General features: G+C 49.8%; 7 protein-coding genes, 5 long non-coding RNA genes and 1 other non-coding gene across 23 annotated transcripts; 8 read left to right on the forward strand and 5 right to left on the reverse strand.

Annotated features, from left to right (window-relative positions):
* The first annotated feature begins 1888 nt into the window (after nucleotides 1-1888).
* LOC109281123 (uncharacterized) lies at nucleotides 1889-9117 on the forward strand. Its single transcript, XR_009456737.1, has 5 exons — nucleotides 1889-6005; nucleotides 6102-6186; nucleotides 7433-7583; nucleotides 7672-7753; nucleotides 8087-9117. It is a non-coding gene; the product is annotated as an uncharacterized LOC109281123 (long non-coding RNA).
* Nucleotides 9118-42964: 33847 nt separating this feature from the next.
* On the forward strand, nucleotides 42965-57672 carry LOC132244905 (11-beta-hydroxysteroid dehydrogenase 1-like). 3 transcript variants are annotated; one of them, XM_059717708.1, is made up of 7 exons: nucleotides 42965-43008; nucleotides 52333-52507; nucleotides 53478-53608; nucleotides 54457-54568; nucleotides 55023-55208; nucleotides 56266-56409; nucleotides 57366-57672. In XM_059717708.1, the coding sequence occupies exons 2-7, from the start codon at nucleotides 52420-52422 to the stop codon at nucleotides 57584-57586; spliced, it is 882 nt and encodes a 293-aa protein (XP_059573691.1). In that variant the 5' UTR covers nucleotides 42965-43008; nucleotides 52333-52419; the 3' UTR covers nucleotides 57587-57672. The 3 variants fall into 3 exon arrangements, with proteins under 3 accessions (XP_059573691.1, XP_059573693.1, XP_059573692.1); XM_059717710.1 differs by lacking the exon at nucleotides 53478-53608 and having other exon boundaries at nucleotides 52333-52503; XM_059717709.1 differs by lacking the exon at nucleotides 42965-43008 and having other exon boundaries at nucleotides 52413-52503.
* A 1448-nt stretch (nucleotides 57673-59120) lies between these two features.
* Nucleotides 59121-68651, reverse strand: LOC132244907 (uncharacterized). Its single transcript, XR_009456736.1, has 4 exons — nucleotides 68237-68651; nucleotides 67281-67384; nucleotides 61050-61105; nucleotides 59121-60637 (listed from the first exon to the last, which is right to left on the reverse strand). It is a non-coding gene; the product is annotated as an uncharacterized LOC132244907 (long non-coding RNA).
* A 10777-nt stretch (nucleotides 68652-79428) lies between these two features.
* Nucleotides 79429-109974, forward strand: LOC102559728 (complement receptor type 2). The gene is made up of 32 exons (XM_059717570.1): nucleotides 79429-79432; nucleotides 81760-81942; nucleotides 82967-83116; nucleotides 83530-83709; nucleotides 84854-85036; nucleotides 85556-85738; nucleotides 87046-87237; nucleotides 87474-87573; nucleotides 88187-88272; nucleotides 89217-89411; nucleotides 91172-91354; nucleotides 92166-92348; nucleotides 93064-93246; nucleotides 93871-93967; nucleotides 95197-95282; nucleotides 96215-96409; nucleotides 96611-96793; nucleotides 97814-97996; nucleotides 99166-99265; nucleotides 99873-99958; nucleotides 100670-100864; nucleotides 101553-101732; nucleotides 103029-103211; nucleotides 103813-103950; nucleotides 104620-104799; nucleotides 105311-105493; nucleotides 106085-106267; nucleotides 107386-107562; nucleotides 108214-108396; nucleotides 108598-108780; nucleotides 109152-109328; nucleotides 109748-109974. The coding sequence occupies exons 1-32, from the start codon at nucleotides 79429-79431 to the stop codon at nucleotides 109972-109974; spliced, it is 5124 nt and encodes a 1707-aa protein (XP_059573553.1).
* A 296-nt stretch (nucleotides 109975-110270) lies between these two features.
* Nucleotides 110271-146114, forward strand: LOC106740510 (complement receptor type 2). Its single transcript, XM_059717571.1, has 38 exons — nucleotides 110271-110349; nucleotides 110741-110917; nucleotides 111336-111518; nucleotides 111718-111900; nucleotides 112272-112448; nucleotides 112911-113006; nucleotides 113290-113472; nucleotides 113904-114080; nucleotides 114500-114682; nucleotides 114882-115064; nucleotides 115506-115682; nucleotides 116936-117094; nucleotides 117874-118053; nucleotides 118773-118955; nucleotides 119749-119925; nucleotides 120458-120640; nucleotides 122486-122582; nucleotides 122969-123054; nucleotides 123667-123861; nucleotides 125708-125893; nucleotides 126274-126456; nucleotides 127852-127948; nucleotides 128335-128420; nucleotides 129033-129227; nucleotides 131074-131259; nucleotides 131640-131822; nucleotides 133218-133314; nucleotides 134299-134384; nucleotides 135009-135191; nucleotides 136050-136235; nucleotides 136636-136818; nucleotides 138321-138545; nucleotides 139404-139580; nucleotides 140884-141063; nucleotides 141994-142038; nucleotides 142844-142919; nucleotides 143173-143257; nucleotides 144549-146114. Exons 1-37 carry the CDS (start codon nucleotides 110271-110273, stop codon nucleotides 143252-143254), a joined length of 5694 nt encoding a protein of 1897 aa, XP_059573554.1. The 3' UTR covers nucleotides 143255-143257; nucleotides 144549-146114.
* Nucleotides 146115-148051: 1937 nt separating this feature from the next.
* Nucleotides 148052-161589, forward strand: LOC109286237 (complement receptor type 2). Its single transcript, XM_059717700.1, has 13 exons — nucleotides 148052-148239; nucleotides 149645-149741; nucleotides 150935-151020; nucleotides 151283-151483; nucleotides 152173-152352; nucleotides 153179-153364; nucleotides 154015-154200; nucleotides 154851-155036; nucleotides 155687-155872; nucleotides 157958-157987; nucleotides 158817-158889; nucleotides 159938-160016; nucleotides 160867-161589. The coding sequence occupies exons 1-12, from the start codon at nucleotides 148164-148166 to the stop codon at nucleotides 160011-160013; spliced, it is 1563 nt and encodes a 520-aa protein (XP_059573683.1). The 5' UTR covers nucleotides 148052-148163; the 3' UTR covers nucleotides 160014-160016; nucleotides 160867-161589.
* Nucleotides 161590-161925: 336 nt separating this feature from the next.
* TRNAS-UGA (transfer RNA serine (anticodon UGA)) lies at nucleotides 161926-162007 on the reverse strand. The gene has a single exon. It is a non-coding gene; the product is annotated as a tRNA-Ser (tRNA).
* A 2073-nt stretch (nucleotides 162008-164080) lies between these two features.
* Nucleotides 164081-174667, forward strand: LOC102564779 (mucin-2). Its single transcript, XM_059717572.1, has 7 exons — nucleotides 164081-164297; nucleotides 164557-164724; nucleotides 166933-167319; nucleotides 167756-167782; nucleotides 168595-168661; nucleotides 171264-171389; nucleotides 173616-174667. The coding sequence occupies exons 1-6, from the start codon at nucleotides 164081-164083 to the stop codon at nucleotides 171346-171348; spliced, it is 951 nt and encodes a 316-aa protein (XP_059573555.1). The 3' UTR covers nucleotides 171349-171389; nucleotides 173616-174667.
* Nucleotides 174668-176512: 1845 nt separating this feature from the next.
* On the forward strand, nucleotides 176513-200356 carry LOC102574670 (complement component receptor 1-like protein). 2 transcript variants are annotated; one of them, XM_059717694.1, is made up of 14 exons: nucleotides 176513-176732; nucleotides 178400-178591; nucleotides 183475-183574; nucleotides 184744-184829; nucleotides 186092-186301; nucleotides 187707-187886; nucleotides 189276-189375; nucleotides 190486-190571; nucleotides 191859-192068; nucleotides 192664-192843; nucleotides 193539-193766; nucleotides 194091-194120; nucleotides 194772-194832; nucleotides 197353-200356. In XM_059717694.1, the coding sequence occupies exons 1-14, from the start codon at nucleotides 176645-176647 to the stop codon at nucleotides 197402-197404; spliced, it is 1803 nt and encodes a 600-aa protein (XP_059573677.1). In that variant the 5' UTR covers nucleotides 176513-176644; the 3' UTR covers nucleotides 197405-200356. The 2 variants fall into 2 exon arrangements, with proteins under 2 accessions (XP_059573677.1, XP_059573678.1); XM_059717695.1 differs by having other exon boundaries at nucleotides 176514-176732; nucleotides 198333-200356.
* A 1746-nt stretch (nucleotides 200357-202102) lies between these two features.
* LOC109286242 (membrane cofactor protein-like) lies at nucleotides 202103-264453 on the forward strand. Of its 2 annotated transcripts, none has more exons than XM_059717702.1 (10): nucleotides 202103-202244; nucleotides 206204-206395; nucleotides 208190-208289; nucleotides 209733-209818; nucleotides 214145-214354; nucleotides 216380-216559; nucleotides 217226-217453; nucleotides 217778-217807; nucleotides 218472-218532; nucleotides 263421-264453. In XM_059717702.1, the coding sequence occupies exons 1-10, from the start codon at nucleotides 202157-202159 to the stop codon at nucleotides 263443-263445; spliced, it is 1200 nt and encodes a 399-aa protein (XP_059573685.1). In that variant the 5' UTR covers nucleotides 202103-202156; the 3' UTR covers nucleotides 263446-264453. The 2 variants fall into 2 exon arrangements, with proteins under 2 accessions (XP_059573685.1, XP_059573684.1); XM_059717701.1 differs by lacking the exon at nucleotides 263421-264453 and adding an exon at nucleotides 220156-221958 and having other exon boundaries at nucleotides 202104-202244.
* On the reverse strand, nucleotides 224295-230036 carry LOC106737649 (uncharacterized). 2 transcript variants are annotated; one of them, XR_009456734.1, is made up of 4 exons: nucleotides 229903-230036; nucleotides 228711-228856; nucleotides 226738-226913; nucleotides 224295-224946 (listed from the first exon to the last, which is right to left on the reverse strand). It is a non-coding gene; the product is annotated as an uncharacterized LOC106737649 (long non-coding RNA). The 2 variants fall into 2 exon arrangements; XR_002094228.2 differs by having other exon boundaries at nucleotides 228711-229743.
* On the reverse strand, nucleotides 240237-260297 carry LOC106738004 (uncharacterized). Of its 6 annotated transcripts, none has more exons than XR_009456729.1 (9): nucleotides 259725-260297; nucleotides 259021-259208; nucleotides 258350-258615; nucleotides 252322-252481; nucleotides 248480-248676; nucleotides 247867-248020; nucleotides 247074-247114; nucleotides 246196-246413; nucleotides 240237-240850 (listed from the first exon to the last, which is right to left on the reverse strand). It is a non-coding gene; the product is annotated as an uncharacterized LOC106738004 (long non-coding RNA). The 6 variants fall into 6 exon arrangements; XR_009456731.1 differs by having other exon boundaries at nucleotides 240237-240662; nucleotides 240786-240850; nucleotides 258350-259208; XR_009456733.1 differs by having other exon boundaries at nucleotides 248480-248663; nucleotides 258350-259208.
* LOC109286243 (uncharacterized) lies at nucleotides 260482-274714 on the reverse strand. Its single transcript, XR_002094225.2, has 3 exons — nucleotides 274638-274714; nucleotides 272616-272707; nucleotides 260482-261607 (listed from the first exon to the last, which is right to left on the reverse strand). It is a non-coding gene; the product is annotated as an uncharacterized LOC109286243 (long non-coding RNA).
* Nucleotides 274715-279749: the final 5035 nt, after the last annotated feature.

A 279749-nucleotide genomic window follows, 5' to 3' on the forward strand; every position in this document is an offset into this window, starting at 1 on the left:
CTTGACCTCCTGTGCGAGGACCTGGCCACAGGCACCAGGGACTCACTGAGAACTGACAGGCCCGAGGGCTCCAGCCACAGTGAGGCTTGAACCCACCACCTTTGCCACCTAGGGTAGCACCCTTACCTCCAGACTACTGGGGAAGGCTGAAAAATGTTCCGGGCCTGGTCCCTTTGACACGCACCGCCCAGGCCCCTCCATTGAAAGAGGAAGGCACGTGCCCTCAAAAGGGGAGCAGGCTGGGACCTCAACCCAGGCCCTCAGCACCCACAGGAAGATGCCCTGCACTGTGCACCCCAGGACTTGACTGACAGACTCACTTCTGGGCCCCTTGACCCTTTCCCTGTGGACACACACTGGCCCCACTACAAGGAGAGCCCTGGGAAGGCTGCGGCCTCTGCCTGCCTCATGGCCAAGGCCCTGTGCTATCAGGCAGGGCCCATGGGTTTGGCTCTGTGCAGGGCCAGCGTCCTCTGGGCCTGGCTGCCACTCTTGCTTTCCCCAGCAGCGCTTGCCCAGACACTGCAGGCCAAGGGCCATCATATTTGCCATGCCAGAGAGGACTTCTTGCAGCCACCCGTGCTTGAGTTCAGAGATGCTGGGATGCAGGCCGGGAGGTCTGCCTTTGTTTTCGGGCGCAGGACCAGCCTGGAAAAAGCAGAGCTGCGCTGCACATCCACCTGGGCTGCAGGGAATGGTCTTCTCTGGCAGCTCAGCAGGAACCACTGGGGGGTCCCAGCTCCTGTGTGACCCCAGCTAAGGGGGTGCAGAGTAGGCGGGCTTGGAGGCCTCCAGCCACAAGGGAACCCAGACCCCCAGCCTGTGCTTCGCAGCACCATGCCCCGGCTCCCTGGCTCTCAGGGAGACCTGGGGCTGGGGGGCAGCAGCAGCCTCGGGCTGCCCTCGGGGAGCTGGACAGTCATGTCCTGCTGAGCATAGATACGTGGGGACCCCGGGAAGGCCGCCTGCCCAAATACTTTCCCCTGGGGCCTCATCTAAAACAAGGTCCAGCTGCAGTGCTGCCTCTGGGGCCCCAAAATACTAAGGGCCACAAGCCGGCAGACACTGGGCAATCCCCAGATCAGCATCCCAGGTCAGCATCCCCAGATCAGCGCCCCAGGGCTGCTGGCCTCAGAGAGGGTTCACAGCGCTGCGTCCAGGACACCGCTCACCGCCCCAACGAGCTTGTGCGTGCAAAGGTGCACAGGAGCGGCGCGAGGGGCAGGCCAGCGGCCCCCGCTGTGGGACGCCCTCCTCCGCCCTGCGCTGGGGCAGAGCCGTGCTCCGGCCGTGGGGGCCTCTGAGCCCGGGGACCGGTGCCCCCTGCCCCCAGGACCGCACACGAGCTCCTCTGCCCTCCTGGCAGGGCCCTGCCCGGTGCTGGATCACGACCCGCCTGCAGCCCCGTCCCAGGCAGCAGCCTGCTCTCCTGGGCATGGCCCCTCCGCCCCAAAGAGCCTTGCCCCCGCCCCGGGCCTGCCCCCGAGACCCGGGACTCGTGCCGGGAGCCGGGAGCTCCCTCTCGGGGCGGGGGAGCCCTGGGACCTGCTGCACTGCAGACCCGCCGGCTCCGGGGGTGCTTGCCCCGGGCACAGGCAGGGCTCGCTGGGCTCAGCGGGGGGAGCTCCCTGCCCTGCTCTGCCCCGAACGAGGGGCCCCTGCCTTGCCCTGCCCTGCCCTCCCGCCCAGGCACGGCCCGCACCTCGCTCCGGCCTGAGACGAGCTCCAGGCCCCGCGCGGCAGGCGGCTCCTCCCGGGCTCCCCCGCACGACCGTCGGCCCCGGGACACCCACCTGCGGTATGGAGGACACCCGGCTCAGTGCTGCCCTCCGGTGCTTCGCTCTTACCGCTGCGGAGGGGAGACGACCCCGCTGCTCAGAGCCGCCCTCGTGTGGCCGCGCCGGGCATTGCGGCGGGGAGACCCCGGCGGGCACACGAGCCGGCTCCGCGCTGCCCGCCTGGGGCTGGAGCGGGGCGTGGAGCCCGGAGGGAAGGGCCCGGAACGAAGCCGGCTCCGTGCCGCCCTCCCTGCGCGTCGCCCTGCGCGGAGCAGCCGGTTTGTAAACGCAGAGAAGAGAATCCGCTGCCCCGTGCTACTGCCCTGCGAGTCAAGCCAGGGTTTCCAGCCGAGAGATGAGGGCAGGGAGAGAGAACGCGGCTCCGCGCCCCGCGCCTGCAGCTCGGGCAGGCGGGAGATCGAGGCAGAGAGAGAAGGAGAAAAAGGCGTCGCTCGCTCGGGGTCCCTCGGGCGGTGCCCGCGGCCGGGGCAGGCGGGGTGGCGCTGCTCGGGCGGACACACGATGCGCGACATCGACTCCGGGCCGGGGAGAGCGCCAGCGCCGGGATCCAAGGCTCGTGTTCCCATTGGCCAACAGGAGCCGGGAGGCGATTGGGTGGAACGGCCCCTTGGCCGGGTGACGGCAGCTCCGCCCTCCTTCGCTCTGATTGGCCTGTGCCGAGGGAGGCGGGACCAGGAGCCGGGCCTCCCTGTCCGAGTCCGCAGCTCCGCGGGTGCGCGCACGGGGGGCGCGGAGCCACGTGGCGCTGCTGGGCCGGGCCGGCGGGCGGACCCGGGGCGCTGCGGCACGTGCTATGGCGACCACGGCGGGTCGTGCGGGAGCTTGGGCAGGTGCCGCCGTGCGCGGGGCCCGTGGGGCTCTCCTCTGCGGGGGTGCTGCAGCGCGAAGCTGCTTGTCTGTCCCGGGGCCCCTTTCCTCCCCGCCTGCCGCCTGCGCAGCCTCCCTGGCTCCTCGACGTGGTGGGCGGTGGTGCAGGGGGTGCACGACGGGCCTTTGCTTCTCGGCCGGCGCTGAAACCTCTCCAGCGAGCAGACATGCAGATAGTGTGTGTGTGTGTGTGTTACACACCCTCATTAACACAGTGATCCTGTTACTACGTGTGTCCCTCTGTCTCTGTCCATGGTGATAGTGATGTAGGTATTCAACTCTAACGCTTGCACAGCACCGCACACGAGTGTGTGTCGTTAGTGCGGGTATCACACATGTCATGAGGCATCCGCACCCAGCATGGAGGAAACCCGGCTCAGTGCTGCCCTACCGCTGAGCGCTCCCCTTGATTCGTATCAAGTCTCATTCCACTTGCTGAGGTTGGCCGGAGACGATGCCCACAGACTACAGGGAAGGCTGCAGGCTTCTGGAGGACACTGAGTGCGCTGGGACCCTGAGACTTAGTGACCTTCCTGTAACTCAGGTCCAGGTCTCTGCTCCTCTGTTCTGCTGGTCCTGGCACTATGAGATGCCCCTCCGCACCCTGTAAACAGGGCTGCACCCCCACCCCCTCTGATCTTGGGGGAGGAGGCCTCGTTTAGCCCTTTGGGCTCTGTGGCTCCCATGGCAGGAGGCTGAAGTCGTGCCCTGATGTCCCCAGACATGGGGCAGCTTTGACCCCTGATCAAGACCACTTGGTCCACTTGTCAGGTAGCACTGAGGGCTTTGCAGGTTGTCTCTGGGCTTTATGCCCCAGCAGCCAGCTGTGTGCAGGGAGCACTGTCCTGTAAGCAGGGTTTTCGGTGTTTGTGGTCACTGTTCATGGTGCCGCCCTAGCAGTTCTGTGCAGAGTCCTGGCCTGTCACACTCTTCTTCTGGCTGGCCCAGATGTCAGCAGCCGAGCCCACAGATATCTGCACTTCCCCATTTCCATTGATGGAGGACAGATCGGCAGCAGATTCAGGTAAGAAAGGGAGCCAAGTTGTGACCCCCAGACCCATCCTCCAAGGTGGTCAGCGTTTGTCTCTGTTTATTATAGGCCCTGGTAGGAGAAGCAGGAAAGATGACACACAAGCAGGCATCAGCTTCCAAGGAGGGAAGAAAACCATGCCGTCCCAGGAAACATAAGGGAATTTCAACGTGGTGACTCTTTTTTATTTTATTTTGTGTTTTTAATTTTATTCCATCACTGAGCGGTAGACCTTGGAATCGGTTTTTCCAGTGTAAGGTTTGAGGTCAAGCGGTTTGCAGCACATTGCTCCTTTCTGGCCTGGGAACACTTTTTCACTTGTCAGAGTGTGGCGAGCGAGAGAGAGGAGCGCCTAGGAACGAAAGCGTTTGTTATTTTCTTTTTGTTGTTAAAACCACTGCAGCGTACTTTATTTTCTTCTCAGTGCTGGGAAAGGGGCGCGATGCATCCTCGTAGCCTTCTCCTCCCACCTCCATACCTAGGGCGATAAACACCGGTATAGATTTTCAGGTCTTTTGGCCTTAGCGAGCCTTAGGGCCCCCCTCTAATACTTTTGGGCACACGACCTCCCTGTATCTCAGGGCATGGGTGTTTGCCCCCTTCTTTTAGGGTGGCTAGTATGTCCTCTTGGCCACTTGGTAGCTCACTTGAAGACTTACTGCCATCCTTCTTGGTGACAGGCACTGTATCCCCTACCCAAGTCCATGGAGGTGAGTGCCCTAGCACTTGGCCAGCCATTCTTCTGCACCCCCGCCCCCAGCCTGCAGCCTTTAAGCAGGGTCCAGGTCCCCTTATTCCACGTGCTGAGGTTGGCCATAGAGGATTCCTACAGACTACAGGGAAGGCTGCAGGCTTCTGGAGGACATTGAGTGCGTTGGGACCCTGAGGCTTAGTGACCTTCCTGTAACTCAGGTCCAGGTCTCTGCTCCTCTCTTCTGCTGCTCCTGGCACTATTGAGAAGGCTTCACACTGCACCCTTTCAGCAGGACTCCACCCCCAGCCCTTCTGACCCTGGGTGAGGAGGCTTCTCTCAACCACCACCCCCTGGGTCTGACCACGGAGCCAATTCCCCAGCCAGCGGATTGTGGTGGACCCAAGGCTATAATTGGCCATCTTTGCCAAGAGGTGGTCAGGGGATACCAGGTCAAAGGCTTTTTTGAAATCAAGATATATGACATCAATCTCTTCTCCCTTGTCCAGGTGGTAGGTCACCTGGTCGTAGGAGGAAATGAGATTGGTCAAGCAAGACCTACCCGCAACAAAACCGCGCTGGCCATCCCTCAGGATGTTGCCATCAGCCAGTCCATTAAGGATGGCCTCTTTAATAAACTTTTCTAAGACCTTCCCCAGGATAGAGGTCAGGCTGATGGGCCTGTAGTTTGCCGGATCCACTTTCCATCCTTTCTTGAAGATAGGCACCACATTGGCCTTCTTCCCGTCCTCAGGCACTACACCAGAGCACCAGGTGCTGCCAAGGATCCGTGCCACAGGCTGAGCTATGATGCTCGCCAGCTCCTTGAGTACCCTGGGGTGTAGACTGTCAGGCCCGGCTGACTTGAAGGTATCCAGCCTCTCAAGGTGTCCCTTCATGAGGTCAGCATTGATGGCGAGCAGGAAATATCCCTCACCTGGACCTCCCTGTCCTGTAGTGAGCATGGGTGTCCCATGGGACTGACGAAAGACCGACGCAAAGTACCCATTTCAAAGGTTGGCTTTTTCTTGGGCGTCAGTTGTCAGGTGTCCCATATGTTTCGACAGGGGTCCAATGTTGCCCTTCCTTTTCCTTCGGCTCCCCACATATCTGAAAAAGGACTTTTTATACTCCTTGATCCTTGAAGCTAGCTGGAGTTGAGTTGCAGCCTTGGCTTTCCTGGTTTGCCCACTGCAGGACTGGACCAGGGCAGAATATTCCCCCTTGGCTGGCCGGGATGTCAGTGTTGCCGCAAGGATTTCTTTTAACAGAGGCCCCAAGGATTGACACGGCCCCTCATCTGATTTGGTATCAAGTGAACTTTGAATAGGTACAGAAAACAGAATAGGTACTCCAAACCTATTCTGTTTTTTGATTTTCTTTCCTCTTAGGGAAACTGCTGTACCTGGTTAGCCCACCACACCAATCACAGCATTCATTTTTCCCAGGGCCTTATAAGGCGCTCTGTACAATTTAATTGCTTAGCTCTGGGAAGGCCTAAAGTTATGCTGAGAGCCTGAGCATGACTCGGTTTGCCTGCTACAGTTGGTAGCTGTGCCCGCAGATGTCTGCCCTCCCCACTTTCCGCAGACAGAGGACAGAGTGGCCGCGGGTCCAGGTAAGGGTAAAAGAGGGAGAGAAGTTGGGGCCTGCAGACACATTTTCCATCGCACTGACTCGCATCCCGTTTTTGTCTTTTTCTTTCTTCCCCCAGAAGAAGAAGCAGAGAAGACGACAGACAAATAGGAGTTAACTGATAACCAGGGCAGAAAACTATGCCAGGCAACCTGGAGGCAAAGGTAAGAGAGTTTGGGTAAAGGCTAGGCATCTGTGAGTCGTGGAAGGCTTGGAGTGCCAGGACCTCGTGGGCCCCCCAGCTTATGAGCAAGGCACATGTCTCCTGCCCTGCTTTCTCTAATTCTTAGGCTACTTGATGGGGTTTTGGCAGAGGTGTTATCTAGGGATTACAGGGAGGGCTACAATCTTCTAGAGGAGCCTGAACACATTGGTACCCCTTCACGTCAGGGCGGAAAAGGGAGAAGTTGCAGCCACTCGGCATGTGCTCAGGCTGCCTTAACTTGCAACCGGTCTCGGTCTTTGTTCTTACACTCCTCGGAAGCCCTGACGGTGAAGGGGCGAGGCAGGAGGAAAGCCAGCCATTGAAATGGGTAGTGAAGGAAAGGGACTCTGGACACAGTGACTGCCCTGTCCTTAAGTCTTGGTCGCGTAAGAGCCAAAATGTGGCTGAGGGACCCTTGGAGCACTGGGACCTCCCTTGTAAGCAGGAAGCAGGTCCCGGCTCTGGAGGCTGCAGCTCTTGCAGAGCTATCAGGTGAAAGGAGGACTGCCCTGTAAGCAGGAAGCTGCCCTCCCTGTCACCTCCCCTTTGATTCGATGTTTCTTCACTTGCTGGCCACGATTGCATAACAAGGGCCCATGCCTGCTGCTGCAGCTGACTGCTGATGGATCAGCCGTCTTGTTAAAAGCGTGCCTGCTGCTTCCTGCCCAGAGGTGAGACTGAGCTGTGCGGTACCTTGTACGATGTAGCTGCCCCATTGTAAGTGTGTGAGAGCGCTGCCATAGCTGGCTGGCGGGGTGAGGCACTCCTGTAAGCAGGGTGCGTGTCTGTCTTTCCCCGTGTCTGTGCTGCACAGGGGACGCTGGTTCCTTGAGGGTCGTGACCTTCCTGTAACTTGGGCTCAGGTGTCCAGACTCCTCTTTTCTGCTGCCCTTGCTGCTCTTCAGAAGCTTCTCTGGCCCCCGCCTTTCCCTGCTGTAAGCAGCGGTTGCTCACCCCCGACCTCGGCTTCGGGCAGGAGGCCTTGTTTAGTCCTTTGGGCACTGTGGCTCCCATGAGAGGCGGTTAAAGTCTTGGCCCTTTTGTGCTCCAGACATGGGGAAGCTTTGACCCCTAATAGAGAGACCGCCTGAGGCACTTGTCAGCTGGCATTCAGGGCTTTGCAGGTTTTCTCTGGGCTTCATGCCCCAGCAGCCAGCTGTGTGCAGAGAGCACAGTCCTGTAAGCAGGGTTTTCACTGTTTGTAGTCACTGCTCGTGGTGGCGCCTTAGCAGTTCTGTCCAGAGTCCTGGCCCGCCGCACTCTGCTTCTGGATGGCCCAGATGTCTGCCTCTGAGCCTACGGATGTTTGCCCTCCCCCATCTCCATGGACAGAGGAGAGATGGGCAGCAGATTCAGGTAAGAGTAAGAAGAGGAGAGACGCTGGGGCCTGTAGTCTGGTCCTCTGACGTGCTGATGTAAATCCAGTGTCTATCTGGTTTTTAAGCCCCCAGAAGGAGAAGCAGAGAAGACAGCAGACAACCAACTGAGAAAGGAAGAAATCCCCGCCCGCTCAGCGGGATGGAAAGGTAAGGGAGTTTGAACCCCGTGTCTGTCCTCTCTGCAAGTTGCATCCCCAAGTTGTCGACCTTGTGATTAGCGCCTTGTGGAAGGTGGGAGCCCTGGGGCAGCCGCGCACACAGGATTTGTGTGTTAGGTCCTGCTGTTTTCATACACGGGTAACTGCTAGGGCCGTAGTCGTCCTCTTTTATAAACCGGCAGTATGTCACATCCCCCTTGTTTTTAAAGGACACCAAGCTCAAGAGTACGGTGGGTACTAGGAGCTACATTCTACTCTATTTTTCCTGGGGTGTGGGATTCGTTGCCAGCCAACTCCAGTTCTGTTTTGTGTACTTGCACAGGTCCCTGAAGGGCAGGTGGAGAAGAAGGAATGGAAGCAAGAGAAGAAAGCTCGGGAACAGCAAGTGTGGGTTGGGGTGGGCAGGAGGAAGGGGAATATTTAATGTCTGCTTAGAGAAGTACAGATGGAGACTGCTGAGTGCCTCTCTACACTTCCAAACACCCATTAGGAGCAAGCAGCTGCACGCTTCAAGTTGCACCGTGCACTCGGTCTTGGGTTGGCCCCGATTGTGTGCAAGGAGGTTGAGGCTTTGTGCTAGTTGTGCATTTTGATATGCAGCAGTGAAGGGTTTGGTAGGTTGTTTGGCTTTGCTAGTTAAGCAGTGGATCAAAATAGATGCGATTGAAGGCAGCGTATAGGATGTTCTTGGTTGGGTTGTTGAGCGGTTCTCGGCGTTAGTGTAGAAATGCAGATTTGTTCTTGGTTCTGTTTTTGTTTTGGCTGTAGCTTTGCATAGGATGTAGCTTGCGGGGCCAATTCGAGGCTGTTTGTGGTGCAATATATTTGCATCTGTACGTTAAGGTTTCAGGGTGTTCGTGTTTAACCTCCAGCTCCACAAGGACAAAGATCTTGTCCTGTGTCTAAACAATCGTAAAGGTAGTTGGCGTGGTCAACATCAAACCAGCCGGAGCAAACGGGCCCTAGATGTGCACAGTCGAACAATAAACGGTCTAAGAAACTTCACCTCATGGCTGGTACTTTTCTGTGCTGAGATTTGGCTACGGGCCTTTCCTGTTGCGAGCTGGCTGAAGGATGAACTTTTTCGTTCAGTCTGCCGATCCGATCTGTGTTCTTACTTGTGCAATGCAAATATTTCCTCTTCTGATGGACCAGTGGGAAAAGAATGTGTAACACATGGTTCCTAGTCATTGGTTTACAATGGTTAATGCACTGTAGGAAATCAGTCCTGAGTTATTTGAGGTAAAGTATAGTGAAGTTGTGGTGTTGTGGTGTAATCTGTTGAAGTTCAGCTTCTTGCTCCTTGTCTCAAAAGGAATACATGGTCCGAATGAAAATAAAATTCTCAGGAGACTTGTGAGGTACTTGGTGTTTTTTTTCAGTCCAGGTGTTTCAGACCTTCTTCTCTGAATGCCTTTAGTACAAGTCTTGCTATTTCTAATGGCAGGGTGGGGGCTGGGTCCCAGCAGTGGGAAGCTGCATTGTCATAGTTGCAAGAAGGAGAACGACTGTGTGGATCCCCAACTGCCTTCAGGTTTTCGTGAGTCCCTTAAGCCCAGCTGTGGTCCTGCCCCCCTTGGCTGTTTTATGTAATGTCCGAGGCTTTCAGCCAGCTCTACCTATGTCATCCCTGAGGGGCTGCTCAGTTTGGGGGAGCCAAACCCATTTTCTCATTCATTTTTATTTTTAGAACTATATTGATTCTTCAATCGTATTACTTTAAATATTAGGGAAATGTTAAGTCCATAACAGCCAGCACATGTCTCAGGCAACTTGGCAGCTGGAAGGGCGTGAATATCTTGTAACCATTGAAAAAACAAGACACCTCACGACTAAGTAGGGGCTTCTGATTAACGTATTGTATAAGATACAAATCTAGTGTTCCTGTGGGCTGACTCACAGCCGCCTGGCTGCTGAGCATCTTAAGCCCAAGCCCAAATAGAAGATGCCTCTGGCCCTGCACTTGCAGGCACGAGGAGGAGTTGATGGGGAAGGGATCGGTGCTCTTGCTGTTTCAGCATTTATTCCAGCCCGGAGGAGCCGTGGTTATAATGCTGCTCTGCTCCCTATGCTACCCTGACTTTCACTTCTACTCTGATAGAGAAGTTTACGCCTTGATCTTCACTGTGTGGGGAGGGGCAGAGGTTTCAACACTGCCCTGTGGTTTTGTGTGCTCACCTTGAAGCCTCTGGCAAAGCTGTGATTTTCATACAGCTGCAGGGGTTTCCACAGCTGAAAACCTGGGCACTTCCAAAGCCTCTGGTTAGGCACCCTACATCTCTAGTCAGTTCTTAATATCCTGCCCAGTGTCCAGGGCAGGGTCACACCACAGTGTCACCCTGCTGAGCAAGGTGCTGAGAAAGGCCCTTGTCTGCCCAAAAGGGATTTCTGCTTTGCGTGGCAAGCCCACGGCAGGCTTCAGCGACTGCTCCAAGCAGACAAGACAATGACCTTGCCTTCAGATAAGCAACTTGTCTACCCAAAAGAGAGCTCCATTCTGTCCTGTTACACCAACATCACCCATATCTTCTTTCAAGTTGATGGAGTCAGGGGAGGATGAAGGGGGCAGAATCCCTGTAGCCTTTTCCTTTCAGACAGCGCACCAGGTGCAGTGTCTGCAGCTCTATTGAGGATGTGTGAAGGGGAGCGATCTGGCCGGCCGGGCAGGGAGGGATTTTGGCCCAGGGCCAGACCAGAGATGCTGCTACCACGGGCGGTAGCAGCGCGCCGAGAGGGTGGGGGAGCCGGGTCGGCGGTGTGAGCGCGCCGAGGGGAAACCCGCCTCCCGCCCGGGCAGTGCTGCGAAGCCGGGACCTCTCCGGTCAGAGCCCCTGTGCGCTGCGGGGCAGGACAAGGGCTCCGGTACGTCCCTGCGCTCCCACAACAAGCGGCGGCGGCGGCGCGGGGAGGCGGGCGAGGGCCGGACAGGAGGCGCGGCTGCGCGGGGCCCGCCCGGCTGCCAGGCCGCGTCTGTCCGCCGCACGCCCCGCGCTGCGGGCACGGCCTCCGGCGGCCCCGTCCAGCTGTGCGCAGAGGGGCGCTTTGTGCGGCGGCAGCGACCAGGTCGCAGCGGGGCTTGCGGGCGCGGGCGGGAGGCTGCGGAGGCGGCTGTATGCGGGGCGCGGCGCGGCGCGGCGGGGCTGGGGCGCGGGGCAGCGGCAGCGGCGGCCCCTCTGCGCTGCGGGCACGGGGCGGGTCGGAGGCAGCGGCCCGGCCGGGGCAGAGGGCACGGGCCCTGGCCCAGGCTCGGGCCGCCGCGCCCCGGAGCGCTCTGCCCGCGGGCCTGGGCTCCGCGCCGTGCGACAGGAAATGTCCGCGAGCGGGCGGGAGCGGCAGTGTCCTTCGTGGTGCGCCCGCCGCGCGGTGCGTGGAGACGGGTCTAGCGGCGCGGGGCGTGTGCTGGGTGCGGGGGTGCCGGCTGGAGCGCGGGGCGCCGGGACGGGGAGGGGGCGGCCGGGCCGGGCGGTGCCTCCGCCGGGGCTGACTCGCTCCACGTCTCTCCCCGCAGGAGCCCGGGCCGGGGCCGCTGCCGAGCCGCGACCCGCCGAAGCCGGAGCTGGGACCCGCTTCTGCCCGCCCCTTGCCCCAATAAAGCTCCCCCGTGTCCGTGTGGCTCGTTTCAATAAAGGTGTTTGACCCCGTGTCCGTGTCTCTCCCGCAACCCCGGGGTAGGGGTCGTTGGGGGCAGTGGTGACCTGCCAGCCCCGGCGATTCTCCCGCTTGTGCCCGGTGCTTCCCCTCCCTCTTCCCGCCTCGTCAGTCCGCTCTGCCCCGGGCTCCTTCTCCTCCCCGCTGCGGTCACGTCCCGCCTTTCTTCTCGGCCCTTTCCCCGCTTTTCTCCCTCCCTTCTCTGCTCTGCCCGTTTCTTCCCGGGAATCCCCCCTTCCCGGGCTCGTCCTCCGCTCCCGGCTCTTGCTCCCCGCTCCGGGTCTCTCCGCGGCTTCGCTCCAGGCTCTCGCCCGCTTTCTGCGCCCGCCCCGGGCCGGGTCCCCCTTCCTTCGCGCTCTTCCTCCTCGGGCTCTGCTCTCTGCCCGCTTTCCTCTCGGCCCCTTCCCTTCCCTTCCCTTCCCTTCCCTGCGGGCTGCCCCTCTTCTGGGCTCTTGTTCTCCCGCCTGGGCTCTTCCTCCCTTTCTCGGGTCTCCCCCTGCTTCCTTCTTGGACTCTTCCCTTTTCTTCCTTGCGCTTTTCCTCTCCAGTCAGTCTCTTCCCCCTTTTGGGGTCTTTCCTCCTCCTGCAGATCTTCCCCGCCCTTGATTCTTGGGTGTTTCCCTCCCTTCTCCTGGGCTCGTCTCCCCCGCTATTCCTGGAGTTTTCTCCCCTTATTCTTGGCTCTTTCTCGCTTGTCCCAACCGCCCCGTTCCCCTTGGGTCTCCCCCCCCCCCCCAATTCTTCAGTCTCCCCTTTTCCTGGGTTTCGTTTCTCTTTGTTCCTCGGTCTTTTCCTCCTTGTTCTTCAGTCTCTTCCCCCTCCCCCTCCCCTCCATCCTTCCCCTTTTTCTCCTTGGGGCCCTTCTTCCTCTGGCTCCAGGACTTGTTCCTCCTTCCTGGCTCTTTCCCCCCTTGGTGCTTGCGGCTCTTCTCCCCTGCCCCGCCATGCCTCAGTCCGCTCCCCGCTCCAGTGACTTCGTGGCTCTTCCCCCCGTCACAGTGCGCTCATCTCCCTCTCCTGGGGTCTTTCAGTCCCCCACCCCCTATCCCTGCTCTCCCCTTTTCTTCTCGGGTCTCTTCCCCACTTTCATTTTGGGGCTTTTTCCTCTTTCCTGGCTCCCCCCGTCCATTCTGGGCTCTTTCTCCCCATCTTCTCCTGAGCTCTCTCACCTCCGTCCTTCTTGGGTCTTTCCCCCTTCTTCCGGGCTCTTCCCCCACTTATCCTCGGGGCTTCCCCTTTTCATACCTCCGTGTTTCCCTCCCTCCTCGGCTCGTTTCCCCTCCAGTCTTGGGGCTGCCCCCACTTATTCTTGGGTCTTCTTCCTGCCCCCTTCTTGGTGGGTCTTTCCCACCCACTTTTCCTCTTGAGTCTTTTCTCCCCTTATTCTTCAGTCTTCTTTTCTTCGGGGTCTTTTCTCCTCATTCTTGGGTCTTTTGCTCCTCCTGGGCTCTCCCTTCATTCGTGGGTGTCTTCCACCCACCACCACTGTTCTGGGGAGACGTCTTTCCTCCTTACCCTTCAGTCTCTTCTCACCCCGTCATTCTTGGATCTTCCCCTCGGGTCCGCCTTCATTCCTGTCGTCTTCCGTCTTTCCCCTGGTGCCTCTCTTCTTCCCCCTTTCTCTCCTTCTTTGGGCTGCCTTCATGCTTGGGGCTTTTTTCATCCCCTTCGTGGCTCTTCCTTGCCCTTTTTTCTAGGGTCTTCTCCCTTTTTCTTCTTGGGTCTTTCCACCTTGGTCCCGTTCACACCCGGCCGCCTCCGCGAGAGAAGGACGCGCCCGTGTGCGGGTCCCCGCCGACTCGCGTGGGAACGAAGGGCCCCGGGCGCCGCCACGCCCCGCACGAAACCCGGCTCAGTGCTGCCCTCGTGTGGTGCGCTCCCAGCAGTGCAGCCACGAGGAGCGGCGCCGCGGAGGGGAGGCGAACTGTCCGCTCGGTACATTGCCCCAGCCCGTGACGGCGGGGAAAGAGCCCTGCTCAGAGCCGCCCTCCTGTGGCTGCGCCGGGGATTGCGGAGGGGAGACCCCCTCTTCTTTTTGGATGGCTGGAATGTTTTTTCTGGCACTTGATAGCTCGCACGCGGGGTTCCTGCCCTCCTTCTTGGGGGCAGGCACTGTATTCTCTGCCCGAGGCCCTGGAGACGAGTGCCCTGCCCTAGGCCAGCCGTTCTTCTGGGCCCCTGCCCCTGGCCTGCAGCCTGTAAGCAGGGTCCAGGGCCCCTTGATTAGGGTTGGGTTGGGTCTGGTTCCACTTGTTGAGGTTGGCCAGAGAGGATACCCACAGACTACATGGGAGGTTGCAGGCTTCTGGAGGATACTGAGTGCGTTGGGACCCCGAGGCTTAGTGACCTCCCTGTAACTCAGGTCCAGGTCTCTGCTCCTCTGTTTTGCTGCTCCTGGCACCATGAGATGCCCCCTTCACCCTGTAAACAGGGCTGCACCCCCACCCCCTCTGACCTTGGGGGAGGAGGCCTCCTTTAGCCCTTTGGGCTCTGTGGCTTCTGTGGCGGGAAACTGATGTCATGGCCCTTATGTCCCCAGACACGGGGCAGCTTTAAACCCTGATCGAGACTGCCAGGGGGACTTGTCAGCTGGCATTCAGGTCTGCAGGTTTTCTCCAGGGATTAGTGGTGGGAGGCTGAAGTCGTGGCCCTTCTGTCCTGTCTGGCCCTTCTGTCCACAGGGCAGCTTTGACCCCTGATCGAGACCGCCTGGGTCACCTGTCAGGTGGCATTCAGGACTTTGCAGGTTGTCTCTGGGCTTCATGCCCCACCAGCCAGCTGTGTGCAGGGAGCACTGCCGTGTCAACAGGGTTTCCGGTGTTTGTAGTCACTGTTCATGGTGCTGCCCTAGCAGTTCTGTCCAGAGTCCCGGCCCGTCACACTCTGCTTCTGGCTGGCCTGGATGTCAGCAGCCGAGCCCGCAGATGTCTGCCCTCCCCGCTTTCCATGGACAGAGGACAGAGTGGCTGCAGGTCCAGGTAAGGGTAAAAGGAGAAGTTGGGGCCTGCAGACCCATTTTCCATGGTGCTAACTTGCATCGCGTTTCTGTCTTATTTCTCTCCACAGAAGGAGAAGCAGAGAAGATGACAGACAAATAGGAGTTAACTGATATCAAGGGCAGAAAACCATGCCAGGCAACCCGGAGGCAAAGGTAAGAGAGTTTTGATAAAGACTAGGGGTATGTGAGTCGTGGAAGGCTTGGAGTGCCAGGATGCTCTGGGTCTCTCAGCGAGGCAGAGGTCTCCTGCTCTGCTTTCTCCAAATCCTAGGCTACTTGATGGGGTTTTGGCAGAAGTGTTACCTAGGGATTACAGGGAGGGCTGCAGGCGTCTGGAGGAGCCTGAGCGCATTGGAAACCCTTCACATCAGGGCTGAAAAGGGAGAAGTTGCAGCCACTCGGTGTGCGTTCAGGCTGCCTTGACTTGCAACCCGTCTCAGTCTTTGTTCTTGCAGTCCTCAGAAGCCCCGATGGTGAAGAGATGAGGCCGGAGGAAAGCCAGCCAGGGAAAAGGGTGCGAAGGAAAAGGACTCTGGACACACGGACTGCCCTGCCCTTAGGTCTCAGTCACGTAAGGGCCACAATGTGGCTGAGGGACCCTTGGAGCAGTGGGACCTCCCTGTAAGCAGGAAGCAGGTCCCAGCTCTGGAGGCTGTTGCTCTTGCAGAGCTGTCAGGTGAAAGGAGGACTGCCCTGTAAGCAGGAAGCTGCCCTCCCTGTCACCTCCCCTTTGATTGGATGTTTCTTCACTTGCTACCCATGATTGCACAACATGGCAGCCCTGTATTCAGGGCCCAGGTCTGCTGCTGCAGCTGGCTGCTGATGGAGGAGCCACCTTGTTAAAAGGGTGCCTGCTGCTTCCTGCCCAGAGGTGAGACTGAGCTGTGCGGTACCTTGTACATTGTAGCTGCCCCACAGTAAGTGTGTGAGAGCCCTGCCGTAGCTGGCTGGTGTGGGAGAGACCCTCCTGTAAGCAGGGTGCGTGTCTGTCTTTCCCCCTGTTTGTGCTGCATGGGGGACGCTGGTTCCTTGAGGGCCGTGACCTCCCTGTAACTTGGGCTCAGGTCTCTAGTCTCTTTTCTGCTGCCCTCGCTGCTTTTCAAAAGCTCTCCCTGCCCCCACCTTTCCCCCCTGTATGCAGGGGGTTGCTCACCCCCAACCTTGGCTTAGGGACTGAGGCCTCTTTTTACTCCTTTGGGCACTGTGCCTCCCGTGACAGGAGGATAGCGTTGCAGCCCCCTTGTCCTCCAGACACGGGGCAGCTTTGACCCCTAATCAGAAGACCGCCTGAGGCACTTGTCAGCTGGCATTCAGGACTTTGCAGGTTTTCTCCAGGCTTCATGCCCCACCAGCCAGCTGTGTGCAGGGAGCACCGTCCTGTCAGCAGGGTTTCCGGTGTTAGTGGTCACTGTTCATGGTGCCGCTGTAGCGGTTCTGTTCAGAGTCCTGGCCTTCACACTCTGCTCCTGGCTGGCCTGGATGTCGGTAGCCGAGCCCACAGATGTCTGCCCTCTGCCATCTCCACGGATAGAGGACAGATTGGCAGCAGATTGAGGTATGGGTTAAAGAGGGAGAGAAGTTGTGGCCCATAGGCTTGTCTTCCAACATGGTGAGTTAAATGCAGCGTCTGTCTCCGTTTCTTATAGACCCTGGGAGGAGAAGCAGGAAAGAAGACACACAAGCCGGAGTCAGCTGACCAGGAGGGAAGAAAACCGTGCCAACCCAGGAAAGGTAAGGGAGTTTTCTTGCGGTGCCTTATTTATTTAGTTTTGGTTCCATTGCCAAGCTGTAGACCTTGGGATCCGGGGGCCTTACAAGGCTGGATCGCTGGCACCTTCTTTTAAGCAGGATTTGTGTCTCAGCTTCTGATGGTGTCATATGCAGATGTGTTTTAGGTGGAGTAGCGAAGGTCCTGTAAACCAGAGGTTAATCATGTCCAGCTTCTTTTCAAAGGCAGCAAGCTGTTTAGGACAGTGGGCGTTGTGAGCTTGCTGTCACTTGGCTTCCAGTCTGTGGCTGCCGCAAGTGGGCACCTTGCTGGGGTTTTGTTACATCGCCCACTTGAGTGCAGGTGTTTTGAACCTTTTTTTGGTCCTTTGAGAGGTTTGACTTCTCTGTCAGGAAAGCTGTAGTTTCTGCCCATCCAGGTAGTTTCCGCATCCTCCAGGTGTGGGGCTGCTTTCTTGAACCGCAGCACCCGAGCAACCATTTTTTGCTTGGCCTTGCGTCACGGAAGCTGGTGGGTGGCAGGCGGCACCGTCCCGTGCGTGGGATTCTAGGTGCTGTCTGGTGGACTCCAAGATCCCTTTCCACTTCCGTGCCACCCAGCAGGTCATTCCCTAGGCAGTAGGCGTGCTGGACATTTTTCCTCCCTAGGTGCAGCACTTTGCATTTCTCCTTGTTGAACTGCATCCTGTTGTTTTCTGCCCACTTGTCCAACCTGTCTAGGTCTGCTTGTAGTTGTTCCCTGCCCTCCGGCGTGTCCACTTCTCCCCATAGCTTTGTGTCATCCGCAAACTTGGACAGAGTACACTTCACTCCCTGGTCTAAGTCGCTGATGAAAACATTGAAGAATATCGGTCCAAGGACTGAGCCCTGCGGGACCCCACTGCCCACACCCTTCCAGGTCGAGACCGACCCATCCACCACGACTCTCTGGGTGCGACCCTCCAGGAAATTCGCCACCCACCGGACTGTGTAGTCGTCCAAGTCACAGTCTCTTAACTTGTTCACCAGTATGGGGTGGGATACCGTATCGAAGGCCTTCCTGAAGTCTAAGTATATGACATCCACCCCTCCTCCTGTGTCCAGGCATTTCGTAATCTGGTCATAGAAAGAGACTAGATTGGTCAGGCATGATCTACCTGCTACGAACCCGTGCTGGTTTCCCCTCAGCATAATTTGTCCTGCCGGGCTCTCGCATATGTGAGCCTTGATAATTTTTTCAAAGACTTTGCCAAGGATGGAGGTGAGACTGACTGGCCTATATTTGCCCGGGTCCTCCTTCCTCCCCTTGAAAATAGGGACCACGCTGGCCCTTTTCCAGTCCTCCGGGACCTGGCCCGTACGCCACGAGTGTTCAAATATTCCCGCCAGTGGCTGTGCAATGATGTCAGTGAAGTCGTGACCCTTCAGTCCTGTCTGGCCCTTCTGTCCACGGGGCAGCTTTGACCCCTGTCGTGGAAACACACGCAGTATACTTTTGGGTCAGGTCAGCAGAAGCTTTTATTCAAAAGAAACTACAGCTGTAGGGGGGATTCCAAAGTGACATGGATTTTCTAAGTGCTTGGAAGGGGTTCCCCCCCAAGAGCAAAATCAGGAGGCTGATATACTTTTTAACAGTCGCTTACAACTCACGTGATCATATAGTGAAATGAGCATGAAAAGCAGCTATAAACATTACTTCCTTACTTCTTTGCTGTAATCAGGATGGGAACTTATGGGGGAGGCGAGGTTAGTTCACAAACCTCCTTTTTGCACCTGGAAATCAGAGTTGTACATACTTTCTGCTATCTTCAAAGCTGCGGTGAGCGAAGCAGTTGCAGAAGAGTTACAAAGAACAAACACTTTCCCCTATCTGTTCTACTGTACAGAGCCAGCAATTCTCCACAAAGCGGTTATGTCATCTTATAACTCAAATGATCAAAGTTTAAGGCATTTATTTTTTCTGATTCCACAGTCCCCCTTTTGAGACTATTTAGTCTCACTTTAGCCTTAAACTTCCATTCTCATGAGCCCCTCTATTTCATCATGCAGCTTTTCATGTTTTCTTTCAATCTGCTCACACTTTTGTAACACCATTATTCTAGACTCTGCTGTGGGTTTTCTTGCCTTGCTAAAGCTTCTCTTGCTTGCTTTCACGCAGCAGAGGATCAGTTGCACTAAGACATAAAACATTGTCAGAACTATGAAGACAAACAATATTCTATACAGGATTTTCTTGCCAAGGGTCTCGAAATCTGGGAGCCAGGAGGTTAGCTAAGACCACATTTTTTCTAGACCTTAGTATTTTTTTTTTGAGGCCACTTGATGTAGGACCCTTAACTGATTTCGAATTTTACGAATGTCGGTTTCTATTCGCATGTCCTGATTGACATAGACACAATAGGTGGAGTTTACTAAGGCACATACTCCTCCCTGGGATACCAATAGGTAACCTAGGGCTATGCGGTGTTGTATAGTTACTTGTGAGATGTGGGAGATCTCTTCTTGCAGAGCCTGCATTGCATCCGCAGTGGCATTTCCTATAGCTTCCATTGTGGCTGAAACGTTAATTATGGCTAGTTCCAATTCTCTTATTTCAAGCCACGGTATGAAGGTTCTCACAAATTGATGGAACCCTTTGTTTCTGGTAGTTAAGGGGTAAAGCGCCCTTTTCATGTGATGGTTGAAATTTTTTATTTGTTTTAGATATATTGCACTATGCATTTCGAAACCAGGGATAACACGTCCAAGAGTGCATGCCCCCACCCAATTCTAGGGCAAGACTTTATGAGTCCTGTTTCCACAGAGCAAGTAAAGGCCTGGGGCAGAAAGGGTACTCAAATCTGAACAGTTGTTCTGCCATATCCGGCACTTTCGATTGACATGCATCGTATAGGACGGACCGCGTTGGGCTGCTTTCTAGCCAAACCCAGGATGGCAGCTAAAGTCTTTCTTCATCTTCTGGGTTCAGGTTACTTAAAGGACTGCTAACGTCGGCTCTTGGTCTTGATCAAGGTGGTGATCTTTCGAGTGTGAGCATTTACTTTCTTTGAGGCCGGAGATGATATCTTCATTCTTCAACTGATGAATCTGGCTGGGCTGAGGTGTTGGGTTCAGGGGAGAGGTTACTAGCACTTGCACCCTGATGCTCTTCTCTTGCCTGAGCGAGGTCCTGAGGGTCTTTGTCCTTGTCCTCAGGGAAAGATCTCAACCTTGGTTGGAATTCAGCTGCTTTGGGGTCCAACGGAGGTGATACCTTCTTGCAGTGCGAGGCGTGAGTCCACGTTTGGTGACCTTGGCAATTAACAGCAGAATTAGTGGTCAGAAGTACCTGGAACGGTCTTTTCTATCTGGGTTGAAGTGCGTTTTTCCGTTGATAGATCTTTACGTAGACCCAATCTCCTGGTTCGAGGTTGTGACAGGGAACATCCAGTGGTTGAGGTAAGGTTTCTTGGACCTGTGAATGAACTGACCTGGCAGACTTCATTAATGCCTTGCAATAATTTAGTACAGTTTCATCAGTTAGTTGTAGGTCTGTTTGGTGTGAGGCAACAAGTGGTGTAGCTGGCATCTTTATGGGTCGTGCCATGACTATTTCATAACGGGTTAGGCCATGTTTTCTGTTAACAGTGTTCCTAATGTGCATAAGAGCAATGGGCAGCGCATCAGGCCATTTGAGGCCTGTTTCAGCGCAAATTTTCGAAATGCGTGTTTTCAAATTAGAGTTTTTATGTTTTCCAGCACTACTTGATTGTGGATGATAACTACAGTGTAGGCGTTGCGGTATGTTGAGTGCTTGACAGATGTTTTTTATTATCTGTCCTGTGAAATGGGTGCATCGGTCGCTATCTATTGTGAGGGGCAATCCAAATCTAGGGATGAATTTTTTGAGCAATTTCTTCGCTACAGTGATGGAATCAGCATGTACGCACGGATAGGCTTCCACCCATCCCGAGAACACATCAATAATAACAAGAATGTACTCATAAGAACAGCACTTAGGTAGCTGCACAAAATCAATTTGCAGATTCACAAACGGTCCCCGTGGAGGGGGATGGGCTGCGGGTGTCATTTTTACCCGTTGCCCAATGTTGTGAGCTAGACAGATGGGACAGGAGCTACAGTACTGTTGTGCCATGGAAGGAAAATTTGCGGCAAACCAATTTCTTTGTACTGTAGCAATCATCCCCCCTTTGCTCGTATGGGCCACAGAGTGGGTTAAACGAGCAAGATGTGGCAAAAGCTCTCTAGGTGCTACCAGGTGGCTGTCCAGGGAGCACGAGAGAGAGTCGGGGTGCAGTGAACATCCTGCATGCAGCCAGCCATCTTTTCCTTTTTTTTTAGGGCCTGATTTTGAAGAAGGGCCAGACTTGAAAGGCTAGCCAAAGGAGACTGGTCTGGTGAAAAACAAACAAGAACAGAGTTAGGAGCCCGTGGGCCAGAAAGGGCCGCGTTTCTGGCAGAACGGTCTGCCAGATCATTTCCTCGTGTGACATCATCAAAGGGTTTCTCATGAGCTTTACGTTTAACAATAGCAATAGCAGAAGGCAATTGAACAGCTTCTAAGAGCACTTTTACATAACAACCATGACTGATTTGGGTCCCTGATGAAGTGTGGAACCCTCTTTGTTTCCAGATTTGTCCAAAATCATGAACAACACTAAAAGCATACTTAGAGTCAGTATAAATGGTTGTGGTTTGATTTTTTGCAAGAATGCAAGCACGTGTTAAAGCAATGAGTTCAGCAACTTGAGCAGAACGAGCTTGGGGTAAAGAATAGGCTTCCAAAACAGCATACTGAGTGCATACTGCATAGCCCGCCACTAATTTGCCTGCATCGTTTCTAAGACAGGAACCTTCAACAAACAAAACAAGGTCAGAGTTCGGGATAGGAATGTCCTTGAGGTCAGTTCGAGGGGTTAACAATTGAGTTGTGACAGACAGGCAATCATGAGGCTCACCATCAGAGGCGATTGGCAGAAGTGACGCAGGATTCAGAATTGAACAGCGATTTAAGGTTACATTTGCAGCTGACAGTAAAAGAAGTTTCTCATATTTAGTAAGACGGGAATTGGAAATGTGCTGAGTTTTGCCCTTGAGGAGAAGGGCCATTACAGTATGTGGAACTGCAACGGTTAAAGCGTGTCCCAAAACTAGAGAACCTGCCTTTTCAACCAACAAGGCAGCAGCTGCAACTGAACGGAGGCAAGGAGGAAGTCCCGCAGCTACGGGATCAAGGGCAGAGCTGTAATACGCAATTGGGCGATGCTTTTCACCATGCAGCTGAGTGAGTACTCCTAAAGTGATTCCTTCCCGTTCATGACAAAACAAAGTAAAGGGTTTGTTCTAATTAGGGAGTCCAAGAGCGGGAGCAACAGTGAGGGCTTGCTTAAGGGCCACAAACGCTTGTTCGGCTTCAGGAGTCCAAGGGAGGGGTTCCGGGGTGGTATCATGAGTAAATGCTTGCAAGGGTTTTGCAAAAGCAGCATAACCCAGGATCCACTGTGTACAATAACTCGTTGCACCTAAGAATCCCCTCATCTGTTTTCTAGTCATAGGTTTGGGAATGTTGAAGATATATTAACTCAACTCTATTAGGGAAAAGGTGTCGTTCTCCTGCTGAGATATCATGACCTAAATAATGTACCTTAGACTTAGAGAGCTGAAATTTAGATTTTGAGGCCTTGTGGCCTTTTTGAGCTAAAGCTGTGAGGAGTGTCAAAGTATCTTGCTTACAGGCTTCTAAAATGGGTGAGGCTAACAACAGATCATCAATATACTGAACAAGGGTGGACCCCCCTTTGAACATGATAGGATCTAAATCTTTTTTCAGGATCTGGGAAAACAGGGTGGGGGACTGTATATCCCTGAGGGAGTCTTGTCCAGGTATATTGGAATTTTTGATAAGTAAATGCAAACAGATACTGGCTATCCTTATGAACGGGGATAGAGAAAAAAGCAGAACAAAGGTCTACTACTGTGAAATACGTAGCATCTGAAGGGATACAGGAAAGAATAGTGGCAGGGTTAGGGACCATGGGGACAGTGGGTAAAACAGCAGCATTTACAGCTCAAAGGTCTTGCACAAAGAGATAAGTATCTTTACCAGGTTTTTTTGCCAGTAGGATAGGTGTGTTACAAGGGGAGCATATTGGGACAATAATCCCTTGCTCAAGGAGTGAGGAAATGACAGGCTTGATCCCTTCTTCAGCTTCCTTTGAGATGGGGTATTGTGGGACACAAGGAAGTGGCTTGGCAGGGTTTAAGGTGATACGCACTGGTTCAGCACTCAGCATGTGCCCCACTTCATTCGCATGGGTGGACCACAGCTGTGGAGGTACTCGTGCCAACAGTTCCTCTTGCAAGTAGGAAGTGTCAGGATCAGAGTACTCCTGGCTTAGCAAAGCCACAAGCTCGGTTTCCCTATGTGCCGGTACCTCAAGGTAAACACCATCTGGGCTACAATAAATCAACCATCCCAGTTTACACAGCAAATCCTTTCCAAGAAGGTTGACAGGTGCACAGGGGCTAAGAAAAAAGGCATGATTTTCAGACAAAGGGCTAATAGAGATGGAGACAGGTTTATCAGAAATAAGGCATTTAACAAACGGACCAGATTGGTCAGTAGCAAGCAAAGGAGCGATGATGTCACTGTCCCTCAGGCTGTCCTATTCAATACTGGGAAAATTGACAGGAAGAGGAGGTGGGGGCTGGGGGCTGGGTCCTTGGCCGGGGCGGTTGGGGCATTCTGATTTCCAATGTCCTTCTTGCTTGCAAGAATGACATTGGTTCTCATAGCCTGGGTTTTGTGGGCCGGAGGATCTATCTTTTTCCCTGAATCTACCCGGGCCTCCTCTGCCTCGTCTTCGTCTCTTTCCTCTACCTGGACCTTGCAACTGAGAAATCTGTAATGCCGTTAACTTAAACTCGGCATTGTTTTTGGACTATTCCAATTCGTTATGAAAATGGTTCGCTGCAGCAAGGACTTCAGTCAAATCTTTAGTTTCTCAGCTAATAATTACTGTTTGAATTTTCTCAGCAATTTTAGGGTTAAGTCCCTGGACGAATGCTGCCACTATTGCTTGTTTAGCATTTCCGACCGGGTTATCCATTCCTGAATATCGTTCAAATGCCTGTCTGAGGCATTCCAAATAGTCAGTGGGGTGTTCATTTTTGTTTTGTTTACATGTATTTATTTTGGTCCAGTCTGCCTTTTTTGGGCAAATTGTGAAAACTGCCCGAACCAAAGCATTTCTCTTGTCAATAAAGTCTTGGCCAGTCCTTGGGTTTTGATCTGGCCAAGTACAGGCAGCGTACAGACGCAGCATAGTTTCCTTGGGCAAAATGGATCGCATGAGCTGATTAATGTCAGCCCATGTTGGATTATAACAATTTATAACAGTCTGCAATTCTTCCTGAAATTTTTCTGGGTCTTCCCTGATTTTTGGGAATTTTTGAGTTCAATTGTAGAGATCACCTGGAGTCCAGGGTGCATGCACAGTTACTATATTTTGTCCATTGGTGCCAATGCCTGGCATTTGCCTTAGCGGGTAAACTTGTGCAGCTTGGGATCTAAGATTGATGGGAGATCTTTCCGTGCTTATTCTCATTCTTCTAAATACACCTGTGGTGGGTTGTGACCCAGGAGTAAATTGCCACACTGGTGATGATTGAGTGGCAGATATGGTGGATGAGTCTGGACTATTAAGCTCCGTGGATGAATTTATCAAAGGAGCTTCAGCTAATGGGTTACTAGCCTGGGCTGCAGCTTGATGTTGAACTGGTTGTTGCTGATGTGGGAGTCCCAGGAGAGCAGGGTTTGAACAAAGGTCAAGGATATCCACTGCTGGCTCCGGCGGTGGGGTGCCCCGGGCAATGCTGGATACATCGAAGCGGTGGCCGGCATGTACTTTGGGGGAGCAGCCAATTTCTCCCGAACAGCTTTTAACTGCTGTTTTAATTTTTCTTGAGAGTTTTTTAGATTTTTAGTTTGAGATTCTGTCCGTCTTTTGGACATCTCATCATACTAATAAAAGAACGCGTCCCACTGGTTTTGTGGTGTTTTGGATCCACGGGACTCTAAAGCCCCTCTTAAGTGCACTATTTTATCCCGATCAGATGTTCCTTCCTGTGGAAATTGCTTCACGGGATCACCCTTAGTATACCAGTTCCACTTATCCAAGTACTTGCAAGCCTTGGGAGAATAGTGTGTGTACATAAAGTACACCGGAGTCCCTTTAGGGGGCACAGGAACTTGTTTAGACTGACTTGTTCTCATTTCAGTCACACAGGGAGACGTAGGAGAGGCTTATTTAGGATGTCCGGGCCGCTCAGTGCCTTGCCCGCAGTCTTTCACCGCCCAGACAAAAGGCTTCTGACCCGACACCGGCTCATACAATGGAAGCAGGGAGGGAAACACAAGAGGGATCCTATCACTCCTGCTCTAGGCAGAAGCTACTGGGACAAGGGGGTGGAAAAGACAAAATCACTCAGACGCCCTGTCTACTGGGTCACGAGGTTTCAGCTGGGCCCCTTGCTTTCGACACTACCTTTTTAGGCAGAATTGGGGCAGCTAGACCCAGCCTGTTTCAGACCTGGTCAGTGGCTCATTTTTCGAAATACACACACACATACATTCAGTCGGCCAGACCTCCTCCCCAACACTGCCTTGGTTAATTAACTACAAGCCCGATATGCTTTTGGATGAAGGTGCTTCAAACAGTTTCTCCTCTCCCTGAATAAAACGTACGTTACCAGATACAAAATATTAGCCGGCAGTAAGGTTCAGACCTGTTTTAACAAGGTTCAGATCCAGTTACAGCGGCTAAGTTGGAGGCCTACGGGCAGTCTTTCTCCAAAACCCCAATAGAGATTTTGAATTAGGTCTCTTACCTCTCAAGTTTGGCGCCTTGGGGTTCGGGGGGGGGGGGGGGGGGGCAGTCCGCGGTCCTCCTTCCTCAGCACGTGTTCTGGATCCAAGACACGGCACCAGGAATTGTCATGGAAACACACACAGCATCCTTTTGGGTCAGGTCAGCAGAAGCTTTTATTCAAAAGAAACTACAGCTGTAGGGGGGACCCCAAAGTGACATGGATTTTCTAAGCACTTGGAAGGGGTTCCCCCCCAAGAGCAAAATCAGGAGGCTTATATACTTTTTAACAGTCACTTACAACTCACGTGATCATATAGTGAAATGAGCATGAAAAGCAGCTATAAACATTACTTCATTACTTCTTTGCTGTAATCCGGATGGGAACCTATGGGGGAGGCGAGGTTAGTTCACAAACCTCCTTCTTGCACCTGGAAATCAGAGTTGTACGTACTTTTTGCTATCCTCAAGGCCGCGGTGAGCGAAGCAGTTGCAGAAGAGTTACAAAGAACAAACACTTTCCCTTATCTGTTCTACTGTACAGAGCCAGCAATTCTCCACAAAGCGGTTATGTCATCTTATAACTCAAATAATCAAAGTTTAAGGCATTTATTTTTTCTGATTCCACACACCTGATCAAGACCGCGTGCGGCACCTGTCAGCTGGCATTCAGGACTTTGCAGGTTGTCTCTGGGCTTCACGCCCCAGCCGCCAGCTGTGTGCAGGGAGCACCAACCTGTCAGCAGGGTTTTCGGTGTTTGTGGTCACCGTTCATGGTGCCGCCCTAGCAGTTCTGTCCAGAGTCCCAGCCCATCACACTCTGCTTCTGGCTTGCTCGGATGTCAACAGCTGAGCCCGCAGACTTCTGCCCTCACTGCTTTCCGCAGACCAAGTGACTGTGGTTTTGGGTAAGAATAAGACAGGGAGAGAAATTGTGGGCTGTAGTCTGGTCTGCTGATGTGCTGACTTAAATCCAGTGTCTGTCTGTTTCTACGCCCCCAGAAGAAGAAGCAGACAAGACGGCAGACAACCAACTGACGAAGAAAGAAACCCCTGCCCACCCAGCAGGAGGGAAAGGTAAGGGAGTTCGGACACGGTGTCTGTCCTCTCTGCAAGTTGCATCCCCAAGTTGTCGACCTTGTGATTAGCGCCTCGTGGAAGGTGGGAGCACTGGGGCAGCCGCGCACACAGGATTCGTGTGTTAGGTCCTGCTGTTGCCATACATGGGTAACTGCTAGGGCCGTACTTGTCCTATTTTAGTAAACCAGACGTATATCACATCCCCCTTGTTTTTAAAGGGCACCAAGCTCGAGAGTACGATGGGCACTGGGAGATACTTTTTACTCTATATTTCCTGGGATGTGGGATTCATTGCCAGTCAACTCCAGTTCTGTTGTGTGTACTCTTGCAGGTCCCTGAAGGGCAGCTGGAGAAGAAGGAACGGAAGCAGGAAAAGAAAGCTCGGGAACAAGAAGTGTGGCTTGCGGTGCTCAGGAGGGATGGAGCAAAATTTTTAATGTATGCTTAGGTAAATACAGATGGAGAGTGGTGTGCATGTCTACATTTTCAAACGCCCATTAGGAGCAAGCAGCCGCACGCTTCAAGCTGCACTGTGCACTCGGTCTTGGGTTGGCCCCGATTGTGTGCAGGGAGGTTGAGGCTTTGTGCTAGTTGTGCGTATTGATATGCAGCAGTGAAGGGTTTTGCAGGTTGTCTAGCTTGGCTAGTCAAGCAGTGGATCAGAACAGATGCAGTTGAAGGCAGTGTGTACGTTTTCCTTGGTTGGGTTGTTGAGCGGTTCTCGGTGTCAGCGTAGAAATGCAGGTTTGTGCTCGATTCTGTTTGTGGCCTGACTGTAGCTTGCTTAGGCTGTAGGTTGCAGGGCCAATTTCAGGCTGTTTGGGGTGCAGTTTGTTTGAGTCTGGTAGTTAAGGCTCCTTGGGTGTTTGAAAGCATTTAATCTCCAGCTCCATGACCCATGAGGATGAAGGACTCATCCTGTGTGCAAAGGATCCTAAAGGGAGTTGGCGTGGTCAGCGTGAAACCGGTAGGAGCAAGCAGGCCTAAGATGTGCACAGTCAAATAATAAACGGTCTAAGAAACTTCACCTCGTGGCTGGTGCTTTTCTACGCTGAGAAGATTTGGCCGCGGGCCTTTCCTGTTGCGAGCTGGCTGAAGGATGAACCTTTTCATTCAGTCTGCCGATCCAATCTGTGTTCTTACTTGTGCAATGCAAATATTTCCCCTTCTGATGGACCGGTGGTAAACGAGTGTGCAACACATGGTTCCTAGTCTTCAGTTTACAATGGTTAATGCACTGCAGGACATCAGTCCTGATTTATTTGAGGAACTGAAAAAAAAGACCCAGTGAAGTTGTGGTGCTTCGGTATAATCTGCTGAAATTCAGCTGTCCCTTGTCTCAAAAGAAAAAATGGTCCCAATAAAAATAAAATGCTCTGGAGATTTATGAGTTTCTTGGTGGGTTTTTTTTAGTTCAGGTGTTTCAGATCTTCTTCTCTGACTGCCTTTAGTACAAGTACAATGAGCTTGTGCCATGCGAAGGTGCACAGAAGCTGCCCATTGGGAGCAAGCAGCCGCACGCTTAAAGTTGCACTGTGCACTTGGTCTTGCGTTGGCCCCGATTGTGTGGAAGGAAGTTGAGGCTTTGTGCTAGTTGTGCAGTTTGATATGCAGCAGGCAAGGGTTTTGCAGGTTGCTTGGTTTACCTAGTTAAGCAATGGATCAGAATAGATGTGACTGAAGGCAGTGTGTTGGGTTGTTGAGCAGTTTTCAGTGTTAGTGTAGAAATGCAGGTTTGTGCTCCATTCTGTTTGTGGTTTGGCTGTAGCTTGCTTAGGCTGTAGCTCGTGGGGACAGTCCTTTGTCCAAACGATCATAAAGGTAGTTGGCGTGGCTAACATCAAATCAGTAGGAACAGGTAGGCCTAAGATGTGCACAGTCGCACAATGAATGGTCTACAAAACTTCACCTCGTGGCTGGGGCTTTTCTATGCTGAGATTTGGCCGTGGGCCTTTCCTGTTGAGAGCTGAACTTTTTCATTGTGGCTGCCAATCCGATCTGGGTTCTTACTTATGCAATGCAAATATTTCCCCTTCTGATGGACCAGTGGTGAAAGAATGTGGACACATGGTTTCTAGTCTTCAGTTGACAATGTTTAATGCACTGTAGGAAATCAGTCCTGATTTACTTGTGGCACTGAAAAATAAAGTATAGTGAAGTTTTGGTGCTTTGATATAATCTGTTGAAGTTCAGCTGTCCCTTGTCTAACAAGAAAAAATGGTCCCAATGAAAATGAAATGCTCAGGAGACTTATGAGCTACTTAGTGGTTTTTTTAGTTCAGGTATTTCAGACCTTCTTCTCCGACTGCCTTTAGTACAAGACTTGCTATTCCTAATGGCAGGGTGGGTGCTTTTTCTCTAAGGGCTGGGTCCTGGCGTTGGGAAGCTGCATTGTCACCGTTGCAAGAAGAACAACTGTGTGCATCCCCAGCTGCCTCCAGGGTTTCGTGAACCCGAGTCCAGCTGTGGTCCTTTCCCCCTTGCCTGTTTAATGTAATGTCCGCAGGCTTTAAGCCAGCTCTATCTATGTCATCCCTGAGGGGCCGCTCAGTTTGTGGGGAGCCAAACTCATATTCTCCGTGCCATTATATAATTAAAAAAAAAAAAAGTATTTCTTGTTCATTTTTCATGCCCAGGAGAGCAGGCTCCTGCCTGGGATGGGGCTGGAGGAGGGGGCTGCAGGCAGGTCTGCCTCCAGCCCACGTCCAGGGGGTCATGATCCAGCACCGGGCAGGGCCCTGCCAGGAGGGTAGAGGAGCTCGTGTGCAGTCCTGGGGCAGGGAGCACCCCTGTGCTCAGAGGCCCCCACAGCCAAAGTAAGGCTCTGACCCCAGCGCAGGGCGGAGGAGGGCGTCCCACAGCGGGGGCCGCTGGCCTTGTGCGGCTCCTGTGCGCCTTCGCACGGCACGAGCTCGTTGGGGTGGTGAGCAGCGTCCTGGGCGCTGCGCGGTGACCCCTCTACAAGGCCAGCAGCCCTGGAGTGCTGGTCCAGGTATTGTCCGGTGGCTGCCCGGCTCATGGCCCTTTGCCTTTTGGGGCCTGGAGGCAGCTCTGCAGCTGGACCTTGCTTTAGACCGGGTCCCGGGAGACGGTATGTGGGCAGGCAGCCTTCCCTGGGTCCCCATATATCCGCGCTCTGTAGATGTGGTTGTCCAGCTCCCCGAGGGCAGCCCGAGGTCGCTGCTGCCCCCCAGCCCCAGGTCTCCCCAAGAGCCGGTGGGCTAGGGCACAGTGCTGCGAAGCGTGGGCTGGGGTCCCGATTCCCTTGTGGCTCGAGGCCTCTGAGCCCCCTTCTCTGCACCCCCTTGGCTGGGCTCGCACAGGAGCTGGGACCCCACAGTGGTGCCTGCTGAGCAGCCGGAGAAGACCCTTCCCCACAGCCCAGGGGGACATGCAGTGCAGATCCGCTTTTTCCAGGCAGGTCCCATACCCAGAAACAAAGCCAGATCCCGGCCTCCAGCCCAACGTCTCTGGACTCAAGCACGGGCGGCTGGAAGAAGTCCTCTCCGACATGGTAAATATGAAGGCCCTGGGCCCGCAGCGTCTGGGCAAGCGCCGCTGGGGAAAGCAAGAGTGAAAGCCAGGTCCAGTTGACGCTGGTCCTGTGTGGAGTCAAAGCCACGGGCCCTGCTTGACAGCACGGGGCCTTGGCCACCAGGCCACGAGGCAGGCGGGGACTCCCTATGTAGTGTGGCCAGTGTGGGTCTGCAGGGAAAGAGTCAAGGGGCCCAGAAATGAGGGTCTGAGCCAGCTGGGTCCTGTGGTGCACAGTGCAGGGTTTCTCTCTGTGGGTGCTGAGGGCCTAGGTCCAGGTCTCCCCTCTTTTCCTGAGGAGTTGCCTTCCTCTTTCAATGGAGGGGCCTGGGCGTTGCATGTCAAAGGGACCAGGCCCGGAACATCTTTCAGCCTTCCCCAATAGTCTGGAGGTAAGGGTGCTACCCTAGGTGGCAAAGGTGGTGGGTTCAAGCCCCACTGTGGCTGGAGACCTTAGGACTCTCAGTTGTCAGTGAGTTCCTGGTGCCTGTGGCCAGGTGCCCACAAGAAGGTAGAGCAGGGTTGTGGTGTGGCAAGTGGGGGGGAGCTGGGGTGGGGGCTGAGGGGGAGAAGCAGGGAGGAGGAAGAAAAGAAAAGGCCCTAAAATCTGGAGAATGATTTTTCTGCCCCCCCAGACTCTGATTTTTTTCAAAGTGCAAAAACATTTCAAGGTCTTTTCCCCTCTCCTCCTTCTGACCCAACCCCCCTCAGTCCCCATCCCAGCTTACCACCCCCCACCTCCCTCAGCCCCCACACAGCTTACCAGCTCCACTTACCATCAGACAACCCTGCACAGCCTCCTCAGGTGGACCAGACTACAGGCACCAGGGACTCACTGTCCAAGCGGAGGGCACGACAGCTCCAGCTTAGATGGGGCTTGAACCCACCACCTTTGCTACCTAGGGTAGCACCCTTACCTCCAGACTACTGGGGAAGGCTGAAAGATGTTCCGGGCCTGGTCCCCTTGACACGCACCGCCCAGGCCCCTCCATTGAAAGAGGAAGGCACCTCTGCACAAAAGGGGGGGAGACCTGGAGCTGAACCCCAGCCCTCAGCACCCACAAGGAGAACCCCTGCACTGTGCATCACAGGACTTGGCTGACTGAGGCTCATGTCTGGGCCCCTTGACTCTTTTCCTGTGGACACGCACTGGCCCCACTACAAGGGGAGCCCCAGGAAGGGCGCAGCCTCTGCCTGCCACATGGCCAAGGCCCGGTGCTATCAGGCAGGGCCTGTGGGCTTGACTCTGTGCAGGGCCAGCGTCCTCTGGGCCCAGCTTTCACTCTTGCTTTCCCCAGCGGCGCTTGCCCAGACACTGCGGACCAAAGGCCATCATATTTGCCATGCCAGAGAGGACTTGTTCCAGCCGCCCGTGCTTGTGTCCAGAGACGTTGGGAAACAGGCCGGGAGGTCTGCCTTTGTTTTCGGGCACAGGACCAGCCTGGAAAAAGCAGAGCTGCGCTGCACGTCCCCCCGGGCTGCGGGGAAGGGTCTTCTCTGGCTGCTCAGCAGGGACCACTGTGGGGACCCAGCTCCTGTGTGACCCCAGCTAAGGGGGTGCAGAGTAGGCGGGCTTGGAGGCCTCCAGCCACAAGGGAATCCAGACCCCCAGCCTGCAGCACCATGCCCGCAGCACCATACCCTGGCCCCCTGGCTTTCAGGGAGACCTGGGGCTGGGGGGCAGCAGCGGCCTCGGGCTGCCCTGGGGGAGCTGGACAGTTGTGTCCTGCAGAGCACAGACACGTGGGGACCCAGGGAAGGCCGCCTGCCCAAATATTCTCCCCTGGGGCTTCATCTAAAGCGAGGTCCAGCTGCAGAGCTGCCTCTGGGGCCCCAAAATACAAAGGGCCACAAGCCAGGCGGCCAATGGGCAATCCCCAGATCAGCATCCGAGGGCTGCTGGCCTCAGAGAGGGTTCACCGCGCTGCGTCCAGGACACCGCTCACTGCCACAACGAGCTTGTGCGTGCGAAGGCGCACAGGAGCAGCGCGAGGGGCAGGCCAGCAGCCCCCGCTGTGGGACGTCCTCCTCCGCCCTGTGCTGGGGCAGAGCCTTGCTCCGGCTGGGGGGGCCTCTGAGCCCAGGGGACCGGTGCCCCCTGCCCCCAGGACTGCACACGAGCTCCTCTGCCCTCCTGGCAGGGCCCTGCCCCGTGCTGGATCAGGACCCCCAGGGGCGGGTTGGAGACAGACCCGCCTGCAGCCCCCTCCTCCAGCCCCGTCCGAGGCAGGAGCCTGCTGTCCTGGGCACGGCCCCTCCGTCCCTAGGGATCCTTGCCCCCGCCCTGGGCCTGCCGTCGGGAGCCCTGGACTCGTGCCGGGAGCCAGGATCTCCCTCTTGCAGAGGGGGACCCCCGGGACCTGCTGCACTGCAGACCCGCCGGCTCCGGGGGTGCTTGCCCCGGGCACAGGCAGGGCTCGCTGGGCTCAGCGGGGGGAGCTCATTGCCCTGCTCTGCCCCGCACGAGGGGCCCCTGCCCTGCCCTAACCTGCCCTCCCGCCCGGGCACTGCCTGCACCCCGGGGTGGCAGCACCTCGCTCCGGGCTGAGACGAGCTCCCGGTCCCGCCAGGCAGGCAGCTCCTCCAGGCCTCCCCCGCACGACCTTCGGCCCCGGGACACCCACCCGCGGTAGGAAGGACACCCGGCTCAGTGCTGCCCTCGGGTGCTTCGCTCGTACCGCTGCGGAGGGGAGCCGACCCCGCTGCTCGGTGCTGCCCTCCTGTGGCCGCGTCGGCGCATTGCTGCAGCCCGTGAAGTCGGAGCCCAAGCCCTGCTCAGAGCCGCCCTCCTGTGGCCGCGCCGGGCATTGCGGCGGGGAGACCCCGGCGGGCATCCGAGCCGGCTCCGCGCTGCCGCCTGGGGCTGGAGCGGGGCGTGGAGCCCGGAGGGAAGGGCCCGGAACGAAGCCGGCTCCGTGCCGCCCTCCCTGCGCGTCGCCCTGCGCGGAGCAGCCGGTTTGTAAACGCAGAGAAGAGAATCCGCTGCCCCGTGCTACTGCCCTGCGAGTCAAGCCAGGGTTTCCAGCCGAGAGCTGAGGGCAGGGAGAGAGAACGCGGCTCCGCGCCCCGCGCCTGCAGCTCGGGCAGGCGGGAGATCGAGGCAGAGAGAGAAGGAGAACAAAAGCTGTCTCGAGGGTCCCTCGGGCGGTGCCCGCGGCCGGGGCAGGCGGGGTGGCGCTGCTCGGGCGGACACACGATGCGCGACATCGACTCCGGGCCGGGGAGAGCGCCAGCGCCGGGATCCAAGGCTCGTGTTCCCATTGGCCAACAGGAGCCGGGAGGCGATTGGGTGGAACGGCCCCTTGGCCGGGTGACGGCCGCTCCGCCCTTCTTCGCTCTGATTGGCCTGTGCCGAGGGAGGCGGGACCAGGAGCCGGGTCTCACTGTCAGACTCCGGAGCTCCGCGGGTGCGCGCACGGGCGGCGCGGAGCCACGTGGTGCTGCTGGGCCGGGCCGGCGGGCGGACGCGGAGCGCTGCGGCACGTGCTGTGGCGACCACGGCGGGTCGTGCGCGACACTGGGTAGGTGCCGCCGTGCGCGGGGCCCGTGGCGTGTGCTCAGGCTGCCTTGACTTGCAGCCAGTCTCGGTCTTTGTTCTTACACTCCTCGGAAGCCCCGACGGTGAAGGGGCGAGGCAGGAGGAAAGCCAACCAGGGAAATGGGTAGTGAAGGAAAGGGACTCTGGACACAGTGACTGCCCTGCCCTTAAGTCTTGGTCGCGTAAGAGCCAAAGTGTGGCTGAGGGACCCTTGGAGCACTGAGACCTCCCTGCAAGCAGGAAGCAGGTCCCGGCTCTGGAGACCGTTGATCTTGCAGAGCTGTCAGGTGAAAGGAGGACTGCCCTGTAAGCAGGAAGCTGCCCTCCTTGTCGTCTCCCCTTTGATTCGATGTTTCTTCACTTGTGGCCACGATCGCATAACAAGGGCCCGGGCCTGCTGCAGCTGGCTGCTGATGGATCAGCCGTCTTGTTAAAAGGGTGCCTGCTGCTTCCTGCCCAGAGGTGAGACTGAGCTGTGCGGCACCTTGTACATTGTAGCTGCCCCACAGTAAGTGTGTGAGAGCGCTGCTGTAGCTGGCTGGTGTCTCTAGTGGGTTATGGTATAGAGAAACTCCCACACAACTTACTGATTCGTTTGATGCACTGGCTGGGGAAATTTTTAGCTGCTTGCACGATTTCACAATGATTACACACTTAATTCATACAACACAATTTTATTTTAAAATTCTTTGCTACACATATAACACTGCTTAGCTTTAAGAAATACCACAAACATTAAGAACCCAATAACTACATATATCGGAAACAATGCTCCAAATGCGCTTCCTTAAAACAATGCTATAAGAATTAGTATTACAAAAACAACTACAATTACAACTAAAAGTTAAATTTGAATCAATACTATTGTTTTCATAATATACTTACAATCCTAGAATTCCAAGAAGCCAAACATCTAGATACGCTGGTGCGGGAGAGACCCTCCTGTAAGCGGGGTAAGCGGGGTGTGTGTCTGTCTTTCCCCGTGTTTGTGCTGCACAGGGGACGCTGGTTCCTTGAGGGTCGTGACCTTCCTGTAACTTGGGCTCGGGTGTCCAGACTCCTTTTTTCTGCTGCCCTCGCTGCCCTTCAGAAGCTTCCCTGGCCCCTGCCTTTCCCCCTTGTAAGCAGGGGTTGCTTACCCCCGACCATGGCTTGGGGCAGGAGGCCTGGTTTAGTCCTTTGGGCGCTGTGGCTCTCTTGACAGGTGGCTAAAGTCTTGGCCCTTTTGTGCTCCAGACGTGGGGAAGCTTTGACCCCTAATCAAGAGGGTTTAGTAACTAAATCCTTGGATGATGGTGCCGCTGTGGACATAGTCTTTCTAGACTTTAAGAAGGCCTTTGACACCGTCTCTCACCCCATCCTCATCAATAGATTAAGAGACTGCGGCATTGATGCCCGCACAATTGGATGGGTAAAAAATTGGCTGATGGGGCACACCCAGAGAATAATGGTGGACGGGTTGTACTCAACCTGGCGAGATGTGACCAGTGGGGTACCCCAGGGCTCGGTCCTCGGGCCCACGCTGTTTAGCATCTTCATCAGCGACTTGGACGAGGGGGTGGAAAGCACTCTGTCCAAGTTTGCTGATGACGCTAAGATGTGGGGCGAGGTGGACACACTTGAAGGGAGAGAGAGGCTGCAAACAGATTTAGACAGACTACAAAAGTGGGCAGATGAGAATAGGATGGGGTTCAACGTAGACAAATGCAGGGTGCTGCACCTGGGGGGAAGGAATCCACAGCACACATACAGGCTGGGGAGTTCCGTTCTCGAAAGCACAGAGACGGAAAGGGATCTTGGAGTCATTATTGATTCCAAGATGAACATGACATGCCGGAGGGCAGGGAACAGCTGCAGGCAGACCTGGACAGGGTGGACAAGTGGGCAGAAACCAACAGAATGCAATTCAACAAGGAGAAATGCAAAGTGCTGCACCTAGGGAGGAAAAATATCCAGCACACCTACTGACTATGGAATGACCTGCTTGGTGGCACAGAAGTGGAAAGGGATGTTGGAGTCCTAGTGGACTCCAAGATGAACATGAGTCGGCAGTGTGACGAAGCCATCAAAAAAGCCAATGGCACTTTATCGTGCATCAGCAGATGCATGACAAATAGGTCCAAGGAGGTGATACTTGCCCTCTATCGGGCGCTGGTCAGACCGCAGTTGGAGTACTGCGTGCAATTCTGGGCGCCGTACTTCAAGAAGGATGCGGATAACCTAGAGTGGGTCCAGAGAAGGGCCACTCGTATGGTTAAGAGCCTGCAGACCAAGCCCTACAAGGAGAGGCTAGAGAAACTGGACCTTTTCAGCCTCCGCATGAGAAGGTTGAGAGGCGACCTTGTGGCTGCCTATAAGTTCATCACGGGGGCACAGAAGGGAATTGGTGAGGATTTATTCACCAAGGCGCCCCCGGGGGTTACAAGAAACAATGGCCACAAGCTAGCAGAGAGCAGATTTAGATTGGACATTAGGAAGAACTTCTTCACAGTTCGAGTGGCCAAGGTCTGGAACGGGCTCCCAGGGGAGGTGGTGCTCTCCCCTACCCTGGGGGTCTTCAAGAGGAGGTTAGATGAGCATCTAGCTGGGGTCATCTAGACCCAGCACTCTTTCCTGCTTATGCAGGGGGTCGGACTCGATGATCTATTGAGGTCCCTTCCAACCCTAACATCTATGAATCTATGAGCTGCCAATGCCAGACCGCAGCCAGCAAGGCCAGCCGTACCTTGTCATGCATCCAAAGGTGCATCTCAAGCCAGTCCAGAGAGGTGATCCTCCCCCTCTATGCGACTTTGGTCAGGCCGCAGGTGGAGTACTGCATCCAGTACTGGGCACCGCACTTCAAAAGGGATGTGGCCAGCCTGGAGAGGGTTCAGAGGAGGGCCACCCTCTTGGTGAGAGGGCAGCAGGACAGGCCCCACAAGGAGAGAGTGAAGGACCTGAACCTGTTCAGCCTCAGCAAGAGGAGGCTGAGGGGGGACCTGGTGGCTGCCTACAAGCTCATCAAGGGGGATCAACAGCAAATAGGCAGAGCTCTTTTCTCCCCAGCACCACCTGGGGTGACGAGGAACAATGGTCATAAGCTGATGGAGAATAGGTTTAGGTTGGAGATCAGAAGGCAATATTTTACAGTTAGGGTGGCGAAAATCTGGAACCCACTTCCCAGGGAAGTGGTCCTCGCCCCTACCTTGGGCATATTCAAGAGGAGGTTGGACGATCACCTGTCTGGGGTCTTGGGAACCCAGCATTCATTCCTGCCTGTGGCAGGGGGTCAGGCTGCATGGTCTGTTCAGGTCCCTCCTGACCCTCGCCCTAACTATGAAACTATGAGAAACCGCCTGAGGCACTTGTCAGCTGGCATTCAGGGCTTTGCAGGTTTTCTCTGGGCTCCATGCCCCAGCAGCCAGCTGTGTGCAGAGAGCACAGTCCTGTAAGCAGGGTTTTCGGTGTTTATGGTTACTGTTCATGGTGCTGCCCTAGCAGTTCTGTCCAGAGTCCTGGCCCATCGCACTCTGCTTCTGGATGGCCGGGGTGTCTGCCTCTGACCCCGTGGATGTCTGCCCTCCCCCATCTCCATGGACAGAGGAGAGGTTGGCAGCAGATTCAGGTAAGGGTAAGAAGAGGAGAGACGCTGGGACCTGTAGTCTGATTCTCTGACGTGCTGATGTAAATCCAGTGTCTATCTGGTTTTTAAGCCCCCAGAAGGAGAAGCAGAGAAGACTGCAGACAACCAACTGAGGAAGGAAGAAATCCCCGCCCGCCCAGCAGGAGGGAAAGGTAAGGGAGTTTGGACACGGTGTCTGTCCTCTCTGCAAGTTGCATTCTCAAGTTGTCGACCTTGTGATTAGCGCCTTGTGGAAGGTGGGAGCACTGGGGCAGCCGCGCACACAGGATTCGTGTGTTAGGTCCTGCTGTTTTCATACACGGGTAACTGCTAGGGCCGTAGTCATCCTCTTTTATAAACCGGCAGTATGTCACATCCCCCTTGTTTTTAAAGGACACCAAACTCAAGAGTACGGTGGGTACTAGGAGCTACATTCTAGTCTATTTTTCCTGGGTTGTGGGATTCATTGCCAGTCAACTCCAGTTCTGTTTTGTGTACTCGCACAGGTCCCTGAAGGGCAGCCGGAGAAGAAGGAACGGAAGCAGGAGAAGTAAGCTCGGGAACAAGTGTGGGTTGGGGTGGGCAGGAGGAAGGGGAATGTTTAACGTCTGCTTAGAGAATTACAGTTGGAGACTGTTGAGTGCCTCTCTACACTTCCAAACACCCATTAGGAGCAAGCAGCCGCACGCTTCAAGTTGCACCGTGCACTCGGTCTTGGGTTGGCCCCGATTGTGTGCAGGGAGGTTGAGGCTTTGTGCTAGTTGTGCATTTTGATATGCATCAGTGAAGCGTTTTGAATTGTAGGTTGTTTGGCTTTGCTAGTTAAGCAGCGGATCAAAATAGATGCGATTGAAGGCAGCGTATAGGATGTTCTTGGTTGGGTTGTTGAGCGGTTCTCGGCATTAGTGTAGAAATGCAGGTTTGTGCTCAGTTCTGTTTGTGGTTTGGCTGTAGCTTTGCATAGGATGTAGCTTGCGGGGCCAATTCGAGGCTGTTTGTGGTGTAATATATTTGCATCTGTACGTTAAGGCTTCAGGGTGTTTGTGTTTAACCTCCAGCTCCACAAGGACAAAGATCTTGTCGTGTGTCCAGATGATCATAAAGGTAGTTGGCGTGGTCAACATCAAACCCCCAGGAGCAAACGGGCCCTAGATGTGCACAGTCGAACAATAAACGGTCTAAGAAACTTCACCTCGTGGCTGGTGCTTTTCTGTGCTGTGATTTGTCCATGGGCCTTTCCTGTTGAAGATGAACTTTTTCATTCAGTCTGCCGATCTGATCTGTGTTCTTACTTGTGCAATGCAGATATTTCCTCTTGTGATGGACCAGTGGTAAAAGAATGTGTAACGCATGGTTCCTAGTCATTGGTTTACAATGTCTAATGCACTGTAGGAAATCAGTCCTGATTTATTTAAGGTAAAGTATAGTGAAGTTGTGATGCTTCGGTGTAATCTGTTGAAGTTCAGCTGCTCCTTGTCTCAAAAGGAATACGTGGTCCGAATAAAAATAAAATTCTCAGTACACTTGTGACCTAGTTGGTTTATTTTTTTAGTTCAGGTGTTACAGACCTTCTTCTCTTTAGTACAAGTCTTTAGTACAAGTCAAAGCCTTTAGTACAAGTCTTGCTATTTCTAATGGCAGGGTGGGGGCTTTTTTTTCTAAGGGCTGGGTCCCGGCGCTGGGAAGCTGCATCGTCATTGTTGCAAGGAGAACAACTGTGTGGATCCCGAGTTGCCTCCAGGTTTTCATGAGTCTGTTAAGTCCAGCTGTGGTTCTGCCCCCCTTGCCTGTTCAATGTAATGTCCGCAGCCTTTCAGCCAGCTCTACCCATGTCATCCCTGAGGAGCTACTCAGTTTGGGGGAGCCAAACCCATTTTCTCATTTTTATTTTTAGAACTATAATTGATTTTTCAAACGCATTCCTTTAAATATTAGGGAAATGTTAAGTCCATGACAGCCAGCACATTTCTCAGGCAACTTGGCAGCAGGAAGGGCATGAATATCTTGTAACCATTGAAAAAACAAGACACCTCACTTGACTAAGTAGGGACTTCTGATTAACGTAGTGTATAAGATACAAATCTAGTGTTCCTGTGGGCTGACTCCCAGCCGCATGGCTGCTGAGCATCTTAAGCCTAAGCCCAAATAGATGATGCCTCTCCTCCTCTTGCCCGCAAGTGCAGGGCCAGTCAATGGGGAAGGGATCGGTGCTCTTGCTGTTTCAGCATTTATTCCAGCACGGAGGAGCCGTGGTTATAATGCTGCTCTCCTCCCTATGCTACCCTGGCTCTCACTTTTGCTCTGATAGAGAAGTTCACGCCTTGATCTTCACTGTGTGGGGAGGGGCAGAGGTTTCAACATTGCCCTGTGGTTTTGAGTGCCCGCCATGAAGTCCCTGGCAAAGCTGTGATTTTCATACAGCTGCAGGGGTTTCCACACTTGCTGAAAACCTGGGCTCTTTCAAAGCCTCCAGTTAGGCACCCCAAATCACTAGTCAGTTCTTAATATCCTGCCCAGTGTCCAGAGCAGGGTCACACCACAGTGTCACCTTGCTGAGCAAGGCCCTTGTCTGCCCAAAAGGGATTTCTGTTTCGCACGATGAGCCCACAGCAGGCTTCAGCGACTTATACCAACATCACCAATAACTTCTTTCAAGCTGATCGAGTCAGGGGAGGATGAAGGGGGCAGAATCCCTGTAGCCTTTTCCTTTCACACAGCGCACCAGGTGCAGTGTCTGCAGCTCTATTGAGGATGTGTGAAGGGGAGCGATCTGGCCGGCCGGGCAGGGAGGGATTTTGGCCCAGGGCCAGACCAGAGATGCTGCTACCACGGCCGGTAGCAGCGCGCCGAGAGGGTGGGGGAGCCGGGTCGGCGGTGTGAGCGCGCCGAGGGGAAACCCGCCTCCCGCCCGGGCAGTGCTGCGAAGCCGCGACCTCTCCGGTCAGAGCCCCTGTGCGCTGCGGGGCAGGAGAAGGGCTCGGGTACGTCCTGCGCTCCCACAACAAGCGGCGGTGGCGGCGGCGCGGGGAGGCGGGCGAGGGCCGGACAGGAGGCGCGGCTGCGCGGGGCCCGCCCGGCTGCCAGGCCGCGTCTGTCCGCCGCACGCCCCGCGCTGCGGGCACGGCCTCCGGCGGCCCCGTCCAGCTGTGCGCAGAGGGGCGCTTTGTGCGGCGGCAGCGACCAGGTCGCAGCGGGGCTTGCGGGCGCGGGCGGGAGACTGCGGAGGCGGCTGTATGCGGGGCGCGGCGCGGCGCGGCGGGGCTGGGGCGCGGGGCAGCGGCAGCGGCGGCCCCTCTGCGCTGCGGGCACTGGGCGGGTCGGAGGCAGCGGCCCGGCCCGGCCCGGCCGGGGCAGAGGGCACGGGCCCTGGCCCAGGGACGCAGGCCCAGGGCGGCCGCAGCGGAGCGGAGCGGGGCTCGGCGGGCTGCGCCTGCAGCGGGACAGGCACGGCTCGCGTCGCCCTGTGCCGGGCTCGGGCCGCCGCGCCCCGGAGCGCTCTGCCCGCGGGCCTGGGCTCCGCGCCGTGCGACAGCAAACGTCCGCGAGCGGGCGGGAGCGGCAGTGTCCTTCGTGGTGCGCCCGCCGCGCGGTGCGTGGAGACGGGTCTAGCGGCGCGGGGCGTGTGCTGGGTGCGGGGGTGCCGGCTGGAGCGCGGGGCGCCGGGACGGGGAGGGGACGGGGATGGGGCGGCCGGGCCGGGCTGTGCCTCCGCCGGGGCTGACTCGCTCCACGTCTCTCCCCGCAGGAGCCCGGCCTTAGTGACCTTCCTGTAACTCGGGTCCAGGTCTCTGCTCCTCTGTTCTGCTGCTCCTGGCACTAGGAGATGCCCCCCGCACCCTGTAAACAGGGCTGCACCCCCACCCGCTCTGACCTCGGGGGAGGAGGCCTCCTTTAGCCCACGGGGCAGCTTTGACCCCTGATGGAGACCTCCTGGGGCACTTGTCAGCTGTCATTCAGGGCTTTGCAGGTTGTCCCCGGGCTTCAGGCCCCAGCTGCCAGCTGTGTGCGGGGAGCACTGCCCTGTAAGCAGGGTTTTCGGTGTTTGTGGTCACCGTTCATGGTGCCACCTGAGCAGTTCTGTGCAGAGTCCTTGCCCGTCGCAGTCTCCTTCTGGCTGGCCCGGATGTCAGCAGCCGAGCCCACAGATATCTGCACTTCCCCATTTCCATCGACGGAGGACAGATCGGCAGCAGATTCATGTAAGAAAGGGAGCCGAGTTGTGACCCCCAGACCCATCCTCCAAGGTGGTCAGCGTCTGTCTCTGTTTAGTATAAGCCCTGTTAGGAGAAGCAGGAAAGATGACACACAAGCAGGCATCAGCTGCCAAGGAGGGAAGAAAGCCATGCTAGCCCAGGAAAAGTAAGGGAGTTTCGATGTGGTGACTCTTTTTTATTTTATTTTGTGTTTTTAATTTTATTCCATCACTGAGCCCTAGACCTTGGAATCGGTGGGCCCCAGAAAGTTGTGTTCCTGACACTTTCTTCCAAGCAGGATTTGTCTTATCTTCTGATGGTGTCATACACGGATAGGTTTTAGGTGGAGTAGTCAGGATCCTGTAAACGAGTTATGTCATCTCCCACTTTCTTTTCCAAGGCAGGGAGCTCTTTAGTACAGTGAGCATTGTGAGCTTGCTGCCACTCAGGTCCAAGTGTGTTCCTTCTGCAAGTGGGCAGCTGTTCCTTCCCCTGCTCACTGCTGGTATCTGGGGTTTCATTACATCCCCCAATGCAGTGTGGGCACTTGGAACCTTTTTCGGGTCCTTTGAGAGCTCTGACTTCTCTGTCAGGAAAGCCTTAGTTTTTCCTGTTGTCCTCCAGGTGTGGGGCCGCTTGCTTCCTTGAAATGCGCCACCTGAACAACCACTGTTCAGTCAGCCTTCTGGCATGCTGCCTCCTACCACGTGACAAGGACAGTGGATTTGAACGTGTGTCGTACTGGATGTCCTGTAATTGGGAGCCAGAGTCCATTGCTATTCCCAGCCAGTCAGAGAGGAGCCCCTATAAGCAGTGTGGGTGTAGCCTCGTACCGCTGGCCTGAGAGAGACAGAGCAGTCTGCCGCGTTGTGCGCAGGACAGCCTTGGAGACAGGAGCCGAGTCTAATTGGTAACAGCCAACTCTTTACAACATGGAGCCTGATGACCTTCCCATGGCTGGGTTGAAGCATGTGGCTTCCTCTCCGAACCCTGTGTCCAGGCATCTGTCCTTTCTCCTGCACCTATGCCTGGTACTCCACGGCTGGACCCTTGCACCACCCTGTAACAAAGGTGTGAGTCCTGTGCATCTTGTTGGACAGTGAGGATGTGCACGGCAGTGGACCTCCCTGTAAGCAGGGTGCAGGTCTCAATGTGCCTCTAGGGACGGCTCTGACCTTTGGCTGTGATGAGGTGGGCTGTGACCTGTAAGGAGGGTGCCAGTCTCAGCCTTCTTGCCCCCTGGGAGGAGAGGAGGATTTTCCAGTGTAAGGTTTGAGGTCAAGCGGTTTGCAGCACATTGTTCCTTTCTGGTCTGGGAACACTTTTTCCCTTGTCAGAGTGTGGACAGCGAGAGAGAGGAGCGCCTAGAAACGAAACCGTTCATGGTGCCGCCTAGCAGTTCTGTCCAGAGTCCTGGTCTGCTGCACTCAGCTTCTGGCTGGCCAGGATGTCAGCAGCAGTTGAGCCCAGAGCTGTCTGCCCTTCCCGTTTTCCGAGGACAGAGTGACTGTGGGTCCAGGTGAGAGTAAAAGAGGGAGAGAAGTTGGGGCCTGTAGTCTCGTCCTCTGACGTGGTGACTTAAATTCAGTGTCTGTCTGTTTTTTAAACCCCCAGAAGCAGAAGCAGACAAGCCTGCAGATGGGCAGGCGTTAACCACTAAGGAGGGAAGAAACCCCCGCCCGCCCAGCAGGAGGGAAAGGTAAGGGAGTTTGGACACAGCGTCTGTCCTCTGCAAGTTGCATCCCCAAGTTGTCGACCTTGTGATTAGCGCCTTGTGGAAGGTGGGAGCCCTGGGGCAGGCGCACACACAGGATTTGTGTCTTAGGTCCTGCTGTTGTCATAAGTGGGTAAGTGCTAGGGTGGTACTCATCCTCTTTTAGTAAACCGGAGGTTTGTCACATCCCCCTTGTTTTTAAAGGACATGAAGCTCCAGAGTACGATGGGCACTGGGAGATACTTTTTACTCTATTTTTCCTGGGTTGTGGGATTCGTTGCCAGCCAGCTCCAGTTCTGTTTTGTGTACTCATGCAGGTCCCTGAAGGGCAGGTGGAGAAGAAGGAACAGAAGCAAGAGAAGTAAGCTCAGGAACAACAAGTGTGGGTTGGGGTGGGCAGGAGGAAGGGGAATGTTTAACGTCTGCTTAGAGAAGTACAGATGAGGACTGTTGAGTGCTTCATAGAATCATAGAAGTCGGGTCGGAAGGGACCTTGTAGATCTTCAAGTCCGACCCCCTGCCTCGGCAGGAGGGAAACTAGGCTCAAATGCCCCAGCCAGGTAGGCATCAAGGCGCTTCTGAAAGACCCCCAAGGTAGGAGCCAGCACCACTTCCCTTGGAAGTTGGTTCCAGATCCTAGCCGCCCTGACTGGGAAGTAGTTCTTACGGATGTCTAATCTAAACCTACCCTCCAACAACTTGTGGCCGTTATTCCTTGTTATCCCGGGGGGCGCTAGGGGAAACAAGGTCTCCCCAAACCCTTCTGGTCCCCCCTAATGAGTTTATAGATGGTCACCAGGTCCCCCCTCAGCCTTCTCTTGTGAAGACTGAACAGGTTCAGGTCCCATAGCCTCTCCTCGTAGGGTGTGCCCTGCTGTCCCCGATCATGCGGGTGGCCCTCCTCTGGACCCTCTCAATTTTGTCCACATCCCTCTTGAAGTGGGGTGCCCAGAACTGGACACAGTACTCCAGCTGCGGCCTGACCAGTGTCACGTAGAGGGGGAGGATCACCCCCTTGGCCCTACTTGAGATGCACCTGTGGATGCACAATAGCGTCCGGTTAGCCCTGCCAACCGTGACCTCGCATTGTCAGCCCATGTTCATCTTGGAGTCAATGCCTCACCAATTCCCTTCTGTGCCCCCGGGATGAACTTATAGGCAGCCACAAGGTCGCCTCTCAACCTCCTCTTGCAGAGGCTGAAGAGGTCTAGGTGCCCTAGTCTCTCCTCATAGGGCTTGGCCTGCAAGCCCTTAACCATATGAGCGGCCCTTCTCTGGACCCTCTCCAGGTTATCCACATCCCTCTTGAAGTGCAGCGCCCAAAATTGCATGCAGTACTCCAACTGCGGTCTGACCAGCGCCCTATAGAGGGGAAGTATCACTTCCTTGGTTCTGTTCGCCATGCATCTGCTGATGCACGATAAAGTGTCTCCATCTCCTCCGACCCCATTTTGCTGGCAGAAGATGTGTATTGCTCTCTGACATAGAGTGCAACACCCCCTCTCGTCCTTCCTTCTCTATCCCGCCTGTAGAGCCTATAGCCCCTAATGCTCACTGCCCAGTCGTGGGATGAATACCACCACACCACGCCACGCTTCTCTACACTTTGAAATGCCCATTGGGAGCAAGCAGCCGCACGCTTCAAGTTGCACCGTGCACTTGGTCTTGCATTGTCCCCGATTGTGTGGAAGGAGGTTGAGGCTTTGTGCTAGTTGTGCAGTTTGATATGCACCAGGCAAGGGTTTTGCAGGTTGTTTGGTTTGCCTAGTTAAGCAATGGATCAGAATAGATGTGACTGAAGGCAGTGTGTAGGGTTGTTGAGCAGTTTTCGGTGTTAGTGTAGAAATGCAGGTTTGTGCTCCATTCTGTTTGTGGTTTGGCTGTAGCTTGCTTAGGCTGTAGCTTGTGAGGACAGTCCTTTGTCCAAACGATCATAAAGGTAGTTGGCGTGGCTAACATCAAATCAGTAGGAACAGGTAGGCCTAAGATGTGCACAGTCGCACAATGAATGGTCTACAAAACTTCACCTCGTGGCTGGGGCTTTTCTATGCTGAGATTTGGCCATAGGCCTTTCCATGGGCCAGGCCCCAGGAAGGGTATGTGGGCAGGTGGCCTTCCCTGCGTCCCCACGTATCCGCGCTCTGCAGGACACAGCTGCCAGCTCCCCGAGGGCTGCTCCCCAGCCCCAGGTCTCCCTGAGAGCTGGGGGGCCGGGCACCATGCTGTGAAGCACAGGCTTGGGGTCCGGACTCCTTTGTGGCTGGAGGCCTCCGAGCCCCGCTTCTCTGCACCCCTTGGCTGGGGTCGCACAGGAGCTGGGACCCCACAGTGGTCCCTGCTGAGCAGCTGGAAAAGACCCTTCCCCGCAGCCCAGGGGGGACGTGCAGTGCAGCTCTGCTTTTTCCGGGCAGGTCCCATGCCCAGAAACAAAGCCAGATCCCGGCCTCCAGCCTGATGTCTCTGGACTCGAGTGCGGGCAGCTGGAAGAAGTCCTTTCCAACATGGCAAATATGAAGGCCCTTGGCCCGCAGTGTCTGGGCAAGCGCCGCTGGGGAAAGCAAGAGTGAAAGCCAGGCCCAGAGGACCCTGGCCCTGTGTGGAGTCAAAGCCACAGGGCCTGCCTGACAGCACGGGGCCTTGGCCACCAGGCCATGAGGCAGGCGGGGGCGATGGCCTTCCCAGGGCTCCCCTTGTAGTGGGGCCAGTGCGGGTCTGCAGGGAAAGAGTCAAGGGGCCCAGAAGTGAGGCCTGAAACCAGCCACGTCTTGTGGTGCACAGTGCAGGGTGTTTCCCTGGGGGTGCTGAGGATCAGCGTTCAGGTCCCATCTTTTTCCCTTTTGTGGGGAGTCGCCTTCCTCTTTCAATGGAGGGGCCTGGGCAGTGCGTGTCAAAGGGACCAGGCCCGGAACATCTTTCAGCCTTCCCCAGTAGTCTGGAGGTAAGGGTGTTACCCTAGGTGGCAAAGGTGGTGGGTTCAAGCCCCACTGTGGCTGGAGCCTTCGGGCCTGCCAGTGGTTGGTGAGTCCCTGGTGCCTGTGGCCAGGTGCAGGCACAAGAGGTCAAGCAGGGCTGTGGCCCAAGTGTGGGGAAGCTGGGGTGGGGGCTGAGGGAGAGAGGGGGGGTGGGAGCAGGAGGAAGAGAAGGGGGTGGGGAAGGAGAAGAGGAGGCCCCCCCCCCCCCAAAAAAGCAAGAAAATCTTCTTTTCAAAGTGTAAAAAAACTTAGTTGAGGTCTTTTTTCTCCTCTCTTATCCTTTCCTCCTTTTTCTCTCTGCCTCACATCTCCCCCCATCCTGGCTTCCCCCCCTTACCACCCCCAACCTCCCTCTGCCCCCATCCCAGCTTAGTTACCCCCACTTACCATCCAACAACCTTTCACAGCCTCCTTGTGTGCACCAGGCCACAGGCACCAGGGAACCAGGCACTCACTGTCCAACCAGGGGAACGACAGCTCCAACTTAGATGGGGCTTGAACCCACCACCTTTGCCACCTAGGGTAGCACCCTTACCTCCAGACTACTGGGGAAGGCTGAAAGATGTTCCGGGCCTGGTCCCCTTGACACGCACCGCCCAGGCCCTCCATTGAAGGAGGAAGGCAACTCCCCACAAAAGTGGGGGGAGACCTGGACATGCAACCCTGCACTGGCTGCTGTGGTGGGCTACATCGCACTCGTGGGCTGGCCTCTCCTCTCCTCCCTGCCTGGGCAGGGTCCCTCTTTTCTGCTGCTCCCTAAAACCTGCAGCAACAACCAGCGCAGCCCATGTGCATCCCGGGCCCTGAGCCCGGCTGGGGCTACAAGAGGGGCTCCCAGGGCAGGCGGCCGCCCCGCGCTCACCCGCTCCGCTGTGTGCTGGGGTAGACAGTGATGTACCGGGGCACGGCCACCCTCTGCACGTTCACCGCCCCCGAAACAGCTGCCGGGTGCAAGGGCCCCGCGCTGAAGTCCGGCCCAACCAAGGGTTTCCCTTCTCCGGACTCCGCACCCTCCTGCCTCGGGGCCTCCCCGGCCCCGGGCTCATCTCCCCCGGGGCAGTAACAGCTCATGCTCGGAGCCAGGCTTTTGGCGAACGAGCCTCTCGCCCCGGTGCTGCCCCGGCCTGGGCACGAGGCGATGGCCCGCCGGCCCGCCTCGCCCCGCACGAGCTGCCCCTGCCCTGCCCTGCCCGCCCGGCTCCCGCACCAAGCGCAGCCCCGGCGGCGGGCGGGCGGGACGAGCTGGCTCGTTGCAGCCGTGCAGGGCAGGACCCGGGACGGCAGCACCTCGCCCCGGCCGGGCTGGGCCGGGCTCCCCGCGCTCCCCCGCACCAAGCGCACCCCGGGGCACCTCGCGCCCGTCCAGCAAGGCAGCAGCCGGAACATGCGCAGTAGAGCCCCGCCCAGGGCTTGGACCCGGGGCTGCAATTGGTGCTGAGCCCTGCCCGAGCAGCCGCGATTGGAGCCTGGGGCGGCGGGGGGCGGGGCCTGGCTGAAGGGCCGGAGCAGCCTTCCCCGAAGGCGAGCGAGCTGCCCCGGGGCTGCGCTTGGTGCGGGGGAGCGCGGGGAGCCCGGCCCAGCCCGGCCGGGGCGAGGTGCTGCCGCCCCGGGTCCTGCCCTGCACGGCTGCAACGAGCCAGCTCGTCCCGCCCGCCCGCCGCCGGGGCTGTCCTTGGTGCGGGAGCCGGGCGGGCAGGGCAGGGCAGGGCAAGGGCAGCTCGTGCGGGGCGAGACGGGCCGGCGGGCCATCGCCTCGTGCCCAGGCCGGGGCAGCACCGCGGCGAGAGGCTCCCGGGGGAGGCGAGCTGGGGGCCGGGGAGGCCCCGAGGCAGGAGGGTGCAGAGTCCGAAAAAGGCAAACCCTGGGCTGGGCTGGGCTGTAGCGCGGGGCCCTTGCACCCGGCAGCTGTTTCGGGGGCGGTGAACGTGCAGAGGGTGGCCGTGCCCCGGTACATCACTGTCTACCCCGGGACACAGCGGAGCGGGTGAGCGCGGGGCGGCCGCCTGCCCTGGGAGCCCCTCTTGTAGCCCCAGCCGGGCTCAGGGCCCAGGGGGTGCGCTGGTTGTTGCTGCAGGGTTCAGCAGCAGGAGCCGCCTCGTTCCAGGGAGCGGCGGAAAAGAGGGGCCCTGCCCAGGCAGGGGGAGAGGAGAGGAGAGGGCAGCCCCCGGGTGCTATGTAGCCCACCGCAGCAACCAGTGCAGGGGTGCACAGTGCAGGTGACAGGTCAAGGGGCCAGGAGGAGAGGGTTTAGCAGAGCACAGTGGTGGAGCGCTACTGTGTGTTTGAGTGTAGGTGCTGGCTGTCTGACCCTTTTAAGCCTCGGGGCAGGTGCACAATGCCTATTTGCTTGTAGGGCAGGCGGCGAGGCAGGTCAAGAGACTTGCGGGAAGAGGTTGTGTCAGGCTGGCCCATTAGCAGGGTGGTTCGGGACACTGCTGCTGGTGGCAGGGGCTGTGGGTTCAAGTCCCTACAAGGCTTGAGTCCTCTAGCCTCAACTAGTACGCAACCGACTTCCCCTCCGGCGCTTGCCTAACAGCTGGTGCTCAGAGGTGATCATGGTTGAAAGCCGGAGGGGACTTGGAGCTGTAGCCCAATTGGATACGTCCCGAACCACCCGGTGTCTGCCGGGTTTTTTTTTTGGCCTGGTTTTGACGTGCAGGGGTAGAAAAAGCAAAAAAAAATTTCAGGGTGCAAAAACATCTTTCCCACTTCTTTTTCCCACCCCATCACAGCACAGCTTCCTACCACCCACACACCCTCCTTGTGTATTCAGCCACAGTAGGGCTTGAACCCACCACCTTTGCCACTTAGGGTAGCGCCTTTACCTCCAGACTACTGAGGAAGGCTGAAAGATGTTCTGGGCCTGGTCCCCTTGACACGCACCGCCCAGGCCCTCCATTGAAAGAGGAAGGCAACTCCCTACAAAAGGGGGAAAAGATGGGACCTGAACCCAGGACCTCAGTACACACTGGGAGAAGCCCAGCACTGTGCTCCACAGGACCTTGCTAAGTGATAGTCTCACTTCTGGGCCCCTTGACTCTTTCCCTGTGGACCCACACTGGCTCCGCTACAAGGGGAGCCCTGGGAAACCTGCTGCACCTGCCTGCCTCGTGGCCCAATGACCAAGGCCCTGTGTTTTTAGGCAGGGCCTGTGGGTTTGACACTACACAGGGCCAGCGTCCTCTGGGCCTGGCTTTCACTCTTGCTTTCCCCAGTGGCACTAACCCAGCCACTGCAGTTCAAGAGCCATCATATTTGCCATGCCAGAGAGGTGACACTTCCAGCCGCCCTTGCTCCAGTCCGGAGACGTCGGGAGGTCTGCCTTTGTTTCCGAGCACGGGAGCTGCCTGGAAAAAGCGGAGCCGTGCAGCACATCCCCCTGGGCTGCGGGGAAGGGTCTTCTCCGGCTGCTCAGCAGGGACGACTGTGGGGTCCCAGCTCCTGTGCGACCCCAGCCAAGGGGTGCAGAGAAGGGGGCTCGGAGGCCTTCAGCCACAAGGGAGTCTGGACCCCCAACCCGCGCTTCGCAGCACTGTGCCTCGGCCCCCTGGCTCTTGTGGAGACCTGCGGGGCAGCATCATCCTCGGGCTGTCCTCAGGGAGCTGGACAGCCATGTCCTGCTAAGCGCGGATACGTGGGGACCCAGGAAAGGCTGCCTGCCCACATACCCTCCCTGGGGCCTGGTTCAGACCAAGGTCCAGCTGCAGAGCTGTCTCTGCGGCCCCAAAAGGCAAAGGGCTACGAGCCGGGCGGCCACCAGACAAAAACCGGACCAGCGCCCCAGGGCGGCTGTCCTCGTACAGGGGTCACCGCGCTGCGTCCAGGACACCGCTCACCGTCACAACGAGCTTGTGCGTGCGAAGGCGCACAGGAGCGGCGCGAGGGGCAGGCCAGCGGCCCCCGCTGTGGGATGCCCTCCTCCGCCCTGCGCTGGGGCAGAGCCGTGCTCCGGCCGTGGGGGCCTCTGAGCCCGGGGACCGGTGCCCCCTGCCCCCAGGACTGCACACGAGCTCCTCTGCCCTCCTGGCAGGGCCCTGCCCCGTGCTGCATCACGGCCCGCCTGCAGCCCCCTCCTCCAGCCCCGTCCCAGGCAGGAGCCTGCTTTCCTGGGCATGGCCCCTCTGCCCCGCCCTGGGCCTGCCCCCGAGAGCCCGGGACTCGTGCCGGGAGCCGGGACCTCCCTCTCGGGGCGGGGGACCCCCGGGACCTGCTGCACTGCAGACCCGCCGGCTCCGGGGGTGCTTGCCCCGGGCACAAGCAGGGCTCGCCGGGCTCAGCGGGGGGAGCTCCCTGCCCTGCCCCGCACCAGGTGCCCCTGCCCTGCCCTGCCGTCCCGCCCGGCACTGCCCGCACCCCGGGGCGGCAGCACCTCGCTCGGGGCTGGGACGAGCTCCCGGCGCCGCGTGGGGGTCAGGCGGCTCCTCCCGGCCTCCCCCGCACGAGCCGCGGCCCCGGGGCAGCCACCGCGGCGTGCAGGAAACGCGGCTCAGTGCTGCCCTCCCGTGGTGCGCTCTCAGCACGGCAGCCACGAGGAGCGGCGCCGCGGAAGGGATACGACCACGCTGCTCGGTGCTGCCCTCCTGTGGTCGCGTCGGCGCATTGCCGCAGCCCGTGACGGCGGGGAAGGCGCTGTGCTCAGAGCCGCCCTCCTGTGGCCGCGCCGGGCATTGCGGACCCGGGGCCCCGCCAGGTGCCGCCGCCCCGGGGTGCGGGCAGTGCCGGGCGGCAGGGCAGGGCAGGGCAGGGGCATCTCGTGCGGGACAGGGCAGCGGGCTTGGCTGCATTGCGGGCGCAATGGAGCCAAGTGCCGGCGAGCCCTGCCTGTGCCCGGGGCAAGCACCCCCGGAGCCGGCGGGTCTGCAGCGCAGCAGGGTCCCAACTACCCAACTATCATCCATCCAACCGGGTGTCCACCCCGCTCTCGCCGCTTTTCCACACTTTTCCCACACAAAGTTGCTAAGTCGCTGCACGCAATCCCCGCCGGCCGGCTCTTCCACCCGCAGGTCCCAAGTCAGCACGCCGCTTCCCGCAGACAGCGCCGTGCCCCACACACGGTTCCACGCCGCGTCCCCACGGGAGCGCACAACACCGCCACTTTTCACACAAAAACCACCCTATCTCCACACGCCATGACTGAACCCCGCACACGTCCCCAGACTCCCACCCAGGACCACGAAAACGTTCCCGAATCACCACGGAGCCAGCACACAGTCTTGCACGTGAAAAGAAGTCACCCTCCCACCACACACTTGGCGTCTCACCACACCGTTTTCCACACAAGTATCACCATATTGCCACGACACTTGCACGAGAAGTTGGGCGACAAAAGCAACAATCAAGTTTCCCACAGAAATATCATTTCCCCCCAAAAGTGCCCAACTGACCTCAAATAATCACCACAGTTGTCCTCACCAAACACTCACCACAGTCCCACACAGCTACCAAAGCATCACACTGTTTTCCAGCTGAGAAGAGGTGGTTTCTGAGGATTACTTTCTGGTTAGAGATCGTGTTTAGTGAAGCGTTAGCGTTTGCATTCTTCAAGGTCTCTCCACGCCAGCACGGGAGTCTCCTCGCGCCCTCCCTGCTGCTCCCCCCGGTCCCCCGGCCTGCGATTCAGGTTGATTTCCTCTGCCCCTGTCCCTAATACAGTGCACCAGAACGCTCTCGTCTCCTTTCAGCCCTTCCGTAGAAAAGCCTTAGCAGAAAACCTACAGTACCATTTCCCAGGGAGGGGTCACTCTGTCTCACTCACACATGCCCGCTTTCTTAGTAATGACAAGGTGGGAAATATTAAAGGACTACAAGGTGCATCTCACTTATCTGCTTGCTCACTCTACCACTGTCTTCCTTCATGGCCTTTATGCCTAGGCAGTGGACTCGGCGAGTGCATCTACACAAGATGCTAAAAGCACAGTAGACTAATTCTACTGCACGTTAGCGCGTCACGGCAAAAGCTGTACTAATGCACAATAGAATTAGTTTATTGTGCATTAGCATCACGTAAAAGATGTATACTGGCACTACTGTGCAGTAGTGCTAATTATGGCTCATTAAGTTAGCACCTGTTATTACAGATATTAAACTTAGTGTGCTAATGAATGTACAGACCTGTCCGTTGCCCAGTATTACACAAATAACCAGCAATGCCAGGGACTGTGGTGCCTGTGTTGCAAACACCAACGTTCAATTGGAGTTGTATAGTATCCAAGCAGCTGAGATTTCTCAATGGATTTATCCCCCAGCTCCCCCAAGCACTAGGGAAGTATTACCTGCATTGTGCAGCTGAGAAAACAAAAGCATAGAAAGAGCAAATGCCCTCCCCAAATGCTTCCTCAGCCTGACAAAGGGTATTTATACCTGAAAGCTTGCTAAGAATTTTTCCCAGTATTTGAGTTGGTCTAATAAAAGATACCAGATTCACCCAAAAAACCTTGTCTGCCCTCCCCACAAAAGTTTGTAAGAAAACTGGGAACTGCACCCACATCTGCAGAGTCCAAGGACATGACTACCTCTCTTTCAACATGCTCAGAGGGCGCAGCTCCAACCACAGCATGAACAGTATGCAAAGGGTGGCATAAAGTCCAAATGGCACTCTTGCTTTGGTTAATGTGTGCTAAACTGGACAAATAGCTAAGCACGGATTTTAAAGGTGATTGTAATCAAGCCACTAAAGAAAAGGAAACCATTTTGAAATCTGCCCTTTCTTGCAGCCCGTGTTCAAGGACGTTTATACCTGCCCGGATTGCGTGGGTCACACGGGAAGCGTTTCTCTCTCTCACGTTCACGTCTGCAGTGGCATGGGTCTGCTACTGAAGAGTCTTTTTCCCCTGATGGGATTGGTGCTGGCCATCTACTTTTACTCAGCAAAGCAGGAGTTTAAAGTAGGTAAGTTATTCAAATAAGCATGTACTTTCAAACCAGGGCAAGGTGTTATGCATTATTATGAGTCTCTTCTAAAATACCACAGTTGCACGAGGATTTTGAATTCCTGCCCACAGCCCTTCAAAATAAAGTGACTCTAGGAATAGGACTGTTGAGAAGCTAATGTTTTCTCTAATTTAAAAAAAAATGGCATAGCATATTTGAGTGCAAGTATGGAGAGACATTGTTATCATCCAAGAAGGCATAAGAGGATGATATTTAGGACTGGCAAGGACTTTCAAAGCCACGAATTTGAAATAATGCTTTATATATATCTATATATCTATATCTATATATAGATATAGATATAGATATATATTAAAGTTTCCGTTAGTCCTTTAGTTAATGCTACAACTATTACAAAAAAACAGATAGAACTTGACAAAACACTCAGCAAAACCTAACTTAACCACAAAATATAAAACGTCTCGTCTGCATTTGAATCAAGATGGAGGTGAACTACACAGTTCAGCTCTGGATCTAAACATCTCCAAGCCCAAAGTTGCCCCAGCTACCTAGATTTTCCACTGCACTCATCATCATGATAGGCGCCAGCATAAATGAATACAACTCCTTTGGAAATCAACGGAGGGAAATCGTGATCGCACACAGTGACCTAAGGGTTGGCTGTCGAGTTTGAATCCAAACCCCCACAGTGTGGTGGGACGCTGCGATTTTGCCCTACTCAGAGCTCTTCAGAGGTAGTAGGCTCCATAGGGAGAAGTTGTGCATTGCAATACTGTGGTAGTTATATGTGTAGTGCCCACTGCTCCCTTGGTCACGTCTTCTCTTGGAAACAAAGCGGGCAGGATAGGTTGGCCAGTTTGGGCCAGGAAGAGTTAGTTTCAATGGTTCTTGGGCACAGGTGTTCCTGGATGGGGAAGGGGAGGGACATAATTGTGATACGCATCATTCTCTGTCCACGGCTCTTCAGAGATGCTAAAAGGAAAGCGAGTGATTGTCACTGGAGCAAGCAGTGGAATTGGAGAGCAAATGGCCTACCACCTGGCACGCATGGGATCTCATATTTTGATCACGGCACGGACAGAAGACAAGCTACAGAAAGTGAGTGGAAGCTGAGCGCTTGCAGCATGCTCAGACACCACTGGGATGGGCATATGACATTAAACATGGGCCACAGATAGGATTACACATTTGGGATAGCAGATCAAACATATACGGGTGCTCAGACCCATACATGCATGCACAATGTATGGAGACAGAATAATGGCCCTTAGTTGAGGCTACACCATATTTTCCAACATACACGTGTTTCTGTTTTGTTTTGATTTTGTTTTTTCCAGTGCCCACCCCACCAATCTTGTGACTGTCCTCGCAGATCCCTGCATCTTCCTTAGAGGTGTTTGGTGCTGTGCCACCACAACAAACCAAACACTGGACGAAATGGATGCCAGCCTGAGCCTGTCTGCCAACTTGTATTCCCACCACCCCTAATATTACACCCACACTGAGCCAGACCATTCTTTCCTAAATACAGTTTCTCATGCATTGCCTTTGCCCAAAGGAAATTATTCCTAGAAATTCTTGAGTTTATTCAGACACATTATTTTTCAGATAAGAGATTCTGACAAAAAAAAAAACCCTGTTTAATTCTTCTTGTTACCAGTCTTTACCGGGTAATCCAATTAATTGTGCTTCAACAAAGAAGCTCACGCTCACCTTCAGTTCTGATCTTTCAAATGATGCATTTGTCACGTTCCTTTTCCCATAGAGAGAAAAATTCATTTCTGTGCTTGCTGTACTTCCAGAAAGCAGAATCAAAGGCAGAACCATGGGATAAGCATTGTTGTGGTGCAGCCCCTTGCAGCCAGAGTACCTACACCAGCAACTTATTTCCCTATGAAGCCGCACATGGGAATCCCTCTCTAAAACGCTCCATTTGTTTGTGTTAGGTTTCCACGCAGTGTCGAGAGCTGGGTGCAGCGTCCATACACTATGTGAGTGGCAGCATGGAGAACATGGCATTTGCACAGGAGGTGGTGAAGGAGGCGGAGAAATTGTGGGGTATGTTAAGAATTGGCTGCCTGGAATATAGCAGCTCTGTAAGGCAGTGTCACGTGCTAGCAACGGATCTTCATCTCAGTTTTACTAACCAAAGACCAGGTCATGAGTTTCCCAGGTGAAGAACCACTGAACCTATATGCTGCAATGCTGTTACCTCCCACAGCCTCATTTAATTAATACTTTACTCATAAGAACATACTAAATAATGTCAAGGATATTATTTAGAAACAATGTAGACATATGATCTGTTGGTATGTTGACTAGATATGTTTTTCATTTATATTAAATAAGGAGGCTGTTTCATTTTGTGAGTGCTTTTTAAGATACATCTCATCAGTGGTTTGGATAGACAAGACTGAGTGGGGCCTGGACAAAAAAAATGCCATACAGTCAATCCAGAATGCCTTCACTCTATAACAGGTAGCACTACAGAGCCCCCAATCTTGTCTTTTAGGAGGCCTAGACATGCTGATCCTCAATCACATTGGCAGCTCATACTTTGGCTACTTCAAGGGAGACACTGAGCACCTGCGAAAGCTCCTGGAGATTAATGTTCTCAGCTATGTGACCATGACCGTCTCTGCCTTGCCGATGCTGAAGGAGAGCAGGGGCAGCATCGTTGCAGTTTCTTCCTTGGCAGGTAAGCAGGACCCAGGCTAGAGACCCTTAATGCTAGTCAGTGTCCAAATCTTTCCTTCGACTTAGACCCTGCCACTGTCTAAAGAAGCTTGGTTTGAAAACACTCTGCAAAAGGGAAGATAAAGGGTCTCCTGAGAAACTAGGTAATGTGACTGCAGCTCTGGATTCACTATGTTGCTTACTGAATGCCAAAAACAAGTCTTCCCGATTTATATACTGATTCCCCTTCTGCTGGCACCAGTACCCCACCATACACTTTCAGGGCAGCTTCCCAGTGGAGAAGCGATGTACTGTTGGGGCATCCATCATTCCCCCTCCCCAGCAAACCCTCACCCTGAAGTGACACGGTCAGGGACAGGCCGCATGCAAAGCCACCTCTTCTCCCCAGGATCTCAGTCAAACACAAATTACTGTTTTCCAGAAAACTTCTACCTCGATCATGGCCCAAGGCAGATGGTGAATTTCCCTGATGCTCCTACAAGTCCTGCTGACTTGAAGCTTCCCTGTCACAAAAGTCTGCCTAACTAAAACCAAACACCAATCATTTCCTTCCCACAGTGAAAACGCAAAGCAAAGCAAAAATAAAATGAAGTAAAATATGACTCCTCGCAAACTATCCACGTAGCAATGCCTGCCATAAGGAGACAGGATGTTACTTGTTCGCTGTACATGGTGCACAGGTGCACACTAGTGAGTTTGCATGTGGGACAGCTAGACAGATTTGATTCAAGGTTCACGCTAGCCCCAAGTGAGTTCTGGCAATCATACAGAATTTATGCGGAAAAAAACCTTTTGATCCCCACCTACTGTCCTGTGTTGTGTTTAGGCTACACGTTACAGGAAATTTTCATTGGGAATATTTTAGAGGAGTTTTTGAAATAAAAATGTTATAGTGATTTTAGTGTTATCCTTCAGCCTGCTGAGGTTCTAGGATTAGTTGGCGCAAGTCAACATTTTACATCTACTGAAAAGAAAGTCAAAGTGAAAATGGCATGACTCTGCGTCTGTGAACTGAAGGATTTCAGTCACATCAAGCTAACCATTGCGTGTCTCTCTAGGGAAAGTTGGGATCCCGTTTACCGTTCCCTACTCTACAACTAAGTTTGCCTTGGATGGGTTTTTCAGCTCCTTGAGGCAGATGCTGGTTGTTGAGAATGCCAATGTTTCCATCACGCTCTGTGTCCTGGGCTACATCAATACTGGTAAGGCAGGCACTATTATGTAGACCTTGCTGGGTAGCATCTCTGCATGCATGCACTCGCACACTCCCTCTCTACAGTTGGCCATAAAAAATCACTTCAATGCAAAAAGTGGAAAACAATTAGCGCTCAAATCTGTCAATATTTTCAATCAATGAATAGTTTTGCTTTTGTTTTGTTTGTAATGAAACACTGCTTTTCTCTTTCTTTTCTTGAACTAAAACAGCCTCCTTCCTTGAAAAATAGTCACTGCTCTCTGGACATTTTCACAAAGTTTAACCCCTCCTGAAGATTTGTAGCTTGAGCTTTGAGAGGAAAGAACTACTAGCATTTCACTCAATATACCTGCTGCATTCCTTGCAAATGTTCACTCTCTCTCAAAATTACATTGCTGATATAACAATCACAAGACAAAATTAGCTCGCTGTGGCCTCTTTCATGACTTCATGCTCAGTTACTGTGTTTTACAACAGCTGGTACAGATTGAACTTACATTAACAGACATTTTCTTAAAAGTCTCATTTTTTAAATGGACTTAAATTCTTAGGAAGACTGAAACTTGGGCTACTGCAGTGCTTTAAAACACTTTTGAAAATGGAAAAAGGGTGTCTAAATGCCTTTAAAATATGGCTCCTACTTCCAAAAAAGGGGAATCGGGTCCCTGAATACCTTTAAGAATTTACCTGTGGAGTTTTTGTTTGTTTAATTTACCCGATGCTTTGGCCCAAGTAACTAAATAATACAACTGCCTACTCAAAAAAGCATCCCTCCCTTTTTAATATAAACTTCAAGTTTCTTCCTCTTCTTCCTCCTTCTCCTCCTTCTTCAGCACCTCTAGTAAGGCATTATTTTCCACAATAAGATGCAATTTCAAACGCTTCTGAAATCATAGAGCATTAGATTCCACAGGCAATGCACATGCCTGATAACATTTTTCTTGCTTCTATCCCCCACTCCAGACACAGCTATGAAAACAGTGTCCCATGTGTTACGTAACAAACCTGCACCAAAAGAAGAGTGTGCTCTGGAGATTATCAAGAGTGGAGCGCTGCGTCAACGGGAACTCCATTATCCCTACATCTCTGTGACAATTCCCCTCTTATTAAGAGATTGGGCCCCGGACTTCCTGGATTCTCTCACAAGAAATAACATGGACATAGAAAAAGTCAAAAGAACATAGCTGGTAATATGTATCAGGGCCTAATTAGGAAGCGACTAATGGCATGAGCACAGAGGTAAATACAGTTATTTTCTGGTCAGTGAAAAGAGCATTTCTGGTGGGATTTTCCAACGTGCCTCAGTGACTTCAACAAAGCAAGTTCCTAGCGCAGCTCCTGCTCTAAGCATGCCAGCACGTGCCCTCGTAGACCCCAGCATCATCCCCATGCAACTGCACCCGCATACAGACATATTCACGTGGCTGGGCAGTCAGCCCCTGCATAGGCTTAACGCATGTGCCCGCAAGCTCACGGGCTGCTGCGTAGTCATGTCCTTAGAAGTTAGAAATGCCTCTGACTTTCCAAGTGACTTAGGCACCTACACCACTGAGACAATACTGACTACTCTCAACTCTTCCTCCCACCCGCCTTCATTTCCTCTCTGGAGATGAGGCTTCCTTAAAGCAGCAAAATCATTTCCCTGGCTGAGAGGGCACAACTAACAGTGGATGGGTTTGGATCTCCTCTTGGAAGGAGGAGGTGGCCATTGCCCGCTCCAAAGCATTGCAGCCCCCAACATGCCTCCTGCTCTTCCAACAGCCCTCATGATTTTTAGTACTAAATCTCTAGGCTCCTGATCACACAGAGTCCCAAGAAGAGCCGCTAAGTAAGACATCTATTTTCAACATGTTAGGAAAACCCAAGATGAACTCCCTTTAACATAGGGCCTGGTTCTCCTCTTCCTCTGTTCCAGCGAGAGCAGAACCAGGCCCCACAGCATCCTTTCCTACTGAACTGATACCATTATTACTACTTGCTTCCACCGAGGCAACGCATAGGTGCCCTCAACAGGGACTGGGCTGTATTTTGCTTAGCTTTATATACTTACCCAAAGTGACCTCTTGCAAGAGCTAATAGCATTGCTTAATGCAGATAATAGCATTTGGAGGGACTGGGATCAGTTCTGAGTTATACAACCACCCACAACTCTCTGCAAGCCAAACATTGAGTTCCCAGTGATTTCAATGGGAGCTGAGGACATTGAAAGTTTTAGGGGTCACATTATCCATCACTGAAGTTAAGAGGGAGTCCTAAAACTCAACAGCGCTAAGTATCTAAACAGCATCATTAACTATGGTATTGGATCACATGCCATGTGCATGTTCTTTTTGTCTCTGCTGTTTACATTTTATAACATCTCAGTTGGAGTTTAAAAAAAAAAATAAAAGAGGAGAAATTGAGACAAGGTGTAAATTAAAGCTAAGCTGGCATAATAAAGTATTTTCCAAGGACACATGAAGAACTGAAGGGGAGTCTACCTGAAATACAGAAATCTGAAAGAGACTTGTTTATTCTTTTCGGGCCCAATTCAGGTTAGTTAGGTTCTTTCCACTGAATTCAAGGAGCTTTGCATCAGGACCTTTTTGAAGGCATTCTTTCATTAACGGCCAAATGGTTAATCACACAAATGTACCCTACAAGTGCTGCATCTTTGCCATGTTCTAGCACAGCATACACATGCACCTGTACACTGGATTAGCGTACAAACATCTCCCTCTTCCCAAGGCAGCTGTTTCATCGGCAGATAAAATGGAAGCAATGTAACACAGAGCTGAGCCATGTCACCCGAGCTAAGCTTGTCCGAGGGATTTCTTCCAGGGCTGCTCCATTCACACCAACTGCTCTTATACCCTGGGTGGAATTACCTAACCCCAGGCCCCTTGGAATTGGCAGGAATCAGCAAGCATAATAAAAGACCTGCTGTGCTGTGGGCATAGCTTCCTGGATCCATGTACCGCTTCCATGTGCAGTGAGGGATAACGGTGGCTGGTGATAGCAAAAGTCCAGACTTCTTACATCTCAAGATACCCAAACCACCATACTGAACTGGGCTTCAAGTTGCCTGCTAGCTTTCTGTACCATGTCACAGACTAACGAGACAGGAACCGGGGATAAGCATTGTGGCTTAGCACATTTCCTGTTTTATTAAAAAAAAAATAAAAAATGGCAGCACAATGAAGTCGCTGGAATGAAGATGTCAGTTAATGCCCCATAACCCAATATCCAACCTTCTCTTTCTGCCTTGAAGCTTAACAGAGGTTGGGGAGAAGATCAGTGATTTGGTGCGTCTACCTCTGGGCTCCCATCGCAAACACAGGTAAGACCTTCACTTCTACGGCTCTTTGTGGATGAACAGCAATGAGCCCTGACACAGGAGAAACCGATAACGTATGTCTGTCTCAGCCCACATTATTGGCGCGGGAAGTTGTAACTTAACAGCAAGTTGGGGTTTCCTTTCATTCATTTCCCTTGGAGGGAGGAGTGCCACAGCATGCAAAGGGGAGATAAAGGGCATGCTAATTAACAGGGGATGGTTGACTTGGGGTGGTAGCGGAAGAAAACAAAACCGGTAGCTTGTCAGAGAGGCCTCAGCAGCTTGCTCGGTGAGTAACGGACCGCACCTTTCTTTCTGCTCCTTTCTTGCTCTAAAGGGGATCTGTGTTAAATCCAAGAGAATTAAAAAGAAAAGGCTCAGGATGCATAGTTGGGAGGTTCTGCAAGGAAGGCAGGAAGGCAACGGCGCTGTCTGTAATGGGCGGCTTCCCAGCACATAAGGCTCACACAGGATGTGCAGGGCTCAGCACCCTAATTCCGGCCTTGGGTGAGACACTTTTTAACCGTGGGAAGATACCGGCAGAGAAAGAGATTTCTGCCCTTGGCTGACGAACTAGGGAGCAGGGACATTTCTATATGTTTCGTCCCAAAGATGTGTTGTTCACAGCCACGTCCAGTTGTTGCTTTCAGGGTTTCAAGATGTTTAGGTCCAGGGTGTTAGCACAGGCCTCATCTGTCTGTCTACTTCAGAGCCTGTGCAGCTGTTCACCAGCCCCAGCACCAGCCTGCTGTGCTGTGAAAGTGTCTGTGCGTGTGTGTACACAAGTGAGCATGAGAGAGGAGGTCCAAAGTAGGATGACATTGAGGCAGGAGCAAGAAAGCTGTATCGAAATGATGGGTTTTTGCATTTGATAACTTCTCCAAGTGAAAGTTCACCCCAGTAATGTTTCAGAGAGGCCCTGGTGGAGCAGGATTGGAAAATGAGATTAGAATTAGGGATATTACAGGAACATCAAAAACTCTAAGGGTAAACCACATCTCTGAACAAATGTGAGCACGGAGGAAACATATAGTGCAACCTAATCATCCAGAAGATGATTTTTGTCTTTCAGTGTAATCATTTGAGTCTTTATTTTCTTGGTTGGATGGATGAGGTTGTGAAGCAACATATTGATTGTTTATAAGCATGTGTTTTGCCTACTTACAAACAAGAAAAGGATGTCATCTTACTGCACTGGAGTCCCTTTCAATTTAAAAGGAAATTAGTTAGTACAACATGGCAGCATAAGAAATGTGTGCTTCTATTTTGGTTCTGTTATAGTTAGGTAGCTTTTTGGAGGGCAAGTTTTATTATAAAAATCCTCAACCCACCTTACAAACATTAGTTGCCTTAAGTTTTTCCATCAGAGTCAGCAATTTCTCAACCCCTGAAGACAAAAAAATAAAGAATGAAATTGCTTCCTGTGTTCATTTTTCTTTGGGCTTCTAAAATCAATTTTTCTTTGTCTCACTTTAATTGAAGCCCCCACCTTTGCTCAACATGTAACTCTCAGGTACAATGCTGATAAGAGTTATATAAGTGGTGGTGGGGAAAGAGAAAGATAAAAACAGGAGCTTGAAAGGGCCAGTTCTCTGGCCCCAACTAGTACGCAACTGACTTCCCCTCCGGCGCTTGCCTAACAGCTGGTGCTCAGAGGTGATCATGGTTGAAAGCTGGAGGGGATTTGGAGCTGTAGCCCAACTGGATACGTCCCGAACCACCCAGTGTCTGCTGGGTTTTTTTGGCCTGGTTTTGGGGCGCAGGGGCAGAAAAAGCGATTTTCAAAGTGCAAAAAAATTTTTTTCTTCTCCCCTTCCATCCCACCACAGCCTCCTTGTGAGCAACTGCCCACAGACACCAGGGACTCACTGGCCTCAACCAGGGTGGGACTTGAACCCACCACTTTTGGTAGCACCCTTACCACCAGACTACTGGGGAAGGCTAAAAAGTATACCACCTGTGGGCCCCTTGAGGCGCAGTGCCCAGGCCCCTCCATTGAAAGAAGAAAACGCCACACCACAAAACATGGAGAGGACAGGACCTGAACCCAGGACCACAGCACCCACAGGGGGAAGCCCAGCACTGTACACCACAGGACCAACTGGCTGTCATCCTCACTTCTGGGCCCCTTGACTCTTTCCCTGTGGACACGCACTGGCCCCACTACAAAGGAGCCCCTGGAAAGCCATGGGCTCTGCCTGCCTCGTGGCCAAGGCCCGGTGCTATCAGGCAGGGCCCCTGGGTTTGACTCTGCTCAGGGCCAGTGTCCTCTGGGGCCGGCTTTCACTCTTGCTTTCCCCAGCGGTGCTTGCCCAGCCGCTGCGGGCCAAAGGCCATCATATTTGCCATGCCGGAGAAGACTTGTTCATCGCCTGTACTTGAGACCGGAGACAGGGTCCTGTGAGGTCCTGCCCTCACAAGGTCCGGGCAGTGCCTGGGCGGGCGGGAGGGCAGGGCAGGGCAGGGGCACCTCATGTGGGGCAGGGAGCTCTTCCAGCTGACCCCAGCAAGCCCTGCTTGTGCCCAGGGCAAGCACCCTCAGAGCTGGCGGGTCTGCAGTGCAGCAGGTCCCGGGGGTCTGTCCTCCCCCTGCCCCGTAAGAGGGAGGTCCCGGCTTACTGCACCGAGTCCCGGGCTCTTGGGGGCAGGCCCAGGGTGGGGGCAAGGCTCATTCGGGCAGAGGGGCCATGCCCAGGAGAGCAGGCTCCTGTCTGGGACGGGGCTGAAGGAGGGGGGCTGCAGGCGGGTCATGATCCAGCACCGGGCAGAGGGCAAAGGAGCTTGTGTGCAGTCCTGGAGGCAGGAGGAAAAAACCCAAGGTGGGGTGCAGAGACAGCAGGAAGGTGGGAGGAAGGTGGGAAAAGCCCCAAGGAGAACAGGGGGAATGAGCCAGGAATAAATGGGAAAGCACCTAAAAATGAACGGAGGAAGAGGTGGGAGAGGGGGAGAAGAGGCCCAAGACTGAGGCGGGGAGGTCAAGGGAGAGACCCAAGAAGGAAGGGGGGAAGAGACTGAAGAACAAGGAGGAAAGAAAGCCAGGAAAGGTGGAGACCCAAGGGGAACGGGGCGGTTGGGACAAGCGAGAAAGAGCCAAGAATAAAGGGAGAAAGCCCCAGGAATAGCGGGGGACACGAGCCCAGGAGAAGGGAGGAAAACACCCAGGAATCAAGGGGCGGGGGGAGATCTGCAGGAGGAGGAAAGACCCCAAAAAGGGGGAAGAGACTGACTGGAGAGGAAAAGCGCAAGGAGGAAAAGGGAAGAGTCCAAGAAGGAAGCAGGGGGAGACCCGAGAAGGGGAGGAAGAGCCCAGGCGGGAGAACAAGAGCCCAGAAGAGGGGCAGCCCGCAGGGCAGGGCAGGGCAGGGCAGGGAAGGGGCCGAGAGGAAAGCGTGCAGAGAGCAGAGCCCGAGGAGGAAGAGCGCGAAGGAAGGGGGACCCGCCCGGGGCGGGCGCAGAAACCGGGCAGGAGCCAGGAGCGAAGCCGGGGAGAGACGCGGAGCGGGGAGCAAGAGCCGGGAGCGGGGGACGAGCCGAGGAAGGGGGGATTGCCGGGAAGAAACGGGCAGAGCAGAGAAGGGAGGGAGAAAAGCGGGGAAAGGGCCGAGAAGAAAGGCGGGACGTGACCGCAGCGGGGAGGAGAAGGAGCCCGGAGCAGAGCGGACTGACGAGGCGGGAAGAGGGAGGGGAAGCACCGGGCACAAGCGGGGGAAGCGCCGGGGGCGAGAAAGCGGGGCCGCGGGGGAGGGGCCAGGGCTAGCGGGTCAACCCTGCCCCCACCGACCCCGACCCCGGGGCTGCGGGAGACACACGGACACGGGGGAGCATTATTAGGGCAAGGGGCGGGCAGCAGCGGGTCCCGGCCCGGGCTCCTAGGAGGAGAGACACGGAGCGAGTCAGCTCCGGCTGAGGCACCGCCCGGCCCGGCCGCTCCCATCCCCATCCGCATCCCCTATTCGACCCGGCGCCCCGCGCTCCAGCCGCCACCCCCGCACCCAAGACACGCCCCGCGCCGCTAGACCCGTCTCCACGCACCGCGCGGCGGGCGCACCACGAAGGACACTGCCGCTCCCGCCCGCTCGCGGACGTTTGCTGTCGCACGGCGCGGAGCCCAGGCCCGCGGGCAGAGCGCTCCGGGGCGCGGCGGCCCGAGCCCGGCACAGGGCGAGGCGAGCCGTGCCTGTCCCGCTGCAGCCGCAGCCCGCCGAGCTCCGCTCCGCTCCGCTGCGGCCGCCCTGGACCACGGTTGTGTCCAACCCCAGGCGGGCAGCGCGGAGCCGGCTTGGGTGCCCACCCGGGTCTCCCCGGCGCAATGCCCGGCGCGGCCACAGGAGGGCAGCACTGAGCCGGGTTTCAGCGATGCCGGGTGCGGATGCCCCATGACACGTGTGATACCCGCACTAAAGACACACACTCGTGTGCGGTGCTGTGCAAGGATGAGAGTTGAACACCTACATCACTATCGCCTTGGACAGAGACAGAGGGACAGACGTCGTAACAGGATCACTGGGTTAATGAGGGTGTGTAACACACACGCACACACACACTCTGCATGTCGGTATACACACACGGCCGTACTGGATACATCTGTGCACAGTGTAAGGTTCCCGGAGCACGCACGCACTAATAACACCGTCCCTTCAGCTCCCCGCTCTCAGCTTCACACTATTGACACCGAGGGTCCCAAACTCCCCTCGAACTGAAGCGATGTCCGGCGCTGCTCCCGGAACCGCAACACGTGTGCATTTCTTTCCCGGTCAAGCTGGTGCCTGGCGAGGCGCTCGCTGGAGAGGTTTCAGCGCCGGCCGAGAAGCAAAGGCCCGTCGTGCACCCCCTGCACCACCGCCCACCACGTCGAGGAGCCAGGGAGGCTGCGCAGGCGGCAGGCGGGGAGGAAAGGGGCCCCGGGACAGACAAGCAGCTTCGCGCTGCAGCACCCCCCGCAGAGGAGAGCCCCACGGGCCCCGCGCACGGCGGCACCTGCCCAGGCTCCCGCACGACCCGCCGTGGTCGCCACAGCACGTGCCGCAGCGCTCCGGGTCCGCCCGCCGGTCGGGCCCAGCAGCACCACGTGGCTCCACGCCCCCCGTGCGCGCACCCGCGGAGCTGGGCAGCTGAGGATCGGAGTCGAACCAATCGGCGCGCAGAAGCCCGCACACACCCGCCAGCCAATCAGAATTCGAACAAGGAGACGGGCTCGTGGTCGGCCTCCCCGGCACAGGCCAATCAGAGCGAAGAAGGGCGGAGCCGTGACTCCGCCCAAGAGGCCATTCCACCCAATCGCCTCACGCCTTATGTTGGCCAATGGGAACACGAGCCTTGGATCCCGGCGCTGGCGCTCTCCCCGGCCCGGAGTCGATGTCGCGCATCGTGTGTCCGCCCGAGCAGCGCCACCCCGCCTGCCCCGGCCGCGGGCACCGCCCGAGGGACCCTCGAGACAGCCTTTGTTCTCCTTCTCTCTCTGCCTCGATCTCCCGCCTGCCCGAGCTGCAGGCGCGGGGCCCGGAGCCGCTGTCCCTCTCTCTGCCCTCATCTCTCGGCTGCAAAGCCCGGCTTGAGCCCTAGGGCAGTAGCACAGGGCAGGGGTTTCGGTTGAAGCGTAGGGAGGGCGGCACGGAGCTGGCTTTGTTCCCAATTCCCTTGTGGCTGGAGGCCTCTGAAGTTGGTGGGGGGGAGCAATAATAAAGAGTGAAAAGACGAGGACTGGAGACTGGAGAAAATAAAAATGAATGAGAATGAAAAAGAAATAAAAATGATTTTTTTTTTAAATTATATAATGGCACTGATAAAATGGGTTTGGCTCCCCCGAACTCAGCAGCTCCTCAGGGATGACATAGGTAGAGCTGGCTGAAAGCCTGCAGACATTGCACTAAACAGGCAAGGGGGGCAGGACCACAGCTGGACTTAAGGGACTCACAAAACCTGGAGAGAACTGGGGAGCCACACAGTCGTTCTTCTTGCAACAATGACAATGCAGCTTCCCACTGCCGGGACCCAGCCCTTAGACAAGAAGCCCCCACCCTGCCATTAGAAGAAATAACAAGACTTGTACCAAAGGCAGTCAGAGAAGATCTGAAACACCTGAACTAAAAAAAAGTAGCTCATAAGTCTCCTGAGCATTTTTTTTTTATTGGGACCATCTTTTCTTGTGAGACAAGGGACAGCTGAACTTCTACAGATTATACTGAAGCACCACTACTTCACTGGGCCTTATTTTTTAGTTCCTCAAATAAATCAGGACTTATTTCCTACAGTGCATTAACCATTGTAAACTGAAGACTGGGAACCATGTGTTGCACACTCGTTTACCACTGGTCCATCAGAAGGGGAAATATTTGCATTGCACAAGTAAAAACACAGATCGGATTGGCAGACCGAATGAAAAACTTCATCCTTCAGCTAGCTCACAACAGGAAAGACCCACAGCCAAATCTTTTCAGCGTAAAAAAGCACCAGCCAGGAGGTGAAGTTTTTTAGACCATTCATTGTGCGACTGTGCACATCTTAGGCCCACTTGTTCCTATCTATTTTATGTCGGCCACGCCAACTATCTTTATGATCATGTGGACACAGGACAAGATCTTTGTCCCTGTGGAGCTGGAGGTTAAACACTTTCAAACACTCACAGAGCCTTAACTTACAGACACAAAGACATTACATCACAAACAGCCTCAAAGTGGCCCCACAAGCTACAGCCAAGCCAGAAACAGAACTGAGCACAAACCTGCATTTCTACACTAACACCGAGAACTGCCCGACAACCCTACACACTGCCTTCAATAACATCTATTCTGATCCATTGCTTAACTAGCCAAGCCAAAACCCTTCACTGCTGCATATCAAAATGCACAACTAGCACAAAGCCTCAACCTCCCTGCACGCAACTGGGGCCAACCCAAGACCGAGTGCACGGTGCAACTTGAAGCGTGCGGCTGCTTCCTCCTAATGGGTGTTTGAAAGTGTAGACATGCACACCAGTCTCCATCTCTATTTACCTAAGCATACATTAAACCTTTTGCTCCTTACCTCCTGCGCACCGCAACTCCTGCCATGCATTCATGCATTCAAAATGCTGCAGGCTGGCCTCGGTGGCCAGGCACCTGCTCTCTATGCACATGCCTCTCCCATCTGCTGGCAGATGGCCCCGCACCTCGGCTGGCATCACTGCCTCCCAGTCCTGCCTGCACTAACCCTTCGCCTCAGTGTCTGTGAGCGGGGATCCCTCGGTGGAGAAGCAGGCGTCATGGCGCTGCGATCGCATGGGCCACGGGGAGGAGGACGACTACTCAAAGTGCCTGCACACCAACGACACCACCCGTGTGCTCTACACCGCCCTACTGGTGAGTGGGCACTGCGCCTGGGAGGTCATACACTCTGCTTTTCCCCAGGGAAAGCAGAAGCCTGAACGCATGGTCCCTGGTTGACAGGTGGGACAGTCATTGGAGGGGGCATTGCAGCACCTGTCCTTGGAGCTGGGCCGTGTCTGCCACAATCCAACTGAGGATAGGCACACGCCATGGCTCTTGGGCTCATGCTGACTGCTCACATGTTACCATGCTACTCACCTCCCACTTCTGCTCTGCAGACGCCCATCAATGCTGACTCTGGCTCTCCGGCTTTGCGTGGACATGGCCGTAGCTGCCAACTTCTTTGACATGATGGATGTCATCTACATGGTCCAGACAATTGAGAAATTCATTGCCTAGGTTGACCACACAAAGCAGGTGATGCTCCCTCACCCGCTCCCCGCCATGGCGCAGTCCTGAGGGGTGAGCATGGAGGGGAAGGGGGCCCATCCCACACTACAGGCTCAGCAGCAATGCCCAACACATGGCTGTAGTAGGGCCCTGCCCTCCCATCACTCTTGTGGGGCTGGGAACTGGGCAGAGCAGGGGCTGCAGCAGGGATTGGGGAGGAGGAGAGCCCGGGACAGGAACAGTGCAGGGCTGTAGGTCAGGACTGAGGTCTCTGGAGAGGGGGGGAGGTGCGGAGTAGTCCAGGTCACGGGGCACAAGCAGTTAAGGGTTGGGACTGGGGGGCACTGATAGAAGTGGGGTGTTTGTACAAGAGGAGTGCAGGACTGGAATAGCATGAATCACTGCTGGGTACCTACTGGGGCTGAGAGTTGGGCATAAGGGGCACCAGTGAGAAATGGGGGGCTGTGGGTTGGGAGGGGCATTACTGGGTAGTGGGTTGGGAGTGAGGTGAACCACTGGGAACAGACAGGGCTGCAGGTCGGGAGTGAGGGGCACCAGTGAGAAATGGGGTGCTGGGGGTCAAGTGAGGGGCACCACTCGGTACAGGGGGCTTCTGGTCAGGAGTGAGGGGCACCACAAGAAAATATGGGGGCTGAGCACAGATGGGCAGCTTATCGGGGTTCATGCCTGGCCACTTCTCCGCCTTTATCTCCGGGTTGCTATGCCCAGCTTGAAGCCAGGAGAGCAACAGTGAGAAGTTTCCTTATGAGGAAGGGATTCAAAAACATACCTGAATACTCTATGTGGGTGCACAACAGACTTACCTCGTATGTAAAACCAAACACAGGAACCTGCATCGAGAGGCAAACATGATGACATGTAAATACCTATAGCTATGTCCCCTGTGATGGAGAGCAGCAGGATTACTGCGATGGTTGTGTGTTGCACACGCCTCGTTGTCTCTCTCTCAGGCTCAGTACAGTTTCAAGTTCTTGAAAGTCGGTACGCCCCCTCCACCCCCGGTCCTCAAAACGTGACTTATTTTGCACGGAGGGTCCCCAGCCGGCTGCCCGCTAGAACTGAAGTGGTGTGTCTCAGGTCTCACCGAACAACAGTGGGGGTTCATTTCATTTCGTTTTCTTTTTCTCTTTGAAGAAGAAACAATTATTTCCGTGCAAATCTCGCTGGCAACCACACACCCCGGCAGGAGCCCGGAGACAGCACGAGCACGCGGGCTTCGCCCCGTCCCTCCCGGGCCTCGCTGGCCCCGCCCACAGCCCCCCGCAGCCAATCGTCGCTCCCCGGACAGTGACTGACGGGAGCGCCAGGACCCTCGTGGGTGCAGTGCTGGGACGCAGCCGCAGGAGGGCAGCACCGAGCGGGTTCTCCTCCATGCTACAGCGCTGTTTCTGGCACGGCCTGGGGAGCCTCCCTGTGAGTATGTGGGGACTGGAAAAGCCCCCGCCCCAAGACCAGCTTTAAATGCTGAAGAAGGAAATATTGAGATGTGCCAGCCTGTGAAGTTTCCTCAACCCCTGTTCTCATCTTTGGCTTCTTGAGAGGTGAAAATTTCAGAAGAGCCCTGATGAATTGAGACCCAGCCCACCTTGTGCACGAGTTTAGTGTCACTCCCAGCCTGGGGCTCACCTGGGGAAACCCAAAGTACAGGAAGGCCTGACAAAGGCAGACTCTCTCTTGTGGGAATTGCCAGCTCTTTGTATCCGAGGTCCTTGGTTAGAGGCTGCTGGAGAACATGCCTCTTGCTAGTAAGGAAGATTGACTCAGGCTTTGCTCCCCATGGGTCCTTGGAGGGATGCGGGTTGGATTTAGTGGTAGGTAACTTGTCCTTCTGCATGATCCAATGAGCCTGCTGGCTCAGCACATGCAAGCTGGATAATTGCTCACTTGCAGAGTCATTTAAATGAGCAATTTTGGGACTTTTTCTCTGCCTGTAGCACTGGGGTGTCCCCTACCTCCAGATATTGCTAACGCAGTGTGCAGCAGCTGAGAGCTGGAGGTTTCCCCCCCGGGAGTGTCTGTAGAGTACACCTGTGATTCTGACTACTTGCTGGTAGGAGAGGGAACAATTTCCTGCACTGCCTCTGGAGCCTCCCTCTCCCTCACTGTAAAAGTATATTCATGTCGTGTTCCCAAGGGCAGTGGTTTTCAACCTGTGGTCCATGGACCCCTGGGGGTCTGCAGACTGTCTAAGGGGTCTGAAAAAGATGACTGTGATCAATCAAAAGTATGTGAACACCCGCACTTACAATTCAAAGGGATCTGCAACTCCATCCAAAATTTTTTAGGGGTCCACAAATAAAACAAGGTTGAAAACCACTGCCCTAGAGCCGAAGGTTCTGGGGACAGAAGTTGCTTCAAGATACAGGCTCAGCCTGGCACAAAGATTTGTAGCAGAGAATTGGAGCCAGTGAGGCTTTTGCTAGTGGACAGTTTTAAAAATACTGCCCTTGCTTGCAAGTGACTCTTGGCCAAGAAACCCCTGCCTCAGTGCACTGATCTCTGATAGGTGACCCCCTGTCCCCCTCCCTGAAATGCAGAGATCTGTGGGAATTGGGTTGGAGGTTTGACCCGAGCCCTGAGGTCTCTTGAGAGCTCTGTACCTATAATGTGGTCATCAAATGGGAGATGAACCCATGCACACTTTCCAGCACCCCATACTGAGCTCTGGAGAATACTTGGTCTACTCAGTGGATCCTTGGGTTCCCGTGGGTTTTACCCTGCTTGTTCTCTATCAGAGTTGTAAGCCTCTTGGGTTTCCTTTTTTCTTTGTTTTTTCTTTTCTTTTTTAAGGGGATGAAATGCCCTTGGAGCCTGAGCTCCCTTGGTTAAGTCTAGTTAGGGGCTGGCTACCCAGGCTGTGGTTGTTGTGCCTATACATGGTTGTTACTGAAATGATTCCCTTCTCCTCTCCCCTCTTTTTAGCAATGCAGTGTCCTCCACCTCCAGCCATTGCCAGTGGGAAATACAAAGCCAATCCCACAGGCACCTTCAACCCGGAAATATCTGTTCTGTACAACTGTAAACCTAGCTATGCCCTAGTTGGGGTGGCATCCATTTATTGTACCATGTCCAGAGCCTGGAGCTGCCCCAGCCCTTGATGTACAGCTGTATGTCCTCTCTTCACTAACTAATGCTCATGGAGCCAATGGGCGGGTGGGACACTCAACAGGGAAGAGACCCTGAGATGAGCCACCAGTTGCATCCCCACCAGCTACATCCAGTTACATCCCCACCAGCACCCAGGAGTCTCTGTGCCAATTTGGTGGCAGATGGGACCCTCCAGTCCCCAGCTGTGAAAGTGGTAGGTGTGCCTGCATCTCTTGACAGCCAAGTCCTGTTCTCGTCCCCTGCGAATGACACGGCAGGAGCACCTCGGTTGCTTACAAGAGCAGCTGTAACAGCATCCTAAGAGGTGGGGTTTCAGTGCTAAACTGCTTGGGCTTTTTTAGTGCCGTGCAATGCTACAGTCTCTGTCCAGATCCTACAGGCAGCCAGGGTGGGGCATTGGGACCAGCCTCTGATGCAGAAATGCTGCTTGTCAGGTAGAAAGCTGCTTCCACACCAGCTCACATTTCTCATGTTTCTTTTCCAGTGGTTGTCTGCCCAAACCCAGAAGTCCAGAACGGCAGAACACTAGATGGACCTGGGCCTGTGTATAGACAGGTTTGACTGTGATGCTGGCTACCGCCTGGATGGCAGCCGTGAGATCCAGTGCCAGGATGAGGGAACCTGGGATCCCCACATGGCAGCATGCAGTTTCAGAGGAAGCTTGAATCACAGGAAGGAGCTGTTCACAGTTGTGGGTAAGATCCAGCAGGGTCATTGCACAGAGGCAGAAAGATGCCCTTGCAGATTAGGGAAGTTTAAACACAAGCTTGTGCCTGGATGTCTTTCTCTCTCTACTATGCCTGTCACTGCGAGAGGTGAAAGCTTAGGTGCTCAGCTCCTCTGAAATACAGAGATTTGGTAATTGGTCTGTTCACTTAGTGCTCAATGGATAGGAACTCCTGATGATAATATAATTAATTATATTTGATATTTTTAAGGCAAGAAGGTTGCATGTCTGTTGATCATCCTAGCTGTGTGTGTAGTATTACAAGAAATGAGAAAACACACTTGTCGCTGTCTGTGGAGCCACCATTGATGAAATTTCCCCCTCAAAAGCCCAACTCTGAGCAAGGCATTGTAGTAGCTGTAACCACAACATTTCCTCTTTCCGCTAAAAGCGGACAACTTGCAAGTAACCAGCCTGATCTTTAAAATGTTTCAGGATCGGATGATGTAAGTGTCCAGATGACCTGGGGCCATGTTATCCCCATGAGAATACATTACATACCTGACCCCACAGCTGCTGTTAGCTATAAGCAGGTGGTTAAGAAGCGCCCTTGTTGGTATAATGGCCGGTTATATTAAACTGAGAAAGAGGAATGTTCTCCTCACCCTGAAGGGTAAATTAATGGTAGGGGAAATGGGTATATTGACCATGGAAATATTGTGGCAATGTCCTTTACCTTTTCTGGAAATAGAGAGTGATGGATAACTGACCAACACTCAATATTAAATTAAGCAATCAGCTCCTACTGGGAAGCCCTTGATCTAACTTGATCTAACTGGGGTAACTTTAGCTAACGCTGTCTCATAAGATCAGAAGCTGGAATTGCCTATTTGGGGGAAATTAAAGAATCCTTTTACTTCCTGATGAATTACTGATTAATATAGGTGCTGTGATTAGTATAACATCTATAAATCCACGGGTGGTGGGAAAGAAGGGAGAAGAAACTATACAGGGGGTCTATAAACAGCTTTTATTTGCAAATATGCACCGAAAGTTAAAGCAAAAGTTGTAATGCCTAGGTCAGCTGTATCTCTGTAGTGCAAGAGGCAGTGGAAAAGGCTCAGGGACTAGGATGAGATGGAAATAAACCTGGGGGGAAAGGAGAAGGAAAAGGTTGCAGTAGCCACTAACCAAAGCAGTAAACCCCTAAACAGTATTCTCAGCCTTCAAGGCCTAAAGGACCCAGTCATGACAAGAAGCTTGTAAAGTGACTCAGGGTATACAAAGAAGGTTGCAACAGCTGGCCTTACTTGAAATTATGTATTGTCTTGGGGAAATATGAGACTATTATCAATGGATGACCACAGGAAACACAGAACTACTTAAAGACCAGGTGGCAAGGGTAGCTTCAAACACCTCACAACAATGAAGGGGCCATCCTTCCAGCAAACCAGAGGCATGGACCCCTTAGGAGCCAGCACCAAGGGTTGTGGATGGTTCTTCCTTTTCTGAAAAGAAAAAAAAAATACAGGATTAGCTTTAGTTGGTTCCTTATATAAAAATGTTGTTCAGTAAATTTAGCACGGTCTGCAGAAATGGCTGGAGCTGTACATGCATGAAAAAATGACACCCCAAGGCAAACATTTGTATTTATTTTTCTGACCCCAAATAGGTAGTTCCTTCCTTAATTTACTGGATAGGAGAGCGAGCAAAGAGGAAGCTTCCCCATGCAGATGACAAGCTTATTAGTTACCGTGGATGATGTGCAGCTATTTAAAAACCTTTAAAATCCCAAACAGAAAAAAAAAACGTGTATAAAAATAGTAAATCATTTGAAAAGCCCAGAGTCAGCACACTGGAATAACAACACAGATTAAGAAACCACATCAGCGTCTTTGAAAGGGGGAGGATGGAAATTAAGTGTTGAAACAGTTGCATCTATTAGCCAGTGAGAGTAATCCAGCATTTAGCAGGAATAGCTAGATATGTAGTAATTGTAAATTTATCACAAGAAAGGTGTTATGTCTGAAGTCAAAGGTGGTGACAAGTAGAAAGCAAAATCTTGTAAAGAAGTGTATCCTTTTCTCAAACCTGAAAACCACTGGGTTTGGGTTGTCTCTCCTCAATGAAGAGAAGAAATTTGGGAATTAAGGTCGCCTATGACAGATGAATTCAAGCAGTTTAGGGGCCAGATTGAAATGGATTATCCAGGACTCTGCCCACTACCCCAAGCAGCTATAGGCATCTTTTGGTGAATAAATCCAGTATTACTAAATGGATAGAGACTTTCCCTACTAAAAATAAGCCTTATCAGGGAGTTCCACTGGAAGTGGAACCGATCAAGGACTTGATTTCACTGGATCTATAATGAAACTACCACATCAAGGGATCGGCATGAAACAAAGGTTTCACGTGCCATACTAGCCTCAGCTTCTGAATAGGATGAAAGAATTAATTGAGCCCTCAAAGGATCTTTAGCCAAGTGAACAGAAAAATCAGATAGTTGGGGGATGAAAAACTACCCCTAGTTCTCATAGGATTACCTGAAGAAGGCACTTTGTGTCTGAAACCTTGTCTAACATCTCTCACTTGGTCAAATAAAAGATACCGCTAAAAAAAATCCATCTACAAGAAATGACTAATTTCAGTCTCTTTTGAATTGATGACAGAAAGAGAAGTGAGACTTCCTGAAATGTGGCCCAAGGATGTGCCAGCAAAATGAGAAGCAATAATTGCCGCAGCAGATTTCTAAGGAACTTTATTAACCTGGAAGCAATGTATTTAGCAGCTGCAAATAAAACTGGCCAAGTGGACAGAAGCTGAAACCGGCATTTGGCACAGCTAACCTTAGATACCATCAACCTTGGAAGTCGAGCGATGACAGAAAGAATAGACAGTAAAAAGCATTCCTTTTCCCTTCAAATGGGAGAGCCCTGTTATGTGAAAATGCAAATTAACTTGAAGAAACTGGAGCATAGAGGGGTACGTCAAATAACTAACTAACCCCAACACACCCACAAAATGGAGCAAGAAGCTTGTTTTCAGGAAACTGTGGATGGCAGATCTTGAATATGTTTTGTGTTCATGACCTTGACCGGTTACATTTCGTGTTACCCATAACTGGATTTTTTTTTAGTGTGGGAAAGGGGAGAGTTTGTTTTCACCTTTTTTCAGATAACCAACCTTTCCTTTGTGATACACCAAGGTGGGAACCCACAGGATTATTCTTCATTCTGGGCACATGGTGATCAAGTTTAGACTGTAGCTTCGTGTTCATCACCATAAAAACCCAGGTCTTTATTAAACCAATATGATAATCTTGTGGTGGCCATTGACACGTGACAATAAGTACCAGGAGATGGATGGGTGTAAGGTCCTAATATGAGGCTTTGGCATGAGTGAATTTATCCAGCGTAAGCACGACTGTTTTAACTATCTCTTCATTTGCTAAGAGCTTTTCTGAAAGTTGTTTTAATCTGTTACAACTATAGTATAAGTGCTTCATTGCAGAAGTAACTAAGCTAACTAAACAGCAAAGTAATGAAAGTCAAATAACAAAAATAAGGCCATGAATGATTGCTGTTCTAAGAAGGGCTGCGGTAAAAACGTCTGATTTGATTGGGACAGCAGAAATAACACCATGAATCAGCTGTATTTCACAGGTACAAAAGTACACTATATGAATACATGTGTTGCATAGTCTCTTCTTTTTCAGTGGCTCAAGCCACAGCATAAGGTGGTTTGTGTTGGTCGAGACTGGTGGCCATGTCTGGAGAGAAGAGATTGAACCCCAGTCTCCATGGGGAGCTGCAGGCAGTTGCAATCCTATAAGTTTTAGTTTAAGGGAGCGGTTGGTAGACCAAATAGGTTTCCATTCTGTCATGCTCTTTCGAGTCTAGGACCAGGCACAGGGGCAGGATATGTTGTGGCCTGAGTCAAAGAGGACCAGCACCTCTGTTTTGTTTTACTCCCTTGTCTTTCTCCTGCTTCCCCGCTCTCTGTGCTCCACCTTCCGCAACCAGATTTGCCTGTACATGTGTGGAGAAGAGGCAAGTCAGTTGGGGCTAAAACCCTAAATACTTGTAAATTAGGTATGGATGGAAACTCAGTCTCTAAAGATGACAGATCCATTAGGGGGGTGCTTTTCTTAGAAACAGTGTTGCCTTGTGTTTTTGGTCTCATGTGTTCTAGGTTACTTGGCTCTTCAACACTTGGGTGATATTTTTATGTACATGAGCCTGCAGCTGCTTTCCCAACATGAGCAAATGCTGAGTTTTGACTGCAGATAACTCTCAAAGGAAGGCCTTGCTTTGTGTGAATATCCTACCCCTCCAGAACTGACAAGGCAGGGAGAGAGAGGGGGACTTCCTTCCCTTTCCCCCGCCTTGTTAGTGAAAGCAGGACAGCTCTGAAAGGGTGTATACGCAGAGCTCCCTGGTCGCAGTGAAGGGTTCTTCTCCCTTGGCCATAACAGTGTTCTGGAGGGACAGCTTCCTCAGAGGCAGGAACCAGCTTGGGTTTGGGACTAGACCCGGGTCTCTTGGAGCCCTTGACCATGTGCCTTCCAAAAAATTCCTCATTTGGCTTTGCCAGACAGTCGCAGTTTGGGTTGGTTCCAGCTGGGATGAGGAATGGCTTTCGCTGCAGCGGGGAATGGCTTTCGCAGCCAGCCTTGTCCCTTCTGCGTCTCCCCCTGCTATTTCTGGAGTCTCATATCTGCCCTTGGCAGCACTTCAGGCCGAACAGAGCCCTGAGCATCATGCCTGCAGGTCTTTCCCTGGCAGTGCTCCCTGGCAGTGCATCTACTGCACTCACCTGCTGAACAGGGCAACTTGCATCAATCCTCCAGGGCTCCTGGCAGCTGACCCATTACCCTGCAGGAAGGTGGCCCCTAGCCCCATCTATCCCCAGGGCACCTGGGCTCTCCCGTCCTTTAGCATAGTTGTACTTTACTGTAGTCAGAAATACAGCCCCAGATTTACAAACTTTTTTTTTTTTTTTAAAGGTCTTAAATGATTGTTAACGATTGCAGCTTAAACTACCTGATCCCAATGCATATTCATAAAAGCAAGAGGCATGCTGGGCTTTATTTAGGACTTTCTCAAAGAAAAGTACCTTGCTTTGACTCGGCTTTAGCCGTAGAACAGAACTTTTGCTTCCCTGATCATTTGACTGATGTTTTCCATTGAGCAAGTGGAGAAGAGTTTCGCTGACACGAAGCAGGGCAGCACCGAGGGGCAAGTAAAGCTATGTTGACACATTGCTTGGCTTTGTGCAATGCACAACTGATCCTTTGTTTAATCCAAAGTGGTTTTGGGGCCATTTTCTAAGGAAGCTGAAGTTGGTTCCTTATTCCTTATTCCAGGTTCCTTTTTCAAAGCTAATCTATCCCCAATAGAACCATACTTTGGACTCATCTTTACCATGTAAAACTGGGAATAAGGAACAAACTTCAACCTCATTGTTTTCTAGCTGCGGATATCTCCAGGGTGTAGATCGCTGGGTCACTCCATGGCATTTTCGTCTTTCCCGCAGGTGAAACAGGGACAGACAAAGGGAACTCCTGGGGTTTATGTCTTTCAGTGGGAGGCCTTTGAAAAAGAAAGCCAAATCTAGGGACTGAGGCCTCAGGGTGATGGAGAAAATGGAAACAAGCCTGGGGAATAGAAAGCAACCCAGGACCTGCAGCCCTGAGGAAGGCTGCAGCCACCATGGGGTTGGTTGCTTTGAGTGTGTGACCCTGGTCTGCTTGAAGCCTGCTGCTGTTCAGCTGTTGAGCATATGTGACCTGGACTTGGCCCCGCACGCCCCTTTTCTCCCAGTGCAGTTAATAAATGAAATCAAAACTCATGGTGGAGGTGATATCTTTTATTAGATTAACTATGTTTGCAAAAATCGAGTTGCTCTAATAGAAGATACCACCTCCACCACAAGTTTTGATTCCTTTTGCCTCTAGACCAGTAGGGCTACAGCGTGCCTACCTGACACAGAGTTAAGGAAGGGATGCATTTGGTAGCTCTGAGACTAAAATAAATGCAAAAGTTGGTCTCTGAACCAACGAAGAAATCACACAAAACAGGTGTCCTCTCTGAGCCTAGAGTTTTGCCTCATTCATGAGCGGAGGTGCCTGAATGCAGAAGGGAGCGCTGGGGCACGGGCATGGGCACCAGTGGCCGCAAGGGGCGCGGGGCCCGTCCTGCTCCGGCGGCAGCGCGTGGAGCACATCAGGCGGGGTGGGGGGGGGCTGCCCCGCTGCTCCCTCCCTCCCGGGGCGGGCTGAGGCGGGGCGGCGTGGACTGTATCCCGGGCGCGGTGCTCGGCGCTGCACTGCCCGGGGCTGCAGGATGCTGCCCGCCGCTGCGCTGCTCCTGGCCGCCGCCGCTGCCGCTACCGCGCAGACCCCAGGTGAGGATGGCTGTTCCCCTGCAAGGGAAGGGCCCCCTGGAGCTGCCCGCTGCTCCCCTGGGCAGGGCTGGCTTCATTTGGCCCCTCTGCGGAGAGCTGTGTCCTGCCAGGGGGGCTCGGGAAGCCTCATAGGAGAAGAGCGGGGACTTTATCCGCTCCAGGGAACCAGTTCTGAGCCCAGCTCCCCCTTTGTCGTTTAGTCTGCGTGGATGGGATGCCATGCTGGTGAGACTCAGTGCCTAGCACCCAAGTCAGGTTTTCAGTGGCTTTCTGATGCTGCGGGTCTTTTGTGTGGATTTCTGTACACACCTGTAAAGCACTGAATACATGACTGGGTCCGTAAGTAATAAATACTCCGTGTCAAACCAGTGGCAGAAGTGAAAGAGAAGTGAAAACTGAAACGTGTAGATTAAAATATCACCCGAATGTACCCCAGTCACCTCTAAGCTTCCTTTGCACTGTAGGCAGGAAGCTTTGGCTCGCATCACTGTTCACAGCAGCCATTGATAGGGTTCATTTGACTGCTTGAAGGCAGTTTCTGCTTTTGGAAAGTCCATCGTCACCAGAAGGATCTTTACTGAAGCAAGGAGACAAGTGGGAGATGGCTTCTTGTAACCGAATGATTCCAACAAGAATAAGGGAGAAGCGTAAAAGATTCCCGGCTGTCCACTCTGCTCCTCTTTCTGCTTAGGGAAGCGCCCATGTAGCTGGCGGGGGATGGACGACGGATGCTGAAATAAATCTGAAAGGAGACAAGTGCAGAATACTAGAGGGCTTGAAAGGAAGGAAGTCTCTCCTTCTCATGTCTCTGTGCCACATTTGACCATTTTGTTACACTTGCTTGTGTCCGTTTATTGTATTTTATGAACTCTTTCATTGTACATCCGGGCATTGCAGCAGGCGTTGCGTAGTCTGAGGCTCTGTCACAGTTGCAGATGGTCAAATCAATGGCATAGCCCCACTTCTTGCGTAGTTCCTTGGAGTGTCCAACTCCGGTACGTAGGCATTTGAGACGTGGCCACCTTTGCCGTGGTTCGTCAGTCCCTGGTGGCAAGGACTCGAGCCCTGGAATGTCCACTTTTTCGCTGTCAGGTATTTTCTTCAGCCTCTTGTTTCACAATGGTGTCATAGCAGAAGCATTTGTGTCGCAACCCCTGTCAGGTAATACCTGCGAATTCTGATAACCATAATTTTGAAGGAAGAAATCAACATGTAACAGGTTTTCTGAATAACGATTATATTCTCCTCTGGGTGTTTTCTTCTTGCTAGGTGGCTGTGACAGTCCACCAAGGTTGACCTTTGCTGAGCTGATACCTATGTCGAAAAATATGACTGATTTCCCCATCGGGACGGTTGTCATATATGCTTGCCGGCCTGGATACAAGAGGTTCCCAGGCAGACCACCTTTTATGAAATGTCTTGCACATGGACAGTGGCCAGAAGTACTTGAGTTCTGTGAACGTGAGTGCCTCCGTTTATTTGATTTCAGTTGTTATGGAAAAGACTTGCCGGCACTGTGTTTTTGTGCACCCTGCAAAAATATTAGGTTGATTGGGTAGGTGGATAATGTGTGAGTAGTGTGCTGGGTAAATTTATGCATTTATTGCCTTTCTGACTCTCTTCTTTTGTGGGTGTTTGAAATATGGACAGATCCTTGAGCTAACTGATGTCCTTAAACTATGGCATGGGAGAAGTCTCCAGACTTGCCTTGCTCTTTTTCAGGCAAAGCCTGTCGCAACCCAGGAGAGCTACACAATGGCAGAATTGCCATAACAGATGTGAAGTTGGGGGCAACAGTGAACTATACATGTGACCATGGGTGAGTTTCAGACTGACTGATTGAAATACGTACCTAGGGAGCCAAGCAGCCTGAAACAACCTCCCCATCTTTCCTTCTGCTCCTATGTGCAGTTTGCTTCTTCCACAGGAAGCGATGACTGATGCTTCTTGGCTCCAGGGATGTTGCTGCTACAGCAGGAGAAGGAGCTTTGGGATAGGTCTCACTTTTTTCCTCTCCTTTGTCATGTTGCTCGCTGTGTGTTGCTTGGCAAACACAAGTTTCCAGTTTCATCAGCTGAGTGTTCAGTCTGCTGGTGCCGAGATAACCGAGGAGGGGCTCCAAGTGTCTGGGGCCAACCTAGGCTTCCCTTGGGTTTGAAACCAGTTTTGGTGGGTGAAGTCTAGTTGTGGCCACAAAGCTGCCACTTGCCTGCACAAAAGTCCACAGGGAAAAGGTTTGGATCAGTTTGTTGGGGGCCTGTTGAAGTAGTGACCAGGTGATGTAGTAAGGAGGCACAGGGTGTGTCTTGCAAGTGGGAAGTACATCCCAAATATCTACAGTCTCTAAAGCCAGGTCTCACCAGATGAACTCATTGAACCCTTCTGTTTATCTTCAGGTACAGGTTGATTGGGAAGTCTCAAAGGCGCTGTGACATTTCAGGCAAAGGGGTTGCATGGAGCCATGAGCCTCCCATTTGTGAACGTAAGTACATTGCTGTCCACCTGGGTGTCTGTGCCAAGACCGATCCAGAATTAACTCTGTTTTGTGGCCACAAGCGTGGCACCCAAGTGTATATGAGGCTTCCATTTTTAACTGGAAGGCTTCCCTCGGTGCCTCGGAAGCAATCCAGTCTGAGTAGCTCGGCGCAGTCCAAAATAAGGAGCGGGGTGTCTGAACTCCACCAAAGTCCTTGGATGGGCCTGATGTGTCAGGCACCCCGAACAGCTATAGAGAGCAGTGAGCTTGCTGAAAGAAAAGTGATGGTGCCAGCACTGCCTACGTTTTGGGCAATATCCTAGTGGATGGCATGTATCGTCATGTGAAGGTCATTATTGACATGTCCCCTTGAAGTGTATGTTCCAGCTTATGGTACAACAGGGAAATTGTGCATGCATTCAGTGCATCAAGGGAAGGAACAGCCTGAGCTTAAAGGAATATGGAAAAGAGAGCTTGCAGTCTCATCCTTAGAAGGACCTGGCTTCAGTAAGCCAGTTTGGTGTCATGCTTTGGTGACCAAGAGCACTGAGGCCAGTTATCTAGGGGGAATCTCCTGGTGGGCAGCACCGTTCCCTCTTCTTCATAGCGATGGCAAACTTTGCAGGTTTTCAGACCATGCATCTGAAGCTGCTTCTCTGCAAGCGTTCACTTCAATGTACTCTTCCACGTCTCCCCAGGTATTCCATGTCCTCGACCTCCAGATGTAAAGCATGGCAGCCACAACGCCATGTACAGGGAAGACTTCTCTTATGGGTCAGCTGTGATTTATACATGTGATAGAGGATACCCGCTCACTGGAGAAAGCACAATTTACTGCACAACCAAGGATGGGAAAACTGGAGAGTGGAGTGGGCCTGGCCCTCAGTGTGGAGGTGGGGATCTGTGTGCGTCTGGGCCTGTGCCCATGCTCTCGTGTGCACAGCCTTCCTTGCTCTGCCGTTTCATGCACAGCAGCGCTGGTTTCAGAGCAACCCTCTGGGATGTGAATTCTCATCAAGTTTTGCCCTCGACGAGCTTGCCATTGGCAAGGTGCCCACAGTTAGGATCACTAAGGGTCTGACTGGTGCTGGAGCAGCGTATAAAAATTCTGTTTTGGGGACTGGTGCCATGTGAGCACCCAGCAAGGAACTCTGCCATCTGGGCAGGTTGGATTCCCTGCCTGTAATTAAAGACAACTGACCTAGTCTGGGATGGCTAGAGTATTTTGAGAGTGCTAAAATCTGCAGCAACATGGCTTGGATGAACTGAATCACTGAGGCAGCTTGGACCTGGTCTTGCAGGTTGCCTGGCTTCCTTGGTGAGTGTAGAGGGCAGTCAGATCTTGCAGTGTTGGTCTTCATATCCTTTACCTGGTGAAACATCCAGGACCTGGAGGCTAGTGTGGGGCTTCCCTGAAGAGAGCATCACTGCACCCTTACTGTTACGGGGACCCACTGTACTAGTGCTGCACCTTGTGCTCCTGTCATCTCCATCAGGGTGGTCACTCCCCAGGTCCTAGAATTAGCTGTATCTTGAAGGCATCCAACTAGAGACCAGTGCAGCAAGGAGCATGGGTTAGGGGTGAAGGGCTGAAGGACTGTGTTACCATTGATCTGCAAAGCTCTTTCCTCTCCCACTGTGCTCTGTCTAAGCCAGTCCTTTCTTTCCAGTGGGCAGGTGTCCCTTCCCCACAGTCCGGAATGGGAAAAGAATATCTGACTACAAGTCCTCCTACGCTTATGGCGATACCGTGCTCTTTGAGTGCAATCCCGGCTACATCATGCGTGGCCAGAGCTTGATTCATTGCAATGCTGGCAACTCGTGGGATCCACCTGTGCCGGTTTGTGAACAGGGCAAGTATCACAACTGACTTGGCGTTCTGCAAAGGAGCTGCTCCTTCCTGTCCTTTCCCATCCAAACCAAACCTGAATGGGGCTGTGTCCGTCCTGCTTCCTCCTCCCTTCCAATAGGAGTCTTAAGGGGAAGGCAACAACAGCTGCAAAGGGAATGAAAATATTTCTCGGTAAAATGGCCTCAGGTTGTGAAAACGTTGTTTCAGGCTCCGAAAGGAGTGGGGACCTGTGCTCTGCTTTGCTCCTGGTGCTTTCCTGCAGTGCAGTGTGAGATCCTCCTTTCCCACATGCACACAATTGCTGTGCCATCTGCAGAGAAGTGGCCTTGTCTGGCAGGAGTGGTGGGACTGCCCTGCTGGCTGTACAGCTGGGAGCTGGGGGCTTTCACCTTCTTCTGCTCAGACGCCCGTGGCACTGTATTCTGCAAAAGAACTTCCAGTTCCCATGTCGGAAATGGTCACGAACTTCTCTGTTCCTCCTCTGCTTCCGCTGGTGCTTCTGCCTCATCAGCTGCATTTCTTGCTAGTTTGGAAGGGCAGTCAGTTATGTGCAAGTCTTCCAGGAGCTAGACAAGTTTCCCTTTAGCTGTTGCATGTGAAGAACTAATTTATTTTTCTAGCAATACCTACTACTCCTGCAGTCTGCTCATGAGCATTAATGGGGATGGCAGTGAGCGTGGTAGAAAAAGGCAAATAATTCCGGCAGTGAATGCGGATACGTTGGACGATTGGCGCAATGCACCTAATGTGGCTTCCTCCCTTGTGCGGTGACTAGCTCGTTTTCTGGTTGCCTAGGCTAAAGAGCTGAGGACGGTGCTTGTAACTTCTGAAAAGCCAAAGCCTTGTTAGCTACCTGAGCCCAGGCTCCCAAATTCACTAGTCAGTCCAAAAACTCCAGACTACAGCTATAAACAGACATACTGGAATTTTCCGTCTCATCCTCTTGTAGCTATTATATATTTTTCCCCCTCAGTCAGGATTCATACCTCAATACTTCCCGCTTCTCTTCCCCTCCCCGTTTCCAGTGATCAAGTGTTCCCCACCTCCTGACATTGCCAACGGGAGGCACAATGCCCAGGCCTCAGGCAATTTTGCTATTGGAATAGCTGTTCTCTACAGCTGTAAACCTGGCTACTCCCTTATTGGAAATGCTTATGCTCAGTGCACAAAATTTGGTACCTGGAGTCGACCCCTGCCTCGATGCACAGGTGCGTTTGGGTTATCTTTGCTAGCTGTTTGAGTCCCTGGGTGCATGCCACAGTAGGAGAGGACAAAAAAAGAACCTGGAGATAGGCCGTAGAGTAAATACTTTTCCTAGCTGGAGTCATATCCTCCAGTGAGATGGGGACCCTGATGCGCCTGCCAGCTCTAGGAGCTCTGCTTGCTTTCATGAAATTGTGTCCCTTTCTCCTGGGAGTGAGTGGGTCCCTGAGTGCCAGTGCTGCAGGGATTTGTCTGAGGGCAATCCATGTAGAAATGCACGTGGGAACGCAAACAAAGGCTCTGCAAAGCTCTTGTGCACATCTCCCCAGCTCTGTCCTGCATGCGTTTTGGGAGACTGACAGCTTCTTTATGCTTGCACTTTTAGCCAATGGCTGCACAACCCCAGCAGTCCAGAACGGGCGGCTAACTGAAATAAAACCTGCCTACAGCCCCAGAGACTATGTGACAGTGGAATGTGATCCTGGCTATACCCTGAGTAGCCTGCGCAAAGCACAGTGCCAAGTTGGGGGCACGTGGGACCCTCCAGTGCCAGCCTGTGAAAGGGGTAAGTCTACCTGAAGTTTTGATGGCCACTGTGATAAGCAGCATCCTGCTGGGTGTGTGCCAAGGGGGGAAAACAGCTTTCTGGGCCCCGTTTCCAGTTGTGAGGAGGGAAATGCTCCTCTTCTTGTTGCTCAGCTGATTTCTCTCCTTCTCTTCTGTGCATCATTGGGGTTTTCACCTTTCAAAAAAGCCCCTGAGGCCATGAGGCCAGCCTTGCTTAACTTCACCCCTTAAGAGCAAGGACCTTGGGAGAGGCAAGGCATGAGATGGCTCCAATTTTATGAGATATTCTTGGTGTCTGAGACCAATGGAGAGGGTGATGGGTGACAGGAGTGTGTCTGAGGCTAGTGGGGAAGCTTATGCAAGGCAAGGTTCACTCAATTCACTGCACTCTACCGGACTGCGGCAACCACCTGGTTGCAGGTGGGCAAGCCCTTCTTCACTCCTTGCTCACTTCTCTGCCTTTAGTGCTACAGTGTCCAGCACCCCCCAGGATCGCCCATGCAGACCGCAGCCACCACAATCTGCAGGCGTTCACCACAGGAGTGTCTGTCACTTATGAATGTCATCCTGGCTACACCCTAATCGGATCAGCGTCGATTTATTGCATGGCATCTGGACAGTGGAGCATCTACCGTCCTCGTTGTGAAGGTGCGTTTGGTGCTCTTCCTTCGTGCCAATAGGAAGACTTGACCCATGCAGCCTTGACCCTGAGGGAAAAACTCCCTAATGGCATGTTTTTGACAGAGGGATCCATCTCTGTTTAATTAAAAGCCACGTGCAATCGTGAAGAGTCATGTAGAATAAAAAATGCGATGAAACTCTGTAAGCTTATGCAGTTTCAGACTAAGTGCATGGGGCGGGTTATGAAGCTGAGGCCCCCCCTTGCAGGGTGCTGCACTGCCAGTTGTGTTCTCTGGCGCTCTGAAAGGGATGAAGCTGGAGCACTAGCAGGGGTCCTAAGAGCAGCAGTGCAGCAGCAGAAAGGATGGTATCTTGGGTCGAATGAAAATTGTTGCCTGTAGGAGATAGGTTGAACTCCATACCACGTGCTCTACCTGGATGCTGGCAAGTAAGCAGGGCAGGTATCAGGATCTACGCTTTGCTGGAGAAACGCTCTTTGTCAACCACGATTTCATTTTTAGTGACCCGCTGCCCGAACCCAGAGATCCGGAATGGAAGGAAACTCGAGGAGCACGGCTCTGTGTATGACAGTGGCGATAAAGTGAGCTTTGAATGCAACGATGGCTATGTCCTGAAGGGCAGCTATGAGATCCAGTGCCGGGACGATGGCACCTGGGCTCCTCCTGCCCCAACCTGCAGTCTAGGTAAGCACGACTCACAGTTGCGGGCTGGTCACTGGGATGGGTGATACCTGGCAGGGCCGTGCATGGAGGGATAAGTGAACTTGCTGGGAATCCTGGCGTCGGCTTTCAGCGGCCAACATGGAAAATACAAACGTCTGCTTGGACTTCCCCCTGTCTCTCCTGCACCGGTTCCTGTGGTAGGTGACCCCTGACACGGAGCTCTGTGAGTGTCCCAATGATGGACAATTCCTGCTGTTAATGTAGACACGTACATTTTATACATATCAAAGACTCTGAAGGGCATATCGGGGGGTAGGAAAGTAGCCCAATGGGGTCATTTCATTTCTGGGCTGGAGCGATATTTAGGTAGGTGTGCCCACATCGTCCTAGCATGTCTTAAGTTGCTAGCTCAACAAAAAGTTTGATGTAACATCTGCCTGGAGGGAGATTTTCCTTCTCTTTGTGAATCCGGCTGCTCTTCCCTTTTAAGGTGATTTTTTGTTCGCTGACCCACTCTCCTTCCTCTCTCCCCTGGCTCAGTGGTGCCGTGTCCTCCACCTCCAGCCATAGACAATGGGGAGCACACCGCCCAGGGCCTAGAAGCCTTCCACACTGGGATGTCTGTCGTCTACAACTGTGATCGTGGCTACTCCCTGTTTGGAAGGGACACCATTCATTGCACAGAGTCAGGAACCTGGAGTCTACCTTATCCTCGGTGTACAAGTGCGTATATCTCCTGCTGGTGCAGTCTTTTTGCCTGTCAGTACGTCAGTCACAGAAACAATGGCAATCAAAGGAAAGAAGATGTCCAGACAACTGTGTTGATGCAGCAAAGCTCACAGTTGGGGACTGCATCTTTAGTGAGGCTCAGAGGGCTGTGCTTGGTGTGGACTCTAGAAACATTCTTTGCCTCAGTGGAAAAATGCCCTGAAAAAGTATGTTTTAGGTAAATCTGATATCTTTGATTAGACCAACTCAAATAGTTGGACATATTTTTTCTAACTATTTCAGTTGGTCCAATAAAAGATATCAGATTTACCTGAAGAACCTTGTCCTTAGACCGACACAGCTACAACCAACGCCCCTGAAAACGTGTGTGTTACTTCTATGCCAGAAAAGGACATGGCTCCCTGCATGCTGTTGGGTTGGGTAGTAAGGTGGAGACAATTATAGAAGTGTTTGGTAGATACGACAGTGTAGGAAGAGTTGGGGAAATTATTATCATGGCACTGGAACGGAACGTGCTCTGTGTTCAAATTTGCACGTTGGGTTGTAGGCCGTAGGGACATGTAGAACTTGGCCTGGTTTAAACCCAGGTGAGAACTGGAAATGTTGGTGTTCTTGCTGTATAATAGGGGTCAATAGGCACTAAAAAGATAAACCAGACAAGTGATACAAACTGTGGTATGGAGAACAGTTTGTAAGCACATAAGGTGAAGCTAGAGCCAGCTATGAACTACCAGATCCCTTTGGAAAGCAGCTATTTAGGTACAGAGATTGTGTCTGCTGGTTCCTTCTGTTCCCAGCCCTCTAGCTGAGAGGAGGAGCTGTCACTGAAAAATGAGAGGAAGAGGTAAGCCCACCCTGTGAATAGGCTGCATTTTAGCATATGTGAAGCCCTTGGACCCTTTGAGAGATGAAGCTTTACAGGTGATATGATAGATTTGTTTGGCCATAAACTGAGCATAGACTGATCTGACATAAGGCCAGAAGTGGTCAGAGTGATTGTCTAGCATTTCAGTGTCCATAGTACTGAACAGCGGCACCGTTTAGGAGCATGAATGTGCAATACTGAGTACAGCAAAGATTGGACATGGGGTAGGGATGTGAGTGTGCACGTGTGTAATTTAACACTAGTTGTGCATTTGGCGAGCGTGTGTTCATTTAGTTGGCTTGTTCATAAGGCAGTTAATCAGTCCCTCCATTGCAGGCCTGGCTAGTTCATCAGTCTGCACAGAGTCCCTTGCATTTCATATGTCAGCACAGAATTCATGGCTCTACCTAATCACGTGTCTCTTTTTTCTTGCCAGATGGCTGTGGTCCTCCACCAAGGTTAAGGTTTGCTGCGCCACTTGAAGAGTATGCCACCCAGAGCAGCTTTCCTATTGGGAAGATCGTGAAATACAGCTGCCAGCCTGGATACAATAAAAAACTATGGACCCCACCTTCTGTTAAATGCCTTAGCAGTGGTGAATGGACAGATGTCCTTGAATTCTGTAGAAGTGAGTAGCTTCACTGCTTTGGCCCCGCTGCAAAAATGTGGAAGTTGTCGTTTGTGGGGTTTGTGTTTTGTGGTTAAATGGTCAGTGTGTGACTAGCAAAGCCAGGCAACTCATCCTGCTCTCTAATCCTGAGGATACTGTCTCCGTGGGCAGTTTGAAACATGGCCAGATTGTTGTACTTATGACACAGTGACCCAGAAAGAGAGAAACCTCACCCTCACCTTTTTCTTTCCCAGGGAAATCGTGCGGTCACCCAGAAGAGCCGCAGAACGGCAGAGTCATCGTCCAATCAGATATCCTGTTTGGGGCCACCGTGAACTACACCTGCGAGGAAGGGTGAGTCTGGGCTGCCTGAGCGCACTGCTTACACTTAGCTTGAAGCTGTGCAGAGCACAGTGATTCCCTCTTCAGCCCCTCTGCTCCCGTGTGCAGCTTACTCTAGCACAGGAAGCCAAGACGGGTGTTTTGGTCTCAGTTGTAGCGCTGTTCCCTGCAGAGAAAGCTGCCTGGGCACATTCTCTGTCTTTTTCCTTGCAAGATGAGGGATGCTGTGTCCAGCTGAGCACCCTCCTGCAGGTGCTGAGGGAACAGGAACAAGGTCCTGGGTAGGGGTGTGGATACAAGTGATCAGGGGAAACTGCAGTATCACTTGTTTGAAACCTGCTTTGGCATTGCAGCCCTGAGTCCTTGTCTGTCCTCATGGGTGTGAGGCGAGGGGATCTACATCCTGAACATCCCAGCTCTCAAACTTCTGGGGTCTGATTCCAGAGTTTTATATTTGGGGCTTGCAGTTAGTTAGCACGTCTGAAATGTCAAGGATGCTTTTTCCTTGAGGCCCTGGATCGGAAGTCAGGAGGGTTGGTGACTACCTCTTGTGCCTGGGAGGAATTGGGGGCTCAAATCAAGTGACCCGTGGGGTCAAGCGATAACCCCTTCTTTCTCACTTCAGGCACAGGTTGGTTGGACAGCCTCAGAGGCACTGTCAGATTTCTGGGAAAACTGTTGCATGGAGTGGAGCTACTCCCATTTGTGAACGTAAGTAGGCCACAACTATAGCTGGTCAAGAATTGTTCAACAAAATGTTGTTTTGCCGGAAGATCCCGGTTAATTAGCAGAGAGAGGCTTTTCAGGCCTGGGATGGAATTCCCTTACCTCAGACAAGGTGGTGGGCAACCTCTTTGTATTGTCCCTACATAGAGGATGGGAAGTTTTAAAACCTCAAATTTCTGGTGAAACTGATTTTTCTCTCCAGCTCTTGTCCTTGGCTGCCTTTCTTAATTTCTGAGTGGCCATTTCTGATTGCTGTGTTTCTCAAAAGCTAATGGAAGGGGAAGGGAGTATCATTCTCCTGGATGTGAGGTGCAGGGGGATGGAGTCACTTACAGGAGGTCCCATGGATGTCAGAGATCAAAATTAAAACCAGAATCACAAAAACAGCTTGTAGGGGTGGTCCTCAGGAACAGGTAAGTGTTGATGAGGTCTTGGCAATGGGCATTTGTTCTTTCTTTGAAATCTGGGCCGTTTCAGATGGCACTGACCTTGGCATGGCAGACACAACCCATCAGGATGGTTCATGACCCCTCTGCATTGTTAACTTGCTGAATGTATTTGCCTTGCGTGTATTGATCTGAAAATAAACCTGATGCTTATTACCGGCATTGCCCTTGCAGAATGTATGCTGCTGCATGGTGCGTGGGGTAAACCACACTGTTTTCCATCCTTAATAGGGTTGTGCCGATCCTAAAACAGAGGAGAACAGCTCCTTCCTTATTAGGACCAAGCCTCATGGTGACTTACATGGCGTTCGTGCTCCAGAAAAAGGGGGTCCAGTTATCCAAGGAGCATCACCGGTGAACCTGGATCATTCTAGTGATTTCATAGTGAAGACAAATTCTGTGGGGTTTCTTCTCCTAGAGCACTTACCTGAAGCTGCTTTTCTGTGAGGGTTCACTTTAACACACTTCTTCGTGTCTCCCCAGGTATCCCATGTCATCCACCTCCAGATATAGAGCACGGCAGCCTCAAATACGTGTACGAGAATGACTTCTTTTATGGGTCATCTGTGACTTACAAATGTGACAGAGGATACCCGCTCATTGGAAAGGAGTCTATTTACTGCACAACCCATGATGGGCAAAGTGGAGAGTGGAGTGGGCCTGCCCCTCGTTGTGGAGGTGGGGTTTGTCTTTGCATGTCTGTGTCTTTGTGTGTAGGGTGCGTGTGTGTGTCTGTGCCTGCTCGCACATATGCGGCCTCTGCTGTGTCATGCTCAGAAATGCCAGGTTTGGAGAAACCCGCCACCGTGATAATTCTGTTAAGGTTTTGCTCTGGTGCTCCTGCTATTACCTAGGTCTCCACAGTTCGTGTCCTTAAAGGTCTGAATAATGCTGGAGCAGGTCAGGAGCATTTCTTTTGGGGGGTTGTTGCCATGTGATGCACTCATCAAGGAACTCTGCTGTCAGAGTAGGTTGTATTCTTGGCTATTTAGGACCTTTGACCCATCCTGGATGGAGTGAGACTGGGGAGGGTCCAGAGGGTGCTTGGTTCAGATAAGTTAGGTCCCTGAAGCAACCGGGGCCTAGTCTTGAGGCTGCCAGGCCCCTTCAATGGGGTGGAGGGCTGTCAGCACCTTGCACCATTGGGCTCAATGTCATTTACCCATGGAGCATCCATGAGCTGGAGGTCGGTGCACGGGCAACACTGTGAAGAAAGCACTGTTACTGTTAAAGGGTTCCTCTGCACTGTTTCTGCATCTCACTGCCCTCTCATTACCATCAGAATTTCCAGCACACAGCTGTCCCATCGCCAAGATCTCAAATGGGCGAATTGTACGTGGCTTCAAAAGTACCTACAACTCTGGTGATACTGTGACCATTGCGTGCAATAATGGATACATCATGCGTGGCCAGAGTGTGATTTCGTGCCAGCCTGACAACTCGTGGCGTCCACCTGTGCCAGTTTGTGAACAGGGCAAGTATCTGAGCTGTGATTTGTTGTTGTGCAACGGGGCTGCTCCTACCTGTCCTTTCCCATCCAAACCGAACCTGAACTGGGCTGTGCTGCTCCTCCCCTCAAATTAAGAGGTTTTATGAATTGGTTTGTGGGGCGGCAAGAACAGTCCCCAAAAAAGAGGCTTTTCTTACACCTGCTAACCTGTTTGGGAAGAATAGTGGGAGGCTGTGAACATGCACGTGATAGAAGAGTGAGAGGCTGTGACTTCTTAAGCATATAACTTATCAGTAGTCATAAAACTAATTTATTTGCTAACCCGGTGACAGCTCTGGTCCTGTACTCAGCCTTTGAGGTACAAAGCAGGTAGCAGAGCATGTGCTACAAATGAACAAATGGTTCAAGATGGCAGTGATAGGAAAGGGGCAAGTGTTTTATGAGGAGACCATGAGAGGCTCTCTAGGAAACGGGTTGTTCAGGCAGGCCACTGAATAACACATTTGTTATTCGGCTCAGCACTGAGAGTGACACTGGTGCTAACATGAATTACAGAAACCAGCAATCGCTGATGTAGTCACAGGACTAAACGTGGACTTTCATGGGTACAGACTCCTGGAGACACACTTTTTCCATTTTTTCCTCCCAGTCCTGAATTCAGAAACCCTGTGGGGTCCTGACAAGGCATAGGATGGTCTCTGGGGATGTCCAAAAGGGTGAAGATGTAGAGGAGGGGAATAACTGTGTGTGCTGAAACAAATGTATATCTCTGGGGTGGAGAGGAACCCAGGTGGATAACTTTCTCCTCTGGTCTCTGTCGAATCATTGCTGTAAGGCTGGGTATGATTTGATACGGATGGGCTGGGATTTCTCATTTCCACTGTTTCCGTCGTCTCCTCCTTTTTCCCGGAGATGGGACTATTTATGCTATTTTTCCCCAGTCTTTTACTTGAATGCCTTCCCACCTCTCTTCCTCTCTCCTTTTCAGTGGTGAAGTGTCTCTCACCTCCAAGCATCGCTAATGGGAAGCTTAAAGGCCAGGCCTCAGACACCTTTGTCAACGGGACGTCTGCTTTCTACTACTGCAATTCTGGCTACACCTTTGTTGGGAAGGCGTCCATTCAATGCCTGGCATCTGGATCTTGGAGCCGTCCCTACCCTCAATGTGAAAGTGAGGGTTTTGGTTTGGATTCTTGGAGTGCAAGGAAAGGAACTTGTAGCACATGACTGACCTTAAGAAATAGTCTTGCCAGTGATACAAAATTCATAGGGAGGATTAAATCCCAGTTGAATTACATGCAGGCTGTAACACATGCTTGGGAAAATGAAGGGTGTGTAGGCAGTGTCCCTGTGCCCTTCCCCATCCCTGGCTGTTTCTCACAGTGTACTGAAACACACACACACTGAAGTCAGATCCACCTGAGCACGGACAGAGCTTGTTTGAGTCAAAGAAAGGTTTTGTCACTGTGGCTCCCCTGGAAAAGGCACTGTTCTGCCATGACAGCCGAGGTCACATGCAGACTTTTATTAGTATAAAAATGCCCATGTCTGTACGTTGTGCCCCTCCTTGCCACGTGGTTGATGGGCTGGCTGAAACCACTTGTGTGGACATGACTCCAGGTTGCTGGACTGCCAGGCAGAAGTCTGTAAAGTGCCCACAGGCTCCAGCCATTTCAGACCAAGTGCAGGGAGCAGGCGCCAAGGCTGAGAACCCTTTGGGGGTCTTGCACTTACCCTGTAAGTGATCCAGCACCTCTGCTGGGTACAAGAGCGACTGAACAGCAGAATGGGAGAGGTGCTGCCTCAGTCAGGATGGCACTAAGCAGCTTGGATTTTATAGGTCAAACTCCGCACCAAGCCCTGTGCCCAGACAGCAGGCAGCCAAGGTGGGGCACTGGGACCAGGCTCTGAGGCAGAAAGGCTGCTTGCCAAGCAAGCTGTCCTTCTCCCTCAGCCCACACTTTGCATGGTTTCATTTCCAGTGGTCATCTGCCCAAATCCAGAGATCAAGAATGGAAGGAAATTGGATGGACGTGGCTCTGCATATACATTTGGGCACCGCGTGAGTTTTGAATGCAATGCTGGCTACGTCCTGAATGGCAGCCATGAGATCCAGTGCCAGCAGGATGGCAGCTGGGATCCCCGCATCCCATCCTGTATTCAAGGTCAGCACAAATTGTGGTCGGTGCCTGGTTCTGGGGATAGGAAATGTCCAGCAGGGTTGTGCACAGGACCAGAAATATTGTCTGGGGTCCGATTCAGATCTAAGGATGAAACAAATATCTTCATCTCTTCTTCATTCATCACTATGAAAGGTTAATCCCTGTCCTCCTGAAATAGAGTCCCTACAGAAAACAGAAATCTGAAGTGATCATCTGATGTTGAATATCACATTTGAGATCCATTTGGCTATAAAGGGACACCTTTGGAGATAGAAAAATATCATCAGAGGGCTTGGTGTGTGTTGATTCACTAAAACGATGATTGGTGTGAATTAGACGCATGTCTTTTGAGGCTTTGTGTCTGCTTTATATGAGTCTGCTGCAAGCTTTGGGGGTGGGTGGGTGGGTGGGTGTGTGTTTTAACTGATGGATGGTCAGTCCTGAAGTTGTAGCTGCAAGAACTCATTATAGCTACAGTAGCCTGGACCCATTTGCAGTGCAGCCGCGACATGGCGGGATTCAGCTTCTCTTCCAGGATGCTGGGTGTGCTGGCAGAGTTTGTGGAGAATGCCAGGCTGTCACAGCTTCATTTGTACCTCAGCTTTTCTAGGTGAAATCTAGGGCGGGTCTTGCTACACAGGCTGCAGCCTCTTCAATTGTAATATTGTCTGTGTAGGGATTTCACTGACTTTTCTGCTTCCCCTGTCCCCTTGGTTAGCGCTGCTGTGTCCTCCACCTCCACCCGTCACCAATGCAAGGCACAGCGCCCAGCTCCCAGAAGCCTTCCCCAGTGGGACATCTGTCAGATACAGCTGTGAGCCTGGCTACGCCCTGATTGGAAAGGCCTCCATCCATTGCACGGCCTCAGGAACCTGGAGTTTGCCTTATCCCGCATGCTCAAGTGCGTGTGTTACCTGCTTTTCCTTCTGCTGGGAGGTGTCAGTCAGAGAGCAGGATTTAAAGGAAATGTTCAGACAAACCTGCTGAACCGTCCTTTATATGTGGCAACTCTATCTTACTTACCTGCTCCTGATACCCTTGCATTTCAGATGCCACCATGTTAAAAATGGCTTTAATTTCTTGTGTATGTGTGTTTTCTTTCTGATTAGAGAGCTGTGGTGTCCCACCACAGTTAAGCTTTGCGGAGCTATGGAGTCCCTATAAAACTCAGAATGGCTTTCTGGTTGGAAAGACTGTGAACTACACTTGCCTGCCTGGATATTTTAAAGTCCCGGAAAACCCCCAAACCGTTACGTGCCTTGAGAATCAAACGTGGTCAGAAGCACTTGAGTTCTGTAAAAGTAGGTTTTTGTCAGCGCTGCAAAAAAAAAAGTTGTGTTGCTACACTGGTTCAATAGTTAGTGTGTGACAAGTAAAGCCATGTAACTTGGTGCGTTCTCTTCTTTCAATACTGCCCTTTTTGGGGGCAGTTTGAATCTTAGGCAGAGTTTTAGGATCTTTCGTATACATGTTGCATTATGACATGAAAGGAAAAAAGCCTCACGCTAGCCTTGTTTTTTCCGAGGGAAATCGTGCGCTCAGCCGGAAGACCCAGAGAACGGCAGAGTCAGCATAATAGATCTTCTCTTTGAGTCAAGAGTGAACTACACCTGTAATGAAGGGTAAATTGCAAGATGTCTGAAGTGACTTAGTTTTTGTGGGTGCGGACACAAGTGCAGCTCCCCACCATAACTCATGGCATTTCCTGCACTATAATTCATGGTGCTTTTTTCAGCCAGTGCTGGAGACTGGGGTGGGTCGATTGGAGCCCCCCTTCCCCCTCCCTCCCCCCCACCTCAGGTTCCGATTGTCATAGGATCAGGCCCTTTTAAAGTACTCTGCAGCCACCCCTTTCTGTAAGGGCATGGCTGTAGAGTGCTTTCAAGGAGCTGATTGCATGGCAAACATAACTTCTGTCTGCTCCCTATTTGAGGTTGTGCAGCTTTAAGCAGTTGTCCTGCTAGGAATATTGGTGGTGTTGGGCAAGGGAAAGCTTAGAGCTGCTTTGGTTTGAAACCTGCTTGGGAGTGGACTAGTTCTAGTCCTGAGCAGTGTGAGATGACTTTCTTTCCTCTCATGGGGATGTGAAGCCCCTTCTGCTCAACTTCCCACCTGCTATTAGGCTGGGATAGCTCTAGTAGTGAGGCTGAGCTTGGGGAAGCTCCAAAGTGACAGCTCTGGGGCTGTGGTGGCAGAAGGGAACGTTGCTTGCCTGCTCTCTGCTCTGATGGTGAAAAAAGCCGAGGTCATTGGAGTGGGACCGACTTTATTCTCGTACGTGATGTATGTAGTGGCAGGAAAGGGAAGAGTCGGCGTCTGCAGATAGACCAGTTTTATAGGTTGTGACAATAGCAGCTGCCACCTGCTTTCATCTCAGGACTGCACAAGTTCCCAGCAAGGTGTCTGCATAAGGATCTTGAGCAGGCCCGGCTGGTACCTCACATGTGGATTACAACAGACCCGATCAGTCATTAGCTGATCAATGACAAGGGGACCTCATTCAAAGATGCAGACCCCTTGCATTTAATTTGCTTTTGCTATGGAGTATCATAAAAGACTGCACAAAAATATATCACCTGGCAAATGGGACTAAGTGAGAACTTGATAGAGCTGGCATAAGAGACATGTACCTCTGAGCTGCTCAACAACCAGTCAGTGCACGTGGACTCGATAGGACTCTGTGCCAGGGACTGGTCATTAATTGGCTGAGCTTGTTCAAACGCAAAAAAAGAAGTTGTTTGCTTCGGGCCAAAAATCTGGCACGTGTGAGCTGGCGTGTCCTGTGGCTGGAAGGAAGGTGAGGATTTACATGTCTTGGTAGCTCCTGTTGACTCCTTCTGTCTGCCTGCAGGTACGTGCTGGTTGGACAGCTGCAGAGGCACTGCGAAGTGTCTGGCAAGCGCGTTGCATGGAGTGGCGATGCTCCCACCTGTCGGCGTAAGTGGGTTTCACACAACTGGAGGTGGCTGGAAATTGTTTAAGGATATGGCTTTTTGCTGGAAATAACCATTTCGTTAATGTGGTAGTCATTGTCATCCAGAAAAGCCGACCCATCTCCAGGGTGGAATTTCTTTTGTTTTTTTTATTGTTGTTGATGCAATGCCTTAGTTGGATTCTTGATGCAGGTTGGGAAATCTTTGACGTTCCCAACATGTTTGGGCAAAAAAACACATTTTCCCAGTCACGTCTCCCTGCCTGGGTGTGATGTGGCCCTGTGCCTTCCTGAACTGAAGGCCCTACGAATGATAGTAAATAGAATTGAATTGCCATCCTCATTCAAAAGCTGGACAGCGAGACCTAGATTGATGAAGTTCCATCTGGCAGGTCACCCAGTGCACCTGTGTCAGGGAAAGCCATTTTACCTCGGTCACCCAGGCCCTGGGACCTTATCTCAACACTAGAATTGTTCTGTGGACTTTATTGCAGGGAGTAATGAGAGGCACCAGGTTCTGATAACTAGAATTTGTCTTTTCTTTGAAGACTAAGTAACATAAACAGGTTAGTGGAGGGGAAAAAATTAATTGCCAGATTTGTCTAATATAATAAAACATCTGAAAAATGAACATAGAACTGATTGCCTGTATTTATCTGGGATGGGTGCACGTCAGCAAATGGTGCACAGAGGAAACTGGAATTTTCCAGAATGTATAGGGACCAGAGAAAAGAGGTCACAGCCCCTTTCTTGTTAGAACCGAGCATTAAGAAGTCAGTTTGGTGTATCTCGCCTTGGTGCCCAAGAAAATATGAGTCTGTTTGCCCTGCATTGATCTATGTGTTTCAGAGCTAGGATAACTATTGAACTAATAAAGTGACTGAAGATGCTTCTTGGCTCATACTGACTTGAGAATTCTCCTTCTTTGTCTCCCCAGATATTAAATGTCCTCAACCTCCAGATATTCAACATGGGAACCACGATGGCCACTCCAGGGATGGGTTCTACTATGCATCAGTTGTGACTTACACATGCAGTGAAGGTTACCCACTCACTGGAGAGTTCTCTATTCACTGCACCACAAAAGATGGGCAAACTGGAGTGTGGAGTGGACCGGCCCCACGGTGTGGAGGTGGGTTGTGTTTGTGTAGTTGGCGTGATGCATTGCAGTGAAGCTCTTGTGAGTCCTAGGACTTTGATGGGTATTGAAAAATGTCTTGTTTGGAGATGCCCTAAGTGTGAAAGGCTTTAGAGCTGTGCAGCTACGTGGGTTGGAGAGCCTCTTCCCCTTCCATTATGCTCTCTTATTACAAGAAGCCCTCTCCTTTCTCAGAGGTGAGATGTCCAGTCCCTCAAATCCAGAATGGAAGAAGTGTATCTGGCCTGCAGCAAGTCTACACGTATGGCGACACCGTGACCTTTGAGTGTGATCCCAGCTACACTATGCGGGGCCACAATCGGAGTCGGTGCCAGTCTGATGACACGTGGGACCCACCTGTGCCAGTTTGCGAACAGGGCAAGTGCTGTTTAATGTGGTCTCCATTCTTCTCCCTCCACCTCCATAAATGGTGGTCTCCATTCACCTCTCTCCACTACCTCCTCTCCACAGGATGGTAGGGCTGGCAGGGCCCTTAGGAATTGCATCTAGTCCAGCATCTTGTTTGAGGCAGGAACATTCCTGACTAAACCATCCCAGACCAGTATTTGTCTAACCTGCTCTCAAAAATACCCAGACCTGGAGATTCCACCTTTCTAAGTAGCCTAGTCCAATGCTTAGCCACCCCCAGAGTGAGACAGTTCTTCTTGATTGCCAACCTAAGCTTCCTCTGCTGCAGTTTGAGACTGTAATTCTTTGTCCTGTCCCCTGCAGCTGCAGGGAATTGCCCAAAACTAAACCCCTCAAGCATTTTCCTGCTTGTTCCTCTGCTCAGAGTGGCAGACATTACACACTTGTCTGGGGGCAGGCAAGAATGGTTCCAAAGGCAAGGGATGTACCTGACGGAAGTGAGATGCAGCTGTGTTGCGATGCGCTCTCACTTTTTTTTGCAGGGTTCCCTTTCCCTGCTGTTTGCTATGATCCTTGTCCTTTCCCACATTGTAGCCAGAGGCTACAGCCAGGAGAGCCCAAAGTATAGGGATTTCTGGTGAGAGGCAGGTTCTCTTGTGGGAATCACCTGCTCTGGAGAGCAGAGCAAAGATCTACTTATGAGATGCAGAATCCTACAACTTTTGCTAGTAGAAAATGGATGTCATAAACATATGGCACCTCCCCAGCCTCTGCCCACAACTGACATTGCTGTGCTGGAGAAAGCCCCTGGTGAACAGGAAACAGTGTGGACTTCCGTGCCTCCGTAGCACACTAATCCCTGTGGTAGGAGACCCCGTTCTTCCTGCTCACCTCCTGGACCCCAGAGGCTTGGTTAATGTGTCGCAGAGTGTCGCAGAGTTTAGGCTGCAATTGCTCTCCTTGTTGCATGTAAGCATGGACTATATGTGTATTTCACTGATCTGTTCTCCTTGACCTCTCCCTTCTTAGTGCTGCCGTGTCCTCCACCTCCGCCCATTGCCAATGCAAAGCACAGAGCCCAGGTCCTGGAAGTCTTCCCAAGTGGCACGTCTGTCAGCTACAGCTGTGATCATGGCTACTTCCTTGTTGGAGAGGCCTCCATCCATTGCACGGAGTCTGGGACCTGGAGCCTGCCTTATCCTGTTTGTTCAGGTGCATTTTGGACACACGTAGCCAAACATGCGGTTGGCATGGGAAGCTCTACTGCCGCAGTAGAACTGTGCCCGCTGCCAAGGGAAGGCATGTGTCCTTGCATCATCCTGGGCACTGCCTGTGGTAGTAAGGAGACTAGGTTACATGAACCAGAAGATGACTTCCAGCCCTGCATTATTCCATTCTGCACAATAGTCTGACAGCTCGCAAAGTGAGACTTGCTGTGTATGGCCTGTCCAATACTTTGGGGAGCAATAGTCCAGCTTCATGAGTCTGTCTCCTCGTTTGTTCTGCCTAGCGGTGTGTGAGACCATGGCCAAGTCACTCACATGCAGAAAACGAAGAGCAGAGAGAGATGGGTGCCTCCTTTGATGAGGTTTCCTGTCTGTCTCAGTGAAATACTTGGGCCCTGTGGGAGGGACTGCTCTGTGGTTATATCAGTGGTTCCTTTAGACCTTTGTAAATGATAAATTTGTGATTCTCAGGCTAGAATAGGACTATTGGAATCAACTCATCTTTAGCTAGTGGTAACATATGACTGAAGACACAAGGGGCATGGAGACCCAGCTGGATTATGTAAAGCAGACAGCAATGTTTTGGGTGCATGAGTGAGAGACGGGGAGCCAGTCGCTGTTTTAAGGACTGGCAGAATGTGTATAAGGCTTTTCATAGTGCCAAGCTGTTTTGTGTCCCTGTTCCTGACATGCTTGTATTTTATGAATTAGCAAGTGGAAGTGGGCCTGATTTCTTGTATGTGCTTTCTTGGCTAGATGGCTGTGGTGTCCCACCACGGTTAAGCTTTGCTGAACTAAAAAATAGTGATGAACCTCAGGATAACTTCCCCATTGGGACGACTGTCACCTACACTTGCCGGCCTGGATATGCAAAAATCCCAGGAATGTCCCTCAGTGTTACATGCCTTGACACTCAAATGTGGTCAGCAGCACCGGAGATCTGTAAAAGTAGGTTTTTGTCTATGCTGTGAGATGTGTGTTGTTCAGTTAGCAGCGTGTTGCCAGTAAAATCATGTCAATCAGCAGAGTCTCTGCCCTGCAAAATCCCCTCCTTGCAGGTGGCCTGAATGATGGGCAGTTCCTTATTCCAATTGTTGTACTTCTTGCATTGTGGCATTTCTGGAGAGAAGTCTCATACTAGCCTCCTTCTCTCAGGGAAATCGTGTGGGCACCCAGAAGAACCGAGGAATGGCAGAGTCATCATTGTAACGGATCTGCTGTTCGGTTCCACGGTGAACTACACTTGCGAGGAAGGGTGAGTTTCAAGCCTGAACTGATTGTTTCCATCTTGTTTGGGACAGTGCTGCACAATGCACTTTCCCCAGCTTGACCCCGACTTGCACCTACAGTTTATTCTTCCGCTGACCTCAGCAGTGGAGCTACATCCACTGACGTCCCTGCGACCTGCATGGAACCAGGCATTGGGATCATCCTCTTGGCTTTTTTTTTCCCTCCACGTTTCATGCTTGTCATTTATTTTGCAAAGGCCACTGGCCACTGGGGCAGCTGAGGACTGTGCCTGGCACAAGACTCCATGTGGAAAAATGGTTTTGCCTACGGCTGGTCACAGCATGTTGAGGAGCGATGCAGTTGCATAGTGAGAAGGAAAATGGGCAAAGAAACAGGGTGGAAACTTAGATCTCAGTCTGGAAGTATACTATGGGGCCTCTAGGATTTTGTCCCAAGCATTAGCTGTTAAAGAAGGGTGAGCTGGACTGAGCTGTCAAGAAACCCTCTCCCTTAGCATTATAGGTCAAAAGGAACGCGTATTGTTGGCCATCTCCTGAAGATGGTAAAGGATGTGAGGGCTCAAAGCCAAGAAACTGGTGTCAGCTGCTAATCCTGTCTTTCTAACTCTCCAGGTACAAGCTGACCGGGATGCCTCTCAGGCGCTGTGAAATTTCTGGCCAGAGAGTTGCATGGAGCGGAAGTCCTCCTGAGTGTCAGCGTGAGTCAGTGACAGCTAGAGATTATCACGATTATCACCACACCTAGAGATTATCAGAACCATTTGTCACGGAGAAAATATTGATTTATTAAAAACCAGAGGCTTCCACTGGGGAAAGCATTCTTCCCTTGGGGCTGGGATTTCTCTCTTTAATTTGGTTTGCAAAATGCTGCCAGAGGTCTTGATTGATCCCATGTGTGGAAAGGAAAATTATTGTGAGTTGAAAGCTCTGTGGGCTAAGAGCTGCATGGGTTTTTTTTATATCCAACTCCAGGAATCTCTCTGGCTAGGTGCTTGTGTAGCCTTACAATGGATGTATTTCCTGATTATACGTTCATAAAACTACATGCATGCAACTAATTGCTTGAAACGAATTATCTGTATTTCTCCTGGTAGTGTGCACGTCAGCTCATAGTGCTCAAAGGAGATCCTGGCTTTTTCCAGACTCTGTAGAGATTAACAAGTAGATATGAAAAGCACATCTGAGAGAAGCAGCAGCCCCTTTCATGTTAGGGCCCTGTTTTAAGTTGATTTGGTGGCATATGTGGCTTTGGTGTCCAAAAAGACATGAGTCAAATTAACAAGGCAGCATTCATTGTCAGCCCTGATCTTTTGAGTTGTTTCACCCAGGGCAAGTATCTTTATATCCCAGACCAAGGAGTTGCTTCTTTGCTCACACTAATTTTAGAGTTTCCTTCTCTGTCCCTCCAGGTATTGTGTGTCCATCACCTCCAGATATTCACAATGGGACACACAATGGCCACTTGTTGGAAGACTTCTCTTATGGGTCGTCTATAAGGTACACGTGTGACCCTGGCCACCCACTCAATGGAGAGAACTTTCTTTACTGCACAACCAAAGATGGACAAACTGGAGTGTGGAGCGGGCCAGCCCCTCGGTGTGGAGGTGGGTCTGTGTGTCTGCGTTGGTGCTCGTTTGCAGTCCAACTCTGCTGCTTGTTGTCCGGACAGGCCAGGTTCTGAAAAACCAGCCTGTAAAAGAGGCCCATGGTTTGCTCTTTGTCTTCTTGTCCTTAGCCAGATCCTCCGAAGAAATCCCCAAGGTTTGTGTTGGACAGACGAGTGGGCTGGGGAAGGGGACAAAGATTTGCGGTGAGGGGACCGTGCATTTGATGCACTCACAAGGGAACCTGAGCAAGGTCAGGAGAGAGGTGTGTAGTGCAGCCATTAAAGATTGTAGGCCAACCCACGAGGCTAAATCGTGCTCTACAGTAGAAGAACTCTGGGTTTTGCTCTTCCTGCATCCTACTGCATTTGCACAAGAAAAATCTGCTTGTAGGGCTGACACCTTTTCCCTGCAAGCCCTGCACATGCTGAAGTCTCCTGTCAACGAAAAACAGTTTCCTGAGTGTGGCGTACAGAGGCCGCTAGCTTGAGTACAGGACATCAAGCTAGTTGGGGTGATGCACTGCAGTACAGCACTGTCCATCCTAGGACCTGGATGGGTATTTAAAAATGTCCTCATGTGACAAATTGCTTGGACCATGCCATAAGTATGAAGGCTGCAGGGCTGTATAGCCTTATGGGTTGGAGAGCTGGTGCTCCCTTATTGAGAGAAACCCTCTCTTTCTCAGAGGTGAGGTGTCCAGTCCCCCAAATCCAGAATGGAAGTGTATTCAGCATACAACAAGTCTACACCTATGGTGACACCGTGACCTTTGAGTGTGATCCCAGCTTCACCATGCATGGCCAAAGTCTGAGCCGGTGCCAGCCTGATGACTCGTGGGACCCACCTGTGCCCATTTGTGAACCGGGCAAGTATCAAAACTGTAACTTCTTAATTCAGAAGCTGACAGCCTGGGGGACCAGAATGGTCCCAAAGGAAAAGAGGATGCCTCGTGGGTGTAAAATGAACCTGGTGGGGGAAGAGGGTCATTCATACAAGTGCAGACTGATCTTTGACTTCCTTTTTTTGGTGCAACCACTGTGCTTCCCATAGTGCGTTGAAAAGCCCTGGCTTCTGTCACTGCAGAGAAATGATCCGGTTGGCAAGGACACTGAGGCTTTTCTATGGGGTTTTCTTGCTTCTCTACTTAGAACTGAACTGGTCATTTTTTTTTCTTCTTCTGGCGATTTCTAGTGTCTGGGAATGGGAAGTGACTTTGAAAGAATTGGTCTGTCTGCAGCTTTTGCAGGTGTTTCTGCTTCCTCTGCTGAATCTTGCCATGAACTTGGAAGTTCTTTCAATACTGAGTGAACCGTCTAATAATTAGATAAGCTTTCCTCTAGCATTCAGAGGCAAATAATCAGGGAACTAATTAATTGTTTGCTGAGATAACTACCAGGCCTGCATAGAAAATGAGGGTTGGAAGGGACCTCAGGAGGTCACATCTAGTCCAACCCCCTGCTTCGGACCAGCCCCGGCTACATCATCCCAGACAAGGCTTTGTCTAGCCGGGTCTGGAAAACCTCCAAGGATGGAGACTCCACCACCTCTCTGGGTTACCTGTTCCAGTGCTTTGCTACCCTCCTAGTGAGAAATTCTTCCTAATATCCAACCTAAATTTTCCTTTCTGCAACTTAAGACGATTGCACCTTGTTCTGTCATTTCCCACCACTGAGAACAGTGACTTTTGAGCTATATTTATTTGAATAATTATTTGTTAGAAGCAAACAAATTTGAGCTATATTTATTACAAATTAGAAGCAATTTGAAAAAAAAAGACATGCTTGCAGTGCAGAATACTACATTATGGGCACCAAAATTGTCCGCTATGTATTGGATGGAAGTAGGAACATGACCAGTGAATAGCAGAGTACCACTGAGTTCATACTTGCCCTCACTAGGAAGTATTTTGGGCCTCCTGGCCTAAATCTAGGGGGACAGAGCTGCTTGTCAGCTGCAGGTAACTCTAAGCTCTGCCTTGATCATAGATCAGGAGCAGGAGAAAATGCCAAAAATATTCTCTTGGGAAGTGTACATCTGTTACAGGTGTTGAGTTTGATCTGTTTGCTGCATGGTTTGCTGGCAGATGTTCTGGGGGTGCTTTGATTTGAGGTTTGCTTTCTACTGAGGCTTCTGTCCATGTATTATTTTCCTTTCCCTGTAGAGGTGCAGTGCTTCCCTGCTCCAACCATCGCCAATGGGAAGCATGACAGCCAGGCTGTGGAAGCATTCACTAGTGGGATGTCTGTCAGCTACCAGTGTGACCCTGGCTACACTCTGATAGGGGAAGCACAGCTTCACTGTACAGCATCTGGAGCCTGGAGCCACCTTGCCCCTCAATGCGAAGGTGCGTTTGGGTGCTCTCAGCTTCTTCCTTCATGCTTGAGGTATGTCCATGATGTGGTATATTCTGCATAGACAGAAGGAGAACAAGAGGACTCGTTGATGCAGAAATATTGCACCCCTGAGAATGAGCCCTCCTGTGACTGCGAGAGGTAGCACCTTAGTAGGGCAGAGGCAGTGCCAGTTTCTACAGCGGAGCTGTGCACTAACATCCTTGGGGTTGCAGTCCCTGAGTGCAAGTGGATCAGAGTGATGGAAAGAGGAGTAGGGTGGGAAATCTTTATGGAGAGAGTGTGAAAGCCTCTGAAGGTAATGGGTGTCCAGGCAGGTCCCACGCAAGTCGCTTTGTCAGCTAATGCAGCTCCAGTGGCCTCAACCGGAAACACGAGCACTGACGCTTGTTAGTAAAACAAGCAAGCATTGGCTTTGGTGCAGATGTGAAACATGCCTCAGTTAGAGTGGGAAAATACTTATGTGGACCCTCTTCTTCCCAGACATACTGATGTGTTGTACACAGGACTGTGATTTGCCGTCTTTGTCCCCAGACAGGACCTTTCCTTTAATGTTTTTGCTCCTCTCTTTTCCCCGCCCCACTCCACTTCCAGAGCCAAGGTGTCCTCCACCTCCTTCCATTGCCAATGGGAATCCCAGTGACCAGGCCTTGGACACCTTCAACCCAGGATCGGTTTTTCTGTACAGCTGTAAACCTGGCTATGCCCTTGTTGGGGTGACGTCTATTCAATGTATGGCATCCGGAGCCTGGAGCCGTCCCCTCCCTCGATGTACAGGTGTGTTTGTGATCTCTTTGCTAATGCCCATTGAGCCTCTGGGTGGGTTGGACACACAACAGGGAAGAGAACCTGAGACGAGCCACCAGCTGCATGACTGTCATGATTCAACCCCCAGTGAGATGTGCACAGGCGGAGGTCCCTCCCAGGAAGGGGCGCTCCACCTGCCTCCAGGAAACCACCTCCCTTATCCCCCAGTGCAGGTGGACGATGCAGGTGCTGCAGCCATCTGTAAAGGTGGCAAGAAGGTGCAATAGTGTAGAAATGCACTTGAAGTATGAATGGGTATGAAGTGACAGCTCTAAAGAGAGCAGATGCCTGATCAAGCTCTAAAACAATGATACTCAAGCAGGGTGCCACGGCGTGTTATCACTGTTAGGTGTGCAAGCATGATTCACAAGAAAAACCCAGAGTTTTCACATTGCAGTCCCTAGTGCTAAAACATTCTGCCCTTTTGAGGTCTTTTTGAACAGCCAATTGCTCCATTATGTCTAGTCAAAAAAAAAGGAGAGAAAACTAAGAGCTAACATTATCTGAGGGGTGCTTCGAGTAGACTGAGAAATGCCTTGAGCCTGAAAAGATTAAGGACTGAGCCTCACAGCTCCCTTACACTTTCACTTTCAGTTGTTGGCTGCAAAAACTTACATGTGGATAATGGAAGAATAATAGGGTTCCAGGACATCTACAGACCTGGGGACATCATAGTAGTGGCCTGTGACCATGGTTACGTCTCAACCGGCGCCCAGGAGTCTCAGTGTCAATTTGGAGGCGAGTGGGACCCTCCAGTCGCCAACTGCGAAAGGGGTAGGTGTGCGTGAGTCTCTGATGGGCAGCCGAAGGGAGTCCTGTTGCGATGAGCTGTGTCTAGCAGGCTATCTATGGAAGGCAGATATACCCTAGCAGACCACATTCGTATTTCAGATCAGATTTGTAGAGACAAAAACACTTTCCACTCCCCACCCTCCTTCCCCCTGTTACGTGGGGCTTTCCCATCTCAAAGACCCCTGAAGGAGTAAGGCCCTGGCTGTTTTGCCCACTGGCCACCTTCATGCCCATGTGAGGGAACCTCTGGGCAGGCCATAGCAAGCTGTGGATGGCCTCAAAGTGTGCAGTTCCTATGGGGAAGGCAGACTGTCTTCTGCAAATTACCCCTTCTTCATATCTGAGGCCCATGAAGAGAGAGAGCAGGAGGTTGTCTGGTTAGGTTGCATGTCTCAGTCTTCAGATGCATGGTCTCCATGTGCGCGCTGGAGATTTGCTTCTTGCAGATTAGCCTTAACAGCCTCTCTCTTTGGACTTTCTTTTCTCCCTTCAGTGCTGGAGTGTCCCCCTCCTCCTAATATTGCTAATGCAGAGCGCAGACACCAGGCCATGGAGGTTTTCACCCCTGGGATGTCTGTAGAGTACTTCTGTGATGCTGAGTATTCCCTAGTCGCAGAGGGGTCCATTTTTTGCACGGCGGCTGGAACCTGGAGCCTCCCACTCCCTCTCTGCGAAGGTGCGCTTAGATGTTTTCCCTGGAGCCAAAGGAGGAGGCTCTTGGTGCTGAACTGACCTCAGGAACAGGCTCACCTGGGCAGCAAAATTCATATGGGGGAGATTAAACTTTCATTTAATTACAGCCAGCTTACATAGCCAAAAACCCAGCTCTTCCTGACATGGCTTCCCCAGTATAGATTATTTTCTTTGGAAGGGATGATGGAAGCCACTTTTTTGCCAGTGTAATTGAGTCATCACTAGGGCTTTTGCCAGTTCAGAAATGCCTGTAATGGTTTTGCCATCAGAACAGTGTCATAAATATATCTGAGGATTTTGGACCGAGTGCAACGGGCAGGTTCCAAAGCAGATGGTCCCTCACAGGGCACTGTACAGCCAGCCCTGTTCTCTAACCTTGAGAGAAGAGATTTCAGGTGGGAGGATATGAAATTCTTGGGTTTTTTAGGTAAAATTCAGCACCACCCCCTCTACCCAGAGACTAGCAGGCAGCCAGGGTGGAGCACTAGCACCAGGTTCTTGAAGCAGAAACACCCCTTGACAAGCAGGCTGGCCCTTGTGCTCCAGCTCATGTTTCCTGTGACATCGTTTTTAGTGATTCGGTGCACAAACCCCAAGATCCAGAATGGAAGGAAGCTGGATAGTCGTGGTCCCTTCTATAAGCCCTGGGACGTGGTGATGTTGGAATGCAATGCTGGGTACAGCCTGAGTGGCAGCTATGAGATCCAGTGCGGAGAGGATGGGGTCTGGGATCCCCCTGTCCCAACCTGCATTCTGGGTAAGCAGGAATGATGGCTGCTCTGAACAATGTTACTACCCATATGGTCATGTGTGGAGGCAGGAAAATGACCTAGCTTGGAGTCTGGGGTCAAGCTCAGATTAGAACAAGTTGAAATAGAAATATGTGTTTGGATGCCTTTAGCTTTCAACTCTACCTGTCACTGGGGGATGTGAAAACTTGTGTGCTCAGCCTCTTTGAAGTCCAGAGCTCGAGTGCCCCACTAGTGAGAGCTCGCCGTTTTAATATACCGGTAAAGTATCCTTTGAGATTCTCAAGACAACAAAGTTATGTGCAGTGTTGCATGTTTTCCCCTCTTTGGGCTGGAGGCAGGTTTAGGTGTGGGTGAAGTTTACCTTCTCCTTGCATACTTCTAGTCAACAGTATAAAGATTCCTGTAATTTTGGCTAGGGACAGAAGTTACGCATAAACTGGTTTAAGTGATCGGAAACTGGTTTAAACCTGTAACAAAACAGAAGTTCAGTGCACATAAACTGCTTTAAAATGGACAAAACTGGTTTAAGATAAACGTGGTTGGATGTAGTATCAGATTTAACTGATTTAGGTGAAACTAGTTTATGGAATTTCTGTCCCAGACCCCTTCCTCGTTCAAGTCAACTCACAGTCCCCCAGCATCCCAGGACGCTTTGCAGCCCTGGGCTATGCTGTCTGCTCCAGTGGAGCAGGGGCTGCCTCGTCCCTCCGCTCCCTAGCCTGCTTCCTGCCTGCATCCATCAGGCCGTAGGGACCAGGGCGTGGGGGGGGGGGTGGAGAACAGACCCCTGAGCCCCCCTAGCCAGGGTCTAGACAGCACATGGAGGAGGGAAAGTCCCTGTGGTGGGGCTTGTGATGGTAAACGTGGGTCAGCGTATATACTAACAAGACTCGATTACTGGAGGAGGTAAAAGCTGTCTGGTGGTAGTGCTTAGAAGCCCCTGGAATGGATCAGAGGCCCCCGGTGATAGAGACTGTACAAACAGGCAAGAAAAAGATAGTCCTAGCTCAACAAGCAGCTATTCTAAACACAGGGGAGAAAAGATACTTCGTAGATTAGACAGATAATTGGTGATGAGAACAAGATTACTGTGAAGCCTTAATTACGCTTTCATGGTCTGCAGCTGGCTGTGAAGTCCCAAAGCTTCATAATGGAAGAATCCTTGGATTAAAGCTCGTCTACAACCATGGAGACAGCGTGACAGTGGACTGTGATCCAGGTTACACTGTGAAGGGCACCCCTGTATCTCAGTGTCAGGTTGATGGGATGTGGGATCCTCCTGTTGCTGTCTGTGAAAAAGGTAAAGGAGCCTGAGTGTTTGATATGCAGTCAGCTGTGAGTGCCCATTTGATGAGCACTGTGTCACAACAGGCAACAATCCTGGGAATGTATCTCAGATCTGCAAGGGGACTAGACTTAATCTGTCACATGGCTGATCCTTCCTACCTTCATTTGTGTAGTAACTTGTGTCTGCCTTTTCTTCAAAAACAGCACAGAGGAAGCAAGGCCTGGACTGCTTGTCTTCCCATTACACTATTCCTAAATCAATGGTGACCGTTGGTTATCAGAGAAGCATAATAAGATGAAAAAAGTGCCCCTTTTATTTAAAGTTCTCTCAACAATGAAGTGCACATTAAGGACCAAATCCAGTCCTACCATAAACAGATGCAAAATGAATCTATTATTATTATCATTAACGCAGGGAATTATTAACACAGGGAAGTGTTGGAGGGGGGAGTAAAGAGGGTAGAACTGCATCTGATCATGATAGAGGATCAGAGGTAGGTGAATGGGATGGGGGGCAATAGGTGGGCAGTGTTCTTAGGGAACCGAGCTAAAGTCCCAGCCAGGAGCACTGGGTTGGCTTCTGTGCTTGCTGGGGGAATATTTCCTCATTTTTTAAATACCCGAAATGAGCCTTTTCAGGTCACACCGTCTTCCCTCCCTGCAGTGCGGCAGTGCCCCCTGCCACCAAATATCACTCACGCTGAGCACAGCAGCCGAGATGTGGAAACATTCACCCTGGGGATGTCTGTGAATTACAGCTGTGAGCCAGGCTACTCCCTGGTGGGAGAGGGATTAATTAACTGCACAACATCTGGAGTCTGGAGCCTCCCGCTCCCTCGCTGTGAAGGTGCATTTGGGCTCTGTTTCCCAAAGGCTCAAGGAGGGGAGATTCTTAGGACTTCATTGTAAGAATCAAAAGTCACAACTGTGCCCAGACACTAGGAGGCAGCCAGCGTGGGGCACAAGGACCAGACTCTGAGGCAGGAGACCCGCGGGCCAAGCGGGCTGCCCCTTCTGCCCCCGCACACATTTCACGTTTCATTTCCAGCTGTCACCTGCCCGAACCCAGAGATCCTGAATGGAAGAAACCTCGATGGCTGGACCGCCACCTACAGCCCTGGGGACAGCGCGAGGTTGGAATGTAGTGCTGGCTACAGCCTGAATGGCAGCCGTGAGATCGTGTGTGGGGAGGACGGGGCCTGGCATCCTCCCATCCCAGTCTGCAATCAGGGTAAGCTTGAATGCTGGAGCAGGGGTGGGGGCAGATCAGACTGAGGGGTAATATCTGATAATGGAGGATGTGGCTGCCCTCACCTTGTCAGTAATGCTCGGGTTGTTCCAAGGGGAAAGCGTCCGTAGGGAAATGTCTGAAGCACCTTTGGACACAACATAACCCTCCCTTCTCTGCTGCTTCAGTTTGCATTTGAAATTTGTTGTATGGTGGCATCAGCACCACTATGGCAGCTCCTCATGATCACGTGTTCTCAACTGGGATGAATTTCCATGCTAAATTATAGCAGGGGATCAAGATTGGGTGGATTTAACAGGACTAGTGATGAGAACAAGGTAACGTGAGACTAATGACACTTTCCTGCTCTGCAGTGACCTGTGGATCTCCAAAAGTCCAGAATGGAAAAGCAACTGGTGCCAAACCTGTCCACAACCCCAGAGACACCGTGACAGTGGAATGTGATGCAGGTTACGCCGTGAACGGCACTCTCGAGTCTCAGTGCCAGGACGACGGCACGTGGGACCCTCCAGTCCTAGTCTGTGAAAGGGGTAAGGACTAGGTTTATTCTGTGTCACCGAGCAGATTGTCACCCTCATTTTGGTAACAACTGGGGTCTACCTGTTTGAAAAAGAGTGCTGAGGCCAGCCCTGACATCTGATGGAGACAGGTTCCCAAATTAATGATGAGTATTGTTTATCAGAGGAATATGGCGAAGTTAATGTTGGGAAAAGTTGTAGGGTAGGATTTGGGGAGGGTAAGGTGGCATGGATGTGGTCTGTTATTGCTATACTGTCAGAGGTAAGTGGACGGGATGGGAGACTGTAGATGAATGGTGTTCCCAGAGAGCTGAGTTGAAGTCCCTGCGGGAGCATTGGGCTGGTGTCTGTGCTTACTGGGGGAATGTTTCCTGACTTTTGAAATACCTGAAATGAGCCTGTTCAGGTCACACCATCTTCCCTCCCTGCAGTGCCACAGTGCCCCCTGCCACCAAATATCACTCATGCCGAGCACAGCAGCCGAGACGTGGAAACATTCACCCCGGGGATGTCTGTGAATTACAGCTGTGAGCCAGGCTACTCCCTGGTGGGAGAGGGATCGATTTACTGCACAACATCTGGAGTCTGGAGCCTCCCGCTTCCTCTCTGTGAAGGTGCGTTTGGGCTCTACGTCCCAGAGCTGCAAGGAACAGATTGATTTGAACAATGATGTTCTAAGAGTCACAAGTGTGCACAGACACTATCAGGCAGCCAGGGTTGGGCACCAGGACCAAACTCTGAGGCAGAAGCCCTGCTGACCAAGCAGACTGCCCCTTCTGCCCCTGCCCACATTCCACATTTCATTTCCAGCTGTCACCTGCCCAAACCCAGAGATCCTAAATGGAAGAAACCTAGATGAGTGGACCCCCACGTACAGCCCTGGGGACAGGGTGAGGTTTGAATGTAGTGCTGGCTACAGCCTGAATAGCAGCCATGAGATCCAGTGCAGGAACGATGGCATCTGGGATCCCCCAGTGCCAGTGTGCAGTCAGGATAAGCATGAATGCTAGGGAGTGGCGGGTCTATGTAAGGGGTAATATCCAAAGTGGAAAACAGAGATGACTTCACTGTGTAGGTAGTGCTCAGGTTGACATGGCCAAGTGTGAAGTTGCAGGAACCTGATCAAAATACACAAATGAAGAGTGAAACTGAGGTTTCTGCAAGGGAAAAGCGTCTGTAGGGAAATGTCTGAAGCACCTTTGGGCACTGGCACGACCCTCCCTTCTCTGCTGGTTCAGTTTGCATTTGAAATTTGTTGTATGGTGGCATCAGCACCAGTACGGCAGCTCCGCCTGATCATGTGTTCTCAACTGGGGCGAATTTCCATGCTAAATTATAGCAGGGGATCAAGATTGGGTGGATTTAACAAGACTAGTGGTGAGAACAAGGTAACGTGAGACTAATGACACTTTCCTGCTCTGCAGTGACCTGTGGATCTCTGAAAGTCCAGAATGGAAAAGCAACTGGTACCAAACCTGTCCACAACCCCAGAGACACCGTGACAGTGGAATGTGATGCTGGTTACGCCGTGAACGGCACTCACGAGTCTCAGTGCCAGGACGACGGCACGTGGGTCCCTCCAGTCCTACTCTGTGAAAGGGGTAAGGACTAGGTTTATTCTGTGTCACTGAGCAGATTGTCACCCTCATTTTGGTAACAACAGGGGTCTACCTGTTTGAAAAAGAGTACTGAGGCCAGCCCTGACATCCAATGAAGACAGGTTCCTAAATTAATGATGAGTATTGTTTATCAGAGCAATATGGCGAAGTTAATGTTGGGAAAAGTTGTAGGAGGGATTTGGGGAGGGTAAGGTGGCATGGATGCAGTCTCTCAATTGCAATACACTCGGAGGTAAGTGGATGGGATGGGAGACTGTAGATGAATGGTGTTCCCAGAGAGCTGAGTTGAAGTCCCTGCAGGAGCATTGGGCTGGTGTCTGTGCTTACTGGGGGAATGTTTCTGACTTTTAAAATACCCGAAATGAAACTGTTCAGGTCACACCGTCTTCCCTCCCTGCAGTGCTGCAGTGCCCCCTGCCACCAAATATCACTCACGCCGAGCACAGCAGCCGAGACGTGGAAACATTCACCCCGGGGATGTCTGTGAATTACAGCTGTGAGCCAGGCTACTCCCTGGTGGGAGAGGGATTAATTAACTGCACAACATCTGGAGCCTGGAGCCTCCCACTCCCTCGCTGTGAAGGTGCGTTTGGGCTCTGTTTCCCAGATGCTCAAGGATGAGATTCTTAGGACTTCATTGTAAAAATAAAAAATCACAACTGTGCCCAGACACTAGGAGGCAGCCAGCGTGGGGCACAAGGACCAGACTCTGAAGCAGGAGACCCGCTGGCCAAGCGGGCTGCCCCTTCTGCCCCCGCCCACATTTCACATTTCATTTCCAGCTGTCACCTGCCTGAACCCAGAGATCCTGAATGGAAGAAACCTCGATGGCTGGACCACCACCTACAGCCCTGGGGACAGCGTGAGGCTTAAATGCAGTGCTGGCTACAGCCTGAATGGTAGCCGTGAGATTGTGTGTGGGGAGGATGGGGCCTGGCATCCCCCCGTCCCAGTCTGCAATCAGGGTAAGCTTGAATGCTGGAGCAGGGGTGGGGGCAGATCAGACTGAGGGGTAATATCTGATAATGGAGGATGTGGCTGCCCTCACCTTGTCAGTAATGTTCGGGTTGTTCCAAGGGGAAAGCGTCCGTAGGGAAATGTCTGAAGCACCTTTGGACACAACATAACCCTCCCTTCTCTGCTGCTTCAGTTTGCATTTGAAATTTGTTGTATGGTGGCATCAGCACCACTATGGCAGCTCCTCATGATCACGTGTTCTCAACTGGGATGAATTTCCATGCTAAATTATAGCAGGGGATCAAGATTGGGTGGATTTAACAGGACTAGTGATGAGAACAAGGTAACGTGAGACTAATGACACTTTCCTGCTCTGCAGTGACCTGTGGATCTCCAAAAGTCCAGAATGGAAAAGCAACCGGTACCAAACCTGTCCACAACCCCAGAGACACCGTGACAGTGGAATGTGATGCAGGTTACGCCGTGAACGGCACTCTCGAGTCGCGGTGCCAGGATGACGGCACGTGGGACCCTCCAGTCCTGGTCTGTGAAAGGGGTAAGGACTGGGCTTAATCTGTGTCACCGAGCAGATTGTCACCCTCATTTTAATAACAACTTATATCTGCCTGTTTCAAAAAGAGCGCAAAGGAAATGAAGCCCAGCCAGCCCTGGCCTCTGATTTAGACAGGCTCCTAAATTAACTGGGGTCTACCTATTTCAAAAAGAGCTCTGAGGCCAGCCCTGGTTATCAGAGTCATATGGGGACGTTAATGTTGGGAAAAGTTGTTGGGGGGTTTGGGGAAGTGAAGGTGGCATGGCTGTGATTTGTTCTTGCTGTATGCTCAGAGGTAAGTGGGTGGGATGGGGGGCAATAGGTGGGCAGTGTTCCTGGGAAACTGAGCTAAAGTTCTGGCCGAGACCATTGGGCTGGTGTCTGTGCTTGCTGGGGGACTGTTTTGTAACTTTTGAAATACCTGAAATGAGCCTGTTCAGGTCACACTATCTTCCCTCCCTGCAGTGCGGCAGTGCCCCCTGCCACCAAATATCACCCATGCCGAGCACAGCAGCCGAGACGTGGAAGCATTCACCCCGGGGATGTCTGTGAATTACAGCTGTGAGCCAGGCTACTCCCTGGTGGAAGAGGGATCGATTTACTGCACAACATCTGGAGCCTGGAGCCTCCCACTTCCTCTCTGTGAAGGTGTGTTTGGGCTCTACGTCCCAGAGCTGCAAGGAACAGATTCTTAGAACGTTATTGTTGAAATCAGTCACAAGTGTGCACAGACACTATCAGGCAGCCAGGGTTGGGCACCAGGACCAAACTCTGAGGCAGAAGCCCTGCTGACCAAGCAGACTGCCCCTTCTGCCCCTGCCCACATTCCACATTTCATTTCCAGCTGTCACCTGCCCAAACCCAGAGATCCTAAATGGAAGAAACCTAGATGAGTGGACCCCCACGTACAGCCCTGGGGACAGGGTGAGGTTTGAATGTAGTGCTGGCTACAGCCTGAATAGCAGCCATGAGATCCAGTGCAGGAATGATGGCATCTGGGATCCCCCAGTGCCAGTGTGCAGTCAGGGTAAGCATGAATGCTAGGGAGTGGCAGGTCTATGTAAGGGGTAATATCCAAAGTGGAAAACAGAGATGACTTCACTGTGTAGATAGTGCTCAGGTTGACATGGCCAAGTGTGAAGTTGCAGGAACCTGATCAAAATACACAAATGAAGAGTGAAACTGAGGTTTCTGCAAGGGAAAAGCGTCTGTAGGGAAATGTCTGAAGCACCTTTGGGCACTGGCACGACCCTCCCTTCTCTGCTGGTTCAGTTTGCATTTGAAATTTGTTGTATGGTGGCATCAGCACCAGTACGGCAGCTCCGCCTGATCATGTGTTCTCAACTGGGGCGAATTTCCATGCTAAATTATAGCAGGGGATCAAGATTGGGTGGATTTAACAAGACTAGTGGTGAGAACAAGGTAACGTGAGACTAATGACACTTTCCTGCTCTGCAGTGACCTGTGGATCTCCAAAAGTCCAGAATGGAAAAGCAACTGGTACCAAACCTGTCCACAACCCCAGAGACACCGTGACAGTGGAATGTGATGCTGGTTACGCCGTGAACGGCACTCACGAGTCTCAGTGCCAGGACAACGGCACGTGGGACCCTCCAGTCCTAGTCTGTGAAAGGGGTAAGGACTAGGTTTATTCTGTGTCACCGAGCAGATTGTCACCCTCATTTTGGTAACAACTGGGGTCTACCTGTTTGAAAAAGAGCACTGAGGCCAGCCCTGACATCCGATGGAGACAGGTTCCCAAATTAATGATGAGTATTGTTTATCAGAGGAATATGGTGAAGTTAATGTTGGGAAAAGTTGTAGGGTAGGATTTGGGGAGGGTAAGGTGGCATGGATGTGGTCTGTTATTGCTATACTGTCAGAGGTAAGTGGACGGGATGGGAGACTGTAGATGAATGGTGTTCCCAGAGAGCTGAGTTGAAGTCCCTGCGGGAGCATTGGGCTGGTGTCTGTGCTTACTGGGGGAACGTTTCCTGACTTTTGAAATACCTGAAATGAGCCTGTTCAGGTCATACTATCTTCCCTCCCTGCAGTGCGGCAGTGCCCCCTGCCACCAAATATCACTCACGCCGAGCACAGCAGCCGAGACGTGGAAACATTCACCCCGGGGATGTCTGTGAATTACAGCTGTGAGCCAGGCTACTCCCTGGTGGGAGAGGGATCGATTTACTGCACAACATCTGGAGCCTGGAGCCTCCCGCTTCCTCTCTGTGAAGGTGCGTTTGGGCTCTGTTTCCCAAAGGCTCAAGGAGGAGATTCTTAGGACTTCGTTGTAAGAATCAAAAGTCACAACTGTGCCCAGACACTAGGAGGCAGCCAGCGTGGGGCAAAAGGACCAGCCTCTGAGGCAGGAGACCCGCTGGCCAAGCGGGCTTCCCTTTCTGCCCCCGTCGACATTTCACGTTTCATTTCCAGCTGTCACCTGCCCGAACCCAGAGATCCTGAATGGAAGAAACCTCGATGGCTGGACCGCCACCTACAGCCCTGGGGACAGCGTGAGGCTTGAATGCAGTGCTGGCTACAGCCTGAATGGCAGCCGTGAGATCGTGTGTGGGGAGGACGGGGCCTGGCATCCCCCCGTCTCAGTCTGCAATCAGGGTAAGCTTGAATGCTGGAGCAGGGGTGGGGGCAGATCAGACTGAGGGGTAGTATCTGATAATGGAGGACCTGGCTGTCCTCAGTGAGTAATGCTCAGGTTGACATGGCTAGGTGTGGAGATGCAGGAACTTGCTAAAAATACACAAATGAAAAAAGTGAAACTGAGGTTGCTGCAAGGGAAAAGAGTCTGTAGGGAAATACTTGCAGCACCTTTTGGGCACTGGCACGACCCTCTCTTCTCCATTGCTTCAGTTTGCATTTAGAATTTGCCATATGGTGGCATCAGCACCATTATGGCAGCTGCTCCTCGTCATGCTGTTTGGCCTGGGGTAAATTTCCATGCCAAATATAGAGGAGGATCAGAACCAGGTAGATTCAACAGGGAACTGGTGATGAGGATGAGGTAACCGACAGCTCTAATGACACTTCCCTGGTCTGCAGTTACCTGTGGATCTCTGAAAGTCCAGAATGGAAAAGCAACTGGTGCCAAACCTGTCCACAACCCCAGAGACACCGTGACAGTGGAATGTGATGCAGGTTACGCCGTGAACGGCACTCTCGAGTCTCGGTGCCAGGATGACGGCACGTGGGACCCTCCAGTCCTGGTGTGTTTAAGGGGTAAGGACTGGCTGTACTCCACATCACTTGGCAGATTCCCGTCCTCATTTCAGTAACAATTTAAAAAAGAGCACTGCAGAAGCGAAGCCTGGCTAGCCTTGCTGCCTGGTTAGCCTCCCTCCTTAATTAGTGACTGTTAGTTATCAGTGGGACATGGAGAAGTTGATGGAAAATGGGTTGGAGGGGGAGAGTAAGGGGGAGCTATACCCTCAATCTCTTTATAGACATTCATGAATCAGTGAATGGGATGAGGGGACTGCCTCTTCTGCCCTAGCTTCTATTTCTCATGCTTCATTTTCAGTGGTCTTCTGCACAAACCCAGAAATCCTGAATGGAAGGAAACTAGCTGCTCATGGCCTTGTGTACAGACCTGGGGACCATGTGCAGTTTGAATGCAGTGCTGGCTACAGCCTGAATGGCAGCCATGAGATCTGGTGTGGGGAGGATGGTGCTTGGGATCCCCCCCTCCCAGCCTGCAATCAGGGTAAGCTTGAATACTGGTCAGTGTCTGGTCAGTATGGGAGGTAATATCCAGCAGGGCCGTGTCCTGGCTGGGGGAGAAATACACAGTCTCAAATCCTGTGCTCAACTTCATGTGGGAAGGTGGAGAAACATTTCTACCGATCCGTGCAGCTTCATTTCTCTCTGCTTCTTGCTGTGAAAAGTGAACCCCTACTCTGCCCTGCCCCTCTGGCATGCAGAGCTCTGCTCCCACCATCTGCAGAGTGTCCCTATGGCTGGATGTGCTTACAAAAATGTCAGGGAAACTTTATTTTGCTTTTAGGATAAGATATTTGATCTTTTTAAGGGAGTGTCAGAGCACTAACATCACAGGCCCAGCTCCTTTGTGTGCTGAGTGAAGGGCTGACACTGCCTGTTGTCTCTGTCTCTTGTATATTCAAAGCGTGGTTTTTAGCGGTGTAATGTTGTCTCTGCAGCTGCTGCCATGACAAATGCACCTGTAGCACTTGCACTTGTTTGACCATACTACACTGAGCAGGAGCAGCATTACCGTATCAGGCAGACACAGCTGCTGAGCTTGTCCGTGGTCTCCCAAGGGCTGGTGCAGATGGTGTGGAAGCCTGCATGACATGTTTGCATGAGCTCACTAGGTCTAGTTTCAGTTGGATCTTGCTACATCAGCTATAGTCACTCCTCCAGTTTTGTACCAGATGTAGCCAGTATATGAATTACACTGGAAATCCTCCTTCCCTTCTCCCCTCTGTTAGAGCTGCCATGCTCTCCACCTCCAGCCATCGCCAATGGGAAGCACAGCGCCCAGGCCCTGGAAGCCTTCCCCAGTGGGATGTCTGTCAACTACAGCTGTGATCCTGGCTACTCCCTTGTTGGAGAGGCCTCCATCCATTGCACGGAGTCTGGGAATTGGAGCCTGCCTTTTCCACTGTGTGCAGGTACATATATTTCCTGTTGACTTCTTCCTTTTGCCTATCACTGTATCGGTCACAGAGCAGGACGTAAATTGAGGGTAGGAAACTGTGGGGAGGCAACTGGTAACACAGCCAAATTCAGAGCTTGGGACTGAGCCATCCAGTGAGGTGCACAGAGCCCTGCTCTCTGGGGCCACAAAGAGCTCTGTCTGCCTTGCTGGACTTCCATGCTCTTGTGACAGCTGAGGACATGCCTCCCTGTCCCTTGCAGGCAGTGTTTGATTGGAGTTGTGATATATAAATACCAAGGCTTGTGTTCTTGAGTAGAAATACATGACTAAAACAATGAAGTCAAATTGAGTGCCTCGGTAGGTAGATGCGTGCCATCTGCAAGGGCTTTGTTATAAGCATTGCTCTTACGATGGTTTAGTTTGCACTGAGGGTTTCCCACATAGTAGCATTACTACTTCTACTATAGGAGTTACTGCTTCTTCTAAGACACAACTTTCCCATGTTTGGAAGGCCTGATTCACTGGTTTGACTGAAGTAATGTTTCTATACCAGTGTGGCTTTGTACACAGATAACACATTCACATGCAAAAGATTTGTAGGTGTATTATGTTAAAGCTCTAAAGACTGGGAATAGATCTGAGGCCCTCTGTGGTAGGTGCCATACAAACACTCAGCCAAAAGCCAGCCCAATGAGCAGCTATTCTAAATACTGAGAGGAAAATCCCCCCCAGGACGACTCAACAGGGAAACTGATAAATGTAAGATCCTAACAGCACTGTTGTTCCTTTTAGCCATTGTGTGCAGAAAACCTGAAGTGCAGAATGGACGAATCCTTGAATTAAAGCCCGTCTACAACCCCAGAGACACCGTGACAGTGGAATGTGATCCAGGTTACACTGTGAGCAGCACCCGTGGGTCTCGGTGCCAGGATGACGGCACGTGGGATCCTCAGGTTCTCACCTGTGAGAAGGGTAAGTGTGTCCGAGTGCTCAAGGCACGGTCAGCTGTGGACGCGCTGTGAGGATCAGTGTGTGTGAGCACAGTGGCTAAAATATTTTGGGACCGTTTCTAAGATCCGAAACAGAAATAGCTCGTCTCTGTCACGAAGCTGATTTTTCCCCTCTCGGCTTGGGGCTCTGGGGTTGTTTCCCACTTACAGATGCCTTATCCAAGCTCTTTCTTTAGACTGTGCCCTCTTCCCTCCCTGCAGTGCCACAGTGCCCCCTGCCACCAAAAATCACTCATGCCAAGCACAGCAGCCAAGACGTGGAAACATTCCCCCCAGGGATGTCTGTGAACTACAGCTGTGAGCCGGGCTACTCCCTGGTGGGAGAGGGATGGATTTCCTGCACGGCATCTGGAGCCTGGAGCCTCCCGCTCCCTCATTGCGAAGGTGCGTTTGGTTTGGACCCTAGAGCCATAAGGAGGAGGCTGTTAGGACAGAAGTGATCTTAGGGGGCTTAATCATCCCCCAGTTCATTTTGTCATTAGGAACTAAAGCCCTCTTGCATTGGCCCCAAAGTGCTTGAGGCAATGAGAGCATTGACACCATAAGAGGTGGCTTGGCGGGCAGCAGATGCTAGCAGCCAGCCAGGGTGGGACAGCAGGACCAGGCTTGGAGGCAGACGCACTGCTTGCCAAGAAGGCTGCCGTTCTCCCCCAGCCCACCCTTTACTTATTTCATTTCCAGCCATCACATGCACAAACCCAGAGATCCATGATGGAAGGAAACTGGATGAACGTGGCCCCATGTATAAACCCGGGGACCGGGTGCAGTTTGAATGCAGTGCTGGCTACAGCCTGAATGGCAGCCGTGAGATCCAGTGTGGGGAGGATGGTGCCTGGGACCCCGCCATCCCAGTCTGCAGTCGGGGTATGTATGAAGCACAGTTTGGCTGGTCAGGGCAATGGGAAATATTTAGCACTGAGAAAGTGGCTGCCTTCATCTTGCAGGTAGCACCCAGCTTGCAATGGTGATTTGGAAAGATTTTGTATGCAAGAATTGGGTACAATAACAAACAGAAATGAATGAAACCAAAGATGCTAAAAGGGAAATGGTTCCCTGGGCAAACACATGCACCACCTTTAAGGCATTGCTATAACCCTTACTCTTGCAGTAGTTCAGCAGTCACCCAGTATTTTCTGTCTGGTCACGCTGCTGCTGCTGCTACAAAAACTTCTAATGACGACCTTTGGATTGGAAGCCTCGCTGTCCTGATCTGATTGAAGTCATGAGTGACTGGTGCCTCCTGAATCTGGAGGGGCACCTGCAGAAGTCACCAACAGCAGCAGCCCTGTCAGAGAGGGCACCAGCCCTACCGACAGTATCAGTTTCAGCTGTCGGGGGGGGCACGTGCACCCCTGTGCACCCCCTACCGGTCACCTATGATTGAAGCTATAGTGCAAAGGCAGTGTCTTTTTTTTATCTGCTAACAAGATTTTCAGGTCCGGAGGAGGTATGGCCTTGTGGTGAGTGCCTGGGAGCCCCTACAATGGATTAGAGGCCTCCTGTGTGGGACATGATACAAACAGACAAGAAAAAGACAGTCCTCACAACATTGCCATTCTAAAGATAGGGGGAAAAAGACAGCAGGTGCATTTGTCAGATAACTAGTGATGAGAATAAGGTTCCTGTGAGACCCTAATTGCGTTTCCCTGGTCTGCAGTTGTCTGTGGAACCCCAAATGTTCCCAGTGGAAGAATCTCTGGATTAAAGCCTGTCTACAACCCCAGAGACACAGTGACAGTAGAGTGTGATCTGGGTTATGCTGTGAATGGCACCCGTGAGTCTCGGTGCCAGAACGATGGGACGTGGGACCCTCCAGTCCCCATCTGCAAAAGAGGTGAGTGCACCTGAGTGTTGGATGCGTGGTCAGGGCTATTTGCCATGGACTGAGCAGTGTGTGTCTGGACAATGGCCAACAGGATCCTCAGACCGTTCTTCAGATCGGAAACTTTAATAGCTCATCTCTGTGTTCCTTGGTGACTTTTCTGGTTCTCATCTCTGTGGCTCCTCGGGTCTTCAGCTCTCGGATAGACCCCCCCCTCCACCCCGCCCCCCGCCAGAGACGCAATGCTCTGCACAGGGGTTAACTTCACTCCTTAATTAAAGTAATGGCCCAGTACTGGCATTCTCAGCCCTTGAAGATGATGGTGGGGAGCATGTAGGAGGGTGGCAGAGCTGCAGCATTGCTCTCCATAGATGTTTAGGTCAGGTGAGTGGCATGGAGGGAATGTAGGCTGGGAGCTTTACCCTGGTGGGAAATGCACTTGTCATTGGAGGGGCAGTTGTCTCCGTTCTGTGCATGCCAGTGGGGAGTAAGAAAAGCCTGGTCCAAGATCCTTTTTGCTGACTGCACTCTCCCCTCTTACTAGTGCCTCAGTGCCACCTGCCACCAAATATCACTCACGCCAAGCACAGCAGCCAGGATGTGGAAATCTTCCCCCCAGGAGTGTCTGTGAATTACAGCTGTGAGCCGGGCTACTCCCTGGTGGGAGAGGGGTGGATTTCCTGCACGGCATCTGGAGCCTGGAGCCTCCCCCTCCCTCACTGCGAAGGTGCGTTTGGGCTCTGTTCCTAGAGCCACAAGGAAAAGGCTCTTAGCACTGCATTGTAAAAATCAAAGCCACTCCCTTGGCCCAGATGCTAGCAGGAATCAGTGGGGAGGACATAGCAAGGCATGACATGTTCCTGAAGGTCTGGACTTTGTGTGGTGAATGCAAACTCTGCAATGTGAATGGGACAGAGGGGAATATTGTCCATGAAATTTCGTGTGGCATGTGGCATTTCTCTTCACTTATGACCTTCTTTGCTCCCTTCAGTGCTGCGGTGTCCCCTGCCTCCAAGTATCAGTAATGGGAAGCTCAGCAGCCAGGCGTCAGCAGTCTTCACCCCTGGGATGTCTGCAAGTTACAGCTGTGACCCTGGCTATACCGTGACTGGAGAGGCATCTATTTCTTGTACAGAGTCTGGAACGTGGAGCCTGCCCATCCCGCAGTGCAAAGGTGTGTTCCTCATCAGTCGGTTTGCTCAGCTGAGACCGCGCAACTCGTTCTTGGAGAGCGTTCTGGCAAGTCCGCCAGCGCCACGTGTCCCAGCCGTGAATTCAATCTGTAAAGAATCGGACACTGCTGGTGGTACCCTGGAGTGGTGCAGTCTGTTTTTTAAAGTCTCCGTAAATGTTTAGGTCATACTGGCGCACAGTTCTTGCAGCAAATTAACTAAAAATGTTAATGTGGGAACTTGCTGTTATTAGAAATGCAACGTCGTCATGGGTAAAAATAGCTACTGAAGAGGTAAATAACAAAACAAAACAGGAAGTTGCACTAATGTGTGCTGTCGGCTGAAAAATCCCGGGGCGGGGCCCCTTGCTAGGGATGAACTAAAAGATGCACTGTTAAGCAACAGGTTTTCATCAGTAACTGCTTTCTGATCCCAGCTCTGCCATCAGCTAGGTGGCCCAGTCATGTCCTACCCCAACCCACAGGATCAGAGATAAGTATGTCCTGAGCGCAGGCCGCTTTGGTATTGTTGAATAAATGTTCCCTGTATACAGAAAGTATTATTACAATGAATCGGATCCTCATCCTCAAACCTCTTGAGTCGCTAACTCCTCTTGATGTCTGCGATGATCAAAGTAAATCACCCCACAGTTAGCTTGCAGTATTACTGAACAGTAGTTTGGTTTATCTTCCTGGAAGCCGACATATCCAAAGCCGGATGTTACGAGTAGAGGCAACGGTTGTAAGGGCTGGTGGGTGGTTTTTTGTCTGTGTGCATATTTGTGTGTTTGGTGTGTATGTGAGCTTTTGCTGCTAGAATATTTCTGAGGCAGACTGGTCCTGTCTTTGTGGCAGTCTATGGTACATACCTTGCTCCTGAGATGCTCTCAAGTCGCATGTCAGCACAGTAGAAATGGTTCTAATATCTTGTGTGTGTTTTCTTTCTGGCTAGGTGGCCGTGGTGCCCCTCCGAGGTTAAGCTTTGCTGAGCTAAGGAACAAGTCTAAAACTCAGAATGGCTTTCCCGTTGGGACGACTGTGATGTACACTTGCCACACACCTAGAAATACCCCTTCCCACCCCCTTACCTACTTTAAGAAAAATGGTTGTGGTCAGAAGTGCTAAAGGTCCAGTGGATAGCTGTCACCCCAGTGTCAGTTGTTAGGAAAAGGTCTTCAAGGCACCAGGTTTTGTCCATGCGGCAAAAGAGAGAGACGTTTTTCTCTCTGTAACTGTCAATACATGGCTTTACTTGTCACATACCTTGGCATTTTCTCTGCCTTTCAAAGTCTCCTCTTTGTGGGTGGTTTGAACTGTTGCAGATTTTGCAGTGAGATGTGTCACTTAGCGTGCTGTGGTGTACCACGGCAGAAACTTCATACTAGTCTTCTGCCCTCCCAGGGAAGTCATGCAGTTATCCAGAAGAACCAGAGAACGGCACTGCTGTCCTAACAGATCTCCTGATTGGGTCCACAGTGAACTACAGCTGCGAGGAAGGGTGAGTATGAGGGTGTGTGAGCTGACTGGTTCTCTTTGTTCAGAGCTGTGGGATTTTTAAAGCTGTTTCCTCACCTTTCTCGGCAATTGTGCAAAGTTCAGCATCATTTTGGCCGGCCGAGTGATCGGACGACCCTCGCCAGGCTCTGCGGCGAGGCTCCAAACGAGCGGGGGAAACCTTGGGTTCACAGGCTCAAAAAATACCAGTGCATTGGACATCTACGGGATGCCTGACCACAACCGGTTGGTTTGCGCTGGCAACAAACTTTGTCCCTTAGACTTATAGATCCAAAGTCAGGCATGCTGGTGGCCACCTCCCGTGCCTGAGAAGTTAGGAGTTAAACTGGATGAGCTGACTCCAACTCATAACCCTCCTTTTAACTGTAGGTACAGACTGATTGGGGAGGCTCAGAGGCGCTGCGAGATTTCCGACATGGATGTTGCATGGAGTGGCACAGCACCCATTTGCGAGCGTAAGTAGGTCACCACTAGTGAGGCTTTTTTTTGACAAACTGCTTTTCTCTGGTAATGCCAGAGACACTGCACCAGCACTGCAGCTTTGACAGAGTCAGGCTTCCAAGGCCAGGATGCAGTGTCCCTGGTTGTGCTCGTTCTGCTCCAGGAGCAGTTTGACGTGGTTGTGGAAAGCAAAACATTTTGAAATCTCAGTGTTTCATGGAGTTGGGAAAACTGTTCCCACCCAGTTCTGGTCACTCTTTGGGTGTGAGCCTGAGGCCTTGCCTTTGGCAGGGGGTTCCTACTCCAGCTGTGCCAGCAACTCCTGTTGGTGCGGATGCCGCTTGCAGAAACCTACATCTCTCTGCTGGTGTGGCTCATGCTGGGTCCCCTGGAAGTGATCCGGTCTCTGCTGCTCACAAGAGCAGTATCTTTTCAGCAAGGTGGGAGAGGTGGGCTTGCAGGAGGAACTGTACTCAGTTCCTTGGGCTCTGGAAGACAAACACAACACAACACAACCCACTGGACACAGCAGGCAGGCAGGGTGGGGCTGAGGGACCAGAGTGTGATTGGGAACCACCCTTTGCCAAGCAGGCTGCCCCTTGTACCTCCGCCCATGTTTCACGCAGTTTCATTTGCAGCGGTCATGTGCACAACCCCAGAGATCCCGAATGGAAGGGAAGTGGATGGATATGGTGCTAGGTATACAGCTGGGCACAGCGTGAGTTTTGAATGCAATGCTGACTATATCCTGAACGGCAGCCACGAGATCCAGTGCCAGCAGGATGGCAACTGGGATCCTCCTATCCCAGTCTGCATTCAGGGTAAGCTCGGATCACAGTCAGTGGCTGGCTGGGGTGATGGGTAAAGTGCGGCAGGCACGTGCGTGGTGGAGAAAATAGAAATTAGCCTGGCTGGAGTCCCAGAATGAGTGACTGATCTGGTATGAGGAAAATGAACAAACCTGTCAGGAGGTCCTTGTCTGTCATTATATGCACTGGTTGGAGGTGCGCCCCTCCCTATGTGCAGCCGCTCTGAAACACAAAGCAGTAGTAAGGGGTGTCTTTGTGCAGGGCCCCCAAGTGCTGGGAGCTTTCTGTTATAAATAAGGCAAAAGGAGAAAGGTATTCTGATCCAGAAAATATATTTGAAATTTTCATGGGAGTCGGGGACAGAAAAGCAGCATAATAGAGACATTCTCCCGGGCTGGAGGAGAAATTAAGTGACTGAGTATTACCTCTTCTTTCTCTGTGCTGAGTAGCTAGTATGATAATTGGTGTGACATACATTTGCAGACTCAGTGTTTTGCCATGGCTTTTTGGCCCTGTTTGATTACAGTTTTAGGTAAGTTTTTAAAGTTGTATTTTTTGTTCCAACTGATGGAAAGTCAGCACTGTAGTTGCATCCCTGACATCAATTTCTATAGCCAAGTGAGATCCTTTAACCAGGCTGCCTCGGGCACCAGGAGCAGCGTAGCCACAGCCTGGCCAGATTCAGCTGCTGAGCTCCTTATTAGGGTGTTTGAGAATGGGCTAGCAAAGGGCAAGCCAAAGCTGAGACTGTCAGGTAGGTTAAGCATAAGTCTTGCTTCACAGCCCACAGTTGCTCCTGTAAATGCAGCGCAGACATAGCCTGTGTATTTGTATGAATTTCACGGATCCATTCTCTTTCCCTGCTGTTAGTGCTGCTGTGTCCGCCACCTCCAGCCGTTGCCAATGGGATGCACAATGCCCAGGCCCAGGAAACCTTCCCCAGTGGGATGTCTGTAAACTACAGCTGTGATCCTGGCTATTCCCTTCATGGAGAGGCCTCCATCCATTGCACAGAGTCTGGAAATTGGAGCTTTCCGTATCCTCTGTGTGCAGAAGGTGCATGCATTTCCTGTTGGTCTTCTCCTTTTGCTTACAGGTGCATTGGCTACAGAGTTTGCATTCCTGTGATTTAAATCAACGGATTGCAAACATTCAGATACACCTGATAAAGATTTAAAGTTCTGGGCTGGGGAGGGAGCCTCCAGTGAGACATGCTGGGCCACACTTGCGGTTGGCACAGCTAACTCCATCGGCTGCAGTAAGCGTTGGTGCTGAAACAGCGATGGGTTATGTCTCAGGAGGCTGTAACAGAGTACAAAATCATTTTAAAAATGAGGTAAAAGGTCTTTGCAGGAAAATGGCTCCATAGACAGACAAACACATGGATGTCAGGCTTTGGTAAACCCCTGCTCTTGCTTTTGTTCAGTTTGTACCCATAATTTTTTATTAAAGCTCCTGGTACTATTGGCACTCTGGATGAGACCTTCTTGCATGAAGGCCTGTTGCAGTGGCAAACCAGTGATTCTTTGTCTAGCAACGAGACGCATATCTAAGGGAATTATATCTGTATATTGCCTGAAAGCCTTAGTAATGGGTTGGCCACCCCTTGATGTACAGAATAGATATCTAGAACAGAAGAACAGCCATGCCCCAAAGAGTAGCCAGCCCAATATGTAAAAAAAGGAACGAAAGGAGGAGCCAACAAATAAATACAGCAACGCACCCAGATTGCAATGGCACTTTCCCATTCAGCGGCTGTGTGCATGGGAATGAAGCTAAAGAGGGTCGGGCTCCAGGGGCAGCTCCCCGCTCTGTCCCACAGGCGTGTTGACATCCACGTGCTCACCCCTGCTTTCAGTTTCAGTGGCTGGCTGTGGAGCGCCGCGGGCTCAGAACGGAAAGCTAACTGGATTAAAACCTGTATATGATCCTGGAGACACTGTGACAGTGGAATGTGAACCTGACTACGCTGTGAACGGCACCCGGCAGTCTCGGTGCCGAGGTGATGGCACATGGGACCCTCCCGTCATTGTCTGTGAAAGGGGTAAGTCGGTAAGCTGGGACCCCATTGGGACGAGCCGTGTCTGTCAGCGGGGAGTGGAGGGGAAAAGCATCCTGGAACCAGTGTTCAGCTCTAAAAAGCAAAATACTCATCTCCTGCATCGTGACCTCTGGGGGTTTTGCCTCCCAGAAGGAACCGCAAGGGTGAGGTCTGGCCAGCCTTGCTCACAGATTAGCCTCATGCCCAAAAGGAGGAATCAGTGGGGAGGACATAGCAAGGTATGAGATGGTCCCGAAGGTCTGGACTTTGTGTGGTGAATGCAAACTCTGCAATGTGAATGGGACAGAGGGGAATATTGGCCATGAAATTTCGTGTGGCATGTGGCTTTTCTCTTCACTTATGACCTTCTTTGCTCCCTTCAGTGCTGCGGTGTCCCCTGCCTCCAAGTATCAGTAATGGGAAGCTCAGCAGCCAGGCGTCAGCAGTCTTCACCCCTGGGATGTCTGCAAGTTACAGCTGTGACCCTGGCTATACCGTGACTGGAGAGGCATCTATTTCTTGTACAGAGTCTGGAACGTGGAGCCTGCCCATCCCGCAGTGCAAAGGTGTGTTCCTCATCAGTCGGTTTGCTCAGCTGAGACCGCGCAACTCGTTCTTGGAGAGCGTTCTGGCAAGTCCGCCAGCGCCACGTGTCCCAGCCGTGAATTCAATCTGTAAAGAATCGGACACTGCTGGTGGTACCCTGGAGTGGTGCAGTCTGTTTTTTAAAGTCTCCGTAAATGTTTAGGTCATACTGGCGCACAGTTCTTGCAGCAAATTAACTAAAAATGTTAATGTGGGAACTTGCTGTTATTAGAAATGCAACGTCGTCATGGGTAAAAATAGCTACTGAAGAGGTAAATAACAAAACAAAACAGGAAGTTGCACTAATGTGTGCTGTCGGCTGAAAAATCCCGGGGCGGGGCCCCTTGCTAGGGATGAACTAAAAGATGCACTGTTAAGCAACAGGTTTTCATCAGTAACTGCTTTCTGATCCCAGCTCTGCCATCAGCTAGGTGGCCCAGTCATGTCCTACCCCAACCCACAGGATCAGAGATAAGTATGTCCTGAGCGCAGGCCGCTTTGGTATCGTTGAATAAATGTTCCCTGTATACAGAAAGTATTATTACAATGAATCGGATCCACATCCTCAAACCTCTTGAGTCGCTAACTCCTCTTGATGTCTGCGACGATCAAAGTAAATCACCCCACAGTTAGCTTGCAGTATTACTGAGCAGTAGCTTGGTTTATCTTCCTGGAGCAGGCAAATCCAAAGCCGGATGTTACAAGTAGAGGGAAAGGTTGTAAGGGCTGGTGGGTGGTTTTCTGTCTGTGTGCATATTTGGGTGTGAGGGTGTATGTGAGCTTCTGCTGCTAGAATATTTTTGAGGCAGACTGGTCCTGTCTTTGTAGCAGGCTATGTACATACCTCACTCCTGAGATGCTCTCAAGTCACATGTCAGCATGGTAGAAAAAGCTTTAATTTGTTGTGTGTGTTTTCTTTCTGGGTAGGTGGCCACGATATCCCTCCGAGGTTAAGCTTTGCTGAGCTAAGGAACAAGTCTAAAACTCAGAATGGCTTTCCCGTTGGGATGACTGTGAAGTACACTCACCACACACCTAGAAATTACCCCTTCCCACCCCCTTACCTACTTTAAGAAAAATGGTTGTGGTCAGAAGTGCTAAAGGTCCAGTGGATAGCTGTCACCCCAGTGTCAGTTGTTAGGAAAAGGTCTTCAAGGCACCAGGTGTTGTCCGTGCTGCAAAGAGAGAGATTTTTTTCTTTCTTTAACTGTCAATACATGGCTTTACTAGTCAAAAAACTTGGCATTTTCTCTGCCTTTCAAAGTCTCCTCTTTGTGGGTGGTTTGAACTGTTGCAGATTTTGCAGTGAGATGTGTCACTTAGCGTGCTGTGGTGTACCACGGCAGAAACTTCATACTAGTCTTCTGCCCTCCCAGGGAAGTCATGCAGTTATCCAGAAGAACCAGAGAACGGCACTGCTGTCCTAACAGATCTCCTGATTGGGTCCACAGTGAACTACAGCTGCGAGGAAGGGTGAGTATGAGGGTGTGTGAGCTGACTGGTTCTCTTTGTTCAGAGCTGTGGGATTTTTAAAGCTGTTTCCTCACCTTTCTCGGCAATTGTGCAAAGTTCAGCATCATTTTGGCCGGCCGAGTGATCGGACGACCCTCGCCAGGCTCTGCGGCGAGGCTCCAAACGAGCGGGGGAAACCTTGGGTTCACAGGCTCAAAAAATACCAGTGCATTGGACATCTACGGGATGCCTGACCACAACCGGTTGGTTTGCGCTGGCAACAAACTTTGTCCCTTAGACTTATAGATCCAAAGTCAGGCATGCTGGTGGCCACCTCCCGTGCCTGAGAAGTTAGGAGTTAAACTGGATGAGCTGACTCCAACTCATAACCCTCCTTTTAACTGTAGGTACAGACTGATTGGGGAGGCTCAGAGGCGCTGCGAGATTTCCGACATGGATGTTGCATGGAGTGGCACAGCACCCATTTGCGAGCGTAAGTAGGTCACCACTAGTGAGGCTTTTTTTTGACAAACTGCTTTTCTCTGGTAATGCCAGAGACACTGCACCAGCACTGCAGCTTTGACAGAGTCAGGCTTCCAAGGCCAGGATGCAGTGTCCCTGGTTGTGCTCGTTCTGCTCCAGGAGCAGTTTGACGTGGTTGTGGAAAGCAAAACATTTTGAAATCTCAGTGTTTCATGGAGTTGGGAAAACTGTTCCCACCCAGTTCTGGTCACTCTTTGGGTGTGAGCCTGAGGCCTTGCCTTTGGCAGGGGGTTCCTACTCCAGCTGTGCCAGCAACTCCTGTTGGTGCGGATGCCGCTTGCAGAAACCTACATCTCTCTGCTGGTGTGGCTCATGCTGGGTCCCCTGGAAGTGATCCGGTCTCTGCTGCTCACAAGAGCAGTATCTTTTCAGCAAGGTGGGAGAGGTGGGCTTGCAGGAGGAACTGTACTCAGTTCCTTGGGCTCTGGAAGACAAACACAACACAACACAACCCACTGGACACAGCAGGCAGGCAGGGTGGGGCTGAGGGACCAGAGTGTGATTGGGAACCACCCTTTGCCAAGCAGGCTGCCCCTTGTACCTCCGCCCATGTTTCACGCAGTTTCATTTGCAGCGGTCATGTGCACAACCCCAGAGATCCCGAATGGAAGGGAAGTGGATGGATATGGTGCTAGGTATACAGCTGGGCACAGCGTGAGTTTTGAATGCAATGCTGACTATATCCTGAACGGCAGCCACGAGATCCAGTGCCAGCAGGATGGCAACTGGGATCCTCCTATCCCAGTCTGCATTCAGGGTAAGCTCGGATCACAGTCAGTGGCTGGCTGGGGTGATGGGTAAAGTGCGGCAGGCACGTGCGTGGTGGAGAAAATAGAAATTAGCCTGGCTGGAGTCCCAGAATGAGTGACTGATCTGGTATGAGGAAAATGAACAAACCTGTCAGGAGGTCCTTGTCTGTCATTATATGCACTGGTTGGAGGTGCGCCCCTCCCTATGTGCAGCCGCTCTGAAACACAAAGCAGTAGTAAGGGGTGTCTTTGTGCAGGGCCCCCAAGTGCTGGGAGCTTTCTGTTATAAATAAGGCAAAAGGAGAAAGGTATTCTGATCCAGAAAATATATTTGAAATTTTCATGGGAGTCGGGGACAGAAAAGCAGCATAATAGAGACATTCTCCCGGGCTGGAGGAGAAATTAAGTGACTGAGTATTACCTCTTCTTTCTCTGTGCTGAGTAGCTAGTATGATAATTGGTGTGACATACATTTGCAGACTCAGTGTTTTGCCATGGCTTTTTGGCCCTGTTTGATTACAGTTTTAGGTAAGTTTTTAAAGTTGTATTTTTTGTTCCAACTGATGGAAAGTCAGCACTGTAGTTGCATCCCTGACATCAATTTCTATAGCCAAGTGAGATCCTTTAACCAGGCTGCCTCGGGCACCAGGAGCAGCGTAGCCACAGCCTGGCCAGATTCAGCTGCTGAGCTCCTTATTAGGGTGTTTGAGAATGGGCTAGCAAAGGGCAAGCCAAAGCTGAGACTGTCAGGTAGGTTAAGCATAAGTCTTGCTTCACAGCCCACAGTTGCTCCTGTAAATGCAGCGCAGACATAGCCTGTGTATTTGTATGAATTTCACGGATCCATTCTCTTTCCCTGCTGTTAGTGCTGCTGTGTCCGCCACCTCCAGCCGTTGCCAATGGGATGCACAATGCCCAGGCCCAGGAAACCTTCCCCAGTGGGATGTCTGTAAACTACAGCTGTGATCCTGGCTATTCCCTTCATGGAGAGGCCTCCATCCATTGCACAGAGTCTGGAAATTGGAGCTTTCCGTATCCTCTGTGTGCAGAAGGTGCATGCATTTCCTGTTGGTCTTCTCCTTTTGCTTACAGGTGCATTGGCTACAGAGTTTGCATTCCTGTGATTTAAATCAACGGATTGCAAACATTCAGATACACCTGATAAAGATTTAAAGTTCTGGGCTGGGGAGGGAGCCTCCAGTGAGACATGCTGGGCCACACTTGCGGTTGGCACAGCTAACTCCATCGGCTGCAGTAAGCGTTGGTGCTGAAACAGCGATGGGTTATGTCTCAGGAGGCTGTAACAGAGTACAAAATCATTTTAAAAATGAGGTAAAAGGTCTTTGCAGGAAAATGGCTCCATAGACAGACAAACACATGGATGTCAGGCTTTGGTAAACCCCTGCTCTTGCTTTTGTTCAGTTTGTACCCATAATTTTTTATTAAAGCTCCTGGTACTATTGGCACTCTGGATGAGACCTTCTTGCATGAAGGCCTGTTGCAGTGGCAAACCAGTGATTCTTTGTCTAGCAACGAGACGCATATCTAAGGGAATTATATCTGTATATTGCCTGAAAGCCTTAGTAATGGGTTGGCCACCCCTTGATGTACAGAATAGATATCTAGAACAGAAGAACAGCCATGCCCCAAAGAGTAGCCAGCCCAATATGTAAAAAAAGGAACGAAAGGAGGAGCCAACAAATAAATACAGCAACGCACCCAGATTGCAATGGCACTTTCCCATTCAGCGGCTGTGTGCATGGGAATGAAGCTAAAGAGGGTCGGGCTCCAGGGGCAGCTCCCCGCTCTGTCCCACAGGCGTGTTGACATCCACGTGCTCACCCCTGCTTTCAGTTTCAGTGGCTGGCTGTGGAGCGCCGCGGGCTCAGAACGGAAAGCTAACTGGATTAAAACCTGTATATGATCCTGGAGACACTGTGACAGTGGAATGTGAACCTGACTACGCTGTGAACGGCACCCGGCAGTCTCGGTGCCGAGGTGATGGCACATGGGACCCTCCCGTCATTGTCTGTGAAAGGGGTAAGTCGGTAAGCTGGGACCCCATTGGGACGAGCCGTGTCTGTCAGCGGGGAGTGGAGGGGAAAAGCATCCTGGAACCAGTGTTCAGCTCTAAAAAGCAAAATACTCATCTCCTGCATCGTGACCTCTGGGGGTTTTGCCTCCCAGAAGGAACCGCAAGGGTGAGGTCTGGCCAGCCTTGCTCACAGATTAGCCTCATGCCCAAAAGGAGGAATCAGTGGGGAGGACATAGCAAGGTATGAGATGGTCCCGAAGGTCTGGACTTTGTGTGGTGAATGCAAACTCTGCAATGTGAATGGGACAGAGGGGAATATTGGCCATGAAATTTCGTGTGGCATGTGGCTTTTCTCTTCACTTATGACCTTCTTTGCTCCCTTCAGTGCTGCGGTGTCCCCTGCCTCCAAGTATCAGTAATGGGAAGCTCAGCAGCCAGGCGTCAGCAGTCTTCACCCCTGGGATGTCTGCAAGTTACAGCTGTGACCCTGGCTATACCGTGACTGGAGAGGCATCTATTTCTTGTACAGAGTCTGGAACGTGGAGCCTGCCCATCCCGCAGTGCAAAGGTGTGTTCCTCATCAGTCGGTTTGCTCAGCTGAGACCGCGCAACTCGTTCTTGGAGAGCGTTCTGGCAAGTCCGCCAGCGCCACGTGTCCCAGCCGTGAATTCAATCTGTAAAGAATCGGACACTGCTGGTGGTACCCTGGAGTGGTGCAGTCTGTTTTTTAAAGTCTCCGTAAATGTTTAGGTCATACTGGCGCACAGTTCTTGCAGCAAATTAACTAAAAATGTTAATGTGGGAACTTGCTGTTATTAGAAATGCAACGTCGTCATGGGTAAAAATAGCTACTGAAGAGGTAAATAACAAAACAAAACAGGAAGTTGCACTAATGTGTGCTGTCGGCTGAAAAATCCCGGGGCGGGGCCCCTTGCTAGGGATGAACTAAAAGATGCACTGTTAAGCAACAGGTTTTCATCAGTAACTGCTTTCTGATCCCAGCTCTGCCATCAGCTAGGTGGCCCAGTCATGTCCTACCCCAACCCACAGGATCAGAGATAAGTATGTCCTGAGCGCAGGCCGCTTTGGTATCGTTGAATAAATGTTCCCTGTATACAGAAAGTATTATTACAATGAATCGGATCCACATCCTCAAACCTCTTGAGTCGCTAACTCCTCTTGATGTCTGCGACGATCAAAGTAAATCACCCCACAGTTAGCTTGCAGTATTACTGAGCAGTAGCTTGGTTTATCTTCCTGGAGCAGGCAAATCCAAAGCCGGATGTTACAAGTAGAGGGAAAGGTTGTAAGGGCTGGTGGGTGGTTTTCTGTCTGTGTGCATATTTGGGTGTGAGGGTGTATGTGAGCTTCTGCTGCTAGAATATTTTTGAGGCAGACTGGTCCTGTCTTTGTAGCAGGCTATGTACATACCTCACTCCTGAGATGCTCTCAAGTCACATGTCAGCATGGTAGAAAAAGCTTTAATTTGTTGTGTGTGTTTTCTTTCTGGGTAGGTGGCCACGATATCCCTCCGAGGTTAAGCTTTGCTGAGCTAAGGAACAAGTCTAAAACTCAGAATGGCTTTCCCGTTGGGATGACTGTGAAGTACACTCACCACACACCTAGAAATTACCCCTTCCCACCCCCTTACCTACTTTAAGAAAAATGGTTGTGGTCAGAAGTGCTAAAGGTCCAGTGGATAGCTGTCACCCCAGTGTCAGTTGTTAGGAAAAGGTCTTCAAGGCACCAGGTGTTGTCCGTGCTGCAAAGAGAGAGATTTTTTTCTTTCTTTAACTGTCAATACATGGCTTTACTAGTCAAAAAACTTGGCATTTTCTCTGCCTTTCAAAGTCTCCTCTTTGTGGGTGGTTTGAACTGTTGCAGATTTTGCAGTGAGATGTGTCACTTAGCGTGCTGTGGTGTACCACGGCAGAAACTTCATACTAGTCTTCTGCCCTTCCAGGGAAGTCATGCAGTTATCCAGAAGAACCAGAGAACGGCACTGCTGTCCTAACAGATCTCCTGATTGGGTCCACAGTGAACTACAGCTGCGAGGAAGGGTGAGTATGAGGGTGTGTGAGCTGACTGGTTCTCTTTGTTCAGAGCTGTGGGACTTTTAAAGCTGTCTCCTCACCTTTCTCGGCAATTGTGCAAAGTTCAGCATCATTTTGGCCCGCCGAGTGATCGTACGACCCTCACCAGGCTCTGCGGCGAGGCTCCAAATGAGCAGGGGAAACCTTGGGTTCACTTGGGTTTGAAACCTGCCTTATTGCTGCACCAGTCCTAAGCCATCTGTGGTCACTCTTTCCTTCAGAGGGTGGGGAAAATGCGCTCCCATTTGCCAGACATCAGCTCTAGCAATGACCTGCATGGATTACAGCATGCCCAATGAATGTAGGTGGTAAAGTGACAGTGTGAACACCTTGCACGGTGTTTAATGTCAGCCTTAAGTACTACAATACCGCTGCTGGAACTGTCCCCAAAGGACATGTCTGCTGACAAATGTAGGAACTGAGACATAATAAACTCCCATCTTCTTGCACTGGGGAAATGAGACTTTGATAAGTTTGCGTGGGATTTTGACCTCAAACAGCGAGCCTACTTTTAGTTTTGCAATTATCACACATTGATTTGACGTGTCCCACAGAAAAATTAAAACCACTAGAAACTGTGAACACAAAAATCCCCTTAGGGCAGGAATAGTACTAAACTGCCACCTGCATGCCCAGATGTCCACAAGACAAGTTATTTTTACTAAGTGGCCGGCCTGGGGTCTGTAGAGAAAAGATGCAGTGGATGTGGTGCAAAAGAGCAGGGAGCGCAGCAAAGGATGGAGACCTGGGTCCCAGTCTCAAAAAATACCGGTGCATTGGACATCTACAGGATGCCCGACCACGGCTGGTTGTTCTGGGCTGGCAAGAAACTCGGTCCTTAGACTTATAGATCCAAAGTCAGGCAAGCTGGTGGCCACCTCCCGTGCCTGAGAAGTTAAGAGTTAAACTGGATGAGCTGACTCCAACTCATAACCCTCCTTTTAACTGTAGGTACAGACTGATTGGGGAGGCTCAGAGGCGCTGCGAGATTTCCGACATGGATGTTGCATGGAGTGGCACAGCACCCATTTGCGAGCGTAAGTAGGTCACCACTAGTGAGGCTTTTTTTTGACAAACTGCTTTTCTCTGGTAATGCCAGAGACACTGCACCAGCACTGCAGCTTTGACAGAGTCAGGCTTCCAAGGCCAGGATGCAGTGTCCCTGGTTGTGCTCGTTCTGCTCCAGGAGCAGTTTGACGTGGTTGTGGAAAGCAAAACATTTTGAAATCTCAGTGTTTCATGGAGTTGGGAAAACTGTTCCCACCCAGTTCTGGTCACTCTTTGGGTGTGAGCCTGAGGCCTTGCCTTTGGCAGGGGGTTCCTACTCCAGCTGTGCCAGCAACTCCTGTTGGTGCGGATGCCGCTTGCAGAAACCTACATCTCTCTGCTGGTGTGGCTCATGCTGGGTCCCCTGGAAGTGATCCGGTCTCTGCTGCTCACAAGAGCAGTATCTTTTCAGCAAGGTGGGAGAGGTGGGCTTGCAGGAGGAACTGTACTCAGTTCCTTGGGCTCTGGAAGACAAACACAACACAACACAACCCACTGGACACAGCAGGCAGGCAGGGTGGGGCTGAGGGACCAGAGTGCGATTGGGAACCACCCTTTGCCAAGCAGGCTGCCCCTTGTACCTCCGCCCATGTTTCACGCAGTTTCATTTGCAGCGGTCATGTGCACAACCCCAGAGATCCCGAATGGAAGGGAAGTGGATGGATATGGTGCTAGGTATACAGCTGGGCACAGCGTGAGTTTTGAATGCAATGCTGACTATATCCTGAACGGCAGCCACGAGATCCAGTGCCAGCAGGATGGCAACTGGGATCCTCCTATCCCAGTCTGCATTCCGGGTAAGCTCGGATCACAGTCAGTGGCTGGCTGGGGTGATGGGTAAAGTGCGGCAGGCACGTGCGTGGTGGAGAAAATAGAAATTAGCCTGGCTGGAGTCCCAGAATGAGTGACTGATCTGGTATGAGGAAAATGAACAAACCTGTCAGGAGGTCCTTGTCTGTCATTATATGCACTGGTTGGAGGTGCGCCCCTCCCTATGTGCAGCCGCTCTGAAACACAAAGCAGTAGTAAGGGGTGTCTTTGTGCAGGGCCCCCAAGTGCTGGGAGCTTTCTGTTATAAATAAGGCAAAAGGAGAAAGGTATTCTGATCCAGAAAATATATTTGAAATTTTCATGGGAGTCGGGGACAGAAAAGCAGCATAATAGAGACATTCTCCCGGGCTGGAGGAGAAATTAAGTGACTGAGTATTACCTCTTCTTTCTCTGTGCTGAGTAGCTAGTATGATAATTGGTGTGACATACATTTGCAGACTCAGTGTTTTGCCATGGCTTTTTGGCCCTGTTTGATTACAGTTTTAGGTAAGTTTTTAAAGTTGTATTTTTTGTTCCAACTGATGGAAAGTCAGCACTGTAGTTGCATCCCTGACATCAATTTCTATAGCCAAGTGAGATCCTTTAACCAGGCTGCCTCGGGCACCAGGAGCAGCGTAGCCACAGCCTGGCCAGATTCAGCTGCTGAGCTCCTTATTAGGGTGTTTGAGAATGGGCTAGCAAAGGGCAAGCCAAAGCTGAGACTGTCAGGTAGGTTAAGCATAAGTCTTGCTTCACAGCCCACAGTTGCTCCTGTAAATGCAGCGCAGACATAGCCTGTGTATTTGTACGAGTTTCACGGATCCATTCTCTTTCCCTGCTGTTAGTGCTGCTGTGTCCGCCACCTCCAGCCGTTGCCAATGGGATGCACAATGCCCAGGCCCAGGAAACCTTCCCCAGTGGGATGTCTGTAAACTACAGCTGTGATCCTGGCTATTCCCTTCATGGAGAGGCCTCCATCCATTGCACAGAGTCTGGAAATTGGAGCTTTCCGTATCCTCTGTGTGCAGAAGGTGCATGCATTTCCTGTTGGTCTTCTCCTTTTGCTTACAGGTGCATTGGCTACAGAGTTTGCATTCCTGTGATTTAAATCAACGGATTGCAAACATTCAGATACACCTGATAAAGATTTAAAGTTCTGGGCTGGGGAGTGAGCCTCCAGTGAGACATGCTGGGCCACACTTGCGGTTGGCACAGCTAACTCCATCGGCTGCAGTAAGCATTGGTGCTGAAACAGCGATGGGTTATGTCTCAGGAGCCTCTTTAAGACAAACACAACACAACACACTCTACCTGTACACTAGCAGGCAGCCAGGGTGGGGCAGAGGCATCAGGGTTTGATTGGGAACCACCCTTTGCCAAGCAGGCTTCCCCTTGTGCCGCAGCCCATTTTTCACGCAGTTTCATTTGCAGCGGTCATCTGCACAACCCCAGAGATCCCAAATGGAAGGAACCTGGATGGACGTCGCCCTGTGTATAGACCCGGAGACAGAGTGAGGGTTGAATGTAATGACATGTTGGCGCTGAATGGCATTCAGGAGATCCGGTGCATGGAGAATGGCACCTGGGATCCTCCCATCCCTGACTGCAGTCTTGGTAAGCATGAATAGCGGTTGGGGGCTGGTCATGGCCATGGGGAGTATATGGCAGGGTCATTCACAGAGGGATAAGTGAACTTGCTGGGAACCCTGGATCAGCTTTCGGAAGCAAGCATGGAAAGTACAAACTTCTGCCTGGACTTCCCCCTCTCTTTGCTGCAGTAATCCTTATGGTAGGTGTCCCTCTTCATCCTGCCACCCCTTGTTGCACAGAGCTCTGATTAACAGTCTGTCCCGTGAGTGCCCCAACAATGGTGAATTCCTGTTGGAAGCAGCAAAATACAGATTGAGAATTCATCTTTCTCCTAGTAAAGCATTTCAGTTCCTTAAGACTGGATACCTGGGGACAGAAAAAAATCACAGCGTGGAGGCACCTTGCTTCTGGCAAGAGGGAAATCTTAGGAGGAGTGCTGTTATGTGTGTGTGGAGTCAGTGGTGCAAGCATGAGTGACTTGGCACAAACATCCTGAGCTTTTCTGACTCTCCCTGGTAGATCTGCATGTTGGAATCTTCTTGTTTTTAATTGGTTTACTGTTTTCACTGAAAATCCTTCTTCCCCTCTCACCCCCACCTCCAGCCATCGCCCTTGGAAAGCACCGTGCCCAGGCCCTGGAAGCCCTCCACTCTGGGGTGTCTGTCAGCTACTGCTGCGAGGCTGGCTACTCCCTTGTTGGAGAGGCCTCCATCCATTGCACAGGGTCTGGAAGTTCAGACAAAGGTGCTAGCACACACAATTCACAGCTAGGGACTGAACTTTCCAGTAAGAGGCTCACGGGGCCACGTGTGCTGCAGTCTGAGGATAGTGCACACACATGCCACTGGTGCATGTGTGGGGCCGGGTGACTTTCAGGCTGACTTGATGGTTTATAAAGTGCTGCCAACGTAAAGAAGTACTTAGGACTTCTAGTGCTAATAAAGTGTTTCCCATGTCTGTGTGTAGGACTGGTACCGATATTTAAGGAGAAGTTTAGTGGTGTGTTGGTGCATATTTGTGTGGGAAGGTTGCATCAGTACTCTGGCCTAACCCTGGCTTTTATTGGTTTTGTTTGCACTGAGGCATTACAATCTGTTGCTGCTGTTACTGCTTTGATATTTTCAAATAAGCGCCTCTGACACACAACGGTCTGGTTCTTCCCCTCATTTTTCTGGTGTTAGAACCATTTCCCATTCATTTTACCTCCCCCCAATACTTTACCCAAACAGACGAGTCTTGGACACAATCCTGCTGCTGAATTAAGGGACCTTTGAGCAGGCCGTGACCGCACAATTACATGGCTCCAAACTGGTGGAATTGCTGTTGGGAACACAGGGGAAGCATGTTCTTTTTCATAGCTGAGGCTTTTGAGTGGGTGTGGCGTTAAGGCAAAATGGGGAAGGTGGGAATGCCTCTGGATATCTGGGAGGACCTGAATTGGGTGCAAGGCAAGGTAGGTGAGTAACTTTATCCCTTGTGTGTGAGCATCTCTGCTATTGGGGTGGCAATGACATTTCCTCTTCTAGATCAGCCCAGAGACTCTTTTCCCCCAATGAAGTTCATATTGAAACATCAGTGTCCGTCTCCTCCAACAATCACCAACGGGAAGCACAGCGGCCAGGACCTCGAAGTGTTCACCCCCGGGGTATCTGTAAATTACAGCTGTGAGCCTGGCTTCTCTCTCGCTGGAGAGACCTCTATTCACTGCACAGCATCCGGAACCTGGAACCAACCTTTTCCTTCCTGCAAAGGTGCATTTCTATTCTTTTTTTGGATCTAGGTGTATCGGTTGCTAGACACCGTTTCACCCCAGGCCATTAGAAAAAGGTGACAAATCCCAGCAGGGGATTAGTTCTCTTGTTAACTGAACAGGTTGGGGCCGGATTCATGCTTGGTCTGTGCAGTGTCATTTCTTTTAGAGGAGTTCTGCCCTCTTAGACTGGTGGTGAATACAGCTCCTAAAACATTGGATTGCACCAGAGTGTAAGCCATGCTTGTGTAAACAGTTACAGGCTCTGTAGAAGAAAAAGCCCCAACGGGCCTGTTATTTCCCCCTCCATCCTCTCTGCATATCTGCCATGGAGGGCATGTAGGCATGGTATCCTTCTCTAAAGGTTTACTTCTGTGGAGGAGCCTTCACAGTGAAAACAGGTTCCCTGCAATTAGTGCTAAGCCACACTGGGGTAGTTGTGGGCACACGAGCAGTTACCCCTTGTCAGCAGTTCCACAGCCTGTCCTTCCCCGTCTTAGCTCACTTGATCTCGTACTTTGTACGCATTGTGTGCAGGACATGCAGGATAGCTTAGTTCCCTGCTGGCAGGCAATAAACTAGCTTGCACAAAGGCAACGGTGCACACAGTTCTACGTCAGGAGTTCATGTGGATTTGCGGATGTGCTGTAAATTCGTGCCCTCTTTTACTGTGTACCGGCCTCCCCAGACATACACACCCACAATGAGGTTTTCAGCTGGAAATATGTAGACCTAGATGGATGTGATGTTGCTGCCTTGTGTTTCGACAAGGCACGTTTCTATGGATTTGCTAACCAGATTCAGCTTTCCATTAGTGTTTAATGTCAACATTTATTGGGTCTGGGTTTTTTTTTTTCAGGTTGTGCTGCACCTCCAGCCATTGCCAATGGGAACCGCAGTATCCAGGACTCGAAAGAATTTGCTTACGGTTCCTCAGTGACTCATAGTTGTGACATGGGATTCTTGCTCATTGGAGAAGCAACATCTCAGTGCACATCTTCCGGGACTTGGGTCCCCCCTATCCCATACTGTAAAGGTGCCAAGTGTACTTATTTGCCCTTCTTGCTCCCTTTCCAGCACTCTAGCGGTAATGTAAGAATGACTTTAAAAACCGACACTTGATCTGCCTGCTAGACGTTGAAGCTTATGCAGCTACTTGTCTAAAAAAAATGCATCTTGCCTCAGGAAAGCATTAAATAGACATTAGATAAAATGGGTAGCAGCATCGGGGGGGAAAAAGACTTCTTCTAATTTAGGGGAGGGTTCTTCTCACTGGGCTAGAGTCAGGGTCCATTTTAGTTGCTTTCTTTGGGACCCCCTGGTTTTTGCATGCCTGTTTGTCCAGGACTCCCACCACCAAGTGACAATTGCCCCTTTCACTAAGCTATTGGGCAAGCGTGAGTGGGTCTTTTTAATCTTAAGGCTAAGGTGCATTGCAAAAGTAGGTGAAATAATGGTTTTCCGGGGACCTGAGAAGGCTGGAATAGGAATAGGATCATACTTAGAGACTTAGATGCCTAAAACCCAGGTAAGCATGACTTACATATCTTAAGATCTGGGTGTAAGTTGATTGTGTCGTCCAGCTAAGGCCTTTTTCTATAATACATCACATTACAAAACCTGACACATTCATCGTGGAAAGACTAAATGCATTTCTGACCCCTCCTCAAGCCCCAGTTTTTAGGGGAAAAACATTCTGGCATCACCATTTGATTCTAGACAGTTCTAGTAGTGAACGGGGCTTTGCAAACAACCGGTAGTGAAATGGCAGCTGCTTGCACCAAGGAGAGTGAATCTGCACAACACGGAGCTGGCAAGACTAGGGGTAAACCCTGGCCTTGTAGATGTTCATGGCTGTATTCCCACTGAACTAAGTGGGCCTTGCTCCTTCAGCCCTGGAACGGCTCGGCCTGGTTCAGATTCTTTTTTCAGGACTTCAGCTTTATTTTTTCCATTTATATTAATAGAGTGCAGCAAGCATCCCATCCCCTGGGCCCACAGTCTTCTGCAGGGGTCTCTCTGTTCCCTTAAGCTGCTTGTCTGAGAGTTGTGCTCTGCTACAGGGCTTTAGGGGACCCAGCTTGCTTCTTATGAATCTTCCCTGTTGAAGCAAGGGGCTCCTGGCAGCACTGTGATGCAACTCACCCACTTGCGGTGACTGGCAGGGGCCAGGCTTATGCCCTGAGTAGCTCTGCTTTTCCCACTGCCAGATAGTACATGACCCTGGGGATAGGGGAGAGAGAGCAATACTGTAAAATGAAATGGTTGTACATGCATCTTCTGCATCTTGGTTTTCCATCATTTGTGAGAGGTACTAACCTGATGAATTCCAATTTCAGAGATGAGATGTGTAGTCCCAGATGTCCCAGGTATTGGGAAGGCAATGATGGGAATGACATATCCTATAGGGACTAATCTTACTATACAATGTGATGATGATTACATGTTGGAGGGCAGCAGTTTAATTCAGTGCCAAGATGACTTGTCCTGGGATCCTCCTATGCCAGTCTGCAGCTCAGGTGAGTGGAGACAAAATGGAAAGATGAGTTCAGCCTCTGCTTTTCAGTGAAAGACTTGTATAGTATTTGGCCTTTAGTAACCAGAGCAAAAGAGAAAAATTGCATATCTGTTGCTTGGATTTAGTCTTCTACCTAATGTTGAAACTGAAGTGCAAGGAAGCTGAGATGAGATTTGCCCTAAAGATGATCTACAATTCACATCCTGTTTATTCTGGAGTCTTAGAGTCTTGGAACACAGGCTTATTTCCCTTAGTTATTCATTTATGTATTTATCAATATTATATATAATCATGAATATTCACTGTGGTTACTATGACTACTACTTGGGTTAAATTAGTGCATGCTTGTGTGTAGGTGTGGCACAGTTTCTTAAATTGCACAGACACAACCTTGTAGTCCCTCCTTACACTAGAGAAGATACTCTAGGGCTCAGTGGATTTAAGGTGGGGGCTAGAAAAGTATAGGATGGATTTAAGCACCCAACTCCCTTAGGCAGTCCTGAAGACCCTATGTGTAATCCCTGCCTACAACGTATCTCTCTGTGTCAGCATAAGGCAGTCTTCCAAGCAGTAGGGAAGTCCTTGTAGCTCAGCGCTGTGTGAATGAGACCCAGACCCAAGCCCTTGCCAGCCTCTGAGCAGCTGATATAGCAGGTGTGCAGATGCCAACGTCCTGGCCCAGCCACCTGGAACGGCGCCGAGCTTTCTCTTTTGGCTTGTCAATGCTTACTTTCCCTTTCAGAGCTGCAAGGGCTTTTCTACAGATTAGGAGAATGCAGGGAAGATTTCCTGCAAACCTCATGCTCTAGACCTCTCCAATTAAAGCTCCCACGTGATCAAGATAGAGAAAATATTTAAGTGTTGCTGAAGGGAATGGTGGGGCTGGTGTTTTTTATTTTGCAGCTTCTCAAGTCTGTTTTTTATTTTGCAGCTTTTCCTTCTCTTGGCTCCTATAGTGCAATCTCAGCGGTCACAGGTAAGCAGCGTATCAAAAGCATTTGAGGCTGTACCCACAGCCGGTGTGAACGGATGTAGCTCTATCACTGTGTTGGAGCTAATCCATGTTAGTGTAGCTGAGGGTCTGGCCTGCTTTTCCTGCACTTTCCTTGCAGAGCAGGATCTCTGCTGTCAAACCTTTGCTTGCCTCCAACAATGCATTTGCACCAAAGGAGTACTACTTCTGTAATCAGGCAGCCTTAGTTCAAAGCCTCCCTCCTCTCAGGTTGTCTAGGTCCCAACAACAGGTGCGTGGCCAAATGGGATGTGGGAAGGTCCCCGGGGCTCTGATGTTGTTCACCTCTGCGTTCTTCTGTTGTGCTTTGTGATTTCCTCTGAACTCACTGGCTCAGTTGTTCAAGTTTGTGGTTTTGATTAATCACAACAGTGTCACTTCTCTCAGTTTCTGTGGCTTGAAGTGCCCTGGGCTCTAAATGGTAGGCTGTGCTTCTTGATTTCTTTGTGCCACTATGAATGCAGGTGCTGTACTGAAGCAGCACCAGACAAATTGCTTTGTTGCGAATAAGGCCTTTTGAATTCAGTAACCAGGAATTAGGCCTTTGCATAAAAAAATCCAAGCCTAGTAGGGGAGCAACATAAAGTGCTAACAAGCTAAGCAATGACCCAGCACTCCACTTTACAAACGAAGGAATATATCCCCCAGTGCTCAGATTCATACTTTGCTTCATCAGGGATTTTTGAGGTTACTAACACTGTGCAGAAGCCAATTATTACATTTCTATGTGCCTTCAATCCATTTCACTGGGCCCTTCTTGTTTTTTCAGGAGTCTCAGTTACAATGCTGCTGGTTCTACTGGTTATGGGCATTGTTTGGAGAGTTGCTTCTAAGAAAAAAGAAGGGTGAGGCTCTCTACAGTTCCATTTTGTTTCCTTGCATGTGTGGGCATGAGTGAATTAATTCATGTTGTAGTCCTCTGATGCGATTACTGTGAGCATTGGAACAGCTTTCCAAACCATAAGCACAAATATCTGCAATCAGTTGCGACGGTACCTCATTTTGCTTGCCATCTCTCTTTTTAAAAGCAGTGGAATTGCCTGTCCTTGGAAAACTAGCTCAATTTCTTATGTGTATTCCTTTTTCCTGATTGTTCAGGTACTATCATACCTATGAAAACTATGACCACCCAATCCCCATGACTGTCATAACTGATCAGAAGTCTTCATTTGCACCATAGCAGGTATGGGTTTATTTCAGATCATTTACCTCAATGTAAGAATATTGGAATTGTGGTGAAAAGAGTTGAGGGACCCTTTGACCCTAGCTGACTTCTTCTTGTGAGGTCCCTTCCAGCCCTAATGCCTATGAAGTCTATGGAATCTATGACGTTTGATTTGCTGTAATGTAAGCTCAGTTAATTGGTGAGTAGGAAATGAGCAGGAACTGACTGCTTTCCTCCTAATCCCCTGGGGAGAAACATGCTTCTGTGTGTCTGAATGCAAATGGTACACAGGTTTTTATCAGGAACACCGTCAGCCAGATTCTGTTCTTCTTCTAAGTGCCTAAGTGGACTGAAGCACCTCACTTTTATCGTCTTTGATCTTGTTTGAGCCTGGGGACAGTGCGTGAGTCCTTGCTTTCTGGGCTCTAGCATCGGGGCTGAGATGATGGTGTGTTGTAAAAGTAGCTGGACAGAATCAAATCACACTTGAATGAGAGTGAGAAAAAGGCTGTGAAATAACAGCTTAGGTCTCTGCCTGCTTCATTGTGTGTGGCAGTGGATGCTTGCTTGCTCTGCTCAGGATGCTGATACAGATGGGGAATGGCATGGTCAGCTATCGGTCTTTATACTTCCTATACACAGCCTCTCTGTATTGTGTACCCCACTGCCAGCATATGAATGGATTTTGAATGTTTTTAAACACTGCCTTAAACAAGGAGGCTGGTTTGAGAGCATTTCTCTCTGTGAAATGCACAAAAGTTCTCCAATATTTACTGGAAACAGTCATTTTTATAATTTCAGCATCATGTTCGTGAACTTGGCCAGGAGACTCGAAACACTTACTTTGGCTTTGTTTGTAATGGTGGGTGATCTCTCTGCCTGGTAGCAATCTTGCCCAGGCATTTGCTTGTTCTCCACACCAGGCTCATTTGTGGGGAATTTAACTTTCTTTTTTTTTGCTCCAAATGGTTGGGAGTTGCATGGAAGTATTTTCTTCCCCTTCTTGGTCAGCAGTTCGTGCTCTTTTTCAGATGTTCCTCGTGGGAGAGCAGGGGGAGCTTTGCTATTTGTCATTCAATGCAAGTTGCTGCTGCTGCTGCTGCTTCCCTGAGTAAAACTATGGCAAGGATGCTATAAAATTCAGCCTTCTCACAGCGTTGATGTAGCTCCTGGACTGACCTTCCTTGTACACTTCTACTCGATGCCCATGAGCACTTCTTGCCTGCAGACTTTTGCCTAAGCAAGATGTGCTGGAGCATCCAGATGCTGGCTCCCCAGATGAATCTCTGGCTTTCTTTCCCTTTCACAGATCATCTTGCTTTTGCAGAACAGAAAGCAAATGCTCGTGATTTCTCTGCCTCGAATTGGAATCAAAAGAACAACTCCTGAGCTTCCTGCTGAAGCAGTTTCACAGCCAACCTGGCAAGACTTCCTGAGAGCCTGGGAGGTGAAAGGAGCCTTTTCTTTGGCAGTGACTTGTTGCTGCCTTACCCCTGGGCACACTAACCCCAGCGCCTCAGTCTCTTCAGCTTTACTCACTTTTCTGACACAGGGTGCTACAATATGGCCCTTCACTGAGCTACAACCATTTCTTTTACATCAATTTCAAGGGTTTTTAAGACCATTTAAAATTCTTTTACAATGCAAAATGAATGCCCACAGATGATGCCTCTCTCACTTGAGAGCTTGCTGCATTTCTGTGCACAGAGGTTTACAACCTGAACTCGAATATGAACTACAGTTAAAAGACCCTGCACATCGAGAACTAGGTGCTGCCACATAACTATAGCAAATGGTCTGATCTTGCAATACTGGATAACATCCCATATATTATATGCTTGTTGAAAGCATTTTTGAAGGCTGCATCTGCAAACCATTGCAGCTTGTTTTGCTCTTCCTTGAGAGATTATGATTGATCACATTTTCCTTTAGCTAATACTGTGGGCTCCCCTTGGAAAATGTTTTTGAGATCTACTGATGAAGGTGCTTCTCTGGAAGAAAACAGTCTTTACTTTAGATTATGACTTTCTAAATTGTGTAAATTAAGTGATGCCGTTCTGGAATAACTGACAACTCTGCTTCCAGAGTAACTGATCTGGGATAAAGACTTGTATCCTAGAAGGGCATCCACATAAGGGAATTGTACTGGTACATCGCTAGCAGGATTCTGATTCTGCTGAAGCTAGGCTTTCCCAGGGACATTATTTTTTTGAATCATAAAACAGAAACCCCAAACCAGGCAGACCATAACCAGAAAGTCTGTAGATTTAAATCTAAGAGTATGGACACCCAAAACACACTAGCTTGGTTTAAATGCAGTTTAAACCTGGAGCGGACTTATGTACAAACCTGTTAAACTGGTTTAAAACTGCCTGGAAAAGTTCAGAAATGCACCTGGAAAGTGAAATTCTCTTTGGAAATGATTCATTGCGAACCAAGTCAGTGTTGCCTACAGTCACAGAAAATGAGGGTTGGAAGGGTCCTCAGGAGGTCACATCTAGTCCAGCCCCCTGCTCAAAGCAGGACCAGCCCCAGCTACATCATCCCAGCAAGGCTTTGTCTAGCTGGCTCTTAAACACCTCCAAGGATGGAGAGTCCATCGCCTCTCTGGGTACCTTGTTCCAGTGCTTCATTATCCTGCCAGTGAGAAACTTTCCTAATATCTAATTTAAAAGTCCCTTGCAACTTGAGACCATTGCTCCTGTTCTGCCAAAAAAAGGAGTGGATATACAGGGTGTTTCGTGACACAGGTCAGCCAGGTTGGGTGTTAAGTGGCTAGAACTCTACAGCTCCCCCCTTCTTTTTTTCCCTTTTGGTTTGCACTTTATCCACGAGCTCCCTTGCACTGCTTGTTTAATAAAAATGATCTTTTTGACACCTGGCTATGTCCTCGTTCCCTGCTCGACTGCAGCTCCTTGTCATACCCCCTTAGTCCTGGGGAACCCAAAAAGTGTGGGTCCAAGCACCGCCCCCTTGTAAACACCCCAAGTCAGGCAAGCACACTGGAAACTTTTGGTCAGGTGTAGACTACTGAACTTGATCGAACTCATATTTAGGAGAGAAGGGAAAGCAGCAAAGTGAAAAGGCCTCAGCTACAGGACTCCTGGGACTCCTAAAATGTGGATGCAATCACCTCTCTACCCCACTCCCACTTGCCCACTGAGATACATGCAGGGCTGGATGCTCACTCGTACCCCGTGGTGTCAGAGCCACAGCACTTGCACACCTACAAGGTGCCCGTTCTACTTGGACCACCAGGGCACTGACCCATGACAGCTGTGAGCCAGTTCCCAAACAGGGACACTTGAATGGTTCAATTCTTACATCTGTCCACATCCTGGGCCTAATGCAGCTTGTACCTATTGCAAGGTCCCCAGGAGTATATATCACACCATCAAACAACAGTTAAGGAGTCTTGGTGGTCACTGCAGATTTCCTTGGCATCTAACTGTATTTCATACATTATTGTTCTGTTGCTGAGAACTCGCTATTCATTGTTTGTACAATCCTTTCGACATGAAAACTGAGCAGGCCCCCACCCTGCAGAGCTTGCAGGCCAGGCTAAACAAAACGCAGAGAAATATCTGGCAAATGCTGCAAGTTTTGTGCAAGGACGAGACGTGCACTTTGGAAGATTTAAGTTCCTTTTTTGCTTGAGGTTCACTCTGGTGGCTACAGGAGTTCCCTCCCTAGTATCTGTCAATCTATTAAGCTGGAAGACCGGCATGTCTTAATATTGTTGGGAGTAACAAAGCGGTTGGAAAAGAGATGGCACACGTATTGAGGTTACCTTGCAGGGAGAATGGCTAAAATGCCAAGCCTGTTTATTCAAGAAAAAAACAGTTTCTGATGAAGGACTCCTCCCACTTCCTGCTCTGTTTTCACAGCTGCATGCCTGTGGCTTCTGATGTCCCTTAACACAGAAATTTCAGTTTCACATGCATTCACCTGTAGTCTTGGGTGCATGCTCTAAAAGTGATGGTAGAGAATAGAAAAAAAAAAGTCTAACATGGGGGTTTGACTTGAAATCTCTCATCCAATTTCCAACAACTAGAATAGCAGCTGTAACACAATAGGTGTTCTGCAGCTGGACCTGACAGCCACTGAAAGTATCTGCAGCGGAAGAGTTATAGAGGCAGCAGGAAAGGAGAAAGAACCTGCAGCTCTGCCCAAAGCAGAGGGCTGTGAAAATGCTACTAGGAGTCTTTAATCCTGCATGGGAGCCAGATCCAGCCCTGAAGAATGGCAAAGGGAATCCTCAGAAATGTACCTCTACAGGAAAGGGGATTAAATGACTGCAACAAGCAATGGGGCGACCCTTTGATAGTTAGCTAGTCTATAAAAGGGTGCATCTGCCCTGCCTTCTAAGCATCTAAGCCCCCTGCTGATATTAGCAAAGTCTTCTGAGCCTGTTCGAGATGAGAGGAGACCAGTCCCTGCCCCAGTGAATGCACAAAACAGAAGGTTTGGAGCTGGACCAACAAGGCGTTGGTGCAGGAGGAGGCAGCGGAGGAAAAAGCCATGTCTGGGCCTAGGCGGAGCTGCGCCCAACTTCCTCTGGGACTACATCTGCTTCTATTCCTGGCCTCTTTAAAAAGAATTGATGCTCTGACTAAGAGCAAGTGAGACTCAGGAACCAGATGGGGACTGATATGCCCTGACCACAGTGCTGGTTGTGAAGGCAGAGACTTTCCAGAGAACCCTTGTGCCCTCGCAGTAGTGAACCTGAGTCAGAGCTCAGGGCTGGGTACGGGCTTTCCCTTCAGACTTTGGTGCCTGCTAGGCCCAGCCGCAGCAGACTCTGAGCGCAGTGGAAGGGAGGAGCTGCGGCTGCAAGTGAAGGGCCTCGGGGTCCACCCAGTCGCAGCCTTGTCACAGCCCATGCCCTGTGCAGTGAGAAGCATCCCCAGCTGGTGCTGCCGTGATGCTGCTGTGCTGTCTCTGGGTACCGAGGGTCCTGGTGCTGCTGGCTCTCATCGTCATATCCAGGAGCGCCAAGGGTAGGTGCGCCCCATGCTCTGCTCTAGCCATGCACCCCACTGGCCCTCTGGAGACTCCTCCGCTCTGACCTCTTGCAGGGAGCCTGCAGCTTGGGAGGAATAACCCAAAGTGGGTCCCAGGGCAGAGCTTGCCCTGCTGACCCCAAGGCTGTCCTTTGGTGCACACAGGCTTCTCTGCCCCTGGGGCACTGGTCTTCTGCCCCCGCTCCCGCTTCCGCTCCCACCCCAGTAGCAGGTGGATCCTAGTTGGTGAAGTGGAAGGAACAGGGTGTCCTTCAGGGCTTGTCTACCGGCACAGCTCCCTGGGTCCCGGGGTTCCCTGGAGCCTGCAACTTGCTGCTTTTTCTTGAGTTCAGAGGGTGCAGTAAGGAGACTCCTTCTCCACTAGGCTGTCAGTGGAGGTGTCCCATTCAGCGAAGGTGGGTGATTCTGCACTTGTTGGGGAAGGAGGCAGAGGGAAATTGCCTAACCAAAACGATGTCCACTGCCTCTCCCTCGCTCTTGGTCGTGCTGGTTTTCTGTCACTAGCCACGTCCCTTAGTGGTGTCTTCAGGAGTCGTATACCAGCTGTGCTCTAGGACCGCGCTTTGCAGTTTTCTCTGTTTAGATGCAGAGCCAGAGGAGTGGAAAAGGGCTACACATTAGTATTCAGTGTAACCGAGTACATTAAGTGCTAAAACATTGAGGTCACAGGATTGGCAGTGTTCTGGTATCATAGCCCTTAATCTGTCCAGCTCCTGTCATTTTCAAGGTAGTTATTAGTGATCTCCAGGGCTGCTATTAGAAGTTTTGAGAATAAGACTTGATAGCAGATCAAAAACTGACCAGTTTTTGTCAAGGTTTCTAAATCAGTCCTTTGGCAGATGTTTCCTCTTCACTATGTTGTAGCAGCGAGCATACAGCACAAGAGCATTCAGTTCAGTTACAAGTAGGCAGTGGGGTGGAGAGATGATATGCTCTTAACTAGTTTATGCCTTCCAGTCTGCCGGTAAGGGATGTTAGTTATTGTCAGTTAGGGTTTTCTTCCCACCCCTGAGTCTGACAGTGTCCCCCCTCAACAGGAATGGCCACTAGGAACAGCAGGGGCCGGTTTTCAGTGCTTTTCATCCCTGCAATGCCTGTACATCATGCCTGCTGCCATCCTAGCCAGTCATAGGATCACAGAAAACAAGGGTTGGAGGGGACCTCAGGAGGCCAAATAGTCCAACCCTCTGCTCGAAGCAGTCACGTGGCCTCACTTGTAAAATGAGTCAAAGATAACTAACTATCTGTTCAGAATAGGCTGTCAAATTCTGTGCTCTTCAAAATCACCATTGTGCAGGTGGCTTTAACTGTGAGCAAGCCTTTTGGGTAACTGCAGCACACTGAAAGGAAGAAGCCTAATTCTGTCCTTGTTCTGACCCAGAAAAATCATGTAGTATTCCAGAAGAACCATCAAATGGAAGAATTATTATGACAGATGCCTTCCTTGGATCAGCAGTGACCTACAGTTGTAACGAAGGGTGAGTGTCAGGCTCCCTGAGCATGTGGTTGGGAGTTATCCAGCCCAAGGTGTGCTGGGACGGGGCCTTTTCTTTCTTGTCTAGGCTCCATCATTTATTTTGAAATGTTTCTTTTCAGCCTGGCCAGCTGAGCACAAGGGCTATTTGCATGGAAGAGAGGCCCCGCGAAGATTTAGCATCACTGTGACAGGAAGGACTGTATGCCTCTAATTTCTTACTTCCCAAACTGATCATGGGGTGGCAAAAGGGAATCATGTCACAGCAGCAGACATGAAAAGCAAGGGGTCAGTGGAATAGTGCTGGCCTGATATCCAAGGATCCTGGTTTTCTCCGATAAAAAATAATCCCCAATTTTTGGATTAAAAAAGTAACCCCAAATCCACATTTTTCTGTGATTAAAATGAAACACCAGTGTGTGTGTGTGTGTGGTGTTTCGTTTTAATTGCAGAAAAATGTGATTTGAGGTTACTTTTTTAATCCAAAAATTGGGGATTATTTTTTATCAGAGAAAACCAGGATCCCTGCTGATCTCACACCAAGAAATGTCATGTATGACTGGAAAATGAATAAACTTGGAGTACAGAAAGACTCTTTTCACAGATACTGCCTAGGGCAGCAGCCATCTAATGAACTCTTGTGAGATCTGCAGTTTCACAGCATGATGTCTGTGTCTATGGATTTCTTTGGCCAGGAGCTCATGTGTGATTTACAGTAAAGATTATTGGGCAACTGATAAATCAGAAGTCTTCTGACTTGTGCCTGTTGAATATCACAGTATCCTACTGTAAAAGACTGCTGGGCCCTCTCCTGCAAGAAAAACATATCCATTGAAGTATGTCAGAAGATGAGATCCTACTACAGCAGGCAAAATAAAAAAAATCCCAAGGGAAATTGAATTGTCAGTTGTGCTTGAGTGTTGAGGGAAAATGCAGCTGATATTGGGAGGAGGACTGGAGTTGTGGGTGCAGCATGGAGACGTAAGTCCTTAGATCCAAGAATACCAGTGCATTGGGCCTTCAAAGGATTCTGTGCCAAGGACTGGCTGTTGGAGAAGTCTGAGCCGGTGAGAAATCTTGGCCTTTTGAATTGTAGCTTAAAAATAGGAGTATTGGTGGCCGCTTCCTGGGGCTGAAAAGTTAGGAGTTAAGCTGTATGAGCTGAAACCAGCTAATAACCCTCCTGTCAAACTCTAGGTACAGATTGATTGGAAAGGATCAAAGGCGATGTGAGATTTCTGACAAGACTGTTAGATGGAGTGGTGATGTACCCATTTGTCAAAGTAAGTAGGTCACCACTACAACTGATGGGGAATAGTTCAACAATAAAAATGTTCATCTGAAATACCAGCTCATTAAAATGAAAGCTTTTGTAAAGGCGTTTTTCCTGGGTCCAATTTCTGGGGTGTACATGTATGTGTGTGTGACGGGTGTACTTTTGGGAAGTGCCAGTTTTGTGGCTTGCAAAACATTGGTGCACAACAGGCAACTGAAGCAGCTGCTTTGCTAGTGTTGATTTTAAAACAATCCTCTCTGTCTCTCCAGATATTCCTTGTCTTCCACCTCCAGATATCCCTCGTGGGAGGCACAGCGGCACATTCACAAGTGACTTTGTTTATGGGTCAGTTGTGACTTACACGTGTGACAAGGGATACACACTCATTGGAGAGGACTTTATTTACTGCACCACGAAGGATGAGAAAAATGGGGAGTGGAGTGGGCCTGCCCCGGAGTGTCAAAAGACAGGTGATACGTCAGTTTGCAATCTTCCTCCTCTGCTCGTTTAAGCCAAGAAAGGTTAGGTTCAGGAAAAATGCACAAATTTGAGATTTCTGCCAAAGTTGAGCTCTCAGGGGCCTTCATATTAGCGAGAGCTTTGAAGAATTTTTCATGGTTCATGTGATGCAGGGACTGAGTCATGCTCGAGAAGGTTTGCTGGGGAAATGGTGCATTTGAGGCACTGACAGAGGAGCTGTAATTGCAGAGCAGGTGAAGTTAGAAATATTCCTTTCCCCATTAGAATGGGCATTTGCACTCTTTCCGTTTAAAAAAATATCAGACATGGTCACAAAAGACAAAAATGGTGTCTCAAAAGACAAAATATGTGAGTACCACAGAACTAGCTACAGCTTGCTAGCCGTGTCTAAATGTGACTGGTGCTTGAGATGGCATAATGCTGTGGTTTGCTTCTTGGTACCCAATGTAAGCTTATGTGGAAGAATTATTTGTTTTCAGGTGCAACTTCCTTCCTCTGAGCCGAACATAGGTAAGAGGAAAAGAAAACAGAGAACATGGGTAGGAAACCCTTTACTGGTTACAGACCTTTCAGTGTGGTTCTATGCCCACCTGGCTTTCACTGAGACGATGCGCTTTGATGTTTGCGCCCGCTCAATGCTGGTTGATGCTTGTCAACAAAGCTCTTCCTCTGTCCACAGGGAAGCAGTGCTTGTATCCTCCAGCCATCGCCAATGGGAAGCACAGCGGCCAGGGCCGCGTTTTCACCATTGGAACATCTGTCACTTACTCCTGCGACCCTGGCTACACTCTGATGGGAAGGGCACAGATTAATTGTACAGCATCCAAATTTTGGACCGACCCCATCCCCCACTGTAAAGGTATGTTAGCTCTATTCGTTATTGCTTTTTGACTCTTTCATTGTGGCAGACGCACAGTAGGATTTTCCCCAGAGAACTTTGGGACTAGCCACTGATTCAGCAGCTTTCCCAGCTGAAGACTAAACAGCCACGATACGTTGGCCAAATTCCTGGTGGCTAGAGGATCTCTACCACCTTCATTGGAATTACAGTTGTATCCCCCAATCTCAATGCTGAATGGCTTCCAGAATGTACCTGGATATTTCTAACCCTGTTGCATGATAATTAATCATAGCGCTAGTTTATATTAATAGTTGAATGGAATCAGTAAAATGAAGTACTTGATAAAGGAACAAATTCCTGAGACAGTGCCCCAGAACTTAACCTGCCCTGCTGTCCCATCTGCATGCCCCAATAAAAAGGTCTCGCAGCACTTTCAGCAGATATCCAGGCTCAGGCTCTGATGGACTGAGTACAACCTCAGCCTCTCATGTGTGTTTTTTACCACACAAAGTTGGTGCCCTGATGGCATTTGCAGGAGGCTGCTCTTGGCTGACCTGAGTGATAGCAATGGACCATGAAGGAGGCAGCATTCCCTTAGATGTGGCTATGCCCACCTGTGATGCATCTTTTGGCTAAAAGACTACATAAATTTAACTAAAAGGATCAGGTTAAATGGGTGCAGCTGTATATGTAAGAGGGGTCTGGAAGTGAAAATGGTTGTGCTTATCCTGTAGCAGCAGCTTGAAGTTCCAGTAGTTTGCCCTCTGACCTAGGTAGTACAGTCTCATGAGAAATAGGTGCAAGGGGAAGACAAGAGATAGAAAAATCTTAATTGTGCTTTCAGTTTCATCAGCTGGTTGTAGAGCCCCAGAAGTTTGGCATGGAAATATAAGTGACTTGAAACCTGCCTACAGCCCCGGAGAGACTCTTCTGGTTGAGTGTGATCCTGGATACACCCTGAAGAGCACGCAGGAGGCTCAGTGCCAAGATGATGGCACGTGGGCTCCTGCAGTCCCCGTCTGTGAACCAGGTAGGTGTGACTAAGGCTGTGTTGGCCAGCTGCCTTGGATCCAGCTCTGAACACAGAGTGGCAGGGCTGTGCTGGGAGGCAAAAATAAACCCCTGGCCTGGGAATCCAGTGTGTTGGGGCCCTCCCCCACTCAGAAACAGAACCAAAGGATTATTCATTAAGGAAGGAATCCTGACCAGCCTTGCCCACATAATTGCACCTGCTCCCAAGGTAGGAGAACTCAAGGAGACCACAGCTGAGACATTAAATCATCGAAGATGCTTGGAATTCCTTTTGACAGATATGGTAGAAATTGTTCACTCGGATTGGTGACAAAGTTGGTGCCCTGATGGCATTTGCAGGAGGCTGCTCTTTGCTGACCTGAGTGATAGCAATGGACCATGAAGGAGGCAGCATTCCCTTAGATGTGGCTATGCCCACCTGTGATGCATCTTTTGGCTAAAAGACTACATAAATTTAACTAAAAGGATCAGGTTAAATGGGTGCAGCTGTATATGTAAGAGGGGTCTGGAAGTGAAAATGGTTGTGCTTATCCTGTAGCAGCAGCCTGAAGTTCCAGTAGTTTGCCCTCTGACCTAGGTACTACAGTCTCATGAGAAATAGGTGCAAGGGGAAGACAAGAGATAGAAAAATCTTAATTGTGCTTTCAGTTTCATCAGCTGGTTGTAGAGCCCCAGAAGTTTGGCATGGAAATATAAGTGACTTGAAACCTGCCTACAGCCCCGGAGAGACTCTTCTGGTTGAGTGTGATCCTGGATACACCCTGAAGAGCACGCAGGAGGCTCAGTGCCAAGATGATGGCACGTGGGCTCCTGCAGTCCCCGTCTGTGAACCAGGTAGGTGTGACTAAGGCTGTGTTGGCCAGCTGCCTTGGATCCAGCTCTGAACACAGAGTGGCAGGGCTGTGCTGGGAGGCAAAAATAAACCCCTGGCCTGGGAATCCAGTGTGTTGGGGCCCTCCCCCACTCAGAAACAGAACCAAAGGATTATTCATTAAGGAAGGAATCCTGACCAGCCTTGCCCACATAATTGCACCTGCTCCCAAGGTAGGAGAACTCAAGGAGACCACAGCTGAGACATTAAATCATCCAAGATGCCTGGAATTCCTTTTGACAGATATGGTAGAAATTGTTCACTCGGATTGGTGACAAAGTTGGTGCCCTGATGGCATTTGCAGGAGGCTGCTCTTGGCTGACCTGAGTGATAGCAATGGACCATGAAGGAGGCAGCATTCCCTTAGATGTGGCTATGCCCACCTGTGATGCATCTTTTGGCTAAAAGACTACATAAATTTAACTAAAAGGATCAGGTTAAATGGGTGCAGCTGTATATGTAAGAGGGGTCTGGAAGTGAAAATGGTTGTGCTTATCCTGTAGCAGCAGCCTGAAGTTCCAGTAGTTTGCCCTCTGACCTAGGTAGTACAGTCTCATGAGAAATAGGTGCAAGGGGAAGACAAGAGATAGAAAAATCTTAATTGTGCTTTCAGTTTCATCAGCTGGTTGTAGAGCCCCAGAAGTTTGGCATGGAAATATAAGTGACTTGAAACCTGCCTACAGCCCCGGAGAGACTCTTCTGGTTGAGTGTGATCCTGGATACACCCTGAAGAGCACGCAGGAGGCTCAGTGCCAAGATGATGGCACGTGGGCTCCTGCAGTCCCCGTCTGTGAACCAGGTAGGTGTGACTAAGGCTGTGTTGGCCAGCTGCCTTGGATCCAGCTCTGAACACAGAGTGGCAGGGCTGTGCTGGGAGGCAAAAATAAACCCCTGGCCTGGGAATCCAGTGTGTTGGGGCCCTCCCCCACTCAGAAACAGAACCAAAGGATTATTCATTAAGGAAGGAATCCTGACCAGCCTTGCCCACATAATTGCACCTGCTCCCAAGGTAGGAGAACTCAAGGAGACCACAGCTGAGACATTAAATCATCCAAGATGCCTGGAATTCCTTTTGACAGATATGGTAGAAATTGTTCACTCGGATTGGTGACAAAGTTGGTGCCCTGATGGCATTTGCAGGAGGCTGCTCTTGGCTGACCTGAGTGATAGCAATGGACCATGAAGGAGGCAGCATTCCCTTAGATGTGGCTATGCCCACCTGTGATGCATCTTTTGGCTAAAAGACTACATAAATTTAACTAAAAGGATCAGGTTAAATGGGTGCAGCTGTATGTGTAAGAGGGGTCTGGAAGTGAAAATGGTTGTGCTTATCCTGTAGCAGCAGCCTGAAGTTCCAGTAGTTTGCCCTCTGACCTAGGTAGTACAGTCTCATGAGAAATAGGTGCAAGGGGAAGACAAGAGATAGAAAAATCTTAATTGTGCTTTCAGTTTCATCAGCTGGTTGTAGAGCCCCAGAAGTTTGGCATGGAAATATAAGTGACTTGAAACCTGCCTACAGCCCCGGAGAGACTCTTCTGGTTGAGTGTGATCCTGGATACACCCTGAAGAGCACGCAGGAGGCTCAGTGCCAAGATGATGGCACGTGGGCTCCTGCAGTCCCCGTCTGTGAACCAGGTAGGTGTGACTAAGGCTGTGTTGGCCAGCTGCCTTGGATCCAGCTCTGAACACAGAGTGGCAGGGCTGTGCTGGGAGGCAAAAATAAACCCCTGGCCTGGGAATCCAGTGTGTTGGGGCCCTCCCCCACTCAGAAACAGAACCAAAGGATTATTCATTAAGGAAGGAATCCTGACCAGCTTTGCCCACATAATTGCACCTGCTCCCAAGGTAGGAGAACTCAAGGAGACCACAGCTGAGACATTAAATCATCCAAGATGCCTGGAATTCCTTTTGACAGATATGGTAGAAATTGTTCACTCGGATTGGTGGCAGCAAGGGACGTGTCTACATGTGATGTAATCCTCACACAAGTAATATTTGGAGAAGGTGCGTGGGGCAGAAGATGGAATAGGTGAAAGGCAGGGCTGGTTGGCACCTTGTAGACCAACTGGTTCACAACTGTGTAAGCTTCCATAGGCAACCGCCTACTTTGCCACACTTCACAGTAGGTGGATGACTATATCCCTTGCGTGTGTGTGCACCTCTGCCTTTTTCTTGGCCATGACTTAATTATAATTATGCTAGCTCCTTTTCCTCTTGGAGGTCAGCCTGTAACAACATTTTTTTTTTCATTTGACATGCATTCTTCCTTCTCTCTAGCACTCCAGTGTCACCCTCCTTCACATATCACCAAGGGGAAACAGAGTGGCCAGTCCTTGAGAGTTTTCACCCCAGGAATGCCTGTAAATTATAGCTGTGAGCCTGGCTTTGACCATGTTGGAGTGGCAGCTATTAATTTTACAGCATCTGGAACTTGGAGTCGACCTCTCCCTCATTGTACAGACGCATTCATGTTCTACTTGCTTCTTTTTTCATTCCAAAGATATCAGTGATTGACACCACTTAGGTGTCTTAGGAGGCCTCCTGCATACAGCAACATGGTGCATGAGGGTAGTACTGCCAGGTGGGGCAACCCTCTCACCCAGACATGGCCAAAAAAACGGAAGAGCAGCAGGTTGGGATTTGCACCTCAGATGCTTGTGTTATTCTTCCACCTAATGGTAAAGCAGAAGTGCAGGGAGTTTGAAATGAATTTTGCCTCTTGAGAATATGCAACTGCATCCCTGTCTGTCTGGAGCCTGGTGAAAACAGAGCTCACAAAACAGGCTATTGAGTTTCCCTTATTGCAGCTGGTTGAGGACACTGGCACTGAGAAGGCTTATGTGTTGTTCACGTGCAAAGAGGCACTGGATTAATTAGAGGAGTGTTTTATAGGAGTTTAGTTACGTTGGTGCCCAGGGTGGGCCCGCCTTACCTGATGCTATTCTGACTCCCAGCCTCTCAGGTTGCACTTGTACTGCAAGAATCATTTCTGAACTTCACCAAGTTCTGCACCCAGGTGACTAGCTCTGTTTAAATTCTGATGCAAGATAAACCAGTGCAGTTTCCATGTGTTGACAAACCTCAGGTCTGGGAGCACAGGAAGTGAGCTACAGTGTAATCCGTTGTCTTCATGCAGCTTGCTTTGGACTGTGTGAATGGGGCCACCAACCACTGTCGTGTTGTAGCTTCAGGTTTCCTGTGTGGAGAGCTTCGTACCAGAAACTCTTCATGACACCCAAGTCACTTTGTGAGGCTCACTGCAGTTAGGGTGGACAGTTCAAAACTACCTGAGGAAGTTAGATGCCTGAATGTACCCCACCAGGCAGTCTCCCAAGCAATAGGATAGACTTGTACCTCAGTTGTGTGCATGAGACCTGCTCCCAAGCCCTTGCCACCGTCTGAGCAGCTGTTGCAGCAGGTGTGCGGCACAAGCTGCTTCCTGGCCCAGCCACGCAGAACAGCGCTGCGCTTTCTCCTTTGCATGTCAGTGGTTGTTTTCCCTTTCAAAGTTGCAAGGGCCTTTCTGCACATTGGGAGAATATGGGGTGAATTTCTGCAAAGCCCATGTTCTAGACCTCTCCAATTAAAGACCCCATGTGACCAGGATACAGACACTGTTTAAATGCTGTTGAGGGGAGTGGCAGGGCTGGAATTCCTGTTGTATGGCAAAGCAGCTCAGTTGTTCTCTTTCTATCTATGTGTTTGTTTTTTCCTCTCCAGGTTCCCATACCATTGTCCTACAAGTCTTTGGTGAGTAGCTTATCAAAAACATCTGAGGCTGTACCCATAGCTGGTGTGAAGTGATGTTGCTCTATCACTTTGGTGGAGCTAATCCATGTTAGTGTAGCTGAGGATCTGGTCCACTGTTCCTGCACATTCAGGGTCTCTGCTCTCAAACCCTTGCGTATCTGTACCAAGAGGATATTCCTTCTGTAATCAGCTGGCCTTAGTTCAAAGGTTCCCTCCCTCCCAGGTGGAGTCCAGTGGGACCACACTTCCATTGCCTAGTTCACAAAAACAGCCAAACACATGGCAAAGTCATTTTGGCCCTGATTTTGGTCACCGCTGCATTCTGCAGCTTTGCTGTGTGGTATTCTCTCAAGCAGCTGGCTTGTCAGTTCAGGTCTTCTAGTTTTGATATGTCAGAACACAGTTGCTCCCCTCAGTTTCTATGGCTTGAAATGCTCTGGTCTCTGAATGGTGGGTTGTGCTTGCTGATCCCTTTGGGAAGAATGGAAAACTCCAGTTCTTTGTGCCAGTATGAGCACATGTTCCATGAAGTATCATCAGAAAATTACTTCACTATTACGGAGCCTTTTGGATTCAGGACCCAGGAGGTTGGCTTTTGGCTAAAGATCCAAGCCTGGTAGGGGAACACCCTGGAACGTTAACAACACAACTGTATGCAACAGCCCAGCACGCTGTTCTGCCGGTGGAGGAAGGTTGTATCTCCTCTGTTCGCTTTCATACTTCGCTTAGGGATATCATGGCAATTCACACACTGCAGGGCCAATACCCACATTTCCATGCGTCTTCAACCCATTTGGCTGACTAATACTGTGTACTTCTGTTTGTTCAGGAACCTTAGGGGCAGCGTTGCTGTTTGTCCTTCTGGCCGTGATCGGGAGAATTATTTGCCGGAAGAAAGATGGGTGAGGCACTCTGTAAACGTCCATTTGTTTCCTTGTGTGCGTACACTATGGCCTAGCTGCATAGATGTAATTCTGGTAAATTGTTTCAATAAATCATAATCTAAAAATGCAAGAAGCCCTGGCAGAAAATAGAAGAGGTCATCAGTAGTGTAATCTGGTGACTCACTGGCTGCTGAGAGTTCACTGCCATACTCATTTCATGCTGTATTCAAAAGAAAAAGCCTCCCACCACTGGACTCCTTAAATTAAATTTAAGGGCCAGGTTTTGGTGGTGTTTCCCCTTGGTTTGAGAGAAGGCCTTTAGGGAAGGAGCCTGTTTATCTTTTCTGTCGTATGCTATTTAAAAACATTGGAGAAATGTGTGTTTCTGGGGTTTTTTTATTTTTATTTTTTCGTTTCAACTATCTGAAATATTAATGATATGGCCTCCCCAAGATTTGCTCTGTGGCATTTATGGGACTGTAAGAGAGGTCGTTTACATTACATGAATGCATGTTTTGTCTCCAAAATGAATAAATAAGTAAATAGGTAAATATGATCATTTTCTGGTTGCTTAACCCCCAAATAATCTGGTCTACCTGTGTGTGAGTGTTGTCACTTTTTATGAAGTCAAATATCACTATATTTTAAAACCAACTGATAGTAGAAGCTGAAAAGTCAAAATATTTAGACTTTGAAAAGTCTAAAAGTCAGAATTGAATTTCAGTTAAAACAATTGAATATGAATTCTTGAATAGTTTTTGTTAAGAGAAATATTCATGTTGGGTATATACTTTTTGCCTGGAAAGTTTTGCTTAGCTTTAAAAAGAGAGAAAATGGAATAATCAAGAACAGAAAGCTTTCTTCCTCCTTCCATGCAGTCCTGAAAAAATTAACTAACTCATCTCTATGTGTGCTGATGTTGTTCCTGAGACCACTGATGTCTTCATGTAGGCTTCCCAACTTGTAACAGGCACAAAAATTCTAGTTGTGAGGTGATATAATTTTATTTCCAGTCATTCTTTTAAATCTGTCATTTCTTTGAAAACTAAATTGATTTATGTTTCAGCAAATGCCATGCAAATGCAAATACACCACCCAATGCTGCTGACACAACCAAACAGGAATCTTCATTTGTTCTGTAGGAGGTATGGAGTTATTTCCAGATCACTTGCTGTAGCATCATTATATCAAAATTGTGGTGAAAGGTGCCAAGTTTGACTTGTTCTAATGTAAGCTCAGTTAGGTGAGGGGAATATGCCTGCTTTCCCTTGAATCCTCTGGGAGAAACTTTCTTTCCCCTCTGGGTGTTTAAACTGAAGTATCATATGTTTTTACTGTGAATACTATAAGGATTTTCATTTCTTGGCTGGCTGTGATCCTCTTCTACGCTGCCTGAGTCCTTGAAGAAGAGCTACTGTCAAGGGGCACGGGTCCCTGGCTCTCTGCTATCTGGGCTCTAGCATTAAGACCGAGATGACAGCATGTTGCGGAAGTAGCTGAGGGACTCGGGCAGGGCAGAATCAAATCTCTCTTGGGAATTTCATTGCACTTAGCCACTTAAGAGGTGGAGTTCTGCCCCTTTCTGTTGCTCTTGGCTTGGTTGGAGCTGCAAGCAGGGCACGCGTTGAGTTCCACAAGCTTCCTGTGAATGCTGGATGATGGAGCAGGCTCTGAAGGCTGACATGCCCATAAGCATCTTTCCAGAATGGTGATCATGGGTTGTATACTATCTTCCTTCAACTGCTGGCTTGTTTGTTTGCATGATGACTTTGGTTGTAAAGCTGTGGGAAAGCCTGTGGCTGTTGTGGTCCATAATGTAAACCAGCCTTCGCTGTCGCTTGTTCTGCTCAGGATACCGATACAGAAAAGAAATGGCATTGAACCCTATCGGCCTTTATACGCTGCCTTTTTTGTGTTGCGTCCCCCATTGAAAATGATCCCTGATCCACCGCAGACACATTCATTGAGAATTTTGCTTTCTTTTTTTGCCAATAGTTGCTGGGAATTGCATGGAAGCATTTCTGTCCTATTCTCAGAGGAATTTATGCACTTATCCGGACCTGCTACAAGAGAAGGTGGAAAGCTTTGCAGTTCTACTATGGAATGGGACTTCTGCCGTTTCCTTGGATAAACTGCTGCAGGAGTGTTGCCAAGTTCAGCCGTTGCACAGCACCAGTGTAGCTCTTCAACTGAACTCCCTTGTGCGTGCCTGCTGCTTGTCCACAAACACTTGTTGCCTGCAGATTTCTGAGACTGGTGAGGCACACTGGGGCATCAAGGAGTTACCAGATTTCTCCAAACTGTTGCTGATCTAAAATGCTTTGAAATCTGCTGATGATAGTGCTCTTCCAGACAAAAATGTATTCAGAATAATTATTCTCAAAGCAGTGTAATTTAAGGGACACTATTCTGGAATAATGACTATCTCTGTGTGTATAGTAATTAGTCAAAAGACTTCTGTTGTAAAATGGGGGGTGTCAACCGGGGATACACGTACCCCTGGGGGTACTTGGCAAGGCCCCAGAGCGTACATGGCAATGGCGTGGAGAAGTGGGGGTACTTGGGAAGCGCTGAGGCTTCCTCGCGCCCGAGTACACACCGCCAGGGGGGCCCCCTCACTGCCTGCTTGTTGACTGGCTGTGGAGGGACCCCCCTGCTCACTGCCTGACCCCCAGAAGGGGATACAGTCGGGGGTGGGGGGGAGGGGGGAACCAACCAATCCTTAAAAAAGGTTGAAAACCCCTGTTACAAGTTGTTGTTGTAAAATGTATGTGTGTGTGATATGTAGTTGTGTGTGTCCACTTCCGGGTCTGCTGCCGAGTGTGCTGGGGAGCCCCCAGTGCTTCTGTGGGACACTCCATCCACCCCAGCACTGCAGCAATCATGAGTCCCTGCTATCTCGAGGTATGTAGAGAAAACATTTAAAGCTGTGTCTATGTCCAGATCTTTCCAAGGGTTCTGATTTAATTTGGAGAGCCCTCTGATTTGAATCGAACCGGATCTCCGCCGAATCGAATCAAGAACTAAAGGTTCGCACAGCCCTACTGGCAGTCCTGTAGTTGACAGGATTTGAACCTGTGCAGGGAAACCCCAGTAGATTTCAAGTCTACCGCCTTTACCACTCAGCCACAATTACTTGTGTTTGCAGGGAATCTATCTGCACTCCATGTACTGCTGAATACAGAGCTAATAAAGCATGATTGATCATTTTGGTTGGGGGGAGTGAAGTTAAATGAGCCTTTCAGAGATGGAAAAAGGACTGCATTTGCTCTGAATTTGTCTGAGAATGGTTAGTCCCTGTTTTCACCAAAGAGAGATCAAGGCAGATTCTCTTTCCCTTTTATGACTGATCCTGTAGGGATTGATGAATTTTAAGGAAGGCAAAACCTGTCATCCCTTTCAGCTCCCTTCTGGTGTTTGTTTCTGTTAGTAATTTTGTCTGTGGCTTTCTCTGGTCAGCAAAGCAGTTTGCATTAGCATTAGACAGCTGCTGCCTTCTCTGTCGTGCAGTGTTGTTCTCCTCCTTACAGTAGAGACTGTCCAGTTAAAGGTTACTTGATAGGATCTTAACATGGCGCTTGAGCCATTTGAAAGATTTTGGCATCTTGATCTTGTTCTTTAAAGCACTTAGATTTGTATGAATTATTCATTTCTGAAGAAAGCAGCACCCAATCCTAGGTTGAGGCTATCTGAATATCCTTACACACTTTCTGTCTTAAGTTTGCCAAATGTGATCTATATTTATATGAATGCAAAATTATTTCTTTTGCTGCTTGTGCATCTGCATTGGGCCTTTTATCTGATTCCCATTGTTTCTCTACTGGGTAACCTGAGCATAATCTCAGGCTTCCCTGGAGACTGCAAAGAACCAGATAGGATTCCTTGCTTGAAATATCCTCTTTCAGATTTTAGTTTATGGTTTCCTGTTGAAAAACAATCAAGCAGTGTGTTCGCCAATGGATGCTGGTAACTGCAACACAAACTCAATAGTGAATAGCCCATCTCTGGACTACCAGCATTATCAGGGTAGTTGGAACATTGGATTATATTATAATACCTCTAATTTCTAGATTTCTACCACTTGCACCTGCTGTGTCTGAGTATGCAGACTGCCATGATGCTGGGAATAGATTTACAACCTACAATAGGTATGTAGGTGTGCTTATGTGGAAATGCTGAGGAGCTGGGCAGGGATATACTCATTTTGTGTTTAAAAAATGTAAAAGAAAGATCAATCACAGTTATTCTGCTGATATAGATCAAAGGATTATCGGATGTGGCTCTCTTAGATTAGAAGTTGGTCCTTGATGTATACAGGTGAGTCTGAGGTCTCCAAGACCACTGCCGGTGGTACCAGTGCTGCCGCAGCGCTGCCCATGCAGCAGGAGCCCATGCCCCGTGCAGCACGCACGCACGCAGGTGTGCATCCTGCATTGCAGCACAACACGGTCAATGCTAGGGAAGGAGCAACCGTGGGAGGGACTAGTGCCCCTTCCTTTCAAGGCTGCCCATAGCAGGGCAGGACCGCTGCTTTGTTTGCGCATTGTTTCTGGCACAGCTGCACAGGACAATTAGATGCTCACAAAAGCAGTTTGTAGGCCACTAGTGAGGTAGGGGTAAATGATCTAGGATGCATTGTTATGTCATTTGAAAGTAAACTTCACACGAGGGCAGACTGACTGTGCAGTGTGCCGTGCATGTGCGCGCGCACACACACACACACACACACACACAGAGCACTCTACACTTAGCAACAAGTGCAGTGCCCTAGATGAGCTGTGCTGTGCTGTTCCCACGTGCCGGGGAAAGAGATCGCCCTAGCACCCAGGACAGCGCCCAGTCCCCCATTGCCCTGTGCTTGCTTAGCGCAGTATAAACCAGGCACGTGCTGCACTGCATTGACAGAGGGGCTTAGGCTGCACCGCAGTGAGCACCAGCAGCCTTCTCCGCTGTGCCCTGCTCCTGGCACCAGTCCCTGGGCAACGCCAGCGCCGGCAGAGAGACAGAAGCGAGCTGCGGGCTGCGACCGGACACACGAGAACGCCCCCAGAGCGCTTCTACCTGCGGCCGGACGTTGCCCACGCGGCGTCGGCCAATGGGAGGGGACGCCGACCCCCTCCCCGCCGCGCGCTTCTCGGCCCGCTGGCGGCGCCGCCCAATGAGGAGCGGGTGGAGGGCGGGCCCCGCCCTCTTCGCTTCTCACCGCCCAATGAGGAGCGGGCCAGGCGCAAGCCCCACCCCCTGTCCGCTCGAGGCCGCGGCTCAGCCCGCGCCGCGCCTGGAGAGCGCGGGCCGCCGACATGTCGCGCGCCGGCCGTTGCAGCCCGTGGCCCGCCTGTGCGGGAACGCCGCCGCCATGCCCCGCGCCGCCCGTTGGGCTCCGCGGCTCGCCGCGCTGCTGCCCGCCCTGCTGCTGCCGCCGCTGGGTGAGTGCGGCGCCTCACGGGTCTCGGCCCTTCCGGCCCCGCCCCCGGGTTGATCTCCGCCGTAACGCGTTTCGTACAGACTCCTCGGCCGCGCCCGAGCAACGCTAATCGGAGCCCTTGCGAATACGTTGGAGGAGGAGCGCATTTTACATGCGTCTCGTTGAACACGGGGTGGGGGGAGAAAACCCCGTTCCCTGCGGCTCTAGGGGAGCTTTCCACATCCGTGTCAGAGCTTTGTCTTTGATCCCTTTTCTTTCAGTGTCCGCGTGTCCGCGCATCGTCATTAAAAACGGGAAAGCAACACGTGCCAGCGGTCACTACAGCAAGTACTACGCTACGTGCGACGAGGGGTACCGGCTGAACGGGCCTAATGTTCTGATCTGCGATCAATACGACAAGTGGTCGACAATACCCACCTGCGACTTGAGTAAGTTGGAGCCACTTCATTTCTTGTCTGATCTGTTTTTTTTTTTTTTAATTTTTAATGAGCTTACGTGGGTTTTTTTAAGCCGTGCGTGCGCTGAAGACGGGGACGTAGCGAAGGTACGTGGGTGCCTAGCAGGCGCGGCTGGTGAACCGTGAGACAGGCAGAGCCTCGCGCCGGGAGCAGCCCCGCGCGCTGGGGCGAGGAATCCCTGTGCTGTCCTCGGCTTGTGAGAGGGAAGCGGGATGGGAGCTCGAGCCTGCGCCTGCCCCGGGTACAGTCCCGGGGGGCACGGGTCTCTCTGTGCCCCCTGGGAGCGCGCATCGCAGCGAGGAACTCCCCCAGATGAGCTACCTGCAGCTCCAAGGCAGGGGAGCTCCAATTCGCCCACCCCACCCTTCAGCACCAGCTGGGGAGTCCCAAGAATGAGCTCCCTGTGCTGCCCTTCCCCCCTCCTATTCTGAAAACAGCCAGCGTGGCAGGGAGCCTGGCTCTTGCTATGGGAACCCGGCTGCAGACTCCCAGCCTAGCTGGATTCTCCTCTTCCCCTGGAGCCAACTTCTGTTTGGTCCGGAGTAACGCTGTACCCCAGAACGCTTTGCAGATATCCTTCTGAGGTGCGCTTCCGCCTGCACCCGGCGTGTCATTAGAACAGGGGCGGGCAAAATCCGGACCACGGGCACCCTCCAACTAATTGTACCCTGCCTAGCCCGCACGTCTCACTCCCACCTTTGTGGACGGAAGAGCCCGACCCGGGCAGAACACAGCTGCTGGGCTGGGCTGCTGCTGCTGCCATTGCTGCAGCAGTCGGGGTACCTCCTCAGTTTCCTGGGCATCCCACTCAGTTTGGGCAGCTGGCAGGGGAGTGGGGGGAGCGCAGGGCTGCAGCTGGCAGCAGCATGGAGCCTGCACCCAGGGGGTTAGTGGGAGCGCACACCTTGGGTAGATAGCGTGTGCGTGGAAGGGTGTGCGCCCTCCTGCAGACCCACGCCCACGGTGTACAGCCCCTGTGGATGGTGGCAGCAAGCGCTTGGGAGGTTCATGGCCTGAACGGGCGCTGCCACCTGGCAGTGCGCGGCTCCAGCCAGCAATGCGCATGGTGGCAAGGAGCTTCTTGGGTGCTGCTTTCTCTGCTGACTGATTAATGTGAAGCTGGAGATCAGGTTATTGTTGGAGGGGTCTCCCTGGTCAAGAGGTGGGTCTTAGAGAATTGGGTCCACATCTGTGTTTTTTCCAGTATCGATCAGTAGTATTAATTTTCCTTTTCTTCTGCAAGTCCTTGGCTGTTTCCATTAGTAGTGGGTATAATTCAGTGTCCTATCACCTCTCCAAAAACACTCCTGAGCAGCATGGATATGCTCTGCAGGTTACAGCTGTTTGAGCTTTGGCATGGGTGATGGGATGAAGCTCAGATACAGTGGGTGCTCCTGCCTCTGCAAAGTAGCTCGTAGCTGTGGTTTTGCTGCTTCTGGGTGTCCAGGAAAGAAGTGAGTTGTCTTTATTCTTTAAATTTCAGTCCCAGTCCATCTAAAAGGCTTAGAGCAGCTCCCCTGTAGGTGGCATGTATTTGTTCACCAGTAACGGGAATTCTTTCAACTCCATTTACCTTTATTCTCATTCCTAGGGTGGATGTGCCTTAGGCACTTGAGCCTGGAGGCTTCTTGCCATGTTATTACCCTACTGCATGAAGCGGGGTGGGAACAGCATACTGAGTAGTGTGTATAAGGACAAGACATCTGAAATGGTGGAAGTAACTTCTCAGTCTGTGTGTGTGTTTCAGCTGGGGGTAGCTGCAAAGTGATGCCTTGATCATCTGCCTGCCAAGCTCAGGGTCATAGGTGGACAGAGATTGTAGGAGCACTTGATCAAGTGCTGAGTCAGTCCTGGATACTTGTGTGATGCTGTAACACTTGGTGAAGGGGTGTGTGGACCTCCAGATATCTCCTTTGAAGATTTTGGCACGGAGACATGCCCATGGCATGCCAAGTTGTCATTTTCTGGGGTTCATAGATGGTTAGGGGCTGGAAGGGACCTTGGAGATCATTGGGCCCAGCCCCCCTGCTCCAGGCAGGAAGACAAATGGGGTCAAGTGAGGTGGGGTTGTTTCATACAAGCTTGTGAGACTATAAATTCATGTAAGATTGGCCAGTTTCATGTTACTCGTGTTTTAGACAAAAAAGTAATTTTTTGTTTGGCTTTTTCTTTTTTCAGTTACAACTCCGGCTCCGCCAACCACGACTCCGTTGACCACCACTCCGCTGACCACGACTCCGTTGACCACCACTCCGCTGACCACGACTCCCTTGACCACCACTCCGTTGACCACGACTCCCTTGACCACCACTCCGCTGACCACGACTCCCTTGACCACCACTCCGTTGACCACAACCTCAGTTACTGAACCTTTACCTACTCCAGATAATCAGACAGAACTGTACATTCCTAATGGAAGAATAATCGCTGGGCCAAAACCTCCTTACCTTATTGGAGATAACGTTACAATTCAGTGTTATCCGGGCTTCACGATGTATGGGGAACCTAGGATTCAGTATATCGGTGGAAATCAATGGGAGCCTGGAATTCCATCTTGTCGGTTAAGTAAGTAAAAACAAGCAATTGTCAACACACAGAAAATTGCAAGTGACTCCCTTTGTTTGGTATTGTAATACTATCTGCGGGTCAGATTTTCCCTTGGGTGAGGGCGGGAGGAAGACGTATTCCTGGTTTTGAGAAATCATCCGTGCAAGTTGCGCAAGGCATTTTGAGATCTGAAAGACAGCTTTTTCAATATTTGTAAAAAGAAAGAAGTAATTTAAGCTTACTGATTCCTTTGTTACCATAAAAGCCAGGTGGAAATGGGCTCGCTACGAGAGATGCGTATGTGAAGGCGTTTTATGTGTCTTAAAAGACATTTAACTTAAATCCATAAGAAGCATTTATAAGTTAATGAAGTCAAGGTAAATCGATATTCCCTGTAATTAATTGGTATGCCTGCAGTTTTTATGATAATTAACTCACTTCATTTTTTTTGTAGATGTATTTGCCATCATCATCATTAGTGGTGAGTATTTTTTTTAACTGTACAGGAGATGCAGTGAAACTTGTTTTATTTCATATCTGTTTATGCAGGATCATAGTTTGTTTTTTGCTTAATCTTGCATGCCTGTAAGAGTGACGTAGGAATTTTGCCTTTGAAATACCTGTGCGCTCTGCAAAGTGTGTGTATATTCCTGAAAAAGAAAAGAGAACTGGCTAGCTGTGCTTAGCAGTGTGTCAGTGTCAATATGGTGTCTGCGTTTTGCAGGGGAAAGAAGGGGAATAAAGAGGTGAAAGAAGCTTAAACTGTAAGGCAGTTTTTCACTTTTCCACGGTAAAAAGTGGAAAGTGCTGAGTTCTACAAAGAATGAGAATTATGCATTACTTTTTGTCAAGAGATGGAAGTTGTGTTCTTGTGGAATGAGAACTGTGCAACAACCGCGATACCTTGTCAGTGAAGATGCCTTTCCCATCTTCGAATATGGTTGATTCTTATATTTTTCCCTTTTTCCCACTGAGTTTCCACTTCTTCGTATTTTGGGGTTCTGAAATAAAAGATCACTCATGGACTTTCATTTCTTCCCACCTCAGTTTCTCTAACTTTCTCAGACCACAGGGTGGATGATTTGAGTATTGTGGAGCAAGAAAGAAAGTTTTGTTTAAAGCAGGTTTTAGAAATCATTCAGTTGTGAGTTAGAGCTGCACAAATCTGTGATTAAATGCCTACAGGCCTTTTCAGGAAAATCTCAAAGGTCCCTCCCAAACGATAGAGCCTGGGAATGGTCTGGCCTGTAAGTTAGACCCTTGACATCAGACTGTGTCTTGTTTTTCTTCAAGGAACTCTCATCGGTGCGGTGTCACTGGCATCCTTTAAGGCCTATAAGAAGTATTTTCCGCACGAAGTGTGAGTAAACCTTGATCATGTCCTTCTCGTGTCTCTGCTCTGGTGTGAACACGTGCTCCCAAGTTTTTCCAGCCTCTGGTTTTAAACAATTAGAGATTGATGAATTTTAACGAAGGCAAAAACCTGTCATCCCTTTCAGCTCCCTTCTGGTGTTTTTCTCTGTTAATAATTTTGTCTGTAGCTTTCTCTAGTCAGCAAGGCAGTTTGTGTTAAGGCTGGACAGCTGCTTTTTTTCTGTCTTGCAGTGTTGTTCTCCTCCTTGCAGAAGAGACTGTCCAGTTAAAGATTACTTGATAGGATCTTAACGTGGCTCTTGAGCTGTTCAAAAGATTTTGGCATGTTGTTCTTTATAGCACTTAGATTTGTATGAATTATTCTTTCTGAAGAAAGCAGCACCCAATCCTAGGTTGAATCTATTTGAATATCCTTGCACGCTTTCTGTCTTAAGTTTGTCAAAGGTAATATATATTTATATGAAAACAAAATTATTTCATTTGCTGCTAGTGCAGTTGAACCTTTTATTGCCATCCCCACATCTTCTCTGTTGGGGAACCTGGTAGTTAACTTAGACTTTCTTGGAGTTCCTTGGAGATTGCACTTACAGTGCATTAACGAATGTGTAGACGCACCCAGATTGTACTAATTATTATTTCTGAAAAAGGCAGCACCTGTTCTAAGGTCGTGTCTATTAGGATGTTCTTTCACACTTGCTGTCTTACGCTTGCCAAAGGTAGTATATGAAAGTTAAATTATTTCTTTTTCTTCTGGAGCATCTGCGTTGGACCTTTTGTACCATTCCCACTGTTTCTCTATTGGGGAACCTGAATGTAATCTCAGGCTTCCCTGGAGACTGCAAAGAACCAGATAAGATTCCTTGTTGGGAATATCCTCCTTCAGATTTTAGCTAATGGTTTCCTGATTAAAAAAAACAAAACAAAACCACTTAATCAAGCAGCATGTTTGCCAATAGATGCTGGTAACTGCAACAAAAACTTAATTGTGAATATTCCATCTATGGACTACCAGAATTATCAGGGTAGTTAGAACACAGGATTATTTTATAATCCCTCGAATTTCTAAATTTCTCCCACTTACACCTACTGTGTTTGTGTATGCAAACTGCCACGATGCTGGGGTTAGACTTAAAATTTACAATATGTATTTAGATATGTTTATGCAGAAGTGCTAACAAGCTGGGCAGGGACATACTCGTTGCATGTTTTCTTATATTAGAAGTTGGTCCTTGATGTACACAGGTCAGTCTGAGGTCTCAGAGCCTCTCAAGAGTTGCCTGTGGATTTGGGCTTGCATGGATGATGGTAGCTGTGATTAGAAATGTTTTAATCGCATGGCCACTGTTGTGTTTTTAAATTATGGCAGGCTAGGTAGACAGTTCAGCCAGGGACTGACTTTTTGGTATAGAAGGTGGTCATTTCAACTCAGATGGCTGAAGGTTGTTGTTTAATGTAAATGTTGATTGTCCTTTTGATATGGATGTGCGTAGTGTCTTAGCACTCATATTTTCTGGTTATGCAATATGATTTCATGTGATTTAAAATGTGCCGTGGGAAAAATTATCCAAGGCTTTGAGTTAGTCTCAAAGTGAATGTCTAAAGTCTAATTTGTCTTGTTTGTACTCTTCCCTGCTGAGGCCCTGACCCTGCAGAGACTTCCACAGTGAGGCTGTGCAGAGACTGTGCAGGGTTGAGGTCTTGTTGAAATGGTTTAATTTTGGGAATTGTAGCTTGATCGTGTCTCTAGATAATTTAGTGAGGAGTGCGTTGAAAATGCCTGTCATCACTGGATAGATCATCATTCTGCTTAGAGTGCCTTTTACCATATGATTGTTGAATGCATATGCAAAAGGTACAGACTTATTACAGTACATGTTTTTTGTCTGATGTAAAGTACAGTAATAAATTCTTGTTTATAATGAGACGTGCATTGTATTAGGCACAAGTGTTTTGCCTATTATTTGTCCCTTCATCAATAGATATTCTGTACTTTTTCAAAGAAGTAGGTTCTAAAATTGTGTGGTATTCTTGGCATAACTGACAGGTTCAAAATTTGGAAGCCTGAGTAGGCAGAAATAGGCCAATTGGTATTTGGGTGCTGCAGTGGAGTTAATCTGCCCTTAAAGGCACTGAGCAGTGTTGTATTGACTTCAGTGAGAGCTGAGTGTTTGGCTGTCCTTTTGAAAATTGCATCGCTTGTATTTAGGGCTTCGTCATTTTAATATTTGGCAAATGATTTTGAAAGAAGAAAGTGAACAAGAGAATAATGACATTGATATTGCATTAGTTGATCGTGGTTACTCTAACCAGCTAGTTAGGATGCCTGAACATTGGCCTGTTTGTAAGCTCCTGGGAACCCTCAAAGAGTCTTTTGTTAAACTTGTATGAGAAGTAACCCTGATGTTATTAGATCATAAGAAGGTTTTTTATTGTTATTGTCACTTTTTAATTACAAATTACATTTAGGTCAGCTCCCTTTTTGCTAAGAGCTGCGCCAGAAAGGATTGGTCTGTATATTGCAGCTTTCCATAAGAGAGCATTGAAGTGTAGTTTGGGTTTGATCATGGCACTGAAGTCTTTATTTCTAGGGTACCAGCCACAGATGACGGAGCAGAAGCCAGTAAAAATTGGCCGCTTAAAATGTTCTCTGGCCTAAGACGTTCTGTGCTGTGATGCTGCTACAGAAGACTACATGGAATCGCGTGTCAAAACATGTAAGTTGCAGGTTTCAATTTGATAAGAACTGGGCATTGTTGTAAGTATATAATGAAAGCCTGGGCTAATACTGCTCTGCTTCATTTTGCAGCCGAAAAAGTCTTCCACAGCTGCGTCCAAATGAGTGAGAGGCAGGGGAATTGGCCTTTTACGGGGATGGGGGGAGCGTGAGAGGAAAATCTCTCCTTCATGGAAGAAGTGAATCAGAGTAGCTGGTCAGTGAGAGGACGCACACCTTAGTGACATGCAAGTGCGTTGGGTAGGGTGGAATTCTGCAAGTTCTGGAGTATGGTTTGGCAGCTGTTCTGTGTTTTATATCATCTTAGTTTGGTTTGGTGATTCTTTTTCTGTGAGTTAATTTGTCTTTCATTTTAAGCCACCTTAAGCCCTTTTTCAGGGGTGGCACACATATCTCATCAATAAAATCTTGGCTGTAAACTTCAAGTTCTAAAGCAAGCTTGGTTAATGCTGTTAGTTATGACCTCTGGGGAAAATGTGGCAAGGTGGATGCATCTAGCATGTGCTAAAACAGCATGGACTGATACAGGAGGTTTATCGTTTGCTTGTTAATTTGCTTGAAGGATGAATCTATATTCAAATCACTTGATCTGCCCTGAAGTGCTAACATTGAAGTACTAAATCAAAATGGTGAAGATCACAATATTTTGGTTATCCCATTTCGGCCCTACAGGTACTGTTGGCCTATAGTTTCTGTAAACTTGAGCTGGGTTGAAAGTAGTATGTGTGAAGGGGGTGTAAGAGTAGGTTGAACTAAGTCCTGTGTTTTCAGAAAAATTTCCTCAGGGACTGCAAAAAAAACCCAAAACCAAGTAAGTTACCCTGGATGTTTTGGGACATTTTAGTGCAGGTAAGTGATGCTACAGATAAATGATTCCAGAGTTATAGCAGCAGAAGCACCCCCTTGCATACACCCATTTAGTCAGCGGTGGTTGTTTTATGTCAAACCTGCAGGTCACAGGACCACATCATTTGCCAAAGCATCACTAGCTGCTGCTATTCTACTGGTAGTTATGACACACAAAATGAAGCTTTATTTCTAGTTCTGGTGGAACATAATTGTCCTGGCTTTGCTCTTAAGATGGCCCATTTCAGTTGCCTGGCCTTTTGCTTTGGGGAGAAAATAATCACCCTGTTAACACAACAGAATGAACAAACCATACCCAGAACACTCCAATGTAGTTTCATTCCTGAAATTGCCATTCAGCTGGAAAATGTAATGAATGTACATCTACTTTCATTCTCTTCATATAGGCCTCAATTAAGACGGTAAAATAAATGACACTTGCCCAGCAGTAGGTTTTCAGTGTGTATATGCCGTGTTTGTTACAGCAGTTAAAACTACTAATCTATTTTTTTCTGATAGCACAACTGTATTCTAGTACAAACTTTCTACTACAATTCCCAAGGATTTTTATACCAAAAAAGGTGATGTAGAAATGTGCCATGAAAGAATTGCTTTATAGTTTGAAAGGGCATCTTCTGTTATGCTCAATGCAGTCTCTGCTCTTTCCCATCTTTTTTGCAGCATGTTGCTATGTGAGGATCTTATTGTGCTTCACCTGTAACCTGTTCAGGTATATACTACTTTAGTTCACAAAAGATGTGCAAAGTGGACTGACCTTTTAAAGGAGCATGATAGAGGTCTCCAACTCTCAAGAATCCAGTGTATTCTAGGAAACTTTTAGCATTTCACGGTGGTTTGGAAGTGGTAAAGAAATGTTACATTATTCACCATAGTCAATCTACTGTGAATAATGCATCATCTCCACCTAGTGGCAAGAGTTAGCAGGAAGTAATATTTGGTTTTGTAATGAATCTGGATCAGGGGTGTCACTATCTGCATCCATCGCAAGGGGCTTTTGGGCAGGGCCTGGTACTAAATTCTGGCACCGAGACCCCCATGGAGGACGCGTGTCTGTGGCAGAGGGGTGAACGACAGCTGCGTTGACCCTGCTGTTCCATAATGCTACTGGTCCAGCTGCCAGAAGTGAGTTTGGATCCAGGCTATGAAGAACCTTGTGGTCCTGATCTGGCTGGGGCAGGGGGAAGAAGAGGCAAGGGAGTTTGACACCCCTGATCTAAATGTTTTGGTGCAATTCTTCTGCATTGTATGTCTTGAGAGAACATGCTTGTCAAAGAAATTAAATGATATTCAGGAGTGTAAGTGTGAGATAACAAAGTAGGTGTTTGTGCTTGTCTTGCAGTGCTTTCAGAACAGGAAGAGGCAAACTGCACCTGGCGAGCGAGAGGAAGAAGCCTGTTTGCAGCAGTTAGATCATCAACAGAAAAGGACATGTCTTTGAGGCAGAGGCCAATACCACCTAGTACAATTTTTTTTAAAAATAATAGCTCAAAGCAGGTTACACTGTTTGCAAGCTTACAAGATTGAACAGCCACTTGTTTGCTTGCTAACAGTCAGGAAGGGAGGCACTTCTGCATATGTATGTGTTCTCTCTTTCTCTCTCTCAGGTCCCTGCACCTCCCTGAAATTCAAGAGTTTGAGCTACCCCTTTTAGATGATGCATTTTGAATACCTTAAGCATCTCTCCAAGGGGAATAGTACTACTGAATGTGCTTATTACACAGCATATTGAAAAGGTACTTACAACTAACTTAAGTTCAGAGAACACGTAGGTGCTCATTTGTAAACACCTGCATCTCTATGTGGCAAGGTGCCTGTAATACGTTTTCTGATACCATTCTGAAGCCACTGCGATGAACACACAGGAGTTGTTGGGGGTGGAAAAGTGAAGTTTCCAATTATTATTGCTTTTTCCCCCTACATCATAACCAGTTTCTAATGGTGCTAGAAAAACTCTGAGACTCTGAACACCAAGAGAAATCAGTCAGCCTTTGTACCCATCAGAGGTTCCTCCTGTAGCGAACAGCCATGTATTCGTGAGGAAGACCATGCTGTACCGGTAGATGCTGCTTCTGGACAATGCTTGTACGTGACAGAATTTGAAGAGGCATGGTGGGTTTGAAGGAACAAGCCTAATTTAAAATTCATTTTCAGTGATTTAGAAAGATTGGCCTTAATTTAATAGGGTCCGTTTGAAATGGGCAATATTTAAAATCCCATGATTAAATGTGATGTACATGAAGATATTTTTGAAAGAAGCAAGATAGCTTTTATATAAGAATACTGCTGACAAAAATAGTGTCATAATGTTCTACCCAAAAATGTATGTAGCTGTGGGTTGTGGAGGAGAAGTCGGCATAATACAAGTTAATTAAATATGTATGTTTTCAGGAATTTGTCAGACTGATCCATAAAAAACTTCAATGTGAATTAAATTCTATTGGGAGCAGCTGTGTGAGTGCATGGGCAAAGTAAAAACAAGCAGCTGATTCCTTCCTCTCCCTTCCACCTCCCCTTTTTATGGTAGATATGTAGCAGCTAAAGCAATCACCTTGTTTGTCAGACTTGAAAGGAGAAGAATGTTCCACTGCTGTATCACCCTCTTGCCCTACCTTGTCATTTACTGTTAATGATGCCTTAACTTAAGTTTGGCATCTTACTTACTAGCCAGTACCTACCTGAAAGAGGCTCTCCTGGAACAGGGTAGCCACGTTTCTTACTCCATGACATGATGCCAGAGCCACAAACTCTAGGGCACATGTTCTTAATAGCATGCTCCTTGGTTTCTTGGGTTATTTTTGTTCTTTTTTCATCTAGACCCGACAGCTGTAGTTAGCACAATGGCAATCTTTGTCTGCCCTGCTTCGGGTACATGCAGCAGCAGGAGCTGCCCTGGGGACAACCCCGCTCCCCCCATGAGTGACAGCTCCATCCCATGCCTCACTTCACCCCATCTGGGCAGCACCTGCCCCAGCTCCACTTCCTCCTTCTGTGGGGGCTGTGACCTGCACCCCCTAAGCCCCTTTCCTCCCCCCTCCCCTTCCACTGCAACAAACCTATCAGCTGCAAGCAGCTCTTCAAGCTGCTGGGCTGTGCTCCTTGCCACCTACGTGTTGCGCTGAGGCTGCACTTGCACATGGGCCATTTATCTGCCACATCAGGCCGATTTCCAATGCACTCTATTTTTTTTATATTGCTGCGGATCTGATATCGGACCGAAGTATCAGTGCACCTCTAGTTGTTTTCCCTTTCAAAGTTGCAAGGGCCTTTGTGCATTGGGAGCCCATGGGGATGGATTTCTGCAATGTCCATGTTGTAGACCACGGTTTCTCAACCCGTGGTACACATACCTCGGGGTACGTGCGACACAGGCAGGAGATACACGGGTGCTGTGTTTTGGTCTGCCTGCTCGGGCCAGAAGTTCCAGCTGACTGCCCTGCGGCGGTGGGCGGGGGCTGTCACTGTGCTGGGGGACAGGGAGGGAGTGGAAAAAGTGGGACTCGGCACATAGCCATGAAACTAGAAGTGCCATGGTAGGACTTCTGGGTTCACTTTTGCCACGTCGATTGGCAGGGTAAGGTAAGGTACTGAAAGTTGACAACCACGGTTGTAGACCTCTGTGATTAAAGCTCTCATGTGACCAAAAAACTGTTTAAATGCTGCTGAAGGTAGCAGGAAGGCTGGGATTTCTGTTGTACAGCAAACCAGTTCACTTCTCATCCAAAAGAGTGCAGCGGTGCAGTACATGGTGCCACACACTGCGCATTCAGGTGTTTCCGGTGCTGCTGCCTTGCAGTGTGGGAGGGGGATTTCTGAGCCTGGGAGATCAAACAAAGCAGGGAGGTGTCCAAAAGTGCAGCCTGGCCTCCTGCATCATAGGCTGGCTGCTGGCCAAGCTCCAAGCTGCAGGAGCCTGCCTCCAGCCTCTGCTACCCCGCCTGGGCGGTGCTCGGGGACAGGCATCAGTGGCACAAAGTGAATCACAGGGAACCGCTGTGGCCGCGCGGGAGCTAATCCGCGTTAGTTACGCTGACGGTCTGGCCCACCGCTGCCCTTTCAGCGTCTCGCCCATCCAGCGCCGCGTCTGCAGCAGCGCACGTGGCGCCGCTGGCCGACCCCGCCCCCTCCGCTGCGCCGGCCAATGGGAGCGCGCGGGCCCCGCCCACCAAGCGAAACGCAGGGAGGGAGCGAGGCTTTTTATCTCTTCCCGACTCCCGTCCTCGTAGTCTCGCGCCTGCGCCCTGCCTGGCACCCACCTACTTGTGACGGCTCGCGGCCCTTTCGGCCGCCGTACTCCTCGCCTCGTCTCCTGAGGCGGCCCCGCTCTGCGGCAGGAAGGGCGACGGCTAGCAGAGAAGGGAAGCCGCCGCCATGACATGTCGCAGACGCCTCGCCCCGCGGCTGGGCCTCGCGCTGCTGCCCGCCCTGCTGCTGCCGCTGCTGCCCGGGGCCGCGCGCGGTGAGTGCGGCACGGCGGGGGAGGCTCGCTCGAGTATCGGCGGCTCCCGGGAGCGTCGGGCCTTGCCCCGCGCCATGAACGTGACGGGCCGCGGCTGCCGCGTGCGCCCCTATTAGTGTCACGGCCTGGCTCCTGCCCGGCGGGCGGGCGTGCGGCCGAGACCCGTTTTGGTCGTGTGACACCGGCAGGGCCCCGTGGGTGTCCTGGGGCGGCTCGCTACTGAATCGCGCCATGAATGTAACGTGCGTCAGGGCTGTGAGGCGGCTCCTTGCCCGCTGGGCGTGTGTACACCCGCCGGGGGACCAGCGCTAGCATTGGTACACCTCTTCTAAGCACTTGTCTAGCAGGCTGGCTGGCTGTTTGAATCCCTGGAGAGTAGCTTTTTTTATCGTGTGATAGCATAGCCGGCTTAAATATGTCTCCTGACTCACCGGTGAAGTGCGTGGTGTCTGTAACGTGTAGCACATCGTGCCACAGCACCGACCAGCATCGATAACCTCGGAGGTGCTGACTGAAGGAAGGCTGTTTGTCTCCGAGCCCGTCCAGCTCTCTGCTTCCTTTCCTGGGCAGTGGGGAAACCACTCCCTTGCCGTCCTTTTAAGCCAGCGATGCTCCAGCTCCCTGGGGGGCCTTAAACGAGTTTGTGTCAGGGTGCCACGCAACGTTGGCACTGTTCGGTGCGTGAACATGGTTCACAAGGGAAACCTAGGGATTTCCCATAGGAATCTGGAGCGTCAAAAGCTTTCTGCCTGTCGTGGTCTTCCTGAGTTCTTTGCTGCACACAAACTGCTCTGTTGTTCTGTGGTCAAAAAACAAGGGAAAACTAAGAGCAGGCGTTTCCAGGGGGAGCCTCCAGGCTGCCCAGGGATGCCGCGAGTCTAAGGAGGGTACGTTGAGCCTAAAGACGGTTGAGATCCTCTGCTTTAAACTGTTGCTAAACCAGCTAATGTCGTCTACTCTGTTTCATCTTGATCCCCTTGTAAAGAACAGATGTTTATTGCTCGTGTATCAGATCAGCGCTGATAAAAGGAAAATTAACGTTATCAGCAATCAGCTTTTTTTGGCTAGCGTAGCTGATAATGTCACTGATAAATACAGCGTTCATGCATGCAGTCACCGTGCATGTGCCCGGACGCTCTGGAGAGAGGCATCCGGCTTGTAAGTCTGTGGGGGCAAGGGGCATGGGGGTGCAGAGCAAGTCCCCCTACAGGAAGGCAGGGAGTGGGGCAGGGGTTGCCCAGCCAAGGGGGTGAAGGTGGCCCCAAGGGCCGGAAGCAGGATTTGGGGGAGGGGGGCTGAATGCATATCCTCCTCCCCAGCAGGTAAGTCTGTGGGGGAAGGGATGGAGGGAGGGGGAAGAAACGTGGGGTTGGGGAGAGATCGTTAAGTTGCTAACGTTAAGTTTGCTTTTATCGGTGCCGACCTGATATACAATCAGTATTTCGATGCAACCCTATTGTCCATTGCTTCTTTAGTTATTGCTGATTCCCCCTTTGTGTGCTTTGCTTAAGATTTCAGGCCATGATTCTCCAAAGAACTGAAGGGCGTTAGATGGCCAGATCCCACTGAAGCTCTGAGGACCAGTTTACATTTCCAGCCTCCATACCAGTCAAGATGTCATTTGTTTCTTTGCTTCCTGCTAAAGTTACTGTTCTTTTCTTTGATAGGTGATTGCGGCCCCCCTGACAGGTTACCCTATGCAGAGCTAGCGGATGCGTTTAAAGATCAGACCACCTTCCCCGTTAACAGCTCTGTGCAATACGTTTGTCGCCCAGGATACAGAAGAGACCCTTCCCTGGAAGCCGCTCGAATTTGTCGTGCAGGTTCATTATGGTCACGACCTGAAAAATTTTGTATAGGTAAGTTCCTCTTCCCCTCGCTCTGTTGTATCGGAGAGAATGAGTCAAGTAGTTGCTTTTAGAGTGGATTGAGCATTTTGTAAGAGTTTAATTTGGGACTAAAAAGGGATGCTGATTTGTCCCTTTTCCACCAGAGTTGTGCACGTGTGAGCTGTTTCTGTTTTCTGTCTGTCTTTAACAATCATCCTAAAAACACTCTTGATGTTTTCCATCAAACATAAACTGGACACACATGTGAAATGTGGATCTCACTGAAGTCTTGAAGTCGGTGGTAAACTTATTGTCTTAAATAACACAAGTGTTATGTATAGTGACTGCCTTATGAGGTAGAGCAGGAAAATAAAACACAAAGCATTGAATTTGTGAAGCTGCTCAAGCACCCCAGTGTGGTAATGGACTTGGAAAAAGAAAATGAATGTCAGAATTCAGTGCTGGTCTTGCAGCATTGTGTCGACGTTGATCAGGACACAGGAGTGAAGCAGGGGGAGTGGATGTGGTCCTTAGTAAGTTCAGGTAGTTACGTAGTCGATGTGACTGGAGACCCTAAGCTTGAGAACCGTTTACTTTCTTATGCATGAGATTTTCTGAACACTAAACCTTGCACGTTTGCCCAGGTTGCTGTGTTTTATAAGGATAAGCTTAAGCTTAGTGATCCATTTTTGAGGTCTTTTACCAAGACAACTCCGTTCTCCCCTCTTCTCAAATGTAGAAATATTCTCCCAGTATCTGTTTTTCTGTGTGCATGGATATTGGGCTGTTCTGGGATTATGCCACATGGTCTTAGGTGCACAGTTACTGTACTAATACTTTTGGGTGACAAGCAGTCTAGACCACTACCATTTGATTCATAGATTCATAGATGTTAGGGTCGGAAGGGACCTCAATAGATCATCAAGTCCGACCCCCTGCATAAGCAGGAAAGAGTGCTGGGTCTAGATGACCCCAGCTAGATACTCGTCTAACCTCCTCTTGAAGACCCCCAGGGTAGGGGAGAGCACCACCTCCCTTGGGAGCCCGTTCCAGACCTTGGCCACTCGAACTGTGAAGAAGTTCTTCCTAATGTCCAGTCTGAATCTGCTCTCTGCTAGCTTGTGGCCATTGTTTCTTGTAACCGCCAGGGGCGCCTTGGTGAATAAATCCTCGCCTATTCCCTTCTGTGCCCCCATGATGAACTTATAGGCAGCCACAAGGTCGCCTCTCAACCTTCTCTTGCGTAGGCTGAAAAGGTCCAGTTTCTCTAGTCTTTCCTCATAGGGCTTGGTCTGCAGGCCCTTGACCATACGAGTTGCCCTTCTCTGTACCCTCTCCAGGTTATCCGCATCCTTCTTGAAGTGTGGCGCCCAGAATTGCACGCAGTACTCCAACTGCGGTCTGACCAATGCCCGATAGAGGGGAAGTATCTCCTCCCTGGACCTATTCGTCATGCATCTGCTGATGCACGATAAAGTGCCATTGGCTTTTCTGATGGCTTCGTCACACTGCCGGCTCATGTTCATCTTGGAGTCCACTAGGACTCCAAGATCCCTTTCCACCTCTGTGCCACCCAGCAGGTCATTCCCTAGGCTGTAGGTGTGCTGGACATTTTTCCTCCCTAGGTGCAGCACTTTGCATTTCTCCTTGTTGAACTGCATCCTGTTGTTTTCTGCCCACTTGTCCAACCTATCCAGGTCTGCTTGAAGCTGTTCCCTGCCCTCCGGCGTGTCCACTTCTCCCCATAGCTTTGTGTCATCTGCAAACCTGGACAGAGTACATTTCACTCCCTCGTCCAAGTCGCTGATGAAGACATTAAAGAGTATCGGTCCAAGGACCGAACCCTGCGGGACCCCACTGCCCACACCCTTCCAGGTCGAGACCGACCCATCCACCACGACTCTTTGGGTGCGACCTTCTAGCCAATTCGCCACCCACCGGACTGTGCAGTCATCCACATCACAGCCTCTTAACTTGTTCACCAGTATGGGGTGGGATACCGTATCGAAGGCCTTCCTGAAGTCTAAGTATACGACATCCACCCCTCCTCCTGTGTCCAGGCGTTTCGTAACCTGGTCATAGAAAGAGACTAGATTGGTCAGGCACGATCTGCCCGCCACAAACCCGTGCTGGTTTCCCCTCAGCATAATTTGCCCTGCCGGGCTCTCACAAATGTGAGCCTTGATGATTTTTTCAAAGACTTTACCAAGGATGGAGGTGAGACTGACCGGCCTATAGTTGCCCGGGTCCTCCTTCCTCCCCTTTTTGAAAATGGGGACCACGTTAGCCCTTTTCCAGTCCTCCGGGACTTGGCCCGTGCGCCACGAGCATTCGAATATTCCCGCCAGTGGCTCTGCAGTGATGTCGGCCAGTGCCTTCAGCACCCTCGGATGGAGCTCATCTGGGCCTGCCCACTTAAATGCATCCAGTTCCTCCAAGTGACTCTGCACCATCTCAGGGTCTACGCATGGAAGTCTGGCACCTTGCTGCTGTCTCTCTACAACCCCAGTGAAAGACTTGTCGTGCCCCTCGCTTAGGAACACTGAGGCAAAGAACTCGTTGAGGAGTTCAGCCTTGTCCCCCCTATCTGTCACCAATTGTTTCTGCCCATTTAGCAGCGGTCCTATTCCTCCCTGGGCCTTCCTTTTAGTCCCAATATATCTAAAAAACAATTTCTTGTTGTCCTTTACTTGGGTTGCCATCCTCAGCTCCATGGTAGCTTTGGCCCGCCTAACTGCCTCCCTACAAGCACGAGCAGAGGAGGTATATTCATCTTTAGTGATCTCACCCTGTTTCCACTTTTTATGTGCTCCCCTTTTGGCCCTTAGGCTGCCCTGAATTTCTCTGGTCAGCCATGGAAGCCTCCTGGCCCCTTTCCCTCTTTTGCCTCGCTCGGGGATCGTCTTGCTTTGTGCCCGAAGGATCGTTTCCTTTAGGCACAGCCACCCTTCTTGGTCTCCCATCCCTTCAAAACTCCTACTCTGCAGTGCTTCCTTGACTAATCGCCTGAGTGCATTGAGATCAGCTTTCCTGAAGTCTAGCACTTTAACCGTACTAGTTACCTTACCCACTCGCCATCTTACGTTGAATTCTATTATAAGGTGATCACTGTCTCCCAAATGGTTACCGATCTGGAGGTCCCCTATCATGTCATCCCCTGTTGCCAATACCAGATCCAGTATGGCATTCCCCCTAGTGGGACCATGCACCTCCTGTGTCAGGTGGAGGTCCTGTACACAGGTTAGAAACCTGCGTGAGCGATAGGACCTTGCTGTCTGCGTCTCCCAGCAGATGTCCGGGTAGTTTAGGTCCCCCATGACTACCGCCTCTTTAGCTTTTATGGTCTCCGAGAGTTGCCTCAGGAGCCCCGCATCTATTTCTTCCCCTTGGTGTGGGGGGTCTGTAGCAGACCCCTACCACCAAATCCCTTTCTCCTTGCCCCCCATGTAGCCTAACCCACAATCCTTCTACTTCCTCAACCTCGGATTCTGTCTTGATGAGGGTTGATGTATACTGCTCACTGACATAAAGTGCAACCCCCCCCCCCCCCCTTTCTTCCCCGACCTGTCCTTTCTATACAATCTATAGCCCTCAATATGTACCGCCCAGTCATGGGATGAATCCCACCAGGTCTCTGTTAGCCCCACTAAGTCATAGGTGTTTAGTGCAAGCAGGAGCGCTAGTTCATCCTGCTTGTTCCCCATGCTCCTAGCATTAGTATATAGGCACTTGAGCCCTGCGACTGGTGCCTTTGCTGCCCCCCCGCTCCGAGTCCCAAGGGGCCCATTGTTCCTTACCTTCTCGTTTCTTACCTGTTCTGTAGTGCTGGTCTCCCCATGGCTTTCAGGTTCCCAATGTTCTCCTTCTTCAGGCTGGGCTGTCCTTGTGGGTGCCACATGGTTTGGTGGTCCACAGCTTCCCCTGCCCTCGTACTCCCCTCCCCCCGACGAGCCTAGTTTAAAGCCCGCCAGAGGAGATCCGCCAATCTAGTAGAAAACACACGCTTACCTTTGGGGGACAGGTGAAGCCCATCCCAGCTGAGCATGTCCCTCGTCGTGATGTGCGGGTCATTTTGCACATTTTGGTGCAAAAATAACTTGGAGTATAACCAGTTTATACTGATATGACAGCAGGGTGCCCGGAACGTAGCTGAATTACGAGGTGGCATTCTTGTGACTCGAGTGGCTCAGTCTAGGGGACGTGCTGTGCTTGTTGAACCTGAGCAAGCAACTAGCATCTGTTTGAGAGAGATGCTGGGAAGAAGTGGGAGTGGGGGAGAGGAAAGTAGGCACTTGATTACAGTCTGTTTCAGTCCAAGGGGCTTATGGTTTAGAAACCTGAATCTGAACATCCATGAAGTATGAATGCTGCTTTTTGCAAAGAGCATAAATGACAAGTGTGAGTACTTCTGTCAAGGAATATTTGCAGGAGTAGAGGAAGGCCTGGAGTTCTGGAGAGTAGAAGGTGAAAGTATGGGGACAGGTAGTTGTGGGATTTCAGTTGGGGGGCATCAGGGTGCTAAGATTGGGTGTTAGGGAGGATGAGTAGGTGGGTTACTGTTGGGAGCTATTTGTCAGGCCAAGAAGTCCCTGACCATGTGTGCGGGGGGGGGGCGGGGGTGGCGGCGGGCTGAGCCTTACTTTCTTCTTCCTACCCCCGTGCATGCTGGAGCTCAGGGTCCCTTCTCTCCCTGCAAGATAGAGTGTAATGGGTTGTGCTCAATTGAGGAGGGGTCTGACCCTCTTCTCCCGTGCGCGCCACCGGCCCCCCCCCCCCCCCCCCCCCCCCCCCCCCCGGGGAGCTGCGATCTGGGGGTTCCTAAAAGCAACTGACTTTCAAGTCTTGGACAACTAGGAAGTATGAGGTTAAAGGTACTATAGGGATGTCTAATTCCCATTTGTGTTCCCTTTCAGCAAAGCTCTGTGGTCATCCAGGAGACTTGCCAGATGGTTCTGTTCATATAGAGACTGATCTTAGTTTTGGTTCAACAGTGACATTTTCTTGTAATGAGGGGTAAGGATTTCAATGAATGCTTTTCCTTCCTCCTTTCTTGTACTACTGTGTTTTTGACCCAGCATTAAATTAAGACTTAATCTTTTAGTAGAATATTGTAGACTTAGGAATTTCTGAAGGATGTTTGCTGACAAGGTTCTTTGGTTTAATCCAATACTTTTAGTCCAATCCTTGAAGGCTATTGTGTGTTCTTTAAGAAATTACACTTGTCTTGTATGTCCAGTTTGAAAAGATTGAGTCTGATGTTTCCATTATAAAAAGTCGGTGTCTTTTTGTGCTTTTTAAGATGTAATATTTAAATCTTACAGTTTTAGCAGCCCTTTTCAGTTTACCAAAAAAAGCCTTTGTTCAGGCATTAATTTTTTAATTCCATGAGCTACTTTTAAAAATCATTTTTGTTCCTACTAAATGAATTTAGTGTACTTTAAATGCATTGAATACAATCGTAGTAGCTTTATAGGTTTCTCTAGGTCAGTGGTTCTCAAAATTTTGACACTCCTCTTGGAACATGCTAGCTCTTAGTTCTCACTGGGTTGTTTTTTTTGCCTACAATAAAACAGATCAATTTTTCTCTGTTGCAAAGACCTCAGAAAAACCACAGTTAGTTATTTTTGTTTAATGTATCTGTGTTCCTCTTGTAAGTCACATTTATGCCCCTAACATGTTGTGTGGCACCCTGCGGGACCCTTGAAAGGATCTCGAGGCACCCAGAGTGCTGCACCACCCCGGCTGAGAATCGCCACGCTATATACCTGACAACATTATGGTCCTGCTTCAAATAAATGAAGACAAAAGCACAGAGATTTTAAATTGTTGGTAACTCCCCCCCCCTCCCCCCCCCCTTTTTTTTTAACGGTATATACATGCTGCTTTGCTAATTGCAAAATGTGAACCACGGTGAGGGTTACGTATCTTGAAAAACGGACCTTCATCGACTTATGAGTTGGAATCATAGTTTTTACGTGCTGTTCTTCTGGCTTTCGTGTTTGGAATACGTGGCCAAATAGACGGTTTTTCTTGGCAAAGAGAATTGCAGCTTAAAAACTTGGTGCTGCTTCTTCATCTGTTGGTAGGACAGAAGTATATCCATGTGTATGAACTACTGGTTGGGAGCTTCCAGTAACTTGTTTGAAAGGTTTTTTTTGGTTTTTTTTTCTTCTCCTACTTAGGTACAGATTAATTGGACCACAGTTTGCTAGGTGTGAGATTGCTGGCAAAGGCGTTCATTGGAATGAAGAAATTCCACACTGCCAGTGTAAGTGAACGGTATCTGTTTATATATTTTAAGAGCAAGTTCTCCTTGTGCTATTCTATGCATCAGGTAAATTGTACATGAAAGGAAACTGATGACTAAAGAAAATAAAGTAGCTTCTTAACTTTTTTTACAAGCTATTGGATGCATGTGTGAAAGGACTGGAGTAAGGCTGTCCAAGTTACAGTAGCTAGTGTTTATGGGCTAAATTCAAACTTTTATTGAAGGATTTACCTTTGTACAAGTTTACCGTTTGAATGATCCATCACAGTGATTAACTCCAGATTAATGGATTACTGGAAGTTGTGATTGGCTTGATCTAATTCAAAGTGTCAGATTGAATCGCAGAGCAAAGTCAGATTAATAGGGTAACTGTTTTGTATTTTCCATTGAGCACATGTTGCAGACTTTTAGTCCTGTGAACTGATAAGGTGCAAGTCTTGGCGTCACTGACTGAAGTTTTAATGCAGAAATCTTTTATCCCTTACAACTATGAGATTGTCTATAGAATTTGTTTTGTATCGCCACTAGATTTGTATTTCGTAATGGGCTTTATTTGCAAATAACGTTAACGTGAATCTGCAGCTTATTTTATTGTTTTTCATGTTCTGGCTGTTGATGCGTTAGAGACCTAAACTTAACTGTGCGAGAGAATATTACAGTGGGGTTTTAGGAAAACATTTAGCCAGTCCTTAAAGGGTCTAAGTACCTAACGTTCTCGGAGAGATTACTTCATCTATTTTGCTTTTTTTTGGAAACTGTCATTGCAGAAATGTTAATACAATACAGTTTGTTTTCAGTTCTGTAATGAACTAGCAGTGTGTGTGTTGGTGTTCTTCAACATGGATGGTTTTTACACTTCCTGTTGTTGACCATAACAACATTACAGTTATCGGTTAATTCTAATAGAAAAATCTGCGTTATGTTGTACATTTCCATTTCCTCTTTATTCTTTCTGATATTTTTGGTGATGCTCTAGTTTTTCCTTTGGCCTTTTTTGCTAAACTAAGACAATTTATCGGATGCATCAGTTAATTTAGGGGAATTGCTATGTAAACCAGTATTCTTAACATGATGTCAGATCATCTGTAGTTGATACCTTGACAGTTCAGTCTCTGTAAATATTGCAGGAAAAATAGTTAAACCTGTTGTAATTATTTTTACTTGCTTAAATGCTTGCGCTGTTGCTTATAGATGTTGTACCTTGTAAATTTTGCTGTGGCTTCTTACACAACAGTTTTCTTCTTTATTTTAATATCCTGCAGCAATTCCATGTTTACCACCTCCAGACATAGAAAACGGGAAGCACTCTGGTGAACAGGAAGATTATACCTACGGGGCATCGGTAACTTACAAGTGTAATAACGTGCCGAGAGGATCGGTCCCTTTCTCACTTATTGGGGAGGCAACTATTTATTGTCGTTCCAATGAAGATAATAATGGAGTTTGGAGTGCACCCGCCCCTCAGTGCAAAGGTGGTTATTTTTTATTTTTTTTGTGTTGTTTATTCTCTGTGTGCATCTTTCTATAGTGAGAAGCTTTTCCGTTTAGTGATAAACGGTTCCTGGTTATCCCTGATTTAAATAAATAAAAAAATACATCACAAATTCTCTGACTATAAAAATCCCCAAATCCGTGATTAAAATGAAAGGCCCCCAGGCTCTGCTAGTGGCCCTTGCCCGCCCCCCCCCCCCCCCCCCAGCTCCTGCTCCCCCAGCCCTGCCAGAGGGGGCCCCCACTGCTATGGCTATGGGGCCAGGGACCTGGGTTTGCTGTCCCCTGTCCTTGGCAGGAGGCGAGGGCTGCTATTGCAGCAGAGCAGATCCTGACGCCACCTCCCCACCCCCCTCCTTCGTCCCACAGCCGACTGCCTGCTACTGGCTCAGGCTTGCGTTCTGGCTCCTTGCCACTGTGCGTACTTGCAGGGGGGACCTGTGCCCACCAGATCAGTGCGTGAGGATGGGGCTGCGTGCTGCGGGCTCCTGCCCTGCTGCCCTTCCCTGGGGCTTCTGCAGCTTGGCATGTGCAACCCACTACTGCAAAGAATAGCGGGGCCATGTAGGAAAGCTGCCTGCCACTGCGAGCTCTTGCTGTTTTGGCAACGCATCCCCTGCAGACGTGCACCAAGCATGACCAGGGAGAAATATCAGAGTGTGGACATTGCCAATATAGGGAAATAAGTAATACATTTCTCTTCTGGAACAATATTACATAATGTTGGCTACTTGGAATGTTTTCCTGTCCTAATGGACCTATGGTAAGCCCAAGGAAGCTCCTACTTCAGTCACATAACCTAAATGCTGTATTTTTTCACATATACACCTTTTTCCAAATTTAGTTGCTGGAAATCGGGGTGCGTATTTTAAGCAAGTAATGATGGCAATAGCAGATGCTGTCTCTGAGGGGAAAGCAAAGACACCTCTGCAAGTATTAAATGGGGCTCCATAATTGCTGCCTGTGGACACCTGCTCTCCCACCCCCCTCCCCTTCCCAGCAGCTAAGGGGAAAGGGAAGGGCTCGTGCTGCAGAAGCTGCTACTCTGTTACAGCTACTTAGCAGTATTTTCCAGGAAAGATCCTTTTTACTTCGTTCTGCCTTTCAAAACTGAGGCATTTCGTGTTTGGGGGCACGTTTTATATGAGAGAACACAGCATCGTTTGCCTGTAGTGTTTTTATCTTGATCTTAATACACTTCATAAGGGCTCATTTAAAACACTTGACCTCTTTTTCTTTCCTTGTCCACATCCTAGGAAATGTGTTGGAGGAATACATTTAAAATTTGGTTCACTGGAAATAAAAAACCTGTTTGTGGTGTCTGTAAAATAAAAGTGCTGCCTACAAATGTTTCAGAGCTTTCTGTTCTTTTATACTTTCTTTCAGTGGTCAAGTGTCCAGAGCCAGCAGTTCCAAATGGGAGAAGAGAAACTGCATATTCACCTGACTATATTTATAGAAGCAGAGTTATTATGAAATGCCTTCCTGACTACGTCATGATTGGAAGTGATGTGATTGAATGCCAAGAGAATAATACCTGGCATCCTGAATTGCCAGTTTGTCTACGTAAGTGTGAATAGGAATTGAATTTCTCATTGGTGATGCAGTGAATCCTGCACAGGTTGTTTGAATCGCAAAATGAATCCGGTATGTTACCTGAAACCAGTAACTAGATGACCTGAGGAATGACTGGGTTGGCTAGCGAATCTGTATGACTTGTAAAGCTGAACTGTGATGCTGATGTGAACTGCATGTTGGTTTGGTTTTTTGGGGGTGGGGAGGTGGGAAAAGGGGATGGGATTGGCCAGTTAAAAAGTACCTTTTTGTGCCAACCCTTTTGGGGTTTGCAATGGACTTTTGCAGGTTGTGTACTATAAACTGGCATTGTGCATATTTAACATGCCAATGTCAACATAAATATAATTGCTCATCAAGCCTTAAAATAGGGTTAGCAGAGTACTGCTTGTTTCTTTGTGAACGTGTGCCTGTAAAGTACCTCAAAGTGTGAATCAAGGCCAGTGATCCTCTCAGTGGAGAAGACAACTCCCTTCTCCCTTCTTTTCCAAAACGTAGAAATATTCTCCCAGTACCTTTTTTGTGTGTGCCTGGATATCAGGCTGTTCTGCTAATATGCTACATGGTCTTAGCTGCCCAGTTACTACACTGACCCTTTTGGGGGGAAAAGCAGTCTAGACCACTACCACTTGGGTGAACAACAAACGCACAGTATAACCAGTTTGGATGACCACAGGAAACCTGGAACGTAGCTGAGCAGGTGGCGTTCTCGTGACCCAAGTGGCTCAGTCTAGGGGACATGCTGTACTTGTTGAACCTGAGCAACACCCAACCAGCAGTTGTTTGAATTGGGTGCTGGGAAGAAGCTTGGGGGGAAAGTAGGCTCTTGATTACAGTGTTTCAGTCCAAGCAGCTTACGGCTTAGAAATCTGAATCTGAACATCCATGAAGCGTGAATGCTGCTTTTTACGAAGAGAATAATTGATGCATGCGAGTGTTTGTGTCCTGGAATATTTGCCATAGTTAAGGAAGACTTGGGGTTCTGGAGAGTAGAAGAGGGAGTATGGAGACAGGTAGTTGTGGGGGTTCAATTCAGGGAGCATCAGGGTGCTGAGATGGGGTGTTTGGGAGAAAGAGTTAGGTGGGTTTGTGTTCGGAGCTATTTGTCAGCCCAAGAGGTCCCTTGCCACATGGCCTCACTTTGTCCTTGTCCCCACGCGAGCTGGAGGTCTGGGGTCCCTTCTCTCCCTGCGAGATGCAGTGTAATGAGTTGTGCTCAATTGGGGAGGGGCCTGACCCCCCCCCCGCCCCCCCCCGCCTCAGGGGGAGCTGCAGTCTGGGGGTTCCTAAAAGCAACTGAAGTTCAAGTTTTGGAAAACTAGGAAGTGTGAAGTTAATGTCTTTTAGGGACACCTAATTCCCATCTTTGTTCCCTTTCAGGTATGTCCTGTGATCATCCAGGAGACCTGCAACATGGTTCTGTTCATACAGAGACTGGTCTTGGTGTTAATTCAACAGTGACGTTTTCTTGTAATGACGGGTAAGTATTTCAGTGAATGCTTTTCCTTCTTTCTCTCTTGTACTACTGTTATTTAGCCAGCATCAAATTAAGACTTAGTCTTTTAGTAGAATATTGTAGACTTAGACATTTCTGAAGGCTTTTTGTGTGTTCCTGAAGAGTCTGAAATTACACTTGCCTTGTATGTCCACTCTGAAAAGGTTGAGTCTGGTATTTCCATTATAAAAGAAGTGGGTGTTTTTTCTGCTCTTCAGGGTCTAATATTTTAACTTTTCAGTTGCAGCAGCCCTTTTCAGTATACCAAAGCTAGTCTTTGTTCAAGCATTTTTTTTTTTTTTTAAATTTCAAGAGCTACTTTAAAAAATTATCTTGGTTCCTACCAAAGAAATGTTGTGTATTAAATGCATTGAATACCTGCTTTGTAGCTTTTCTGGTTTCTCTAAACGGGTGGTTCTCAAACTTTTTACACTTGAGAACCCTGTGTGTTGACTCAAGGCACCCCTTGGAACATGCTAGCTCTTAGTTTCCACTCTCTTTTTTTGCCTACAGTAGAACACATTAGTATTTCCATTGCAAAGAACTCAGAAACACCACAACTATAGATTTCCGTTTAAAGTCTCTGGGTTCCGCTTGTAAGTCACAGTTACAACCCTATAACATGTTGTGTGGCACCCTTGAAAGGATCTCGAGGCACCCAGGGTGCTATGACCCCCTGGTTGAGAGTCACTGTTCTAGAGACCTGACAACGTCAAGGTCCTGCTTCAAACAAATTAAGACAAAAACACCGAAATTTTTAATTGGTCAGTTTTTTCCCTTCTTTAACAGTATATTGATGCTGCTTTGGTTATTGCAAAATGTGAGCCATGGTGAGGGTTACACATCTTGAAAAACAGACCTTCATCGACTTATGGGTTGGAATCGCTGTTTTCACATGCTGTTCTTCTGGCTTCGGTGTTTGGAATACGTGGCCAAATAGACGGTTTTTCTTGGCAAAGAGAATTGCAGCTTAAAAACTTGGTGCTGCTGCTTCATCCGTCGGTAGGACAGAAGTCTATCCATGAGCATGAGCTGCTGGCCGGGAGCTTCCACTAACTTATTTGCAAGGATTTCCTTTTTTTTTCTCCTACTTAGGTACAGATTAATTGGACCACAGTCTATTCGATGTGTATTGTTTAGCAAACATCTTGATTGGGATAGACCAATTCCACACTGCCAGCGTGAGTTAAACAGATACTATTATATGTTCCAAGAGCAAGTTTTCATTATGCTGTTCTATGCAATAGGTTTATTAAAGGAAACTTCAAAGGAAACTTATGACTGTAGAAAATAAAGTAGCTTCTTAACTATTTTACAAGCTATTGGCTGCATGTGTGAAGGAAGGACTGGAGTAAGGCTGTCCAAGTTATGGTAGCTAGTGTATATGAGCCAAATTCCAACTTTAATTGAAGATTTTATCTTTGTACAAATTTACCTTTTGAATGATCCATCACAGTGATTAACTCCGGATTAATGGATCACTGGAAGTTGATTGGCCTCAATCTAATTCAAGTGTCAGATTGAATCAAAGGAAAGTTGCATTAATATAGGGTAACTGTTTTGTTTGGCAGTATTTTCCATTTAGCACACGTTACAGATTTTTAGTCCTGTGAACTGATAAGATGCAAGTCTTGGTGTCATTGACTGAAGTTTTCATACAGAAATCTTTTATCCCCTAAGACTATAAGATTGTCTATAGAATTTGTTTGTATCGCCAGTAGATTCTTATTCCATAACTAGTTTTATTTGCAAATTAACATTACCATGAATTTGTAGCTTTTTGTTTGTTTGCTTGTGTTTTTATGTTCTGGCTGTTGATGTATAAGCAGCTAAACTTAACTGTGTGAGGGAATATTACAGTGGGATTTTAGGAAAACATTTAGCCAGTCCTTAAAGGGTGTCAGTACATAACAGTCTCAGAGAGATTACTTAATCTATTTATTTATTTATTTTGGAAACTGTCATTGCAGAAAAGTTTTAATACAATACCGTTTGTTTTCAGTTCTGTAATGAAATAGCAGAATGTGTGTTGGTGTTCTTCAACAAGGTTTCCACGCTTCCTGTTGTTGACCGTAACAGCATTACAGTTATCACTTAATTCTAACAGAGAAATCTGCGTTATGTTTTACATTTCCATTTTCTCTTTATTCTTTCTGATATTTTTGGTGATGTCCTAGTTTTTTTTTCTTTGGCTTTTATTTGCTAAACTAAGATAACTTATTGGATGCGTCAGTCAATTTAGGGGAATTGCTATGTAAACCAGTATTCTTAACATGATGTCAGTTCATCTGTAGTTGATACCTTGGCAGTTCAGTCTCCTTAAGTATTGCAGGAAAAATAGTTGAACCTGTTGTAATTATTTTTACTTGCCTGAATGCTTGCACTGTTGCTTATAGATGTTGTACCTTGTAAATTTTGCTGTGGCTTCTTACGCAACAGTTTTTCTTCTTTGTTTTAATATCTTGCAGCAATTCCATGTTTGCCACCTCCAGACATAGAAAACGGGAAGCACTCTGGTGAACAGGAAAATTATACCTACGGGGCATCGGTAACTTACAAGTGTAATGATGTGCCGAGAGGTTCGGTCCCTTTCTCACTTATTGGGGAGGCAGCTATTCACTGTAGTTCTGATGCAGAAAAAAATGGAGTTTGGAGTGCACCCGCTCCTCGATGCAAAGGTGGTTCATATTATTTTTGTTGTTGTTTATTCTTTGTATTCATCTTTCTATGGTGAGAAGCTTTTGAGTTTAGTGATAAACTGGGGTCCTGGTTTTCCCTAATAAAAAAAATCACAAATTCTCTGATAACCCTCAAATCCACAATTAAAATCTAAGGCTGCCCTAACTACAGCTCCTGCTCCCCCAGGCTTTCTGGAGGGGAGCCCCTGCTGCCTGGGCTATGGGGTCAGAGGCTCTGGCTCCCTGCCACTACTTAATTATTCTTGCTTAACAATATTTTCAAGGAAAGATCCTTTTTCCTTCACTCTACCTTTCAAAAATGAGGCATTTCTTGATTGGGTGCATGTTTTATGTGGGAGAAAAGGGCATTTATTTGCCTGTACTGTTTTGATCTTGATGGCGATACACTTCATAAGGGCTTATTTAAAACACTTGACCTCCGTTTCTTTCCTTGTCCAAGTCCTAGGAAATGTGTTGGGGGAATACATTTTAAATTAGGTTCACTGAAAACAAAAACCTGTTCATGGTGTCTGTAAACTAAAGGTGCTGCCTACAAATGTTTCAGAGCTTTCTGTTCTTTTATACTTTCTTTCAGTGGTCAAGTGTCCAGAGCCAGCAGTTCCAAATGGGAGAAGAGAAACTGCATATTCACCTGACTATATTTATAGAAGCAGAGTTACTATGAAATGCCTTCCTGGCTATGTCATGATTGGAAGCGATGTGATTGAATGCCAAGAGGATAATACCTGGCATCCTGGATTGCCAGTTTGTCAAAGTAAGTATGAACAGGAATTGAATTTCTCATTGGTGATGCAGTGAATCCTGCACAGATTGTTTGAATCACAAAATGAATCCGGTATGTTACCTGAAACCAGCAACTAGATGACCTGAGGAATGACTGGGTTGGCTAGCGAATCCGTGTGACTGTTAAAGCTGAACTGTGATGCTGATGTGAAACTGTATGTTGGCTTGGTTTTCTGAGGGGGGGAGGTGGGAAAGGGGGATGGGATTGGCCAGTTGAAAAGTACCTTTTTGTGCCAACCCTTTTGGGGTTTGCAATGGAATTTTGCAGGTTGTGTACTATAAACTGGCATTGGTGCATATTTTACATGCTGATGTCAGTGTAAATATAACTGCTCATCAAGCCTTAACATAGTGTTAGCAGAGTACTGCTGGTGTATTTGTGAAAGTGTGCCTGTAATGTACCTCGGAGTGTGAATTAAAGGCTAGTGACCCTCTCTGGACAAATGCCATTGCAAATTCGCTAAGTAAATGGAGATGATCATAGTTTGGTATTTAGTGGCAATTGATGCCCTACCTGCTTTTGGGAGGTTGCCCATGGCATGCATAGTTGTCCGTTTCTGGGGTTGTTTTGTACAAGCTTGCAAGTATAGGTTCAGGGAAGATTCCTTGAATTTTCTTTCTGTGTTAGGCTGAAAAAGAAGCGTCTCTTTCTGTTTCCACTTCCAGCCACCGTCTCAGTTAGCTCAGCCTCAACTCCTACTGCAACTGTCCTGGTCATTGCTCATGGAAGAATAATTGATGGACCAAAGCCGCCATATGCTGTTGGAGATAACATTACAATTGAATGTGATGCAGGCTACACGCTACATGGGGAAGCTAAGATTCAGTATGTTGGTGGAAATCAGTGGAAGCCGGGAATTCCATCGTGTCACTTAAAGGAGGGGTTAAGTACAGGTAAGTAAAAACAAGCAACTGTCAACGCACACAAACACAAATGACTCCCTTTTGTGTGGTCCTGTAATACTGTCTGTGGGTCAGAGATTGGGTGGGGTGGGAGGATGCATTCCCAGTTCTGAAAAATCATTCATGCAAGTTTCCTAAGGCATTTTTTTAAAGGATTTTCACGTGTCTTAAATGATTTTCTCTTAAATCCACAAAAAGCATTTAGTTTGTAGGTTATAAAGTCAAAATAAATATATGTTTCCCCTAGCCTGTGTAATTAATTGGTATGCATGCCATTTTTATGATGATTAATTCACTTGCCTTTTTTTATTTTAGGTGTAATCGTCACCCTCTGTATTGTTTTTGGTAAGTAATTTTATTTAAACTGAATAGGAGATGCACCAAAGCCTGTTTTTCTTCTTACCTGTTTATGGAGAATAGCTACTTTTCACTTGATTGTGTGTGATTGTAAGGGTGAACTGGCAATTTTGCCTTTCAAATGCATGTGTATTGGGAAAGTGCGTGTGCATTCCTGAAAAAGAAAAGAAAACCGTTTGGTTTTTCTTAGCAACGTAGCAGTCTCGATATGGTGTCTGCTTTTTGCAGGGGAAGGAGGGGGAATCAATAGGTGAGAGAACTTAAATTCCAAGGCAGGTTTTCACTTTTCCACAGTGTGTTGCTGCATTCTACAAACAACTAGAATGATGTGGGTTCTGAAATAAAAGATGATCTCATGGACTGACATCTCTTCCTTGCTCAGTTTACCCAACATCCTCAGACCACAGGGTGCATGATTTTAGTATTGTGGAGACTCTTCTGAGCAAGGAAAAGTTTTGTTAAAGCAGGTTTTAGTAAACATTCAGCTGTGAGGAAGAGCTGCGTGAGTCTGTGATTAAACAGGTACAGGCCTTCTCAGGAAAGTCTCAAGGGTCCCTCCCAAAGCGCTACAGTCTGGAAATGGCCTGTTCTGTAAGTTAGTGGCGAGCCTGACCTCGGACTGTCTTGGTTTTCTTCCAGGTGCCCTTGTGGCGTCACTAGCAGGATATGGGGCCTATAAGAAACTGCATTCACGGAAAAGGTGAGTAAACCGTGATCATCTCTTAGTGTCCTTCCTCCGGTGTGAACGAGTGCTCCAGTATATTGAGCTTTACCAGCTTCTGTTTTTAAACACCCAAACACATCAGAAGAGTTCTAGTTTTGTACCTGCTGTCTATGTAAAGTTTCAGAACGTATTCAGTCCTTCGTTGCTGGCTTCTGATCGTTACCCCACCGTTAGCTAATTTATACGGGTTTACTGCAATGCAAAGTGTTAAGTGCATTTAAGCTGGATTTGTGTGAAGATCACTGCTATTCTTCCCAGGGGATGATTAAAGTTTTGCCTGTCTCTGCCTTGCAACGCACTAGTTTTTCCATAGTAAAATTGGTGATGGCCCTGATTTGTGCTGTGTTCCATCAGTTATGAAACTTTGGCAGCATGAGGGCAGCATCTGTGCCACTCCACAGTCACCCAGTTGGCTGAAAACTCCATTGTGTACTGCTCGAAAAGCAATGGATTGCTGATGAACTAGAGTTAGTCACAAAAGCATATGGTAAAAAGAGCACGCATACTTCAGTATACGAGTAGTTACAGTTGACTTCAGAATAAGTTGCATTTTTCAGTGTTTTTCTTAGTCCAAGGCTCTTTATGAAGGTCTGATGTTCATGCTTCTTTTACGTGAGGCCCCATGTAGCTTGGAAAATTGTAACAGAATTTAAACTCCATTTGTGTTTTTTGTGGTGGATTTGAGCAGTTGGTGTCCTGTGAACACTATATTTTGTGTGATGAGAGCATATGTGCATGTGTATTTTTGTTTTTCTGGCTGAAAAATTCTATTAAATGCATGCTTAGTCCTTTGCAACAGAAATATTGTCACTTGAAATTATAGTGGACATCTTGCCGTGGTTATGTACCAAAGGATAACATTGCAGATGTATTTTCATGTCAATATGCTAGTAGCTCAAGTTATCAGGAAAGTGGTTTTGATTTTTGTAAAATACCTTTTATAAGTCAGGGATATTACTGTGTTACATGGACCTGGTGGTTTTTGAGCTCTGAGTCGGGTGCCTTCTTATCGCTTGCTGCTGCTGCTGTTGGTCTTATATGCAAATAGTCAAATTGTACCAGAGAGTGAACTACCCTTTTGTCTCTGCATTGGCTTCGGCTCAGTCCTGAGGGGTTTAGTGTTAATATGCTGTACTGATTCTACTGTGAAAGGTGTTCAGTCCACAGTCGTATCAGTCTGGCCTCTTTCAAAACCACAACATTTGCACTTGAGTTTCCTAAAATAAATCCCCAGAACGATTTGCTTGCCAACACTGGATAGAAAGTGACCTCTTCCAGGATATCTGATTCTGTGTCCAAAGTTTAGACAGATAGACCGGGTCATTCATGATATCCTTCATTATTTTCCCTCCTGGCTTTTCCCAAAAGGTATATTAGAAAACATCTGATACTGCTTTTTTTCTGAGGGGCGGGCGGTGGTAAGATATACTTGGGTAAAGCTTAAGTCTTATGCAGGTGGTTTTCTGTCTTCTATGCATTTTGCAGTTTTGTTCAGCCTGGGGCTTAAAAACTTTCCCTTTCAAGTCAGTGTACCACTTGGAAAGGTTCACAGCTACTTAGTAGGATGTTTCTAATTGAGTCTAGAGATGAGTTTTGCTGCTGCCGAAGGGGTTACTGGCCCTTGTCACGTGTGTGCGAGTAAGAATCCATTTCTCCAGTCCACTGTCTTAGATGTGACAGCTACATTGCTAACTTCTTCTTAATTATAACTTGTAATTCTCAGCATGCAGCTCCAAGAATGCCTCCTAGTCAGTGGTTTAGAGCAGTAACACATACTTGACCGTTTCGGGGGGGAAAAAAAGAGACACTTTTTCTATCTTTCGGTTCTCACGGCTTTTTTCTGGCAACATAATTAAGAAGTGCAAGTCAAATGTTGTTTCTTGAACAACAGTCTGCTGTACTCTTTGGAACGCATGAAAACGATTGCTAGTCAGTTGGGGGAACCCCTAAAATGTCAATCCTCAGGTGCTAACCTGAACCACGCCTGACTACACAGCGAAAAAGGAGATTTTCTCAGTTCCGTTATCACAAATTGTGATTCTTCATCTGTGCGGCGTTCATGTGCCTGTAACAATCTTTCAAAGTGAGGAAGTGGCTCATTTAAGGTTTTTAGCTGATCAGAGTTGAGAGCAGAGTTTATTTTATGCCGTTTTGCAATCTCTAATACTATTATGACACAGTTTATTCAATAACTGAATGAATCCATGCTGCCTAATGTGCTTCTAGTATTCAAGTGCTTGCTAATTAATCAGTTACCAAACTATTAAACAGAATAGCATGAACCTATTTACTGCTGGTGCACTTCAGAAAGAGCTACGGTTTAAATGTTTATTATATCTGAAATAACAGGAACGTAACTCATTTTGCACTACTTCCTTTTTGTAATAGCAAAATTAGGGCACTTTTTTTCCAAGTCATTCATGTACATATTGAAACGGACAAGATTTTGTGAAAAATAGATTTTTGACTCTTAACTGTACTTATTTTTGTTCATAGGGAAACTGCCTGCCCCCCAGCCACCGCGGAATACACTGCTTGTAAAACATGATTGATCATTTTGGGGGGGGGTGAAGTTAAATGAGCCTTTCAGAGATGGAAAAAGGACTGCGCTTGCCCTGAATTTGTCTGACAATTGTTAGTCCCTGCTTTCACCAGAGTTGAAGATGTCATGGCAGAATCTTTACTCTTCATTATTGTTACCTGTTTTGGTTGATGAATTTTAAGGAAGGCAAAAACCTATGTCATCCCTTTCAGCTCCATCTGTTGTCTTTCTCTGGTAGTAATTTTGTCTGTAGCTTTCTCTAGTCAGCGAGGAAGTTTGTGTTAGTGCTAGACAGCTGCTGCCTTTTCTCTCTTGCAGTCTTGCTCTCCTTACAGAAGAGAGTGTTGAAGGAAAGATGACTTGGTAGGGCCTTAATATGACTCCTGTGTCACTACAAAGATTTTGACATTTAGATGTTGTTCTTTTAAAGCACTTGAATTCTGTTAATTATTCTTTCTGAAGAAAGCAGCACTTATTTGTCTAGATGAATGTTTTTGCACGCTTGCTTTCTTAAGTTTGCCAATGGTTATGTATATTTGCTTGAAAACTAAATTATTTATTTTCCTTTTGAATATATTGTTGATTGACTTTGGAGTTGTTTTACCATTCTCACTCCTCTATTGCGGGAGTTTTCTTGTAGGCTGCCAAGAACCAGATTGAATTCCCTGTCGGGAATATCCTTGTTCAGGTTTTAGTTTACCAAACTATTAAACAGAATAGCATGAACCTGTTTACTGCTGGTGCACTTCAGAGAGAGCTACGGTTTAAATACTTATTGTCTGTGAAATATCAGTAGCATAACTCTTTTTGCACTTCTTCCTCTTCGTAATAGTAAAACTAGGGCACTGTTCTGCAGATCACTTAGTCGCGTATTGAACAGGATTTTGTGAAAAATAGGTTTTTGACTCTTAACTGTACTTACTTTTGTTCATAGGGAATCTGCCCTCCAGACATCCACTGCTAAATACAGTAGCTATAAACCATGATTGATCATTTTTTGGGGAAGTTCAATGAGCCTTTGAGAGATGGAAAAAGGACTGTACTGCAACGAATCTCCCAGCAATGGAGTTGACACCACTGTGCTGAATGAAGGAGAGTGGACCACGTGTACCCGCAGGGGGAAGAATAAAGACTATGAAAGCAGCCTAAAGGTGCTGGGAGAGGCTGTCTGGAGCTTGGGGTGACAAAGGGCTAAGCAGCTGCCAGGAGGGGTAGAGAGCAGGGCTCCTTTTTGGTCCTTGGTTGGTTTGTTTGCACAAGCCTGCAGGCTCTGCAAAGCCTTTGGAAGATGAGGCTCAGAAGGAAAAGTGATAGCTTCTTTGTTTAATTTTCTTTGCTTGTGTTGCATTGCTGAGAAGCCTCAGGTGGCCCCTGGGCATACTCTATTAGCCTTGCTGCAGCAGAGGTGAGCCCCCTGGACAGCGAGTCCCTAAACCAATGCCAGCTGCAAAGGTGAAAATGGTTGGCCTCACTGGCATGGCCAAACATGGAGAGCTGTGATCTACCCAGAATCTGCCCATTGCAGCTTACAAGGTTTAGTTGCTGCTTTCACTAGAGCTGAAGATGTCATGGCAGAATCTTTCTTTTCATGATTGTTTCCTGTATGGGATGATGAATTTTAAGGAAGGCAAAAACCTGTCATCCCTTTCAGCTCCATCTGTTGTCTTTTTCTCCTAGTAATTTTGTCTGTAGCTACCTCTAGTCAGCAAGGCGTGGTTTGTATTGGTACTAAACAGCTTCCTCCTTCTCAGTGTTGCTGTCCTTATAGAAGAGACTTGAAGGAAAGATGACTTGGATAGGGCCTTAATATGACCCCTGCCTTGCTAAAAAGATGTTAATGTTTAGATGTCATTCTTTGAAAGCACTTGGATTATTTTAAGTATTCTTTCTGAAGAAAGCAGCACCTGTTTGTCTATATGAATATTTTTGCACACTTGCTGTCTTAAGTTTGCCAACAGTAATATATGTTTCAACACTAAATTATTTTATTTCCCTGCTTTTGAAAATATTGTAAAACGACTACAAAGTCGATCCACCGTTCTCACTCCTTCTCTATTGGGGAAGCTTTCTTGTAGGCTGCTAAGAACCCAATAGAAGTCTCTGTTGGGAATATCCTTGCTCAGGTTTTAAGTTTATGGTAAACCGATAAAAAACACTGAAGTGGTGTGCTGGTACATAGATGCTAGTAACTGCACTGTAAAGCAGGATTATTAGACAGGAGGGATTATGAAATAATCCAATGTTCTAATTAACTTCTAAAATTCTGTCATGTGCACCTGCTGCATCTCTGTGTGCAGATAAAAGATCAACCAAAGTTACTCCACTGACATAGGTCAGAGAATTATTGGATTGGGCTTTCTTGCATTGGAAGTCGGTCCCTGATGTATATAGTTCAATGTGAGGTCCCACAGCCTCACAGACAAGTTGTCTGTAGACGTCTGTTTGAAAAGAAGCTGATACCTGTGACTTAATAATTTCATTATCAATATTGTGTATATATTATGGCAGGCTAGGTAGACAGTTCAGCCAGGGAGTGACCTTTTTTTTGGTATAAAAGGTGGCCATTTCGACTCAGGTGGTTGAAGCCTTGTTTATCAATGTAAATGCTGGTTGTGCTTTTGATATGGATGTATATAGTTTCTTAGCACTCACTTTATGGTTGTGCAATATGATTTAATGTCATTTAACATGTGCTGTGTGCAAAAGGATGCAAGGCTTTGGGCAGGTCTCCAAGTGAATATCTAAAATCCTAATTGGTCTTGTTTCTGCTTCTCCATGCTGAGGCCCTGACCCTGCAGAGACTTCCTGTTGTCATCACTGGATAGCTAGATTCCACCTACAGTGCCTTTTACCATACTGTTTTTGATCTGTATATGCAAACGGTAAAGGCCTATTAAAAGTTCTGTCTCATCTAAAGTGCTGTAATAATGTCTTATTAATAAAGAGAAGTGCATCTTATTAGTGACAAGTGTTTTGTCTTTTATTTGTCCCTTAATCAATGGATATTCTGTACTTTTTCACAAAAGTAGGTTCTGAAATTGTGTGGTATTCTTGACAGAACTGACAAGTTCAAAAATTGACAGCCTGAGTGGACAGATACAGGCTCATTGATATTTGGGCACTGAAGTAGAGTTAATCTGCCCGTAAAGGCACTGAGCAGTGTCGTATTGACTTCAGTGAGGGTTGAGGGTTTGGCTGTCCATCTGAAAATGATATCGCTTGCATTTAGGGCCTCCTTATTTGAATGTTTGGCAAATGATTTTGCAAGAAGAAAGTGAACAAGAGAATAATGACATTGCTGTTGCATTTAATGGATCATGGTTACTCTAACCAGCTAGTTAGGATGCCTGTGTGTAAGCTCCTGTTAACCCTCAAAGGACCTTCTGTTAAACTAGTATAAGAGGAAACTGTGATCTTTTTGGATCATAATGTTATTGATGCTGTCACTTCTTAATTACAAATTGCATTTAGCTTTGCTTCCCCCCCCCAAAAAAAATAAAAAAGTGCAGGCATATAAATTTATAGGGATGGAATATAAATTTAATTAATAAAATCTTGTTGCAAACTCAAAGTTCAAAAGCAAACTGGGCTGATGTTACTAATTATGACCCCTGGGGGAAACGTGGCAAGGTGGATGCATCAAGCTGATGCTAATACAGCATGGATTGATGCGGGAGGTTTATTGTTTGCTTTCTAATCTGTTTGAAAGATGACTCTAAATTCAGATCAGCTAATCTACCCTGGAATGCTGACATGGAAGTATTAAATCGATAGGGTGAAGCTCACAGTATTTTGGTTATTTTAATTCGGCTCAAGCGGTACTATTAGCACATTGGCCTATAGTTTGTGTAAACTTGAGCTGGCTTGAAAGAAGTATGTGTGGAGAGGGTGTAAGAGTAGGTTGAACTAAGGGACTGAATGAAAAAAAAGTAATAGTTCCCCTCGATTAAATTTTGTAAGTTTTAGTGCAGGTAAAAGATGTTCCAGATAAATGAATCCACCGCTGTGGTAGCAGAAACAAGAGGAAGAAGCCCGCTTGCAGCGGTGGGACAAGTAACAGAAAATATCACGTCTTTGTTAGAGGCAGAGGCCGATACCACTTAGTACAATTTCTTTCTTGTTGAAAATAGTTGCTCAAAGTAGGTTACACTTCAGAGCTGCACGCTGTCAACAGCACACCTTGGTTTCCCGGGTTATTTTTGTTCCTTCCTCCTGCTCACCCCACAGTTGGCGTTGGCACAAGAGGCATCTTCTGTCAAAGGGAGAAAATCATCTCCGTTACTAAAGGAAGGGTTTCGGCCACAGGACGCACGCTTCCTGACCCCTCGGTGCCCTGCCCCGCAGCTTTGCTCACGAGGACTGTGTGACTCGCCTAATGCGGGAAGGGAACTGGTGCTAAAGTTAGCTGCAAACTAGTAAATGGGGAAAGGAAGTGCTGCCTGCCAGCCGCCTAAGTGAAGACAGACCTTCCCAGGGGAAAACATGAAGGGGGCAGAGTAGAAAGGTCGAAGCAGGGCCACAGGACCATCTTTCTCAACGCCAATGATGTTTGCAATAAAAAATCATGAAAGCACATGGGCTGCGTCCGGTGCAACAGCACTGCACGGGGCTCGCCTCCCCGCCCGCGAAGCGAGGGCCGGGAACGCGCCCTCCCGGCCGCCGTACTCCTCGCCCCGCCCCGCCCCCTGAGGCGGCCCCGCCCCTGCGCCAGGGAAGGTGACGGCCGGCGGCTGGGTGGAGAGGGAAGCCGCCGCCGCCATGACACGTCGCGGCCGCCTCGCCCCGCGGCTGGGCCTCGCGCTGCTGCCCGCCCTGCTGTTGCCGCTGCTGCCGGGCTCCGCGCGCGGTGAGTGCGGGACGGGGGAGACTCGCCCGGGTCACGGCGGCTCCCGGGAGCGTCGGGCCCTGCCCCGCGCCATGAACGTGACGGGCCGCGGCTGCCGCGTGCGCCCCTAGAAGTGTCACGGCCCGGCGGGCAGGCGTGCGGCCGAGACCCGTTTTGCTCGTGTGACACGGGCGGGGCGCGTGGGGCGGCTCGCTAGTGAATCGCGCCATGAATGTAACGTGCACCAGGGCGACGAGACGGCTCCTTGCCCGCTGGGCGTGCGTACACCACGCGCCGGGGGACCAGCGCTAGAGTTGGCACACCGCTTCCAAGCACTGTGTAGCAGCCTGGCTCTTTGAATCCCTGGATTTCATAGCTGGGCCCCTTCCCCTGTGCGGGTGAGACCTGCCTGGGAGCCGGCTCTGGAGCTTTGTCAAGCGCTGGACGTTTGGCACACCCCCCCGCCCCCAGCTACGCATTACGTGACGCCCAGGCCAGTTGCACAGTTGGCTCCGGCCACACGTGCCAAGAGACGATTGACTCACGAACATAACTGCAGCTTTGAAAAGAGCCACGCCTGTGTGAAGGTAGTCGTTGAAAACAGATAACGGATCCCAGGCGGGTTTCTGTCATTGATTTGAACGTGCAGCTGAGCCCAGTGACTCACTTGTGTCGCGTGGTAGTGACTTGGCCCATGCGGTCTGTCTAAACGCGTGGTGCGGCTCAGCAGGGACCTGTGTGGCGTTTATGAGGTGGAGCAAGAGTAAGAAATAGCCCTTTGCCCTGCGGGGTGCTCCACCGGCAGCTCTGACCCAGCCTGTTGCGTGGCCCTGCTGTGCCTTCGTATGAAAGCGGCACGGAAACCAGCTTTAGAGTTGGTACGCTGTTCTCGAGCACTATCTAGCAGGTTGGTTCTTTTAATAACATACCAAATGTCTTGATTTTCGACACGGTAGGGGTGGCAATACTCTCATGACACGATAATGAAAAGGCTTCCTAGGTATTTCATAATGTCTATGAAGTATCTGGAGCCTTTTTATTTTATTTTTTTAATCGTGCCATCCCTACCATGTCAAAAATCAAGACGTTTGGTGTGTTAATCATGAGATGCCCCTTTTTAACCCCCCGGCTTCTCGCACGTGTGCCCTGAGCAGCCCCGCTACCCGCTGCAGCCCCGGGCTCGGTGCCGACCTCTCCACGGCTGGGCCCCGCCCGGGCTTCCGGGGACTTTGTGGCTGGTTCTGGCCCAGTTGAGCGCGAGGCACGCCAAAAGAAAAAAATCCCAAGGTTTGAGTTATATCCTGAGATCAGGAGCCTGTGATTTGTAAGTAAAATTCACTTGGCATTACTGTGATAATTACTTTGCATGTGTGGCCAGTTTAAGTATGTTGCGTGACTCGCCAGTGAAGTGCGTGGTGTCTGTAACGTGTAGCACATCGTGCCACAGCACCGACCAGCATCGATAACCTCGGAGGTGCTGACTGAAGGAAGGCTGTTTGTCTCCGAGCCCGTCCAGCTCTCTGCTTCCTTTCCTGGGCAGTGGGGAAACCAGTCCCTTGCTGTCCTTTTAACCCAGCGATGCTCCAGCTCCCTGGGGGGCCTTAAACGAGTTTGTGTCAGGGTGCCACGCAACGTTGGCACTGTTCGGTGCGTGGGCACGGTTCACAAGGGAAACCTAGGGATTTCCCATAGGAATCTGGAGCATCAAAAGCTTTCTGCCTGTCGTCGTCTTCCTGAGTTCTTTGCTGCACACAAACTGCTCTGTTGTTCTGTGGTCAAAAAACAAGGGAAAACTAAGAGCAGGCGTTTCCAGGGGGAGCCTCCAGGCTGCCCAGGGATGCCGCGAGTCTAAGGAGGGTACGTTGAGCCTAAAGAAGGTTGAGAAGCTCTGCTTTAAACCATCGCTAAACCAGCTAACTGTCGTCTTAACGCACTGGTAATGAACAAGGAGAAATATCAAGGAACAAGTGTGCTGTTTGTTCGAAATTGCCTCATCTGAGTTGGTATCTTTTTAGATTCTTGTGGGCGGGGGGGAGTCTGTCTATTCCTGTTGCCCCATGAACCTCCTTGCTTCTCAAAAGCCAGCTCTTTTTCATTGTAAAGCTTTGTTCTATATTAATGGCAGCATTACTTAACTACAGATTCATTCATTGCAAATTTCTGCCTGTGTCCATTTCAGTGAGACTTGTTTGCTGGCCTCAGTCCTGCTCATACCACTCCTAACAAGAGGGCCCCTAAGCTGATTCAATCAGCTACTAGATAAAAACATCAAAAAGCCTCACTGAAGCAGGTGAGCTATGCAGACACTGGGCAAGCTGGGTCAAAGTGACACAATTGCTCTTCTGGTCGCACACTCCTCATTGCAAGAGTGTGCAAAGCTGGAAGTAAAGGGCTGTTTTTACATGTCTATGCTGCCCAAAACTATTTTTGTAGTAGTTTTAGGACACTAGCTTTCCATTTTTCTTAGGATCACATTATGCAAGTTAGGGGTACTTGAACCATGGCAAGAGGCAGGTCACCAGAGTTTGAATTGTCCATTGGGGGCCTGCCAGTCACTCAGTGATGGGCATTTTTGGTGCCTGGTCCGCCTTGGTGAAAGGGCACGTTCCAGATCATTGTGCCTGGTCTTGTTCCTTCTCTAAGTTTGTTCAGAGGGTGTGTGTAAGGGAGGTCGAATATTTTCCTTGGAAGATGTTATAAGTCTCAACCCCTTTGGTTTTTTGATCGTTCTGTCCAGAGAAAAGACCTAGTTACTGTGAATTAATCCGCTGTTCCTTTCCCTATAGAATAATTGCTGTAATACTCCATCTCCTGGCAAATTGCTTTCGGTTGTGGAACGCTGCTTTTATACAGTTGGGTTTGTATGAGTAGATGGGTCAGTGAATTTCATAAGGGAGCACTGTCAAAAGGGAAGACGTGGAACTGCTGGAACAGAAAGGAACAGCTCAAGGAAAAAGAAGGGGAGAGGAAAAAACAGAAGTCATGGGCTAACCTTTAAATAGATGGGTTTTCTTTATACCTTTTGTGTTGAGCAGAAGCTTCTTGTTTCTCATGGAAAAAAATAGCAACCAGCAGTTAGATGCATAATTGAATTATGGGGGCAGTTATTGCTAAAAATTGTGTGTCATAGGGTGTTGTTATTGCTAAAAATTGTTTTATTGCTAAAAATTGTTATTGCTAAAAATTGTGTGCCTCAGGGCTGGGGCTCCTCCAGCTTCTTCCCAGCAGCTCTTCTCAGGACAGACAGCAATGCCACTGGGACAGGAGCTATGGGGTGGGGCTACAGCCACTGCAAAATTCACCATAGCCCCTCCCTCCCTACACTGCTGGCGGCCCCGCCTGGTCTGAGCACGGTGGCCAGGAGGAGGCTGGAGTATCTCCGCCCCATGCGCTCAACAGCAGCCTGTCCTCGCCCCATGCACAGATCCAGGGGGCACATGCCCCCATGCCTTCTCCAGGGGTGCATGCAGCAGCAAGAGCTACCACCCCTGGATGAGCTGCAGCTCCGTTTCATGTCCCACCCCTGCCCCTTCTCTAGCCCCAGCCACACTCCCTCTATCACTGTCGGGGCCATGATCTGCTCCCACCCGTGCCCCTTTGCTGCTGCCCCAGCTCCCCCCCAACAAACTTACCATCTGGACACTGCTCTCCAAACTCCCGAGCTGCACCCCGGCCGTGTGCATGGCAGGTGCATGCAGCATTTATTGGTGACATTATTGGCTACGCCAGCCAAAAAATGCTGATTGCCGGTCTGATATGCAACCAAGATGTCCAACTTCTATTGTCCAGCATTCCTTTGGCTGTTTTCCCTAGTGCCCCTTTGTGTGCTTTGTTTAAGGCTTCGGGCCATGGTAAGCATGTTAGATGGCCAGATCCCACTGAAGCTCTGAGGACCTTTTAACAACTCCAGCCTCCATACCAGTCAAGATGTCATTTGTTTCCTTGCTTCCCGCTAAAGTTACTGTTCTTTTCTTTGATAGGTGATTGCGGCCCCCCTGACAGGTTACCCTATGCAGAGCTAGCGGATGCGTTTAAAGATCAGACCACCTTCCCTGTTAACAGCTCTGTGCAATACGTTTGTCGCCCAGGATACAGAAGAGACCCTTCCCTGGAAGCCGCTCGAATTTGTCGTGCAGGTTCATTATGGTCACGACCTGAAAAATTTTGTATAGGTAAGTTCCTCTTCCCCTCGCTCTGTTGTATCGGAGAGAATGAGTCAAGTAGTTGCTTTTAGAGTGGATTGAGCATTTTGTAAGAGTTTAACTTGGGAATAAAAAGGGATGCTGATTTGTCCCTTTTCCACCAGAGTTGTGCACATGTGAGCTGTTTCTGTTTTCTGTCTGTCTTTAACAATCATCCTAAAAACACACTTGATGTTTTCCATCAAGTATAAACTGGACACATGTGAAATGAGGATCTCGCTGAAGTCAGTGGTAAGCTTATTGTCTAAATAACGCAAGAGTATCACTTGGTAAATAGTGAGATTCCGGGAGTTAAATGAGAGATGCAAAGAGAGACAGTGCCTTGGTGATATATCTGTCTGCTATAATGGAAATGTTGGTTTGTTTCTCTTGCATTCCCTTGCTGTGCAGACTGAGGGGTACTACACTTTCTGGAGGGGGAATATTTTGACTGGAGTATAACTCAGTAGCTAACATATCCTTCCCGAAGGTAAAAATGCTCCATGTATAGTTACTGCATTATGGGGTAGAGCAGGATAATAAAACACAAAGCATTGAATTTGTGAAGCTGCTCAAGCACCCCAGTGTGGTGGTAATGGACTTGGAAAAAGAAAATGAACGTCAGAATTCAGTGCTGGTCTTGCAGCAGTGTGTCGACGTTGATCAGGATGCAGGAGTGAAGCAGGGAGTGGATGTGGTCCTAAGTAAGTTCAGGTAGTTACATAATTGATGAGACTGGAGACCCTAAGTTTGAGAACCGTTTACTTTCTTATGCCTGGGTTTTTCTGAACACTAAACCTTGCACGTTTGCCCAGGTTGCTGTGTTTTATAAGGGTCAGGATAAGCTTAGTGATCCATGTTTGAGATCCTCCCCTCCCCTTGCCTCTTTCCAAAATGTAGAAGTATTGTCCCAGTATCTTTTTGTGTGTGTGCCCGGATAGCAGGCTGTTCTGGTAATATGCCACATGATCTTAGCTGCCCAGGTACTGCACTAACCCTTTTGTGGGGAAAAGCAGTCTAGACCACTACCGCTTGGGTGAACAACAAACGCACAGTATAACCAGTTGGTATGACAGCAGGATACCTGGAATGTAGCTGAACAGGTGGTATCCTCATGGACCCGAGTGGCTCAGTCTAGGGGATTTGCTGTGCATTTAACCTGAGCAACACCCAACCAGCATCTGTTTTGCATTGGATGCTGGGAAGACACCTGGGGGGAAAGTAGGCACTTGGTCTGTTTCAGTCCACAGGGCTTACAGCTTAGAAATCTGAAATCCATGAAGTGTGAATGCTGCATTTTGCAAAAGAATACATGAGAAGTGTGAATGCTTGTGTCAAGGAATATTTGCAGGAGGAGAGGAAGACTTGGGGTGCTGGAGAGTAGAAGAGGGAGTGTGGGGACAAGTAGTTGTTGGGGTTCAATTTTGGGGCATCAGGGTGCCGAGATGGGGTGTTTGGGAGTCTGAGTAGGTGGGTTTGTGTTGGGAGCTATTTGTCAGCCCAAGAGGTCCGCCACCATGTGTGCCAGGTCTGTGGAGACCTGAGCCTCACTTCCTTTTTCTTTCCTCCACGCAAGCTGGAGATCAGGTCCTTTCTGTCCCTGCAAGATGCAGTTTAATGGAGTCTGCTCCACTGGGGAGGGGTCTGACCCCCCAACTCCTACCCCAGGGGGAGTTGGGATGTGGGGATTCCTACAAGAAACTGAGATTCAGATCTTGGAAAACTAGAAAGTATGAAGTGACAGTACCTTATGGACACTTAATTCCCATCTTTGTTCCCTTTCAGCGAAGCTCTGTGGTCATCCAGGAGACTTGCCAGATGGTTCTGTTCGTATAGAGACTGATCTTAGTTTTGGTTCAACAGTGACATTTTCTTGTAATGAAGGGTAAGGATTCCAATGAATGCTTTTCCTACTTTCTCTCTCATACTACTGTGTTTGTTTTAGCTAGCATTAAATTAATACTTAAGCTTTTATTAGAATGTTTTATACTTAGGAATTGCTGAAGGCTGTTTGTGTTTTGTTGAGAAGTCTGAAGTTATACTTGTTTTGTATGTCCGATTGGAAAAGGTTGAGTCTAGTGGCTTTGTTTTTTTGTGCTCTTTATGGCCTAATTCGTAGGTTCATAGACTATAGAGTCGGAAGGGACCCAGTGGATCATCGTGTCCAACCCCCCGCCCCAGGCAGGAAAGAGGACCGCGGTCAGATGACCCCAGCCAGGTGGTTGTCAAGCCTCCTCTTGAAGACCTCCAAGTTAGGTGACAGCACCACCTCTCTTGGAAGCCACCCTTATGGTAAAAAGTAAATTCCAGACTGGCCACCCTTATTGTAAAAAAATTCTTCCTAATGTCTAACCTAAATCTACTCTCCACTAGTTTGCGCCCGTTATTCCTAGTTACTCCCTGGGGCGCTCTGGAAAACAGCGCCTCTCCAATTTCCTGCTGTCCTCCCCTGATAAATTTATAGGCGGTCACAAGGTCACCCCTCAGCTGTCTTTTGTATAGGCTGAAGAGATCCAGATCTCTCAGCCTCTCTTCGTAGGGTCTTTCACAGAGACCACTAATCATGCAGGTGGCCCCCCTCTGAACCCTTTCCAGATCCTCTTTGTCCCTCTTGAAGTGTGGCACCCAAAACTGGACACAGTATTCCAGTTGCGACCTGACTAGTGCTGCATAGAGGGGGAGCATCACCTCCCTTGATCTGTTGGTTATGCATCTTATATTTACATTTTTCAGTTACAGCAGCCTTTTTCAATTTACCCAAAGTAGTCTTTGTTCAGGCATTATTTTTTTTTAATTTTAATTTATTTAGTTTTTTGGGTTTTTTTTAAATTCCAAGAGCTACTTTTAAAAATCATCTTTGTTCCTACCAAGCAACGTTTTGTGGAATGAAATGTATGGAATACAATCTTAATAGCTTTTTTGGTTTCTCTAGATGAGTGTTTCTCAGCCTTTTTACACTCAAGAACCCCCTGGACTGACTCAAGGCACCCCTTGGAAAATGCTAGCTCTTAGCTTTTGCTCTTTTTTTGCCTAAAATAAAATAGATCAGTTTTTCTTTTGCAAAGAACTCAGAAACACCACACCTATGGATTTTTGTTGGAAGTCTCTGGGTTTATCTTGTAAATCGTGTTTGCGTGCCTGACTATGCTAATGTTGTGTGGCGCCCTGTGGGTGGCACTCATAAAAAGGATCTCAAGAGAATTGCAGCTTAAAACTTGCTGCTGCTGCATTTTGTTGGTGGAACAGAAGTATATCTATGTGTATCAGATGCTGAGTGGGAGCTTCCAGTAACTTATTTGAAAGGGTTTCCTTTTTTTCTCCTACTTAGGTACAGATTAATTGGAAGATCATCAGTTCAGTGTGTGATTGATAGCACTGGTGTTCGCTGGAGTAACAGACTTCCAGAGTGTACACGTAAGTGAACTACATCATAGATTTCTAGGGTCGGAAGGGACCTATTGGATCATTGAGTCCAACCCTCTGCTCTGGGCAGGAACGAGCGCTGGGGTCAAGTAACCCCGGCCAGGTGCTTGTTTAGTCTCCTTTTGAATACCTCCAAGGTAGGCGAAAGCACCACCTCCCTTGGAAGCCCATTCCATATTTTGACAACCATCACCATAAAGAATTTTTTCCCGATGTCCAATCTAAATCTACTCTCCTTCAGTTTATGGCCATTGTTTCTAGTAACCCCAACAGGTGTCCTGGTAAACAGAGTATCCCCTATTCCCTGCTGACATCCCCTCTCCCCCCGATGAGTTTGTAGACAGTCACAAGATCACCTCTTAGCCTTCTGTCATGGAGGCTGAAGAGATTCAGGTCCCTCAAACTGTCTTCATAGGATTTTACCTGCAGGCCCTCAGCTGTACAAGTAGCCCTCCTCTGAACCCTTTTCAGGTTACCCACATCCTGCTTGAAGTGTGGCGCCCAAAACTGGATGCAGTACTCCAGCTGCAGCCTCACCAGTGTCGCATAGAGGGGACATATCACCTCCCTAGACCTGCTCGTGATGCACCTACTAAGGCAAGAAAGCGTGCAGTTGGCCTTACTTATTACCTCGTCATATTGGCGACTCGTGTTCATTTTTGCATCGACTGTGACTCCGAGATCCCTTTCTACTGATGTGCTACTTAGAATGGTTCTTCCTAGTCTGTAGGTGTGTTGGTGATTCTTTCTGCTCAGGTGCAGCACTTTTGTACTTATCTTTGTTAAATTGCATCCTATTCAGATCTGCCCACTTCCCCGGTCTGACTTAATCTGCCTGAATTCGCTCCCTACCCTCTAGTGTGTTTACTATACCCCATAGTTTGGTGTTGTCTGTGAATTTGGACAGAGTGCTTTCTAGACCCTCATCTAGAGGTGGTGGTTGACGGAAGTCAATTGTCATGGTGTCCTGTGACCAGTGGGGTCCCTCAAGGCTCTGTGCTAGGGCCTGTATTGTTCAACATCTTCATTAATGAGGTGGATATTGGAGTCAGAAACGGACTGGCCAAGTTCACCAATGATACCAAACTTTGGGGTAAAGCATCCACACCTGAGGACAGGAGGGCGATCCAGGCTGACCTTAACAGGCTCAGGAAATGGGCGGATGAGATCCTGATGGTGTTTAACACCAAAAAAGCAAGGTTCTCCACCTTGGGAAGAAAAACCTGCAGCATCCTCATAGGCTTGTCAGTGCTACACTGGCTAGGATGAACATGTGCCTTCAGTGTGATGCTGCAGCTAGTAAAGCAAGCAAAACGCTGGCTTGCACCCATAGACTCTACAATCTATGAATCTGTGCTTCTCAAACAAATCCCAGGGTGTCATTCTCCCCTTGTACTCGGCCTTGGTGAGGCCGCAGCTGGAGTACTGCATCCAGTTTTGAGCTCCACAATTCAAAAAGGATGTGGAGAAGCTTGAGAGAGTCCAGAGAAGAGCCACGCGCATGATCAGAGGTCAGGAAAACAGACCTTACGATGACAGGCTGAGAGCTATGGGGCTCTTCAGCCTGGAAAAGCGCAGGCTCAGGGGTGATCTGATGGCCACCTATAAGTTTATCGGGGTGTTTACCGGGATCTGGGGGAATGATTGTTCACCAGAGTCGTCGTCGTTGTCCCCCCCCCCCCCCCCAAAGGGATGACAAAGTCGAACAGTTATAAACTCCTGCAAAACCGTTTCAGGCTGGACATAAGGAAACATGTCTTTACTGTCCGAGTCCCCAAGGTTTGGAACAGCTTACCATCGGAGGTGGTTCAAGCACCTACTCTGAACGCCTTCAAGAAAAAATTGGATGTTTATCTTGCTGGGATCCTGTGACCCCAGCTGACATCCTGCCTCTGGGGCAGGAGGCTGGACTCGATCTTCTGAGGTCCCTTCCAGCCCTAATGTCTGTAAATCTGTAAAATCCAAGTCACTGACGAAGGTATTGAACAGTACTGGTCCAAGGACAGAGCCTTGGGGGCAGAGGTGACCTGAGCAGACTGCGGGGCCTGGGGCAGCTTGGCCCTTGCGGGGCCCCACCCCACTTCGATCCAACAGGCCCCAGACCCAAAGAAGCTGCCACCTCCAGCAGTGGGTGGAGGGGGAGGGGGCGGAGGTAGTGAGCAGCTGGACATGGAGCCGGTGCTCTGCCCAGCTTCACACCTCCGTTCCTCTGCTGGGCTCTTTTGGGCCCCCCAAAGGGCAGGGCCTGGGGCAGTTGCCCTGATTTGACCCCACCCGAGGGATGTCCTTGTTTGGGGGACACTACTGCCCACATCTCTCCAGGTAGAAACCATCCACTACCACTCTCTGGGTGCATCCCATAAGCCAATTTTCCATCCACCTGACTGAAAAAATCCAGGTCACAGCCATTTAGTTTGCTTGTAAGAATTGGGTGCGACACCGTCAAAAGCCTTTTTAAAATCCAAGTAAATAACATCTACGTCGACTCCTACATCTAAGCACTTTGTGACCTGATCATAAAAAGATACCAGGTTATTTGGGCAGGATCTGCCTGGTGTAAACCCATGCTGGTTGCCCCTTAATGTTGTATTACATGCTGCCCCCCCACAAATGTGATCCTTAATGATTTTTTCTAGGGTCTTGCCAAGAATAGAGGTGAGGCTAACCGGCCTGTAATTACCCAGGTCCTCCTTCCTCCCCTTGTTGAAAATAGGGACCACATTGGCCCTTTGCCAGTCTTGTGGGACCTATCCTGCGCGCCACGAGCATTCAAACAGTTACCCCAGTGGTTACGCTATGACACCGGCCAGTTCCTTTAGTACCCTTGAGTGGAGATCATCTGTTTATACATTTTAAGAGCAAGTTCTCATTATGCTCTTCTATGCCAGAGGTAAATTGTAAATTAAAGGAAACGGGTAACTATAGAAAGTAAAGTAGCTTCTTAACTATTTTTTACAAGCTTTTGGATGCATATGTGAAAGAAGGACTGGAGCAAGGCTGCCGAATTATGGTAGCTAATGTATATGGGCTAAATTGAAACTTTTATTGAAGGTTTTACCTTTGCAAAAATTTACCTTTTGAATGATCCATCACAGTGATTAACTCCTGATTTAATGGATCACTGGAAGTTGTGATTGGCCTCATCTAATTTAAAGTGTCAGATTTAATCAGAAAGCAAAGTCACATTAATACAGTAACTTTTGTTTGGCAGCATTTTCCATTGAGCATATGTTGCAGATTTTTAGTCCTATAAAGTGATAAGATACAACCTTGGCATCATTGCCTGAATTTTTCATACAGAAATCTTTTATCCCCTAAGACTGTGAGATTCTCTATAGAATTTGTTTGTATCGCCAGTAGATTCTCATTTCATAACTAGTTTCATTTGCAAATAATGTTAACATGACTCTGAAGCTTTTTTTGTTTTGTTTTTTATGTTTTGGCTGTTGATGTGTTAGGGAGCTAAAGTTAACCTTGTGAGGGAATATTACAGTGGTATTTTAGGAAAACATTTATTCCGTCCTTTAAGGGTATAAGTACTTCACATTCTCAGAGATTACTTTATCTATTTTGCTTTTTTATGGAAAATGTCATCACAGAAATGTTAATACAATACCGTTTGCTTTCAGTTCTGTAATGAAAAAGAAAGGGTGTGTTGGTGTTCACATTTCCTGTTCACATTTCCACATTTCCTGTTGTTGACCGTAACACCATTACGTTTATCATCTGATTATAGTAGAAAAATCTGCATTATGAAAAGCTGATGCCCTTTCAGGTTTTTCTATTAACAGCTCATGAATGGGTTACACATGTGTGCAGTGAAGTTAAATTTTTCTAAGCTAGTAACTGCTGATACAGATTCAGTGTTTTGAGTTTTCTTTAAGTTTTGTTGCCAGCGAGAGCTGCTCTTCAGCCACATTTTTTTACCTATCTGGCATCTCCTTTCTTTATCATGCCATTACTGTAAGAAGCATACATTTACATTTTTTCTCTATTCTTTTGGATATTTTTAGTGGTGTCCTAGCTTTTTCTTCCTTTTCTTTTTTTTCCCTAAACTAAGACAACGTATCAAAGGTGTCAGTTGATCTAGGGGAGTTGATATGTGTAACAGGTATTCTTAAAATGATATCATTTCATATATAGCTGATATCTTGGCAGTTCAGTCACCTTAAAAAATATTGCAGGAAAAATTGTTAAATCTGTTGTAATTGTTTGAACTTGCCTGAATGCCTGCACTGTTGCTTATAGATGTACCTTGTAAATTTTGCTGTGGCTTCTTACACAACAGTTTTTCTTCTTTATTTTAATATTTTGCAGGAATTCCATGTTTACCACCTCCAGACATAGAAAACGGGAAGCACTCTGGTGAACAGGAAGATTATACCTACGGGGCATCGGTAACTTACAAGTGCAATGATGTGCCGAGAGGTTCGGTCCCTTTCTCACTTATTGGGGAGGCAACTATTCACTGTAGTTCTGATGCAGAAGAAAATGGAGTTTGGAGTGCACCCGCTCCTCGATGCAAAGGTGGTTCATTTTATTTTTTATGTTGTTTATTCTTTGTATTAAACATCCTAGCATGAGAAGCTTTTGAGTATAGTGATAAAGAGGGATCCTGGTTTTCCCTGGTAAACACCCCCCCGCCCCACAAATTCTCTGATATAACCCCCCAAATGTGTTATTAAAATGAAAGCCCCCACAGCCTCCCTGGCCCTGCTGGTGCCCCTCGCCCCCTACCCACAGCACCTGCTCCCCCCGCCCTGCCGGAGGGGCCTCCCAGCTTCCAGGGCTATGGGGCCTGGGACCCGGGTCCGCAGCCTCCTGCCCCTGACAGGTGGCGGCAGCTGCCGCAGCAGAGAAGAATCCAGCTCCACCCTCCAGGGTAGCGTGGAGCTCGCAGCAGGAAGCAGCTTTCTTGTGCAGCACTGCTGTTCTTTGCAGTGTCGGGTCACACCTGCTGAGCTGTGGAAGCCCTGGGGGAGGGCAGCAGGGGGGCAGCCTGAGCCCTCAGTGGCCAGCCCGACGCACAGCTCTGGGAGGCACAGGTCCCCCCTCCCCTCCCCCTGGGGAGCACATGCAGCAGTGTGATGACATATGAAACATAACCAAACAATTATAAGTTGCTTAGGATTCCTTCTCTTTTCCTGCCATGTGGTTTTGCTGGACCAGCCAAAAAGAATCTGGTCCTCGGTCAGGGTGAATGGACACCTGTCCAATATACTGAAGAGCAGTTGCTCATCCCCACTGAAATGAGTTGAACTGCATGAGACAGACCTTCTGAAGGAGAAGGAATCAGTTTGTCTGCCTGACTTCATCCCGAGAGAGCAAACTAACTACCGCAGTGTGAAGTGCACGGAAATGGGCTAAAACAGGGCTGCATGCTGTTTACCCCCCTCCCCACTGGCATGCTACGGGTAATCCTATCCCCCCGCAAGCTGCACCCTGGCATACCTGAGCGTTGGTTCTCGTGGCCTGTACTTACCAGCCCTCTCCAGGGGCCTGAGGAGAAAGGAGGACCCTGGAGACCCTGACAGCTGCAGGCAGAGCAGTGTTTGGGGGAAGGGGGTTGCAAATGAACCCCTTGTTGGCTCAGGTCTCTGTGGGCTGGAAATTGAACAGCCCTGGGTTAAAAGAATGGTGGAGCAGGAGGACCAAAAGACTGGGATACAGCTGGATTTAAGAGAAAAAAAGCTGGAAACAAAAGAAGTGAGAATAGCCTAAGGTTTGGATCTTGCATAGTGTGATGGGAGGGAGGAAGGAAGGGATGAGTACAGGGCAACAAAGACAATAAATACAGGAATAAATAGGCTATAAAAAAGTGCACTAGGCATGAGCAGGGAGAACTGACAGAAGGTGGACATTGCCATTTGGATACAAGGAAGTAAGTATTACATTTCTCTTCTGGAACAAAATTACATGCTGTTGGCTATGTGGAATGTTTTCCTGTGCTGATGGGTACGCCCAAGGAAGCTCTTATTTCAGTCATATTTCCTAAGTACTGTATTTTCTCACATGGACATGTTTTTCCAAATTTGGCTGCGGGAAATGGGAATGGGTATTATAAGCAAGGAAATATGGCAATAGTAGGTGCTGTCTACTTGGGGAAAGCACAAGCAACTCTGCAAGCACTCAATGGGGCTCCCTACCTGCTGCCTGTGGACACTTGCTCTTTCCCCGTAGCCGGGGGGGCAGGAAGGAAGGGCTCGTGCTGCAGAAGCTGCTGCTCAGTTACAGCCACTTACCAGTATTTTCAAGGAAACATCCTTTTTCTTTCATTCTGCCTTTCAAAAATGAGGCATTTCTTATTTGGTGCCACTTTTTATGTGAGAGAATATGGTTGCCTGTAGTGTTTTGATCTTCATCAAAATACACTTTCTGAAGGCTCATTTAAAACCTCTGTTGCTTTCCTTGTCTAAGTCCTAGGAAATGTGTTGGAGGAGTAAATTTTAAATTAGGTTCACTGAAAACAAAAACCTGTTCATGGTGTCTGTAAAATAAAGGTGCTGTCTACAAATGTTTCAGAGCTTCCTGTTCTTTAATACTTTCTTTCAGTGGTCAAGTGTGCAGAGCCAGCAGTTCCAAATGGGAGAAGAGAAACTGCATATTCACCTAACTATATTTATAGAAGCAGAGTTATTATGAAATGCCTTCCTGGCTACGTCATGATTGGAAGCGATGCGATTGAATGCCAAGAGGATAATACCTGGCATCCTGAATTGCCAGTTTGTCAAAGTAAGTATGAACAGAAATTGAATTTCTCATCGGTGGTGCAGTGAATCCTGCACAGATTGTTTGAATCACAAAATCGATCCCTTGTGTCACTGAAACCAGCAACTAGATGACCTGAGGAATGAAATGGTTGACTGGCGAATCTATATGACTGTTAGAGCTGAACTGTGACACTGATGTGAACTGTACTTTTTTGGGGAGGATATATTTTTGGCCAGTTGAAAAGTGCCTTTCTGTGTCAACCCTTTTGGGTTTGGAGATGGAATTTTGCAGGTTGTGTACTGTAAGGCGACATAGGCATGTTAAACCTGCACAATGTCAATGAAAATATAACTGTTTATCAAATATCAAAATAGTGTTGAGAGAGTACTCCTGGTGTATTTATAAAAGTGCCTATAAAGTACCTTGAAGTATAAGTTAAAGGCCAGTGATCCTCTCAGTGGACAAATGCCATTGCAAAGTCACTAAGTAAATGGAGATGATAATAGTTTGGCATTTAGTGTCAGTTGATGCCCTACCTGTTTTGGGAGGTTGCCCATGGCATGCATAGTTGTCCGTTTCTGGGGTTGTTTTGTACAAGCTTGCAAGTGTAAGTTCAGGGAAGATTACTTGTGTTTTCTTTCTGTGTTAGGCTGAAAAAGAAGCGTCTCTTTCTGTTTCCACTTCCAGCCACTGTCTCAGTTAGCTCAGCCTCAACTCCTACTGCAACTGTCCTGGTCATTGCTCATGGAAGAATAATTGATGGACCAAAGCCGCCATATGCTGTTGGAGATAGCATTACAATTGAATGTGATGCAGGCTACACGCTACATGGGGAAGCTAAGATTCAGTATGTTGGTGGAAATCAGTGGAAGCCGGGAATTCCATCGTGTCACTTAAAGGAGGGGTTAAGTACAGGTAAGTAAAAACAAGCAACTGTCAACGCACACAAACACAAATGACTCCCTTTTGTGTGGTCCTGTAATACTGTCTGTGGGTCAGAGATTGGGTGGGGTGGGAGGATGCATTCCCAGTTCTGAAAAATCATTCATGCAAGTTTCCTAAGGCATTTTTTTAAAGGATTTTCACGTGTCTTAAATGATTTTCTCTTAAATCCACAAAAAGCATTTAGTTTGTAGGTTATAAAGTCAAAATAAATATATGTTTCCCCTAGCCTGTGTAATTAATTGGTATGCATGCCATTTTTATGATGATTAATTCACTTGCCTTTTTTTATTTTAGGTGTAATCGTCACCCTCTGTATTGTTTTTGGTAAGTAATTTTATTTAAACTGAATAGGAGATGCACCAAAGCCTGTTTTTCTTCTTACCTGTTTATGGAGAATAGCTACTTTTCACTTGATTGTGTGTGATTGTAAGGGTGAACTGGCAATTTTGCCAGTTGAAATGCCTTTCAAATGCATGTGTATCGGGAAAGTGCGCGTGCATTCCTGAAAAAGAAAAGAAAACCGCTTGGTTTTGCTTAGCAACGTAGCAGTCTCGATATGGTGTCTGCTTTTTGCAGGGGAAGGAGGGGGAATCAATAGGTGAGAGAACTTAAATTCCAAGGCAGGTTTTCACTTTTCCACAGTGTGTTGCTGCATTCTACAAACAACTAGAATGATGTGGGTTCTGAAATAAAAGATGATCTCATGGACTGACATCTCTTCCTTGCTCAGTTTACCCAACATCCTCAGACCACAGGGTGCATGATTTTAGTGTCATGGAGACACTTCTGAGCAAGGAAAAGATTTGTTAAAGCAGGTTTTAGTAGACATTCAGCTGTGAGGAAGAGCTGCGTGAGTCTGTGATTAAACAGGTACAGGCCTTCTCAGGAAAGTCTCAAGGGTCCCTCCCAAAGGGCTACAGTCTGGAAATGGTCTGTTCTGTAAGTTAGTGGCGAGCCTGACATCGGACTGTCTTGGTTTTTCTTCAAGGTGCCATCGCGGCGTCAGTAGCAGGATATTGCGTCTATAAGAAATTGCATTCACGGAAAAGGTGAGTAAACCGTGATCACCTCTTACTGTCTTTGCTTTGGTATGAACGAGTGCTCCAGTATATTGAGCTTTACCAGCTTCTGTTTTTAAACACCCAAACACATCAGAAGAGTTCTAGTTTTGTACCTGCTGTCTATGTAAAGTTTCAGAACGTATTCAGTCCTTCGTTGCTGGCTTCTGATCGTTACCCCACTGTTAGCTAATTTATACGGGTTTACTGCAATGCAAAGTGTTAAGTGCATTTAAGCTGGATTTGTGTGAAAATCACTGCTATTCTTGCATGCAAATAGTCAAATTATACTGGAGAGCGAGCTACCCTTTTGTCTCTGCATTGGCTTCGGCTCAGTCCTGAGGGGTATAGTGTTAATATGCTGTACTGATTCTGCTGTGAAAGGTGTTCAGTGCACAGTCCTATCAGTCTGGCTTCTTTCAAAACCACAACATTTGCGAGTCTTTTATGATTTGCTTCATTATTTTCCCTCCTGGCTTTTCCCAAAGGGTATATTGGAAAACATCTGATTCTGCTTTTTTCTGAGGGGCGGGCGGTGGTAATATATACTTGGGTAAAGCTTAAGTCTTACGCAGGTGGTTTTCTGTCTTTTATGCATTTTGCAGTTTTGTTCAGCCTGGGGCTTAAAAGCTTTCCCTTTCAAGTCAGTGTACCACTTGGAAAGGTTCACAGCTACTTAGTAGGATGTTTCTAATTGAGTCTAGAGATGAGTTTTGCTGCTGCCGAAGGGGTTACTGGCCCTTGTCACGTGTGTGAGTAAGAATCCATTTCTCCAGTCCACTGTCTTAGATGTGACAGCTACATTGCTAACTTCTTCTTAATTATAACTTGTAATTCTCAGCATGCAGCTCCAAGAATGCCTCCTAGTCAGTGGTTTAGAGCAGTAACACATACTTGACCGTTTCGGGGGGGAAAAAAAGAGACACTTTTTCTATCTTTCGGTTCTCACGGCTTTTTTCTGGCAACATAATTAAGAAGTGCAAGTCAAATGTTGTTTCTTGAACAACAGTCTGCTGTACTCTTTGGAACGCATGAAAACGATTGCTAGTCAGTTGGGGGAACCCCTAAAATGTCAGTCCTCAGGTGCTAACCTGAACCACGCCTGACTACACAGCGAAAAAGGAAATTTTCTCAGTTCCGTTATCACAAATTGTGATTCTTCATCTGTGCGGCGTTCATGTGCCTGTAACAATCTTTCAAAGTGAGGAAGTGGCTCATTTAAGGTTTTTAGCTGATCAGAGTTGAGAGCAGAGTTTATTTTATGCCGTTTTGCAATCTCTAATACTATTATGACACAGTTTATTCAATAACTGAATGAATCCACGCTGCCTAATGTGCTTCTAGTATTCAAGTGCTTGCTAATTAATCAGTTACCAAACTATTAAACAGAATAGCATGAACCTATTTACTGCTGGTGCACTTCAGAAAGAGCTACGGTTTAAATGTTTATTATATCTGAAATAACAGGAACGTAACTCATTTTGCACTACTTCCTTTTTGTAATAGCAAAATTAGGGCACTTTTTTTCCAAGTCATTCATGTACATATTGAAACGGACAAGATTTTGTGAAAAATAGATTTTTGACTCTTAACTGTACTTATTTTTGTTCATAGGGAAACTGCCTGCCCCCCAGCCACCGCGGAATACACTGCTTGTAAAGCATGATTGATCATTTTGGGGGGGGGTGAAGTTAAATGAGCCTTTCAGAGATGGAAAAAGGACTGCGCTTGCCCTGAATTTGTCTGACAATTGTTAGTCCCTGCTTTCACCAGAGTTGAAGATGTCATGGCAGAATCTTTACTCTTCATTATTGTTACCTGTTTTGGTTGATGAATTTTAAGGAAGGCAAAAACCTATGTCATCCCTTTCAGCTCCATCTGTTGTCTTTCTCTGGTAGTAATTTTGTCTGTAGCTTTCTCTAGTCAGCGAGGAAGTTTGTGTTAGTGCTAGACAGCTGCTGCCTTTTCTCTCTTGCAGTCTTGCTCTCCTTACAGAAGAGAGTGTTGAAGGAAAGATGACTTGGTAGGGCCTTAATATGGCTCCTGTGTCACTACAAAGATTTTGACATTTAGATGTTGCTCTTTTAAAGCACTTGAATTCTGTTAATTATTCTTTCTGAAGAAAGCAGCACTTATTTGTCTAGATGAATGTTTTTGCACGCTTGCTTTCTTAAGTTTGCCAATGGTTATGTATATTTGCTTGAAAACTAAATTATTTATTTTCCTTTTGAATATATTGTTGATTGACTTTGGAGTTGTTTTACCATTCTCACTCCTCTATTGCGGGAGTTTTCTTGTAGGCTGCCAAGAACCAGATTGAATTCCCTGTCGGGAATATCCTTGTTCAGGTTTTAGTTTATGGTAAACCGATAAAAAGCACTAAAGTGGTATGCTGGTACACAGATGCTAGTAACTGTACCATAAACCAGGATTATTAGACTGGAGGGACTATGAAATAATCCGATGTTCTAACTAACTTCCAAAATTCTGTCGCGTGCACCTACTGCGTTTTTGTACGCAGACTGCCGTGCCTCCGGGGTAGACTTACAGTGTTGTTAATCGGTATGTATCTTAATGGGGAAATGCTGAACAGCTGTGCAGAGAAACACTCATTTCATGTTTAAAAAAAAATTAAATAAAAGATCAGCCAAAGTTACTCAGCTGACAGAGGTCAAACAATTATTGGATTGGGCTTTCTTGCATTGGAAATTGGTCCTTGATGTATAGTTCAATGTGAGGTCCCACAGCCTCACAGACAAGTTGTGGGTAGACATGGGCTTGAAAGTATCTGGCTAGTATCTGTGACGTGAAATGTTTAATTTGCATTACCAATGTTGTATATAAATTATGGCAGTCTACGTAGACAGTTCAGCCAGGTACTGACCTTTTTTTGGTATAGAAGGTGGTCATTTCGACTCAGGTGGTCGAAGCCTTGTTTATCAATGTAAATGCTGGTTGTGCTTTTGATACGGATGTATGTAGTGTCTTAGCACTCACTTCATGATTGTGCAGTATGATTTAATGCTATTTAAAATATGCTGTGTGCAAAATTGTGCGTGGCTTTGGGCTATTCTTAAAGTGAATTTCCAAAGACCTAATTTGTCTTATTTTTGCTTCTCCATACTGAGGCCCTGGCCCTGCAGAGACGTCCACAGGGAGTCTGTCCAGATTCTTTGCAGGGTCGAGGCCTTGTCAAAATAGTTTAATTTCCAGGAGTTTTGCTTTGATTGCGTCTCTGGATACCTTAGTGAGAAGTATATTGTAAATGCCTGTATCATCACTGGATAGCTTGATTCTCCCTTCAGTGCCTTTTACCGTATTGTTTTTGAAACGCATATGCAAAAGGTACAGGCTTATTAAATGTTCTGTCTGATGTAAAGTCCAGTAATGACTTCCAATAAAGAGAAGTGCATTTTATTAGTGACAAGTGTTTTGCCTTTTATTTGTCCCCTGACCGACAGATGTTCTGTTCTTTTTCAAAAAAGTAGGTTCTGAAATTGTGTGGTATTCTTGATATAACTGATAGGTTCAAAATTTGAAAGCCCAACTGGGCACATATGGTCCCATTGATATTTGGGCGCTGAAGCAGAGTTATGGTGTCTTTAAAGGTGCTGAGCAGTGCCATTGACTTCAGTGAGAGTTGAGGGTTTGGCAGTCCTTCTGAAAATTGCATCACTTGCATTTAGGGCCTCCTCACTCGAATATTTGGCAAATGATTTTGAAAGCAGAAAGTGAACAAGAGAATAATGACATGGACATTGCATTAGTCGATCATGCTTACTCTAACCAGCTAGTTAGGATGCCTGCACGTTGGCCTGTTCGTAAGCTCCTGGGAACCCTCAAAGGGCCTTTTTGAAACTTGTATAAGAAGAAATCCTGATCTCATTAGATCATAAGGTTATTATTGTCTTCGTTACTTTTTAATTGCAAATTACAGTTAGCTCAGCTTCCCCCCCCCACTTTTTGTGAAAAAAAAAAAAAAAAAAGAGCTGTTTGGTTTGGTTATACTGTCTTTCATTGTAAGCCACCCTAAGCCCTTTTTTTGGGTGGGTGGCAGATAAATTTAATATATAAAATATTGGCTGCAAACTCAAAAAGTTCAAAAGTGAGCTGGGCTGGTGCTATTAATCATGATCTCTTGAGAAAAATGGCAAGGTAGATGCATCTAGCGCGTGCTAACACAGCATGGACTGATGGAGGAGGTTTATCGTTTGCTTTCTAATCTGCTTGAAGGATAATTTGTAAATTCAAATCAGTTGATCTACCCTGAAGTGATAACATTGAACTACTAAACTACTATACTGAAGCTCAGACTGTTTGGTAATCCTAATTCGGCCTAACCGGTACTGTTAGGACATTGGCCTATAGTTTGTGTAAATTTGAGCTGGGTTGAAAGGAGTATGTGTGGAGAGGGTGTAAGAGTAGGTTGAAGTAAGAGTCTGCAAGAAAAAAGTTCCTCTGCATAAATTTTGAAAAGCTTTTAGTGAAGGTAAGCGATGCTACAGATAAATGACTCTAGAGTTGTAGCAGCAGAAACACCCCCTTGCATACACCCATTTATTCAGTGGAGCTTGTTTTGTGTCAAACTTCCAGGTCACAAGACCTAATCCTGCCATATTAACAATATTTGCCAAAGCACCATGGATGGTGGGCAGGAGCAGTGGCTGCTGCTATTCTAGTGGTAGCTATGACTCACAAAATTATTGTTAAAACTTTCTTTCTAATTCTAGTGGAACATAATTGTCCTGGCTTTGCTCTTCAGATGGCCCCATTTAGGTTGCCTGGCCTTTTGCTTTGGGGCGTATATAGAGTATATAATCACCCTGTTAACACAACAAAATGAACCCTGTTAAAATCACCCTGTGAACACGACAAACCATACACAGAAGACTCCAATGTCGTTTCATTCCTGAATTTGCCGTTCAGCTGGAAAGTGTAATGAATGTTCATCTACTTTCTTTCTCGTTATACAGGCTTGGATTAATTAGACAGTGAAATAAATGAGTTGCCCAGCAGTAGCATTTATGAGTATGTATACGCTCTGTTTAAGAGGAGAGTCATAGAGGTCTCCTCCAACTCTTGAGAATCCCGTGTAATCTAGAAAACTTTAGCATTTCATGATGGTTTAAAAGTGGTAAAGAAATGTTAAATTACTCGCCACAGTCAGTCTACTGTGAATAATACATCATCTCCACCTAGTGGCAAGATTTAGCAGGAAGTAATATTTAGTTTTGTAACTAACCTGGATCAGGGGTGTCAAGAATCCAGTCTGCATCTGGCTCAGAGGGCTTTTGGGCAGGACCTAGTACTAAATTTTGGTGCACAGACCCCCATGGAGGATGTGTGTCTGTGGCAGAGGGGTGAGCAACAGCTGCATTGACCCTGCTGTTCCCTAATGCTGCTGGTCCGGCTGCCAGAAGTGAGTTTGGATCCAGGCTGTGCGGAGCCTTGTGGCCCTGATCTGGCTGGGATGTGGGGAAGCAGGGTCAAGGGAGTTTGACACCCCTGATCTAAATGTTTTGGTGTAATTCTTCTGAATTGCATGTCTTGAGAGAACATGCTTGCTAAAGACATTATATCTTATGCAGGAATGTAAGAGTGAGATACCAACGTAGTCAGGTGTTTGTACTCGTCTCGTAGTGCTTTCAGAACAGGAAGATGCAAACTGCACCTGGCGAGCGAGAGGAGGAAACCCGTTTGCAGCAGTTCGGTAATCAACCGAAAAGGACGTGTCTTTGAGGCAGAGGCCAATATGACGTAGTACAAATTTTTATTGAAAACAGTAGCTCAAAGTAGGTTACATAGTTTGCAAGCTTGCAGAATCAAATGGCCGCTTGTTTGCTGGCTAACAGTCAGGAAGGGAGGCACTTCTGCATACGCGCACGTATGTGTTCTTTCTCGCACATCCCCGCACCTCCCTGAAATTCAAGAGTTGGAGCTAAATCTTTTTAGATGATGCATTTCAAATACCTTAAGCATCCTTCCAAGGGGAAATGTCTGCTCCATGCCCTTTATTTTACACGGCATATTGAACAGGCACATACAACTAACTTAAGTTCAGAGAACGCAAAGGCTTTCATGAGTAAATACCTGTGTATTTATGTAGCAAGGTACCGGTAATAAGTTTTCTGGTAGTATTCTGGAGCCACTGCGGTCATCGCATAGGAGTTGTGCAGGGGGGGAAAAGTGAAGTTTCCAATTACTGTTGCTTTTCCCCCTACATCATAACCGATTTCAAATGGTGCTAGACAAACACTGAGACTCTGAACACCAAGAGAAATCGGTCAGCCTGTGTAAGAGACTTTTTTCCAGTTCAGAGGTTCCTCCTGTAGCGAACAGCCCTGTATTCTTTGAGGAAGACCATGCTGTACCGGTAGATGCTGCTTCTGGACAATGCTTGTTCCTCTGCATACATGACAGAAGTTGAAGAGAAATAGTGGGTTTGAAGGAACAAGCCTAACTTAAAATTCATCTTCAGTGATTTGGGTTGATGGGGAAAGATTGACCTTATTTTAATATGGTCCATTGGAAATGGGTAGTACTTTAAAATCTCATGATTAAATGCCATGTACATCAACATATTTTTCTTGGCAGATTTTGTCCTCCCACCACTGATAACAAAGGAGTGGGATTTTCAGAAGTGCCAAGTACCTGTAGCTCCATAATGAAGTCTGTAGGACCTGGACATATTTATCACTTCTGAAAGTAAGGCCACAAACGCCCCAGGACATTTGTTGGTCTATTTAAAAAATAGATCTTTGCCATAGCATGGTTTTAGGAATAGATTTTCAGCTATGCTCTTACTAGCTGTGTCTTCAGTGTTGTGCATGTAGTTGTGCTGCTTTATGCCTTTAGTCCAGACAGTTAGTGTGCATCAGTTCTGTTAGGGAAAAAAATCCAATAAAGTCCTTCCCTGCTACAGCCCCAGCAACACATACTGTAAATGGTGACCTGTGTCGGTGCCTAACACTGCCCGTTGTTAACAGTTGGAATTAAGTTATTTCTTTCAGGCCAAAGCAACGTTTAAGGAGTAGACCCCAGTCGAGAAGTAAGCAGCTGCTTCTTCAGTCTCTTCCCACGCTGTAATTCTTGCCCCTAGAACACTGATTTCAAATGGTGCTAGATACAAAGATGGGAAAATCTAAGCCACCATGTGAAACCAGCTTCCAGAGGAAGACTCATCTCCTTGCATAGCTGCAGTCTGGAACAGGGAGTTGGCTGTTTATAAGGTTCCTAGAGAGAAGCTTCTGCTTTATTTTTGTCTCTGATAAATGAGGAGACAGTTAGTTATATAAGAACAGACGGACCTCCAGATGTCAGTATGTAAGGTGCTGAGATGTAGCTGTATTCAGATTATGAGCAGTTTCACTTAAAATCAAAGTGAAATGATGGCAGTTAGTGAAGGATCAAAGCCAGTGGAAAGAACATGCCAAAAGCATTCCTCTAAGTCACTTGAAAATAGGGGAGGAAGGAAAAAGAGTAGTCTACCCACATGAAGAAAGTTATCTGCTATGGTAGTTTAGACTGGCATTTATACCTTTGTGTAGCACCTAAATAGTGAGACAGCAGGTGCTTTAAAAAGGCTGAGTTTGGGGGCAGGTAGTGCTTACAGAAACTAAAAATCTGAATTACTTAGTGTTAGACTAAAAATGAACCTCACATTCATGTAAGTCACTGATACTACAGACACCAGGACAAAAATGTACCACCTAATAGTACCTATTGATAAATAATTATGAACTTGTCCCGCTTTGATGGTATTAATGTACCATGATGAAAACTCTCAGTATGTGCACTGCAACTGGAGGCCAATGCCCAAAGGTAGATGGGTCTTAAATAGGAATACTGCTAGAAAAAAACAGAGCATCATAATGTTCTACCCAAGAATGTATGTAGCAGTGGGGCTTGGAGAAGGCAACATGTAGTACATGTTCATTTAGCTGTGTTAGTATGGGCAAAATAAAAATAATCAGGTTATTCCTTACCTCCTTACCAGCCCTTCTTCAAATCCCCCCCTTTTTAACAGAAGATACGTAACGGCTGAAGCCGTCACTTTATTTGTCAGACTTAAGAAGAGAAGCACGTTCCGTTGATGTATTACCCCTTGGCCTACCTTGTAGTTTATATTTAATTATGGAAAACCTGACCGTGTTGAACGGATCAAGTATGGCGTCTTACTCATGAGCCAGTACTTACCTCAACGGGGAGGCTCTCCTGGAACAGGGTAGCCACGTTCCTTGTTCCATCACATGGTGTCAGAGCCACAAACAATAGGGCACACGCTCTCAACAACATGCTCCTTGGTTGCTTGGGTTATTTTTGTTCCTTTCTCATGCAGACCCCACAGCTGTAGTTAGCACAATGGCAGTCTTCTGTGGAAAAGAGAACATAATGTTCCTTACGTAAGGGGCAGGTTTTGTTCAAAGGAACCGTAGCTCCATGACACCTCAGCGGCCTCTCCCACTCAGAGCCCAGAGCCAGAACTGTTTGCTCAGTCCTGCTCGGTATGATTGTGTTAACCTTCTCAGAAGGAAGTTGGGAAGGGAATTGGTGCTAAAGCTTCTTCCAAATCAGCAAATTGAAAAGCAAGTTATGCCTGTCAGCCAATTATGAGAAGACAGAAATATCCAGGAAAAACGTGACCATGGCAGAGTAGAAAGGTGGGGTTTGGGCTGCTGCTTGGCTGTACACAGCATAAGCGGGAATGAAGAACAATCTTTCTTGTAGTCGGTTATGTTTGAAACAAAATCCCTGGAAGCACATGGGCTGCATGTGTGCACCTTTTGATTAATGTATTGTGTGTGCTTACAGTGTCTCTTCATCTGCAGAAAGTGCTTTCTAAACATTAAACAAGTCCATTCTTTGTAATTGAGGAAACGGTTGTGAACACAAAGATGGGGAGAAATTAAAGCTACAGAGGATGTCAAGAATTACTTGAGAATGACTGGGTCCCAGTTCCATGCACTGACTGGTTTTTTTGGTTGTTTTTTAAATGATCAGATCACTCTTTGAGCTGGATGACTTTTTTCAAGAATATTCTTTTCTCTTTCAACTCCATCCAGTATTTGTAATGGCTTACACGGTGTCTAAGCTTCCAGCCCCAGAGGCCAGATGAGAGGCACAGTCTGCTCACGTCAGTAAAAGATGCAGCACTTCAGACCCATGTGCAGCCAACACTAAAAACACTTGGTGAAACTGTTTAGGCTGAGCTGAGCATCTAACTTATGTCCTAATAACAAAATAGTACTAGAAAAGAAGTCCAAAATGGTGACTGTACATGCAGGATTCAGGAGGAAAGAAACTGTTCTTATTCCTGGAAAACTTGAGTTTGATCCTGAATCATGGAGTGTAATATACAGGAATGTGTTTGCCTCCTAGGAACTGGATGGTCTTACTAAGACATCTCTAGCGTGCCCCCAAGTGCTGCTGCATGGTTGCAGGGGTGTAGGTTGTAGCCGTGTTGGTCTAAGGACATAGGCAGCCAAGGTTCCTTGGGTGAATGGGATATCTTTTATTAGACCAACCCAAATAGTTGGAGAATAGTTATTAAGCAAACTTGCGAGTTCAGAAACCCTTCGTCAGGCTAAGGAAGTTTCAGCAGTTGGTGTGTGCTCTTCCTAGATGGAATGAAAAGTAAAGAAGCCCAGCCCCTGGCTTCTTTACTTTTCATTCCTTAGCCTGACGAAGGGTTTTTGAACTCGCAAGCTTGCTTAATAACTATTCTCCAACTATTTGGGTTGGTCTAATAAAAGATATCACATTCACCCAAGGAACCTTGGCTGCATGGTTGCATCTTTCATTGAGTACTAAGTGGCAAAGGCTGAAAGCTAAAGTTTTTAACGGAGAAGGAAATGGATTCAAAGCAACTTTTTGTTCCCAAGTATGCCAGGCACCACCTGTGTGGAAATACTTAGAGGGGGATTGCTGGAAAATGAGCTGAAACCTTGCCAGCAACATTTCTACCATGAAAAGCAGGCTGCTCCGAGCAAGCACTCAAATTCATAACAAGCCGTTTGAGTTGCCTAACTGGGGAACTAAACGTGTCCCTTTAATTCAGACATACAAACTTAAGGAGTGCATGTATTAAGTGGCTGATGTTCAGAGCAGGTGGCGCTATTGGATTGTGAAGACTCATTTAAAATGAGTCAGATTGGCCTCTGTGTACCTACCCAGAAAGCAGATGTCAGTCTTGTCCTCGCTTCACTTTTGATTCTTAGGATTGTATGGAACTTTCTACTAAAGTAGGTGCAGCGGCAAGTTGACCAGAAGATAAGATGACAAGTAAGAGAAGCTTCTTGCAATCTCTAAATGGTTTCTGAAGAAGAAGAGTCAGAGATCAGTTTAGAAGTTGCTTGCGCTGTTGAGCAGTAGGAGTGGCATCACTTTGCCTGGGTGTTCAGAAATCAGAGGTTAAAGAATACGGGAGACTGGATAGCAACACCTTTACAAGAGTCTTTAGGTCAATTATTTTAACCCTAACAATGCTAGTAGCTTTTAATGAGTACCAAGGAAGAATGCGAAGTTCATCTCGACTTTCAAAAAGTGCTGGCCACCTGTAGCTTTCATTGAATTAAAGGAGTTTCTGGCACAGACGTGAGAACTCCTGAGTTCCAGTCCCAGCTTCAGATACGAGCCCTTCTGTCACCTGAAACAAGCTTTGGTTTCTGTGCACGAGTTCTCTGCCGGTGTTGAAATATTTATAATGCTCGTTGATCACAGGGAGGGAATGTAAGGAGTATGTATGATGGTTAGCGTCTAGTCTCAAGGGTCACACTAGTAGAGCAAACTCTAAATTAGAGGGAAAGGCCGTTTCTGTTTGAAGCTACCAGATTTGCACTGTGAGTTGTGGGCACTTACGGATGGATGAATGTGCGTTTAGAAATATAATTCAGAACCTTGTGGTTCTGAAATGCGTCCCAAGCTCGGGACACGCACACTCTTCAGTTTTGGGGGGCTGATTCAGCTCTTTCTACTACAGGAAACCACTTTGCAGTTTAGGTCCTTCCTTTGAATCTTCTGTTCGTGCTTTTGGAGTGGGCAGCTGGATCAAAACAGCCTCTTACTGATGCCAGAGCTTCATGAAATGCTCTTGAACATAAACTGGTCTTCTCTGAACAGCGTGGACTCCATGTATACTTTGTGGTGCTAAGTGGCAGTTTTCCATTGCTCCATCCAGCGAAGTGCTCAGGCATGTGCTTCCGTCTAAACAGATGAGTTTTTGTAGTTAACATCTGTAGTTAAGAACATACCCATGCACTTTGCTGAAGTGGGGCCAAAGCAAGAAAAACATTGGCTTTAGGCAGCTGCTGAACAGCCCCTAGCTTGATGGAACAGGTTACATTACCTGTTAAATATACTTACTGTTAGATTCAAATGTTTTTAAGTTCCCATTCAAAGGTAGCGTGCAGTCTCAGCAAAGAAGTATGTTCCAAGTTAGTGTATCGCAGCTTTGCATTTCCATTCAACAGAAGCTTGTTCAACCACCCTCTTTTCCATACACTATAAAAGAGAGAAGCAGAGAGAGAATATCAGGCTTCAGTCCGTTTGCAAGCTGGTAGAGAGAGAAAATAATCTTTCAGAATGTTTATATGAGTGTTGGCTTGCTTTCTCCGGCTCTGAGCTTCAACATCAGTGGGAATTGTGTCAAATGAGCCCAAGAAAGATGATACGTATGCACTGCTGCAATTGTTCTTAGACTCAAATTATTTTTTTAAAATCTTCCATCTAAAAATGAGGTAAACAAAGATGTGTACAGAGTATCTTTCAGTGAATGAATATTTGGCCCTATTCTGGAGTGGTATGGTAGGAGCACATGCATGAAATCTTCAAATAGGTTATTTGGCAGGAACTAGAGGTTCAAGTCTTGCTAAAGTTAGTTTAATCTGTCTTTCTTCATGGGGATATAGATTGAGATTCAAAAAATAGCTCCATCATCCTAAAGAAGGGAAGTTTGCTCTACACTTATGTGAGAAGAGGCTATGTATGACACTATCCTCCCCACAGTGGGTTTGAACTGCCATGTCTCTCGCTTCTAGCATTGTGCTCTGACCACGAGGCCACAGCCAAGGCCTTTCCGAGCTGTAAAAGATAATGCTGCAGGCAGGTCTGCCTTCAGCCTGCAGCCATGTGTGGTCCTGATCCAGCACACGGCAGGGGATCCTGACAGGAGAGACATAGGAGCTTCCGTGCAGCCCCAAGTGGGAGCAGCAGACCCCTGGGCTCGGAGGTCCCCCCCACAGCCACAGCAAGGTGCTGCCTCCCAGCACAGGACAGAGAAGGATGTCCCACAGCGAGGGCTGCACTGCCTGCTGGCCTGCCCCTTGCACAGCTCCTGCGCCTTCACGCGGCAGAAGATTGTTCGGGCAGTGAGCAGCCTCCTGGGCACAGTGCAGTGACCCCTCTACGAGCACAGCAGGACTGGGGTGCTGGTCTGGGTTTTGCCCAATGGCCACCCGGCTTGTGGCCCTTTGCCTTTTGGGGCCCCAGAGGCACCTCTGCAGGTGGACCTTGGTCTGAGCCAGGCCCCGGGGAGGGTATTTGAGCAGGCGGCCTTCCCTCGGTGCCCACATGTCCGCGCTCTGCAGGACGTGGCTGTCCAGCTCCCCGAGGGCAGCCCGAGGCTGCTGCAGCCCCCCAGCCCCAGCTCTCCCTGAGAGCTGGGGGGCTGGAGCAGGGTGCTGCGAAGCACAGGCTGGGGATCCACATTTCCTTGTGGCTGGAGGCCTCTGAGCCCCTCTTCTCTGCACCCCCTTGGCTGGGGTTTCTCAGGAGCTGGGACCCCACAGTGGTCCCTGCTGAGCAGGCAGAGAAGACCGGTCCCCGCTGCCCAGGGCGGCGTGCTGCGCGGCTTTGCTTTTCCAGGCAGGTCCCGTGCCCGGAAACAAAGGCAGACCTCCCAGTCCGGAGTCTGATGTCTCCGGACTCGAGCACAGTTGGCTACAAGTCTTCTCCGGCATGGCAAATATGATGGCCCTTGGCCTGGAGCAGCTGGGCAAGTGCCACTGGGGAAAGCAAGAGTGAAAGTCAGGCCCAGAAGATGCTGGCTCTGCAGAGTCAAACCCACAGGCCCTGCTTGAATGTACAGGGCCTTGACCACCAGGCCGCAAGGCAGGCAGGGCTCACAGCTTTCCTGGGGCTCCCCTTGTAGTGGAGCCAGCGCATGTCCGCATGGAAGGAGTCAAGGGGCCCAGGATTGAGGGTTTGAGGCAGCTGGGTGCTGTGGTGCACAGTGCAGGGCTCTCTCCCTGTGGGTGCTAAAGTCCTGGGTTCTGATCTGGGCCTCCTTGTTTTGTGAGGAGGTGCCTTCCTCTTTCAACAGTGGGGTCTGGTTGCTGCGCCTCGGGGCCTATGGCAGGAAGCATTCTCTGTCTTTGCTAGTACTCTGGTGGTTAGGGTGCTACCCTTGGTGGCAAAGGTTGTGGGTTTATGCCCCAGCTGGGCTGGATCTCTGGGCTCTTTGCTCCTTGGTGAGTCCCTGGTGCCTGTGACTAGCTGTCTGCAAGCAGGCTTTGGAGGGGAGGCTGGCTTCCCTGAGCATCTGAACCCTGGATTCAACAGTGGAATGTTGTTTTGCACCTTGAACAAAAGGGGTTTTCCAGTTTTCTGCCACTACGCACCATAACCATGCCAAAAAAGATCCTCGGCCAGCGCCAGGTGTTTCGGGACGTTTCTAAGTGGGCTACGATTCCAAATCCTCTTCCAGAGGGAAATCAGTTGCATAGGAAATGGGGACAGCCCCCCTCCTCATGGCCCCTTGACCCTCCAGGGGCACCGTGCACTGAGCCCACTACAAGGGAGCCCTGGGGCAGCTAGGACCCCCTCGCCTCTGGGCCTAGGGGCAGTGGCATGGGGCATGGAGCCGCACTCCACTGATTTGATCCGCCTGGGGCACGGCCTCTACATGTCCTATGTCAGCTGCTGTGGTGGGCTACACCACAAGGGTGGGCTCTCTCCTCTCCTCCCTGCCTGGGCAGGGCCCTACTTTTCTGCTGCTCAGTGGAACAAGGCGGCTCCGGCTGCTAAAACCTGCAGCAACAACCAGTGCAACGGATGTGCAGCCCCTGGCGCCTGAGCCCAGCCAGGGGCCAGTAGAGGGGCTACCAGGGCAGGCGGCTGCCCTGTGTTCTTGGGCTCCGTTGTGTCCCAGGGTAGACAGTGATGTACCGGGGCACGGCCACCCTTCTGCACGTTCACCGCCCCCGAAACAGCTGCCGGGCTGGCAGGGCCCGGCACTACAGTCCAGCCCAGCCCAGCCCAGCCGAGGGTTTGCCTTCTCTTGACTGCACCGTCCTGACTCGGGGCCTCCCCGGCCCTGGGGTCATCTCCCCGCCCAGGCAGTAACAAAGCTCCTGCTCGGAGCCCGGCTTTTGGCAAATCAGCCTCTTGGGACGGGCAATTATTTTGGGCAGAGGGCCACTTAATGAGTTTCGGCAAGACATCAACAGCTGCATGCCAGGCAGCTCAGGGCAGATGAATATTAATTTCCTAAAATTTTTAGAGGCCCCGCGGGTTGGACGACAGAATGGCCTGGCGGGCTGCATCCGGCCGCCGCGCCGCATTTTGAGCACCCGGTGCCACCCGCGGCCCGTCTCACCCCGCTCTGCTGGAGCCCACCCGCTCCCACCTGCCGGGGCTCCGGGGGTGCTTGCGCGGGGAGCTCCCTGCCCTGCCCCGCACGAGCTGCCCCCGCCCGGCGCCGCACCGGCCTCCCGGGGCCCGGCCGGGGCTGCAGCGCGGGGCGGGCGGGGCGGGCGGGGGCACTGGGGCAGGAGCAGCCCCGGAGCCGGCTCCGCCCCGCGCTCGCCCCCGCGCTCCGCTTCGTGCTCGCGAGGCCCCGCCCGAGAGCCGGGCCGGCCCGGAGCGACCTCCTCCGCCCGGCGAGGCGCGGGCTGCCCCGGGGCCGCAGCTCGTGCGGGGGAGGCCGGCAGGAGCCGCCTGCCCCGCCCGCGGCGCCCGAGCTCGTCCCAGTCCCGAGCGGGGTGCTGCCGCCCCGGGGTGCGGGCCGTGCCGGGCGGGAGGGCAGGGCAGGGCAGGGAGCTCCCCCCGCTGAGCCCGGCGAGCCCTGCCTGTGCCCGGGGCAAGCACCCCCGGAGCCGGCGGGTCTGCAGTGCAGCAGGTCCCGGGGGTCCTTCCCCCCCGCCCGCCTCGCTGCACGAGTCCCGGGTCTCGGGGGCAGGCCCAGGGCGGGGGCAAGGCTCCTTCGGTCAGAGGGGCCGTGCCCAGGAGAGCAGGCTCCTGCCTCGGACGGGGCTGCAGGCGGGTCTGTCTCCAGCCTGCTCCGGGGGGGTCCTTACCCAGCACTGGGCAGGGCCCTGCCAGGAGGGCAGAGGAGCTGGTGTGCAGTCCTGGGCACGGGGGCACTGGTCCCCTGGGCTCAGAGGCCCCCACGGCCGGAGCACGGCTCTGCCCCAGCACAGGGTGGAGGAGGGCGTCCCACAGTGGGGGCTGCTGGCCTGCCCCTCGCGCCGCTCCTGTGTGCCTTCGCACCGCACAAGCTCGTACATGTGACCCCTGAATGAGGACAGCAGCCCTGGGGTGCTGGTCTGGGTTTTGCCCAGTGGCTGCCCGGCTCATGGCCCTTTGCCTTTTGGGGCCCCAGAGACAGCTCTGCAGCTCGACCTTGCTCCGCAGCTCGAGTTGGGGGCCAGGGCACGGCGATGTGAAGTGCAGGCTGGGGGTCCCGATTCCCTTGTGGCTGGAGGCCTCTGAGCCCCGCTTGTGGGACCCCGCAGTGGTCCCTGCAGAGCAGCTGGATAACACCGTTCCCCACAGCCCAGAGGGACATGCAGCACAGCTTCACTTTTTCCAGGCAGCTCCCGTGCCCGGAAACAAAAGCAGACCCTCCAGCCCCATGTCTCCGGACTTGAGCACGGGTGGCTGGAACAAGTCCTCTCCGGCATGGCAAATATGATGGCCCTTGGCCTGCAGCAGCTGGGCAAGCAAGAGTGAAAGCTGGGCCCAGAGGACGCTGGCCCTGTGCAGAGTCAAACCCACGGGCCTTGCTTGATAGCACAGGGCTTTGGCCCCTGGGCCAGGAGGCAGGCAGGGGCTGCGGCCTTCCCAGAGCTCCCCTTGTAGTGGAGCCAGTGTGTGTCTGCAGGGAAAGAGTCAAGGGGCCCAGAAGTGAGGGCCTGACCTAGCTAGGTCCTGTGGTGCACCATGCAGTGCTTCTCCTTATGGTTGCAGAGGTCCTAGGTTCAGGTCCCTGTCTCTCCCCATTTTGTGAGGAGGCACCTTTCTCTTTCAATGGAGGGGCCTGGGCGGTGCGTGTCAAGGGGCCCAGGGCTGGAATACTTTTCAGCCTTCCCCAGTAGTCTGGAGGTAAGGGTGCGGCAATGGTGGTAGATTCAAGCCCCACCTTGGCTGGAGCCCTTGGGCCTCTTTCCCCTCAGTGAGTTCATGTAGCCAAGTACACACAAGGATGTTGTGTAGGGTTGTGGGTGAAAGCCAGCATGGAGGGGACAGGCCTTTTTTGCACTTTGAAAATCAGGGGGCGTTTGCTTTTTCTGCCCCTGTGCCCCGAAATCAGGCCAAAAAAAAAACAACCCGGCGGACACCGGGTGGCTCAGGACATATCCAGTTGGGCTACAGCTCCAAAACCCCTCCAGCTTTCAACCATGATCACCTCTGAGCACCAGCTGTTAGGCAGCATGCACCCTCCCAGGGGCTACATCGCACCCGTGGGCTGGCTTCGCCTCTCCTCGCCCTGCCTGCCTGGGCAGGGCCCCTCTTTTCTGCCTCTCGGCGGAACGAGGCAGCTCCTGCTGCTGAACCCTGCAGTAACAACCAGCACAACCGATGTGCGCCCCCACACCTGAGGGCAACAAGAGGGGCTGGCAGGGTGGCGGCCGCCCTGCGCTCACCGGCTCCGCTCTGTCCCGGGGCAGACAGTGATGTACCGGGGCACGGCCACCCCTCTGCACAGTCACCGCCCCCGAAACAGCTGCCGGACTAGAGCCAGGCTTTTGGCAAACGAGCCTCGCTGCTGTGCTGCCCCCGCCCTGGGCACGAGGCGACGGCCCGTCTCACCCCCCCGCTCTGCTCGAGGGCGGCTGGAGCCTCCCGCGCCCGACCCCGGGGCGGCAGGACCTCGCGCCGGGCTGGGACGAGCTCCCCCGCACCAAACGCAGCCCCGGGGCAGCCCGCGCCTCGCCGGGCCGGGGGGGAGCTCGCTCCTGTCAATCAAGGCAGCCGCCGGAGCACGCGCAATAGAGCCTCGCCCCGCCCCGCCCCGCCCCGGGCTTGAACCCGGGGCTGCAATTGGTGCTGAGCCCCGCCCGAGCAGCCCTGATTGGAGGCTGGGCAGGAGCCTGGGCCGTAGGGGGGGGCTTGGCTGAAGGGCTGGAGCAGTCTTTCTCGGAGCGAGCGAGGTGCCCCGGGGCTGCGCTTGGTGCGGGGGAGCGCGGGGAGCCCGGCCCAGCCCGGCCGGGGCGAGGTGCTGCCGCCCCGGGCGGCGCTGGGCTCCTGCCCTGCACGGCTGCAACGAGCCAGCTCGTCCCGCCCGCCGCCGGGGCTGCGCTTGGTGCGGGAGCCGGGCGGGCAGGGCAGGGCAGGGGCAGCTCGTGCGGGGCGAGGCGGGCCGGCGGGCCATCGCCTCGTGCCCAGGCCGGGGCAGCACCGGGGCGAGAGGCTCGTTCGCCAAAAGCCTGGCTCCGAGCACGAGCTGTGTTACTGCCCCCGGGGGAGATGAGCCGGGGGCCGGGGAGGCCCCGAGGCAGGAGGGTGCGGAGTCCGGAGAAGGCAAACCCTGGGCTGGGCTGGACTTCAGCGCGGGGCCCTTGCACCCGGCAGCTGTTTCGGGTGCGGTGAACGTGCAGAGGGTGGCCGTGCCCCGGTACGTCACTGTCTACCCCGGGACACAGCAGAGCGGGTGAGCGCGGGGCGGCCGCCTGCCCTGGGACCCCATCTTGTAGCCCCAGCCGGGCTCAGGGCCCGGGGTGCACTGGTTGTTGCTGCAGGTTTTAGCAGCAGGAGCCGCCTTGTTCTATGAAGCGGCGGAAAAGAGGGGCCCTGCCCAGGCAGGGGGGAGAGGAGACGAGAGGAGAGGGCAGCCCACGGGTGCTTTGTAGCGCACTACAGCAGCCAGTGCAGGGGTGCACAGTGCAGGGCCTCTCTGTGGGTGCTGAGGGCTTGAGTTTTGGTCCAGGACTCTCCTGTGCAGAGGCACCTTCTCCTTGCAATGGAGGGCCTGGGGGTTGCGTGTCAAAGGGACCAGGCCCAGAACATCTTTCAGCCTTCCCCAGTAGTCTGGAGGTAAGGGTGCTACCCTAGGTGGCAAGGGTGGTGGGTTCAAGTCCCACTCTGGCTGGAGCCCTCGGGCCTGTCAGTCCTCAGTGAGTCCCTGGTGTGTGCGGCCAGATGCACAGAAGGAAGTTGCAGTGGGCCTCCATGGTGGTAAGTGGGGAGAAGCTGGGATGGGGGTCTGTGGGGGGGGGAGCTGAGTGGGGAGAAGCTGGGATGGGGTCTGAGGGAGGTTGAGGGGGGGAGCTAGGAAGGGGGGGTAGGAGAAGGAGGGAGAGTGGGAGGATAGAAAACTTGCTTTTTTTTAAGGTCCTTCAAGGCACCTTTTCAAAGTGCAAAAAACACTTCCTCTTCTCTTCCCACTCACTCTCCTCCCCTCCCCTCCCCTCCCTCCCACAGACCCCATCCCAGCTTCTCCCCCCTTACCACCACACAGGCTGCAACCTCCTCCTGTGCATCTAGCCGCACACACCAGGCACTCACTGACAACTGACAGGCCTGAGGGCTCCAGCCACAGTGGGACTTGAACCCACCACCCTTGCCACCTAGGGTAGCACCCTTACCTCCAGACTACTGGGGAAGGCTGAAAGATGTTCCGGGCCTGGTCCCTTTGACACGCACCGCCCAGGCCCTCCATTGAAAGAGGGAGGCACCTCCCCACTAAAAGGGGACAGACCTGGATCTGAACACAGGCCCTCAGCACCCACGCAGAGAGGCCCTGCACTGTGCACCACAGGACCTCTCTTGCTCAAGTCTTCACTTCTGGGCCCCTTGACTCTTTCCCTGTGGACATGCACTGGCCCCACTACAAAGGGAGCCCAGGAAGGCCACAAGGGAGTCTGGACCCCCAGCCTGTGCTTCGCAGCACTGTGCCCCAGCCCCCCGGCTCTCGGGGAGACCTGGGGCTGGGGGGCAGCAGCAGCTTCAGGCTGCCCTTGGGGAGCTGGACAGCCACGTCCTGCAGAGCGCGGATACATGAGGACCGAGGGAAGGCCGCCTGCCCACATACCCTCCCCGGGGCCTGGTTCAGACCAAGGTCCAGCTGCCTCCGGGCCCTAAAGGCAAAGGGCCACCTGACAGGTGACCCCTGGGCAAAACCCAGACCAGCGCCCCAGGGCGGCTGTCCTCGTACAGGGGTCACCGCGCTGCGCCCAGGACACCGCTCACCGCCACAACGAGCTTGTGCGTGCGAAGGCGCACAGGAGCAGCGCGAGGGGCAGGCCAGCGGCCCCCGCTGTGGGACGCCCTCCTCCGCCCTGCGCTGGGGCAGAGCCGTGCTCCGGCCGGGGGGGCCTCTGAGCCCGGGGACCGGTGCCCCCCGCCCCCAGGACTGCACACGAGCTCCTCTGCCCTCCTGGCAGGGCCCTGCCCGGTGCTGGATCAGGACCCCCTGGGCGCTCGCCGGAGACAGACCCGCCTGCAGCCCCCTCCTCCAGCCCCGTCCCAGGCAGCAGCCTGCTCTCCTGGGCACGGCCCCTCCGCCCCAAGGAGCCTTGCCCCCGCCCTCGGCCTGCCCCCGAGACCCGGGACTCGTGCCGGGAGCCGGGACCTCCCTCTCGGGGCGGGGGGGAAGGACCCCCGGGACCTGCTGCACTGCAGACCCGCCGGCTCCGGGGGTGCTTGCCCCGGGCACAGGCAGGGCTCGCCGGGCTCAGCGGGGGGAGCTCCCTGCCCTGCCCTGCCCTCCCGCCCGGCACTGCCCGCACCCCGGGGCGGCAGCACCCCGCTCGGGGCTGGGACGAGCTCGGGCGCCGCGGGGGGGGCAGGCGGCTCCTGCCGGCCTCCCCGCACGAGCCGGGGCAGCCCGCGCCTCGCCGGGCGGAGGAGGTCGCTCCCGGCCGGCCCGGCTCTCGGGCGGGGCCTCGCGAGCACGAAGCGGAGCGCGGGGCGGAGCCGGCTCCGGGGCTGCTCCTGCCCCAGTGCCCCCGCCCCGCCCCGCCCGCCCCGCGCTGCAGCCCCGGCCGGGCCCCGGGAGGCGCGGGGCGGGGACTCCGGGCAGTGCGATGCCCCGGGCCCTCGGGCCGTGCTGGTGCCGCCTTGTGGCCACGGGCCCATGTCCGTTGTGGCCTGAGCCTGGCCTAGCCTGGGCTCCCTGTCCCAGTGCAGCACCAAGTGCCGACAGCCAGGCGGGATCAGGGCAAGCCCCAGGCTTTTTTCTTTTTTTTGAAAGAAGCTTTTATGTTCCAAAACAAATGAGCCAAATCAAGTCCAAATCCATAAGTCAGTCCAGAACCATAAGTGGCCCTACAACCAGCAAACACTCCCTACCCTCACCAGGGGCTTCAGATGGATTGAACATCTTTTGGCAGGCATCCTACATGCAGGCCCACGCCCGGAGGCTTGGGGTTCGGCTGCTCCCAAGTTTGGCTTGCCCTCACCCGTATGGCTGCAGGAGCAAGCTAAGGAGACGCCTTCCTTTTCCATAATGTGCACCTCGGCGAGTACCAAACCACGCCAGAAGAGCAGTTACCCCCCGGCACTTATGTAAAACTGCTTTTATGGACACAGATACACGGTGTTTCCGCTGCTAGGCACTCGGGCCTGCCCCAGCTACACCGAGGCCACACTGGAGGCTGTGGTGCTGCCCACAGAGCTGGCCCAGCTCAGGGTGCTGGAAAACAGAGGCTCAGCCCCACGCAGCAGCACGCAGTGCCCAGCTGTCCTGGGAGTGCCCTGGGCCCCGCTCGCCCGCACCCCACGGGCTGCCCGGGCACACAGCACCCTCCACCCCATGCACACAGCCCCAGGGCCAGCATGGGGTGAGGAGCCAGCCCAGCCCGGTTTGCAGAAGCGCTGCTTGCTCCTTGCTCCCACAGATGTCCATGACGTCTTGAGCAGTCAGCACCTCTGCAAACTGGGTTAATGGGCCTCAGAAATAAATGTAAGCAGAACAAACCCAGGGAGCCAATCCTGCCGTGGGCAAACCAAGTGAAGTCACTCCAGATTGACCCTGTTGTACCCAGAAGCAGAGCTGGCCCCTGAACCCCTCTTAGCTTCCTTCCCTGAAGTACAGAAAGCTGGAAGTAGAAATGGGCCTGAACCCAAACCCTGGGGAAGTCTGGACTCCTGTGTGAAGCTAGAGCCTAGCAGAATAAAAAATAATCACGGGGGCAACAGAGGTCGCTATCCACCGAGAGAGCTGGGGAGTGGGAGAGCCGCAGGGTTTATCTGTACCCAGTGGCTTCAGTCAGGGGTCTCCTTCGGGATCAGGGCTGTGAGGGTGCTGGTCCCTCCTCCCTGCACAAGGGATGTCGCAGAAGGGAAGGCAACCCATTGATTCAACTCCTCCAGCCTTAGACAAGGCCCAGTTCATGTTCCCAGGGAAAGGGGCTCCTTCTCCTATCCCATCTCAAAGTCCCCCCTTGCCCCTGGAGCCCTTCTGCCCAGCCCACTCCTCTCTGCCATGCTCCCCACACCTCCCCGCCAGCCACAGTAGCAAACAAATTCTCCTTGCCTTTCGCGGTCACCGAGACGCCCATCGCTGCTTCCCTCAGGGAGTTCCTCTTCTTCCACTTGCCCTCGTCGATGTTGTACATCTCCATGATCTTCAGGGGCATCTGATTCACTCCAACCCCTCCGATCACCATGATCCGCTTGCCCAGGGTGGCCACGGCTGCCCCAGCCCGGGCCGTGGGCATGGGAGGGAGGGAGTTCCACTGGTCAGCTTCTGGGGAGCACACCTCGAAGCAGTCCATGGGGACACCATTGTCATCGCAGCCCTCGATGGCAAAGACCTGACCTCCCTCTTCCACCAAGGAGCAGTAGACTCTGCGGCTGGGGAGAGGTGCCAGGGTTTTCCACTGGAAGTCTTTGATACTGGCCACTTCCATCATGCACCGTCAGGGGCGAGGGCAAGCATGTGCTGTTCCTGTCAGCTGTGCCTATGTAGAACACAGCGAAGTCTCAACGATCAATACCTCCATGTCCACGCAGTCTCCACGAATCCTGGGATCTAGCTACCGCACACACATGCACACGCACACACATGGAAGCAGGGCCGGTACCTTTCAGCATGTCTCTGTTAATCCTGAAGTTCCCCATCCACCAGAGGCTCACACAGAGACCGGTCCTAAAAAGGAAAGGCATATAAGGTTGGATTCAATTCCTTAGCCCGGTTTCCTGTGCGTCCCCACCCCTGAGTGACATTCAAAGAGAAGATGCTGCAAATTGTCAGCTCTCTGCCTGGCTCAGGGGTTTCCTGGCTTAGAAGGGACTTTTCTTTGTTGAATTCTTCTCTGACATGATTGCTCTGACACACAGACAGACTAAACATTATATTATATTATATTATATTATATTATATTATATTATATTATATTTATGTGTGTGTGTGTGTGTGTTGCGTATACACACGTATATGTATGTCTATATGTCCGTATGTATATATACGGACTTGTGTGTGTACACACACACACACCCCCCCTGCACTGCCACCCCTGGCTAAAATGCTTCAAAATAGCTGTGGCTGCATGAGATGGCGTGGATGCCAGCCAGCATGCAAGAGTGGGTGCTTCAGAGACCTCTGGCTTAAGGTGCCTTTTGGAGGCAGAATCGGGGCAGAGACAGCAAGCCTGACTTGCCAGGTGAGGTAGATGACTATTGCTTTGTCAGTATGAATATAAGAAGTGTCCCCATTAGCCAAGAGAGAGCCTGGCACAGCTCCTCTGTACCCCTATGACAATATAGAAGCAGCTTCCAATGTACATTTTCCCAAAGCAGCCCTCAGGTCTTGGGACCAAAGCCAGCACTGCCTGTTGAGTTAGTAACTTCTACACTGAGAGCATGCTCAGCTGTGCAAGTAGCGTTCAGAGATATGTCAGTCTTAGAGCCTGCTCTGCATGGAACAGCCCATAGCACCACCGAGGCTGTAGTTACGCAATCGAGGAGCAAGAGGATGACCAGGGCCCGTGCACCTTTTCGCTCTGAATCCCCACACAGGAGTTGAACTCATAGTCCTAAAATTCTAAGTCTCCTCCTCTCAGCTTTAGGCTACATTCCTCTTCTTGAAGCTGAGCCCTAGGGCTAGCAGGAGAAAAGATAATACATGGGACCAAACACTTAACAAACGAGCTGCAGTAGCTCAGTGGGTTGCACTGTTTCCTCAAAAGTATGTAAAAATTTTAAGGGTCATGAGTTCTAGCCTCTGTAAAGCTGAATTTAATTTGTTGCTGCCTACCTCCATGCACTCTAGCTCACTGTCTCTTTGCTTTGGCAGTGACAATTAAATGCAAAATACATAAGCACTTGGAAGCCACAATGGGGTCAACACCAAGACCCCCTGTCTTTTCCAGATGGCTTAGTGGAACAGATGTTATACTCCCTCAAGGCTGCAGTGCTTCTGGCTTCACAAGTCTTTCTCTTGGCTGTCCATTGGGCCAGCTTCACCAGGGATGGCATGCTCACTAAGTCTTACCTTGTGGCCTAGGGGCTAGGGTGCTTTGCTAGGAAAGCAGCAAGCTAGAAGTTGAGAAGGTTAACAGAAAAGAAAGATGTTCTTAAACCTTTCTAGCTTTTGGCTTGGTGGTTAGAGCATATGACCCAGAAGTAGGAAATGCAGGCGCAAGTGTTACTAGGCTTAACCTTCTGCAGCAATGCTGGAAAGAAATAACTTGGAATCAAAGCTTCCAACCCATCTCCCTGAGAGAAAAGGGCTAATTCAGTCTCAGCAGAGGCTGAAGACAAACGGTTAGTTTGGTGATTTGTGTTATGTAGACACCTGCCCATTAAGAAACCAGACCATTTAATGTTGGCTGCAAGCATCCATCAGATGCAAAAAGAGCCTCAAGTACCTGTCAAGGTGTAATGAATTGAAACAGAGTCATGCTGCAGACTGCGGTGTAATGAATCGGCAACCAAGTCACCTATTCCCTTTGGTGTCAAGTTGCGTGGCATTCTGCATCAACTAAAATACCCAGCATGGAAGAGGCAACGGCAGACTTAGCCAGAGAGCAAAACTAAAGAAGACGGTTAACAGGGAAGAGCAGGCAGTCCCATTGACTCGAGTAGTGTCACAATACTAAAATACTGAACTTAAGTGCATTTCAGCCAGTCCTACTTCTGAGAAAGTAAGGGTTTAAATTAAAAACAAGAACAAACCAACAACACTCTTCTTAATGTACTAAATAAACACCCAGCTGTGTGATGCCGGTTTTCATATCTGGGCAATTAATACGGAATCATTTAGCGCTGCCTGCAGCTAACCAGTTTCAAATGCAACATATGTATACATATGTTGCAGATGAGTAGGCAAAAAGCTTTGCAAAATTTTAGGGAGTCTACAGGATAAATGGGACACAGCAGCTCACAGACACACTTGAATTAGCCGTGCTTCCCTTAAAAGCTGCTCGGGCAGCACTGGGCAGTGGCTTCATGTCACTTGAGCATCAAAAGCAATTCCTGCCTCAGATGGATTAGTCTAACTGAATGCCCTGCCAGATCTACAGTGGAAACAGCATAACAGTAAGAGGCAGTGCCTCGTAAGGGAAGCAGGAAAGTGGGTGTTCAAAGACCTGGATCCTGTGAGTGCCTCACCTAAGGTCACGCAGTACATTTTGAAGCTACAGCTGCCCCACTTCATAAAGCGCGTTTCGATTCTGGGATGAAAGAGCGCAGAGCAGTATCACTTTACGGGGCATCCCCATCAGAAAGGATGCATTCACATCTGCATATTCCATCAGCAATCTGGTACAGTTGGAAGGGAGCATCTGAAAGCAGGCTCGAGAGAGGCAGCAGAAATGCAGCAATCATCTGTTACAGCTAGAGGGGCCACATGCTTCTGCAGACTCCTTGCATCTCTCCTTTAGGCTCTACATCTACTTCCTTCCCAAAGACTTGCAATAATCCTTCACTCCTTCATGCCATGTCTGCTCCCTCCCCCTTGCCACGGCCCTGTTCTCTCCCGTGCCCTGCCAGCGGCTCTGTACATCCTCCCCTTAGCCCTCCGCCATGTCTTCCCATGCACCTCACCATTCCTTTTTTTTTCCTCCTTTCCTTTCTCATTCTGGCTGTCAGCATTTTTAACTGTACTGGCACGGTGGAGCTCTAGTGAGAAGTAGGCATGCTCATGCTCAATCATCTAATAGGTCCCTTCTGACCCTAAAATCTATTAAATCTATGCTTGAGTGGGTCACTGGAACTACAGAAAACAGCATCTGACAGAAGTGCCAAATCCCCTGAACCATCCTCCTGGTTTCCAGCATTCACCAAAATCCATAGGGTTCTGTCTCCAAAGATACTCCCTGAAAGCCTGGAACTGAGCAGTTGCTTTGTTCCAAAGTTTTATGCTGCAAACAGAGAAATACCAGCAAGCTGGTTGTAAAGCCAATAACATTTGGCTTGTTTTCATCTTTCAGCCATGCCAGAAATGTCAATGGGATCTAGCAACCCCTATACTATGCAGGTACATATTATTCATCTTACCACTGAAGCATAGTGAAGTTCTCAAGGTTACATACTAAGTCAGTGATGCACCCAGAAACCCTGAGTGAACCGCCAGACCACGCAGGGATTCACTCGTGAGCTGCGGCCAGCGGCATCTGCAAGATTTCCACCCCCCCGAACACTTGTAAGTTCAACAAGGAATATGTGAAACCCAGCATTACTTCACAGCACCGAAAGTGCGTTCTTCCCATAATCTGTTGTGATGAAAAGAATTAATGGCCAAAGTCCATCTGAAGACAAGAACCAACACAAAACAGAGTGTTGGAATAAGGGAGAAAAAAATCCCAGTATTGTTCTCTGAAAACCCCCTGATTGTGTTAATTAGGAGGAAGCGCTTGTGATTCATGCACTACAGATGACAAGATGTATTATCCGAAGGCATTCAGAGGAACAGACAGCCATTTTGTTTCCTCAGGCTGAAACTTGAGGATGGCCAGAGCCAAATTCTGCTTACTCAGAGGCACGAGGAAGCATCGCCCCGCGTCCGTGACTGCACCGTCCGCTCCCGCCCCAGGAGGCAGGTATGGCCGCATGTACACACACCCACGCAGCCTCGAGTCTCGGCTGCTCTCAGCCCCTTTTGTTCAGACCGTGTTGGTGCTGAGGGTCTGACCTGCCTGAATACCCGCCCGCCAGCGAGGTCTCCTCTCTCCAGACCAGAAATATGCTCGCTTCGGTGAACAGTCATTTCAGTTAAATGCACAACATTAGAAAGCACGACATTGAGAGAGGTCTTCCTGCTTCTGCTTTCAAAGCCTTTGACTGCAGCCACTTTTAAGTGAAGTGACACACCTGCTTTTGGAGCACCTGGAACAGTGAGGGCCTACAGAAGCCCATCCTACAGGGGAGGCAGGAAATCAGCCTGGAAACATATATAGAGCAGGCAACAGCAATTGCCGCCTCTGGCAAAGCAAGCTCACGGAACAGCAGAATCTTCTAACCACTATTCAGGTCTTCTCTTCCTTCCTCCACTATTGCTTTATGCGGCCTACTGATCAGAGATTGTGATTGTGATTGTCTCCCAAAGGCAGACTCAATAATGCACACGATCTGTTGCAGGCATACAGTGTGTCACACCAGCCACATTACAAGTGTGGCAGCGGGATTGGAATCCAGATGCTTTCCCTACAACTAACACACTGATGGAGGAGAGAGAAAACACCATATAAGCCGGTTCATCTTCCTGCCTTCCAAGTGTGAATGCATTCTTAGATCAGACCTTGCTTCCACATCTATAACCTGAGGGGATGGCTTAGGATCTGAGCAGGAGGCTGAACATTAAGCCCAGCAGCATCAGTGAGAAGAGGAGCAATGTTGCATGGAAGATGAAAAACTGAGCTCTTCCCAAAAGCCAAAAATCCCACTCCATTTTTGGTGACAGGAGGGATTTACTCTGTTGTCCTTGTCCAGAACTTCCTGTCCTGTCAGGGGCCAGTTATTTGCTGCCTTCCATCCTGGAAGTGACCACACTTCAGTGACTCAGCAGCTTGGGACCCTTTGCTGGTGACATGGAAGTGTTAGTGCATTCTCCCCATTCCTGCCCATCTAAATCACTCTGAATGATAATCTATCTGGAGGAAAGAAGAACTCCCAGGCAACAGCTTGAGTAATGTTTGCCTAAGAGACTGTTTGCTCAGGTTGTGGGTAATAGAGCTACACGGATGTACTATGGTTTCACGGTGAGCTCAGCCATAGTTAGCCAAACCTTTTTGCAGATTGTTATCATGGAACATTTTTGAGAGAGCCAGACACAGCACACACAACTCTATGCGTTCACAGCCAATTTCCCACCATCGTAAGGAAATAATCCATACTATATTGTAGGTGGTCCCTGAAAGGAGGAAGGAAGTCCTTAGGCTAGTGTCAGAACTACATTTTTCTTTCACTTTTCAGCAAATATTTTGATTCTCACGTCTCATTTAGAAATGAAAACAGACCTGTGGGAGGACTTGGCTTTCTGTGTGGTTGGCTTACCTCAGAACGTGCCCTGACTGTCTAAAGAGCAGCTGTAGGGAAACTCTTCATTCCCCACTCTCCACCGTGGTCTTCACTTGCATTCATCCCAAAAGCTGATACCAGTTATTCCTGCTCACTCATCCGGAGACTGACTGGATAGGCCACGTAGGGTTGAATGCAGGTTATCAAGACAGCCACATGCACTTTCCACGATGCACATGGGCAAGGGTTAAGACCTGTTTTGGGAAGTGAAATAATTGTGTAGTATCTGAAGAGAGGCAGTTTTCCAAAAACTGCAAAACAACACCCAAAACCTTTAACACATTTCCCACTGCAGCCATTGACTTTTCCGAAGGCTAATGGGCATATCTTCCAGTTGTACTTAGGCAGTAGTGTTTGAAAACATGGCTCTCGCATACACACGTGGTAGGCTAACTTCAGAAACTGGATTTGTTCCAACATCTGGAACACATAAGTGTCTTGGCCAGGCTTTGGTTACTTGACCGGAACATTAGTTATATTTTTGGCATCATGAACCACCTGCCTCGTCACACTACAGAATTGTTTACTAGTGGCAGACATTACAAATGGCATTTAACCTTAGAACGTCAGAAAAGCCACAGCAATCACGCAGAACCTTTCAGTGCCCCTACGCTGCACGACTGTGCAGTGTTTCTTAGAGTGGCCCCCAGGTGCTGAGCAAGAAAGATGGAGGTAGCCCATATGAATGACTTTCCCCTACGCTACCCTCATGTGTATTACTGAAAGAGCCTTCTGTAGTGCAGGAAGGAAATGCACTCCGTGGGATGTTTCAGTTGAGATTGCTTGCCGGAGAGTGGCTTAAGGCAAAGATCCAAGTTGGCACTCTGAAATGGGAGCGAGGTGAGACTACTCACCTTTAACTCTCAGCTGGAACGCCAGGATCTTTGCCGCATCCCTGCTTGATAGAAAAGAGCAGTGCAATGCAGAATGAGTCACCCAGGAGAATCATCCCAACTCCAATCAGGCCATTATAGTGCAAGCACATTGAAACTACCCAGCCAAAAAACATCCTCTTCTCCCTTGAGCATATTGGAGGCATTACTCCCCTAACATTACCCCCACCCAGTTTCTTGTGATCCCTCCGGAGCAGCGGCAAGGCTGGGCAGCCTGTACGAGTGATCTGGCTGACACCGGGGTGGTGGGAAGAGCCAAAAGGAAGCACCTGTGGTGTCATTATAGTGAACTGCTTATGGCTTGTCCTTGAGTTCAGAGCTCCTAGCTATCAGCTTTATGTTTCCTGTGCTAGAGCTTTGCCAAGCACCACACACAGTTGCAGTGACTATAATAGCAAATTGTCTGTAAACCCTGGTTTCCAAAGAAAGTAGCAAGCTTCAAAACAACCAGAAGGCCACGTGTCATAGAGGTGACACTGCTGTATTTAAATTCAGCTCCCAGAGCCAAGCAGAAAAGGGTAAGAGGTAAAACCATGGAAGCAATTCTGCACCAGCAAGCTTGTGTTTGCAAGGAAGGGAAATGAAAGTGTGACATCGCCACAGTGCCTCTCAACATGCAAATGTGGTCCTTGGTGCCAGCTCAGTACTCTGCTTATAGCAAGGCGATGTGAAATAAATAATTGCCCTAGCAGTGGTTTCCACTGCAGTGACCCAGTGAGTCTTTCAGCTGTTCACTGGCGATGTAGACACTCACCCTTCCTTGCACAAACTCTGAAATCTGAATTCAGCTTCGGTTGGAGTTGTGTCGTCGCACTCTGATGCACGCAACTTCTGTGTAAGGCTTCATCATCCTCATCCCTCAGCATGTTCTGCCAACTGTTCTTTGGGGCCGTGCCCACTGTGCAAAGCTGCCACAATAAAAATGGGGAAGGATAAATAATAACTAGCTCCCCTGGATTGGCAGAAGCCAGGTCCAGCTCTGTGCAGCAGACCTGTCTGTACCCATCCATCCTTTTCCTTCTATAGCTGTAGTACAGATTCCACATTCAGTTGATCTGAGCTAAGCTGTCATCTCTCGCTGGTGTATAGTCAGGATTAAAGTGAGGGTGTGGACGCAGCAAGTTTTTCACCAAGTAAAAGTGGGGTGGGGCTATGCTCCACACTAACTTCCTGTGTGAATGCTCTTCACCCTGCAGTAAGTGGAAGCAAAACTATGCTGGTTTACCCCTTCCTTCACCGAGGGCAAGGCAGCCTCACTTTGCTTCTGCTTACCACGGGAGAAAAGCATGCACAGGGAGCCCTGCCTCACTGTGCCCCACACTGGATGATCTGTGTGGCCATAACTCACGCTCAGAAGCAGACCTCACCTTTCCCACTGCGGGGGTTGGCTTCTCAATTGCGCTTCAGGTTCCAGAGCATGAATTTCCATCTTAATATCGCAGAGCACAAAGTCATGGCAAATCACAGCACAATGTTAGAAGGACTTTCCAGGGGAGCCAGAACAAAGGAGGAAGTGATAGGTCTGTGTCTTGGTCTGAATGGCAAGTGAATCTGAAATGCAAATCTAAAAAATTACACATCCTCAGGTCTGCCTGTCTTTTTTTCTTTCTTTAAAAATAAAAAAAATACCCAGAAGCTGCTTCTTTGGGGAAAATATCACAACCAGCAGGAAACCCTCCTCCAGCCTTATGCCTGGTACCAGTTACTTGAATGCATTTGTTACAGCCACAAAAGCGGCCATGTAAAAAGGGTTTTTCTCATGCCTTGTGTCTGGGTCACGTCTCCTGACTTGCAATCTTTTCAGCCTCACAAGAAGTACACGCTGTCCTGGGAGATAGGCTTTACGTATTATCACCTTCTTTGCAACTATAAGCCATAACATCCAGACCTTCAAGGTATGTAGGTGTCTCATTCCTCCTTAAATCAGGGGGAGTTAGGTACAGAAATGCTTTTTGTTCGGGCTAAGGACCTATTTGCCTACTCCAAGAACACTGTGTTTGAGAACTGGTGATTTTTTCATGCATCTCTTTAGGTTGAAAACATCACTGTAGCTATCACCGGTGGATAGCGCTTTTCAGATGATAAATTTGTGTCAGCAATGTCCCTGATGATTCATATACATGAGCAGAATTAGCTGCCTGACATACGGCCATTTCAATCCTTTAGGTGGTAAGAATAATTTGCATCTCACCTAGCAGAAAATTATTGCCCGCTAATCCAGAAAAGCGCCAAAGAAAAGACTGGGTCAGTATCAAATGCTGCCTACAAGTCCAAGCCATACAGTTCTGAAGTGAGCTGAGGTTTCATACTGTGGACCTCAGTTATGCTTGGCCCGAACGGCAGATTCTGCTGCCAGGTTTTGTAAGGGATCTTCAGGAGGCTGTTCGAGTTATGTTCAAGTGAAGCAAGGACTGGCAGTCAACTATTTATTAAGAAAATAAAACAAATGCCACCACAACCAACTCTAAATCACACCCTGATCTTTCCACTAGCCTCAGAAGCACCTCATCTGGTCAGCATGAACAGTTTTACATTAACATCCTAATAAGCTGGAGGTGCCAGGGAAGTAGAGCATAGCTGAAAGCCCCCCGCTCCCTGGTTAATAGTGACTGAGAGCAGCTTCCATTTGAAGCTGCCTCTGCAAAATGAATTGAATATCCCAAGCTCAATTCTTGCAGAGCAAGAGACAAATTCTTCCCTGCACCTGATTGTTTCTGGGCATGGAAAGGAGCGGTCGCACCAGGGAGCCCGTTTCGGCTGCCTGCTTCTGAGGGCTAGTCTGTACCAGCCCCAGCACACTCCTGTCCCTGGCGTACGTATCTCGGTTCGCTCCCTCCCCTGCTCCCCTGTGCCAACAGAGAGAGCATGAGGCAGCTGAGTCCACAAGCTGAGCATTCGCGACCATCCTGGGAACCCCGATGGGCCACCGAGAGCCAGGCTCTGGCCCTGTTGTGCTATTTAAGCTTGCTACCTACCGTATGCAATGTCTCCCACCATCCAAGCCAGTGCGGCTTCTCGTGGTAATAGGCTGTGAGGACCAGCAGCTCGCATTTGCAGTTGTCACTTGTTATATTTGGGTGCCCGGCTTTGGACGCTTTATACGGTGGGGTTTGGAGAAGCTGAGCTCAGCTTTCTGAAATTTGGGCATCCAAAAAACTTGGGGCACCAACCAACCTCAAACCTCTTTGGGAAAGGATGGCCACTTGGTTCTGTGAAACGCCAGACCACAGTGCTTCACCTGGCTGTCACTGCCAGCCGCAGTCAGCACAGGGGCCAAGACAAGGGATGAGGCATGGAGAAAGATGCTCTGGTTCAAGTGGGTGGCCTAAGCAAGCTGGATCCTTTTGCCCGCTCCCTTTCTATCACATGCCGGTTCTGCTCCTTCATGCAGACGCAAAGGGCCAAAAAAGGAAAAAAAAGTACCAGAAGCAAAACTCTCTGAAAAGAAAGGGAAATGGCACTGTGCTACTGCAGGATTGTGGTTTCTTGCTGCAGGAGAAATGGTTAATTGAAACAGTCGCATGAAACTTTGGAAACTTGGCATTACTCCTTTTTTTTTCCTACTCACTTCTTCCAGTGAGCTCGCCTCCTCCACAGCGCTACTCATGTCTCATTAAGTTCATAGCTACTAACCGTCACACCTAGCAACCGTTCCCTCTGCGTGAACTAGTATCTGTTTCCGACTGTTCATCTCTGTCAAGATGGCCAGTCACTGTTACAGGCTTTCCCTGTCACAGTTTTGTTTTGTTTTGTTTTTTGTGGGGGGGGGAAAGAAAAAGGTTCTTCTTAAAATGGGCTAATCCAATTCCCCTGAGATTGTCAAGTGACCACTTCAGAAACCAATTTCTGATAAAAAATCAAAAACATGTACCAAATTGTAAGCTGAAAGCCACTGTTGGAAGCAGGAACTCGTGGTAACACCCTAACTCTTGTGCTCTAAAATGGGAACTAGATAATGCTTCTAGTGAATTATTAACAGAACAGCATAATTACCAGAGGCAAACACTAAGACACGGAATTGCATGTTTTTACAGCGCACAATAAAATGACCTTTCTCACCACTTCTAAATATCATCAGGTCTATTTAGCCTCAGACTTCCTGCTCAGGAAGCTTGAACTGGCTCTGTGTGTGCGTGTGTGTGTGTGTGCGTGCACGCGCTCGTGTGCGTTTTGTTTTTTGGGGGTGGTTTGGCTGGTTTACTTTGCCCTGCAACATTTGCAGTCACTTGCACCACTACAACGCGGTGCTTCACACTCCCCGTTGTGCACGTATCTATAATAATGATTCAAGGCACAGACCTGGGCACCAAGGCTTTCCAGGAACTGGACACAAATGTGAAGTTGTTTTACCTCTGGCCCTTCTTACTTCTCACAATTGTGAACGTTCCTGGGGCTTTTTTTCCACTTTGTGTCCTTTAACTGCATCCAGAAACATGAGGGGAAGAGAAGCAAGTGAAGAAAGAAAAAAGAGATGGTATCAAGGCAATCCTGTTCAAACAGGAGAAACAGGGAAGTAGAGGAGGAATTATAACCTAGATTTGCATGCTGACTTGAAACCACGTTCTAATTTCAAGTTTATGCAGTTCAGTGTCTGCAGACCTTTGCCCAGTTTTCCTCACTACAAGGCTCACATCAAAAGCAGAGGCTCTCTCCCTAAGAATGAGTTACAGTCAAGAACTGTCACCTTCTCAAGTGACATAGCTTTGCTGGATCCCCCCCTTTTGTTACTTCATTAAATCTTGCATCTGAAATATGAGCAGGAAACTGCTAAATTAAATGTTGGCTAAAGCCTTTTAACAAAATAGAAGCTGCATGCATGCACACAAAAGAAGATTAGGGGGCACGTTAATCAGCCTTGTACTGTTCATGCTCTCAGTTCTGACAGCAACCACGCGACAGCTATAGAGAAGGAACAGAGCCAAAATGACTTCATAAAACAGCGACTTCAGTCGGTTAATGTACTAATCAAGACTGTACTCAGCCTCACAGTTATAGAAGAAAAGGGGAGAGAAGGGGAGAGTGGGGAAGGTTGCAGACACATCCAAGTGGACTAACATTTACAAAAATATAATGAGGCAGCAGAAAATTAAAATGGCTCATTTGTTTTCAGACTTGCAACTGAATTTATGTAATCGCTTATTCTGTGCTGTGCCGGTAAGCATTTGCAGTCTACAGCTTCAAGGAGAATTAAAACATAGATGCTACTCACAGTCAGAGGCAGATAAGTATTCCTGTGCCTCGCCAAGCCTCCCTTCCCACCAGTAGCTTTCCGCCACGGCTGGCAACGGCTAGCTTCACCTTCCCGAGATGCATCGGTAGCCGTGGCGATTGCTTCAAAGCCTGTGGCTTGCTTGGGCAGGCAGGTAACCCTGAGAAGGGGAAATGTTGACAACAAGTTAAAAAAATTAGACCAGTTCACGATGCTACAACAGGAAGCAAAAAATGACACGTGGTACAACTCACCCTAAAGATGTGTGCGTGCACCCCATCACCCAGGACAGTGGGAACGCAGACCTAGATGTTATAATGTAGGCACAGATGCACACACATATGCACCCCTCTCTGGAAAATGAATACCACCTGGTGGGATCACCCAGGGCATTTTTGTGACCAGTTTCCAACGGAAAACTGGAGAGCTGTGGAATTTCTACAAGGTTTCTTGGGATTTTCCGCTATCTCTAGTATCAGCAAATGCTTTGCCTCCAAGTGCTTCATATCCTCACAGCTGCTCCACATTCTCTGAGAGTGTAAAGGGGCCTGACAGTGGGCAGGGACGGCCCCCTGTGACTCTCCCCCGGCTTAGGGGGAATTCCCCACTTTTGTAAGTGCTCTCGACTGGCCCTGTAAAGGCTGCCGGTGGGAGGCTGGTGAAAACCACGTGTTTTAGCCAGTCTCTTTTTGCCAGGGCCAGGAACCTGGACAGCTGAGCTGGTGCGAAAGCAGTCCTGAAGCTGCTGGGACATGCACCGGAAGACGCACAAGCCCCATCAAGCCTTTCCCCTTTGCCCCATTCCACGTGCAGGCGCAGAATTAATCGAGGATCAAACCCTAATTCTCCCATCCCTGATGTGAGGAAATATGGTAGGTTGGGAAGCTGCCCACAGAAGACCTGTGAACGCTACCCAAGGTTTGTGGTAGGGCCAAGTGCAGGCCCTCAAGACGTGGTTTTACAAGTGACCCTGCTCCAGAGACTCCAGCACCACTTCACCCCAGGACAGGGCCAGGCTGTGACAATGCCGTCTTCCCATCTGGCACCAAGACGGATTCCAACAGGAATTTTGCTTTCTTAGGCACTGAATAAAAACTGCAGCACACCAGCCTCAAAGAACACAGCCCAGAGACGGCTTTGAGCCTGTGTCTTGCACCTGATGGCTGTGACACAGCGAATGCCGTGAAACAACAGGCTCTGGTCCTCCAAACATTATGCACAGAAGTAAAAAGATAGCCAGAACACTGGTCGTGGGGCCTCCTCTCCAAAAGGTTTGTCTTGTTTCATCCTAACTCGACAACTGGACAACCAGCTTTCCTTTTCCAAATCAGCCATCAATTTTAGCTCCTATTAGAATGTAAAGTTAGTCTCCAAGATGCCAGCACACCCACACATATTTACCTTGGAAACATTTAACAGAGCAGAAAGATCAACAAGCTGCATATTTTTTAAATTGAGTAGCAAACAAGGGTTTGGCCTGACTGCGCACTGCTTTGGGGGGAAAAAAAGAGGCCAGGGTTTTAAATAGTAATCTAAACCATGGGGAGAACCAGTTCCTATGCAAGTGAATCACGCCAGGTATTCTTTCGGGGATGCGGGGCCTAGTGGCTATTTTGAAATGGCGGAGGTATTTGAAAACCAGCTGCTGAACAAATGTAGGAGTCACCCTTTATGGCGATTTGCCTTCTGCGCTATTGCCTCACGGAAACCTGCTACAGGATTAACTCTTGCTGCACCCAGTGATTTAATAATGTGGCCGGCGATTCCTGTTCACATCGGTGGTGGCTAAACAAAGTCCGTTCTAAGGAGGAAAGCAGCTTGTGAATGATCTGTGCCGCATTCAGGTGCAGGTCCATGGAGCATCGAGCTTGCAGAGCCCTCTCCTCTTACCAAAAAAAAAAAACCTCTGCCAGGCTGGGAACGTACGTCTTGGCATCAGGCAGAGTTATGCCCTCCCAGACGGCAGACTGGCAGTGAGGTTGACACGGCTATCGCACGGGTAGTTTGGGAATGCCATCGGGGTAGTCTGGAGAAGCCGTGTAGTTGTACATCTGCTTGCCCCTGCTCTTCCCGGCTTCTGCGGCAATCTGGAAGAAGTGCTCATACCGCAGACCCCTGTGGCTCATCCTCCTGCAGCCTCCTACGGCTCTGCCAGCCCTCACACACAGGATACACAACAGGCATTAACGTGCGCCATTATGCTTAAAATTGGACCAGACAAGGTAATGAAATAACGACCGATCATATAGCTCATCACAACCCTTCCTACCGGCCCTGCAAGAATAAATGATACCTCTGCAAACCAAGCCAATTTGAGCGTACTCCGCCGCACTAGGTATGGTAAATTATACTCGGTGCAAAAATCACCCCGCCTTTTTGACTCGGAATTGCCTGCCCCAAAGCCAGGCAGAACTTGAGGAAGCAGCGTTGACACAACAGCCTTATGAGAAGTGCTAATTATTGGGGCGCCATTTTCTTATGTGGCCGTGACTCATCAGGATGATCGTGCTGCTACGCAGTTTGCCCTATGCTTTAGTGCTACGCTTGAGAGCCCTGGGGTGGAAAAGCAAGTCCTCTGAATGGCACAGGCAGCAGGGAAAGAGGGTTTCTTTAAGGCAACGCAAGGTGCTGTAACTAGCAGGGATGAGATGAAATTAAGCCAAGGGACATTTTGGCTGTTAAGGAGAAGCGCTCAACATTTGGCTCTAGTAGACTGTGAAAAAGCTTCCCAAGAAAGGTGATAAAAGACTCGTCGTACTTCAGCCATATAAAACTAGTCTGGACAACACGCTGGGGAACAGACTGTAACGAACCGCCCTCTGCCGAACTGGACGAAGCCTAACAAGCCTTTTGCATTTGCAAGCTTTTTTCAAAATGTGCCCTCCTACGACGAAGCGCTGAATGCAGGGCTAGCAAGCTGTTCTAACACGTTCGCTGCCGCGACTCTTTCTGCCACTGCAGGACCCCAAAAATTCCCACTGCCCTCGCTGCCATTCTCTAGACATTACCCAAGGGAAGTCGAGACCCCTCCTATGTCCGTAAAGGGATGATGGGCTGTTACCAGCGAGTGACTTGACACAGAAGGGCTCTAGAAGGCAGACACTGTAATGCCCGCAAGAGGCTTCCTGTAATATAAGCTGCCCTTGACGCATGCCGCAGGACAATGAGCTGTCTGCGTTTTAATACGTCTTCAAATGTTTTCCCTTCTGCTTTTTCACTAGTTCCTTCAACTGACAGTGTTGTCTGAAGGGGCTAACTCACGTGTCTGGGACCACAGCATCTTCTTGCCCTTCACCCAAACCATCATGGCCATTTGGGAGTTCGACCTCAAGCTGTATAAATGGACAGGCTGCAAGAAGGCAGTCCGTCAGGATACCAGGACTTCTGCGTGTTTTGTCTGAGCCTGGGATGCCGTGCTGTCTCCCTCTCCAAATGCCGTCAGTCTCATGTGCCCCTGGCTCAATCGCAGCTCTGAAGTAAATGCGGTTCATCAGCCCATACACAGACAGGGACTGTACACGGAAGGACCACGTGCCCCATTTGTGGTGCATGGGAAAGAAGGTCTGGGTTTAACTAGGAAACAGTGTCTCCTCTGCGGAAAAATTATGGTCTGAATCATGCTGCGTTGGCTTGGTTTTTAGCAGACAAGCTACCACATATGCCTCCCCGCGGGTGAAGAGTCAGCACTGCCATCAGGATTAGCAGGCAGGTTCCTTTCCCTGGAAAAATTATGTGAAAACGAGAGTGCACATTAGATTGACAAGGACCAGAGCTCCTTGAAAACAGGCGAGAGTCGGGCAAATAAAAGCTCTGAGCAGATTCAGCACTCACCCCCGCCTGGCAGCACAACCCAGGGGATACGAAGGCCGCCAAGCAGGGAGGACTGGCACGAAGAACAGACAAGGGTCACCCAACGCAGAGATGGATTTGGTTCCCTTCTCCTTCCCCCTCACCCCAACACTTCCATGCCTGCATCTGAGAACGTGCTGCTGCCCACAGTCCAAAAAATGGGTGGCTTCTTGCTCCCGAAAGCAGCTCGTGCCCAAAAACTCAGGTCTGCATTTTTGGCGATGGGAGATTTGATTGGCATCGAGACCCCCAAAGCTGGAGTTGGCCCATTGCAAGAGCAGAGGGCATCCGCACCACCCAGCTCTGGGCCCGAACGCCGGCCGTAACGGGGAAATTGGAACCGAGAGTTTGAGAACCTGATGCTGGGCAATGGCGAGGCGGGCGAATGACCTTGCAGGAGGCAGCCTGACATTGTGCCCGTGAAGAAGGATCCCTCCCTGCCACAGACGGGCAGAGCCAGTCCAAGGTACGAGCCCTCTGCATGCATTGCATAAATCCAACTGGCACCTCTTAATGCCAGGAAAAATCTCTCACACGGCAACACAATTATCCCATCCTGCAAAATATGTGGGGGGCGGGGGGAGGACGAGCACCCTGGACCGCGCAACAAGGGCGTCTCGGCAACTCGCGACGGCCATTTTGTACAAGAACGCTGCGACGAGATGCATTTTGCGTGCGTCTCCATCCACAGGCATCTGCTGGAGCTGATGCTTAGCTGCTGCGGCATGCGGCCCCGTCACGGGGACCGAAGACTGGCAATCCCCAGCCACACCCAGACAAAAGCACATCTTGCGCAGGGTTAAAACAATTGCAGGGCAGGGGCTGGCTTCCCTGGATGGGCTTTCAGGCCATTTCTGGTGGGGTGGGAAAAGGAAACAAACTGTCGAGGAGTTGACCATAACAGTGGATTTTCCCAAATGAGAAAAGAGAAGCATTTGCTCAAAGCCTGTAACCTCCTCACAGCATCGGCGACACTCCTGACACAGAGCACTGTATTTATATGACATGGAAATTAGCAGCAGCAGCAGTGCTGCAGGCTCCGACTCTCCCCGGCAAGCAACAAAATGGCTAGGGGTGCTGTCGTGTTCGTCTGAATCCCTGCTCTGCTCCCGGTCGGTGAAACGGGCAGGTGCCGATACCCCTGCTGCTTCGCTCACACATGCAAACTTCACCACCGACGTCGAGTGTGCGTCTCATTCCAGCCCCTGCCCTCCCCATCCCACTCCACAAAGCCCAGGCAACAGCCTCCAACAAAACGGACTGCGTCACAGATGTAACACGGCCGATGTTGGCAGAGCGAGCGCAGCGAGAGATCATGGCTGCCTCTGCTCAGACAGCCCCACTCCGGTGCGAAGGAATAAAACCAAGGTAATGCTCTCAAGCACGTACCGCCGGCTGGTGCAAAGACTGAACTTGCTTTTCCCCACATGCATGGTCCTTGCACAGTTAAATCACCTCAGGAAATCTGTGTGGGTTGTGCCTCAAGTACTCAACCCAGCGATGAATAAGCCTCCTAGTGCCGCACTAAGGCAGCTATGTGCAAGAAGACCCTCTTTACAGAGGAGAAAGCTGAACCATCAAAAGATGAAGCCAAGTAACCAAAGCTTCACAAGCAAGTAAGCAGCAGAGTAAGGAATAAAATCCAGACCTCTTGGCTCTTGTTCAGTATCTTAACCACCGGGCCACGTGAATCGGTTGTTTGTGCCCCTAGCACACGCAGGAACCCAACAAGTCCATTTCCCCCATCGCCCCTACGGCAAAGCACCACGTCTCTTGCACGCCACCCTGCAAGATTTCTCTCTTGCAAATCCTGGGATTTCTTTCTTACAAAGAACTGAATTCCCACGCGGGGAGGGCTGGAGAACGTAGCTACCATTCGAGGTTAAAATCAGACAAAAAAAGAACTCGGTCACTGACGCAAACCTCTCTGGGGCCAGCAGGCGACAAGGAACCCAACGTGAGCGTGCTGATCCGTGTCTGCTCGGGGTGCTTGGAAAGGACGCCTGCTCTTTTCTGCACTGATGGCTCGCCAGCCCCATCTCCTTCCACAAATCCCCTCCGCCACAGCAAGCCCTGAACGCGTGGCAAGTGAATAAAGCCCCCCCACCCTGCCGGTGAGAGGTGATGAACGCAAGGGGCACCTGGATGGACCGCATTCAACAGAAGAGATGCAACTCACCGCGCTCCCGAGCACCTGAGCGTCGGCTCTCGGTCCGGCTGCTGGCTCTGCACGGGTCTCTCTGCTGCTGGCTTATCGGCATGTAAGCGCAGTTATGCAGCACCGCCGGCAGGCGTGCGTGTATGTCCATCGGCCTCGCTGCAGGGACTGCCGTTGCGGCTGCTGTTCCTCCTCCTCTGCGGATCTAGCACCGCAGGAAGCGCGGAAGCTCTGCGGGAGTCAGCTCCACGGGCGAGGGCCGAGTGACTCAGGAGGGTCGGTGACACCTGCAAGGGGGATTCTCGATGCGCGGTGGAGCTCGGCAGGCAAGGGGAGGCGAGGGAGGCAGGAAAAGGTGCGAGGATGGGAGGAGGGACAAGGAGGCGCTTTTTACCCCTCCGGAGAGCGCCTGCGCGCTCTCCACCCTTGGATCTCCCTTTGGGAAATGGCTTCCTCCCTTCTGCTTTCCTGCCCCAGGGCTTCGAGCAGCCCTACACGGCCTGATGAAATCGGGTCTGGCACTGGGTGCCTGCGGGAATACGACGCGTATCTCGGGATACGCTTTTCGGAGACAAACAGCCATTAAAAGCGACCCAGGCCGAGAACACGCCGCGTTCGCTCCGGTTAGAACCATGACAGTTGTTGCTAAATGACCGTACTCGACTCTCGAGCTCCCGGCAAATGAGTAATACCTGAACAGCGTCCGCCCCCTTATCCTTGAACTTGCTGGAGCCTCTACGTGACTGGAGGCTCAGGGCAGAAAGCTCCTTGCTGCGCGAGAGCGCGAGGCACCGCACGATCCGGGGACTTCTCGAGCCGGGGAGCTGAGCAGCATCTGCCAAACACCTGGGCGGACCCAACCTCTTCCCTGCGGAGCACTCTGGGAAGAAGGAGGGCAGGGAAACGGGTAAAAAACATGGCCTCTTGTCTGGCCTGGACTCATGCTCATCCTCCATCTCCAAGCCTCGCCAGATCTGGGCTGTTTGTCCTCCTCGGTCTCCCCGCTCCCTGCCCAGCCCAGCCCAGCCCAGCCCCGTGTGCTGAACTCCTCCCTCCAACCCCACTCTCGAATTGTATTTATTTTTTAAATTCAGATTCAGCCCTCGCTCGCTTCCCTGCAGTTTTATTCTGACGTAGTCTACGGCAGAGTTGAGGCCGCAGTCGCCCTCCTATTCCCGCTCTGTATTTATACATTGCAATTCACGGGCGCAGCCTCCGCCCGGGACACTTGAGCAGGCTAGCAAATCTTCTGTGCCGCAAGGGTACCGGTGCTCAGCAATAAGACCGTGTACCCTTATAAGGAAGAGACACTCACAAATACACGACTTTCCCCTTCCCTGCGGGCTGTAATGCTGACGCGTCTTTGCGGCTTGTTTTGCAACAGAAGGAAACTCACCTGTCACCGACGCCATTCACACTCCGGGTGATTTATTTGCACCCACCACGACCTGCGCAGGCCACGCCAGGGAATTTGCTGCGTTTCTCTTTTGCTTTGGGCAAAGTGACGTAGTGCCAAAGGCAGAGAGAACTTTCCAAACGCCTGGCTTTGAAAAAACAGAAAGAAAACCCAGCTGAGATTGTAGTCACAAAGCAGTTCCCAGCACTTTGAAGCAAGTGAAATCGACATTTAGATTTGACACCCTGTCCTTGGCCAATCCTGGAGAGGTTTTCACCTGCCATCACCCCTTCCTCCAATAGGATCGAGTGTTTAGACTCAGAGCCCACCCCAGCCAATGGTGTGCAAGCTCAGCCACTTAGTTAATGATGCAGCAGTACAGGGAAGACTATCACATGTGAGCTGGAAGGCTGCCAACATGGAGACACGGAGAGAGCAAGGTAAACAACTTCCCAACGCCAAAATGATGACATTTAATCCCTCCACGCTAGCTTCCCTTCTCAACTCATCCTTAACCCCTCTCAGCTGCTCTGCAAGCCTCCGAAAGGCACCGCGTACCTGTCTCTCCCCCCCCCCCCCACCCGATGCTTTTTAAAACTGGACGACAATGATCACTGCGTCACCATTTCCCACTTTCCGAACTGCGCAGCAACAAACCTCCGAGCTCTGAAACGCGGGGCGCGACACGCCAGCCTTTAATCAAGAGGTGGGAGGGAAAGAAAAAATCAAATCAAATCAACTCTTCCCCCCTTTCTCCCCCCAATAAATACCCATGCATTGCACAGCAGCCTCTGCGAAGTTGTCATCTCCCCCCCCCACGACCGCGACCACGATCACGACCACGACCACGACCACGACCACCCTCTGCATCGCAGCCATGCCGGCAAGAGCGACATTAGTACAACCTGTGCAGAAGTCCCATTGAGAAAACAGCTCTGACGCAGAACCCAGCAGTGACATCCAGCCAAAATATTCATGCAACCCACGCCGGGTTTTAAACTTAGGCAGCCTCCAAGGGGGGGTGGGGTGGGGTGGGGTGGGGTGGGGGGGGGAAGAAGGGGGACCTGCAAATAAATAAGTCAATAAAGAGCAATCCGGCACGGCGCGAGCCCCATCCCGATCAAAAGGTACGTACGTGGGGAAGATGGACCCCGAGCCGAGGAGCTCTGCCCCTTCAACATCTGCGCAGTCCTCAGCCCTCTGCTCGCTCGCTGTGCAGCACCGCAGAAGAGAACGTTCCAGAATTTTCCTCCCGTTAACCCTTCTCGCGTCTGCCCACCCTCCCTCCCCGCGGGATTAAGCGCGTCGTGTCTCCAGCATCGTCAATGGGCGAACCCCTCCGGTATCGACTCAGACCGAATATATTCTTGAAAAACGTCGCCGGACGGTGCCAGGAGCCCCGGTCCCTGATGGTGTTATGACTTCTGTTTCTGGATCCCTCTCTCTCTTTTGCTGTCTCTCTCTCTCTTCTCTTGCTGCAGCAGGGCTGTTGCTAGTAGACCTATCGACGGAGCTTGCTCTCTCTCTCTCCGAGCTCTGTGACGCAGCTCAAAATTCTCCAGGCTGCTCCTGGTGTTATAGCAGCGCAACTGCAGCTCTTCTAGAAGAGAGTCGGTGCCCACAGTGCCAGGCTGAGAAGGAAAGTCACTGCTGGACTCTGCACCTTTCGTTTCCTTCGCTCTGTTCCTCACCTCCGTGTCTCTGCTCCGCTTCCAAGCCTCGCACGCTTGCATCGTTCCCTCTGCTGCTTACTCACGCCGGCTCAGCTCACTCCTTTAGGGTCGGTCGTCGGTAGTACAAATCTTGAGCAAGTGCAGCTGAAACCACGTCCGACTTTGTGGTGGTTTTTTGTTTTTAAAAGCAAAGCAAATCGTCTCCCAGGCCTGAAAGAAAAAGAAGAACATACGTGCCAACAGGATGTTAATGCATCGTGTTAACTCTTTCAGCAACGTGCTGGATTTTTGGGAAGCAGCGTACGCAGGCCCAGAGCCTGCCAAGGCTCATGGACGTGCTCAACTTGAAGCACAATTGGGCCTCACACAAGCCATGCTGAGGCCAGCTGTGAGCATTTGCAAACCAGAGATGTAACACGACACCCCAGACAGCTCATCAATGGCAATCAACCCTCGGCCCTCTAGATCTGAAAGCCGGATCCTCTCCTGCCACGGCTGCAGGATCTGTTTGCATTGGCCTGTAGGCAACGCGACTCCCCGCGCAAGGCAACGCACTCCCCAAGCAGGCCCGAGAGCGACACCCCGTGCGAAGCAGGTTGCTGTAAATACCAGAAAGCTGTAAATACCCTCCTACTCCATCCAGCCAGATGTTAAGATACAAGGAGAAGATATAGCTTCTGCCCAGCTGGGGGATTTTGAGACTCAGAATAGCATTGCTTGGTTCACTGATAATATTAATTGCAGGCCAGGAATTCTTACGAACAGGTAAATCCTTTCACCTAGCATGCACACGTGAGCCTGCATTAGCCAAGGAAAATGTTGCAGAGGGGAACAGCTCCTCGGGTTAACTTCAGTATGACATAACCAACTTGACTGCTAGGCAAGGGAAGGTATCAAATTATTCATCCCAGAGAATGGGAAACCTAGGGGAGGAGTAAAGGTAGGGGAAGACGCCAGCGAAAAACCACCAGGCATATAAGAATTTCTACATCAGTTTGTGTCGGCATGAGAGAAAGTCTGTAAGGGAAAGAAAGCAGTATGGGAGACCACAACAAAAGACACACGCTTGCCATTTCAATTCTGGGTTTCGCTGTCGGCTGGGGGCTCTCGAGTTTTTCAGCGCAGCCAAAGCTGAAATAACCAATCTTTCTTTTCCCTTTGCAGAGCCTAAGCTATTTTGGGATTTCCCTGTACTACACTGAAAGTGACACCTGTTACACATATAGACGTGAGCAAGATCAATCACAAGCTCCCAACTTCTCAAATAAAACGCTGCAAAAAAAAAATGCAAGTCACCGAGGCTGTTTGTCTGGGCAGAAGAGTTAGCTTGGGGGAAGGAGAATGGCCTTTCCAAGCCAAACAGAAAGCAGAGCAGAAAACATGCAGTGCCTGATGCAAAGGAAAGCAGAGCATCCAGACCTTTATACCGACCAAAAGAGACTACACTGAAACGTGGGTGCCCGTATAGACAGCAGCAGCAAGGACTGAACCCACAACCTTTATCCTCAAAGCAACAGGCCCTAGCTAGCTGAACCAAGCTGGTTACAAGTCAAAACTGTGGCATAATAGGTACTTGAAGCAGAGGCTCAGGAAAGCCATTACCTCATAGACTAACCTAGGGCTGCACAGCTGAAAGCAGGGAGCAGCATGTGGCTGGGCCCATCAGAAGCAGCGTGAAGGGCTGATGAGAGTCCAGAGGCTAGATTTCACCATTTTGCACGTTAGCATCCACATTACTGGCTACTTTCATCTTACCCGGGTTTCCAGGGAGGAAGGGGGTGTTTTTGTATATACAAGTCAGCAAAACAAGATAGAAGCCAGGAATCCCTACTAGCCACCTACCTAGCCGTTATCGGCCGGCAGGCTCCCCATAGGCCCCGTGGGACGTGTCTGCGAAGTAATTTATCAGCGACTACGTACGGCAAGCATAGGATCGCAGTGTTTATATGCTAATCAATCACAAAAGTTTGTTGCATCTTCATCTCTCACCCTGCCACTCTCTTCTCATTTTTTTCCCCCTCAGGCCACATGGTCTCACCAGCCGTTGACTTTTTCGTAACTCTACATTTCACGCACCAGCGCTCACGGTCCTCAGATAGTACCTCCGCCACGTGAAAGCAGCACTGCGGGTGATGCAAGAACCTCAAGGAGCCTCCATCACAGACGGAGAGAAATCCTTCATCTGCCTATCAGCTAGCATGTCGCCCTAGGGCTACTGTAGATGACTGCACCAGATTTCCATCTTGGCTAGTAAAGCCTTGCCTTGTGTTACAGTTTAAATACTGTCAGCCCCACCTTCCTCTAGAGTACAGGAGACTGCAGTTGTTCAAAATTAGGGCATGTCCATGTTTAACTAAAAGCCCTAGATCAAATAACCAAAGGCCTGTGGAGTGCCAGACAAGCTCCTGCTGGAGAATAAATGGGGAGGTGGAGTTGTTAAATCTGCATAACCTCTTGACCTCACTCTCCACATAAATGACGCTGCAACATGTCATCTTGGGAAACAGATGGTTGTAAAGGGAACCAGACAAAGATCAAGAGCATGGTCAAAAAAACAACGCAACTTATATAAGTGCTTAGTACCGACTCCATCTGCCTACAGCCAACCTTTCCGACAGCACGCTGTAAAACATGGCCCTGTAGCCTGCAGAGTGCTTTGCAAACATTAATACTATTTAGAAATGTGTCATTTTAAAGGCATTGCCTGACTGTATCAGAACAGGGGGCCATCTAGTCCATCCTCCTACTTTTGGCTACAGCCGTGTTTAAGGGAGATGCAAGGGTTGAGCTAGGCAGCAAAGTGGCTTTCCATCCCATGAAGCTTTTTAGATTTAAAAAATTGTTTCCCAGCCCAAAGCATCAAAATCACAGTAAAAAAAAAAAAAAATCATCACAACAATTTTAATCAACCAGCTAAAACAATCTAAATTTGGGGCAATTAAAATACTATTACAAGAATTTTTAAATGCTTCATTTTAGTGTTGATGGTTTTTTTTATAACATTTGTAAATGTAAAGTTACAGTTTTTAAAAATAAAAATCGTTTTGCTTGGAAAACGGGAAGTGTATCTTTTGAAGATTTTGAAACAAAATGTTTGGGAACAACTTCTCTCCAAGTGTTTGCACAACAGAAATCTCATCAAAACCAACCCTTTGCCACCATCAATTCTGCAATTTTCCAACCGAAATATGTTTGGAAGCAAAATGCTCAGCCAGGTCCATGTAAGGAATGCTGTAGCAGGCAATGATGGATTACCCTGGCTTTTGTAAATTTTTAAAAATTGGGATGTTCTCATTATCCACATAAATATTCAATTTTTAAAACCCTTGCAAAGATCTTGGTCTCCATCCAGGATGATGGTTTGTGCAGTATTCCTTATGCCAATTCCAAGTACAGAGGCAACATGAGTTAGCAATTCTAAAGCAACTAGCAAGCCTTTAAGGGGCAGCTTCTGAGGACGGCATTAACCCAGTTTTTCAGATGGGGGAACTGAGAGAGGAGCAAAGAAATGCATGCGAGGCCTCAGGACAAGTCAGTACCAGAGCCGGGATTCAAATACGGGCATTCCTGACTCCCAGACTTGCACTCGAGCGGTGCTTGCTGCTTTGTTACCGCCCTTAACGTGCACCGAACCCTCAGTCAGCGAAAAGAAAACGAGTTTTGTTCACTTGAAACAGATGCTGCCAGAACATTGTGGCTTTTAAAGGAAATCGAAAGGAAATTATTTAAAGGGGTTTTTTTTAAACATAAGTAGGAACCTAACTTTTCAAATCTTTTTTAGATTTTATCACACATACCACATGCGCATATGTACATACACACATACACATGCACGCACGCAGGCTCGCAGTTTTAGGATGCTGTAGCGATGACCACAGAAACATGGAGATGGCCAGCAAGCTGGAAACATGCTACTCCAAGACACAAGTCAACGTTAATTTGTGCACATAATGTAGCCTATAAGGAAACAATTTAAATGGTCAACGTTGTGTTGTATTTCATTCCAGGGGTTAGCTTAATCTCTCCTAAGGAAAAAAAGTTACCTGCATCTCATCAGAGTTGGGTCTGGATTAACCATGGCAAGTTCATTTTACCAAAACTAGTTCGATCAAGACATGACAGGGAACCTGGCTTCTGTAAGACTTCCAGATCATCCTGGATTTGGGTAGGCCAAAAGCATAAGCAACACTCACTCCTCTGCCGTGTCCACCCCAAGGCACATACATTCTTCTCTGCCGTGTGCACAGCATTTTTCTTGCCTTTGCTCCTGGCCCTGGCTAGCACCAGGAACAGCAGATGCATATGCAAACATTCAGAAAAGCTGAAACTTGCCAAGACTATTGAAGGCCTTGAGTCTGTGCACCTACTTGTACGTGCACAACCAACCGCAACCACAAAACTGACCGCTCCCATGCGCCGCTCCCACACGTACATTGCAAAAGCCTGCAGATTGAATTCCTCTGCTTCACAGAGACCGGCTGGGGCTCTCAGGTGAAGAGGCTATAGAGACTGTACATCTGGAGGTTGGGCAAGCAGTTCTCACTGATAACCAAACTGATGGCACAAGCCCATGCCTGCTGGGCAGCTGCAGGCACACAAAGCGCCCGCACACCCAGGTATGCAATCTCGGTCTGCTGCACAAAAAGAAAAGCAGGACCTGAAACAAGCCCAGAGGTGAAACCGTGGCCCTAGCCTGGAGAAAAAGCTGTCCTACGATTTATCCCAGTGAGCCTGAGCAACGTCCAGCTGCAGGCAGCAATCCATGTCTCCTACCCAGCCAGAAGGCCATAGGCACATGCAGGCCGAAAGGGAACCGCATGTCTCCCAGGCTGCAGCCCCGTCCAGCAGCGCTCGGCTACGCTGGCCGATTCCACCCCGCATCTTGCAGGGTTCATAGCAACAGTATTAGAAAAAGGAGCCTTGTTAAGAGATTGGTACGTGTGGCAGTACGACACCCAGAACCACCTGCCACGCCGGGGGAAAGCAAAAGGAAGCAGCCCACCTCCATGAGCAGGAGCGTTTGTTAACTTCCAAACCTAAGGAGCCAATGGTGCTTAAGCGGCCATAATTATTTCAGCTATTCGCTGCTAAGAATAGAGCCAGTGGGGGTGGTCTGCACAGCTGAGGTGCCCTGACAGCACAGTTGGAGGTAGCAGGGATTGTGGTGGAAGCATGGAAATAGCCGTTCTCTGCGCTCGGTGCTTTGCAGCATCGTGAGTCACTGAAATAAATAAGGGGGAAAGATATAGTCCCTACACACGAGGCGGCCTACAGCACTGGAGTGTGCTTGGTGCTGAGGCTCGAGGGCCGGCAAGGTAAGCAACAGGTTGCACACAGCTATAACATATAGCCATCTCTTATGTTTCAGGGTGTGACATGCTTATAGCCTTTTCATGGGCGCGGCAAATTTTGGCATCTTGAATATTAGATGACACAATAAAGCTGACCCTTCAAGTACAAAAACCCTTCTAGGCTCAGTTTTAGGAAGCGTGGCATATGCAACAAACCCAAGTGAAGTCATCAGCTCATCATCAGATAACGGCTAACCTGGTCTAGGCAAGCTTTACGCCAGTCTATCCTTGTGTATTCCTATAGGAGTCGGGATGCCCGTCTTACTGGGGAGGTGGAAGAAATAATTAAAAAACAATTATTTAATAAACCCATACTTTATAGAGAAGGAAAAATGCCGGCCTCCTTGATGCCACTGCAGACACAGCAGGTCAAGCTAGACAGATTTAAGCAGCATCTCAACTGGGGCACGGACAGGGCACCAGACGGCTTCCTGATACACTAAAAATAGATTAATTCCAATTACAGCTACACTTCTGCTTTTTCAGGGTTTCCAGTTTCACATGCTTAGACAAAAGCCTATGAATGGATAGGGTGGGATTATCACCCATTGTGGTAGAAGAAAGGCAGGGTTTCTGCAGACAGCTTTATTGCATAATTCCAAAAAAAATGTAGTCCTTTGGCTGAGCTAATAAAATGATGATACATGGTTTCCCTGTGTTACGCATTTCTAGCACCAAAAGGCATCCTGATGCAATTAAAACTCATCCTTTACCAGCATTAGCATGAAAGAAGGTACAAAATAAACTCCACTGGAAAGCGAGGATTCAGACAACTGTCTTTTGTTGGTTAGTCCTTAGAAAATCACCATCTTCCTATAGGCTTTTTGAACCACCCTAAAAACTTAAGAATTCTGTAGTGGAGTCCTAATTCTCTACCACAGCACAGTTCAGAAAGTCTACAGAAAGATTATTTCCTCAATTCAGTTGTATAGGACTTGAATGTAGCTTCTTGTAAATCCCTTTTCATTCTCATTGATTTCTAGAGAATGTTTGTGAAACACTCCAATTTATCATTTAATGCAGGACTTTTTATGTTATAAAAATATATAAAAATATGCATATTTAAACTCAAACCTTTCAAAACCGACTGCTTCATTTATCTTGTGAAACTTTGTAAGCTTGTGTAAATATTCTCCCTTCCCCCTCGCCCCCCCTTGAAGTCTGTCTATCAAGTAACACAGTTTAAATTTTTAGCTGGTTGATGCATTAGTTCATACCCCACAAATTATCAGACTATCAGTACATTCATTTTTTTTTTTTTTTTATCTGTCCCAAGGTAATGCCTACCTAGGGTTTAGGCCTACAATAGGCTTGACACAAACCGGCTATAGAAACACAGCTCAGTAACTCGATGGCACCATCAAATAACTTGTGGACTCTTGAGACCAAGAAATCTTTCTTGCTTTAGACAGTCCTCTACCACTATCTTAGATTTGTTTTACTGAGGTGCAAATGCCCAATGGCTGCTTTCAACTGACACCTCTGTCTAAGCATTGCTCATCCCTGCACAGATATATATAAAAAAAAAAGTATCTGAAAATATTTGAGAAATAGTCACCGAAGAAGGAGACATCTCAAATGTTGCAGCAGGGCCAACAAGCCTGGCAGTTTGAACTCCTTTGTGGTAGACGTTGTAGAGGACAAAGTAAGAGGCATTCCCTGACCCAAACAGCTTGGAGGTAACTTATACATTTACGTTCCTACACACTGGAGCCAGTCAAAGGAAAGGAACCATATTTTTGCAAAACCAATTTCTGTTGTATTCTTGCTGAAAAAAATCCAAATATGGCTAAGATTTCAAGCTCCTCCAGTATCAACACAATGATACCTCACAGTGGCGGTGTCTACACGAGATGCTTTACTGCACAGTAGACTAATCAACTTAGCAGTAAAGCATCACTGTCTACATGTACAGGCGCTTATTGCACAGTAAATTAAATTAAATTATTAAGGGAGATGCCTCTTCCATTCAGATGCTTTGAAATATCCCCCCAAAATCTTTTTTTTTCTCTCTGAACCAAATTAATTCTTCCTCCGGCCTTTTTAAAACAAAAGCAGGTCGCTAAAATGCAGCTCCTGGAATTCAGCAGGTGGTAAACCCAGGATTGAAAACATTGTACTTGGATGGCATCTTTCACCTGAGGATCTCAACGCAGATGTCCAAGCAGATGTCATATCTCACAAGGGGCACACTGAGCCCCTAAGCTAAGTCTCAGAATTTTATTTTTCATTAAAAAACAAGGGTTTTTTTGCAAGATCTGGCCGTTTTTCTAGATCAGAAATGCACTTAAATTTGGGTTGATCTTTTTTTGCTTTCAGGAATTCAACAGCAAATTTTAAGCAAAATATTTGCCTTGTCTATATTTTGCCAGTGTTGATGGGTTGTTTAGTCATGTGGCATTTTTTTCCCATTCCTTTTCCAAAAGGAAAACTTCTGGTTTGAAGAATTTCCCTAGGAAATTCAGAAAACCACCTGCACCACCCCAAACACACACCACACGCTGCAAACAAAACCGCTTGGGGAATTGCCAGTATTCCTGCCAAATGTTTTTCTGTTTTTGAAAACCTGCTTTTTATCAAACTGTCCATGACTCAGCATCTCTCTGTCCCTTTTCTGGGAACAGAGAGCTACAGACCAGATTTTGTCCTGCTGGAAAGCTAGCATCCAGGCCCTGGATAGATTGGGCCAGCAGCCTCCAAACCGGTATCCAAAGTGTCTGTCTGCTAATGGAAAAAAAGCAGTGCAAGAGGGGGACACTGCCCCATTTAGGAGGATCATTTTTGCACAGCGTAACAGCAGCTGCAAACAGCAAAGGAGTTTCTTTGCATTTAAGAATATACAAGAATCACTCCATAATTTTTTGTTAAATATGGCCAGCAGGGCAATGATAGGAGCATTATTTCATTTGTCCCGTGACGTCTATGAACACAAGCCGTTGCAACTTGCTGGTGATGATTTTCTTTCTCATTTTTCCCAAGAACAGGTAGCTGCAAGAGAGTCTCTCAAACAGAGGCATCTCAAGAACTGGGCAAGCTATTGTGCTTTTTGTACAGGTTTACTCCAAAGGAGTCACTATTAGTAACTGCCGTTGTCATTCGCTGCTGGCTTCGAAGAGCCCAGAGGACCAGGCTCTATGGCAAACTCAGCGGGGACAATACTTCTCCAGGCTTCATGCTCGCTGCAGACTTCAGTTCGCACACGTGCAGGACTCGGTGCCCTGATGTTGCACAACTGTGTAAGTGCGTGGAGACCATGCTCTTAAAAAACAGCCACGTGTTTAATTTGGAGCCTCCCTCCTTAATATTCAGAGCCTGAAAGCTTGGAGGAAAAAACCCCCCAAAACAAAACGTGAAAGGCTGCATAAGGAATTAAGATTTTGGGCACATCAATAAGTAACAGCAGATCAGAGGCAGGATCTTTCTGCTGTTATCCCTTCGGCAGGTTCATTTATGCTGACCCCAATTCCACTCTTCAGGCTGTGGCGCGCAATGATTCCTATTGAGCGAGTTTTAAGGAAGTTAACCTACAAACCAAGGGCTGGGTGGGGACCCAGGGATTTATGGTGGCAACCGCTCCGGTTATTGTTGCCTCAGGTGTGCGTAAAATGACGCAAGACATAGCGCTTCATGCGACACTGGCCTGAGCTAACCTGAAGCCCTAGTTTCGATATGTAACCATGGTAACTTGAATTATCGTATGGAGGTGCACGTTTAACCCCGTCATCGTTGCGCCCGGTCTGTCACCTCTGTACCCTGAATCCCGCTGCCGAGCAGTCTCCGACAGGCCCACCTGAGTGACACGCGGCTGCAAAGAGACGGTCGCGACTGTGGCATTGTCATTGCTCCTCTAAATTAAGGAAAGGCGGAGTGGGAGGTGGGGGGGAGGAAGAGGAAGAAATAAGAATGCCATAGCAGTTCATACACAATGCTGGCTCTCAGCAATATGATTAGTTACTTGGCAACCAGAGAAAGGTGTGTCAGAGTAGACGGGACACAAATACAGGCATGCCAGCGTCAGCAACAGTTACAAAATGGATGAGGAGAAGGTCACAATTCCTGCGGCTCATCCAGTGGAGCAGTTTCGGGGAAAAAAACAGGCCAGGGGTTTCACTGCGAAGCGGGGTCCTTCCAGGCTCCCGCGCAGCATTGCTGAACGGTCGGTGCATGAGACCGCATCATATCCAGCAATTCATGCAAAAATATTGCATCCGGTAAGTCAGGACACGGTGTGTGTCTTGACCCCCAACCTAGATGGAGGCTTCCTTGAATGTAGAGGAAAGAGGATCAGATACCAAGCTGACGAGCACGGTGCAAATGCCTTGACTGATTACGTTGGTTTGATGGAATTCATGATCGGCAGAGATTGCACAGGCACGGCCAGATCAACGAGCCTATCCGTTCTGATTGTATAACCAGCCAAAACCCTTAGAAAATGCAAAAAAGTAAGGAAACACTAACCGCTGTAAAGAGAGGTGGAGTTTTTTTTGCTTAAATTATTTAAGATATTACTAATTATGCAGGTTTAAAAAATATATATTCTATGAAGGATCTTTAAGCCCACAGTGTCCCCTACTAAAAGCAGGATTACAATTTTCACATAAAAGCCCACCGCGCCCCACGCTAAAACCAGGATTATAATTTTTACATTGTGATGAACTAAGATTTCAACTGCATTTCATTATAAAAGGGGTTCTCCTGTACACATCAACTTGAAAAAAGTACAAGGAAAAGATAGGTATTGGGTGGATAGGCATGCAAAGGTTGGTACGAACAAACTACCAAGCGTATCAACACAGAGCAGAGCTGGCGTTGTGAGGCAATGGAAGACCAGGGCTGACGTGGATTTTTAATGGCTGGCAGGCAGCTCATGGAAGCAAAATGTGTGAAAATGGTGCCTTTGAAAAGGCCACCCCGTGTCACTGCCAGCACCTGCGGGCTGCCAAGAGGACAAAGTCCCCAACGAGTTCAAGTCCTTCTGGAGTCGCAATGAAAACCAGGGGTGCTAAAGCCAGCGCTCAGCCAGGGGAGAGCAAAGTCTTCTGCTTGCAAAATGTGGAAGAATAAATGGGATAACATCCCAGAGGGACTGAACGCAGCTCACAGCTGTGAAGCCAGGCACGCAGATCCCACCGCAGGAGCAACTATAATAAACTCCTTGCTCTATGCCAGCAATGTGACTGCCTAGCTATGTTGTTAGTTTTCCTTGCCATTACTGGGAACAATGTTGCTTCTAGCCTTTGCAGTGATGAAAGGGTTCAAATGCAAATATCACTGCTGGGGCAGGCATTGCATTGTTACCAAATACCGAGTTGAAAAGCCCAGAGTGACAGGGGTTGGTCCCAAAGCCTCCGGGGGCCTTAACCGTTGCCTTTCAGAAAATTAGTCACTGACCTAACGCTTCTAATCGCAGCGTGACCCAGACGACTCCCGGAACAGCTTTCATCCAGGCCACAGCAAAACCTTTCATTCACGAGCAAACCTCGCGCCTTTCTGAGACTAATTCTGCTGTAACCTGTGACCTTCTCTGTGGGATGTTGAGAGAGAGAGGGGGCATGCGGTTTCCCTAAGGTCATGCAGCGAGCTGGCAGCAGGCTCCGAAACAAAAACCACACGTTCTGACTTTGAGTTTCCAACTTGGCCAGCCCTTTGATTTCGTTATGTTCCCCGTCGGGGCACAATGAACCCCTTCTGCAGTCCCCTTCCCCTTTTTCAACAGACTGTTGAAACCCAGGTGACAGATTCAGCAATATAAAGCAGTAGATGCCCTTGCTTGAGTATAGCTATCTATCAGGGACCAGTTGAAGGGCCGATGCAGGGTGACTGGCTGCATTCGTTGGGCCTCCCAAGGATACAGCATAACTATTTACCTACTGAGCTCCATCCTGCTGCCCTTGCGGTTATCCTTGCTCTTTACCCTTCGGATTCACGGACTTTGCAGCATGCCACGGGACTGTAGATCCTGCCAGAAAACAAGCAAAATAACGAGAAAGAAGGAGCTGTAAAAAGGCAGAGCTGTAGAAACTCTCCCATCTTAACTGACAACATCACTCTACCATCCCATATAGCGTACGCCTTGACAAGGTGCAACAGCCATCCATCTCAATGATCCTCATGCATTGCTCTGATGCCAGTTTCTAACAGAGTTGAACACCTTTGATACCAGGACCTCTAGTAGTGACTTCAGTTTTACCGAAAAATGTGGGGTTTTTTGCATTCTGGATGGCTCAAATTGTGGTGTCTATATCTAGACACCTTTAAAGAGATGCGATTTTCACAGATTTCATAGATGTTAAGGCTGAAAGGGACCTCGTGAGATCATCAGGTCCAGCTCCTTGCGCAAAAGGCAGGAAGTCAGCTGGGGTCATATGACCCCAGCAAGATAAGCATCCAGGAGCTGCCCACGGACCATTTAAAATAGCTCAAACTGAGGAACGAAGAATGTAAATTGCCAGTATAACCACCCCCTTCTAACAGCCTTGGCTGAAGGCCTTTGCTTGGTGAAATGCTCAGCTGAGCAACTGAAGAGAGTCAAATGTGAAAATTTCCCCAGAATCTCAACCCGCTGCCAAAGAGGTGCTGACGATGCCACGAGAGAGCAGAAGCGAGTAAGATGACTTGCTGTCGCCGCTCAGTGTAAAGGGTCAGCAGAAACCCGGGACAGAAGACGTGATTGAGACGTGTGAAAATGAAATCAGTAAGCATCGGCAGAAATCAGTAAGCATCGGTCTCTCATTTCAGACTCTGCCTAGTTTTAAGAGATACCTGACAAGAAAGGCAGCTCTGTAGCACAGGCTGCTAGTGAGTGCTGGAGATTAAAAAAAAAAATGACTTGCCATCTTACCATGAGCCAGCAGATTCAAAAGTGTGGGAAACCAGGCTGCTAAGAGACAGGTTGGCTGAAGGTAGATATGAATGACCTGAAGTCAAAAAAACCCCCCTCTGTGCGTAATCCGTTACATTATTACCCAATATAAGGAGGAAATAAAGGGGCGGTAAGCACGGATATCTCCAAATTCCCACTGAGCAAACATCACTGCATTATCTACTAAGCAGCAGATGACAGCTTTGCTCCAGAAGGAAATGGCTACTAAAGGTTAACCCAATTTATGCCTTATACCAAGATCTTTTAACTTGATGTGCCCAGAAGAATTTGATTTCAGCAACCACAAACAGGACACTCGGGGTCTTGCAGAAACACAAACAGTGAGTGAGACAGCAAAATGTCAAATTGACCTGCCCATCTCCTAAGTCTAGGACGTTAACAGAGGTAGGTCGGCTCTCTCCATTGCACCAGACGTGTCTGACCTGCCTGAATCTTTGTGTTATTTCCCCGTAGCACTAATGTTAGAAAATCCAAACTCTTTGGCATCCGCTGCTGCTCTGCAGCAGTGATACATAATAAATAGATGCATTTGTTAGGGGCAGTTGCCAGAACCTGCCCTCCGCCCCCCCCCCACCAAACTGAATGGAGAACTTAAAAATGGAAGATCAGAGCTGAAGAGGAAGTTACCCAAAAACAGGGTTGGCCCCAACCTGGAAATGTCCTTTCTCTACCTTCTTTTACCACCTCTGGCAGGTTCACTGTGGTGCTGGCTGCGGCTCAGCTCACAGGGGAAAGACTATTATTCTGATATTTCAATGCACGTAGGCCAAAATGTTGCAACTGGAGCCCAACACATATCTGACTAAAACTTTCAGAGAAGCAGAGCCCTTGTAGCTCCCGTGGAGAGCAGCAGGCGCAGACATGCCTAGCACCAGACCCAGGACCTAGAAAACTCTGCCAAAGAAAAACGCTAACCAAGACACGGCATTCAGATAAACCTCCAAACATCCCCCTCCTCTCACGTCTCCAATGGGCACCGCATGCAAACATGCCAGGTGGCTCTTACCTGCACTGGGCTTGTCCAACGGTGCCAACCGTGGATAGAACGAGTACTCCCACGTATGTGGACTGGAGGTGTTGCTGCAAGACAGAGAGGATCCCGTGAGACCAAAGCCTCTGTGGAAGATGCCGCGCACCCCAACCGCACGTAGAGACTAGAGACAATTTATCATCAGCGTTCTTGTTCCCTAGTCCCAGGAAAGGGATTGTGCTAGAGTAGTAAGAAAGTCAAGATACTAAGAGTGGGATTTTCAAAATCCCTCACCATTGGCCTAGTTTTCGAAAATAACCAGCCTAAAACGACTAATATGATTGTCTGTAGTCTGGATTTAGATATACGGTATTTCATCCACTTCTCTGGGGCTTGCTTGTATGTATTACAGACTCTACAGAGCACGGCCCAGGATGTTATCCACGTTTGCAACGTGCCGTGCGGCTGCACAGCGCTGCATAAACACAGGGGGAAGAAATTTTGTGTCTACCGACCAAGCAAATCTGCTCATTTCATAACTGGAAACAGCTGACACGGGCAACTCGTTAGGCATGCACATTCATATTTAAGGTGCCCAAACCCCCACCTTGCTTATCCTTTACAGCTGAGGAATTACGAAAGCACCTTGTTAAGTGGTACACAGGAGAAAGACTCCTACGGTACATGAATTAAAACCAGATAAGAAAGGTCAGCCTTGCATAAACCCCTCCCCAGTGAGTCACACTTTGAAGACAAACTTATCTCCTTCACAACACTAACCTAATAACCTTTAGAGCACAAGGAACAAAGCTTCCTTCTGGAAGCTGCTGCCTGCAATAAGCACTTGCTCAGAACTCTGCAGAATCAGTTAGATCCATTTACCAGGGAACATGAGACAGGGAAACGTCTTACATTCAGGAGATTGATCTGTAAACCCAGGGCCAACAGTGTGCAAAGTGGCTTCCTCCAAAATCACAAGGAAATACACACTGGAGTCTTAGTCATTCCCTGGTAGTTAGTGACACAAATGGAAACAAATAAGGCCAAAGAAACTGCCAACACATTGGTGCCTTGGAGCTCTGGAGCACCGTGGAGGGAGAGGAGAAAGGAGAGAAGTTGTCGAGACCACACAAAAAAACCTGGAGGCTTGTATGGGAACTGAAACTGCCACCTTCTAATAAACGTATGAAAAAGTACTTGATTTTCCATCTCCATGGTAACTTCCTCCCTCAAAGTGCTTTTAACACAATTTGTTTTCTGTTCCTCTAGCTACTTTCCCGGCCTTGGAACAGAGCAGCCCTGGCTGAAGTGCCCGTAGGAGAGTGGCTGGGCAGCAGGTCCCTTTGCAGCAGCACACGACACGTGGGACTTGGTTCCTCGTAGCGGGATGCGTGGGTCGGCCTTGCTAAGCTGTGCCCACGTTGGCTGTGGTTGGAAGCCACAAAGCGAGCCAAAAGCTCATCCAGAGGATGATGAAAGGGGACTGGCATGGCTGCATGCCCTCCCACCTGCCCCATTCCTCCTGGCACGCGTGCTCCTGCAAAACTGCTTGCATGCGACGCATCCAAACCATGATGTTCCCATGTCAAAGCGCCTCTTAGGAACATTTCTGACCAACTCCCTGATCCCTCTCCATGCAGGCCCCAAAGCCTGGACCACACAAGGCACCTCAGTTGCTTTTTGCTACAACTTGCATATCGTCCAGGACTGTACTGCGTTTCTTATAGCGTGGTGCAGGACCCTGCCAAAGGGTATTTCAGCTGCACCTTTTTATTACTCCCTTCCCAGTCAGCGGCACTTCATGGCGGGGGCGAGAAGAGTGGGGGCTGGTTTTGAACTCTTCGTACCAGGCAAGGTAGGGGAACATCACGGGCAGTCCTAGCCCCACGGTGCATCAGCACAGGGCCCTGCGGCGACGTTATGTTCAACCGGCACCTCCCATGCAGATGCATCCCAGACGTTTTCAGGAGTCTTACAAGACATGTGAACCGCAATCTGGAGTCACTCCGCTCCCCACAGTCAACTGCCACCGCCTCTGGGATGAAACACGGCAGTCGCACAACTCAGCAGCTTAGTTTCTTTTGGGGTCCCCACCCTGCGCATTATTTGCTGTCTGGGGAAAGGGAAGGGGACGGGGGCATAATTATCAGGGATCTGTTTTCTGAGGACTCCAGACTGACCTCTCCTGCAAAAAGAAAAAGATGGATAGAGGCTGAGGTGCAATGACTGCCCTAGACAGACATAGGTCTGCGGGCATGGGTGCCTGAGAATTAAAATGCATCATTATTAGAAACCATGAGCCTAGGGATAACGCAGCTGAGGAAGACAAGTGCAGAACGGGGCATGCTGTGCTCACTGAACGAGTGACGAAGTGCAGGTCCCGTGGATTCGGGCTGGCATACAACTGGCCGCCCCATGGCTGCTGCTGCTTGACTTTGCTACGCTGACCGTCCTTTCTGTTCACCAAGACACTGGTGTGGCATGTGAGCCTCGGGATCGCTGCGAGGCCAGGTGAAGAAGAGGGTCATACGATGCGAACAAGGCACACCTGACACCTTTCCGGGCGCACGGCTAGGGACGAAAATAGCAAAGGGGACTGACCTAGATGGTATCACAGACCTGAGAAGTCATTAGGAGACTGCTTGCAGAAGCTAGAGCTGCACAACGACAACAGGCGTCTATCACTGCTGGAGAAGCGCACCCTCTCAGCCTTCAACTCCGGCACGTGCACAGAGGCAGCTGGGAGAAGGTGGCCAGGACTAGCTAAATAGCAGGCAGGCGCTCAATCCAATGACCACAGCTGGAGAAACTGAGGGCTGGAAGCACTCGTTTCTATTCCTGCCCTTTTTCCTGACCGTGTCACTTTATGCAAGTGGGGTAAGACTTGCCTTCCAAAGCACATTGAGGCCCTTGGATGGGAAAGGCCAGGTTCCCACGGTTTATTGCGACGGAGCCAAGGCCTGCCGGCGAGAACACCCTGTACTTGCTGTCAGGTTCTCAGCGCTCCATCACTTTTCAGCCAGCCCCAGAAGAGAAGCCTGTTCCATTTCTATTAAGCAATGCAGGATTGGCCCCAATCAACATTCCCAGGGGCCTTGATTTGCAACAATACCTAGATGTTGCAGATGGCTGTCACGTGCAGGACTTAGGATCATATAAAAAGGAGGGTTGGAAGGAACCTCAGGAGGTCATCTAGTCCTGCCCCAAGCAGCACCAGCCCCAACTCAATCATCCCACCCAAGGCTTTGTTTAGCCAGGTCTTAAAACCTCCAAGGTTGGAGACTGCACACCCTCTCTGGGTAACCTGTCCCAGTGTTTTACTACCCTCCTAGTGAGAAAGTTTCTTCTAATATCTAACCTCAACTTCCCTTGCTGCAACTGGAGCCCATTGCTCCTTGTTCTGTCATCTGCCACTAGAGTCCAGCTCCATCCTCTTTGCAACCCCTCTACAGGGAGTTGAAAGTTGCTATTAAATCCCCTCTCTGCAGACTTCGCTGCTGTTTGCATCAAACGCCATCATCTTACCACGCTCTTCCCCCTTCACTGGTTAGTACCTAAGGGATGAACCGCCCCTACCTCAGCACGGCTAGTCTGGAGCTCTCCTAGAAGAGCACGCCGGCACGATGGAACAGCGATAGAAAAGGGAAACGTCTTAATTCCAAAGAGATTAGACCCCACGCAACAGCCTGGAGGAGATATTTTGTAAATGAGCATCATGTGTCAACAAATCTATCGACGCAAAAGAACCTTAAGCTTCTTAAAGATTAAAGTTCCTAAATTAAACATCCACTGGGATAATATGATTGTGTCACTGCCACAATACACGGCAGCGTGCAGTGTTGCACCGAGAAACCGTGAACCGCACGCAAGTTCCAGAAAGAAACACGACCAGCGACCGTTTGCAGGAGGAGAGGGGCTTTCCTAGTTTTTAGGCCAGTGGTTAGAGCACCTGCCAAACAGTCTACACCCCAGGTTTTAGGCCCTCCAGACCCAGAAGCTCTTTGAACCTATGTCTCTCCCTTCCTGGCAAAGTGCCCTGACTGCTAGGCCATGGGCTAATGAGGCTATGCCAAGAGTATCTTCCTCTCTTCTGCCAAAGCTGGGCAGCCTGGAGGGGAAGATTTGTGGAGCCAGAAGGAGAAAGCTAGAGGGTGGGTGACTCAGTAGGATGGGAGCCACCCTTGGCTCTAATCCCTGCTCTTGTTGCCCAATGATGTTTCTCTCTCTTGCACTGAAGGGTCAACAGATGCAACGGCTGGATCGCAGTGGGTTGACTTCCGCTCTGGCAGGGCATGACCACACTGTTCTCCTCCATTTTTTTGCAGCTTATAAAGAGTTACACGTCCTCCTAAGAGGAAGCAGGATCTGAAATCCATGCATGTGTCTAGGCTAACCACCTAAGCGTGACTCACCTGCTTAAACACGAGTCTGGTCTGAGCCCTCATCTCCTGCACGAGCAAGCTGCGGGCTAGACAACCTGCTGCTATATGATCTTTCCCGTCACTAATAATCCCCCCACAACCCCCGAATCCCCAGTAACACACATGCCCGCTGTTACCAGCTGGGTTTGCAGCCTCATCGTCTCATGCAGGGATCCGGCCGGCTCTCGCAAGCTAGGCTGTCAGTATGTGGAAAGGAGAGCTGTCAGAAACACCTGTGTGCAGCACACGGTGATGGCTGAATACAGCCATTTGCCTTCTCCAAATGCACTGAGCCAGTGCCCTATGGCAAGTCTAAGAAACTGGAAGTTTGGGGAGTTGTTCCCCCTCTAAATGAGCCCTACAGCCAAGGTCCGACTCCCTTCTGCTTATTAACAAGTTCTCATGGGATAGGTGCTCGCCAGGTTTGCAAGAGCGATGCAATAATACTATTTTCCTAGCCAATGCCTCCCTTAATAACCCAGCTACTAGTACATCAATGAAAATTCTCCTTTCAGTCTCACCATCGCTTCCTATTTTACAGCTTTACTGCACATTATTGTGGAGACCTTTTCAAAGGCACACAAGGTAACGCAAGTGTCAATCTCTCACCGAAGCACTTGTGTGCTGTCCACAATCTCTGCCTGTAAGACTAGGCCTTCTCGCATCGATTGTGAAGCTCCTTAGCTTAGAGACAGCATCCTCTCCCATGCAAGTCGATGGTGCATAA

This window comes from Alligator mississippiensis, chromosome 14 (genome assembly GCF_030867095.1).
Source record: "Alligator mississippiensis isolate rAllMis1 chromosome 14, rAllMis1, whole genome shotgun sequence".
Lineage (NCBI taxonomy): Eukaryota > Metazoa > Chordata > Crocodylia > Alligatoridae > Alligator > Alligator mississippiensis.

What these genes read in the sequence shown, in the direction of transcription:
- LOC132244905 (XM_059717708.1), top strand. Translation starts at nt 52,420, where the DNA reads ATGGGTCTGCTACTGAAGAGTCTTTTTCCCCTGATGGGATTGGTGCTG. An exon ending in AAAGCAGGAGTTTAAAGTAG is followed by an intron (nt 52,508 to 53,477) that starts GTAAGTTATTCA and finishes ACGGCTCTTCAG; the next exon opens with AGATGCTAAAAGGAAAGCGA. An exon ending in CCTGGGCTACATCAATACTG is followed by an intron (nt 56,410 to 57,365) that starts GTAAGGCAGGCA and finishes CCCCCACTCCAG; the next exon opens with ACACAGCTATGAAAACAGTG.
- LOC102559728 (XM_059717570.1), top strand. An exon ending in ACCTTATCCTCGGTGTACAA is followed by an intron (nt 85,739 to 87,045) that starts GTGCGTATATCT and finishes TTTTCTTGCCAG; the next exon opens with ATGGCTGTGGTCCTCCACCA. An exon ending in ACCGGCCCCACGGTGTGGAG is followed by an intron (nt 96,410 to 96,610) that starts GTGGGTTGTGTT and finishes CTCCTTTCTCAG; the next exon opens with AGGTGAGATGTCCAGTCCCT.
- LOC106740510 (XM_059717571.1), top strand. Translation starts at nt 110,271, where the DNA reads ATGGCATCTGGGATCCCCCAGTGCCAGTGTGCAGTCAGGATAAGCATG. An exon ending in GCCTTTTCCACTGTGTGCAG is followed by an intron (nt 117,095 to 117,873) that starts GTACATATATTT and finishes TGTTCCTTTTAG; the next exon opens with CCATTGTGTGCAGAAAACCT. An exon ending in GCCCATCCCGCAGTGCAAAG is followed by an intron (nt 131,823 to 133,217) that starts GTGTGTTCCTCA and finishes CTGCCCTTCCAG; the next exon opens with GGAAGTCATGCAGTTATCCA.
- LOC109286237 (XM_059717700.1), top strand. Translation starts at nt 148,164, where the DNA reads ATGCTGCTGTGCTGTCTCTGGGTACCGAGGGTCCTGGTGCTGCTGGCT. An exon ending in AGTCCCCGTCTGTGAACCAG is followed by an intron (nt 154,201 to 154,850) that starts GTAGGTGTGACT and finishes TTGTGCTTTCAG; the next exon opens with TTTCATCAGCTGGTTGTAGA. An exon ending in AGTCCCCGTCTGTGAACCAG is followed by an intron (nt 155,873 to 157,957) that starts GTAGGTGTGACT and finishes TTTCCTCTCCAG; the next exon opens with GTTCCCATACCATTGTCCTA.
- LOC102564779 (XM_059717572.1), top strand. Translation starts at nt 164,081, where the DNA reads ATGAGGAGCGGGCCAGGCGCAAGCCCCACCCCCTGTCCGCTCGAGGCC. An exon ending in AATACCCACCTGCGACTTGA is followed by an intron (nt 164,725 to 166,932) that starts GTAAGTTGGAGC and finishes TTCTTTTTTCAG; the next exon opens with TTACAACTCCGGCTCCGCCA. An exon ending in TGCCATCATCATCATTAGTG is followed by an intron (nt 167,783 to 168,594) that starts GTGAGTATTTTT and finishes TTTTTCTTCAAG; the next exon opens with GAACTCTCATCGGTGCGGTG.
- LOC102574670 (XM_059717694.1), top strand. Translation starts at nt 176,645, where the DNA reads ATGACATGTCGCAGACGCCTCGCCCCGCGGCTGGGCCTCGCGCTGCTG. An exon ending in ACATTTTCTTGTAATGAGGG is followed by an intron (nt 183,575 to 184,743) that starts GTAAGGATTTCA and finishes TCTCCTACTTAG; the next exon opens with GTACAGATTAATTGGACCAC. An exon ending in ACCCGCCCCTCAGTGCAAAG is followed by an intron (nt 186,302 to 187,706) that starts GTGGTTATTTTT and finishes ACTTTCTTTCAG; the next exon opens with TGGTCAAGTGTCCAGAGCCA.
- LOC109286242 (XM_059717701.1), top strand. Translation starts at nt 202,157, where the DNA reads ATGACACGTCGCGGCCGCCTCGCCCCGCGGCTGGGCCTCGCGCTGCTG. An exon ending in ACCCGCTCCTCGATGCAAAG is followed by an intron (nt 214,355 to 216,379) that starts GTGGTTCATTTT and finishes ACTTTCTTTCAG; the next exon opens with TGGTCAAGTGTGCAGAGCCA. An exon ending in AAATTGCATTCACGGAAAAG is followed by an intron (nt 218,533 to 220,155) that starts GTGAGTAAACCG and finishes TTTTGTTCATAG; the next exon opens with GGAAACTGCCTGCCCCCCAG.